We start from the raw sequence: 288358 nt of genomic DNA, 5'->3' as shown, positions 1-288358 counted from the left end.
AGCTCAGAAAAGTAAAAACACTACAGTCAGAGAAATGCAAAAGTCTTCAAATTTCTTCCTGTATTTATTTTTTAATTTGATCTTTCAATCTTTTTCTGATTATCTGCAAGACTTCTTTTCAATTGAGATGCCAATGATTCTAAGAAACTCATCTGAGTCCCATCTGGACTAAACTATTAGGCAGTCTGATATTTTCAGCTGCTTTGAGCAGTGAGCTGACACAGCTGGTTTAAAGTTCTGAGTTAAGATGCACCACATCATGAACTGTGTCACATGTCAGCCTGCCTCAAGTGCATCTGCAAAGCTGAGTGCCTGAATAAAAACCAAATGCCCTCAGAAGCGACTGTATCTATCATAACATGAGTCACAGAATCACAGAATCATCTGGCTTGGAAGAGACCTTCAAGACCATGGAGTCCAACATCAACCCAACATCACCATCATCACACTCAAGTTGTGTCCCCAGGTCCAACTGTTAAGACATCACCCAAGTGCAGGCAGCAAATTTCTGCCACTGGGAACAAGTTCCTGTGTCCTAGCAGGAAGGGCCAGTCTGAAAAGCACAAATTTCTTTGTGTTTTTTCTTGAAACCAAACAATTTTGGAGCCCTTGGCAGCTGACACAGCTGGAAGGTCCACTCTTACACAGCTGGAAAGTCCATGGTTTTGAGCCATGACCCCGAGGCCACCAAGCTTCAGAAGGACCCACTGGACAACCCCAACTCCCCAGACCAGACGTGCTACCTGCTTCTGGAGCTCCAGGAACTGCTGCACTCGTTCCTCCTCGGAGTTGTCCGATGAGCCGTCGTTATCAGAGGAGCTGTCACTGCTGCTGTCCATGGATGAAGCAGTTTGAAGGCCACCTTGATGGAAGGCGGGACTGCCTTGAGAGAAGAGGCTGGAATCGCAGGTTCCTCTGGCTCATCCAGCATCTTAGCAAAGCACATCTCGAACACATCCTGTCCTGGAATGCCTGTTAGAATTGCAGGAAGCTATGTCTCATCATCTCAGCAAGCTGACTGTGAACATCTCTCCTGTATTTTTAGAGATACAAGCCACAGCATATAACTGTTCTGAGAATTAGCAGAATTAAACATCAGTATCATTAACACTTACTGCTCACACCTCAGTCATACAACTATTTTCATTTGTTAACTTAGGTTCATTTCAATAAATGCTAGACACATGATGTATTCCCTGTGGGAAGTATTGTCTGTTTTGGAAGTATTTATTTTATATCAAACAACTGATTCTCTGTGAGAAAAATATCATTTGCTTTCTGTCAGTCATACAGTGTTCTCTTGACAGTCTGAGCTATCTGTATAAACCAATATACTTGGTCTGACTTTATCAACTCTCCATATGGCTATAAGCTTACTTAGGCTTGTTACTCTATACTTCTGATTACATCAGAAGAGCTCAGCATTTGGCTCACGTACAGTGTACAGCCTGAAAGGAGAGCTAAGCCACGGGAGCCTGCTCAGAGCGTACTGCTCTCCATTGCCAGAGCTTTCCATTGTGCACTGCCCTGGGCCCTTAACACTGTCCTGCCCTGCCAAGCTGCACAGCAAAAGTGCCCCTATATATTTCATCTTCTTCTGTCACTGCCAGGACTGAGGTAGTGTCAGTAAGAGTTGGTGGCATTCACCTCCCCCCAGTCACCAAAACGAGCCATAGGATCTGCTCTTCCAGGAAGACTGGATCCAGCTGGATCACATAATTCATTTAGAAGAGATGATAGCTGTGCCTTAGTGTCTGCTGTGAAATCTGAGAAAACTGATGGACTATTGGTGACAGCATAATGCTGCCCTAGCAGGAAAAAAAAGACAGCCTGCCAAACTCTACTGATTTGCTAATGATGCTTATCTGCTGTAACCATCCGGAGAATTGGAAGTGGCAGAGTGGTGAGAAGAAAATCCTTGGGGAAATCAGTCTTAGACAAACTTCTGGAATTAGCCAAAGGAATAGGAGGGCTCTAATTTGTTGAAGACTATTATTAGTGTTAAAAGTTCTCTTAAATGAGACAGCAAAACTTAGAGGTGATTTTTCAGGTTTTGGCCACAGGATGTCTTTAGAGCTGCCCATCTCATATACTGTATATGGAATTTAAAAGAGTTTTTATAAAGATGTGCAAAACCTCATGAAACTTCCAGTCTTTGAAAGATGCAATTATTAATCAGAGTACCTATGAAGGTGAGGGTAGAGATGTTCCGTGCGCAGACGACTTTAACCTAGCTCGGGAGTCAGTGCAGCTCTCAGGCTGAGGACAGCTGGACTGTGGGGCTCCACATATCCAAGGGAAAGCAAATGAGCAAACACTCTGCCACGTCAAATTAAGACACAGGGTCCATTGTGGGTCAGAGCCTGTGACTGCTTCATCACTGTGGTTAAATTCAGAAGTAGAGCAAACCTCCAGAACAGCAATCTAACACAGATTGTAACATGTTAGAGTTACAGACTATCTGAATAAAGAAATAAAGAATATCAGGAAAGAATTCCACAGATAATTAATATGTAAAAATCAGATATACATCTACTGCCCCTAAGCTCTACTCTTTCCAAAAAAAAGCATCTTCCACTATTTTGACAGTTCTCATTGTCTGATTTGTTCTTAGTTGGACTTTCTCACATAAGAAAAGTTACCACCTTAGCTAGAAACAAAAAAAACCCGAGTTGTCCAGAAAAACTGTACATAGTTCACGTATAAACCTGGCCTGGCAGATTATCAGGGATAACTAGGGCATAGAGAAGAGGTTGTGCCATCTGGTACCATAGTCCTAATGATCTGCATTCCCCATGGAAATGCCTAAGGGCAGAATTATTGTTCCTTGATATGGATCTCCCACATGCAGTTTTATCCTGCAGAAGGCAAGAAGGGCTTTCTCTGCCAGATATCTATTGTCAGTAAGTCTTCAATAACAGTGTTGTAATGGAGCATTGTCTGGTGTTCTAGTCACGTTAGATATATTCAGACTGTTCTTATTTCCTCTTTCCCCTGTTCCTGCGGATGTTGTACATTTTTGAAGCACTGGTATTAAAATAGCAGTTGGCTGCTAAAAGTTTGATGAAATCTTATTTTAGTCTTGTATGCAGTCTGTCGAAATCCACATTCTTCTGAAACTGGAGAGATTTGCTACAATTTCTGTTTCATAAAATAAAATTAGAAAAAAGGTTCAGACAATGTTGAAGTACTCTTTTGCCATTTTTGGAATAGAAATGTTCTATATTGAAAGAATCACAGGTTACTTCTCTGCAGAGGAGAGATAAGATATACTGTAAATGCTCTATATCAAGAACATCAATAACTTACTAATGACCTGAAAATCAAAAATTAACTGTTTAAAAATGGAAACACAAATGCTCACTGAACATAAAGTGATTTGCAGATAATATCAGCAAATCTGAGGCATAAAATGAGATAACCTGCAAAGGACATAAAGGAAAGTGAGAAAAGATTTTATAAATACAGTCAGGATAAACGACCGAGAACATTTCACTGGTCTTAAGCAGGAATAGTGAAAAATTTATGAAGGAATGTAAAAGGACAAAGTGTTCAGTGCCTGAGCCTTCAGAAAAAGAATATCTGTGATCAGATTCTTAACACATTTCAGTGGTGTGGAACAGCAGCTAGAATTAGGAGAGAGCAGACAGCAGATATTTAGTTGCGACATGTGTGCATGATAATGGAGCCTGCTGAAATCCACCTTGGAAGATTAAGAAATAATTGAAAAAATCTTAACTACTTTGAGGACACACAGAGGACTCATCAGAATGACTATAGTATGACTCTCCTTTTCTCCCACAGAAAATGAAAAAGAAAAGATGGAAAATGGTAGGCTAGTCAGTCCAAGCCTAATACCTGGAGTGATACCACAACAAAATGTGAAACAATCTCTGTATAAGCACCTAGAGACATAAACATGGTAAGAAACTGCCAGCTTGTATTTATCAAAATAAAGTGTGCTAAACAAAGCTAAGTTCTTTCCAAGTGAATAACTTGGCTTTTCAGAATAATTTGCCTTTCTGGGTGGAAGAAGGCAAGTAAACAAAATGGATGTTCAGTTTAGGAAGTTGTGGCAGCCTCAGACCACCTCCTCACAAATAAACTCAGGGAATATGGCTTTTATTATATGCCCATAAAAGAAGCTTGCCAGCCATGGAAAATACCTGCTTCAAGAATAGTCAATATTACTCTCAATTCCAGTTTGAAACGCTGAAATCCTTCTCATTCTCAGCACATCTGTAATGGGAAGGGGTGATTTCCCGCCAGCAGCAAGAGCAGCCCTGTGCAGAGGAAGTGTGCCGGACCTTATCTGAGCTCAGCACTAGACAAACCAGTGAAGCTCGAGGCAGAGGGTTCATCTGGCAGCAGTAAGACATCTCTGTAGAGAGCAGCCACTAAGCCAGTTCTCTGCCTATGCAGGTGACTGGTGCTGTCAGGGCAGAGCAAAGTAGCCACGACTGTCTTCCAGTGACCCTGACTGTCCGTGACTGTCAATGCAATTAGCAGCTTTATCCCATCTGTGAACCCAACTATTCCTAGGGAACACTGACTGGTACTGTGCTACATCACTGTGGCATCTGGCTGTGATTGAGTTTCTCTTCCCTGGATACCCTTTGTCCTGAAGATCCTATGACTCTGGCAGATGGAAAAAAATGCCTCTTTCAGAGGGCCTCTCAAAAAGAATTTTCTTCAACACATCAACAGAAAGAAAGGACATAAATACCTGTCTTGTGGCCTTGAGGTACAGCAAACAAATTCAATCTGGTTGTACCAGCCCGTGATGAATGTCTGGTACCACTTAGTCCCAGATGGCAAGAGGCACATGCTGATGGAAGTTCACCCAGCAGGCCTTTACAGTTTAGAATTTGAAGTAGCTGCAATTTTATCAAAATATTCAGCAATTCACAGACTGTAAAATAACATATTTATACAAATCCACAGTGACTGAGTTGATACTTTCAGGTCATTAACTACAAGTCCCAAATGTTGATATATATGAAATTATCATTAAATAGATAACTTGGGAAGAATGAAGGGATTTTTTGAATACACAGCACCCATTATTTTGCACATGAGTATTTGTTTAAAAGAGATGTTTGTTTACAACATTTGTTTACACAGAATTATCAGTAAGTTACTTTTATATTCCTAGGTTAGTGATCTCTTTCAACTGACATACATGAACTGAGCGATTATCTGAGCAAGTGAGGCATACATGCAGTCCCCTATAGTAACTTCAGCTGACAGGCTGCCACAGTTAATTGGATCACATTGGATTGGCTCACATGTGCCTAAGCCCTGTATTACATCTGGATATAGTTCTCTATATTTTTATGTATTTTTCTTAGACTTTTCAAAGTTTCTTTATTATTACACAATAATAGCCTTTTAATAATAAAAGCAGTTAAGACTGTTTTTTTTCTCCTCTCCACAAAACAGAGATCGAATTGTAGGTTCTATTCTTACCATGAAGTGAAACTACATCTTTAATAATAAATATTCTGTGACTAAAATGCTTCTTTTTCTCTCCGTTTTCTTATTTCCATTCAATAAGCAAGGTCGGGGACAATTACTAGACTATACAAGAGTCCTTTCTCCCTCAGGAGGGTTTTAAATTATAACTTACCTTATCAGATCTAACTTCAAGTAAAAACTGATCTATAGGTTCTGCCTGGGGCCTTTGTGGAGTCACAGAAATCAGGTTATTAGCAAGAGTCACCTAAGGGCTTGTCTACAGGGGACACTCCAAAAAAGGGCTAAGATTTCATCCAAAAGCAGACACAAAGGAAGTATGCCTGTATTAACAATGAGTTAAGGCAAAAGTGTCATGGCAGATACTTTCCTTGAGTGCAGTTTTGGACGCCACAGCATTAGAAAGACATTAAGTTATTAGAGAGTCTGCAAGGGAGGACTGTGAGGATGGTGAAGAACCTTAAGGGGAAGCCAAGTGAAGAGCAGCTGAGGTCACTTGGTCCGTTCAGCCTGGAGAAGAGGAAACAGAGGGGAGACCCCATTGCAGTCTAGAACTTCCACATGAGGGGAAAATGAGGGACAGACACTGGTCTGTTCTCCGTGGTGGTGACCAGTGAAGGACTCAAGGAAACAGCATGAAACTGAGCTGGGGGCACTTTAGATTGGATATCAGGAAAAAGTGTTTCACCCAGAGCATGGCTGGACACGGGAACAGGATCCCCAGAGAAGTGTTCACAGCCCCAAGCCTGACAGAGCTCAAGAAGCATTTGGACAATGCTCTCGGGCACATGCTGTGACTCTTGGGGTGTCCGGTGCAGGGCCAGGAGTTAGACTTGATGGTCCTGATGGGTCTCTTCCAACTCAGCATATTCTATGATTCTAAGACGCCAAGTTCCCATGCCAAAGAGTAAGTATCCTGACATCTTTGGCTTCGTAAATTCCTGCTCTCAGCTTGATGAGGGTGAAAAGCAGGGAAAGAAGGAATCTTCATCATGGGTCCAAACTACAGCCAATATTCACTACATTTGAGTTAACAGCAAAATGTGGTACTAAACTTGCTTCTTCATCCCTCATCAAAGCAGTACCACTTACATTACTAAAACAACTTTACATAAAATATAATTGGTTCTGTGGGGCTCAGAGGGGAAGAATAATAATGATAGGACCCTAAAATTTCTATGCCAAGTTATTGTCCAGCCAAAGAGGTTCTTTGATAGAAAGGAGCTGCACCAGAAGAGGCAATAGCTCAGCACAAAGATATTAGAAAGCAGTCAAGAGGTCAGGGGGAAAGGAAAAAATAAGCCTCTGCTTTTGTCCACTCCTAAAATTTGAAGAAATCTCTGTTGTCTTCTCCCTCATTTGTTGTAGCAATGACAGAAATGCTAATGCAAAAACAGCTTGTGAGTGCTTGTACCAGAGGCTAAGTTGATAAAGGTGGCAGGTAGCCTTTTTCACTGTGCTACGTACCGACTGAATGTCAAGGCAATAGAGAGATGCAGCCGCTGAGGCACTACAGAGCTCACTGTTGATGACACCACTGCTGAGACCTCATTAGGGAAGACAAGAAGCTCAGAAATGTATCAGAGAGAATGTGTGTTTCATGTCTGGATGTAATAGATTCATCAGTCGTTCCTCTCTAGCACTTTCTCATTGTCCACCCAACCTCAGTTGCTTCCTGTGACTGGCTAGAATTACAATGAATTATTTCATCAACTTTAGGGCAAGAGGGCTCTGATCTACTCTTTACAGCACTGCAAGGTCCTGGAATTTGCCAATTTGTGTGGAGTAAGCTATTCTATAATTAAGTTTGAAATGTAGGCTAGGTACGTTAAGAATTTAATTCTAATAACCTCAAAGATGGTGTTTTGAATAGTCCTCCTGAATGAATTAGTTGATTACTTTTTAAAGCTTAACTGATAATAATTTTATTGTCACAGATAATAATCTGGAAAGCAGCTAACAATCACTGTAATTAGACCTTCAGTAATTTTTCAATAGGTAAGCCGTATCAAGATAATAGGTCTGATTTTTGCATTAGGTGGCACCTTGCTTTGTTACTGTGCTTTGGAAGCCTCAGGAAAAAACCCCTGGTTATGGCAAACACACTGCAAGGTGTTATTTTCCCTTTTTTCTTACTATCACTCTTTCCTCCCACAAAATTCTTTGGTTCAATCTCTGATATATGAGACTTCATGCCTCTTTCAGGGCAAAATCTATTGGCTAGCATTAGAAAATATGATTTTACATTGTAGGATCAGAAAATGGAGGCAAAGAAATGTTCTGAGGGATACTGAGGTAGGTTTTTTTGAGCACACCTAAACTTTAGAGGAAGTTGAGACGCAATATTAAGTGAAGCGGGAATAATTGTGCATGAAAAGGTAATGAATTATTTAAGAAACATAAAATAACCTTGCTTAAAAAAAAAAAAAAAAAAAAAAAAAAAAAAAAAAACCAAACAGCAGTTTCTATAATTAAATTATTTTTATTTGAGATCTTTAGGAATCCAAACAATTTTAGAAGTCATCTCCAGCTTTGACAAAACCACATATGAGAAATTCAGGGCATATGATAACTAAAGATGAGCACTCTGTGTAGAACAGAAATTTGTCACTTTCCACTCTGATGTCACAACCTAAAAAGCAGTAACTTTTAACTTACCCTTACAGATCAAGCTTATGTAGAACTATGGTAGAATTCCAGTGTAATTCCTGCTCTTAGTCTTGCATTTCACTGACATTTGGTGTCAGTGCAGTTCTATCCATACAATATTTACATAGGCACTAATGGACTTGTCACCACTGAGAGCTAAATGCTGAGGTCCTTACTTAGCGTCTAGCCAGCCTTTCCTCAGGATGATGTCAGTGGAAGTTCTGAAGTATGCATGAGTAAAATGCTGACTGAGCATGCAGCCACGGAGCACAAAGTGTAAGTGAATGGTCATAGCCTTCACTAGAATGAAACTGACCAAGAGGCACGGCCGAACAAAACACATCTCTAATCCTACTTACTAAGTTCCACTGGACTTTAATTTTACTACACTCTAATTCAACTGCCATTACATAACTGATGCTGACGTCATTTTGACTTAAGAAAATATGTCGTAATTTTTATGAGACAAAACAATAGAGACAATGATCTTATTTTAGGCTTTTATTTCTAATTTAAATTCTGTAGGCCGTGGTGGGCACTGAAAGTTTGGGGATTACAGATAGCAGGAGACTGTATCTGGTTTAGGAATGTTTATTAAAACACAGCCTTAGTGAATTCTTCAGCAGAGCACTGAGGATTAAGCACACTACTCAGCCTGAATCTACATCCTCTGCAAATCTCATATTTATAGTGGTCTCTGCATTGCCCAGACCTTTAGCAAACTATTTTTAGTGGCTAATTGTCCAGCTGCATTACATCTTCACCTAGTTTCTCTTTCTCAGCCAAAAGGAAATAGAAACCCTGAGGAAGCACAAAAGCCAAGCTGAATATTAAATGGCACGGGAAATGCTGGAATAGTGGAATATAAATGTCTTGAAGAAAAAAGGAAATTGAAAAATCATCACAGGAACATCTATCTACTTTTGGGAGGGCATTTAAAAAAAATCACACTTGTCTGTGAGAGTGCGTTGAAAAAGCATATCTATCTAACAGCTTTTGTGGTGGGATAAAACAACAAAGAGGAATAAATTAAAGACCGGCTTTTAAAAAGCAGATTAAAACAGTAAGAAATAAATGCAAATGAAGGGTCAGAGCCAAGAGAGCAAGGATGTGTGGAAAGCCCAGGGCATTAAGGAAGAATGGATAAAAGACATGCTGGATCAGAGGTTTTCAGCTGTTACAGCAGCATCACTGAGGGCTGGATGAGATACAGACTTCTGTCAGTAGTGCTTTAGGAGTATTAGGTTTGCTTGAACCAGTCTGACATTTCCTCAGATGTGTTTATCAACTCTCTCTGAGGGCAGCTGGCCCCTGGCACTTTGCAGCTCTGAGGGGAGGAGCAGGAATTGATTCTTCATGATTGATGCTACTGTGCTTGAATGCAGTTACTAATTCCTCTGCACAGCTGCACAGCAAGCTTCCTCCATCCCTGAAGCACAGCTGGAACACAGCCTGTCCATGCTCCATGAGGCTCTGTACTGTAACACCCCCAGTTTATGAGGGACACCTGTAATGTTCAGCCATCTGCTTTTTCACCAAGTGCCTGGAAGGGAATTGAGCAGAGAGGCGGTTATGCTAAGCAAGCTATGCAGAATGGGGCAGAGAGATGAAAATCACATTGAAAACTAGGCATTAAAAATCCCTGATTCTAATGTCAAGGGTTTATCTCCACAGTTTCTATCGGGTCCAGACTTGGCCCCATGTTGAGATTTCTTCCCTGCTGTGCAGAACTTGGAATGGAGGCTATTTGTGTTAGCACTGTAATGATAATTATCTCACAGGCAACATTTTGAAAAGCTTCACAGGCTGAGAGTTGGGGTTGTTCAACCTGCAGAAAAGAATGCTGTAGGGACACCTTACTGTACCTTCGAGTACATAAATGGTCCTACAAGAAGGCTGGAGAGGAACTTACCACAGGACAAGGGGTAATGGCTTTAAGCTAAAAAAAGTGTTCGTTTAGATTAAGTATTTGGAAGAAATTATTTCCTGTGAGAATGGCAAGATGCTGACAAAGATTGCCCAGAGAAGCTGCACGTGCCCCACACCTGGAAGTGTTCAAGGTGAGCTTTGATGGGGCAGAGAGCAAACTGGTCTAGTGAAAGGTGTCTCTCCCCTTAACAGGGGGGTTGGATTCAGATGACCTTTAAGGACCCTTCCAATTCAAGCCATTCTATGATTCTATGGTTCACTGAACTAATTAGCTAAGTGAGATTTTTAACCTTAACTTGCAGCAGTGGTGTTCCAGTATGTCCTAGCTACCAAACTGTCTCCAGTTACATCTCTGTTGCTGTGATTGCTCAGGACTCACACTTTCTATTAAACATTAACTCCTTTATCATCCACAAGGTCCACATTTTGGGTTTCTCCATGGCTCAAATCTGGAACAAGTAAACCACTTCAGCAAGTGGGAAGCATGAGTCCAGAAGGACCAGCTCGGGCTCAGAGGCTGCACATGGGGTTCAGTAAGCTCAAACTTCCATAAAATAAATGCTCTGGTTACAGCTGGAGCAAAGTTGAGAGGGTCAGCTTAGCTGAAAAGAAGCAGTCCATGGTGCTGGACACTGACTCGGATGTCAAGCTCCTGAACTCCAGATTGCTGCATTTCCAAGATATTGGTACCTGATGTGAATGAGTACCTGAGCTCACTCAGGTATTTCACCATTTCTGTGAATCACATGGATAGCAACAAAAAAGTCTGATTAAAAAAACAAACAAACAAACAAACAAACAAACAAAAATACAGGCACATTTACACTCTAACTACACAGAGAAGGCAGCGAAGACACACTGCTCAGGCCAGAAATGTCTCAACAGAAATGTCTTCAAGGGGCAACCAGACAATTTTAGAACAATCATGACAGCATTTTCCAGTTCTGATCCTGCTGTCCTGCTGGTATGGAGCCTGCAGTTATTAAGCAGCGAATTATAACATCTGAACAAGCTTATTATTTCCCCCAATACATACAGACTAGGAGAAAAAAAAATCTAGTAGACTTAAACAACCCTTTTGTGCAAGGTGCAGTGAATGGTCTGCTGGCACACACACACATCTGATTGCCCTGGAAATCCACTGTATGTGCACTCTGACTGCCATTTGTAAAGTTTAACACTGAATAAGCTCTATTATTCATTCAAAAAGGACCAAAATATACCAGAATTTCTATCAGCCTCACAGGACAATGGATCTGCAGAGCCCAGGAAACTCATTAAATTTAGGAGAAAATATAAAAATAATAGGAAAACTCCCATATGTTCAAAACAAAAAAGCAGGAAGAGCTTTCTCACATTCTTCTTAGCAGCCTACTGGCTGAAGGGTTTGTTACTAAAGGTTCTCTGTACCAGAATGCAAAACTCTTTCTTAACTCACTAAAAACATTTACAGTTTCACTGAGTAATGATCAAAAAGCAGTGAAGAAGCTATACTAGAAATAACACCCAGAATGACAGCTGGATGCAAATACTACTGTTTATTTACAAATAAAACACTTTTAAAAAAACCCTTAATCTTCTTGCCTCAAGGACTTTTCAGAAGGATGTGGTCGTATTTGTAGTCGTATAATTGCATAATTCAACTGTTCAAGTTTTCAATGATGTGTTTTTTTCAATCAAAAAAAATAGTGCATTGATAGAGACATGCCTCTATATAGCTGCTACGCGTGGTGAGAAATTCTCATCCTTGTGTTTCTGTCTTATACTAATTTCTATTAGAAATGGCTCTTGGTACAGATTAGGGTTCTTTCTTTGGCAGGAATGAGCAGATGTGTTCATAACCTCTTGTCAGGAGGGAACAAACATATTGTGATTTGTGCCTGTTTACATGTGCAGGCACCATGGTCATTAAGAAGTCTCAAAAACACTGCAGGGGATTGCAAGCAACAGCATTCTTGTCCAAAAATAGTCTGTAATTTGGTGACCAGCAGGAACAAGTCCTGTGTTTATCTTCAGAAGGAACAAATATGGTTTACTTATGAGAAGCCTATGTACTGGGTCTGTCAGAGGTAATCAGACACGTGCAGATTGGCAGTCAGATACATGGAGCATTAGGTAGCATTCTGACAGCTCTGTTGTCAGCAGAGCAGCCTCTCTGCATCAAACATCAGTTGACACAGTTGATATCAGCCTTATTTTATAGTAAAGAGTCTCCATTTGCAATCTCTGAATTAATTTACGTTCATATTAAGGTAAGTTGGAACTAGATACACTTAGGGAACCAGTCCAAGAGAAGCAGGCAAGAAAGCTGAATTATCTGTTCTTTTTTCCCCTAACACTTTGGAGTCACAGTTCTAAACTTTATTTAAACTTCAACTTGTCCCTAAGAATAATTCTACTTGCATGTTATTTTTTTTGTCACCTGAAAGCCAGAAGTATTGTAATAATCTGAAGAGTCCATTAAGTTTAGTGAGGTCAGGAGAGACTTTTTTTGTCTATACATAACATACATAGATTCTAAATTAACAGTGTTTCATGCTTTCTAAATTCAAGCTCTCTTGCTCTTTTTAGCCATTCTCAAGTCATAATAAATTACACACACACAGGAGATTTTTAATCCCGTCCACTGCTGTATGTATTTTTAATATTCAAACCCATTGTATCATGCCTGCATTCTGTACTGCCAGAATTTAATGTTTCCATCATTAGATTACAAACTGCATGGGAAAAGGCCATGTTTTATCTTAAGACAACATCTCTCTAATAAGTGCCCCATCAAAATCTATAGACAAACACAAATATTAAAGTATAAGCAAGGTTGGTATCACATATTGTGCAGCTAGTTAAATATCTTGAGGAGCTGCAACAAGACATTTCCATTTGTTTTTCTTCTATTCTTCAAGTGTTTGGAAAGACTTCCTGAAAATGCAGAAAACACTATTTTTCTCTAAAACACAACAGTCACTGCCCTGACAAAGAGTGAATGGTTTAATTCATCTGCAATTTTCCATTACCAGAGAGGCCCCCATAATTGCTAAGCATCCTTCTTCATGGGCTAACATTGCAGTAAATAACATCTGTACTAGAAGCCAGGTGGGTTCATTAGTTGTCTCTCCATCCATACCTAACTGGCTCAGAAATACCATCTGTTGCCAAGAATACCAGTAAGCACAGATTTATTTAATGTTACTCTCTCTGAAGATGGCCTTACATCATCATCATTCAAAGTCCTATTGCGCTTAGCTCCCACTTCATCTGGGGGTGCATTTGGCCCAAGTCTCATCTTGAACAGCACTGTTTTAGTTACTCCTTTTCAAAGTGATTAATTCCTCAGCAGAGAAGGAGGAAAAGGCTCAAGGAAACAGGTCAGTCTGGAGGTCAAGATATACCATACTAGGTCAATATTGTACTTGGTGATTGTGGTATGCAGACTTCTTTCTACTGACCTTCAAACAACTCTTGCAAATTTGTTAATGACACCCTATGACAGGAACTCCACAAAAAGTAGCAGTAAATTTGTAAAGATGGGAGGTCAGGCATCAAAGTGTGGAACATCATGGAAGAGCCTGACCAGGAGCAGGACAGCTTGTGTTGTTTTAGCAATTAGAAGAACATAAGTAAAAGAGCAATGTCTAACTAAACACTGTGTCTTTAGAAGACAAACACATTTTTCCTTTTGGTGTTACTGTTAATACCTTAGCTTAGTAGAAAGAAACATTTTTTACTGTTCATTGAAGACCTTCTTCATGGTTGTATTTGCATTAGGTCAGAAAAAAGCCCCAAAAACTGAACTTTCAATTTTGTCTTTACCTCACTGGCACAAATCCAAATTCTGATATCAAACTAAAGCACTTACAGAAAATACAGAAACATCAGTGAGAATTTCTTTAGTTCTTTTTCTGAAAAAACCAGAAACATTCTATACTGGTCTTAGGTTTAGAAAGTGCTTTGACTTGGGTAAGCGAGAATTGTTTGGGGTCTTTAGAAATTCATGCTGTTTAGGCAGCATCTGCATAGTATTAAAGCATGTTGAATATTGAAAAAGTTTATATTTCATTATATATTATTTTGACAAAACCAGTATTCTCATTGTCAGAAATGATATCACACTGCAGTAAAATATGCTTAGATATATCAATCTTTTTTACATATCTGGAAAGAAAAATAGTAGACTCATCAAGCAAACATGTCTTGGCCTTGTCTAAGACCTCTTGCTGTTGAACTGGGCAGATGGGTATAAATTTCCTGGAAAAAAACATAACAAGGAGAAGTATCTCCATTGAGTCCAGAATGCCTTGCAGCGAGGGCAAGATATCTGTCTTTCCATTCACCGCAGTAATTCTCTGGGGCTCACCTAGCAGTCCAAAATGGAAACACAATTAATACTACCCAGGCTCCTTACCATAGCTAGGAGAAACAAACATTTTCTAATGACATCACTAAAGACTGCATCACTGGACCTAGTGAAGGTCACCTCATTGTTTTTGAGCAAAGCCTGGACACATTTTTCACCTTCAGTAGCAACAGCTACTAATAAAGCTTCCTTTATAGCTAGAAATGAAGTGTAGATGACACCACATGTAGAGGACGAACGAAATTTTGGGGTCACTCCTTGGCTGGGATCGGAAGGCCTGGGTCTATCTCCTGCTTTCCACTCATGCCCGTGCCTGGATGCACTGGAGGCAGGAGAGGTGGAACCGATGGCTCTTGCCATGGGCAGCACTGCCAGGTCCCAGAGGAAGGCTGGAGCGGAGCGGTGTGCATGGGGCAGCAGAACTACCGCCAGGACCCTTAAGTCCGCTCTGTTAAAATAGGGCCCGTTTAATTGGGAAGAAAACCTCTTTGGAAGTGAAAATTCCACCGCACCCGCAAAACACTGGGGATTGACGGCGGCCCCAGCAGCTGCGCCCAGCCCCAGGGCTCGCCCCGCTGCCGCTCGCCCAGCGCCGCGGGCACCACGACCCGAGCGCGGGGGCAGAGGCGCGGCGCCCGCCCGGAGGAGCCGACTCCGCTCCCTCCCTCCCTCCCTTCCTCCCGCTCCTAGGAGCTGGCTCTCCCCCTGGAGGCCTCCGGCGGCATCGGCCGCGCTCCGCCGCTTATGTAACGCGGGGCCCGGCAGAGCCCGGCGGGGGGAGAGCCGCTGCTTACACGGGGCTCAGCCCCACCTCGCAGGCACACCGAGCATTCCGGAAAGCACCCGTGGCAGCTCACACGTGTAGCTCCAGCGAACGGGAAGAGCTGAGTCCTGGCCGTGTGGTGCTTCGCGGACGTGGGGAACTCAGCAGCCAAGCGCTGGTGCTTGTTTTCACTCCTGTGCCTGAAGGCCCGCAGCCGGACGCTGACGCCCTGGGCTGTGCTGGGCCTAGCGCTTGAGGAGGTATGTTCTTTCTGCAGGATCCTGTGGCAGACGAAGCAGTCCCCGCAGCCTCCTGAAGAACACGTGAGACTTCTGCAGGCCGTCTGTGCCATCCCAGGGATCTGCTGGTGCCCCGCTTGGTCACGGCGAGACCCAGCTCCCTGCCGAGGGAGAAACGCTGTACCCAGCCTCGACGAGACGCCCCGGAGAGAACAGATCCTCCCCAGGAACGGGGTTTAGCACCACCTCCATGGATGTGTCACGGGGCTCTGGGAAGATTGCTGAACCGAAGAATTGTGTAGGATGGTAGGCGATAAAACTGGTATTAGGATCAAGCACTGTTTTCACAGATGGGGTGGGGAGGCAGTGTAGCAAACAAGGAGCCATTCCATACAAACTCTTACGTGTAAGTACCCCAAAGCACTGCAAATTCAAATGTATGCCGCGTGTCATAGCACAACTTCAGTCATAAGGGAGAAACAGCCCCTTGCTCCTCTCACCACGGTAATAGCAACTTGTCCAGCCGCATGCATCCTATCCTCACAGCTTTGATCTCTGCTCAGCAGAGGAAGGAGGCTGCAGAGAAGCTGTGGTAGGAGCTGTGAGGGTGTAACAGGGGCTGCCGTGCTACGAGGCAGCCCACGCGTCTTCGCCACACCTCCGGCGCGCCGGGCCCCGCACGGAGTGCGTGGATTAATTGCCCTCTTTGATGGCGATAATGATTGCTGCCGTTCTTGCGGTGCTGGAAGCCAAACACCCTGCTGACAGCACATCTGAAAAAAACCCAAATGCATATCTTTGAAGTGTTGTGCTCCAGGCGATTTGTGTGGAGCTTTCTAGCTTTTTTCTATACCCTAAAAGGGGAAGAAAAAGAAAAGGGGAGGGAGGGCAAAGAATCATTGCACCTCCACTGTCCAGCCTCCAGCACATAACTAAACCCAACAGCCTGGCTTGCCTGACAAGCTGTGAAGATTCAGATAATCCTGTCCAGCTTATTCTCCACTCAGGGGCAATTTGTTCTTTTTAAACCCCTAACAGCATTTTGCCAAAGCTGCCATCAGGGAAATTGTGACATGAGCTGTGCGAATATTTACTCAGCCATTCCCACGCTGCTTCCCAAAGAGGCTGTTGTTCCCCCCCCACCCCCTGCCGGCACGCAGCACAGCCATGACTTTAGTTTGGCGACCGCTGATAACGTTAACATGCAGGTTTTACACAACGGATTTGTTTCTCCAAAGCGTTTCCTTTAACAGGAAGCCCCTGGAACCTGCACGCAATGCTCTAGTCCGCCACCACCAAAATGCCCCAAATCAGGATCGTTACTTGTGGGTGCAGTCAAAAGCTGTGCCACTCTGAAAAAAAAACCCAAAATAAAACAAAACAACACCCGTAGGCCCCAGCGAGGATCGAACTCGCGACCCCTGGTTTACAAGACCAGTGCTCTAACCACTGAGCTATGGAGCCGCCGCTTTAAGTTTTTTCCGGCTGTGTCTAACGACCGGTCCCGGCCCTCCCGGCCGCCCCCTGCCGGGCGCCCCGGGCCTGGCGCGGCCGGGCCCGCCCTCCGCTGGCCCCTGAGGGGCCCGCCCGGCACAGCGGCCTCGCCGCCGCCTCCGCACCGCCGCCGCCGGGGGGAGCCCGCGGCCCGCCGGGAGCCGCTCGCGGCCCGCCGGAAACTGCCGGAACTCGCCGGGGGCGCGCCCGCCGCCCTGTTTGTGCGGCCCCTCCGCGGGCGCTCGCCCGCCGGCCCGACCCGCTTCTCGGCCGCCAGCACCAGGTGCCGCGGTACCGTGGGAGAGCCCGGGCCGCAAGAGTGTCCCTGGGCCCGCTGCAATAGCAGGAAATAAAGCTGCTGGAATGAGCGCGTCCGGCCAAGCCAGCAAAGGCACCAGAGAAGAAATACGGGGTGGGGGGTGGGCCGGTGTCTGACATACAGCCTGATCTGTGCCGGCTAGGAGTGGGAAAAAAAAATAATAATAAAAAAATCCACACAACCAAACAAGCAAGCCCTGTCGTGACAAGGGGTGAGGGTTTTTTTCTGCAGAGGTTGGGTGTTCTTGGGAAGTTTGAACGAGGCTGCTGCGGCACAGATGTGCTGCCCGGGGCCACTGAGTATCACTTGTTGAGTGACCCCTTGAAGAGCTGAGCATGGAGCCTAGAGAGGGTTTCTAAGTATTTTCTCACCCGGTCCCTGCAGATCGACTTTAACAGAGGTTTTGGAGCTCAGAAGCCTCAGCGGACAGCTAAAAGATGGAAGGCAGCCGTGCTGTTGGACCCATCCAAGTGCGCTGCTGGTGTCCAGTGCTGGTGCTCTGTATCATCACTGCTAACAGCACACAATAGCCAGAGGTCTATGATCACTCATGCATGGCCTGAACATTTTTTTAAAACTTCATGGCAGATAAAATTATTGCAGTCATATGCCTTTCAGAAAGCTATATTCAGGGCCCTGTCTTTGTTCTGTACTAATATCTCTTTATATAGAATTCAGACTTGGATCAGCAGATGGGAAAGGGATGCCATGGAGGAGCTCATAAACCTGGCTTGGCATAACAAAATCTTGAAACAAAGAATGTGTCCTGGTTTAGGGCAAATTTGGGGAAAAACCCTGAATGGGGTCCCTCCGGGGAGCAAACCCAAACGGCCTCTCCCTGCAACCGGTCCAGTAAAGAACTTCCTCGGAGAAAAGTGTGAAAAGCTATTTTACTTAACAAACAAAGTGCATTCAAGTATAAAGAATGAATAATGTGAAACAATAAAACCTCTCATTCTGGAGTGAGATGGCAAATTGAGAAAGTTCTTGCTCGTGGATGTAGTTCGGCTCTCTCTCAGTCTCTCCTCAGTCCCAGTCTCTCCGGCGCTGCTGGAAAATGCCGAGGTCCAGGCCCCGGTGGGCCGCAGGTGCAGCCCCCAGTGCTCCCCTGGGTTTTTTAGTTCAGAGCAGGTTTAAACTGTTCCAAGAAAAGAAGGAAAAAAAACCAGTCCAGGGAACTTCTCTGCCCTAGCTAGCTGAAACTAACTAAAAGAAAAAAGATCTCTGTCCTGCAGTCTCTCCAAGCCTCCGCCGAACATCCCGTCGGGAGAAGAATGTGGAGGAGTCAGGCAGTTTTCTCAAAACAAACTCCGTGCTTCTCCTTGCTCTTAGAACCAGTCTTAAAGGCACAGAACTCAATATACAGCACAAACAGAACAGACGACTGGGGATACAAGCATCATAAAGTCACCCTAGGAGAAATGTTACACTCCTCAAAGTCCACAGCAGCATCAGGGTCTGCAGTATCCTGAGCACTAGATATGTAAATATGTGATTTCTGCCCAAAATTTTTTTCCTTCAAATTATCTTCTCACATTAACCCCTTGATAGTTTTTAATAAATGACAGCAGTGAAATTTGAAATAAACACTGAAAAAATTATATCTGACTCATAAAACAGAGCTCCATGTGGCAGCTGGATAGTAGATACAGTCATCAGGACAACAGAGAGCAGGTCCATTTTCTCCATGGAATGATACTCATTACATGCATGTATATTTGAAGCGTTGCGAAAATATTCGGTGAAAATTAAGTGTTTAAATCCACTAAGCACTTCATCTCAATTCTCTACTAACTCTGGGAATAACAAGAAAGTCAAAGTTGTATTTCTAACCATCATGACAAAGATATTAATGTTAAAATTACAGATGTATGTATTAATCATACATTATTTGCTGTCTTGATTTAGGGAGATGTCACCTCTGAGATATGCTCAATACTAAGTCAGGTTGCAGACTGGCAGTCTTCAAAACTGTGACAACTGCCAATGGCAACTTTAATGCTTTTCTAGATGGTGTGTTTGTGTCCTATCTGCACATGTGTAGTGCAGTGGAAGTTTAACACTGTACATTGTAACACACTAAAGGTCTACAGATTATTTGCTATTAAGATAATATTGTCGCGGTTAGTTGTCACACCCTAGAAAACAGAAAAATGCCATTGTCTTGCAAAAAAACCATGCAGTTTTTTCCCCCATGCAACTTTTCATGCTCAGCCTGAGTTACCACATGCCCATCTATGAACTTGGAAAAGTCAATGAAATCCCTTCTGGAGACTATCATGCAAGTGCATCGATGCACAGAAGTCCAGAATATATTTAAACATTATTTTTAAAAAGCCCCAAACACTCAATAAGTCCAAAACCAAACCAAAAATATCCTTTATGAAAACCATACTATTCTCTTAAATGACTGTTGTGTTCATCTGCTACCTCACATCACTGCTAAGGCAGAACAGGAGATTTCAGGAAAGGTCTTTTAAGGAAAGATTTCAGAAAGGTTAAGTCCTGATGGGCTTTCACCACTAGGGCAAGAGCTGCCAGACATTCCATCTATAGTTCAAAGGGACCCTCTTTGAACAAGAACAATTGTACTGGCTTTATTATTTAAATCCCTTGCATCCTTAAGACACACAGGCCTCAAGAGCTAATGGGCATTCCATTAATTCAATTAACCTGGGAAAAGGAGACTACTGTGCACTGAAAAGAAAGCAATACAGAACACAGCTCCTTTAGGAGCTGGGGCTCAGAGCGACAGGATTGTAAAAACCCGTGTGAGAGCTGTCAGCACAGCTGAGGCAGTTGGCAGTTACCTTCTCACTTCATCAGGGATTGACTCCTGGAGTCAAAGATGTTCATCTTCCCTGGAACACCAAAAAAAAAAATGCACCAGTTGTGATACTTGTGGAGAACAAAACTGGAAGTGGCAGCACATACCAATGGGAGGAATAGAATGTTTTCTGTATTCTTCAGAGGGAGCTTTATCAACCCTCCCTCATTATAATTAAAAATCAATTCTTACCCCTCTTATAATCATTTTAAATGTCTGAATGTAAAGGTTGGAAATACTGGCTTTTTCTCTCTGTTACTGTTTTGTTCTAGGCTCATTTACATCAGTGAAATGAGATTGACTGGTTTTCATTTGGTCTTGGAAGAAAGGCACCAAAACCACATAGTAGTAATACTGAATCTTGATCAAATAGTTATTTAGTCCAAAATGAGTAGCAAGGTCAGAGATGTCTGAATTCAAGGTAAAGAAGTGGATCCAGTTCTCAAAGTGGAGGCAATTGTGCTTTAAAATTTCATGCACTGGCACTTTGTTGCTATGTTCATATCACTTTAGGGAATGTACAGATCATCTCTAAAAACCCTTCTGATTACTGTGGTGTGCTGGCTTGAAGGCAAAACCAGCGAGAGACTCCAAGTCAGAAAAAACAATTTAATAGGAGAGGAAAAAAAAGTAAAATAAAATAAAACACATGCAATAGTACAAAAGATCGCTGACAGAGTCAGAATACAACCTGAAACCGTGGTGGTAGCAGTCCAGATGAAGTGGTCTTGTTGAAGCAGTGTTCCTGCAGAAAGGTCTGGTAGCTCTTGTCCTCTGGGAATCCAGTGGGTAAGGCTGCCTGTGCTGTCCCAAGGCCCAGATTATATCCAGGTGGGAATGCTTGGCTCCTCCCTCTGGGCGGAGCATCTCACAATGGACTGATATAATTTTATCAGTTTTGTAATGGGTCCTTGATTGCCTATTAAACAGAGATAGCTCCTGGGGAGAGTTATCTATGAGTCATGCAGGACGGCACTGATGGGCCATTAACAGAAGATAGTCTGGAGGGAGGGGGCACGGGAAACAGTGGTGCACAACTTAGTTTCAACATTTCATGTAGATGGTGATAGAATACATACTTTGGGCACATTTTACATTGTAACCTAGGACATGTGGAAATAAGAATCAACAAATAAACCAATGAGTCATATACATTCCTACCCATATTCTTCTATTCCTCTACACTGCTGTTTTATTTCTCCCACCCCATTTTTCAAACACATTTTCAGAGCCAAACCAATATCTACTTGGCAAAATTTCTTTAAACACATATTCTTATTTCACCTCAATATTACTAAGTAGCTCATCTGTTTATAACTGAAGGCGATTCTTTGCATGTGAAGTCTAAAAATGCTGTCTAACTTAAAGCTACCAGAATCTGTTATTGCAGTAATCACTCCCTCACTAAGTCTGTACATCAGTGCCTAAACTGGGAAGCCCTCCCTTTCTTCAGTGCATTAGTATTGACAAAGCCAGTCCTTCAAATACATTTTTAATAACCTTTTTATATGGTGCAATATCACTGAAAGTTCACTGCATTTATTTTTGTCAGTTCGGAATGATGGGATTTTATATGAAAGGATTGAAAAGATTTTTCTGTTAGTGCTCTTCATTTTAAAGGCTCCAAAGCATTAATGCTATGAACGTTAATATTTTGGCCTGATACATAATCTGCCTCTGCACATATTGTAGCTGGGCTAATGGGAGAAACCAGAAAAGTAGCTTTGTGGATCAGGAGCCCAGCCAAATTGCAGGGATGTCCTCTAGGGTTGATGATTTCCATTTCTTTTTTGATTTTTTTAATGTCACTATACCAGAACAGTGGCATAGACTGCCTTTCATGTTATCGAAGACATCAAAGGGAGGTACCGGGGACCTGTCTTTTTTCTGTTTTCCACCTTTCTCAGGCACTCCCACCTCATGAGTCCAACGTGCAAAAAGAGCATCCCTGTGCATGAGCGGCGTGCGAGCCCTTGCTGTGTCGGCGGTGCCAGTACGCAGCTTTCCATCTCTTGAAAGCTTTGAGCCTAGGTCTGTCACAGCAGCCATGCCTGTGCCGTGGAGCACAGCCTGCTCCCGCTCCTGAGCTCCCCAGGGCTTGGGCCGGGACAACACGAGGCTGTGGGTGGAGGCAGCCGTGCCTGACAGTGCGTTCCCCCAGTACATTGCACCCAGCTGCCTCCTGCCCACAGAAAGGGAGGTACCAAAGCAGAAGGGTCCTGCTGGAGCCCTGCTGCAGATGTCCGATCAGTAAGTTTGCTGTCAGAAATCCAAAGGGACACGTTTGCAGGATCAGCATGTGAGGCTCCAGAGATCTGCCCCAACCAGTTGCCTACATCACCCGCCAAAGCAAGGGAAGAACCAGCTCTTAAGTGATAGGTTGGCTGGCTGCATCTCTGTGTGCGCTTACTGGGGCTGGCAGTGGCTGGGAATCTTCTGGGCAGTCGGAACAGATGAGCTAAAGAATAAAATGATCTGCCCCGCACACTGCTTACCAATTTGATCCTTTGTTTGGGGCTGAGGTCCTTGGAAGAGGACGTAGCTCTTCTGAAGTGAATCAACAGAGGATTCTGACATCATCCACTGTCTTTCAAGAATATGAAATTCATTTTCCAGCTGTCACACACAATTAATCTATTTATTCATGCAGGGGGGCAAAATTTAGTTCCCTTATATTACACATCTAAAAAGTTCACTCTGCAAATCTGTTTTCTGAGGAAAGAAAGAATTTCATGAGAGCAGAGCAAGACTGCTTCCTGCAAAAAGGGACTGCAACAGTCTCTTTGCTCCTCATCACAATTTAAAAAAAAAAAGCATTTTCCTTTTTTTTTTTTTTTTTTTTTTTTTTTTTTTTTTTTCTGTATTCACTTATATTATTTATCTTTCCATCAGGGGGGTGGGCCAGGAGGAAGGCTCAACAGATAGCTCTGTTGTGTGATACTGTAGCAAATGAAAACACCAAAGCAAGTTGTTTTGTTTTGTTTTGTTGGTTGTTTTTTTAATAGACAAGCTGATAGGAAATGAGTTTCCTATGGGACAGAGCCAGGGGGAGTGGAGTTCATATAAGATTTTCCACACCATTTCATAGCTATCCGGTTAAGAACAGGCATCAAGCTGCAGCAAGGGTCACCAGGTAATTTTCCTTGACACAGAGTGCATGCTTCTCATTCCATTAAACCACGTGAAGGTAATGCAGTGAATATTACACTGACTTGCCAAACTGCATTAACCACAGTGCTTTCTCTCCAAGACTTTAAGACGATGCCTCTTGGAATAATAGCTGCATGAGGCTTGTGGGAAATATGGCCAAGTATTTGCATCTTTGCAAAACTTTGAATCCTTCAGCCTTCTTGAAGCAGGAAATATGAACAGTATTCATGCACACCCTAATATTCATGTAAAATATCATATTAGATATTCAAAAGTGACAAGAACAGGTTATTAAATGAAATTCAGCATCTTGCCAACAACAAATAGGATCAGCATTTCCTAAAAATGAAAAACAATCAAAATCTTGAGTGTGATCTCAGACAATCCTGGGTGTACAATCAATGCAGGGATCTGTGTCATCTCCACTTTAATTTTACAGTGCAATGTTGTAAGAAGTAGAAGCAACTCACTGACATTCCTGTGTAAACAACACTGGGCATTATTGGAGACCAGGAAAGTATGACAATCTCTTTCAGAGCCCCAAGAACAATGGCCCATTTCAGTTCATAGGGAATTTCAATGTAGCCAGTATATTTCCTGGCAAGCCATGTCATAGCTACAAATTCCTCAGTTCTTTTCACTTTTTGGAGCAGGGGAATTATCACATCTTCCATTCCTTTGTTTGATTTCAGCTGAATCCCTGGAAAGCTGTGTGTCACACTTCTCTACCTACATTTTATGTTGACATCCTCCTGTGAAAAATGACAGGTGTGATGGGCAGATTTTGCTGGCTTGCACAAGACTTCTTTTTATATGTAACAAAAGTTCTTATTGATTCGTATCTGCACTGCTTTTATGTGGCTAATCTAGACCCCTGGGGCTATTCTAGTTGAAATCTAGGAGCTCTGTATCCCAGTAACAGACTCTATACTGATACCACCTTATTGTCCGGCTAAAACATCTCAGTTTTAGGTGGGAAAATAATTCAAGTGTTCACTTGGGTCAGTCATTGAAACTTCAAGTAGTCTCCTGTTTGCTTACTGTCAATAGCAGCATCTCTTGCATCACCAGCAGTATTAAAACTGCAGGATCTTCTGCACCAGCTCATTTCAGACAAGCTGTGAGAGTGATGACCATCATCTCCAAGTCAAGCTGCATCTGAACCTCAACCTGACTCTCAGCGTTTCTGCATCCTGTGACCCAGTCGTATATTCATGAGCCATTGAAAGAATTAGGGGCCAGGACCAAGCAGTAAAATCACAGCCCAACTTCAGTGAAATCTACAGAAGGAAATATTTTTTTCTTTCTGTTCTTAGAAATGAGACACATGGTACTAGCATTTTCTTAATTACAATGAAGAGTCAACTTCAGTAGTTTTCCAGCTGGAATTTTGTCCCACAAAAATCACAGTACTGAGTATCTAGTAAGGATAGTGAAAAAGAAAGGCTCCAACAAGAAATTTTATATGGAAAGATCTGGGCTTTTAACTAAAAAAAAAAAAAATTTTTTTGCAAGTAACTAGTCCAGCTTCTAAAGTAGATCAGTTTAATTTTCCAAATACGGGTAGAGAGCTGCTTTTAGAATTGACACCTGCACATGCCAGTATAATTTTCTTTTTGTTCATGTAATTTTTAAAACGTTCTCTTTATACCATTTTCCTGGTTTATATCACACTGGTACTACTGAACATTGGAATGTCGTTCTTTGGGGACCCTTAGCAGTGATATGCTGGATCTTTTTTATATATTACATTATTATTGTTATTTATTTACACAAATGACGCAAAGAACTCTTCGTTAATATCACGATGACTCCATTCTCTGGAAGAAAAGAATACCTGACAGAAGTCATCATCACAACTCCTGGCAGTATCTTGGTTGTAACTTGACAAATTTTGTGACTATTCTGATAAAAAGCCAAGTTTCTTTTCTTTGAAAGGAATCCCAAGGAATTCATTTAAAATTCCAGAGTAAAGTGTCTTGGAGGAGCTAACAAACATAGTACAGTAAATAAAATCAGTCTGTTTTTAATATAGTAAATACCACTGGCTGAAAGTCATATTTTAGAATACATTTATTATGGGAAACTACTTAGATAATGAACGTAAATCTAAAAATCTAATGTAATTTCCATCATTTATGCAGTTTGTTTGCTTTTTACATTTAATTCTGCTTGGATAATGAAAACAGACTGCTTTTTTTCCTTGGCAGTATCATATTTCTGATTATCAGACACTTGCCAAGGCTGTAGTGATTGCGTTTCACACACCTCAGGGGAAATAGTGAAATCCTGTTTTCAGCAAAGGGCTGAGCAGGGGAGTTCTTGACAACACATGTGTGTAATTCGTTCAGATCAGAGGCGGCCTGATGAGTGACATGAGTGCCACAGGAGTGACAGTCAGCAAACAGCACATACCAAGCCATGCTGCAGAAGTCTGGGTCACGCAAGGGATCTTTAAAAGTCAGTGCAAATCCCACCAGAAAGTGCTCCCATAAACCGTTCCCTTTCCACACTCAACAATCAGGAGCCAGAACTTGGGTTTGGTTTGGTTCCAGGAGCACCTAGATTTGCTCAGGTTCCAGACTCACCCTGGACACAGGGAGCTGAACTGCAGCAGTTGGATCCCAGCAAGGGAAATACAATCAATTCATCTCGGGGACTGGTTCTACCTTGTTTGACACCATAAGGTGAAATGACATCTGAAGAATGAGAAAGGATTCCACAGCTGTAAGAATTCTTTTCAAAAGTGTTTTAAGACCTAGCTCCAAACAGCAGGATGCAGTCCACTGTCAGAATTGAGAAGTTTGCATACCTGTGACAATTTGGGCAGTAGTTCTTGGAGAACAGTTAAGTGCCTGCCTCTCATTTTCACAGTTTCTGTTAACTGGAGTAAAGTTCAATCCAAAGAAATCTGTCCTTCAGTGAAACACAGCCGCAGGTGTTATCTCACTAATGGGCTGATGCTGGATGCAACATCCCTGAGTCTCGGGAAGGTCTGGATTTGAATTCTCTGGTTTCGGTACAGTCTCATTTTTGAACTGTAAATCCCTGTCTTCCAGTGAGATAAAAATCCAGCTCAGTAGAACTCATTTTCAGGTCCTACAATTGTTGCAGTCAGAGATATGAGGGATTACACCTAAGATGATCTTTGAGTTTATGATTCTTTCCCTTGAAGTTGCTAAATATTGTAACAGGAGGATTTTATTATGGTTCAATATTAAACATCCTCATTTAGCTAATGCTATTAGAAGGATCTGATTTCTTGCAAATTCTTATACACTAGGGGGTGCAAACATCCTTTTAATGAGTCCAGATATAAATGGTCGCATCAATACCAGCAAAGAAAGTGTCTGGTCCTGTACTAAAGCTTGTGTAGAAAATACCTAATGTTTTAAGTCACATTTGGCTCATACAAATGAATAAATAAAAGCACTGCTTTCAGCAACAGCTTTTTAATGTTTTTCTGGGTTTATATATGGAACAGAGAAGATGCTAACGTAGGAGTTACATAAGAGGAGGATTCAGATGCAGCCTGCTTTGCATGCCATTGCCAGCAGCTTTCTCTTGTCCTGTGGTGACTCAGACACTGCCGTAAGCTTCGTGGAGGGACAGTCTCAACTTTTTACCCCGCATTTTCATATCATTATGTGACAAGTTCGTTTTCTGACTCAGGCACTGGCTGAAGTCTGTCTTTCAAAGCACGTATTCTTCTGTTGTTACACCATGATCTGTCTCTTGTAAATCATGGTGTGAGGCACAGTGGGCTGGGCAAGGCAATGTTGTTTCACCTGCGTGGAACAAAGTGCTGATTTTCTCAGTTTGTGCCAACAGAGCATTTAAGCTTTCACTGATCAGGAAACAGTGGTAGTTCTGATGAATGTCATGGGATTGCTGACAGGCATAAGTGTTAATCATATGTTTATGTACCAGTAAAAGCAATGGAGCAGTGTTGAGTACCAGTACACATTCCTAGCTCCAGCATCAGTCAGTCTTCAGTCCCTTCTGCTTATGCATCATTACTTACTCATGCATCTCTGCTTTCACACAGGGAACAGAGCATCTGAGGAGGTATCATCCTGTCATAATAATGCATTCTCCTTTTAGGTCACGGAAATAATTCTGCAGCTACAAAGAAATGCTTATGTATGCAGGCGCCTCTTGTGCAACATTTCTTCCCTTGCATTTATTCATTTGCCCATTCCTTATCTCAGTAAGGCATGATCAGGGCCCCCAAATCCCTTCTCCTAAATGATGTACAGAAATTACTAAAATCTGAACTCATAAATTAAGCTTGCAAAAAAGTCCCATGGTCTTATGAATATCTGTTTTGCCTAGATTCTGTTTCTCCAAATGTATAGGGGGTTTGCAGATGCCTTTGCATCTCAGACACAAATGCCATCTTGTGACTGATAGAACCCTATCTAAATACCTCAAACTCTGTTTTACCACTTGATACCATTCACACCATCAGCTTTTATTTCTGCAGAGTGTTTCATATTACCTTTTATTTTTTCCTGTGTTGCCTTCATCACTGCTTCAAAACAAAAACAAGAGGATTAAAGCAGGTCAATGCATTATGGTTAAATATTTTTTTCTAAGGAAGAGCAGACCATTCCAAACACCATTAAGACAGAATCCTGATTGAATCTGGTGCAGCCAGATTAAATGCATGTTAATAGAGAAGGACAATTATTGTTGACTTCCTAATGCAAACAAGAACTTCAGACACTGATTTCTATCAGCCCATTAGAGCTGGCTGAATCCTACACACTGTTTTAACAGTTGCTTAGCAATGGCAAATGAGCTGTTCTGTCTCTTATCACTAGCGGTATAGTTAGAACAATACCTATTATTGAACTGAATAGGTATGAAATTAGTTTATACTGTTCCTCTTTTTGAGATGGCACTTGGCAGCAAAGTGAATTGTTTAGGCTGCAGGCAGAAGCAGCAATTTTTTTCCTGGAGCTAAAATGGAGATAAAATGAAACTGAGGCTTTGTGATGACTGTTTATCTGAAAGCATCATCAAAGAAACTCTGCTTGTATATGTTTGTGTGTGCAGGAAGGAAGAGGTTTTCCTTCAGATATCTTCTTTGAGTGAATTTTGAGGGTTGTGACAACTCTAATGACTGGAGCCTATTGAAAAAGCAAATACAGCAATACCACATTGCAATATGATTTCCTCCCTCCTTCCTTCACAGGCATCTCTAATGAAGTTCTTCAGCTCTGATCTGGGAAAATATATTGGAGGTAAAGCTACCAAAGCCACGATCCAGAAGGACACTTCAGGCACTTCTCATTTACTGTTGCAGCTCCTGTCTTTCAAGTGTGCACCTTCCACCGTGGAGCCCCTGCAGCTGCAGAATTTGACATCTGCAGCAACATTCACACCTTGCATCCAGGGTTCATGGTGCCCACAATAGGGAAGGCTTAGCAGAGCAGTTCAGTTCTGGTTCTTCAAAGACTTAATTATGTCTTTCCAGTTAGGATTTATACTCACAGATCCTGCCTCCCACAGGAATACCCCAACAACATGGCTGTAGTGTACTTTGAGGTAGATGCTTTACAAGACAAACTCTTAGATAAGGGCTGTGCATCCAAGCATAAATTTCTGATTTTAGGCCAGCTTGTCATTCTCCAAGTCTGATACAATGAAGTATAAATTATTTTAAGGGCCTTGAGTAATTTCAACAGGAAAATTAAAGAATTATTCTACTTTGCAATAGACTAATTTTGTAGCTGGTGCTTTGGGGGAGCAAAAGGTTTGGGTGTGAAAATCTCTGTATGAGGAAATAACTTAATTTTTGGATTCCCTGTCAGAGAGAACCGCTAAGCTATTGTGGAGATAACATACCACTGTTTACTCTTTCTCCAGCTGCATTTCATAGAAAACAGCAGCAGCTGCTGTTGGACCCACATAGCTGGTCCCTACAGTGGTTCTCAGGTCACTTTCCAGGTTTAACCACGACAGGCTAACAGAAGAATCCCTGTTTCTGAAACCTGCGTGTAACACAGTGCACACCCCATGTTTGTGATTTTCTGTACCCAGCTTCTGAAGCTTCTCAGTACTGAGGCACTTCTGTGCACCAGCGGAGGTGGGAATTGAGTACCTTTGAGATGTGGTGCATGGGGTGGAGCAACACTCTTTGGGCTCCTGGCACTCCACTGGCAGCACTGCAAGGATACAATAGGCAAAGTGATTCTCAGCTTGTTGCGTGCAAATGTACACAGGACGACGGGGCATGTACTGGCTGAATTTAAAGGGCAGCTGAATACAGGTTTTGAATCACAGAATGGTGGCAGTTTGGAGCGGCCTCTTGATATCATCTAGTCCAATCCATCTGCTCAAGCAAGGTCACCTGGAACCAGTTGTTCAGAACTGTATCCAGCTGGGTTTCAAAGATCTCCATAAATGGAGAGTCATAACCTCTCTGGGCAACCTTTGCCGCTGTTTGACCACCGTCACAATAAAAAAAAAAATAAAGTCCTGTGTTCAGTTAGATTTTGATGCGGCTTAACTTGTGCCCGTGATCTCCTGTTCTGTCACTGAGCACTACTGAGAACAGTCTGGCTTCCTTGTCCTCATTCCTTTCCATCAGGTGTTTATAAGAATCATAGAATGGGTCAGGTTGAAGGGATCACAGTGGGGTCATCTGGTCCAGCCTCCCTGCTCAAGCAGGGTTACCCTAGAGCACATTGCACAGGATTGTTTCCAAATGAATTACCCCTGAGCCTCTCTTTTAACAGCTCTAGCTGTCCCAGCCTTCCTTCATACAGAAGGTGCTCCAGTCCCTGAATCATCATGTCCGTGGCTGGGCTCATGGTAAGTCCATGTCTGTTGCGTACACAGGAGCCCAGAACTGGACACAGTTCTGAACACATCATGCAGGCAAATCTAGTTCCTCCCCGGATCTGAACCTTCACACTCATTTACTTTTTCAGACCTCAGTCCCTTGGTACAGCTTCCAGCAAGTGTGCAAAGTGCAGGTTTTGCACACCTTTCCATCAGAAGTAGGTGTGAAGCTATCGGGTTCATTATGCCAACAAGCATTCACGATCTGATTCCTGCAATGCGAACCAATCTCATGTTCTGTGAAAGGAGCTTTGTTACCAACCTCACTGCCTTCTGAAAGGTCCAAATGCTCCCTGTTTTATGAATAATCCATGTAAATTTCCTGTGTACTTAATGGGGAAAAAGTCGATATTAATTTCTTGCTGGAGCCACTGGGTTCTTATAATGCCTACAGTATTAAGCAGTCATTTACACTGATTCAAATTAAACTAGTTAATATTTTTACTAACAATTTGATTGCTATAACCAGACACAGCAAGAGCAGGTTAACCTGAGCTTAAAGCTGGAGTCAGAGATGAAAGGTTTGCTCACTCATTCTTGCCTGAATTCCTGTCCTGCAGCTAAATAACTACTTTTGGATAGCTACATGAAAAAATTAAATTCTCGAACAGAAATATGAAATGGAGTGGAACTGCAAAATTTCCTATTAAAAGTGTAAAGGACTCCTCATGGGAGAACCTCAGCCAGGAAGATGGGCAGGCTGAAAAATGGCTTGGTGTGCCAAGTCACCAAGCAGCCAGGTACCAGAGGGAGCAGTCCAAGGACAGAGCCATGTCCCCACTTGTCCCGCTGCTGAGGGGGACCTGAAAGCAGGACTGCCTGGTAGGGGTATGTGGGGAGGGCCCCAGGGACCTGGGATACCAACGAGGTTGCCCGTCAGTGTGAAAGATGAGCTGACCAGAAATGAGCTGTGGACTTGGCACAGGGCAAGAAAGGAGAGAGCACCTGCCAGTCAAACCTTCTTGAAACAAGGGCATCATAAGCATTTCCACCCCAGCTTGATGCACGAACGCTCGGCTGACCCCTGCACAGTTTCAGTGGTATCAACACGCTTTCCAAACTTCTATGGTGTAGACTTGCGCAACCTGGAGCTGGAAAAATGCTGAGAACCTAAATGATCAGAACAACCATCAAAGTATTTCTTAAAAAATGCTATAGCGTTGTAGGCAAACAAGATTGTCCCAATCACATTTAAATCAGTAACTATTTTTTAATGATTTGTTTGTTTGGGGTTTTTTTGGGGTGTTTTTCTGTTTTAAAATAATACCACTTCGGGAATCCCAGTGTACCCCAGAATTTGCCATGGTGCATTGCAGAAGCCAGGTGGTGCTAGCCTAGGTTTGATCCTGGTTATAAATATAATAATAATAATAATAGATTTTTTTTAAAAAAGAGCCAGTGCAGTGCCAGCAGTCTGATATTCGTGAGAAACTGTATCAGAACAAATCTCTGGAACAAGATAAAAAGATAAAAAGACATCGCATATTTGCGTTCAGGTGTGCACAAGGCTGTAAATTATACTTCTCTGGTTCTGACATCATGACTGCAGCATACAGAGACACTTGGGCAGACAGTGCTTGCCACACAGTAGCTATAGGCTACATTTAGGAAATACTGAAATGACTGAACTGGTATGTGAAGCGTGTAGCAAGCCACCATTTGTGATTGCCTCAAAACAGTTCTCAGAAAGGCCAGGCAGAGTCTAGCAGGTGTGAAAGTGCTGCAGGGAGATCCCAGTTTTCTCTCCTGGGGAAGCCTGTGTGTGCCATAAAATGAGGTGTGGGTTTCCCAGTGGTGAAGAGTGATGGGGCAGATGGTGTTTGTGATGGATTCAATAAAGAGATGATATTTCAGGATGTTTGAGCATGAGTGTAACTAAACACTGGGGCTTTGACCCATCACATAATCTTGCATGTGAGTAGTGCCAGGTCTCCCACCTAAGGCTACAAATAAGTCTGTCCCTAAATGCCAACAGATGATTCAACTCTACCTCTCACCTTCTGTTGTGAAAAATCTTCACCAGAACTGTAATCTCACTAATACTCACTCTTGAGTCTTGCAAACTGGATTATGGCTTTAAAGCACCAGCCTCCTAGGTGTGTATCTCTCTCAAATCTTACACCATCTCTCTTGTTGTCTCACATCCCTGAAGAGATTAACAGCATTTCCAAGGTTTCAAATATGGATATTTCTTTCCAGAACTGTCTAGCATGAACAATGCTGTTTTCATTTAAATAATTCTACCCACATCAGTCTGTTTTTAAAGCCATGACAACTGTTGTCATACCACAACTATCTAATGGCAGGAGCTGGAGTTCTGGGACTAATAGCTGTCATCTGCCACCCAACTGAAAATTTCAATGAGGTCTCCTCACGTACAGCAGCCAAGTTTCTGGCACAGAGAAACTGTGTGTCACAGATCCAGAGTAGAATTCTATTCACATATACTCAATATAGGAAATAGAATTAAAAAAAAAAAAACAAACTGAACCAAAAAAACCTGCATGGAATCCTGCCAAAGCTGAAGTCAATTTTGCACTCCATTTTCCTGGACCGGGGTTTCACTGTGAGGATTTTGCTGCCTACTCTCACCTCTAAAATTGTCTGCTAATATTTCACATTTTATAATATTTTTTATTAATTTTTTTATTATCTTATTTTTTGTGAGCCTTAAACAAAAATTTCTGAAGAAGGAGAAGGTTTTGCATCACTCGCTAGCACAAAGTGAATAGAAATCTCATATAACTTTCAACAGAGAATGAACTGCAAGGGTTTGCAATATTTTTGCCATGGTGTTGCTCTAGCCTGGAATTTGGTCCCATCTCCTGCATTATGCTACCATTGCCTGCTGGAATTTGAGGTTAAAAAAAAACAACCAACACCCCCCCACCCCCAAAAAAAAAAAAAACCCTAAAAACCAACCAGGAGAAAAAGCTATCTATATGCAAACTACTGTCATTCCACTAACAGATCTTTTTCTCCTTTAATGTGTTATGTATAATTTGCTCAGGTGTTAATTAAAACAGCAGCATGAGCTTCCAGTAAGTTTTGTGGGGATTTTTTTAAAAAGATGTGGTTATCTCTTCACATCTATTCTGCTGTTACCATGCCCTGTTAGCAGGAGGGTTTTTTTCTTACCTCACTGCCAGAGAAATATTACACACAACTATGGAGTTTAAGTTCTTATCAGAAGGCAAAACTAAGCATCAAAATTTCTTAATAACTAAGCACCATATATACCATGATTACAAGCTATAATACTGTTTCCCATACTCTGATATCTAAGCTTGGCCTTATCCAGCTTCCCCATCAATCACTGCACACTACTCTTTGGTATCATGTCATCATATTTCCATAATCATTAATCATGTTACCCAATAAATCCTTGGGCAATTATTTAAGCTGCTCTCTTAACAGCTGTCCACTTCGCATATTGCCACCTTGGCTGCTCATTTACCAGCATGCCTTTGATCTGGGAACTGTTCAATCAGATCAATAACGTGCAAGGAAAATGCAAATGGTTTGAAACAAGAGAAATTCTTTCATGTGGAATGTTCACGTTAGAAACAAGCCTTTCAACTCTGCAGCTGAAGCTTTCCTTTATAGTGTTAAAGTTCTTTATAACGATTTAACAAATTACAGCTAGGTAATGGCCAAGCATATTGCATTTAGCAGCAGAGCAAGTGGTAGGTGTGAGGAGGAGCTGGGAGCTCCCAGTCACACGTGCACTGGCAAGCCCTCCTCCTTCCCAGTAACCCAGGAGATGAGATGCCAGACTAGTCCCTGTGGGAGACAGATGATGTGAGAGACAAAGGCCATTTGCACGTTCAGGTCTGTGAGAAACTGCCTTGTTTATCCCTGTGCCTTTCCAGTGGTCTCAGATCTGCACAGTCTTTCCCATCAAGCTCTCCTGCTCTCTTTCCCACCGTTTCCAGCTCTCCTGTGCATTATTATGATGGGTCTACTGACTTTGGGGGATCATTTTTGTTGGTCAGGCTTTGATGATAAGTTTTCTCATGTGTGAGAAGAGTTCTTTGGCTTCAGGCAGATGTACAGCTCCCATCTGTCTGTCAAGAAGATTCATGAGGAACAGGCAAGATTACTAAGTACAGTTTACTATCTGCAATGACTAAATGCCAAATGCAGATATAAATTGTAGTGCACTTGGAAAGCTGATTAATTAAAAAACACTAACACCACTGACAAATGCTCAAGTTTCAAATGTTTTTTTATCAGCATCATCTGACTCGTCCTAGGCTGCGAGAAGATTATCATCAAGTAATTTTCAGCCTTCTCTAGTGAAACTTTCTCAAGCATTTTATTATTTTGAAACAAATCTTTTTCCGCAGCTCCGTTTTCAAATGGTACCCACTCGTAGTCACAACTTAGCATAGTTGTGTATAAATTTCCCCTCTAAAGAAGACAAGAAGGGAGGAAGAAAAAGTGAAATACATCTTTAGGAATTATTGTATTTTGTGCTTTGTTTGTTTTTGTTGTAGTGAAGGCTGTGTGATAAATGATGCCACATGGCTGTGTAGTTCATCATTTTACCACAAACCTGCACTGCTCCCATTTGTACTGCAGTCCCACCTCCAGGTCCCCGGTGGGGCAGCCCCGTGTGCTAAGTGCTGTACATCTTCTGAGTGACAGGCCATTCTTCAGAGACCTGATGAGCTAGAGACAAGAGATTCCTACTGGTCAAAGAGATCCCCTTTCTCCAAACAGATGAACGGCAGATTTTGTTTCCATGACACTTGTACCCACAGATAGGCTGGGGGAGCAGAAGGAGGACAATTTCAATAATGCCATAGGTAGAGGACGAATAAAGAAGTCTGCCTTCGTGAGGATGCAGTGGAGACCACTGGAAGAATCTGGAAATAGGCAGTTTTCCTCTAGTATATGCGGAAAACACACTTCAGTGGCACAGCAGTATGGCTTTGCTGGCCTTCATTCAGGATAACTTATTTGCCTCCTGCCTCTCTTCATCACTTTATCAGTAATTTAATCCCCAAATTCCTGCTAATAAATATGTGATATGTGTAGAGAGATGCAGGAGTGAATACACAATGTATGAGAAGGTGTTGGAGTAGAACTCATTCTTTTGAAATAAATTGTTTCTAGGTTATGACAATGACTCTTATGAAAATATATATCTGCATAACATCTGCATAGACCAGTTAACATATGGATGTAATATTTATTCTTAATTTCAACACTTTATTTGGAAAGGTGGATTTAATCTGATGCAATTTGATACTTTCCTCCTGACAAGGTACATCATAACCTACTCTAGAAAGAATGGAAGGATTTGGAAGGCTGTTTAAATTGTTTTGTTTAATTTATACATCCAGTGAAAATCCAGTAATGTGAACACTGTCATTCAGTTAAAAATGGGTAATACAACCTGCAAACAGAATGCTACAGAACGGTTAAGCAAGTGACAGAGACAAATAGGTGTACTGAAAATTGAGTCATGTAACTGGACAGTCCTTTGGGGGTTATGTTTCAGATTTTCTGTTACCCACAACTTCAAGTACAGCTCTGTGCTGAGAAAACCATTCTTATTCCAAGCTTTTGCTCTTGAGACATGCACAAGAAATCTGTAAGCATAAGAAGATGCACAGACTACAACAGCAGGTCATGTTATGAGCCAGCATTAATAAATGGCATAGTTCCTTTGGCTTTGGCAGCTTCCAGGAAGCTTCTATAACTTTGTGTGAGCAATGAGATTTTCTACTATTAAGACACTCTCCATTGCCTGTTTGTGAACAGTGCTGGGTGCAGCCAAGTTATGATATCCAGTAACAAATGATTATGAAGAATTATGGAGAAAGAAGTGGGCTGACCACAGCTGGGAAGACATTGGGGTATTTAAACATGTCTGGTGCCACTTTAAAATCCTTTCAAATTTCACAGGCTAATGATCAATATGATTCAGGTGATCAAAATCCTTTTGGAAAGGATGCAAAGGGAGGAAGGAGAGGTCTCAGCTCATTTAACTACATCAGCACTCAGTAGCTGCTACTGGAAACCAAAGCCCCATTGCTGACCTCTCATGCAAAGGAAAGAAGAGTGTTCCTGAGTGCTCAGAAGCAGCAAAAGCAAACAGGAGTGGTGGAAATTATATGTAGAAGAAATATTCAGGTTGAAAAAATGAAGATTGGGAGTATGAGGAAATAAGGGAGCTGGCTTGGGGGAGGAAGGAATAGCATGAGGCAGATGTTCCCTTTCTGGTATGTATAATACTACCACTACAAAATCTGCTGCAGAGGGGAACACAGCCTGGCACTGACAGGGAGCTGCTTGTACGATTGCTGCTGAGGCAGAGGTTAGCAAATCAAGGGTGGTGAGGATAAGGAAATGAAGCAGAGGCAGGGAATGAGATACGGCTGGAGAATGAGAACTAAGAGGTTTAAGTCCATCCCATTTTGTACAGATTGCAGTGGGAACATGGTGTTTTCTGATGATATAAGCCAGTACTCAACAATCTGGCCTGATGGACACCAGCCCACGCACCTGAGGAAAAATCCCAGGCTGACCTTCCCACTGTGTTTGTGCCTACAATTCCTACTCCTTGTATCCATTCCCTTCATTCCTTTCCAGGCAGGTGACAGCAAAATGAAGGTGGATGACACTTTCTGAAATAATTTTTAAGCCAAGATCTCCTCCTTTAATTTTGTTGGTTTTAAGGATTGGGATTTATGAATGGATTTAGACAGAGATGCTCCAATACCATACTACAAGACCTCAGTGATTAGTACAAATGGCTTAAAGACTCACTAAGAAGGGAGGCAATCAAACATGCTAATAACAGCAAGCATCAAACACCATGAAATATTATCTGAGACTTATACCACAATTCTTACTCTATCATCACTAAGGTCTTTAAAGGCTACTGCAATATCCAAATGCCTTAAAAATCTTTTGACTTTGTTTTTCTTAAAATTAGTGAACCTCTTGTACTGTTGTCTGTGAGTGAGAAATTGTAAGCCAGTTTAAACAGCGTGATCAGATACAATAATTAACAATTTTACCACAGTATGTCAGAGATTAAGAAATAGGAATGAAATCCTGATCCTAGTGAAACCAATTTTCCCAGGGGCTGAAGACGTCAGCTCTTCACTCTCTAAATTTTGTATCATCTGGATAGAAAAATTTTAATATGACTGCATAAATCATGGAATTGGATTGGACTCATAGCAAAAAGTATTTATATTAATAGATATTTCAAGAGTATGCCACGAGTAAGTGTTCCAAAGGACACACGCAATTGTTCTGCAATAGAAAAGCTATTATAATGACCCATATTCTATTAAGCAATTGCAGAATATTTTAACCCTTTTCTGTTCATTTGTTTTGCACAGAATTTCTTCCCAAACTTATTCAATACCAACCCCAAGACTTCAGCAATGTACAGTTAATTGCTGTGACTGAGTTTTTAACCTGGTGAGAGGCTTTCAAAGAGCTGGTCTCTACCAGGGATCCCAGGATGGGCATCACTGTTGATACTCTGCCCTCTGGGATGATACAGGAGAGCATTTGTATTCCAGATTTTTCTCAGTGGCTCATCCCCTTAAGTTCTTCTGAGGTGTGGCCCACCCAGATGCTCAGTTCCTTCTTGTTGTTCTCAGTTGCATGTAATAAAATGAGAAACAATTATTTCTTAAAAACTGTCTTTCACTGTGGGATATTAATGTCTCTTTTCCCGGCATTGCCGGTTCTAAGCGATAAACGAAAGCTGCCACCCAAAACAAGAGTAAAGAGTAGCAGGGAAGTGAAAGGGCACAGCTATGAGAAACTAGACAGAATAAATCCTTCTGGAAATGTCCTAATAGCAGTCACGCCTCCCTCCAGGAAAAAAAACTAAGGTGGGCAGCAACGCACTCTTAGGGCTTGAATGCGGGCAGACAGAAAAGCTGCAGTGTAAGTGCAGACCAACTGACAGGACACAAAACTGCTTTAGAAATAAATTCCAGCAGTGGAAGTCTACCAGCAGGGAAAGATCATTTGTAAGGTTTAGTTCGAACAAGGCAAGAGTAAACACTGTGCATTCCCCTGGTTTTCTGAGACAGAAGAGGTTTTCCTCAGGCCACCAACTCCTCCTTTGGGAAACGCGCGCAAAATATTTCAGAAGTCCTGTCTAAACACATTTAGTGAAGGATATAGAAATACTATAATATATTGAGTCAAATGTGGGTCACAATGGGGAAGTTTAATCATCTTCCTCAATAACAGGGGAGTTTACTCATCTTCCTCGGCAATGATATACATAAATGAGCAAATAAAAGGGATCTTGGAGAGATCCCACATGCTAAGAACTGCAAAACCAAACTGGTTTCTTTAGCTTACCTAGCCAGGAGAATGGATGGGGCTCTACTTCTATGGTTTTGCTTCATATTCTGCTGCCAATTCTTATGGAATTAGAAACCCCCTTCTTCAAAGGACATCTCTTTTGGAAAAGAGGTCCCCACCAGAGTTTCTGCGTACCCAGGGACAAGACCTCCCCACATTTACCTGCTATGAAGAGGGTTTTTTGCACAGGAGTCTGCCAGCTTTCTCTTTGGACACTACCATCCCACCTTCCTGCAGTTCTGCATGAAAAGAGATGGGGTTGGGTTGTATCAGGATACATTTATCCCCTGGTAACCCAGACTGTCCTGCTTATAGACGCTCTCTTCTGTGGAATAAAAGTGATTTCAGTGAGGGTTATTTAAGAAGATTAGGGAAACTGGGAAATTAAAAAATCAAGAAATAGTCTGGGGAAAGCATCTGAGCTGGAGCAGTGCAGAGAGGTGGTGGTTGGCACAGGGACAGTTCGGACACGTCACAGAGGATACCCATCTTCAGCCAGAATCCAGTGCACAGTCTTCCCATGGAGCACTCAGCATTAGAAAAAGAGGCCAAGGCTGCCTTTTCCACACACAGTCACTGCAGTCAGAGCAGGAAATGAACAATTCTGTGCCATGTGGCAACTTTTTTTCGCTCTGCAGACCTGCACTATTGGTGTTCTTCCTACAGAAATCTGCTCTGTGCCAGAAGAAAAGGGACCTGTTCTTGTAGAACCTCCTGTGGTGTTGTACAGGGAGGAATCCTTTCCCTCCTAATTAATTTCTCAGATCCCAGTGAGGAATACATCCCAGCATCAAAGCCAGCAGAAAAATCTAAATACTCTCATGATGGAAAGAGAGGAAAGACTTTCCCAACACATGGGCTCATCATGCCATTTACTCACTTACTCCAAACAACTTTAAAAAAATCCCTTGTGCAAAATTAAGAAGAGGGAACCAGACAAGTAAAAAGACTTTTGGATTTTTCTTTTCCCACTGTACAGTCAGAGAAATAAAAGAGGATATTTGTGAAAAGCCACCATGAGCCTGCAGTCTGATAAACAACAATAACCTTTTTCTTGACACTAATTCTTTTATTATATTTTTAGAAGAATTTAAAAGCCACTTATTTTTGAAAACTGTGATTTCAGGAAAAAGTATAATTTTCACATTTCCTCTGATGTGCTATATGCCCTGCTGTGTTATGACATTTCAAGTTTCATCAAGTCACATTAATTTACATTCTCACATGTTTTCTCAGTGGAACCTGCTCTTTGGGTCTATTTTCATTTATTACTTGATCACTTTAATGTATTTGTTTTACTGAATACTTGGGCCATATTAACTGATCTTTCCGTACCCCATGCTTGCAATTCATTAGCAATCATTTCTCTTCTCTGCACAAAGAAAGGAGAAAAGGAATGAGTGGGAGAGAAAATGAGAGAAAGACAAAAGTCTTGGAAAGAAAGGAGCAGCAGTTTAGTACACAGCCTGGGACACAGACTGCTCTCTTGCTTGGGCTTTGGTTATGAGGAAACTTTATCTGGTGTGACCAACATGAATTAGCAACACAATAAAATAGATCCCATGCAATAAATGTAGATGATTAGTTGTAGGCTGCCCATGATTTCAATTTCCTCAACTTTGGTGAATGTGCTCGCAGCAGTAAATCTGTGTTATAGATTTGTTTTGGTACTGAGTAAAGCGGACTGTTGGATCCTATCATGCAGAAAGCCAACCAATTGTCCAGTCTTGTGCAATGATGATGTGAGGGAGAGCTGAGCATCAAGTCCCATTTGTGGGCTTGTTCCTTGCAGCAATATTTTGGTTGCCTGTGCCTCAGCTTGAGCTTGAGATGATGCCTAAATTCCCAGATTAGAGCCCTCTAAATTCAGTTTGTTCACAATGGCCAACACAGCTGAAGTACAATATTACCATGCCTTCCCTCCTGGCATAGATAAGTTGATATAACTCTCAAATGATGAGACATTAAGTGAGGGAATCCCCCTATGTGGTCCACCTTTTATTTATTAATTTAATAATGAATGAACCATGGTGATTTTCCCCACATTTGCGACCCTCTGCTTGCAAGTGGCACATGAGTATAAACTGAGAGATCATATTTGGAAAACTTTGCAACTTCTCAGTAAATTCCCATTCCCTCCTCAATATTAGGATACTTGATGACACCATGAACATCAGGTAAAAAGATCCTGTGCAGGCAGCTGCTAATCCCCCAGTCCAGAAACCATCAGCAAGAGTTTCAATGACTGTGCAAGGTGTGAGTCTTTCTCAGCCAAACACGGTGAGAGCTGAAAGCCTCAGGCACCAGGTCAAAGGGAGCAGCCTGCACTTAAAAAAATTGTGTTGCCTGCAGGTCTCCACCAGCAAGGAGTCACATGCAGATGCAGTTGGATCACTATGATAATCCATCCCCTCTGCTGTTAATACACTCCCTTGACCTATCCCTATACTGAGAACTTGCTGTAGCTCCAACTTTGGGTTTGCAGCCACAGCATGATAGATACAGGCAAGTGGAACATTCGGCAACTTAGCAGGTTGTAGCTTGTGTTCCCCCACCTCTATCCATGTGGATAGACACCTACCTCTCCCACACCTACCCCTAGCAGTGAAGACGTTGCATGGAGTCCAGCTGTTGACTGATCTAAAGCTACAAAGTTCCATCTGCCTTAAAAACAGCTCTGCTAGTAGAAGAACAAGGGTTGGGGGAGGAATTGCCCAAAAGAGACATTTCTGGCATTTTGGTTTCTTTGTCATTAAGCTGTTTGGCGCAACCAGGCCAGGCACTACTTTAGTGACAGCTGGGCTTCATGTTAAACCTCTTCTCCACCCTTAGCTAACTCTGGGGGAGCTGCCTTGAAGGTCAAGCACTGCACTCTAAGGGCAGAGGAGAGACTCCCAATTGTGACCAAAGCCACAGAAAGCCCAGCTCGTCCATTGTGATGTCCTCATGTCCCTGGATGAGTAGGAGGGTGATACTAAAGCCTCCTGTAGAGGGTTGGATGGAGCAGCCTCCCGTGTCAAAGCATTGGGAAGAGGGGACAAGGAAGGTTTATCCCAGCCTGTGTGTCACTGATGGCAAATGACCTGGTGCCAGTAGGAGGGTGATCGGCACAGCCCAGGGAAAGCAGCACAGATGTGACAGCACACCTGTTAGCCACTGCCCACTGCTGACAGAACAGAATGTAATCTGTGTGTTTGCACTCAGAGATTAGAGACTACGACAGGCTGCAACAGGACGTGCTGTCCTGCGATGGGCATGGGGAGTAGAGAAGGATGCTTACGTAAAATGGCCTGGCAGCAGGGCACAGGAGGGACAGGCACGCTCATTTCCTACTGCCTGCAGCACAGAAAGGGATTACTGCTGAGGGGGGGGGGGCAGGCATGAACAGGGGGAGAGAAATCAGGAGTCCAGATGTCTACTCTGTAAATAGAGTTTCCGAGGGTTTTGGAAATAAAATAGAAATAAGCCATACCATAAATCCAGATACATGTGCAAGGAATCTGCATTTACTCAAGACTGAGGTTGTGTTATGTGATCTTAAGCAAAACTAATCAGCTGGACTGAGTCTCCTCGGTCTTCTCCAGCACCTGTGAACCTGAGAGAATGGATTTTGCAGCACTACAAGTCAGTCCCTCCCTTCCACTGGGATGCAGCTGTCTAAATGTCTTGGTTCCTCCTAAGAGATCTGAGAATATAGGGTGGGAGAACTGTAAGGGAACAGGGGCGGGTGTGATCCACTCATTCACGGCTTTGGCAGTGACATTTCCTATTAACCCTGCTCAGAAAACAGTGGCCATGAAGCAATTCAACCCGTTCTGGAACCTGGGTGCAAAACTGAGCATGCTTAGATTGGTCACAACATAGTCAATCAGAATTTAAATAGTATCCAGGCTTAATGAAGGCTGAGAGAAGGAATGCCAAAATGCCAGAGGCTACTTCACCTTTTCCCTAGGAGGAATGTGATTCCTGGCACTAACGGACTAAAAGAAATAAATAGTTTAGAAGCTCTGATGCCTTCCAAACACCAGGTGCAGCACTATCAGTGCAGCACCATCTTACCTAGACTACAATTGACCTTTTAGCTTCTTTTTTTCCCCCCTGTCTTTTCTCATAGGAGGCACCAGTCATCGCTGTCATGATAAAAATAGAAAAGTGCCATCTGTGTGTGCCTAAAGGTTTATGAAATGAGAGAATAAGAAACTAAACCAAGTGGCTCTCCTTGCTATCACTTCCCAGCTCCTCTCTTGAGTGAATTTCTGTATCCTTAAAGATGCTGTCCAACTGAGCAGCCTGTCACAAGGAAATATGCCCAGGAAAATGTTCAAAATTTTCCTGGTTTACTTACTGCCAGTTGACAGCAGGACAGAAAGTCCTCCCTAGCCAGTCAGGAAAGTTACTTTTTAACTGATGTGCACTGCATGGTATATGGAGACTGAGATCAATGGAGGACAGTAGAAATTTCAATTGACAGTACACTAGTAATTGTTGACATTAACTAATCAGATAAGAATTTTAAAGTTCCCACTGTGAACACTGATATTTTCTCTGTGAAGTGAAGACAGTTTGAACTGATATTTTTTCTGTTAATAAGTGTTTGAAAGGGTGGTAGAAGAAATTATTACTGTAGTCATCAGAGCTCTCTGTGTGAAATCGCTTCATAGTCTTTGAGATTCATAAAACAGAAGATAGTCTTTATTCAAAATAATATGAGCCTTTACCTGACTACCTAGTGAAAACATAAAAGTTATCACTGCTTTAAATAATCTTTTAATTTATTCACCAATATACTGTTTTCATGATAATCTCTTGCAAACAAGCAGGGCCCAGGGTCCAGCCTCTGAAGAAATTTTGGGAGTTATCTGGAGAGCTGTCTGCCACCCTCGAGGCACTGATGGACAGTGGCTCTGCCCTGTGCTGAGCCTCTCTGCACCAGGCAGTGCTCTGCCAGGGTGGAGCTACCCACAGACTGTGCCAGGCCCCTGCCATGGCCAGCAGGAACACAGGGTGCCAGCCCTATTTCCAGTAACATGCCCCTGGATTGTGTGCCTGCCACGCAGAGGGACCCTGCATCGACGCCGGAGTAGGTGCAGCTGCTTTGTTTAAGCACATCCCACCCCTCACTACCACCAACCAAACCCAGTCTGGTGTCATGGCATCTCTAGACTGCAGCACACACCAGATCAGACGCTTCCTGTGGCGTTCTGTGCATCACTAGCATGCATGGAAGAGCCCTGCTGGTTCTTACAAGTATGGACACGTTGGTTCATGTAAAGATGAGAATGTTCATAGCATCACAGGATCATTGAGGTTGGAAAAGACCCTTAAGATCATTGAGGCAACTGTTAACCTAACACTATCAGGCCTTCAGCACATATCCATTGTGTCATCATTGTGTGCACATAATTTAGCATCAAGTACCTACACGTCATGGTTTCTAGCTCTTGTTTGAGTTGGGAAGAACGTTACTCCCTTTTCCCATGATACAGCTGAGATTAATACTGTAACTTGTATTGATGTTCAACAGGTGAAATCCACCTAATCTTCCCTTTGAGAATTATAATTGTGACAAAATACACCTACAATATTATGCAAGAAGGAGTCTGGAAATGATCACTTGACACTCAGTCCATACTAGAATGTATCTTCAGTCAAGAACCCCCAAAGTGTTAACTCCTTAGGTTTTAACCTCCTTCCCAGCAGCCTGCTTAGAGGGGTGAACGCATTCACCCCAGCTTCAAATCAAATCCTTTGGTTTTCTCCTTGTGCTCCCCACTCCCACTTCTCACTTTACCTTATGATCAATAGAGTTCAAGTTTAGGGAATATTACCAGAGCCCATGATTGCAGCCTCTAACATTATAATCTATAGGGCTGCTGAGAGCATTAGAACATCCAGAATAAATTAATTCAGTGTAAGTAAAAGCTTTGAAGCTAGGAGCATCACCAGGGTTTTGAAACTTAAGCCCTCTTTAGATTACTTGATTAAAGTAGGTCCAAAGCTTCACCAATCAATATATTTTGCTTAGGAGCAGTGTTGATACAGAAGCATATTTAATGGGATCTGCAGTACCCCACCCAGAAGATGCTTCATTAAAGCAAAATGAGAAAACGTGCGTGGGGGGAGAGGGGCAAAATCACTGCCACGTGTTTGTGAGTGCCTGTGAAGATTATTTGGAGCCGTGGTACAGAATAGCGTGTACCGAAGAAAGGGGAGCGGGGAATTGACAAGAAAATTACAGGCTTGGAAAAGAAGTAACTGAACCTTCTATTAGTTTAAAATTGTAAAGAATGACCAAATGTAAACAGACATACCTTCAGCCATGTATTATTAAAGGGACAGCCCCGCTCTTTGTCCTGCAATCTCCAGTGGGACCAGGCCCATTAGTCTGGTTACCTGGATGGCATCATCTCTGGCAAGATTACCAGCGTGGTATCAAAATGACAATTATTTGTACTAAAATTAAGAAAAGTTAAGCCTGACCAGTAGGTCATAGTTGACGAAAGCCAAAAATACAATCAGCTCACAATGCTTTTTCTCACCTGAGAGTATGACTGTGCAACAGGTAAAACAGGTAATGCAGAAGAGCACAGGTTCAGTTCTGCTGCTCTTGCTTCACCTCCCAAGTTGGTTATACACCTCCAGAGCTGGCAAAGCACGGCTCCCAGACCAGCACCAGGGAGCAGGATCAGGCTGTTGCTTGTATCCCCAGGGAAAACATAATCCATTTAGATTTCTAATTGGACTTGACTGGACATTTAAGCAACTTTTTTGCAGTAGCAATTTAAATGAATTAGTTATATTTTCCAGCCTACTGAACAGACCAGACAAGCAAATCGTGTGCTGTCTTCACAGCACAGCGCGCTCCCTAAGGAGCCTGGCCCCAGCTCGGTGCCGTGAAGCCAAGCTGCTCCCCAAGAGTCAGGGAGCTCTCCAGCCAGGGCCCAGCCCCACAGTACCTGAGCAAGGTGAGCAAGGCAAACCTGCAGACAGATTCTACCCAGAATTCAGATCTTACCAGGCAACACTGTGCTTATAAGGCAGGTCCAAAATCTTGCTGGGAAGTCATTCAGTATATCAGAGGCAAGTTCAGAGAGGTAACCAGGGCTGGATACAGCCCAGTGATTGCTCAGCACGTCCCCAGTGACAAGGCAGATCTGTGGTCAAGTTGGGAAGTCAGCTGGTCACAGTCTGGATCAACAGGATCCTTGGACAGGCAGAGGCACAGCTCTGCCTGAGCATCACTCAGACACAGACTGAGAGCCCAGGGCTCAGTGGAAATGGGGCTCCTGAGTGCACAGGCAGGAGTGTAGGTGGAGACCCCACATGAGGCTGGTTAGGCCTGTTAAAGTGCCCTGACATTAAACTGATTGTGCAAGACAAACATTTGCATTTTTATTTCAACAAGAACCTCAGTTTGGAGCTGGTGTTTGTTCACGTCCTGGAAATAAAAATGTGCCGGAAAAGGTTCAAAGAGAATGAAATGAGTATGCCAGGAGACTTTTAAGTTTGAAAAGGATTTTGCCCTGAATTATCCACCCCTGCACGGCTGAGATGTGTTGACGTGTCCCCTAGGCAGTTTCTTTGGCACCAACCACCTTGGGAACCCGCAGCCAGGGGTCCCACCAAGCAGTCCCTTGTCCTCCCCACTGCTTGAGTGGCATTAGCTCTGACAGGCTGAAGGTCCTCCTCATCCCTTGCACCATCTGCCCATAGTCCTCTGACATGGAACTAACTTCCACATCCAGACCCTGGTTACAGAGTTCCAGTGAAAGAGAAAACCACAAGCCTTTATTGCCAGAGGTGACTAAAACTCAGCCAGATGAGCGGTGTATTTTTTAAATAAATGATTTTTTAAAATAAATCCACACAGTATTTGCTTTTGTGACAGCCAGAGAGGGAGACAAAAATTTGCAGTTTGAAAGTTCAAATTGAAAGATAGATGGGCACTGAGATGCCTTGGATAATATAGGGATTGGGAATGGGGGCTTTTCATGAGTTCATACATCAGCAGCAGAATGAGGAGATGAAACCCAGCAATCTGGTAAGATTCACTGGTAAGGAGATGTAAACAAAACACTGGCCCATATAAAAAAGTTGTCAGTGCAAGACCCTCTCAGCTTATTATCCTGTCCCTTGGCAGCCCCTTTGCATCTCTCATTGCTCATGCTACAACTCCAGCTCTGTTTAACTCCCTGTACAGGGGGGAAATGAGCTTTTGCCCCAGAATTCTGGTGGCTGCTTGCATGAAAAAATTCTGTCTTGGTGACAAGCTCCTTCCCTTTGGCAGCCTGAGCTGTGCTGAGGCTCCAGTTGTTCTTCTCCCTCCTAACCCAAACCTCAGCATTAGGAGTGGGCTAAGTCTTCTCTGGCAAACCCTGGCTGTGCCCCAGTGAACAAAACTTCTCAGGGGCTGATCCTGCTGGTAACCCACCCTTTCCTTTGGCAGCCACTTTCAAGGTTCTCATTTTGTCTCAAAATCTGTATGTTAAAGTAACATGTCATCTGTCTAAAATGAAATATGTTTCTCTTTTTATTTTATATACATCAGACCGTTATCCTCCTAGTGAGCTCTCATATATTTTAGTGGCATTCACAGTCCGCATGAATAAACAACTGGAGGCACTTGAAGGGATACAAGCTATGTCTGCCTTTCTCTGCCAAATAATCTATTCTTTTGTCCCTGAACCCCAAACAAGAAATTACTATAATTCTACCTTGCAAATACAGCCAGGCACATGTTATTACATACCTGTTTCAAGATGAATTGTTAAAAAAATTTAAAAATTCAAAAAATCTCACAGCTTTCGAAAATAATTAATTTCTTTGTGGCCACTGGCGCTTAGCCCTCACACAGGCCACCCGAAGAGGCTACACCACCTGGCTGCCCACGGCTCCCGGGCCGTGTGTCCCCAGCAGGGGCTCGTCCGGCAGACCCGGCTCCCCACGCGGTCCCTGGCGCCACTGGGGACACCCCTGTCGGTGGAGATGATGGCACCATCGGCGGAGGTGACTGATTTGCCTCCAGAAAGACACATTGTCACAGACCATCAATTTTACTGCAGCCTCGTTGGAGGGGAGTGGTAAAGCAGCAGGGCGAGCAAACGGCTCCTGTCAGCACTAAATGCCCAATTAGGCTTCTAGAAGTTCCCCAAATCTCAGCAGCCCCCCGATCTGACATTTGTTTACTCTCCAGTTTACTAAAGCAAACACAATGCCTGTGTAAGGTGAGAGCTGTTTCAGGGGTCAAATGCTGCTGGGTTAAATCAGTGGAGTCTGTTTGCAAATGGCTGTTTTTAAAACAGAGATAATACAAATGGTGAAAGGCCCTTAGTTGTTAGATTTTGTGTTTAGGGCAGCCAGTCTGCCAACACCTAGGACTGCCCAAAATGCAGCAAAGCAGGATAGTGAGGAAGAAGAAAGGAGGATGGAGATAACGACTTTTCAGCAGGAGAGGTATTTGGTAATATGGTACCTGGGCACTGGTTGATAATTCTCTCCCAAGCCATTCAAGTCCTCCATCCATCCCACAGAGGCAATGGCCTTTAGCCTGAGGTTCAGCAAAGCCCTTCAGGCAATTTTTTAGTGTTGTTTCAGCTTGGTACCTGGGTGCAGAAATCACACAGGGCAGCTGGGCACATGGCGAGGAGCTGACACAGTGCTGGGACAGCAGGAGCTTTGGCACAGAACAGGCAGCCACAATGCTCTGGAGTGGGCAAAACACTTTAAAAGGTGGTGAGAGAGAAGTCCCTCATAAAGGAAAAAGTGTTAACAGAGACAAAGCCACACTGACTTCCTAGATCAGATGCTGAGCATCTGCTTCTCACAGGGATCCTCCCCAGTCCTTTCCCTATGTACAACTCCTTTATGCTTCTGGTAGCACCAGGAGTCTCTATCCCATGCTATCATCTCCTCCTTCTCAGCAGAGAGACAGAGCTTTTCTTTCCTCGCAGCAGCTTTGCTTTCCTTTGCCATTTCTTTCCCTGTCCCCCTACCCTGCTTGCAAAGCCCAGAATGGCTGACTGGATGCTGTTTACAGCCTTGTAGGCAGTATTCCTCAAATCCCTTTGTTTTGGCATGGTGGATCATCCGCTAGATCTCACTGCAGCATGGCTCCTCAGTGCTGTGCCAGGAGCAGACAGCAGGCGCTGGCCACAAGGAGCGGGAGTTGTGGCTCTCCTCCTGATGGATGATCTGCTTCTTACGGTGGTGTAACAGGCAAAGCCAGTATCTGATTACACCCCAGGTAGCGTGGCTTCTGTAACTGAGACGGTGAATGAACCAGGTTGGAATAAGCAACTGTATTAATTAGTATGCTGATAGCTGAATAAAGCTATTTTTAAAATCACTGAACAGCACTGCACTTTACTATGATTGCAGGGATTATGTAAGACGATGATTAAAACCAGGTCCCTGCATCACAGACTGATCCGTGTTTTAGAGATGAAAAAACAAAGCTGCAAAGGAATGAGAGGAGACTGCACTATTTTAAAAGATTCTCTGCCTGCCCTAATTAAGGGCAAAGGAGCCATGTCTTCAGTGTTTTCATTGTAAACCTAACTCATCCTACTTTTTCAATCATATTTTGCCACTAAGCCATTTATTTTTTAAGACTGGGTTTGTACATGTGGAAATGTCAGCTCAGGAGGGATCTGCTGCATCATCCCACAATATGTAGCCATTTTACAGGCACAGCTTTTGCCTCCTATGCTGCACCCACCAGGAGTATTTTCCTCCTATTTGTTGATGTACTACCACTCATTAAAAAAGGCAGAAAAGGTAAAATGTGGGCACTACCTTTGTGTACTGTCTAACAGATTGAAAACAGATAAGAAGTTGTATCTCAGCAGCAGGAAGATGCTGCATTTCAGGACCAAGTTACCAAGAAATATGCTGTTGTTTTCAAAGACAGTTATTTGGGAAAAGCCTTTAGAAATTGATTGTCATTAAAGACCTGGAGAGAACATTGCTTATGATGATAAGCGGAAATTTTTACATTTTGTTTACAGTCTCCTGCACTGTAATGCTCAGATTGCTGTATATACACAATCATTATTTGATTCCTTACACCACAATGAATAGCAGCTCTGCTGATCAAATATAAGGTGGCAACCAATCCTAATGCAAATAGAAATATAAACAAACCCTGCAGATTTATAGCCAATAAAAATTATGTCAAACAGTATAAGATGAAAAGCAGAATGTATGCTTGTTATTAAGTCTGACAGATGTTTGCTGTAGAGGGTTTTCCATGAAGTTTCTCACCATTGTTAATCATCTGTACTTTATGATGAAGTTTAAAAACCCCTTTAATTATCTTACATGGATTGAATGTGTCCACTCAGAGTACTGCACTGTGTTCAAGTTGAAGATTTATTCCTTTATAATATTTCTTTGAGAAGCAGACATCACAGAATCAGCTGCTACTTCATCTCCTGGCATAATGCAGGATCTGGAGCACAGAGAACAAAGCCTTTTGTAGTTATTTACATTCTTTCTTTCTAGGCAACTTCCCCAGCCAATGTGCATTATCCCAGCAGAAGGGTCGAATGCCACTTCTTCTCAGGGGCCTCTGTAGCACCAGATGCTGTTGTGTGAAGACAGGAGTTTAACATGGAGGCCATACGAAGGCGGTCATTTTGTGTGCAACCATTTTGTGCGAGACACCCGTCGAGTGCCTGCCCGTGCAAGCAAGGAGGGTGAGCCTGGGGCCCATGTTTGCCCTCAAGTGCCCGCCCGAGCTCGGTCTTCCTTGTTTATTTGGTTCCTGGGGCTCACACCGCTGTCCACGCAGCTGCTGAACTTGAATGAGAACGCAGCGACATCTGGATGGGAACACAGATCCAGTGTCTCACTGGAAAGAGCCAGCCCGTGCTGCCTGGGCTGTTTGGACTTCTGTAGGCAAAATTTGCAGTGTAAAAGCCCAAAGGCCTCATATGGCCCATGTCACACGCTTACACAACCCCTTCTATTTCTACATGGTCAGGAATCTGACCTAGGGACTGCTAAAGGGAGACATGGAAGGGCTGGGAGGACAGAGGCAGCTGGGTGCCCATACCCAGGGTGGGCATCTTAGCCACATAGGCTCCTCTTCTGCCCATGCAGCCCCCGAGGGCTCTCCCAGAGCACAGCCTGGCACCTGTCCCTCTGTGTTCCTCAGGGCCAGGGCAGGCCCTTAGCAGGCTGGACACCACCATGGCTGAGGTGCTGAGGGACCGAGGTGCTGCCGTGGCCAGGGGAGATGAGCTTTCAGCACAGGGGGGAGCATCACCCATGTGGCAGCTGGCCACCAGTGGGTCACAGCTGGTTTTAGCCCACCGAGGGCTGAGGTCAACAAAAGGGAGAGACCAAGCACCGGGTGCCACTGCTGCAGGCAGAGTGCCCCTCCTCGGACGTATTTTACAAAGGAACCGGCACACGGAGGGCTGCTGGGGACCACTTGAGATCAGAAGGGATCTGTGTGCTCCTGAGGAACCCACACCAGGGCAGAAATTCCTGGAGTGGCTGCAGGCGGTGCCTGCTGGAGCAGGGACACCCCTGAAGAAAGAGCAACAGGAAGACCTGCTACATAAATCACCTCGCCTGCCCATGCTGCCCGAGGGCTTGCCGGAGGCATTTTGACAAATCAAGTACAATCCATGACGCAAATAAGGGTGCTGAGTCTGGAGAGGAGGTAGAACATGTTTGACTGTTTAAATTGCAGTTGCAGGGGAAGTTGGTAGCACAGCTGGCATTCAGTGCATATCCTATAGCATGCCTGAGATAAATGGCTTAAGAGCCTTCTGCAATGCCCTATGCTGAAGCAAGCCCAGCACCAGGCTCTTAGCAAGCTTGCTGGCTTGTACATAAAGGCTAAAACATGTTCTGTGGAGACTGCAGGTCTCCGTGCTGCTCCACGCACATCACTACGGATCCATCCGCTGACTGCTACGCGATCCTTGCCTAGCAGGCGGCAGATGGGGGGGGGATCCATTAGAGGAAATTCTTCAGAGCACCGTTAAAAGGTTTTGCCTTCTCATCAGTCAACTCTCATCTCGTCTCCTTGGCCAAGTTTTTTCTCTCCTTGTTCAATTGCAGCAGCAGTGGGCACCGAGGATCAGTTACAAACAAATTTTCCACGCAATGCAAGGAAGTAGCAATTATCTGGACAGATACTGAGCTTGGGCACTTCTATTCTGTGTGTATCTCAGACATTTGCTGCTTCTGCTCACTTTGTCCCAGGATCACATCCATCCATTTGTTCTCATCCATCTTGTCCCTCAGAAGCCTAGAGCAGTCATCTCCCATACCAACCTCTTTGGATGGCATCAAGGCAAGAGAGGGGGACAATCTTAGGTCAGCTGAGTTCCAGCTTCAGCAGCCATACATTCTCATTACATGGCGGAGAAACCACCGTCTCTGCTTCAGCAGCGTTTCAAACCAGCCGTGAGAATGTTTGATGGAAGAACTGAGGAGCTTGCTTTCTTCTCAGTCCTTTTCAAAGTTAACTGATAGCTATTTAGGGCTGTTAACAGAACACCTTCAAAAACATAGGGTTGGAGGAATGCTGTGTTTTCTAAGATTGTACTGTTCAGTTTAATTGCAATTGGAGAAAGCTATGAGACCATTACGATTTTTTTTATACTCCTCATTATTCATTCTCTGAAGAGAATCCTTTTGCACTCTTTCCTTTGACTGTAGACTTAGGTGGAAGAACTGATGCACAGATTACAAAGGTATGTTTTTCAGGATGTCATATAAACGCCATTAGACATTTTATTACTGGATCTCTTCTGATTGTTGCTAACTAAAAAAAAAAAACAAAAAAAACCAAACCAAAACAAAACAAAACAATTTGCAATGAAATCAGCTTAGTTTCTGGGCTGCAAAACTGATGAAAAAGGAAGATCAGACCCTAACTTAACATCAGTTTAGTATGTCTAGCCATTTGCATGTGACAGCAAAGTAATATGAGCTGAAATCTGCAGCAGTGAAGATCCAGCTAAACATCCCACAAGGGCCAGAACTACTTACCAATGAAGGAATTAATTTGTTAAAAAAAAACCAAACAAAACAACCACTGTTGTTATGTCTTAATCTGTGGGCATACTCCGAAACTAATATTCACACAAATACAATTGTTCAATTGATGCAACTCAGTAATTTTTATTGCAACTGGAAGACAATACATCACAGAAACTTTATGGTAGGTTTTGGGAAAGTGTTATTTACAATAATAATTGATGAAATAGTTTGTCTTTGGCAACATGATTACACATCAAGAAAATGTAAAATGCAAGTATGCCTCTAAATCAACAATTTCATACTTCCTAAAGATCAGCTGATTGCACTTGCCTTCGGACTGCTCATTTAGGTAAACACAAATACAACTTAACATCACTGTTCATTCCCCGTCACAGTTTGTATTTTAATATTGATGAAATTGGCAGTTTCAGACGCCAAGTACAGGAAAAAAAATTGGCTTATCACTGTACTAAATTAACTTATTGGCCAGTTAAGGTCTTGTGACCCTTAAGCATTGATACTAAATCTCTTGGTCTTTTGATTGCTTTATCACTTTTTCTGTAAAACAAAATACTTCAGAAATTACAGATCAGAGTATAAAAAAATGTACAAGTTCATAATGCTTTTCATACACACACAAATCATTCCCCCCCCAACATTTTACATCATGGCAGTTTTAAGTAGTGAGTGTGAATGATGCAGGCATGGAACTGGTTATCAGATACAGGTATGACTTTCAATTGCTGTCCCACACACATACCCAGGAAATGTACAATGCTCTAGTAACTTAAAAGTGTTTTCAAGTTCAATGTCATCCAAACAAAAAACAAAACAAAACAAAAAAGAAGGTCTTGGGATTTCAGGCCAGAGTAAACAAATGAAAAAGATTCCCATTTCTAGATTGTCAGCTATTCCAGAGTCCAGCATGTAGTTTTAGAATTCAGTAAAATCCCTTCTAGCACTAAAGGCCAGCACAAGTTGTCATTTATCCCTTAAACCCTCAGATGATGAACTCCTGTAATTGCTGGCCTGATCCAAAGCCTCACGAAATCTACTGAAAATAAAAAAAAAAAAAAAGAAAACCCCCTTCCACTGATTGTGAAAGGATGTTACATCAGGCCGTTATTCACCTCTTTGCAAAAGGAAATGTGATACAGTAGAAAAACCATTTTATCTTCAGATAAATATAACTTGTTTTCAATGCTAAAACAAAACCCAAACTCCCCAAACCAGAAAAGGTTACTCATTAGAACAACTCAAAAGTGACCTTTAAATAATTTCTGGTTTTAAACGTATACCAGCAAAATACAGCACCATAGACACATTAGGTTGAGACTTTTTTTTTTTTTTTGGTCAGTGAAGCTAGTACTTGTTTGCTGAACTGTGGAAGAATTATAAGGTCATGTACATGATCAAAGATAAAGCAACCCAGCTGACAAGTCTCTGCTTAATTCAAGAATAACCAGTACTAAAAATAAAAATGCAAAAATAAAAATTCCTAATAAACCACCATCAATTAATACTTTCTAAATAAAAGGGGATTAACAGATGAATTTACAAATGTATGCAGATTTATACAGAACACCGAATGTTGTGTGTAAATCCTTATAAACTTCATCTCAAAACAGAAACACACAAAATGTATAGTTTGACTTACACATCCCATTTCGAAGGAAAAGAGACATCATTACAACTTGGTAACTGTGCTAATTGCAATATAAATCAAACAGAAATTCAGAGTTTGGCAGGTAACTAAGAAGAGGGTTATCACTTAGGTTATATAGCAAAGTGTTGATGTATATTACATAGAGTAGTATAAATAATAAAAAAGTATTATTTAAATTAGATCACAGTGCTGCATTATGTGCATAACAGTGTTTGATATATTACTGGAGGGCTGTGAAGAACACGACTAAAACTTAACTGGTCAGACGGTCAACACTGATACTCTGTTACAATCAGGAGGATGTATGGTTCAAATGCTCTTTTGGTGGCAAAGTTAAGAAATGTTTCAAAATATTTCCTATAAAATATGCCAATGAGCTATTCAGGCAGTAGTGATGTGCCCAAAGGAGCTGGGTTTGCATTCTCCAGGAAGTGAAGTAAATTGCATTGGAAATGCATTTTCTCAGTAGTTTTATTCTGATCCTGGAGCACAGGAGAGTAATGCTTTCAAAAATGCCTAGGCTTGGATAAAAGCAAAAATGGTAATAACAATAATAGTGAAATGGTAAAGGCTTCCAGGAGCACTTGGGTGTCTCTAGCTCCACTGACTGCAAAGGAGACGAGACACCTTCAAGTTCTAGAAAACCTCAGATTGTGCACTCTCAGACCCACTGTGTGATTCTTGGGGTGTCCTGTGCAGGGCCATGAGTCAGATGGGTCCCTTCCAACTCAGCATAGTTTATGATTCTATGATCTACATCTTTAGATGGATTGGGATGGGAGCCAAAATCTCAGTGAAAACAAATTACCACTACTACAAAACCAGGACAAAGTGTTGTTTTGGTAATTTTATCCATGGTGCCATTTGGTGTACAATTTAGGATTTCATTCTCTGCTAAAGTATGTTGACATATTTCTACCTCACTCCAGTGAAGAATGCAGCCTCCAGCTTTTTTCTGTATCTTTTCCACAGGTAGACAGTAATTCAGCTGAACACTGGGAGCCATTGCACCTCCTGGGATTCCCTTCTCCCATTAAGGTAGGAGAGGAACCAGAAAACTCAACTGCTGGAGAGAAGAGTCTCAGGACAGTTCTCTGCTCCTGCAGGACAAACCTCCTTGCTCCCACATGTGGCTTTTCAGCTGTAAAGCCCTGTGATCTTTGTAGAACTACTGCCAGTTTTTGCCAGGAGAAGATCAGAAGCAGACTGCTTTCAGAAACAGCTATGGGGTGATACATTTAAGCTGTTCAAGACCTGTGCTTGTATTTTTAAATGCAAGCAGAATCTGCACCAAAATGCAGTAGAACATCGAACTGCTTGCAAAATGCAAGCACGATCAGCAGATTTCACCTCCCTGGAGATGCTGGTGAAATCTGCTTATGGCATTAGCTCTGGCCTGCAAGAGCTTCTTGCTGCAAAAGGCATATTCCAAAGGAGCTCGCCATGAAGTCCAGCAACCCTTACAATTCACGCCTATGTGAAACTTGCTACTTGACACTTGCTGACCTCGCCCCACCTGTCTTGGAGAAACGTTAATTTGGCAATACTTAGAGTGAGAAGAAGGGAAAGTTAGAGATTTGACAACTTCTCACCCCAAAATGGCTTAGAAGGAAAGCAAACAAGCAAAACCAAACCACCTCCTATCTGGCAAGTGAGAGAGTTTGTAATACAGTGCAATTACCAGTCCGTTTTGACATCATTCAGTTGACGTAAAGACAACTCGATTAAAAGCTGACATCGTATTTCTTGGAAAACAAATCAATTTCAGTTCTTACACAAAAAAAGAGAACTTCTCTGATGGAGTAGAACCAGTTCTGACAAAGTTGCCATTGTCAGCCAGGCACAAATATGGTTTAAAAGGTGACTCCTAAATACTTCATACAATCCAAATTATGTACTTCTCATCAACAGTCAGAGTAAGCATCAATAAGGACAAGTTGTTTTTAAACACCAGAAATAATCCATTGACGGCAGCCCAAACTGCTGGTTCCTGAATATAACTTCATAAAAGCCTACCCAAGAATACCTTCCTAGCCGATCAGACTTGGAGAAACAAATTTTATATGAAAATACATGCTTGCCAACATTTTAGGTTTACCAGCAAGTATATAGAGGACTTGTTGAAGTCTTAGATAGGTGTTACATATCTATATCTATATCTATATATCTGTATAAAGATAACCTGCCTAATTAGGTATTTATGCAAAATGACTGTTTTCTAAGATGAGTAATACTAGTGGTAATTATATATTTAGCCACCAAGAGTCCACATTAATGAATGGTACTTGTTCAGCAGATACTGATCTCGTTTGCACTGACACACTGCAATCAGAGAAGTTGCTCTGGAATTAGCGTGGTGGACAGAATCTGGCCACTGGCACACAAACACGTTGCTTTCCCTGGAGGACAGAGATGGCTGAGCCATGGTTTATATTTTCTGCCACTAGATTTCTCAGTGCTGTTTTGGTGAATATTAAGCCACTACCGAGCTGATACAACTATGCATCAATGAGGAAAGGTGGTGGCAAAGTGATACTGCAGTATCTTCTATTTCAAATGACTCTCCCAAAAGTCCGTAAAAGACGAAGACCAAGTTCTCTTGTACAGGGTTGTGTGGTTCACTGCCTACAGACTTTGGCTGTAGAGCGCATGGACCTGGGAAGAAGCAGATTATCCCAGTCTGATCAGACAAGGGAAATGTTATGGCTCATTCATCTCTGTGCTACCTGGCCAAGGGACTGGTCCTTCCTGTTTTCCCCAACATCATCTAAAGGGCTGCAGGCAGCCAACGAAAGTTAGTATCTATGTACTCCTGACTCAACTAATGCCGGGAATCAACCCTGCATGCATCAGCCCCTGCAAACTGAGAGGAACGAGGCTGTTTCTCACACTATCCATGGCTCTCTCCTTCGTTATTTCCAAAGCTGGCAGCTGCGCTGAGCTCTGGCAGCTGTCAAGCAGCTCCTGGATCCCAGGACATGCTGGCTGAGATGGGAGGAGAGGCACACTTTAGCTGTGCTGCCCTTTTCTTTACAAAACGCTTGCAAGAGAACAGGACCAGGTCCAGACCAGCCTGTCCTTCAGTCCTTCCATCTCCTAACTGAGCACACACCACAGGCATCTCCAAATACAACTTTTAGCTCACTGCACTGAGTAGGAAGTCAAACCCTTCTCTAACTCACTCTTCATAAACTACATCCACCTTGGTGAAACCGCTGCCTGAAACAGCTGTTAGTGATAAATCTAAACCTATACTCTTTAAGAAACCGACCATTTTGTTCCCTTAAGTGGTTGGTTTCTGGGATTTTCTTTTTGCCTCTAGGATATTCTAAGTTTGGATTTTTTCATGCCAAATGCAAGAATCCAGGTGAGAGAGACTGTTTTGTTTATTTCACAGCTTCTCTCTGCTGTAGTGATTTTCAGTCTCACAGTCATCCCTACCAGGAGAGTAGCACTGTACCTGAATCACACTCTCTGTAACACTGGTTTTTATCTGGACACCTCCATAAGGCTCTTAAACTAACTTCAATTTTTCATGGCAAATTAGCAAAGCTGTTTTCTTGTCTACTTATTCCTGAATCAAATCAGAGAGTTTTTCTCAATTAACCTCCCATTATTCTCTTGATTCTGTCATACACACTCACTACTAAATTTGCCCTCAGATTATTGCGTCATGTTACACATGTACAGACGAAGAAAAGACACACTTTTACTTTTTTCTTTTTTTTTTTTTTCTTTTTTTAAACAGAAGTAGGGAGAGGGGGGCTGAATGTGCAGACAAGGCAGTATAATTCAACCATCCAAGCCCTACCAGAGCATGAAGATTTTATTTTTTAATATTGCAGAGTAAGTTCCCCAACAGTCAGTGTTTGTCCCTGAAGAAGGTTAAACCTTAAACACCTGCTTCAAAAAAACCCCAACAACAACAACAAAAAAGAACCAAAACAAAAACAAAACAAAAAAATAAAACCCCCAAAAACAAACTCTAAGCCTAAGGGCTTTAAAAATTAGAGGCATAGCCTTTTTCTCTATTTTCTATATTTATATGAAAATAATTCATGCTTCATGCTAAATACATTATTTACCTTACAAGAACTTTGTCATCTTTGAATAAAAAAAATTGTTTGCTTTTTGTTTTCCCCCTTTCCCTAAAGAATCCATGCAATGTGGATCAAATTTCTTCTGCTGGCTATGCTGGTTGAATCTGGAAATTTGTCGTCGTTTTTGCACAGATGAATCCTGACTGATGGTCACTGCACACTCATTTCTGAGAGCAGTGTAGGAGCTCTTTTGTTGAACTTCTGAATTTTACTGTTCACCAATAGCTTTCCCTCTATTTTTAAATACAGAATACTACTAATGGCAGGTTTTGTAGCTTTGTTTCCCCTGTAGATCAAGGATGTGATCCACAGAGAAAGATTCTGATGTACATGGTATCTACTGTAATTTCTTAGACTTGATTACTTTTCACTTAGAAGACATAGTTTGTTTTTCCCTATTACTATTATTTTTTGCACGCAGTGCCAATCTTCAGGCTTATGGCTTTTTGAATATTCTTTCAATTTAATACAGAAGACAGAATTCAATGGTTAACGATGCTACTAACAGTCACCCCCTTCCCATTTCATTATTTCACTGAAACCCATTGCATACATTGTTTAAATTTCCTCAAACTTAAGAGTTATCAGCCTTCACATTCTGAGCCACATAGAATACGTGACACACCCGAAGTGCATTACTGCTCGCACAGTTGCCACTAGTGGCTGTCTGAAGACTTGTATGGCACAACATCTCCAAGTGCCACTAAACAGTTCTTGGTTGAGAAGTACGCGCCTCCTCTTTCCCACAGATCTCTTTATTCACATTCACTTCTAACCCAATTGTAAGGCCATTAAAAAATTAAGGGCCAGGCCTGAATGAATACTAAATTATGCACAGCTCTTCTACTATAAGAGGGATTTCCAAGTGCCCAATTTTACTCCCATCACATTAATGTTGATATCACTGCGTATTCAACCGTGCATTTTTGACAAGCTGGAGAAAACATTGGCGATTCTGGCTTTCTTTTTTGTTAACTTTTTGTCTTCAGGTAATGAAAAGCTTTTGTAAATTAGCTGAGTGTCAGTATGAGTTCTATGGCTTCAATCTCCTTTAAAAATAAAAATCTTAAGGGTCAAAAAAAAAAAAAAGAAAAAAAAGAACAAAAAAACCAAAACCCAAAGAAACAAAACAAAAAGAAATAGAAGAAAAACAAAAAAGGAAAAAATTGCTGATATTGCCACAAATCATTAGATTTCACCTGACGTGCTGAAACAAAACTTTGTAAGTTCAAACAAATCATTGATTTGTTCTAATTTTTTGTGGTTTCCTTTTGCTCTTTCTGCCCCTTTGCCGTCCGATTGGTGATGTTGTTCAAACAGGATCGAATTCCTGCTAAATGCAGGAGTGATCCTGCTGCTTCTTTCATCTCCTCATCGTCACTCTCAGGGGGCTTTTCTGTACGTCTCTTTTTAAGAGGCAGTGTGTCACTCGGTACTTTTTTTGCCTTCATTAAATGTTGCCTTTTCTTGTGCTGGGATGCATATCCACTGTCAGCTAAAGAATCCTTGGTCTCCTTCCGACTTTGCTTTTTGTCCTCCTCTTCTGTTTCGCTATGGCTCTCATGGCTCTGGAAGCTAACTTCACTTCCTTCACTGCTGTCTTGGCTACCTTTAGTTGCAAATTCATACTGGTCATCAGCAGAGGAAGAGGAAACGGAGTCACTAGCAGGTGATGTGCTCCTGTGGTTGGAAGATTTGGCACTGCTGTAGTTGTGATCCTCCTTTGGGTCACCGCTAACAACTGGAGAGCCACCGGACTGTTCGCTTTCCGTCCGCATCCGGCAGTTTGTTATTCCATTCCTGTAAAAACAAATCCAAGCAGTTTAGAAGCCACACAGATATGATCCTACTTCAAAGCAAAAGATGATAAAGCCAACTGACAGATAAACTGAAATTACAATCTGAAACTATGACTATCGAAGTAATGTCCATGCAAGCTGGTTTCAAAGCCTAATTGCTCGTGGATTGGACTTGACAAACGAAACAAGCCAGAAGATGCAACACAGCACAAGAAGCAGGAACAAGTAGGGGATGGTTACAAGTAAATGATGTGTAAACAGTATTTTTTTAAATTTCAATTAATAGTTTACACTTCCAAAAATTAAAAAGAAAAACTCCCAATATTATTTTATCTACTGGGTAAATAAACTCTGCTAAGTTGCATAAATAGCCCCTCATCTTTTTCATAAAAAGTGATACTACCAAAAACATGGGGAAGAGACACTAGCTTTCTGGGGCAATTCCTTGCGTCCTCTGAAAGACACTTTCCGACTCTAATTCCAACTTGCATTCCAAGTGCAGGAGATGTTTCGCCTGGAAGTAGCACAACTTCTATTTAGGACTCTTCCCAAAAAAAGGAGCAACCAGATCCAGCCACAGTTCTGATTCTGATCGGTTAATAAATAACCTTAAAAGCAACACAATCTTAAGCCGCTAGCTGCCAAGAAAATATTAGATTGTGTTCAAAAACAAGCAGTAGAAACATAAATCTGGATTTGCTCTAGAAGCTGTCATTTCCTCCTTTGGTTTTATGGCACCCTGTGCAGTGGGAATACTGCAGCATGATATATTTAAAAACTAACAGGTTTTTTTTCTGGAGTGAAAAATATTAGAGTATTGCCACTGACTTTAAAAAAACAGAATACGATGCTTACGATACTATTAAAGAAGGCACTGATTCTGTGCAATGTTTAACTTCTGCTGAAAAGGAGAAGAATACAATGCTCATCACTGAGTAAAGCCATCATCACTGCCACCTGCCAGTTTGCCAGCCTTGAACCTCAGTTTAAAAAAATCCAACAAAAAGGCACGGCTGTTTAAACCATCACATGATAACCTGATTTAGAGCCTACTCTTGCCATCTTTGTGCTACTATCGCAGTGCTTTTGCACACTTGGGGCAGTGTTGGATTAACCCCCTTTCTTAAATGCATACACACTGAACATAGACGTTTCTTAAGAGGAATGGCACAGTGGCAAGTCCAGAGTATTACTGCCCTTCTACTTTAAAAAATGGGAAAGTACTTTAGGTTTCAGGCCGTGGACCTCATATATGGTTTCCTGACACAAGAAACAGCAGAGTATTACTCATTTCTGAAAGGTAAGGTTGAAAGGTGGGAAAAATAAGAGCGGTATGTAATTCCACAGTTCCTGTTCATCTAAATGCCCTTGTCTGCAAGAGCTCACTGAGATAAGGAACCCTCTTGCATTTATGAACCAGTGACAGGACAATGCTAGAAGGCAGCAAATTCATTAGTCATTCCAAATGTTATTTACAGTGCTTTCAAAGAAATGTATAGAATAGAAGGTACACTTATTAGCAAAGAAATCCTCTTGCCAACCTCTTTTGCTCAACAAAATTACTTTCACCTAGATTTCTGAGTAGATGTATGATCCATAAATTCCATATAGAACCCAGAAGGAATACACAAAGCTTCTTCAATTATTAATAACTAAGTGCAATGTCATTCATGATTGTGCAGCAAGCCAGCTGCATTTACTCTGTGATGGCTTGCAACTGCAGGGGTTGTCATTAGAGGATGCCAAATGCTTAGAAGAAGAAATCATCCATACTAAGCTAGTTATAAGGTGAATTTATAACCAGCTCCTTAAGATCAGCCATTACAAGGAAGCATGTGATGCATTTTAAGTGACAGATTCTTAATTTTTAGGGTAAATTTACATTTAAAGATGTTAAAAATTATCATAAATTAGCATAAAATTGAAGTTACTTGATTTTACTAGGCAGCTAAAAGTCAGAGCAATATGGCTCACTAAAAATCACACTACTAATTTTCCATTAAAAAGTAACAATCAATTCTTGTTCCAAGGAAACAAATACAGGACAGAATAGGTGGGAACTCAAATGAGATTCCTACTGACTGCAAGTGAACAAGGCTTCTAATGGTTGTGATTTAAACCAAGATGCCCATTTTTACGCTATTTAGATCTACTCTTGTTAGTTTGTACTGAGAGACTGTCAATAAAAGGAAAGCCACAGCTCCATCAGGCAGTGCAACCACGTGCCAAAGAAATATCCCTCACTTGCCCTGCTCTTGAGTCTCTAGTGTTGCCTTTACATAAAGGGGCTGTAATTTGGATTCAAAAGCTCTGCCCATGGGACTTACTCCACATCCCAATTCCTCCAAATCAGCATAAAAATAGAAGGAAATGCCCAGGGAGTACAGAGGGACATCCCAGAGGAGGGTCTACTATGGGGTTAGCGTCCCACAGTGAGTGCCTGCAAACAGAGATGCTGGTAAAGAAAAACAGAAGTTCACAAAGAGGTGCAAAAAAGGAATAGCTAAAAAAAGAAGAAAAAAAAAATGGAGGGGGAGAAAAGGAAATACCAATATACTTCAGAAGAAAGGCTTCTATGCCGGAACTGGTCAGGAAATGGATAGCATTTACATCTCAGAAAAATCTTTGGGTTTCACTTACATTTTGAAAGATTTCCAACCAGTTCTGCTTGAGGAAATACAAAAGGAAGAGAAAGCAGGTCAAGGAGAGAATTAGCAAAGGGTATTTGCAGAAAAGTAAAAAGTTATACAGGAGGAGTGCTTTAGGATATTCACAACATCAAAAGTCATGTACCCTGAAAGTAAATTAATCTGAACTGTATCTTAATATGCAATAGCTCAAACATTAGATGAATTACTTAGAACTGATATTAGTAGATTTACTAGTAAGAGTTGAATGAACTAATATCTAAACAATTCATATTCCACACATGCTCCTGAGACATTCTCAAGTTCTACACTGTGCTTATACAATCATATATTCATTACAAAATGAATCTGTGATCTACTTAGTTCAATCTAGACCATCAGTGGACAGAGCTCCCCGGGGTTTCAGGACACAGATTTCAGCTAGCTCAATCTATTTTTGTTCACAGTTCTGGTTGTAACTCTCACTTTGTTACTGAAACAACAGTAGATTAACAAGTGCTTGCTCTGATGTTGAGTATTTCCCCCCCCCCCATTTTTGTTCAGAACTTTATTTCAAAATTTCCAGAAGCTAACATATTTTAATGTTTTAAAGCAGTGGCTTGCTCTTTCAGGAAAGTCGATGGGACAGTCTCTAGAGCTTTTCATCCTACTGACATGAACTATCTTGCTTGAGGGATCTGAGCCTAAAGCAATGTGTGCACAGATTCTTTTTAGAATATTTCCATTTGCTTGTAAAACAATGATACAATCCTCAAGCAGTGCAAATGTAAGTTTGGACTTCTGAAAGTCTGACTTCATTCCCACTGTTAACAGACAGGAATTCTGCTACCAATGTCATCAGAAGCCAGACGTGACTCACAGCAGCTGGGTCTCAAGTTAGAGGAAATAATGTCCTTTGCACAGTGTTAGTGCCTCTGCCTTTCAAAAAGGTCTTCCTCAGGAGGAGACAAAAGTAAGTCTGTCATTTTACGAAGTACAGGCATACCCTAGATTTCTCTGCTAGCTTGAAAGAAAGAGGCAATCACATTCTGTTTGCAAAATGGCAAAAGTTCTGCTGAAAAATACTTACTGCTATTCACACTTGAGACAGGTATATTCCTTTGATGAACAAAGCAAACCTATTTGGAGTTTAAATATCACCTTAATCTACCTCTGATCCTTCTGGATGACAGATACTGTGTACCCATGGTTGACAGTTTTTGTATGTAACTGGAAACACACAGTTAGAAGATACAAAGAAAACAGTACAGGTAAGCTGGGTTTGTAGATTTTGACACATTCCTGGCTTAAAAAAAACAACCAACAAACAAACAAACAAAACAAATTCAAAGGGAAATTCAGGACAGTCAAAACTTTTGGCTAGAGCTAGTTGAACTGCTTCTTAAAAACATTACAGAGCAGCAGACAGAAGGATGAGCAAGCATATGAAAAGTAGGTGGTGCTCACTTGCTCTACAATGAGATTCTGTCAAGGGTTACTGAGTTAAGTGAGTTCCTTACAGCAGTGACAGAAGCTCTTACAAAGGTACTTCAGAGAAAAATTGTATGCAAAGGACCACAGTAAATAAAATTAATGAACTGCCATCAGTATCAGCAGCAGATCTGAAATTAAGACAAATGGAGCCCTGTGCATTTTGCAAAGAAAGAATAATCAAGTCAGTCAGCATTATTGTCCTTTAGTTACTAAAGGATTCCTTCAGCTCCCAAGGATAACTCATCCTGCCTGTTACAGGTGGGGAGGGGAATGCAATGCAACAGGGTTGATCTGGGGGTTGTTAAGCTGATCACACCAGTGGTAAGCACTACGAAGATACTGTTAAGAATTTATGAAAGGAAATACCTACCAATTCCTTTATCTAAGCAAAAATAATAATTCACACATAATGTAAATGAATGATAATAATTCTACTTATGCTTCGGCATCTACTCTGCACATACTTCTTATGTTTGTTTTATTTAATCACTGCTTGAATGGCTGCTTCAAGGGAGGAAAACAGAAGCAAAAATAAAGCCAGCATGAGAAATAAAGTCACAATAATAAAAGCTATGCCCAAGGAATAATCTAGTAATTGCCCTATAATTTTAAAGTGCAAATAATCCTAAATAACCATTTTCCATCTTCAGATAAGGTTAAGCAAAAAACTCATGCTTCTCATGCCCCAGTGATCAGGAGATGCATAAGGAACTGTGGCATTAATAGCAGAAGAATGGGTATTTTAAAATCTACTCATGATGAAGTAGGTGAGGTTTGTTAGTGTTGCATTTTGGGGTGTTTTGTCATTTTTCTGATGGTTTTTTGTTGATTTTTTTTTTTTTTTTTTTAATTCCTCAAAATCTAGGAAGAGCTGTAGCTCTGCCAGTGCACGTGCACTTGATTTTCCCATGAAGAAGAAAAAAATTATCTTGGAAACTTGATTAGGAATATTTTTTTTTACTGAGAGAAGTTCCTTGGGAAGCCTGTTTGCAATTTACAGGTAATTGTGAAATTCCTTGAGAATGTCTGTGTTTATGCCCAGCCAGCAACTATGTCCCATGCAGCTGCTTGCTCTTCCTTACTGCAGGTGGGGTTGGGAGAACTGGAAAAAGGTAACCATGAGTTGAAATAAGAACACTTTGAAATAAAGTAAATAATAACAAATTCAGTAACAACAGTGACAATGAAGATGATTAAAAGAGAGGTAACAAAAAGGGGAATAAAACACAAGAACGATAAGGGATGTGCAACACAACTGCTCCCAACTCAACCCATTCCTCAGGAGTGATCAGCTCCTCCCTGCCAACTCTCCCAGTTTATGTTCTGTGGTATGGAATATCACTTTGGCCAGTTCAGCTCACCTGCCCTGCCCCTGCTCCTCTCAGCTTCCTGTGCACCTGCTTGCTGGTGGAGCATGGGAAACCGAAAAGTCCCTGACTCGGGACAAGTTCTGCTCAGCAACTAAAACCATCAGCATTATTCTCATACTAAAGCCAACACACAGCTCTGTACTGGCTACTATGAAGAAAATGAGCTCCAGCCAAAACCAGGACAGAGAAACTACATATGTTTGGTGAAGAAGAATTGGGTAAAATGGGAAAAAAAACCCATGTAATTTCCCATTAACTTTTATTTTTAACCTGTGGTAATTTAAACCCCAAGGTATTTCTAACAAACAGTACCAAAACTTATTACCTAGGCATATGTAGCATATAAAAAAGTTACTTTAAAAAAATTACCAAGGTTATTTTGTAAAACATCTGCAAAATAACCTGAACCAAATTACAAGGCCTATGCTAAACAGCTGGTAAGATTCTCTGTGGGGTGAATTTCCATCCACCTCACCTCAGTGGATCTGTCCACATTAGGCAGGTGAGAGGCTTAGGCTCAGTAGTTCTACTGCACAGCAGCAGGACTTGGACACAGTCACAAACCACCCAGACACTATGGATAACTGGAGAAAATCACAAATACCATGGTGAAACTGACATTCCATAACCTCAAATGTTAGATCAAGCTTGTGCTCTTCCCAAGGGCGGATGTAACAGCTGAAACTCCTGTGGAAGGTGATTATATATGGCAAGAGCTTCATGCACCTTGCCAAGACACGTGAATGTCACATGCACTGGCCACTTTGATAGATACTGTCCCTACCAAAGCAACACAGAAGTCCTCCTAGGAAAACATTTAAAAGATATTTTCCAGTGGATGATGATAGGAAGAGCAGGAGCTCACTTTCACAACCAACTCCTTACTGCATGGTAAGGAACTACCAGCTTCGCCTGCTTTCATTGAATACCTCTGTCAGTCAGTATTTTCTTTTCTACATATCCAGACTATCACTGCATTTGCTTTTAGATTCTCTCAGGGAACTATTTAGGGATAAGGTCTGCCAAAAATATCCCCAAAATATGATGGATCTCATGCTAGAGACATGCTACATGCTGTGCAGCTTTGAAGCGTTATTTTTCCCTGCTGTTTTTGGGTGGGTCTTAGACTTGCCAGCCACAACATGGAAAATATAGATGGTAAACAAGCTAAAAGTGGTGTGAATAAAGTAAATAAAAAGCTACTGTCAAAACACATCCAATTATGCTCTGTTGTGGAGATTTAACACCAGAGAATGATTTTCAAAGTAAAAATAGTGTGGGATGCCTTTCCATTTGTAGATTAGTTTGGAATGAAGGGCCTATTTGTGCAATTTAAGCCAAATGCACTACAAAATAATGATGATTTCCTCAACTGCAATTCTTTATTCATGGAAAGTCATGTTTGCTAAACAATTTTCAGGAGGGTTTTTTAACCCAATTAATTCAACTGTACCTTATTTTATATATAAAATATAAAGTTAATACATGTAATTACAAGGGAAGAGCAACACCTTGTGCACGAACAAAATATGCCAATGCATTCAGTCACTGTCGAAGATGAAAAGCACAGTAAACTTTTCTACTGATGAGAGTTAACACATCAGAAATCAGATTTCAGCTTCTAGGTCCAATGCTATAGTTTTGGCCTCCTTTCTGAGTAACAGATTAGTCAAAACACCCCACCTACTTACAACTCCAAATTTAACCCAAGACCAAACTTTTTGTTACAGTGTTTTGGCACTAATGGCCCTGCACAACAGGAAAACATACTGCAAGTTATTTGCACCAGCTTGGGGGACAACTAAACCACAGACCATTAAGATATTGAGGAAATAAGACACAAAATGAAATAAACAGATCAGACAGCAAGGAAATGCCAACAGAAGACAGCATCTTACAGAAGAACCTGCGATGCCTACATATGGTAACTAAAGAAAAACAGTAAAGAGGTTTCATTTATTATGCAACTATCAGCTACCAAGAAAATGCTAATGGTCCCCTATGAGAGTGATGAAAACTACCTTCTTCAGGTGGCTTTAGGCACTTCATTTACAGCACCAAAGGAACACTCCTCAAGAAAACAGACATTTGATTTAAAAAGTCTTAGAAATAAGCTATCTGGGTTCTCAATATATAGGCAGAGGCACACAGTTTCAGCAGAAAACTTAACAGGAGACTGCACCACCTCCCATGGCTGCCCAGACCTCCCTCATGGTAAAAAACAGTGGGGAAAATCAACCTTTCTGCACCTTAACAGGTCTGAAAACATCCCCTGCCAGCCTGGCTGAACCACTGTCCTCTGTGCAGGAATGACAGCTCAATCTGAGCAGCCCACCTACTCTTAAATTGCAAAAGAAGGCTGCATGGATGCTGTGGTAAATTTTCCCTGCTGCACATTATAAGCAGAAGTTATTCTCATGAGATGCCATGAAAGCTCAACATGACAGGTCTTATTTAGTGTTGTGTATCTGAGGAGAGGGGTTGGCACCAAGAAACAGCGTCATTTTAACTGTTTATCAGGAACTGATAACAGAGGTATTCAGTTTAAAGAGGACCAGATTCTGTTCTAAGAGACACTGTGAATCCAGATTCATCTTCTTCCTAAAGAAATTCTGAATCACATTATCCCTGAGGGAAACATGACAAAACTGCCTGCTGAACTCACTCTGTTAAAGAGAGTCCCCTAACTTCTCAAAAGCTTTCAAAGCCTCTTGTCTGTGTCTCCTTCTGCCTCTCAAGAATTAGGGGATATTGCAGGAGATTTTAAATATGAGCAGACATTATGCACACCAGGAGTATATTCATAGCAAGCTATTTCTAATACTGCCTAAGGCTGGAGAAGAGAACAAAAAGAATTAGAAATGACTGCATTAACTAATTATAAATGCTTTTCTGTGAGACAGAGCAAAAAGAACATAAGCAAGGGATGGGTAAAATCCCTTATTTCCCATCTGTACATTAACAGGTAACCGGTAAAGATCTTGTTCTCTGCTGTTGGAGTCCAGGGCATTCCTTTGGCTGCCATGGAGGGTCAGGGACCTGGGCAGGGGGGTCTGGGACCCCAGCCCAGAGCTCAGAGAGACACTGGCTTTGATCTCAGTCCATGGGAAAGGCTTCCTGCACTGCGAGAGGGGTTGCAGGCCACAAGAGTATGAAAGATTGTAGTTTAGTATATCACAGGGTGAAAAAACAGTAAATTTAGGTTTCTAGCATTGAAGTGAATGGGGGCAAGATGGAGGATTTGGGGCATTGTCTCCAACTTCTTCTTTCTTCTTCCCTCACTCCATTTCGGCAGTGACGTTGGCACAAAGTAGTTTAATGGGGATTAGGTCAAGGTAGAAATGACCTGTTTAGTATTAGTAATAGGCATTGGTGAGAAATAATAAATAAAGAATACGTAGCAATTAGTATAAAAGATAAGGACAGCCCTGGGCGGGCAGGAGTAGTCAGATGTCCAGGCAGCTGCAAACATCTTTGTTGGGCACTGAGAAAATTGTAAGATAAGAGAAATAAACGAAGCATGCAATCTTGAAAAATCAGAACTTGAAGACTCTGTCTCTTTCATCCGTTTAGCACAGAGCTTTGCAGAGGGCAAAAAGACTCTAAAACCACCTGAATGTCGGGGAAAGCCCACGACACTCTACCTGCTGGGAAAAAAAATCAAGAGAAACAGTCCTCTGAAAATGTATAAAATTTAACTATATACAGCTTTACAGCACAGCAATTTGAGGAAGCCCAGCACAGAAGTAAGCTTTCAGGTGGCCTGGAAATAAAACAGTTCTATGTCCTCCGTGAGTCAATTCTGATTATGAAACAGAGCCTAAGCAGGAAATACAGGCAAATTCTAGAGAGAATATTGAGACCGCTATGTTCTCCATTTAGCTTGAGAACCTTATAAAAATGATGTATAATTAATGATCCAGTAGTCCCACGGCTCTGCAATTCCCACTGGAGCAGAATACAAGTCCTGGGTAAAGCCAGTGGCAAAGCTGATGAAGAGAGCTGACCCCTGCTGCTAGCAAGGCCAAGCTATGGTAAAGAGAGATGGAGAGGAACTCTGCAGAATTCTGGAGGATGACCCTTGGGGTTGCATCCCTTCAGTGTAGCGAATGGGAAAAACAGCTGAAGAACTTGCTCGTCAAAAAATATGGATTTTATTCCAATTAGTGTCCTCCCCTCTATGCATTTTAAGCATCCAGAGTACATGAATGTCACAGGCTCTCTCTGTCTTTCTCTTCATTTACTGGATGGAAATACTCCACTCAAAGCGCTAGACACTGATTCTGGAAAGGGATAAAAAATAAAAAAAACCCATGTAAACAGCAGTGGAATAAGATCTACCAAGATATTTTATTTCACTGCCTTGCAGCCCTTTCCTGAGAAAAGAGAGTGTAGTTGGAAGAGCGCAGTAAAGTGAGGTCAGCACTAATTATGAAACCCCACCCAGAATACCCAATACTGCCTGAGCTGAAATAGCTTTTGCAGATACTGAGAGTTCTGAAAGAGGAGGGCACTGGCAGTACACTTGACCAAATTAATCTCTGCTGTGACTGACTGAAAATGGAGCTACACCCAAGGCAAATTTTTCTTCCACCAATAAACCAGCACTACTTTAAGCAAAACAAACCGCTGAACCACAGTTCCTACTGCCATCACTAGATGTCTCTTACTGCCCTGCTTCCTGATAGTTGAGTATCTTGAACATTTTACCCTTGAATGTTTCAGTATAACCTTGAAATAAAACGGTAGTGAAAGAAACTGCCTCACAAAGATCTAAGTCAATAACAAAATGACAGCTATATGTTCAAATAGCTTTCAGAATTTGCTTTAATATTATTGATACTCTTCTCTCTGGTATTTAATCCAGGGAAAAAAGTCTTTAAGAAAAGGAAAAGAAGAGAGAAGCAGGAAAGAGCATTTGCACTTAGAAAAACAGGCCACTATAGGAGGTTCTCGCCACAAACTGCCTGCAATTTGCTAGAGAAAATAAAACTGCTTTACATAAACCACTGCGCAACAGATATGCCATGACTATCTTGCAAAGGACGATACTCCAAGAATTTAAGGGGGCAGTTTTATTTCATTCAGAACCTCAGAAGCACTGGCAAGCAGCAAAATACGTGTTTACCAGAGCTTACCTATGCTTTTACATTTTCTGCAAAATACTAAATTATTTCACACAGATCCCACAGTGATCCACTCTTACCTTACTGCGACAGCCATGCTCCCTATAGGGTTGATTGGCAATGGCCTGGCTCCAGGAAATATTCCTCTGCTCAGTACTCGAGCTCCATTCTGTATCACTCCCGGAGGAACTAAAAACAAAACAAAACATAGAATGTTTTTTCTTCTAAAGGAAAAGCTAGAAAAACACAGGAAAATGTGGAACTTAAGCTTTTCAATGTACTGAAAAACCATTAAGGGAGGCTCGTGCAGTACACTGCTTACCTTGGACATCTCAGCCTCAAGTCTTCTGAGTGCCATTCTATTTCCAATGCTATTTTCATGGCAAACCATGATAACATGGCTTGCCAGAGCCACTGCCTGACCTAGTTGCTGCAGATCATTCCTTGTACAAATGAATCACTTTTATTTTGTAATTGCTGTTCTGCTGCGAATGCATGTGCTTAGAGTCAAAACCAACTATGAGCACAGATGTAGCTACAGAAAGAAACAATGACCCCTTACAGAAAAACAGAACACAAATACTTCAGCGCAAGATCAGAGCTGACAGCTTTTTATCATCCCAGTTTACTTTCTGAGCCGCAATATCTTGGCCCCCCATCTCTGCAAAACAAAATAATAACTACAAATATGTATTTACCAGGAAGAGAAAGAGAAGAGGCTAAAAAGGCATCATCTCCATGGCACTGATTATGCCGTCTCCAAGCCATTGATGACCCTGCCACGAAGCCTGGCAGCAGTCCTGTGCCTCCCGCACGCGGCCGGGTCACAGCCCCTCCCTCACCCAACACGTGCTGATGGCACTGACACCAAACTCGTAGGTCCTGATCACTACAGACAAGACATTTTACTGGGCCATTCAACTCAGCTCTACATCAAAAACTGCAGCTCTGACCAACAAGATTTTAAGCTGCAACTGAGTGCTTGTTTTCTACCCAGGCATGTTTCTGTACACTGTTCAGCCCAGGGCAGAGAGTTGAACAAGTGGCAGAGAAGCACTACGCAGGCGCCACCAAAGCAAGAGTGTCCTTAGCAAGTCTCAGGATTTTCCTCCTCCACTGTGAGATGCAGGACTACCGAACACAGTTCTTATTCTAGGCCCTTACCAGGGACCTTCTTACAGGTAATGACTTTTATTTGCACTGCTATTATGTCCCTTCAGGCTGGAACAGTAACCTTGCTACAGCCTCCCCCTGAACTTGCTTCTTTAATATCCACAGCCAGCCAGTTCACACACATTCTATTTACTATAAGTCATCATTCATTCAATAACTTCCCCTCACAGGGAACGTCCAGAAAGAGAATGATGATCTTTACTCTTTTTATATTATTTTGAAGCATACATATATTATATTAACACATGTAAGATAAATGTAAACTGTATCACTTTATATACACCCACAGAATTAATTTTTAAACAAATTAAACAGAGACTAGAAAAATTATTCAGAATCAACATACACACTTTACATGCCCAAATTCAAAGACTCACACCCCAAAAATACTAGTGTATTCTGAGGCAGAGGAGTATAGGCTCAGAAGTATGTTAGCTGTAAGCTGCTGAGGTACACTTCAATTTCCCATAAACATCAGACCAATCGACACCTCCCTTCCTGCTGTCCTGATGCTCACCTTATTTCACTCCAGACCGTACAGATTAGTTCTGGGAAAATAATCTTCTTTCTCCTGCTTGTGAGAGCACATCACTTCCCCGATCAAATCCTGTCACTGTGTTACACCCACTTGCTTTTGAGCACCTCTGAAGAACAGGTCAGCTATATTTAGGTGCTTAAGTACAGCCTCAAATGGCTAAAATTACAGAACCTAGTTTATAACAACTTGGGTCAGCTTTCAATGACCAGAATAATTTTAAAATTGCATTTTGCTATTTATACCTCACTACTCTATACACTTTTTCCTTCATTGCTAGTTTATGAGGAATCGATCAAACCTCTTTCACTCAGGGGACACTGTAAGGCTTTCACTGCTCCAATACTCTGGTTTGTAGATACTGTAGAGGAACATTATCTATTAAAATTCAAAAACCTGAATTTCCTATTGTATTTCTTTTAACAGCATGACCTTGAGATGGTTGAAACACCAATCTCATGAAAAAAGTCTGCTCAAGGATATGGCTAACCTAAAATGCAAAGCTAACAGGTCAATTCAAAGCAACAGATAAACGTGCTGAATACCGAACGATCAATAAAAAGACATAATTTCCAATGGACATTGTTATTCCAACAAACTTTTAAGAGATTTCATACTGCATTACACGGTATGGTTTCTCTATGTGTACAAAGACCCATCAAAAGAAAGGAACTAGGACTTTTGACTGAGAAAGATCTGGGAATTTTCTCTTCACTATGATACAAACCATAGTTTTATACTGAAATGAAACATTTATGCATATGCACAGAATGTCAGTTAGCGATGGATACTGTCTGAATATACACTGTAGAATTTCAAAGCAAACATACTTCAAGTGCTACTGCAAAAAAGAGAGCAACAGGCTCCTTGATGCTCAAACTCTTCTTTCCACAGTTACCTAATTATCCTGGTCTGCTGGCAGAGTTAACTGATGCTTACTTTATCCTTTTTCTTCTCCTACTCTCTCCCTTATTGACAACTCCCATTGCTTCTATAGAACATCTTGTTTGCTTCCTCACCAATTCTCAAAAATTGAGCATTTTCTCTCTTGTCTTTCCTTATCTCTTCTGAGTTTCCTTTTTGCCCTGCATTCCTGTGTATGTATCTATACCTATATCTATATCAAATACACTGCCAAGTCTCACAAGTTATGATTTCTATACATTAACACCCCCACTGGAACGCATCCTTCATTATACCCTTGACCCTTGGCGGTTTGTAAGTCACAGAGTGCTATCCAGGAAATATTCTCTTCAAAAACTTCACATTTAAAACATTCCTATGTCAATACACGCATGCACACTCCACATATTCCCTTCAAGAAGTAACGAATGTTTGTAAAAAAAGAAAACACAAAGTTTGCTGTCTTATGAAAATAACCCCTAAGAGACAACTCGGTCTCCTGTCCTGCCTGTGGAATTCACTTCAGTCATGGCCAGTCTGCGCCATGAAAAGGCTCAGACTCACTGAAAGGCTTCCATAAGACCGTTCAGGCCAGACGAGGCCCTAACCACGATTCTGCGATTCTAACTTTTCTCCAAAATACATCACAGCTTTGTATAATGAAATCATCACTCAGAATTCAACAACTATTTCAGCTTGTTATTGCTACTGATTTTTGGTTTTGTTTGCTCGGACTCTATGAATTATGATTCAGCAAAACCAGCACATCACTCAGACAGACAGACAGAAAAGCTGTATGCAAGGGATCACTGAAGAAGGGCACTGGACTATGTGGTGTATCCTTTCAGGAAATATATAGAAACAATAGAAAAAAAACCCCAACACCCCAACTTGCAGGTAAATCAGCTTCCATAGCACTCTAAACCTAAAATGAAAAGCAGGATTAAAATAATTCAACAGCAAAAGGTATTAATTTCTAGTTATCCACATTACCAGTGTGCCATGGTAAGAATGAGCTTTCTTGCTCATCTTCTCTACTAACAGCATTTAAGGCATCAAAACTGATCCTTGAAAAAAATAACATTTATTACTTAATTTTAAAAAGATTATGTATATAAACTGCTATTACACTGTCCCTGGTACCCTGGTATGGCAGCTACTTGTATTCAAGGAATTATTTCTACATCTTGGTGCTTTTGAAAGGTTGTGGATTATTTACTGGAAATTGTGCGGTGCTTTTATTCCAAAGATACATTTACACCTTAAAAGATTTAATTATGTTTCAAACCCATACTTTGACATGAGATATTTATATTTTAGATTGAAGATGCTAGGTGTGGAGGTAAGATAATTTACTCCAAGCCATATCATCAATTAGTGCCAATCTGGACTAACACCTTACAGTTCTAACCCCTCTCTTCTAATGCTTCTTTAACCAACAGTACAGGCAGATTACAGGTTCCCAATTCCTAGGCAGAAGTGTGAAATGTAATTTACACCTTTTCTGTACAAGTGCTGAAAGCCGTTTATGTTTGAGAAACTCAGCTCAAGAAAACAATGCAAGAAGACCTGTGCATCTCTTTGATGAAGGTTTCCTTTTTCACAAAATGTTCCCAGTGAAACACAGAGAGTCTAAAACAACAAAATCATTATTCACCTTTCAACTTTCATCGCTTCTATGTTTTCAAGGGTCTACTCTGCTCTCAGGAAACTTAAACCCAGGAAACACTTTCAATGGAGTAGAGTTAAGCTGTGTACAGAGAATCTGCCCCTAATCTGCTGCATGAATGGGGAAATTATTTTTGGATCTTATGCTGCTCTGCTAGAATTTCACAACCTGAGTAGACTCAGTCTCCACTAACTGGCTAACTCTGGAACGAAGAAATGCAGCCAGTGTCAAAAACCAAGACTACACCTCTGAAATTCTCCAAGGGGGGAAAAAAAAATCTTCCTTTTGTAGTGAACTTTCATGCTATAGTTTAACAGACAATAAAGTGAATCACATGCAGGAGAACATATCCTAATCTAAATCCATCAAGGCACTATGTTTACACAGTATTAAAAGGATCAAGCAGAAGCCCTTTGAGAGTCCAGTGTTGTTCTGCAGCCTGTACTCAGGGTCTGTAGGTGGAAAGTAAGTACAGGGCTACATGATCACTCCACAGCCAGTGCAGGACTATTTTAATCCAGAGCATGCTCTTGTGTGCACATTAGCTGAGTAGACTATTCCAACTATGGACTTCTTTCATCTCATCTCTCAACAGACTGCACCCCTGATCTCTTACTTGCTGGCGTGTGCAAGTGAAGCAAGTCCTGTTCTGGCTGAAATAACCACCTCATCCCAGATCTTCACAACGATGTCAGAAAAACCACGTCAGACTGGGTCCTTCCCTGAAGATTTTATTGTCAAACAAACAATGTAGCAATTTGGTAAAACTGAAATGCAAAAGAAGGAGGAAGTAATTGATAGTCACCAGACACACCAACACCCCAACAGCTCACCAAAAAAGGAAACTAACTTCTTGGTTAAATGTTGGCATGTGAAAGTTAAATGAAGTATAAGGAAGGAGTGAGATTTGCTGTCATTCTAGACAATGAACTGGGTAAAAAACATGTCTCTGTGTGATCTGGGAAACATACATACACTTCATTGAACTGTCTAGCTCAAGCTAGCCAATACTTAGTAAGGAAGAATGAATAGTATTTACTGAAAAGTGAATTTTAAAGAAGCAGAATGTGTGAGTGTATCCTGTAGAGATAGTCTGGTTCTTTGCTTCTTCTGTCATCATATGGCACATGCACTGATCTCAAGGCTTCCCTCCCTAAACCCAGCTTTTGTAGCACAGAAGAAATCATTATAGACAAGAGGTACTGAGTTTTGGCAAATGTCTGTCAGCTTCAGCTCTTTTCTGCCAAGCTTTCTTTCAGTACAGTGTTTAGCGTAATTCTTTATATCTGGCTACAAGAACTGAAAGTGGGAAATTGCTGATGATGTATAGCAGATAAGACATTAGAAGTTGCCAAAAGCAAATGTTTTCTGCCAAATGTGTAACTTTATTCAGCTATCTTATCCCAGGCACAAATTTGATGACGTCTGCCCAACTTGTATTTTACTGCTCAAGGACAATTTTATAGCTCTTCAATTCCATACTCTGTAGTTCTTACAAACTGCAAATCTAGGATGCATCCAACAACCCATTTACTCTAAATAAAAACTGAGGTGGGGGATACAAATCTATTCTGATAATCCTATCACTCTCATACTTTTTCTAAAAATATTATGAGGAGTACGGAGAAAGAAATAGAAAGCATTTCATAAAAGCAAGCTTTCTTTCTAAATTTCTTTCAACCCTTTAATGGCTTAAAATTAAACACCAAAGTAAAACAAACCAAAACAAAATCCCAAACAAAACCCAGCAACAGAAAGTTTGAACATTATGAAAATGTCTTTTCCTCGTTTTTTGTTTTAATACAAAACTGTCAGCAAAAATAGCTGTATGAAACTTTTTACTCTCAATGATTTCTCATGTTTTGATACTCAAAGTTAGGCTGAAAGCTATCTCAGTTATAAGTGACTTGTCCATAAGCAGTACAAATAAAACATTACAGCTATCATGTTTCATGTTCAATAAAAATGCCTTAACCAAACATTATGTTCTATTTTATCCTATTTGGAGATTTTCTGACTGTCATTAAGGCAATTTTTTTTTTGGTCTTGATTCCTGTATATGTATCTTGCTCATATACAATCCACTTGCATTAGTTTAAAAAGTGAATTTCGTCGGGGTACAATGTTAGAAGTATAAAGGGAATTCCCTTTAGGGAATTATTTCTCCTCCCACCAAACTTACAATACATGTATCTAGTCTGGGGTTTATGTGTTTTGAGACGAAGATTAATAAAGACTTCCAAATCAGAGAGACACTGGTTTCAGCCCTGGAAAACTATTTTTTTAAGAAGTGCCCAGCAAAACTCCATGCTCATATCTTCCTAAACATCTCTACCACAGCATTTGAATCTCCTATAAGTAACCACCCACAAAACCGGTGTTGCTAAGTTTTCTGAAGGCCACCCCTCAAAGCCAACCCAACCAACTGAGTAGTGATGAGCAGTACTGAAACCAGATGGATGTCAGAGCTGGAAGGACTCTGTTTCCTGGTTTCTACCCAAACCCTTTCTGTGAGCACTGTTTAATAGCTGTTTGCAGTACTAAACTTCAGGTTGAGCAATGCACTTGCATTTGTCTGCAATTCACAAATTATACAGCAACGGGCAAAAGAATATGCATGAATTTGAAGCTATGCACTGGGAAGCTTCTGGAATTAAATCAGTATTTCCAGGATAATCCCTCTGACCACCAGCATTGTTCACTAGCAGTAGCAGCCATACATTAGCACATCCCCCCAGAAAAGCAAGCGGCTCAAAGTTTAGAATGATCTCACTAATTAAGAAGGTGTTGCTACTTACGTGCTTCCAGTGACTTGAATCTCAGGAATTCAAACACACTGCAAGAGCACCAAAACCTATCTCCACTTTAATCATGGCAAAGCATCATGGTTTGGCAAGACTCAATGACATGCCCAGGATAACACACTCTTAGGAAATGCTATGCTAGAATGACAGCTAGTAATATTCACTTTCAAGACATTGGTAAGAATTGAAGTGCTGAAAATCTTTTGTACAAAAAAGCAACTGTACAAAACTAACTCATGGACTACACTGATTTAGTACCCATGAGTTCTAAACTGAGCTCTACCATTTGTTCACCATCTTGTTTTCTTCTGTCCTCTCCCCAGATTAGATTCACATGAGGGAAACAGGCCCATAAGTTTGATGCAACTTGCCCAAGATGGCCCAGACAGTATTCAGTGCCTTGCGGTCAAGATACGGTTTACAGTGCAAGTCAACTATTTCGGATTTAATATTCATGAACTGACTATTAATAAAAATCCCAAGTATTTGTAAGTTGTGACAGCTGCTTCTGAAGGAAGCAGGTGTTTCAATTCCTGTTTCTTATCAAACACAAACCTACAAAACCTGATGTAACACAAGGACTTAAATAAACCGAAGCAAAAAGTATTAAACCTGCGTTCCTACATGCCCTCTCTTAGCACATCACAGTTATCTTTCATGCTTTAACTCCTGATGCCAGCTGGGTTGCAGGTTTCAGTAGACACTTGTACACAACTGGCTACTTTGAACTGGCCTTTAGTTACAATCGGTAAGTATTTGATCTGTGAATATACTGCAAGGTGTTACTAATTGAGAAACTGATTTCTGATGTTAACATTCTAACTACAATTGCATATTCCTAACCTTTAGCAGCAGTGTGAATAATCAGTTTTATGAGCCTATACGGAGTAAAACCTACACAAACACAAAATAATCCTAGTAACACTATTTTACCCTCTTACTATGCCTTTTTGTTTTTCTCAATGAAAACTAAAGGATGGTGGAATTGGGGTAAATGGCAAGCAATGTTTTTAAGAAACCATTTCAAGATTTCATATAAAAGCAAAAGCTGATTTTAGAATTCATCTGTGATTGTTAGCAGTGTTTCACACATCAGTGTGGAATTTTAAATGGTCATTTAAAACCATAAAGCTAATTAATCAATCTGCTACAAAGCAGGAATAGCTTACTCTGGATTTTCTAATACCACTGAGATGGGATTCCCTTCTGACAGACCATATTAGCAGTATAAATTTTAGTAAGACTTTGAATAATTGCTGGAGCTAACTTCAATCTAAAGACGCTTTTAGTACCCACACTGCCTAGATGAACACTCATTTTTTACACCACTCAAAAAGCAGCTTTTAATCCAAGATGTCTTAAAATTCAAAGGACAATGCATGTAACCACCTGTAGAAAATGAATCCACAGTATGTCACAATCTGCCTTAAAGGTATCCACTTGTCACTACAATGGCTAAATGTCTGTAGGACAGGCAAAGGTCTTAATGGATCAAAGTTTTAAACTTTCTGAGTCGTAAAGTTGTTCTAAGGTGAAATGACCTCAGGTTCTGCCTCCAGCTGACTCTTTGTTGTGTCAGTAAGTGGCACGTTCATAGTCAGACTCTTAGACCAAAAGAGGGTTTCATACAGGTATTAAAACCTGTGGCCAAATGACAAACTATTTCCTTCGCTCTCCAAATACTATCTTCAGAACATGGGGTGTTTTGCAGCCCTTATGCACATACTTGACACCGCAGTCTGATACGAGGAACAGGACTCTTAGTCTTCAAGGGATCAAACAGTATCAGCACACTTACTGCCCTGGTAATTCCCAGCTTGATTTACAGACCACTGCAGCCACTGAGAAGAGAGAATGAACTGTGAACTTCCAGATGATGCTCAACATTGCAGTGAAACTTTTACAGCCAACCCCCCTTTTATTTGAAAACTAATTTAAAGTGTGATTGTTTTTCATGCAGTTGTTTCTTGAAGTAAAGTAGCAATTAATTTGCTGCCTAAGATTTTCCTAATGTGGAACATAAGTGAGACCCAACTACAATTGATAGGACAGGCTGATTTACTTCTTGAAGGTATCCACTCACATCCCTGCCAAAATATTTCTCCTTTGTAATTTAGAGGGCGTCTGAAGTTACAATAAAAACTTCAGGCCTTTCCTCCTGGCAATTCTATCAGTGTCTAGAAAGATCTATGAACTTCTGTGCAGACCCTGCATTTGAGTTTAAGGCCACAGAGGAAGGTCTTGTTACTGGTGAATATCAAGGAGGCAGTAGTGTCAATGAGGAGCTATTTTTTTGCTTTAATCTTCCTGTCACTTTTGACATCCTTACAAGAGACTACTGGAAAGGTGACATAAGGTGGGAAAGATACACCCAATTCATAGGATAGAATTTCCTTCCTCAGAGTGACCTCTACAACGCAAAATAGTAATAAGCAAAAACTATCCAACTATGATGTCTACAAAATGACAGTGCACAAGTCTTCAAATCACTTGCACTGCCATGTTGGCAAACATGTGCATGAGAAAAAAAATCTGCAGTACGTTTAGTTCTATGGATCTTCTCCCATTCTTGTCTGCAGTCCTCTCCCACTCTCCAGTGCCTCCAGGAGCTCATATTGCTCTGTGTTTTCTCCATACTTTTCCATGCACATACTACTTATGTCCCCTTCCCTCTCCCACATACCCTTTTACCCCTGCACTTTGATTCTATACCAATACCTTTCCCCCATTTTTCTACCCCACAAATCTGGCTTCCTTAAATCTGCAATCCTTTAGAAACCGTCTCATTTTACTCTTCCCACTATACCCAAGGGTCACCTCCTCTTCCATATAAAAGCTTTCCTTTTTCCTACCTACACACAGCAGGGATTGCTCTCCCTTTTACCATGCACAGTTCCTGAAAGCTGCTTAGGAGAGGAGGACAAGGACCACTCTTCACTTTCCAGAACAGTTTCTTGGTACATCATGCTCTCCTGAGAGAAGCTTTTCAAGACGCATTCCTCTGGCAGGGTCACAAAGCAGGCTGACAATAGCTTTCCTCAGCTGCAGGGGAAATGCTTTGATGGTAACTGACTCTCTTCCCCAGGCAGAGTATCAAAGTGCAAATCAAGGCTTCCCCTGGAATTCGGAGTTGGTTGCTCAGGCTAGAACAACAGCAGTGATGCTAGACAGTCTTGGTAATGGTTTCTATTTTAACTTCTGCCTTTATTTTTTAGAGCTGCCTGTCACTTGGCATTACTACCATGCTTGCTCACTAGTGATATGTTTGTTTTCTTGTGTTCCCTGTTTTTGTGCAGCTGTATTGCACTATGGATTCCTGCACTACCTTCACTGCAAGCTCTGTGGGGCAGGACGGTTCCTGCAGTACTTGCACAGCCCAGTAGAGTGGGGATCCAGGCCCCTTCAGCGCCCTGTTAATACACAGCATTAAAACCCTAGGTCTGGTCACAGAACAGGGAAGGCAGTACTGGCAGGAAATGAGACCTCTCTTTGCTCCTTGTCACTTGCCTACCACCTTGCATCAGTCAGAGCAAAAGGAAACCAAAACGGGCAGGATGTGTGCAAGGAAGGAGCTGAAACAGTGCCCAAGTAAATGGAAAGTATCCAGATGGCTGTGGTAACTTACACGATAGGAGTCAAATCAAAACAAAATGAAAACAGAACCATATGCCATGTACCCTTCACTCTCTTGCTCCCTTTCTCTCTCTCCCTGCTTTTCTCCTGGCTGTTGCCCCAGGTTTTTCTATCAGTATGGATAATAGTATGTTACTCATTTAAGTGTGTCATGAATAACAATAACCTCTCTTTTACATTAGAGATCACAGATTAATATTATTCATGTAACAAAGAATGTAATATGAACCAAAAATTATACTTGTGTAAGGGTCAAGGAAGTGCAAGGATCTACAAGGAAAGTTATATTTCTTTATTACATCCTTTTTATCTGGTATGTTGTATACTTATAAAAGAGAATATTAGTTTTATACGTCTATGTTGCTATATGCTATAGAAATATCTACTCACAACCTGCTTGTATCTCAGGGGGAGTATTCAAAAGCATCATGGCAGTGGCAGCATCAATGTCAGGATCTGGAAAAATCAACCAATAAATACATTATTTACAACTGGGCTAATCTTCTCACCCCCATCGCTTAACTACAGGTTTGACCATGTCCCTGAGTGAAAAGGTATGAGAGTTCACTATTCAGAGGGCTCGCTGACTACGCATCAACTTTATCCCCAAGCTTGCACGTGATCCCATCGTCACTATTACACAGAGCGGTGATCTATGTCACCGAGCCACACTTGTGCTCGTGTGTGCACGGTACCTGTGCTGTTAGCCTCACCAATTCCCTGTTTAACTCTGTGGAGAGTATTTAGATTTCATTACAAAGGATCTGTGAAAGCAGGTGCGACATCACAATTTGGAAGCAACAGAGAGGGATGAGCTGACAGCTGAGGAGTGGGAAAGCAGAAGGAATACCTGAGCAAGTACAGAAGATGACACTTTGTCATTTCTATTTGTCAAGAAAGATTTCAGCAAAGTTTGAGAAAGTGTTGGAAGACAAACTGCTGCAATTAAGAAAAAAAAGAAACTAGCATTTCATTGAAGCACCAACTTCTTTGCATCCTTGTCCATTGTCACTTTAATATAAGCAAAAATGATCAGCTGGCCGCTGTTATTCTTAAATTGGTTTCTGAATCCATCATGAACAGTCAGCTGACAGATGGTAAGTTATAGAGACAGAACAAAATATGATCCTTTTATAACTATATTCACTTGCTTCACACACAACAGCTCGGCTGCTATGGAAATGCAGGTATCTATGACAACAGTAAACAACCCCACAACGGCCACTGAATAAGCTGAAAAGAACATCTGCCCCAGCAAAGCGTCCCAGCTGCCCTGGGGCGCAACTTGCTAATCGTGCAGAGATGCCGTGTGACAGAGAAAGCCGCCTATGCCATGTCCAAATAAATGAAGTGTGCAATTGAAGCAGACATAAAAACGCACACCCTGGCTGACTGCTGCCTCTGTGCTGCTAAACTGAATGACTAATGAGTATGCGTTTGTTGTTTGGGGTTAGGGGTTTTTTCAGCTTGTCAGTATTTATACCAAATTACATACCAAAAAAATTAATTTGCTACTAATAGCTTCATGGCACTTTATTTTTGGCTATTATAACAGAAAATTACTTACCGCTGTTAAAAATATCTGTATTTTTGATCTTCATATATTTTCAATCTATTGCCAGTAATATGATGTGATATAAAGCCCTGTAATTTATTAACGATACAAATGACGTAGACGGGATTTCAAAATCTGCTTAAGCCAAACAGAAATTCGCTTGACTGCAGATTTTTAAAAAGGGACTTTTTATTAGTCTAAGTTTGTACTACTTTTCTGTGAATAGCTGCAAATACTCTTCTAAAGACTTCTAACTCTCTTATTTAATTGTTAAAACAGTAAACAGAGAAACAGTGTAGTGGGTTTCACACTGAAGCTGAAGCAGCAGCAGCAGACTTAGTGTAAAAGACTCCTGTGTCTTCTGGACAGGTCAACACTGTCCAAAGAAAAAGCAGTGTTACCAACTTATGTTCATCTTCAAGCCTGAAGATACCTCAAAAGCAGCATTCCTGCTGCAATTATGTACGTTAAAAGTGCCATTTCCCAACAGCTTCATTCCTAAATATGTGCCATGTTGCAAGACTGGATCCACACACCACACAGCAAGTGCGTGCTTTCAAACTAAAGAGGTATAAACCATCTAATGTTAAAAAACAAGATAGAAGACCGAAGGAGTCTGAGAAATAAAGACAAACCAAACCAGATTACTCCCTCTTTTACATGCCATAAAATCAGGAGATTGTTAGAAGTTGAATTTAGTGTATCATAATTCATACAGCCAACTTCAGCATTTGTTTATTGGCTGATCCTAAATTTTGTTTTGCTTTAGTTCAGTGGATGACATTGTAGTATAAAGTGAATTTTGCTGCTGAAAGAATAAAAGGACACTACTAGGAAAAGCACATTCCTGATGACTTTGGGTTTTGCTTGTGTAACAAACTCTGTGATTTGAGATAAAATTGATGCAACCACCTTCTGTTGAAAGGTGCATTCTTAGCATTTGGATCACTAACGGTACCACAGTGTTACTGCAAGGACATGAACATGAGCTGCTCACGACACAGGACTGATCTGCAGCAGCTGTCTCCTGAAGCACAGCCACGTCTCAAGCTCATCCATACCTGTATGGTGCCTAGCTGATTCTGTTGGTATATTCTTGAAGAAACCAGGCAGCTATTCCATAATGCCTTAGCAGAGGTAAGAGAACTTAAGAGGCATGCATGAACGGTGGTGTCAGTAGGATTCAGGAAAATGTACTTTTGGTTTTCCTACTAGAAGGAAAAATAAAAAGGAGGGACCGGTGCACAAGCAAGACAAGGGCCGAGGGCTGGCTGAGCCCACACAAAGAGGCAGATTGAAAAGCTGGTACATTCTTTTGCAGCACTTTTGTCCACAATTTGGAGGCGTTCTCGTGAGCAGTGTGTCAAGAAGAGCCAAGAAGTAGCCATGAGGAGCAGCACTGAAGGCATGGGACTGAAGGGCACCTTTGTTGGAACTGGCATTTCTGGGGTGGCTGCTGGTCCCCATCAGTGCCCCCACGCTGATGGCCCTTTCCCCACTGCTGTCCTTTTGAAGTCTCTTCCATGTGGATTCTCCCATCTGTAGCTGTAAGGCCTGACTTGCTTGCTGCTGCATCCCCACCAGCTGGTAACTGGATCCTGTCCCTTCTACCTGGCCTGTGTTCGTGAAGCTGTGGATTTCAGAACAGAGATCTCTGCCCTACCTGAAGTCTGTGGTACACAAAGGCTCCTGAAGTTATTAACAGTGGGTGGTTAGTGAAACATGATTGCAGGAACATCTTTCCCTAGGAAACCAGATTAAAAATAACTACATACAAAGTTTCAGAATATAGAAAATTAAGTATTTAAATGAATGCATTCTTGTATCTTTTTTTGCTAAATCAAGTAAATGGTGAACTGACTGCATACATGAACTCTTAATTTTTTGTTAGTGGAAAGCAGATGTCCAGCCTTCCCTGTGAAAGAGGGAAGTAAGGAACAATGAAGAAAAGAAAGCATTGAAGGTGTTCTACAAAGAAGGAAGAGCGTGTCAAAGTCTAAAACAAGCAACACTGAAGAGTGACAAAAACTGCCAGCAGCCACAGTTCTTCCCTAACAAACAACTGCAGTCTAGCTATACATTTGGTGCTTCATGTTACAGTCTGAAGTTTCAGTGCTTGGTCCCTCATGCACCAAGGGTACATCACAAGGTACCAAAAAGGACCTGAGAGAAACCTTAAGCACTCACAAGATCTTGTAAGTCATGAAAGGCATCAAGGGGCTGGAATTCTACTACAGCTACAGTACCTCCCCTTGCAGTGTGAGCCTGCCAGTGCTTTGGTCAGCATTGCTCTCAAACACAAAACTTCTTTTCATGAAGATGATACCAACGGTGGAAAAAACCTCATGGCAGTTCTGTTTGCTGCATTTCAGATTCATGCCCCTTGTCAGCAGAGTCTTCAACAGTGAATACCAAATCTGTGAACAGCACCGAGTTCTTTCAGTGAAAAAAATAACCTACAATTTACCACTTTGTGGTAAATTAGTATAGCACATACTCAGCTTAAAAGCAAGATGTACTTTGAGCCAAATTTTGCTTTACATGTTACCTGTATAGATCAGAATCTGTCTTGCACAGACATATGAAGTGGCAAAATGGTAGGCATGAAATATTTAGCATGACATTACATACAAGCAATGCAGAACATAGCCCTCAGGTAGCAGACTTTATTCTAGATTCACATAAAAGTAATTAAAATCAGTCATGTACCTGAAAAAGCCAGATGTGACAGCTGTTCTTTTATATGTTGTGATCTCTGATCAGAGTTCATTTTATGGATAAAGTAATTTATAGTAATTCATATTATTTTGATATTATTTTAAACTTTGATCTGGTTTAATCAAACCCTTCAAATCCATCCCCTTTCAATGAAATAAAAATTAGGGTAACATACTGCCCTCTTGGTTGTGCAAAAGGATATTTATCTTTACAGACATACAATAAGATTTTAAAGAAAATAGCAGCTAAAGCAGTTCAAAGCAACCATGGCCTGAATTTTCCAGCACAGATGTCTAGAGAGAGTCACTTAAGATGCATATTTAGGTATTATTAAAATGTTACAGCCAACTGACGTAAAAAAAGCAGTTAGTAAATAAACTGCACCATCTGTACACGACAATGATAGCTATGTTATCTCATCAGGAAGGAATTTATAAGATCTTCTTTAAATTAAAAGTTACTACATCTAAAATAGAACTATTTTTGTAAAGTATTTCACTTTACCATTCAGTATGCTAGTTTTTGGCCTATTCTATTTCTGCCTCAGCATCCTCCACCACTTCTTCCCATTTATATGTTCCTAGTGTAGATGGAATGCCAAAAACCTAGTGCCACTGTACTCAAAAGGCAGAAGTTCAGATTATTCCTTGTCTACAAATCAGTCTTTTAACCCCGTCCCTGCCTCACTTTCTAGCACAGCCTATTCCTACACTTTTTAATTTTTATTTGATTCTTTTAAATTTTCAATTTTCATCAGTAGTAAAATGGTGCAAAAGCAATGCTGTCTTACATCTTTTACCTTCAGGCTTATTAAACTGCAACAGAGCAAACAGCATCTTGCCCCTGTTTAACTTGTCTGTTAACAGACTTGTCTTTTCCCTCCCACATCAGGATGGTTAACCTTGGTCACGTCAAAAACATAGAGAATAATGAACTGAGTGGAAACCTTTTTTCCCATTTGCTTTTTTTTTCTTTTCTATTTTTAATTTATTTTGCCTAACGACAGAATAAGAATATAGCTGTTAAAATAAAGTTGCAACGTGCAAGACAGAAAGAAATACCTGAAGAGAACTGTAAGTACTGTAACTGTCAAACTCCTTGGTGTGGGATGCCACTGAGTCCACTTCTGAAATATTTAAATAAGGTTGAGAAGTTCTCTTAAAATAAACAGAATACTTGTGGAAGCGTACAGTAAACCAGTAGGATTCAGAGCCATGATCGTGGGAAGAAACAAGAAATTATATTCATATCTCAACAGTGCACCAAAGACCAAGCACGAGAATTCTGGATGCTATCCAAAAGAGGCCAGGAGGAAGCAATTTCATAAGCAATTCCAAGTCACAATGGAGCATCTCCCACTCCTTTAAACAAATCTAGTATGAGACACAGAAGAAGAAAGGCACAGGTCTAAATGAACTAATACTTCTTCGTATTTAAGTTCATTTTCAGTACTGCCAAGTAAGCTATGGCACAAGTATCATAAGAGATCTAATTTTAAAAAATACAGAACATTACCAGAAATCTTCTTCCTGCTCCTCTATTTTGTTACATTTGTATTGTCATGAAGCAACACATACGATTTCCATTATCTAACAACACCATTTTATCAGCTGAAAAACTGTAAACCAAACATAGTTACAATGTATTCTTATTAAAAATACTAGCTTGAATAAAAAGAATGATAGTAGAAAGAGTTACAGTAGGTCTTATACATGCACTAACTCAAAGAGGTTCATCTATCATTCAGAAAGCTATGGGAAACCAAAGCATCCTAACTTTTCATCTCAGGAGTAAAGATTAGGATCATTTAACTGTTAAAAGACAGACTCACAATACTGACAGTCATTTTACCAGTGCAAATAAAAACATTTTAACAGACGTCTAAAGAGAAATGAGATACACATCTTACACATAAAGATGATGTATTATATAGCACATTCTCTGCTTAAAAGCAGGATGGAGATTTTTGCTTTGGTTTTGTTCCTTTATTTTATTTTTTTTTTTCATTTTGACGCACATTACTAGCAAGCTTAATTTTCAGTACAGAAGGACGTGAAAATAGAATTTACCAATCACAAAGGCAACAGTAAAGTTTTTTGACTCCATCCGGTCTGTGCAGCTTGGAGTACTGAACAGAAAACATCAGCTAGAGAAACACTGGCCAGTGAGCTAGCGCAGAAGAGAGAAACCATTTGCTGTTCCATCATGTACTTACCTAATTTTTGATCAGAAATTTCAATCATCTTCTTAACTGATTGCTGCAGCCTCAGCTTCTACAGTGGAAGACGTGATTATGAGGGCTGTAACTCCTTGCAGCCTTACAGGTTGCAAACTTTTTTTTTTTTGACTCAAGAATACACATACACATAAACACACATGCTCTTTGAACCCAGTTATGCAGATGTGTGTCATCTCTGGGACATCAAGGTCAACATTGCTCAAGCTTCCCTGATGTCCCTGCTGCTAGCAATAGGTTTCTCTTCCAGCAAAGTCGGAGGATGGCTGGCAGAGGAAGTCCTCTATAACACTGTGACCAGGAGGCAGTCCTCTACACAGCTCTGACCATTTAAGACCAAATAAACCACACCCTATACTGTCCCATACCAGTGTTTTTCTAAGCACTCATTTCTTTCTCACTGCTATTTCAAAATACATTTGTGTCCACCAGGCCTTGAGAAGTAAGCACCCCTCTCAGCCCAGCAAGCACAGGATGTGCCAGCTGGAAAAGACACGATGCATTTCCCTTGGCCTGGGTGACCCTTGAGGAAATGTCTTCAGTCCGCCTGCCTCCCTCAACCACTACAGTTTCCTGCAGTTCTGCAGGAAAAGGTGGCTTCTGACTTTCACCACAAGATGAGTCTTCAGGAGGGCTTCACCCAAATATCACAACCACGGCCCAAACCACACCAAGAACAAAATAAGGGAAAGCCTGGGGAGGTGAACATAAATTCCCCACTGGTTCCAGGATCCAAAAAACAAAAGGGCAAATAAGAGATAAACATGAAAACAACAGTGAAAAGGGTATTTCAGGGATTTGAAGAAAAAAATGTTGCGGCTAATGATGAGAAAAAAGGTCAGGCATGTGACACTGCCAATGAAAGCACTGTATATAGCATAAGAGCCAAATGCAGTCTAAAACAAAAATAAGAGCAGAAAAGGTGAACAAAAAATCCAGCAGCTAAAATAGCTGTATGCTAATAACACAGACAGACTGCCATAATGGAAGAGGAACTCAAGGCACTAATGCTATTACAGGAAAATTCACAAGAGTGGAACCGCAATTATTAGTGAAACAAGTGTCAACAGGTCTGTGCTTTTTGAAGAAAATACAGATTTTATATAGTAGGATACTGTTACACAATAAAAAAATAGCAGACTTCAGAAACAGAATAAAAAAGAAAATGTTTGGAAATGCTCAGGACAGACGGTCAAAGAAGATTTCTGAGAGACTCTGGGTCTGCTCTTGACTTCTTACACCAGATATAGATCTGGATACAGGTCTGCATCATTAAAGAAATGGGAATTACGTCAACAAGGCAGACCAACTTCACAGTACAAATTGGAGAACAAATGCTGTTAACCATGGTAAGACCAGTTATTCCTGGATGTGACAGCTGACAAGTTTCTTTATCCATGTTGCTGAACGAACAAGAATAGATTCTATTCTGCTCTTTATGATAAAAAGTGAGGATGACTTTGGAACGGGGGACCATAAAGTGATTCAGGATATATTAAGTGGGAAGGATAACAGCAAGCCTAATTTTGTTTAAAATCTGTTATTTTGAAAGAGCAACTTCTGATGAATTAAATGCTTCCTGTGGAACCTCTGGGAAACAGACTGGACTGAGGAACTCTATACCTCAGCGTGGGGAAAGCTGCAGTTTCTGCAAGTCACTGCACCAAGACTTAGATCAAACCTGTATCCAGAGAAAAGGAGGGAAGATGCACTCTTCGAAAATAAAATCACAAAACATTTTAAAAAAATCTGGACAACCAAACCAACATGGAAACTGATTTTAGGACAGAGAGCAGAGAGCCTGGCTTGCTCAGTTAAGAAAAACAAAGGCAGAGAGGAAGTAAGACTATCAATATGAGGTAACCAAGGGATGCAGAGCTAAGAAGCAAGGTAGAAAAGGTATTAGATTCAAAAATAATTTCAGTAAAGCAACACTGGCTGAAGACAAGACTGGCAATCAGAACACTTCTAGTAAACTCTTCTAACAGGGTCTGAAACAAAGCAAAAAGGCTGCATGTGAAGTTTCGGAAGTATTTATAGTGTGTTGCTGCTCACAATGTGACCCTGAGGAAGGGACCCTTTGGAAGCTGCCTTCCAAACTGCTTCTCTAGGGCAGGTAAGCTCTCTGCAAAACTATGACAGAGAGGGAAAGAGAACAAAACATAGTCATGAAGAAACTATGCCAGTGAAAGCCTATTTTCACAAAGGCATATTTACATAAACCTGCAGAAGCACCAGGAAGATGTCTGACATCTCAGGACCAGACCCCGCGCACCACTTTGTGTCAGACGTGACTTGCAATAGACTTAGGGACTGTGCTACTGACACACAGAATCCTTGTCTGTCAGCTTCCAGCATGCTCTGTGCCCTGAGATGCTCAACTCAGGCAGGACACCTGAAGACCAATGGCTGTCTGCACTCGGAGGAGACAATTGCTGAGCTGGAGCCTCATACCAATGCAGAATGGTGATGTGAGCCCCCAGCTCTCATATGCTGCCAGCCTGAGCCCTGGCAGCAGCCTTAAGCATGTAAGGAAGAGTCCTGGGGCAATGAAGAGGAGCTGGCCAGGAGCTACTCCAGTAGCACTGGAACCACGGCGCTTACGAAGAGAAGTCAGTGGCAAGCTCTGTGAGACCCAGCTTGCAAAGAGGTGTCACCTCTCCTATGGCACTCCAAGCCTACTCCATCCCTGCTCAATCTCTCACCTTCCCTTTTCTGCTTTCCTCTGCAACACAGTGGAGTAGATCCAGGCAGGAAGGTGCAGAGAGGTGCCAGCAGGCAGAGCCTTGTACATGAGAGACTGGGAAAACTAGAGAGAAAGGACACTAGCCCACAGCTGAGGGAGGTCTATGCATAGGGACTTCTCCATGAACCTAGGAAAGGCTGGGGAAACTGGCTACAGACCCTACAGTTCCCATTTTGGTGTATGCTGGGCAATCCTGGGTTTCAAGGTGTGGATGAAGGCTAGAACTGTCACCAGAAATATATTAAAAAAAGCCAGTATAAATATGACCGCCTAGCACGTACACAGACAGGAAGGCATGCAGTGCGCTGGGACTGTACTCCATGCCATACAGCCAGCCCAGGCATGTCCTCCAATTCTAGATTAGGTGGTTTTCCCCCAGGACAGTGGATACATGATGTCTGACCTCTCAGGATGTGTTAGTGCTAATTCTCAATAAAGTCAGACCTGAGAGAAGAGATTACTTTCTATCTGTAGTTATGTACAAGTAAAGCAGAGATATTATAAATGAAGAAAAAAATCAGATTTTGTACCACTTACTTCCCTTCTCCCTAAGACTGAGACCAACCAAACAGTCATTAGTATAACCAATCAATCAAACAAATTACTAGTTTTGAAAACCTATTATTAAATCACTGGCAACCCTGCTGGGGCAGCTCTGTCTTCCTGGCCTCTCTTTTTGCAGCTGTATCCCTATCAAACACCAGCAGGACTAGACACAAACTTAAACATGTGGAAGCAGACTAAAGTCCCTTTTCCATCAGAGCACTTGACAATCATCATTTTGCATTACTGTGAGCAAGCCCCAGACAGTTCATGGAGATGCTAAGAACTTCTCCAGTTCTGTGGATGATGACTGAGACTCTACAGGAAGAGATGTTCAGCAATAGCTGGAACAAGGTGCTCTTCCGCTTCGCTGAAGGAAATCAGTGGAAGAAGACAGTCACACTGTCGCATCTGAAAAACTCATTCCACTCTTCCTGCAATACTCCTTTTAAACCTCTTTAATTTTCAAATAAAGGAAATAACAGAAGAGCAACAATCTAGTATTTAGGGCCTTTAGACTTCTTTTGCCAGAGAGCTTCCCAAGCAGGCTGAGGGATGAGGCTCAGGTCAATGGTAAGGCAGTGCAGGAAATATCAATGCCATTTTTGAAGGATTATTATCATGAAATATGAAAACAAAAAGAGGCTTTGAAGATCCTGACAGCCTGACTGCAGATATCTACAAGATAACCCGTGGAGTAGAAGAATTACTTTCAAATCACAACAGTCAATGAAGTGAAACCACACTGACCTGTTTTAGTGAAAGCTTCTGGCAGAAGCAACATGATGAACCCAGGCTGAACACTGAAGAGACTTTCAGTGAAATTACTCAGCCTTAGGCTGACACTTTAACTTAGTACACATAAGAATAGGAATTATTTAAAAGAACTGCAGCACCATTTGTTTAGACTAAACACTGCTTCCTAATTATCAAAGTTTTTTGGTTTCCTACTTCCACATTTCACAAACGAGATTTTGTGGAAGATATGCTGCAAGCCTGAAACAACTTATCAAACATGTTTCCATTTACATTTTCCTTGAATTCAGTTACATATGCATGTCAGATATTCCACTTAGCACTCTGCTAATTTGGCACCATCTATGCTATATACTAGCAAACATGTAAATTCAATATTGTCATCACTGGCATTTTTACTTACACATTTCAAAAGCAGAGGAAATATGAAATGTTAGGAACTGAAATGTGCTAAGACTGTAATTCATTTGAGAGTCTAAAGAGCAAGCACTAAGACAAGACTTTGCTGCTAAGTTGCATTTACAGGCCCCCTCTGATGCTTCTAACTTCCCAGACTGCTATCATGCAGCTCCTTTCTAGCCAAAACGGTTGAAAAGACTTTTTACTATTATCTATTACATTTTTAATAATTTAATTAAAATGAAGGAGACACACAGGATTCTACTTCTGCCAACCTCCGATTTGCTATGAATGATCGTGTTCAAACTCCTTGAATTCTGAATGGCCACTAGCTAACAGATGAAGTTACCAAAGGAGTAAGAAACAGGCATAACACAATCAGAACTCTTTTGCAGACTCTTTCAGCTCACCAGCTGAAAGGTGTCATGTGTTATTTACTCCACAAAACAGAGTGGGTAAGCTAGGAAGCTCTCATCCCCTTCTCTTTATGCTGAACAAGGACCCAGTTGATCACATGTACAGGCCATGCCCAAAATAAGTTGTGGGACACTAAAAAATTTAAAAAATAAATGGAATGAAGCTTCATCCAGAAAATAGTGAGAGAGTCTCTGTAATCCAGGAAAACACATGTTTACATAAGCCAGAGAATGGGAAGAGGAACAGGGTACCAGCATCCTGCTGGGCTCAGCCCCGGGCTAGAATAGCTGGACAGCTTAGCTATAGCTCAGGACAGTTTCATAAAGGACTAGTTCTTTCATTAACAGTCATAAGCATGTTCTGCACAGTTCTCATGGGCATACAATGAGGCTGGAGAAGAAAAAACCTCTTAAATGGTGCTAGATCTCACTTGCAGCGCACCAAAAGCAGCTCCTGATACCAGGCAGCCGTCTCTCTGGTGGGAAGGAACAGTCCTTGCTCCTGCCAAGTGCATGGCAAGGCAAAAGTTGCCATGAGGAAACATGGGAGCTTGTCTTTATTAAGTATTTAGTCATCTTGTCAACTCTGTGTTTACAACCAAACAGAAAAAAGCCCCTCATTTCCTTTTGTACTCCAAAATTTCAACAAACTCTATAGAGAGCTGTTTCACTGATTTTAAGCTGCAGTTTCTGCAATCCCTGTCAGTGCAGCACAAGGGCACATCTCTAGCCTTTCAGTGAGTTCTACTTCATATATGTACAGCACACAGTTTGTGCCACCTCTGCCAGTGCAAAATCAATTTACTACCATGATCTGTGCATCAGATCTGAGTGTCTGCTGAGAGCAAAACATGGGCTGTCTAGGCAAATGAATCTTAACGATGTTGGGTAATCGATTGATTACAACAAAACAAACCAGAGAGAACACATTTTCCTTACCCCTTCTCTGTGCACTCATCTTTAATGAGTGCCTGCCCTCTCCTGGGTGTGCAACATGGACCCACTACCCCTCTGTACAGAGGCCCTCCCAGTGCACACGTCTCCTCCTCCTCTCTGGAATGGCCGGAAGGTGAACAGTTGCTAAGGTTCCCAGTGTGCCTTTTGAAGATTTCCCTTCCTACTCCACATCTCCCTGCTCCTCTCCTTCCTATCTCCACCAGGGTGTAGGGAAATCTCAAAGGATAAGGGTTGCAAACCTCCAGAAAAGCAAATGCAAAAGGAAAAAAAACCCCTTTGATTTATTTTTCATTTTAGTGCCACCATTTACAGCAAACAGCTGTCTTGCATATAATCAGGAACAGAACTGAAAACATTATAAGGATCCTCTTCCCCTTATAAATACCTGATGCCCTGATTTAGAGACAATTATTCATAAATCTGGTGCAACATTTCATCCAGTACAACAAACATGCTAATGGCATATACTATAGAATAGTAAGGCTTTTGTTCTAAAAGCCACAAATATTATGCCTTTGGGAATATATCAATGAAGATGTTTCTATTTTATGCAAAATTGTCAGTGAAATTCCAGCAGAGTTACAGATCTGATAGTTACAGGACTCCTTAGAGTAAAAAAAACAAGTGCACATTGTGCAACTACAATGCAGTTACAGAAAATAGTGTAAGCCTTAAAATGGCTGGGGAGAAGTCATTAGTCACTTGTTTCAAAGAAGACTAAGAGTGGTAATTATGCTTGATTAAAAATCAATGTTGCTAGACCTGATACTGGTTGGAAAAGACATGGAATTCATAAACCCATGAATTCTTAGTGCTGTGTATGCACTGAGCTACATCTTCCTTTACCAGAGATGAAGGTAAACTGCTCCCTTCCTTTTAGTTTCAAGGCAAAGTATCTGAGAACGTGTTTGAGGTTGGTTTTCATGTCACTGGTGGGTATTTTAACAGAAGTGTGAGGATGAATTTCCAATGTAACAAAGAGCTTATTTATAAAGTTAGTTTTAGAAGTGGGAAAACTTTATTTTCTACTCATGTCAGCCAGCAACATCAAATATGATCTGGCCCTCAATCATGATAATGCAGCACAGCTTGCTTAGGCTTTTTACTGATGGGACTGTTTGAGATTGCTAGAAAGGATGTTGATGAGTATTAACTATGATGTCTGTCATTTTCTATCTCTGGAAAATAATCATACAGCTCTATCATTATGATAGCAGACTGCCTCTCAAGAATTTAAACATAGAAATTCTCTCTTTTATTTTCAAAACTTTTAGATTAAGTAGTTTGACAAGGGTATATGTGTACATCATAGAAAAAGAGAATGAATGTAAATACAAGGTACTGGAGAAAAAGCACAAAAGGCCAAAAAGTGTATTTTGCAAAATCTTTGATAACACTCTGGCTAAACATGTCTACATGAACTCCTCCTTCCATGGTTCCTAAAGCCAAGCCTATGGGGCAAATACTGAAGGACATCACAGCTTTTCAGGGGCAAAACTGCAGGAAATCTCTCGGAAAAGTTGACTATTTGGACAACTATTTCAATTTTCCAGGACGCAAACTTAACAGACATATTCGTAAAAGCCTCTATAAAAACAGCAGAAAAATTTCTTTTAAATCAGGTGTGGAGGTCCTGTCAGATTGACAAATCTGGTTTTTATTTTAAAGCCATGTAAGTGTATATATTTATGTCAGAGCAGCAGAGAGAGTCTAAGTTCACTGTTACAGATGGATGGAGCAGATACTTCTTGCTGGTGTAGCAACATGACACCCAGCAGCTCTGAAAAAATGAAAAGCCCCCAGAGCAGAGGCACGAGCAATGGTCTGACACAGAAAAGACATTTTTTAGTTCTGTCTCAACTTATCCACCACCACACTTTTGACACCTGCTCACAAAATTCTGGATTTACTATAATAATGCAAAACCCTGGCTGGAAAGAGCTGCAGGACTGCTTCCCATGATGGCTGATGCCATCATCTCCATGACATGAGATGCACAAATCTGACATCATCACAGAGCCACCAGTTGGCCAAATGCAGAGGGAGCTCCTCCCTGACCCCACAGAGATGTTTGGTGGTCTCCCAGCTTGCTTATTTGCATCTGTTCTTTTCAAACCAACCCTTCCCTGTGCCTTATGAATGTGGCTAGGGAAGGGAAGCCAACTACAATCACTTAGGAATTTCAAAAGCTGGCAGAACAGTGTTCCTTTAAGATAGCCCAAGCATACCCACAGCTATTGTTACAAGTGGCTTGCCATTCTACCCCACAGAATGCAATCAAAACCATGTTTCTGGTCAAAACCTTTCGTAACATTTAAACATCATCCTCTCCAATTTTCTTTGTATCTTCTCATTCCTCTTGGGCATGTATCAGTTCTTTCAGCAGACTTTTTCCCTTTTTCCACAGGGTTAAGATGTGCTGACCATTGCTGTGGTACTAGAGCTCCTCACACCGAACAGACACATCAACATGCCCTCTCCAAGACCGCCCAGAAGGCTGGGACATGGCTGGGGGCTGAGTTAGAGCAGGGCTGGAAACACAACCCTTCTGGGCCAGCCAGCCATAGCTGAACACTGAAATACAATGCCTTAATAAGTAGGTCAGCCTGTTCCTATAAAAGCAAGGGGTTTAATGCCAACCGTGCCTGCCAGTGAGAGTAGGAAGAGACTGCAGTTTCCCCCCGCTTGTCACATTCAGCCCCTCTGAAGCCATGACACTCCTGTGCTGTCACCCTCCTGGCAGCAGGGCTGGGCTCCTGGGGTGTCAGCAGCCCCACTGGACCTTGGCCCACAGCAACTCCACCTCTGCAGGGCTGCTGTCAGGACTGCTGGAACATTGCAGCAGAAAGCAAATTCTAAGAAAACAAACACTATCACTAGGCAATTGAAGTGCAGTTGGTAGCAACAAACAAACCCTCTGCAATGAGGATCTGGGGCTCTGTTCTTGCCAACAGGTTCAACAGGTTTTGCATATTAAGTCATCCTGAGGTTTATTAGCACCTAAAAGGGAAACACCACAAAGATCTTGTCATCTGAGGTTTCACACTGTCCCCCCTCCTTTCCTGCAGCCCACCGCTCTCCTCCCCTTTCTCTCCCTTTGGCAAGAAAGTATTTCCACCCCCTTTAAATTAGTGAAGAACACATTCCCCTTCTGTCCAACTGAAACTTTCAAGCCCCCCCCCCAAGGCTGTGTGGGAAGGGGAGATGGTGGGGGGCAGCACCCTGGAAGCAGTTTTAGCTGCACAATGAAGCAGATCCCCGAGTGCCACGGTGCCAAGGCAGGACACTGCCCTTCAGGAGCACATGTGGGCTGTCTGCTCTCTACAGACCACAGACAATCTTCTGTGATCCCACCCCAAACACCTGGAGCTGAACCTTACCTGCATGGCTTCCTTACCTTATCACAGCTAACATGGAAAAGCTCTCCTGAACAGAAGGAACACTGCTTGCAAAGGACACCAGTTCATTTCAATAAAGGCTATGATGCACTCTTGTCACTTTAAATATAGCAGCAGTCAATGGCATTTACTGAAGACAGCACAAAACACAAAAAAACTTCATTCAAATGTTTCTTCTCTTGGTGAAGCTGCTCACTAGGACGCCTCTGCAAATGGAACTCTATGAATCAGCCCAACATGGCACTGAGTGGATTTCAAGACCACAACACAATGCCCAAATACCATCTGCTCCTCCCAGGAGCTTTGTCTTGGAAAGTCTTTAGCTTTTGTAAACAACTGCTGGTCCATTTTATTTTGAGATACTGCACAATGTAGCAGAACACACTTACAAGCTAACTATAATCAAAAGCTTTATAGTCTACTAAACTTGTTTTAAATAATACATAAATACCAAAAAAGACACACTGTACTTTTCATCTATTTTCATGCAAACTCAGTTCTCTCTGCTTGTTGCATTTTCTGTTTATAGCAGTGTTGCTTTAAACCACAGAATAAATAGTATTATTTTCTGTTCCCATTTAGCTCTAATCCAGAAACATACATGATATTTAATTATTGTTTTGGTAGAGTGCACCTATGCAGATAGGCTGTGCTTACATTAATCAACTACTATCTCTGGATTCAGAACACTGAAGAGGTTAAAAAAACATAAGGGCACTTATGTCAGCCCCTCCTTCCTCTGCCCTGCATGTCATCACATTGAAAGGGTTTAAAAGTAAAAAATTCCTTCCACATCATATAATCCTGGCATCTGCTGTGTAGCAACTCAAGCTTACTCATTCTGCTGTTATTCCCAAAAGTAACTGTACAGATTCGGGTCTAGAACTCCATTTTCCACTTCCTGAAGTTTCCTTAGGCACATCAGAAAATGCAGTAAACACAGTGAGTAAATGCAAAGCAATCTTCTCTGTCTAAGTGCAATTCTGATTGCATTACTTAAGAAATATAATTTCCTGAGGCTTTTTACTACCTTACTTTATGACACACATGATATGGTATCAATCTACCAACTTCCTTCTGCTGTCCCTGTCTTTAGAAGCCCACAGCTCATCCATGACATTCTGTAGTTCAAACATGAAGCCATTACCAAGATTAAAGAACAGAAGGAATCCAGTTTAGAGAGTGAGTAGGTCGCTCTGGTCATGTTTATTATTTAATAACAGTGGGAATAATTCATATCACAGCAACAACTGTCTACCGCTCCATTTATCAATTTCAAATTAAAGTACATCAGACCTACAAGCAGTGACGGGAAGGCTCAATTCACCTGGACACTCTGTTAAACCCTGGATCCCTATTCAAGGATGAACCCTATAATAAGATATATGGGAACAATTATCCTTCACCTGTATCTAGGTCTATCAAAATCCAACAGGACTAGATGTAAACCTGTGCCAGAGAAACCTTGGGAGTAGCACAGCCTCAAATTCACCTCCTATTTCCAAGCAGACACTGTGGTTTCAGGCAATGTGTCTCATCCTCTCTTCCAAATGGATGAAGCTTAATTCTTCTTTGCATGGGCTGCCTGGCTGGTGTACTCACTCTGCAAGCTTTTTGAGGTAAAGACTGCCTCTTACTACATGTGTCTTGGCTGACAATAACTGCTATAGTTGGCCTGAAATCTATAATTTATCACATTTTTAAATGTAATTGAATATGAAACCCTATGTCCCCACTAACACCTGCCTTGGATTACCTTCTTTGCAACAAAGGACAGTGCCTTGGTCATCAAGCTAACACAATAATTTATTTTCCTCTTTAACATGCTTTCCTTCACACCCTTGCTATTTATGTGATTTTCAATACTTATTGAAGGTGCAATGAAACAAAGGAAAAGATAACACTAGAACTGAAATTTTTTTCGCAAGTATTACACATCTCACAGCTGAGGCATTTTACTTTCAGCTTGCTTCTTCCTACATACCTTTATCCTGCAGCCCAAATTACTGATGAACATTTTAACTGAGTTTCCAAATGCTTACCAGTGGGCCAAGTTTTCTGCCTTTTTGCTTGGCTAATATCTTCGCATCTATTTGCCTTGCTGCCACTACAACTAAACAGCACATGTGTAATTTGGGTTTATTCAATAAATTCCAAATTGGGAGCCTGACTATTTTGTTTGCTTTAGGGCAGGAGGAGGAAGCAAACAGCAGCTCTGCAAGTGAAGTTACCCAATATTCTCTCAATTATGGCTGTGAAAAGATATAGAAATGCAAAGTACTCTTTGAGACCTACCATGGTTTTTTACATTCAGACATTGTTTTCAACTCAGCAGGACAACCTAACATAAGTTTCATTTAGTTTTGAGTATTTGCTTAAAAGGAGGGATGGAAGCTCAAAAGAACAAACCCTGAGGCTGTAACCACCTCTCTGGGTACCCAGTGCCATCCTCTCATTAGTATCGTGTGATCAATTTCCAGTGCTGACATTGTTTAATAGTTTCAGGACTTTTCCACTAAGGTGGAAAAGTTACTTTAAATGGTCTAAAAAGCCCCCACAAAACAATCCTTTAATAACTGCTTGCCAAGCACATACTAATGCATAATAATTTTGCATCATAGCTGCAGCAGGCAATCTGGCTTACAGTAGCTCAGCTGCTGTCTGAAAGAGGTAGTGCTTTCAAGCTAATTTTACTGCTCCATGCCTTCATGGCCAAAATGTGAAGACTTCCTACCCAACATAAAAAACCCAAACAAAATTAACACAAAAAAATCCCCAAAGAAACAGCATAACAACCCCAAACCAATCAACCAACCAACCAAAACAACCCAAAAGAACCTACTGAAATAAACATGTTCTTTAATAAAATAAATGCATTTTAAACTTTCAAAATTCATTCAGCTTCTTTCCACGCTGGCTCTGGCAGCTAAATAAGTGCAACATAAACGCTCATCATGGCAAGAGGCCAAAGTAACATCACAGCTAGGAATTCCTTTTCTTTAGAAGTCCACCCAATTGCATGAATAAGATTCATAATTCCTAAAATGGGTTTGAAAGCCCAAACAATTCCTGCATCTTTACTCAAAGGGAAATCTGTCTTAAAAATCCTGCATGGAGCAAAATCCAAGAGCAACGAACACAGAGAAGCTTAACTCACTTGGCTCCTTAGGTGGAGATGGGGCATCTCCCCTTTCAGCTGTTCCCTGAGCATTGCTGACATTGGCAGAAAACTGAATTTAGTGACATCACAACGCAATGCAAAACCCCACAGCCACTAACATGTAACCATCTGTGAGCTCCTAATGGTGCCTTATTAATCCAGTCTTTATTTAATATAGCCTCAAAAACAGTTGCTGCACGTATACAAATAAAAATTAATTAAAATTAAAAGAACATTGTTGGGACTATTGTTGTGGGGTGAGGATGGAGGAATGAAAGAAATGAAGTGGAGACATGAGAACGTATGAGAAAAGAACAACAAAAAAAATCTGTTTCAGAGGTCTGAGAAATTCTGGGCAATTGGTCAGGCAAATACAAAAATGTACAACTAATACAAGATTCACAGACATCCAGGGAGGATGGAAATTTGCTCCTCTGTAAGCTGAACATAGAAAGCCAACCAAAGAGACATGAAGAGATCTCCAGAGTTGACCCAACTCTAGCTTCTGGTGTTCATTACAGGCCTGTAGAAACACCTCTCCCCCCGCTCTTCCCACACGAAGGTTGTCGCATTACACAAACACTACAAATGATTAAAAATTACATGAAATTTCACAAAATTACATGGTATGCTTCTGCTTCTATTGCCAGCCCCAAAGTGTTTAGCACACTGTTAAGCTATCAAGTTTTGTACTCTGTGCCAGTCACTCCCCAAGGTGTTTATGTGAAGCACTCAGGCAAACTGAACAGAACATCTGTATTCTATTTGCTAATGAGCAATCATCATTTCTACAATTCTCCAGCCAGGGATTCTGCTGTTTGGAATACTAATGCCATTTGAAAAAAACTAAAAGAAAAAAAATATGTTCTGCTCATTAGTAGTAGAGTCACCAAAATATTTCCGCACAACTTACAATGCAACTAGGCTCCTAGTTCCATTGCTTTCCCATATTTTTACAAAATTTTAACTTTCAGAAAAAAAACTTTGATGATATATACCTAATGTATTTTCTGAATTAGTGTGACTTACTATGCATCTCTTGCTTTAATTTTATCCACACAGAGGCAAAGATTTAAAATAAACTATTATAAAGACTTTTCAAACAAACACTACTGAAGATTCTCTTCATTGTTTGCTTCATATATTATGGCAACCCTCAGAGAAGATGAAATGAGTCAAAAAAGTAATAAAAATACGAGCCTTGGTCTACAAGCTTCATGGTTTAACATTCCTATGCGCACAGAGAGAGTGAGAGAAAGTAACAGCTTTGAAACTCAGGATATGCTTTGTCTGTAGACAGGAGCTACCAGTTTCCTCTGTAACTGATGGATGTGTGATCACATATGAACCAAGACTGTCCTCTGATGGAAAGGCCACATCACAAAAACAGCAACATGCAAGAAAGTGCTCCCAGCTGCAACCCCCCCACTGCAGCATTTGGGTATTTCAGATGTGAACCTCCCTTACCATCCTGTGCATCAGAAATGCTGAAGTCACTGAAGTTGAAGAACAGCAAATGAGTTCTGAAAGGAATATTGAAGTCAATAAGCTCAATTAAAGTGGCTTATGTAAGAATCGTCTTTATACTTGCTCATGGAGTACTGAAATGTAACTTACAAAGCAAGAGACCCACAGTAAATACAGGATTTGATTGATCCAGCTAAGGAAGTCCAGGGTGGTTCCACTTGTGCTCTGACATGGGAACAGGTGAGGGGAAAGCATCCCTGCTAAGCAGAAGAAACACTCTACTCCAGGAATGTGCGGTTTTCCACATGAGAGCAGCGACTTATTTCAATATGCCATGATACTCTTTCAGGCTAAAAATACACACCCTCATCCCATAACCCCCAGTCACATCAGGTAGGGTGAGAACATTTCAATCACCCATGAGAGACTCAAAGGCAGCTCAGCTCCCCAGCAGGGAAAGACATCTCTGCCGCCACAGCCAGTTCCCAGGGAAGACACAGCGATGGAGCGATGGAGCGTTGCCTCGGCTGGGGAGGTCTTCTATTACCATGGCAACCGGCAGCAGTCCACCACCACCGAGGACCGCGGCGTCACCCCGGCAGGACAGGAAGCACAGTGCCACACTTTAAAGTCACCTTCCTTAAAGACTGAACAAAATAACACAGAAGAGAGTGAGACACCACGACTCTTGCAGATGCTGGATGAAATAATCTGCTCATCACAAACCTCTTCTCCACCTCGCGCATTCAGCTTCAGACTGTGCTTTAAATCACCCTGAGGAACGTGTTCTGTTTGACTGAAATACCCATCTGGCCTCATTTTGCTCAGCCAGACAGCCCGCAGCCCTGATTTTTTCAGCATTTACCTCTCCTTTTAAGCTGTTGTCAACCAACTTGGAATCGCACATCCCTCTTCAGAACTTTCAGCTGGTGGCAAAGCGAGACCCAGCCTGTGTGGATGAGCTAGCCAGCAAGGCAGTCCCAAAGTCCCCCACATCAAGCCAAGTATGAGGCAAAACAAAACCAAAGCTGCAGATAATATGCAGGATCAATCAATATTTCTTGTGCCATCCCAAGGTAACTTGTACCTGCCCCTTTCTGCCCTCACAAGTGCAGGCTGTTCTACCGAAGGGGAGGAAAAATGCACTTCCAGAACCATTTCAACTTGGTTAAAGCATTCTACATCTGTTTAAGAAAATAACACAAACCTCTTCTAATACACAGATTACCACAAACCATAACTCACCCTCGCATCCCCAGAACTAATTATATATGTGTCACCAGAGTATCATACATATCTCTTTTTCTATCTAGAGAACACACTGCAGTCTAACACATTATATACTGAACAATACTCTACAGACAACAGTTTAGGGGAAAAAAACCCATCTGTACCTTCAAGTGATGTATGTTCTTTTATGAACTTACCTAGAAGCAGCACTGACCTACAGAGGTTATTATTTAACAACACATCCAGTGTGGAAAAATAAACCACACACCTTATATAAATATTGATAAAAACCTTTCTTACTGTGTTAGTTGTAGCCTACATCCACACCAACAGCAAATATAAAGGAACATGGTGTACTTGCAGAGAAACACCCAGCAAGGCTTTGCTATGAAAGTAAAGCATGAACCATGTTTAAAAGTAAACAAAGTTAAACCTGGACCCAGGTTAAACACAAAATTACAGTTCACCTGAAGGTACAGGATTTGCAACCTTGCAGTTCGAGCAAAACTGAGAGAAGTTTCTTTTAATGGGAAATACAAGAGAAATCACAAAAGAGAACATGCAAAACCTCAGACGTGATTGAAGGAAACTGCTAAACTGACCATATATAAATGCCTGAGAGAAACAAAATAGCAGGGAAACACCAGACTGAAAGATTCAAAAAAGAAAACAGTTCACACAAATGGAGTGCCCTTCATTCACAGATCGCAATTCCCTTTCTTGCTGTAAATAAAATGGGATACCCAGAGGCAAAATCAGTTGTTTTCATCATGCAATGCCTATGCAATTTTCCTAGAATATACTAGCAAACAAATACACCAATTCTGTTTCAAAATAAGTTAAAATCACACATACTGATGTGCTTCCTCGACTCCAACAACAAAAAAACCCAAAACTGGCATTGGAAATTGAATGGCTGATATGAACAAAAGCCAAAACAAATATCAAAATCTACAGATGGGCCTGTACCTCCTCTTGAATCTCCAAACATCCTCTCCCTTCTCAGCATGACAGCATGATGTATTGGGCCATACCAGAGGCATACTTCAAACAGAGCAGGCTGCAATACTGAACCAACATCAAGAAAACATATCTTAAAATTAAATTTTAAATGAACCACTTTCCTGAAAAATGAAAGAATGCCAATAAAATCTGATGGAATTCAATATAACACAAATAAGTTGGATAAAATTTTCAGTTTCTCTTTTATGTCAAAGAGACAGATCTAGAGGTTGTTCTCACGCTAAGTCAACTAAGGAAGAAGTTTCATGTTTTGAGCATAAAGAAGAGAGTATATTAAAATTTTATGAGTGGGAATAAAGTTACCTGTCTTCAAAATACTTATGACCAGACAAAGTACAGTGAGTTGCATCTTTCCTTCTTTTCACACATTAATGAAGTAATGGCCACTCTTACAATGACTAAACTAGCTTAAGCAATGCAATTTTTAAGTAGGAGAGAAAATTCCTATGTGCTCATCCCAAAAGGAGCGGTGTACAAAGCATCCAGCAGCAGGACTGCGGGGAACATCTGATAACCAAACATGCACATAACATAAAATGGAGACATTTGTTTATTGACAGTTGCAAAATAGGCTGAGCATTTTATTTACTGTTACCTCATTTTCAGTATTACACAGATAACTTGAAAGAGGGCAACGGGGATATAAGTTACCAAGCATGAAGCATGTCTGTGTGCATATGTTTACGCTAACAGCCATGGGGAACTTCAGCTCTTTACCTTCTGCTTTTTCCCCATGTGGGACTATGACAGCAGAACAACTTTAGTGTGTGCCAAGCACACAGCATAGTCTCTTCTCTCGACCTCTTTAGGCAGCTGTTGAACCAGGATAATTGCTCATGGTCACGGTTGTTCTCTCTTTGGCAGCAGCCCTGCCTGTCCTAGGCAGAGCTTGTGGCTCTCTGGTTTCTTCCCTCTCTACCCCTCCTAAGTGAGGGCTCAGCTCCTCTACACAGTAAAACCTTGGCTACTGCTAAGATAACTGGCAGAAAAGACTTCTGCCAGCACCACAGAGAGCCATGCACTCCATGTTCTACAGTCAAACTTATTGCATTGGGATGATGCACTGGTAGGGCAGGCATCTACTGTTATGGACTCAAAGGCTTGAAATAACAAGCTCCCAAAATGTCCAGCTCTCCTACACTGTTCATTTCCCTTTTAAGATGGAGCATTCAACCAAGCTACTATATTTAAGTTCAAACTAGGAAAAGACCAACCAATCCAATTTTAAACTAACAGGACTGTGGTAAGACACACTGATAAAATAAGAAGGCCAAGCCAATGTGAGCGCTCTGCAAATGGTTGAGGTTGTGTCTTACCCCCTCCTGTATGACGGTACACCATGACTGCACAGACCCAAAGACAGAGAGACAGACAAACACTCTCAGTCCTTCCAAGCTAGCCTATCTCCAAGCAGCTCTGCACTAGGTCACAGTGTCCTTTAAGTGCACTGTGTTAGACAATGCTGTTTCCAAAGAGCTGCTCACTGAAACCACTCTCACTGCACAATTAGCAACTGTGTGAGTATGAAAAATCAGACTTATGTCTCTTGCCCGGTTCCAGACCTCCTGTACTAAGTCCAGGGCAACAATTCTACAACATACCAAAGTATTCCATACAGCTGTGTCAAAATGGCGTAACACTGATTGCCTGTGACAGCAGGCATTTGTACCAAGAGATTTCTGAAAGCACTACAGTATTTCTTTGTGTGAAGTAGCTGAAAAATAATACTCTCAACCCGCCACCCCAACCTTCTTTTCCTTTGTGTATTGCCAAGCAAAACGGGCCCAAAACCATGCTCTCGTTATTCTTTTACTGATGGAAATTACATTAGAGAGAAGCCCAGCACAAAGAAAGTTTTGGCAAGGAATGTGTCTTTTATGTTATGTTCCATAAAACACTCGAAGATCCCTAATATTTGATATTTACAAAATTATGTTCATCATATACCCATACAGGGTAGCTGCTGCATTGTTAACTTAATCTGGCAACCTGATGTTAACTTCAGACTGGCAATATAAAACAAAACATTTTAAACCATATTAATAAACAAAGACTTGAAAAAACCCATCCATGCCCTATCCTTTACACCTGTATTCTAAACTAATTATGGCAAAGAAATGCCAACTTACAATGTACTTCTCAACAATATAAGCAATGGATTACAAACGTATATGGCGTCTTTGTTCTTAAATAAACTCCACCATAACTAATGGCATAGGCAATCCTTGCAACCTCCTTTTCTGACACTTTGAGACCAATTTATTCCCTCTGTTTCTTGGTACATTGCCACAAGCAGCATTGATTTTCTACCCTCCTTGGTGACTGCTGGAACCTCAGGTTCAGAAAGCCTTTTGAATTCAAATTTGTGCTTCATTTTCAGCAACAGCAACAATGGTCTGGAATAGCTTTTGTTGCAAGACAACAAAGAGCCAACAAACCACAAGAACAAAGGCAAGGTGTGTGGCACTGTGTCAGAAGACATAGTCCTTCCCAGTAATAACTTTCCATCACAGGTATGATCTAATCTATAGCTATGGAGTTTTGTTTATTGCTTACACTTATTGCTGTGCTCTCAAATGCTTTAAATAGTGCCAGTTCTTCACCAAAGGCAGTCTTATCTGCACAGCCAAGCAGCTGTTCAGCAGTAACAACACTAAAATATTTTCCAGTTTTAATAGAGATGAATAATACATTAATATACTTGCCAATTCCAACTTTCCCAGTTATAGCTGTCATATTGCTGATGGGCTCTCAAGTGCACCAAGATCCTGCCCCACTGCCAGCCAGGGACACATGCATGCCAGCCAGGGACACATGCATGCCACCTTTGGATGAAGCCAGGGGTGAGCAGAATATAGCAGGGCTGGGCATGATCCCAGCAGGCACAGTCTGACACTCCCAAGGAACCACATCACAGCCAGTTCTCAGCAACTACCACAGCTTGCTGAGGGACAGTGCAACACGGAGTCACCATGTGCCAATTTGTATTTGATGATGCTTGTGAAGTAAGTTACTCTACTTAGTAAATGCAGCTGTGCCAGCAAAATGTTTTTGTTGCATTTCAGAGTGTATCTGCAAGGAGAATTTACCTGTAAAACCACATTAATAAACACCAAGACAAAATTTGCCCAAGCCTAGTGTTCAGGAGGTACAGCTACAGTTCTGCATTTCTTGTAGAACAAAATATAGCACAACCCATAAAGCAAAATAAAAAAGCTCTGAATTATTTCCAAATAAGTACATTTAAATTTAGTAATTGCAGCAATGCTTTTAAAAGTGACTCATATTTCAAAACATTGGTTCTTTGCATATTAAACCATTTCTATTGCACTTGCAAGAAATAGAAACCTTAAGATCTGGAAGGTCTTCAAAAGAACTTAGTTTTCAAAACAGTACAGAAACTTCGTTTTCCTTCTTTTGGCAAATTAAATCCTAATTTACTCTCCCTGTCTTCAGTAAATCATTCTCTTTCCTGCACACCATAAAGGATTAAAACCAGCCCAACATTTTGGAAGTTTTTAGGTTACAGACAAAATAAACATTTTAAAATACAGAAAGGATCTACTGAATTAACTGAAGTAGTGACTCATCACCCATTGCATCTCTCTATATTTACTTCACAAATTCTATTACGTCAAGCTCTGTCAATTCTGTAGGGAAGGGAAATGCTTGATTGAAAGATCCAACTAAATAAAAACCATGGGGGGGCTGTTCTGCTCCTGTTCAAGTGTTGCCCCCTGTAACTTGACTGGCAGTCAGACACACCTGCACCAGCGACAGAATTGCATATGAAGAAAATATTGAAGTTGATTAGTAGTCAAAAGGCGCCTTAGATAACCTGACAGTACTGCTGCAAGCTCTTCCAAGTTTTTTTTTTCAGCTCTTCCTATTTATTTTCAGCTCTAAATTATAGAACTGTCAGAGTGCTGCATACATGTCCATGAGACACTGGGGGGGGCAAAGTTAGACCCATAAGAATCTCACTTCTTTAATGTCTTCTAAACCTACACTAAACCCTTAACTTTTTATAACTGATTATGTTATATTTACTAAATTATGTTTATGTAATTAAATACTCATTTTTACTGTGAGCAAAGGAAAGCCACTGGGAAAAATCAAAGCTGCCAGCCAAAGCCTTGCATACACTGTACTGCCCCAAGTTTTGTCTTGTGCAAAAGCACAGCAGAAATTCAGGCAATGCTTGAGTCGCTTGCCTATTGCATCTTTTGAACATGAAACTGTAACAGCAAGATAATTTCATTCTCAGTTGCCTGCCTCCTCCCCCATTTATCACTCAGTACACCTCTCTGGGTTAATTGCTTTTTAAACACTGCTCACACTTAAAATTCAGACTCAGCCTATACCATTTACTTCCCAATATAACTTGATGTTCAGAGTAAAACACATAATTATTGTATAAAAAGTTATACAAATATGATTAAATATTGGAAACTTTTCCCCTCCTGCAATTCATACTACAACATACATGCCCTAAATAAGTTTAAAGCCCCCAGTTAATGCCAGTATTATGAAACAAGCTCATTTTTGCTTGCTCTAACTATAGCTACATGAAGGGCATGTGTCAGCACTACCGCACCAAACTCCCAGTCCTTATGGGAAAGTTTTCTTAAAATTTCTTTCACTGATAACACAAGCAGTCCTAAATCCTTTGGTGAAAGCTCCTGTAACTCCACAGACTTCCAGAGGCTGAACAGTTATTTCATCATGCGACACAGAGGAACATCACTGCTGGTGTTTCCAGTATCCACGGATTAGCCCACAGGTGATCCCTGCACTGTGTGTACCAGACATGCAGGTTTGTATGAGGACTTAGCCTGTGAGTAACAAAGAAGTGGCTTCAGTACCAGTATTCACACACCGTGTATGTGAAGCTTTCATTCTGCTCTATCAGCTGATATTATCACTTTCCTGTAAGAAAGAAAACAAATAAAACTTGTATTTAAACAAGGCAACGCCTGAACACCGTTCTCTGTATCAGACACAGTGCAAAACTTGTGCACACGGTTTTCCTTAATTAACGTCTTTGTGTGAAATCAGGACTTTCCAAAAAACTAAGCAAACCAACACCATCAAAGGGTTGGGGGGGGAAATATAATGTTTTCCACCTAAAAAGAACTGGTCAAAATTTCCCTCCCAAAACTGCTCTTACCAACATCTTAGCAATGTTTGCTGTGCACACTACTTCATACCACTGGCTCAGGTAAGAGCAACATACTTGTTTTTGTTCCACTAATGGCCACAGGAGAAAAAACCTGCAGGAATTACGATCAAACCTGGAGTTATCATTATCTTGGAATTGCTTACTCTCTCAGGAAATGAAAATTTTACACTTACCTCTGAGTAACAAGAAACTCAGGTCTTAATTGCAAAGTTTGGGGTTAATCATTCTTGGAAAAAAGTTGTAAGATGCTCTGGTTTTAGTTCCACAAGACAATACTGATTTTCTTTCCTATTTAATTGGAACTTCCATGTAGTGCTTTGGGTCACTGCTGACCTGATAGCAGGTAAGGTACTAAATCTTCCTTCTCTACCAACACTTGCACCTATTGTCTTTCTAGGTGGGGACATTCATGCTTTGGAAAGTGTAACTATAAAATGCATATTCTTCTGATTTAGAGCAGTTGCTGCAGAAGTTGAGGCAATTCTGAAGTTCAAATATTTTGAGTGTAAGCCTACTTCTCACTTCAGAGCAACAAGTTCAAAGTTGAAGTCACTGTCACAGTACATGGCAGATTACAATTCAGAGCTGATATCTGGTCCCAAACTTTAAGCTTATTTGAAGCTTTAGGAGAACACGCTAGGTACTGATGGATTCCTTTGTGAGCCTCAGCAGAGATTCTGAGCAAATTTTATCATAATTACCTAGAAACATATCTTTTTATAAGGCTGGTACAATTACTGGTGCCTTCCTCTACATGATTTGATTCGAAGTGGTAGAAGAGATGGGGGGAAGAAAGGGAAAGCATAGCCAGGAAACCATGACCAAAACAGCGTGAGTGGCTCAAGAATTTGCTTCTGGTCTTTCTCCTGAGCAAACTGTCAGTGCCTCATGGCGTGGCCATATATCACCCCTCCAAAACACAATCAAGCCACGCCAAAACACTGCCAACAATATGCATACAGCATCAATGCAGCAGAGAAGAGAAACGCAGGTTTGCAACAGATGCTGCAATTAAAATGGAAAGAGCTGCAAAGCTACTCTTCATTTCACCCCAGAAGTAAACTGTTTAAGTGTAATTAATTATCAGTTTATTAAATAGGCATCAGACTTTTACGTCATAATTCTCCTAAAACCCTCGGCTGTTACATAATACTTAAGAATGAGTTTACATGGGATGCTTTGATTCTGAAACATCAATGTCCATTTATCCAGCAGGGGCCAGTAGGATAGCTTACCACTCCTTTTAAAGCAATTTTACTTATTTTTCAAGATTAGCTCAATGCATTCACAGTTTTATGTATTAGGCCAGTTTTAAAGACTCACTTTCCAAAATCCCTGGAATGCACTGCATTTATCACAGCAACAAAGCCACAGGAAAGGTCTTTTTTGTTTTTTTTTTATGCTTGTCTATTTTCCTCCTATTTGTAAAAGTACAGTACTTTCTGGCATCCTTTTCACAGACCAACATTCCAACAAAGACAATCCATTTCATCGCATTTATTGAGTCTTTATTGTGAGGAGAGACTACAGATTTGTCAGTGAAATGCTGAAGTTACTATTCTCTGTTAATAAAAGTGCTGTAATACAGTGCAATGCCTATAGTTAATCCTGGCTACTTTGCAGAACACAGCTAAAACAAGCACATTCCCGGTGGTGACAGTCATGCTTTCTAGTGCACTACTGGACATCCCATCTCTGGTACCAGCAGAGAACAACCTCAACCCACCCTAGGGGCAGACTTGAAATCCCAAATCCCCAGTGGAGTAAATAATCACAGGTTTCATAGCCCTTTCCAGTAACTCCAGAGAACATGTGCAAACAACAAAATACCACCCTGTCAGCTTTGAGAGATCCATTATGCTCTGCTACCCATCAATACAGAGAACGATGAAGTCTTGACTCCTGGTGCCAAAGACTTCAGATAAAGAAGCGAACCATTCATTTCCAGCCACGACTGCACTTAGCAAAGCAAGGGAGAGAACCAACAGTAAAGTATACTTGGCTACTGAAGTTTATTGTGAATTGGTTGGAAGTTAAGATTTCTTTCTAGTAAGATGCAAAAAAATCCATTATGTTCAGGCACCAATAGATATTTATTCATCTGGTTCTAGGTTAGCATGGCTTCATGAAGAAGCAAGAAATACTTAGTTTGGATGACAAATCATTCCACAAACATTATAAATCCTTTGAGCAGTAAATATTTCAGGTTTCATGAGCCAATTAGAAAGGTCAGCATTTATCTTTTAGTCTGTTTCTAGCATTAGTAACTTCTGCTCTCTGCCTGGAGATTAATCATTTAAGTGAAAGATATAGAGGTTTATAAATAGGAAAAAAACCCTACCCATAATAAGAGAGGGTTCAGACTGGACAAAAATTATTTCTACCTGTTCTGGTTTTGATGACTATAGCCTACCTTAATCCAAAATCTAATTATTTGGATTAGATTAGGACAGTGGATCAGTGGATTTTCCTGAAATGCCCAGGCAAGTCACACGCAATTTCATATTTGGAGCACAGGGCTGCATTTAATTTCTAAATCCCTTTTAATTCCACACAGGCGTTTCTAACTTCTTCTTCCAGGAAGGAAGGAAATATTTGTCCCTTTGCAAAAGTGTGAAAACCAAAATTCTTGCCTCTAAACCTAGTGGAAGACTGTTCTTTGGCTCTCATTGTTATCCACTTGCTGCACCTGAGGTCACTGGAATTACTACAAAGCTAAAAAATTCTACCATTTTTCAAGTGAGAAACATTTTGTAGGGGAATTTGTTGTGTTTGTTAGTTTGCTTGTTTTTGAAGAGTTTTTTTGAAGTGTATGTGCCTATGTTCCACACTAAGGCAGAGTAACCAATAAAGTATCAGCAGTAACTACATCTTCCAGGGCAGGAGATCATTCCACACAAGATGCAGACAAAGGGATGTTACATAGAAGCAAGAATGAATACCAATCAGTAATGAATGTACAGTAAGACAGCAAAGGAAACACCACTGACAAGTTAACAAAAAACATGCCTGTCACGTAAGTAATTTCTGATTACTAAATGGGAAGGTTGTTTACACACCTACAATAAAAAGACAGTAATATTTAAGGCTCAACTCATCCAAACTGGTTCAAATCAGTTTGTTTAAGCAGTCTTCATGGGAAAAAATTAAGATATAAGTAAAGACATATATAAAATGCCTTAATTCTTACAGAAAATTTTCTTTTGAAACTGATGACTCCTTTCTGTGTTCTTGAACCAGATTCCTCACTGTCACACTTAATCTCTACTAATTCACGAACATGGCTTTGTACTTTCTCTGACATAACGATATCCAAAATGTATTATTATGAGCAAAATAAAAACAGTTCTCCCAAAACTATCAACATACATAAGATCTCATTGCTTAAAGAGAGCGTGTAATTTGGACTGTTTGCTTCAGTGCAGTTCTCACAGGCTGCACTGAGCAGGCATGTACAACTCGCAATTCACTTCCAAAACATCCCTTTAGGAAAAGATCCTCCAAAGGACTTCCTAAATGCTAGTTTGTACACTATGTGTTTTAATTAACATACAGAACAGAAATTACCATTTAGATAAGATAATGCTCCCCAGCCACCCCACCTTTGCATTCTGAAACTCTGCCAGGTTTCTCAGCCCTTCATCCACTCATTATTTATTTCTAGCAATCCTGAGGCCTGGTTAGCATTAATTCAGCTGCAGTTGGAGAGTTTCTCCAAGGCAGTCTCTTCAATTCCAGAGTGCATGAACTACTTATTTTGAGTGCTCTGTGATTCAAGTACTTTAAACAGAGAAAATACTGCAGGAAATTACACATCTCATGCTTGCTTATGTGACTGCTCCAACAGCTGTACGGACAGAGGGATCTGCACACGTATGTGCAGCCCCAGCTGCCAGTACAGACACCCAAGGGATGACCCCTGAGATAGTCATAGTGTCCTGACAGGAATTTCAGAGTTCACATTCACAAACTTTGGCAACCCATGGCAGAAGGTGTCACTGCGGTTTGAAACATGGAAGCTAGCCCAGCTCTTACAAGGAGCCATGTCTGTAGTAAAGACTCATGCAGATTATTGGAGATAAAAAGATACACTCGCTAATCGTGGAAGTGCTAGTGGGATTTATAACAAATTTTCACAGATAACCCATTATTCCACAGTTCCTTTCTCCACTCTTTGGTCATGATATACACCTTCTCATTTGGACAAGTGCAGAAAGTCCCTCACCTCCTCTAACACCTGCCCCTATTTCTGGCCTACTGCAAAGGAATCCGGCAGTAAATGTCCATTACCAGCAAAGAAAACCTATGGCAAGTTTCCTGCTTAACTGAGAGACCATGCAATTTTTCATTCATTGGAGACTCCATGTCCAAATGTACAGTTGGATAATGGACAATTAACAACGTTGGAGCACGTTTCTAGACTACGACGGGAATCTTTCTCAAGGTGAATTTTAAAAAAGTATGCAGAAATCAGGGAGGGATCTGCAATCCTGTGGCTCCTCTAACACCTGACAAGCATAGGCTCATTCTGAAGAAGTTGCTCAAACTCTCCATTTAAGCCAGGCGTATGGGTGCTTACCCAAAACCACCAGAAGGGATGCTTTGTGATTGAATTAGACAATGCCTGAAAGTGTTTTGCAAGTGAGAGGCACTGCATGTGGCTTTGAGTTATTATCACAATTCAAGCAATTTATCATTCCTGAAAACATTTTATAGTTTTTGAAAATTAAAAAAAAATAGTAACTTAAAGGGTCCTGTTTAGACATATTAAATTTAGACACTGGGTATCACAGGGCCAAGATCTCCCATTTTGATTTTTTTATGTGCCATACCAACTACAGAAAAGCCCTGTCTGAATAAATTTAGGTATCATGTATTTTTATTACAGTAACAAGCTTATAAAGTACTAAAAAATGGAAATGGTTTTCCTTGATAACTGACCCAGAGCTTCAATTTTAGTGAATGAAATACTGAGTAATGACACCTGCATGAGCAAAGCCAAAAGGAATAACACCTAACTAAACAACTTAGAATTCTTTTTTGTTAAATGAATACCTCAGTACAATTTGAGTAGATTTAAACTCTTCCAGAAAAAGAGTTCCATTTTTATTATTTTTGAGTCCCTCGGATAATGCAGTATATGAAATCATTCCATCTCATACAGAACTAACAAGCAGGATGCAGAAGTGTGATAGAACTGGGTCTAGAATTTCTTCCATATACAAATAACAAACCTAAATGAAAGTCATGAAGGTGGCAGAAACAAAAAACCCCAAACCAACTCCACCCACCAAAAGGTGATGCACTTAAAAGGTAGAAAATACTGCATTTCAGATTGAAGTAGTCCTCCAAATCACTGTTTTCACAGTTAGTGCGCCGTATAAAGCAAGAGACTAATGGGAAAAAAAAGCCCCACAGGTTTAAGTAATTATATAATAAGAGGATCTGTATCCAAAAGTACACATGAACGGAGAGCTGAATTAAAATTGCATGGAAAGATTTAAGTTTATTTTTTCCCAGCCTATATTTGACTCATAGGAGACAAACGGCTACCAATACCCAATTAACGTAACTGACAGTCAGCTTTGCAGTAGAATGCATCATGGCAGAACAGCAGCCTGGCAGGGTTCAGCAAGTGTAGAAGAATTATGACTTGTGAAACCACCATCACAAAGCAGTGCAGTGAAAGCTGGGATGAATCTTTGTGTTGGTATAACAAGAACAGCATGTCAAAATCTTCACAAACTTCAGCATTTGTTCTGGATTCATGAGAATTAGCTAAATCTTGAGTCATTTAAGAAACTTAGCACTTGATGTAAAAACTGTTCCCTGCCAGCCAGTTCAGGGAATTCAAGCACAGAAGAAAAAGCACATCCAAATTCTCAGAAAGGTGTCTCAAATGCATTTCTAAAGACATCTTTAATACTAACCGTGATTTACTCCAGCTAGCCATCATCAGCTAGTTTCTCTTTTCACAGGTCTCCAATGTTGCTTTTTAAATTGCGCCTTTTCAAAACAGTAGCTGCTCCCAGGAGCTGTGGGATCAAACTGACAGTTTCCTTTTAGAGAGGCCACCTCGCTCTGCCCCTCCAAGGGGCCTCCTGGCACCGGCCAGCTGAGGATCACCACCTTCTCCAAGGACTGACTTCCCTAAGCAGTCCGTCTCCTGGCCAAAGGCAACTGCCGCCTTCCAGCGAGCAAGGTCAGCAGGAAACTCTTGTTTATTATTTTGCATGCGGTCTGCATACCTGAAGGTACTTATGATACAGGCTTTTTTTTGCTTCTGAATGACCAAATGTCATGCCTGCAGGGGAAGAACTACAGGCTTCAGCTTGCAGGCTTCCTCTGTAAAGTCAATAGCATTTCCCTTCCTGATTTTTTGTTAATAAATACTGGAGAAGCAACCTAAATTAAGAATCCAGGTGAGCTGAGGTTGAAAGATACCTGTAATACAATGCCTCAAGTCTGTAGGGTGCTGCACTTGGGCACATCAGGCAGTCCCTAAAAGCAGTGTAGATGGCTGTTTTAACCAGCACACACATAGAAGTGGAGGCTCACAATGCTAACTATAGCAGCCACAGTGAGTGATTCAAGCCCTTCATATCCTTCAATAGCAATAGTCCAACCTTCATCAAGTTACTTGTGAAGTAATAAATATATAATAAAAACATGTGAAAAGCATGGTGGAGGGATTATGCATTTATAGACACAGGTGCTCACATGAGTTCAGAGTTCCAAATGAAACCAGAACTAATTGTTTCAAACACGAATTTTCCAAGGTGACAGACAGGCAGCACTGCTGAAGCTCCACTCCCCTCTTGGCACCTTTGACCAGAGCTTACAATGCCTGGGTGTGCCCTGAACTGCAAGTTACGGGCTGTTCAAAAAAGCAGTTTTAAGATTCTTCATGTATTGTCTTGTGTCTATAAAGCTGTCCCCCCTGTCAGGCTTACAGAGTACACTCCCGTAGGATATTATGGGGAAAGGAATTTCAGCTTATAAAACAGGTTTACCAGCTGAATAAAACATCTAGAGGAACTGCAAACTGTTTTTATGTAACTGTGGTTTCTAAGTTACACTTTTTTCCTTATTATTATTTTAACCTAATTTTCAGTGGAAAAGATTATTATTCCACTCAAAGTACTACCTACATCTTTATTTGTTCAGATAAATTACAAAAAAACCCCACCAAAAAAACAACCCTCCAAAATTCCCCAAAAACAAAACCCTGAGAAACAAAAGAGATGCCTATAGTTAGACCAGTAGCTCACTAGCATTATCTTAAGCTATTTTACTCAATTTGTAGATTGCTGAACAGCTGTTCAGTGGCCTTGTAGTACCGAGCACTAGCAAGTCTCATTCTGGACCTCTATATTTCACTTTCCTCCTCTGGTAAATAAAATGATTTCTTGTTCCAGTTTATCACAGAGAAAGTAAAATATCAGTGAAAAAAACTCAGGAATGTTTGTTTTATAATCTTTGCTGGCCATTCTCCTAAGAGCAAAAACTAAGAGCTACCCGGAAGAGTTTAATGTGTGTTACTCTTCAAGAAAAACATCTCCATATAGACAGAGGGGCATCTCTAAAGATAGCAGTCAAATCATGGAATGTTTACAAAATAAATCATGATGCCATGGACCTATATGAACTTGCAAGTCTGGCAAAAGACTAACTGCTGATCCTAGGAACAAAATTTCAGAAGGATTAATTTCAGAAATCTTCCAGTAGATTTGGATCCTGTCCTTCAAAAGTAACTGGAGCCCTGCTAGCCCCATCGTGACTGACCCGAAAAGCCAGGGAGTCATGACCTTGCAGTACTGTGTGCTCACTCAGTTCTGTCCCCAGCCAGTTCTGCCCAGTCTCATTTCTGCCTCCAAGCATTAAGCTGTTCAACAGATGGTACGGGGAAATTAAAGGGTTTGCTGGGTATTTTGAGAATCAATTTGAGTAGAAGTGCTTTCTGTATGAAACTGTCTGCTGAGCACCCATGTTGTACACAGGTTGCCTTGTCAGTGATTAATACTGTCCAAAGTACTAAGAACAAGTGTCAGTGCTATATTCTGCACCATTTGTGTCAAAGCCTTTACTCAGACAACAATTCACATGTTTAAAGCCTCATCTTTTTACAAATAATACAGCAGCTTTGTTTGCACAGGAAGAGTAGAAAGAGCTGTATTTGTGTAAGACACTGTAAACCATTTCAAGCAGCAGCTAAGTTACAGACACAGTAAAAGGATCTTGAAAAGCCAAAATGCAAAACCAAATAGCCAGAACACTTCACAGACTGACTACAACTCAATAAAATTAATAAATATATGAAATTCTTCAATTTCTTAATCACATGCATCTTGGCCAGCATTTACTAATTTATGTTTTTTAAGCCATTAACTCATTTTTACAAGTTTGAAAATGCAGATCTAGCTTGTGGTTTTTCAGTGACCAAGGCAAGTTGTGATAATTTTATTAACCCCTCCCGAAACAAAACAAAACTAAACAAAATGGGGGGGGGGGGGGACGGGGGGGGACGGGGACAAAAAAAAAAAAAACCCAAAAAAACCACCCAACCAACCAACAAGCAAAAAACAAAACAAAAAAACCAACAACAAAACAAACACCTCTCTCATCAGCAAAATTCGCAAGAGACAGATCCAGAAATATACCTTGACCTCCCTATAGAGACTTAATGCAGCAAATAAGGTGTCTGCTACCTAAGACACACACAGAAACCTATCTTTGGTAAGAGTAAGTTGTTATGGACAGAATGTCATGGTCATGTAAGATTAAACAAATTTTTTAAACGACAAAACAATTTTATAATATACCTTATTTAACTCCAAACTGCCTCAAGCATTAGCAATGTCAACTGTAGTCATCAAAACTTGAACTGTTTGAAGGGGAGTGGGGAGGAAAAATCATGAGAGGAACAACTTCAGTTTTGCTCCAGAGGACTGAAAGGAAGAACTCATAGAAACACAAAATAATAAAGAGAAAAAATTGTTTATAGAGCTCACAAACCTTAAGCTTGAGATACTTGAAGCACCATTATGGATGATGAGGCCTCGGCTGAATGTACCCCCCCCAGACACATCAGTGCTTCTCAAGGTGCAATCCTTGCCTGTTGGGAAACTCAAAGGGATTTGATGATTTTCACTGAACCCGAGAGGAATCACTGATAGGCACCTTCACACACACAGAAACAGGTGTACCTGTCATTTTACCTCTGTGTGTGTGAATTGATTACGGTACGAATGTTACTAACCCAAAACTACAGTTAAGTCATTGTCATAATTTAGTGAACCCTACTGAATCACGTTGTTCATGTTGAAGTACTCAATCCATGATTAAATATTGCCAAACCTCTTTGCACTTTTATCTTTGCATCCGTATCCTTGGCACCCCTACCCCCTTTTGCACTCCTGGCTGTCATGTGAATCATTCTAAGTTGCTTCTAATTTGATGCTCCTTTGCTTTAACCTGTGTAGTAGGTAATGGAGTGAACCTTGCCATTCAGCTCTGTAAAGTAGCATCTTCACAAATTCATGTTAACCCCTACTTTTATCAATACCTTTGATGATGTTTCTTTAAGCAGCCAAGCCACTCATTTATGACAATAAGAATGTGGCAGATGCACCAAATCTTTAGCACAAAAAGAGAAAGTTTTCTACATAACTGGGTACTTCTCTGTACCTGTTCACTACATTAGGTAACTACCTATATTACTAGTTAAATGCATTTAAACATACACACAAGCACAGAAGTAGTTGTATACACACACAGCTGATGAAGTGGGTCTGGCCTTAGCTACTTTTTCATCTTCAAGAAAAATTACATAGTGTTCTTGTTTCTCAGGAGAAACAAGTTACTTAATGTATTAATATCAGAAACTGAGTGTTGAAACTCAGCGTCTGGTTCCTAAAGCAGCATTTCCTGTTTTATTATAACAAAAAACAACATATGTATTCACACAAAATAAACTGTATTTAAAAGACGCAAAGCATAGATGTTGAAATATAAAAATGAAAGATATGCAGGAAGTGTTGTTAGTATCTTGATTCAAAATGAGTGTATGTAAAAATCAGGATTGGACTTTCCTATCACTGTATGAATAATTTTAATTTCAATTTCACCTTATCCTTCTTGTGCACTAGAGAGCAGAATAACAAAAATAAATATTGTCAGAGAGAAACAGATTTTATTAGTTTTATTGTATACAATTCCAAGCACCATGACATTTTGACCTGAAAAGAGAAAGGTAACTAAGAGATATAACCTGTAGATGAAGCCAAAGATCCTATAATCCTATTTCCAAGTTGAAGGAGGTTGTCCTACAACAATTTAAAGAAAAGTTGCATTTTCTATCTTAACTTGTGATCAGTATTAAATGCATTCAAGGGAGGATACATTCTTTTATAGTCTGAAAGTCTTACAGACTCTGACACTTGTAAGAAAATTAGTTTATCTCACTCTGGTGATTAGAGAGGATTGTTTTGTAAAAGTTTGTCAAGATCCAAGTGCAACTTTGCTTTCTTTGACAAAGGATGTGAGGAAGATGTGCTGTGTACAGTAGGGGTTCATGTTCACAGTCTACTATCTTGACAGGTGTACTTCTAATAGTTTGAGACCTGTAGTGTAAAGCACTATTTAACCCAAAAGATGTCCCGGCTTTGGTTTGGGGGTTTCTGAACACACTCTATTTCTCCTGAAAAAGAAAAAAAATCCTGCCTCCTTTCCCCTTGAAGTCCCAATTAATTTTCTAGCCTGTTATCAATTTCAGGAAAATCAAATTATGAATTAATTGTTGTAAGAACAAACTGTGCCTGTTGGGGAGGATGAAGCCAGAAAGCCCTATAAATATGATTGCCTCTATTCTGAGAATGTGAAACCTGTAACTGAGATAGAATTGAAAGTAAGTTTTGATGTTTGAGATGTATTAGATACTGGATCTCTGGGAAAACAGTTATGTGACCATCTGAAAGTTACCTGCAGCCAGACCCAGAGGTCAAATGGAATGTTCTGTCTCACCCCTCAATGTATGGTTCATCCCACACCTGTAACCCTCCCCTGAAGTATCAGGTATCTGTAACCCCATTGGCCCAAGGCTTGTTCCAGCCCACCTTGAAGACCCCTGATAAGGGGTCCCAGGGGGGCTGGACAGTCTCTTTGCCTGGCACCCTTCCCCGAGGACTTTCCTCTCTTGGAATTTCCTCTCCCTACTTCTCCCTTCCCCCACCTTCCTAGGCCTTGCCACGAGCTGCAGCCTGGCAGCTCAGAGCAAGGCCTCACATCCCTTACAATAAACCTCATCTTCTAAAACCTAACTTCAGAGATCTCTCGTCTACATTCATCTACACCGTCCTGGAGTCTTCAGCAGCAGGAAGAGGCATATTTCTACAATTGGCGCCCAACGTGGAAAACGCCGGACCCAGCCTTTCAAGCTGTGAGAGACTTCCCCATGGACGGTAAATTACCAGTTGTATGCTAATCGGTGTCGTGAGCACAGTATATCGCTGCAGGGCAGCGTGAGGCTGGAGCTCTTTAAAGTTGCCGAAGACAAAACCTTGAGCACGAGGATCGTTACTAAGTAGCGAACACTCGGAGCTCTGAGGAGGTTTTGCCTGGCGTCCCTCGAGCACAGACGGCTGCTGCTGAGCGGCGGCCACTGCGGCTCACGGAGGGAGTTTTGCCGTGGTACGTTGCCACGTGCGTTGAGCGCGTGTGGGCACTGCTTTGCGCTGCCCGCACTGAAGCGCCGAGGGGAGTTTGGAGTCCCTGAGCACGGAGGAGCTGTTCCTGAGCAGCGCCTGGAGCCGTAGCTTTGAACGGGACCCCGCGCAGCGTCCTGAGAGCCGACTGGAGTGTCTGGCCAACCCCCACGTCGGATCTCGAGTGAGGACCTGCTTCTGCGACATCGAGGTGAGCTACACTGGTGTAAAAATGGGGCACTGCCATTCTACCCTTGATAGAGATCTCTATAAGAAACTTAAGTATCTTTTACGCTGCAATCACAGTACTTTACATAAGCAAGAGCTGAAAGACCTTTTAGAATGGACTCTAGTTAACTTTCCCAATGCTGACCGTTCAGCCGTCTTTACCAGAGACTTTTGGGACTCAGTTGGAAATAGACTCTTTAATGATATTTCACTGAAGAATTTTGCTGCTGCTGAGCTCGTTCCAGCTTGTAGGGCCCTCGTTGAGATCTTTGCTACAAAAAATGCCTCTGCAGCCACGACATCTAGTCACGCGGCTCCCGGAGATCCCCTCCGCGTGGCCGCCGGTCTGCAGCGGAGCCCGCCCCCCTCCCCCCCCCTCGCCGCGCCACGTGGTTTCGGTTTCCGCGGCCCCGCCGAGCGCCGCGGACCCATCCCCCACCCTCGTGGCCGCGGCACCCGTCCCCTCGGCCCCTACGCCCCCACCGGACCCTGCGGCCCCTCCCACCGCGCCCTCGGTCCCGTTCACGGCTGGAATTCCTGTTACCGGGGCTCCCTCCCCCCGCTCCGTTGTGCCGGGCCCCGTCCCCGTCTCTGCCCCTTCGAGCCCGCCCACTGACAGCATCCCTGCGGTGCTTCTCGCTGCCGGCACGGTGGCAGCCCTGCCCCCTCCATACCACGCGGCTCGGGCTGTACTCCCCCTCCCCCCCCGCGGGTCCCGCCGCTCCGCCGGCCACGGCTTTTGCAGCTGTAGCCGCGGCCGTTGCCGGCGTCCTTCACACACAGGCAGCGACCCTCCTGCAAGCGGCACAAGCCCCCCTCGCTGTATCCGACGCGGCGATGGCGGTGCCACCGCTTTCGCCCGTGCCCGTCGCTGCCTCGCCGCCGCCGCCCTTCTATCAGCCGGCGGTGCCGGCTGCAGCGGTGTCGGCGCCCGCGGTGCCACTGGCGCCGGTACCGGCTGTGCCTGCAGTTCCCCTTGCGCACACTAACGCGGAAATGCCCACCACCCCCCCGCGTGTTCTGCCACAGCGCCCCAGCCCCGCGCCGCGGAGGATGCTCCGGCCCGTCCCCGTCCCGGCTCCGCAGAGTGCCCCAGCCCAGCTTGCGAGTTACCAGCGGCTGAGTGCCGCGGCACAGACGGCGGATGGCCGGGCACGCCCAGTCCCCGCTCCGCGGCGTGTTCCACCCCGCCCCCCCGTCCCTGCCAGAGCGACGGCTGCACCGGAGGCCGGGGCTGTGGCCGAGTTCGCAGCACGACCCCCTGCCGACGTGTCCCCATCGCACGGTGACTCTCCGGAGCCCCCAGCCGCGGCTCCGGCGTGTCCTGTGCCCACAGGCTTCTTAGAAATCCCTCCCACGGTTCCTGCTGCGATCCCTGCGCCTCCGCCACGTCCCGCGCGCCCCATGCAGCCCGCCGCCGTGACGACTTCCTACGCCGACCCTGTGCACGCAGCGCATTCGCATTTCGCGCCAACGCGCCCGGCCGCGTCACCGCCTGTGATACAGCCCCATGCAGAAACCTACGCTCAGCCGGAACTTGTTACAGTGCCATCGCAAATAGTCCACACTGCCGCGCGTGCTGCACAGCCCCCGACGCCACAGACTTCAGCAGTTTCTGCACAACCACAGCCTTCAGCAGCCCTTCCTTCGTCCACGACCCTGCACACAGCACAACAGCAACACGATTCTACAGCGACTTATATGTATCCTTCCGCGCGTCTTCCACCGCCAGACCTACGTGCTACTGTAACAGCTTCATGCCTGACGACTCCTCCCGCGGCTTCAAGTTCCTCTCAGATGTCTTCACTGACAAGCTCTCTGCCTCCTGCATTCCTGCCTGTGCCTCCTGCATCCCTGCCTTTGCCGCCGCATCTTGCATCGTGCCCAAGCATGACAGAACCACAGCTTGGCACACAAGCCTTGCAACGAGAAGGGGGAGGATGGAATGTGGCAGCCACTTTAACAAATACAGGACAGACAGAGAACTGTTTTGCCCTTGCAGCTGCCAACTCTCTCAAATCTGAGGATCTGCCAACACCAATCCCGATTTTGGAAGGTCCCCAGAAATGTTCTGATGACCTTCAACTGACAGACTGGCATGAAGTCACACGAGAAATTTGCAAAGAAGAAAATCTAAATCCTCTAGCCATGCCTGTGATATTCAGCCAGCAAGCTGGAGGTCCCAGAACAGGGACACCTATCCCATCTCAGGACATGGAAGAATTGCAAAAAGTGATAAAGGACAGTGGCATCTGCTCTTCATATTTTAAAGAACTGCTGAAAAATACCCTAGAAAGAACACACCAAACCCTAAAATGCATTTTAAGTCAAGTGAAAAGGGGGAAAGCCCAAGCTACACCTCAAAAGAGATTGAAGAAAGCTCAGTATGTTTATAATTTTCTGAACAGCTCTGCAGAAGAGCCTCACCCTCACATTTACAGACATTTCTTGAACACTAAAAAGGTAAAACTGAAAGAACACCCCCCAGTTTCAATTAAAAATTTAAAATCAAGACAGTTAGAAAGACCATATAATCCTGTAACATGGGGGAAGAGGTTTGCATTTGCCTCCACAGAAGGAGGACTCAAGTGGGTCCCAGTGAAGAACGTGAAGCATCTAAGCCTGCTGACATGCCCACATCAGCCAGTACTGCTGCAAACCAAGAAGCAAGCACCCAGACCTGAGCTGCGCAGAATCATCAGGAGAAGATGATCTGCCAAGAACAGCCCAAGAGAAGACTGGAGTTTTATTATTTGCATGTTACTTTTGTTCTTTTGTTTTAGTTTTTGTAGTGAAGATTTACCTAAGTCAACCAAAGATGAATGTCTGAGTTGTTTTAGCTAAGTCTGCAGGCTCTGATACCATCTGTCTATCCGACAGAAGCCCTGAAAAACCTGTTTAGTTAGAGTACCTTTTCCAAAAGATTTTGAAGGTTTGTGCTGCATGAATTTATCTGATCACTCTGTTTCCATTCATAAACAATTGCAAGAATTGAGAGATTTAGCTAGCCAAATTACAATAGATGACCCATCCTGGTTAGACAATTTGTTTGATAGTTTGAGCTTTGCACCTTGGCTAAAGGAACTTTGTAAGATAGGTTTGATCATTCTAATAGTAGTAGTTGTAGTTTTAGTAGCAGTTCCCTGCATACTTCAGTGTGTGAAAAAAGTAATGAGTAAGACAGTGTCTAGTGTTTTAGTTGTTAATAAGAACGGGGGAGATGTTGGGGAGGATGAAGCCAGAAAGCCCTATAAATATGATTGCCTCTATTCTGAGAATGTGAAACCTGTAACTGAGATAGAATTGAAAGTAAGTTTTGATGTTTGAGATGTATTAGATACTGGATCTCTGGGAAAACAGTTATGTGACCATCTGAAAGTTACCTGCAGCCAGACCCAGAGGTCAAATGGAATGTTCTGTCTCACCCCTCAATGTATGGTTCATCCCACACCTGTAACCCTCCCCTGAAGTATCAGGTATCTGTAACCCCATTGGCCCAAGGCTTGTTCCAGCCCACCTTGAAGACCCCTGATAAGGGGTCCCAGGGGGGCTGGACAGTCTCTTTGCCTGGCACCCTTCCCCGAGGACTTTCCTCTCTTGGAATTTCCTCTCCCTACTTCTCCCTTCCCCCACCTTCCTAGGCCTTGCCACGAGCTGCAGCCTGGCAGCTCAGAGCAAGGCCTCACATCCCTTACAATAAACCTCATCTTCTAAAACCTAACTTCAGAGATCTCTCGTCTACATTCATCTACACCGTCCTGGAGTCTTCAGCAGCAGGAAGAGGCATATTTCTACATGTGCCATTCCAGAGCTCCGCATATTCTCAAGTGTACAGCTCAAGAATTTCTAGCGGCAAGATTTATTCCAGTATCTGAAACCAATGGATTTTTTCATATTTAGCTTAAGTAAGGCATAGCAGTGAAATGTGCCAGCCACTGACCACCCAATCAATTTAAGATAGCTTCTATTTTTCTCAATATTTCAAATAAAATTAAGCTTTCCTAGTAATATTCCATTTCTCTTAATCTGCCGTTTTTTGGATGTTAAAGAAATGTCTTCTGTGTAATCAAGAACTTACCAGCAGAACAGATATCTGCTCTGACTGACAGAAAGAAATTTCTACTATGTTAGAGAGGAAAAATTATTGCCAGTGTTAACCATGAGCATAATTAACACAGACAGCATAAAAGAAAACTCACAAGACACAAACATTGCTTAGACTTGATCAGCATCACTGTCTGTCTCATAATTTTCTTTCTTTTACTAGTTAGGAAGCTTTGGCTTCCCCAGGGATCCAAAAACAGGTGACTGCACATCACACAAGCAGGTCACAGCAAGACAGCATCTTAAAAATTCCTAGACCTTCTGTTTTAATTTTCTTCATATAGGTCTGGCTCAAGAAATCTGACATAGTCAAGGAACAGCCCAACTTGACAACAGTATTCCCTTCCTCATAGCAATCTGCACATCACCAAAACTGCTCATAGCAACACAACTCCAATAATATTCTTATTTTAGTAATCTCCATGTAAAGCACAGGCATATGTCTCTCTTGTAGCTGTGCTTTCAGACTCTAGAATTATGAAAGCCAAGATTGCTTCTAATATCAGCCACCTTCACATTTTAGGAATGCCAAACACTCCCAGGCTCTCAGCAAGGAGCATATGCTCCAGCTCATCAGCCTAGAGATTTTGATGGCAATAGTCACAATAATTTCACAGTTACAGAAAAATAAATCTTTCTGTACTCTACCATTTTCCAAGATACTATAAAATTTCACCACTAATTTCTAACTGTGACTTTTTCAGAGAATGTCTCCTGTAAAATGGGACCTAACTGGTGGTGTGCTACATTCCTGTCACAGGCCACTGAAAATTACTGCTCTAAGCCCCAGCCTAGCCTAGCCCCAAACTTCACTTAGAGGAGAAGTTTGACACCAGCTGCTGCCAGACTTGTCTCCATTTCTGCAGTGATCACAGCCAGTACACGTCCCAGATACATCTCCCTTAGGAGATGCTCTCATTGTGCCACCAGGTACCCAGTAATCCTGGATGCAAACAATCACAACAGCCAAACAGCCCTCGCTCTCTGAGCAGACTACAACTCCTGGCATGGAAAGGAAAACATTGGAGGGTGTTTGGCAGTCCTAGTAAAGGAAAAAGTCACTCAGCAGGAACTGGTTGCTTCTTTTGCTCTGTCTAGTCTCTATCTTCCTTCACCCAACTGAAACCCAAGAGCACCATGGTCAGTTTTCCATTTGGAAGTCAGTTCTGTATGTGTGTTTGTGGGAGGAACATTGCAACCTGTCTCTAGACAAAAATACCTGTGCTGATGTCTACAGGAGGGTCAGTCACAGAAAATACTTTTCCTAAAAAAGCTGAGATCAGCTACTGACAATTTAAAGGGAGTAGATTCTAGTGTTCAGTTTGCAAAGTCACAGCCACATCACCTGCAGGACCAACCTGAAACTAAGAACAGATTCTAAGCCACTTAGCAGCATCCTTCAAAAAAGAGGACCTTGTAGGTTACCTCAGCACTAAACTGCCAGAGCAGGGACCATTTAACTCCTTACCTCCTTCATGCTTTGGAGGTAACCTCCTGTACCTTTTCTTTCCTACACTACAGCAGTTACTGAGGCACCCAGGGCAGTACTGCAGGAATTGCAGCAGTCACTTCTCTGGTGTGTTCTGCAAAGTGCTATTTTACTGCTACCACTCACACAGCAGTTGACTGAAGGCAGAACAGGTAAAGAGACCAATGCCAAGAACTTCTGCCCAAGGTTAATATTAATACTGTGGTAGCACTTGCCTTGCAGCACTCATCCATACTTTCCAGTTGCTAAGGGAAGTAACCAAACTCAGTAAACTTCATCTTGGGTCACTCAGATGTAATAATTTCAAAAGTCAGTACACAGGACTGTTATAAAACAAGCAGAGTTATCTGTAAAGATAGTAAAGACACTCATGTAGATATGAAACATAAGTTACTGAGTTTAAACACAACAGGAATCCAACTTATCTTTGTGTACTCTGCAACGTGATCTACCATTACCAAGACCTGTTTGACAGAGTTCTGTTTTCTTCCTTCTCAACTTCAGAGACCAAAGGTAGCTCAGAACTTTTGGTCACAGGGAATATAAACAACTACAGATCCCATTTCCATCCTAACGGCTCTAACATCAGTGTTAGCAGCACCACACTTCAGGCACTTACTAACAGCTTTTGCCGTATTTTACACACTCAACTGAAAAAATAGGAATAAAAAGACTACATACAAACTGCACAGCTATATAAACACCCTACACAGACTGCAGAGCTAAAAATGTCACCCCAAAGCCACCATTTCTGTATGAATCACTGCAAAATTCAGTTGCTCATCAGGATTTTATTGACTGTACAGTGCTAAGGCCATTACAAAATCCTCTCACAAACTGGAGCCCTCACCAGCACCCTCAGGACCCCAGCAGCCCCACTAGGAGTTTACTCACTTCCCCAAACAAAGGAGAGCTCTGCTATTCAAATTACTCCCTTAGGGACACACTGTACAACCCATCCAACTTAATTTTACTTTTTCAATAATACCACTGCAAACACACTGAATGCTAATAAAAAATAAATTATTCAAATATTCAATCTCTACGGAAGCACCATGTAAATCATCTTCCTGAAAAGAAAACTCCTGAAGAGATTGTCAGGTAGCCTTCATGTGTGTGTGGGAAAAAGGGAAAAAAAAAAAAAAAAGGAGGAAAAAAGAAGAAGAAAAAAAGCTGATTTAAATAATTATGCCATGTGAATGAAAAGGGATTTATTTTAACAAGGAGAGATAGCAGCTTTGCTGTTAATTCAGTATGCTGACCCAAACCAAGTCACCAGCAAACAGAGCATGACTGCCACCATTGTTTCAAAGACAGTGGAATGGCAGCTCAGAGAAGCAAAAGTTGAAGAGAAAACATGATGAAGTCAAAAGGTTTAATGCTCTGCTGATGAAAGTAACTACACTGGAACTAGACACTCAAACCCCCCCCTACACAAAACAGTCACTTTTCAAGTGTATCTCTCAGAGTAAAGAGTTCAACTGGGGAGAAAAGAAAAACAAACTAAAACCCAAAATTCATTTTCCTGCAAAAGCTAACGGACAGCTCTGTTGCTTTTTACAGTTATGTTCCCCCTGTTTAAAGTTCCTCCATTACTGGAGTATCAGAATATGATGCAGAGCCAATATTCTGTAGATTGACAGCTCTGGGCAGTAAAGAGCACCATTATTATCCTCATCTCACAGAGCATAAAATCAAGAAATTTTAACCTCAAAGCAGGAAAATGTATTTAGATTCTTTGGAACAGGAGATGCCCAAATATGCATTAAGAAATTAAGGTGCAGTTGGATTTGGGCCTTAGAGCTCTGCCCAAGACTGTGTTATAGATCACAGCAGCTAAATCTACCAGTCCTAAGGCTGGATTGTTTTGTATTGCTTTTGGCCATTTTCTTATGGTCACCATGACATTTAAGTATTATATAACATTAAATTATCCGTAATACATATGCTACCTTGCCATGTTCTTTTTGTTTGCACCTCTAGGCGGTAGAAGAAATGAGAGCATTTCTCTCCAAGGTTAGTTTTCCTTTGAGGTGTGACATGCAATTCTGAAGGTTAAATGCACGACACTTGCTGAAGTTTCTTGTCTTTCAGTTCTCACCTGTTCCTCCTTCTCCTCAGCCCTGTTAGCACCAGCAGGTACAGATACCTTGTGCTCCAGGATGGGCTGTACCTCTTCCTCACAGGCTCAGGACTCGCACCTGTTCTGCTTGCCCAGTGAAAAGAGCAGATGAACTGAAGTTCCATCAGGAGAAGGAAGCCCACTGTGCTTGCAGGGGCTCCTGGGTATTTGTTGGCGGTCTTGACAAAAACATTCCAAATTTTCCCATTATTAGACGGCAAGTACATGAAGCTGCATGCACGCAGGCAACTTCTCTTAGTGATTTTGTTGTCAGGTTCCCTCTTGAAAGTGAAAAAACAACTCCTCCCAGCTTCTTTAGAGTAAAGGCTGAGTAGCTGGTGTGGGCAATACTTGTCCAAAGAAACCAGCCCTCGCTGTTGTTACATTCTTATCCTAATGCCACTATTAACACAAAAACATAGGCCGGACGTCTTCATTTCTAAAAGTGAAAGTTTCTAATTTAGCCTTTTCAAGGGAAATAAGCAACAAATGCCCCCTTTTTGCCTCCTCCCTGCTGGTTTATTTCCATCTCAGCAACTGCTTCTACTAATAGCTAATGCTTGGAAAGGTAAAGTCCCAAATCTCTCTCACTTCTTAAAAATACTTAATGGGAAAGAGATTAAATGGCTTGTTTGGACATCTCAAGGATTCTCAAGCTTGTTAGAGAAGAAAAAGATCTCTGTATAATTGTATGCACATGTTCAAAATAAACTGGTTCCTCATCTTTTTATGTAGGACATCTCATTTCTGGTCTGACCACAGTTCATACAAAATAAGCTTTCTTATCAGGAATGCAATTATGTAGTTTAAATAACTCAGCATTTTCAACAAGGAATAAAGTGATCCATGTACCTTGGTACCTTCCTTAATGTCTGAAATTATGGCCAGGTGTCAGATATAAATAAAACATGAAAGCCATCAACCTGGACTGAGGGCATCAAAGGCCAATGGAGTAGCAGTGCCCTGAGTTTCCACTTCTACTCTGCCACAAACTGTGGAGTCTCCATCTCACAGTGGTTTTGGTGACACCTGACCCTGTGAAGAGTCTCTTCCAACTCCGTCCCATCAAAGCTGCTCACAGGTGGTGCCAGCTACAGCCATGGCAGCTGGATCGAGGCAGATCGCACACGGGCTGCTTCAGGTCTTAGAGAAGAACGTCTCATACAGTGCTTTCCCAGAGGAGCAGAGGACAAGTCATCCCCAGGTAAGCATCCCATCCCTTGCTCTGCTCCGGAGCATGAGGACGGCTGCTCTCTGCAGCTGCTGGTAGAGAAAGTACTAAGCAGACCATGAGATCTAGGGGCAATCCCTCCTTTCTCAGGCTGTCTCAGCCAAGAGGAACCAGAGGCCACATGCAACTCCTCACTGCTCCCCTTCTGCGTTCTCAAAGGGACAAATTTTTTAATCTTTCTTTCCATCCTCATTAAAAGTGAATCATGGCTTCCAAGGAAAGCCATGTTGTGTGAATTCAGTTCACTGACTGCTGCAATCCAGTCCACAGGTGTGAATTCAGGTTGGCAGGATCACTGAAGAAAGCGTTCATTGATGTAACATCCACAGGCAGCAGATTTAAATTGTGCTGACTGGCAGAAGAGGAAGTGGAGTACTTTGCTCACACCAGAAAGCAGACAACCTGGCAAGGATCGCAGCTCTACTTACAGTAGGTCAGGAACAACTGGAAGGTGGACCATCAAGTCTCAGTGGAGGAGGCCCATCCCCCTTTTTTTTCAACAGCAATAGGGACTGGATGACCCAGGTTAATTTTCTGTCCCCAGACAATGAAGACAAATTGAGACAGAACAAATTTGATACAAAAAGGCATTGTAATATGCTGTATTTAAATTATAAAAGTGTGAGGGTAAATAAGACTAAAAAAGGATAGTAACTTTGCTGTTTTGTTTTGTTGGTTTTTTTTCTCTGTAAAGGGAAGTTACACCTTTAAGAAAATAAACCAAACCACTCCACAGTCCAGCTACAGCTTACAGGTGGTACTCAACCACTGGAATTTATATGACTGCTGGTAAAAGGTAATTTGAAGATATATTTTTCGTTTATTCAAGAAGAATGTCAGATATATTAACAGCAAAATAGTTTTATTATTACCACTGATCTGTGAGAAACTGCATGCTCAAGTCTGTAACACAAGCTTAACACCTAAGATCAGAGCAGAGGCAATGAAACTGCCCTTTTCAGAACACGATATATTAATTTTAAGGTCTTGAAGTTAATGTGACTATGGCCCCACCTATCTTCCCCAGTATAAGTTCCTGAAGAATTTAGAATATGTCTAGGTATTTTCCATCATACAGACTTCTTCCTCACATATATTTTATTATATAAAAATGAATGTGTTATGACAGAACAGAAAAAACAGAGGAGCAAAGGCTCTCCATACAGCAGATTAAAAAAACCACACAATACATATAGTAACAAGCTACAAAAAAGCCCCAACAAAAACAACAACAAAACACAAACAAACAAAAAACACAGGGAAAAAACCAAACAAACAAAGAAAAAAAAAAAAAAAAAAAAAACAGAAAAACAAAAGCAGCAAGAGCAATAACCTGTTTTATATGGAAATTCTGAAGGCTAGAACACAGCAATTTCCATGGACACATAGGTCAGTTTTGAGAGAAGACATTAGATTCTGGTAAGACTGAAGATCCTACCTAAATTAAGCTCTGCATGGGACTTCTCAAGAGGACCAAGCAGTCCAAAGACACAGGGAGCAACCACCACCTAGCAGAAGGAGTTCAAGACTTCAAAAAGCACCTAGGCAGGTGACTTACTCAATTTTAATAACTGGTTGGAGAGTTAATGCTAAGAAAAACAGTACCATGATCCTCACAAAAATCCCAAGACTGCTGTCTGGTATCTAATAAAATCATAGGCAAAAATTGCAAAATTCTTCAAAAAATACAAGGCCGGAAAGTAACAGAGAATTAATCCCACTCACGTCAAAAATATTAAGGACAGAGAATAGCTAAAATGAATTTTAGCCTCCCCTTCTCTTCCTTTGCTATTTTGAGGTACAGAGATAACTGTTTTCTCAGTCACTTCCTCAGAAGAAATTTGTTAAACTCTTTACAATGGCCAAGATATATTTTGCCAAATAGTTCTGATATAAAATGAATGGAAACCAGGAACATCTACAAGTCCTCTTGGCTAAAGAAAGCACTACTTACATTGTGGAATTTTTTTCTCTTCATTCCTCAGACCAGAAAAAGAACATTTTTCTTAACAACTCAGAAGAAATGAGGTGTGACAAGCGCACATGAATACCACATTTACTATAATTACAGAATTATTCTGTATTATTGCATATAACACAGTGAACATTCTTTTCAAACATAGTAGAACACTTATTAAACAAAAATAGCTTAAAATCCCTTTGTTACCTCAACTTTTGCCAATCAAAAGGCAGTACTATAACTTGAAACCAATAATTGAGTCAATTTTTCATTCTCCTGTTTGCATTAAGCTGATTATAAGCACTGGAAAAAGACTTGAGATGGTCATGTAGCACGGGTACTGACAACCATCTACACCTCATCTCACACCTCCCCGCACTGCTACCATTTCTCTACACAGGTCTTCTGGAAAAAGATGCTCAGAAGCAGCAAGGTGGTGGATGCACTATTTCCATGCAACCTGCTAAAGCCTATATATTAAAGAGCCTGTTGGAGGGAAAAATTCGAAGACAGAAATGAAAGCAAAAAGACAGAAAGGAAGGCTTCACTGATTTATCTTCTTGCTTTAAATTTATAACCGGGAAGTGTTAAAAGATTGCTTTAATGAGGTTTTTCTTCATACTCTCTCACCCTTCCAACCTCAATTGTAATACAGCCCAAATCAGCTGTGTTTTCCACTTGAAATGGCAACACAGAATGCCAGCTCAGACCACAGAATGTTAGGCTTTGCTGGATGCTTGAAAAGACAGTCATCTCTTTTCTCTGTTTCTTTAATATATTGAAAAGTGTTGGGCTTTTAGATTTTTCATCCCAATATAGAAGGCAGGAGAGGGCAGAGGAGAAAAGGGTAGAGAAGAGTGTATTCTTTATTGTGAGAAGGCTTTAAGCAACAGATAGGGAGGACTACAGAAACAGCTGTTATTAATTCCTGGTATCTTGTATCTTAAGAAAAGTTAAAACATTTCTGCCATACAGACCTGACAGAGCAAGTTTACATTTTATCAGCCCAGACTACAAAGACTATATATGTGCAAATACCCATTTAAAATCATTGCTGAAAAACTGAAACAATCAAGCTATTTCACAGTAGTTTTTTTTACTTTTAAAATCTATATTTTAAAATCTAGTTCTTCTCATTAGGAAGGACATTAGGATCAGATAGACTGAAGAGTCCGAATCAGTCTATCTGATCAGACTAAAGCCAAAATGTGCTAAACCCTACAATTTATACCATCTCCTAGTGCTAAGAAACAACCTGAATGCTTCAATGTATTTAAAAGTCACTTGAAGAAATCTCAGCATAGATATTAAATAGCTATGAAAATTCTTAGATATGTGCAAGGAATTAACTTGAAAAATATTCTCAGGTAAACCTCAAATGCTGGATTACTTTGGTATGTAGAAGGTAATATTGCCTGACAATGAATTATTTCCTTGTGTGTAAAGCTCCATCGTAGGTGATTTGGATGAATGCTCCCGAGAAAATTATATAGCATTTTCTGTCAGCAAAAAGACCAGATAAGTCTTGGCACCAAGAGAACAAACGGAAAACTGAGACAATTCATGGATAAATCCTTACAAAGACCATAAAACGATCCTCAGTGGTGTAAGTTATTTTTCACCACAGAGAAACACTCACGGTCTGGGGACACAGCCTTCTGTGTTCCTAAGACACCTTATTTAAGAATGACCTACTCAATAGCAGAAATATAAACAGACACAGCAGCAAAAAAGATCTATTTTAAGAAGTATGGTAAGGTAGAATGAAAATTTTCAGCTATCAAAACAGCAGTCATAGCTTTTGTGTATACTGTCCATTCAATGAAAATTAGATATTTAACATTGTTCTATGAATATAAGCAGTATTAAATAAACATGGTAGCTTTCTTGAGACAAACACACTGACACTGTTTTCCCCACTACATCATGGCTACCTACCTTCTGGTACCTTTTGCTATCAGCACAATTAAGGAGTAAGGAAAAGAATGTCCCTCAAAGAACGACCTTGTTTCATCCACAGAGCTAAAAGCAGTGTTTCTGGAACATTTCCTTCTGGGCACTCTTTATCCACACAAAGAGAAAAAAACAGAAAGCCACCCTTCACCATATATTACAGCAAGCAATTTAATGATCTGAGGAAAGAAAAAAAGCAGCAACTTTCACAGACTACACTCACTGTACGTGGTAAACCGTCACTTTCAAGGCACCAGATGCACAATAAAGGAGAAAGGGTAAAGGAAACAAAAAAACATTTGGTTATTTCTTGCCAGGTGAGTATCAAAAAAGCTGTGCAATTTGAAGAAGTTATTTCTCAAGTAAAAAAGTTACTCCAGGATGTAGTATCTATCACCTACCTTGTAGTAGGGCTCCATTTCTCTTGAAAAAGGTGCTTCCGGGCCAAATGGGTGGACCTGATGTGCTAAAAGGAATAAGAAACAAGCGTAAAGAAAATCACATTTGCTTTATAAGTTGCCATTTTAAGTTACTATTTGCACGAATTCTGTTTTGTTCTTAAAGCTAATGCAACATCATGACACTTTTGCCTTCAAGCAAGGGTCTAAAATTTCATGTTAAAAATAGGTTAATTTGATTCAAGATTGACATTTTCTTCAGGAGGAAAAACCTCCTCAGCAGAGTACACATCCACACTCTCTTGGAGGAAGAGAGAAAAAAGCAATTTCGAATAAACAATAAAAAACCTCAAATCGATGTCAAAATTATTTACTGAATTCTCAGTACAACCAAGTACATTACCTTTTCCAAAGATACCTGCTAAAAACTCCAGTGTTTTATGGCTTTCGCTCAGCCGCAACAACACGCTGCCCCAGCTAATGTGTCTGCCCGGGACAGCGCTGGCCGGACACGGGGCAGTTCCCGCGCCTCACCCCTGAACCCCGCTGCACGCAGAGGTCCCCTCACCGCACCAGAAATCACAGCTCAACGTGTCATCCGCCAGCACCCACAGATCTCGGCCTTTGCCGTGCGCTTGGTGACCACGGCGGCTCCTGCGAGACCCCGTCAGGGCAGTGGCCATGGGGGCCACAGGGCGCCTGGCAGGAGTCACTGACTGCCTGAACCACGGCCCTGCCCTCACCTAAGACAGGGCCAGGCCCGTCTGCTTTGCCTCCTGCTCACGCAGAGGCTGCCCAAGGGGCTGGCCTCCAAGAGACCATCCTATGACAAATGCTGCTGAAGGCAACAACATTTCAAACACAGGAGGAGGAAGAAGAGGGAACGCTGGTAGGATCATCTAAACCTTGTTTCCTTTGATGCCTTGGAGCAGCCCCGCAGCACTGTGGGCTACAAAGTGTGGAGCATCTGCTCCAACAGCCTGCAGCGCTGGTGAGCTGGAGAAGAAGGGAGGCTGTGAGGAAGATTCCCTGCAGCAGCTGCCCGCCACCACCTCTCCCGGTGAGTGGAATGAGGTGAGGCAACCCTGCAGCTGCCCTGGCTGCAGGAGGTGGTGGGGCCCAGTTGTTATTCTCCACCCCCCGCATCACCACTGCGGGCATGGTCTGGGAGGAAAAGCCAGGCGCCCCAATGGAAGTGCACCATTTTGCCTCCACAGTGGGAACCTGTTGGGATCAGCCTCTGAGGACTTGGTCTCTACTACAACCACTGGTCTACCTCCTGTTTTCACTGGAACGCAGTTACGAGACACGGTGATGCAAAAAAGTGGCAAAAATGCTAAACCACAGTAGTGCTGAACAGACAGTGCTAGCATGTAGGCCGATGGGGGGTGGTCGGGGGAAAGGGGTGGTAGGGGATGACCCAAGCCAGCTGAGTTCACTGAGTGAAGCTGAATGGAGCCCCGCCAAACCAAGCCCAAAGGAGCACAGAAGAACGGCTGGAAAGCAACAGCAACCCTGGAGCTGACCTCCAGCACATCAGAGCGGTAGAAACGGTAGCACACGCACCTGCGAGGAACTGAACTCAGTGGAGCGGCAGCACAACCCAGCTTGGATGACCTAGCTTTTGGGAGGTTTACCTGTCACTGTATTCAGTTGTTTTGGGCTGGGTGGCAGAAAATGCTATCCACAGGAGCCCTCTCACCATCTTACCTGTGTTCTCAACTACCACAGGAACGATCACCATATTACCTTTGTCTGGGGAAGCCACATGGATGCAACCTACAGGGAGCGTCCACCATCTTGTTTTTGTTTCTGGTAGTGAATACCTCTGTTGTGGATAAAATACCTTCTCTCTTGGTATACTCCTGGTATTAATATTGTTATTGTTGTGCATTTCTTATTCTATTGCTTTTTGCTTTCAGTAGATTGTTATCTCAACCCATAGTCTCCACTCTCGTCCCTCCCTTACCAGAAGGGGTGAAGGAAGGGGGCATGGCTTATTTGGTGCTTTATTTGTCGTTGGTGTTACAAACCACCACTCTCTTCTCCATACAGCGCTGCTGACTGCTGTCCAGGTGCACCTCTCCCTCCCCTATGGCACAGCTCATCCTCTTCATGGCAGGTTGTGCTGCCCAGAGCAGAAACATCACCACCACTCCCACTCCTGCAGTGCAATACTCAGCAGGAGACACTGCCTGTAGGATTTCGCTGGTGGGATCCAAGGGCTCAGGCACAGTGAGTATTTTAAAACCATGGTACCTGGGGGAACTATTTGCTGCAGTATTGTCTAGGCAAGTGGTAGAGATAGGCTGCCACAGTCTTTCTTGTAGTCAGGAAACAGGTTTCAAAATCCTCTACACCTTGAAGACAATCATAGGTATTCTAATACACTACACTTTTACTGAAATTAGCATCATGAAACTATGCTACCAATATATAAATAATTGCCCTATGCCCAAATTCGAGCACTGTTGATAAGACACTAAATATCCTTCAATAAGATTGCTGTAAGGCACTCTGCATTTTTAAGGAGGTAATCCTTCTTCTATGGATTCACAGTGTGAACCAAGCCCTACAATCCATTTCTACTCAGTCACTTTTGTCTCCTCTTGGGTTGACAATTGCTACACAAAATGCAACAAAACGAAAACAGGTGGTGTCTATTACATTGACAGCATTAGCAAAGTTCTGCTAAAATGCCATATAGAAGAAAATCACTTCTTCCACAATTATTCTGCAGATATTCTTGTGTTAATATATAAAAAAATCACCGTGTTAAAACAAGGACTGTATATAAATCCAAACTAATTATGTAATAAAACCTTCAATATTCCTGAACAAAAATGGGAATTGAGAGAAAGAAAACAAAACGACCAAAAAAGAAGTTAAGTAGTCTACATTCTAACTGCTGGAGAGCATGGGGCACACACTTGTCTGAACACACTCTCACTTCATAGGGCTTAATGCAACCAATTGTTTGCATTCCTTAGAGTAAGCACCCGCTCTTCAGTGTAGCTCCTCAACTCATAGGAAGGTCAAGAGCTATTGAGGGCATTCACACTCCTGTAGGATTCACTCCTGTAACATATGCTATGTTGCATCAGAGTCCTGCATAATCTCTTGAACAGAACCCATCAGGCTGGATGGAAAGCCACAGCATGGTCTTGATACTGCCAATCAGAAATCACAGTATAGCAACTGTATGTTTTTCAAAAGCCCAAGAGAAAAAAAAAAAAAAAAATAGTGACATTCTGAAATGACACTGCAAAAGAAATTCACTCCCAGGCTGTCATAAGTGGGTGGAAGAGGGTTAAAGAAAGGAGTGGGAAAAGCATATATATTTGAACAGACAAAATGTCTCCACTAGAGAAACAAAGCCATAGTGATTTATCTTGTTTTCCAATTTGAACAAAGGCCCAGGGCACTCATAAAAATCTCCATCTGATTCAGCACAAACCCACATGAACTGAGAAAATTAACTGTGTCTTCCCAAGGAAGGAAGCTAAAGAATTAAAGCATGTAAATAATGTACTGCAGCGAGCATCAGACCTTTCAAAACCACAAACTTTTGTGTTTGCAGGGCTTTGCAGAAGTTTACCTATGTCTGATCTCCACTGGGTGATTTTTTTTTTTCTGTTCCCAAACTTTTGTATGTGAAGTCTCAGACGCTATTAATTATTAAAACATATTTCAAGTTGACAACTGACAGAGTTGAACTATCTCTCACTTTAAAGTGTTCAAAAGCTGCTTCCTCTCTGTCCCAGATTAAGAAACCATTTTAAGAAGTTCATTCTTCTATAGACCATGACTACAAAAGTAACAGCATATTCTGCACCTAGGCAAAATAAAAATGCTAAATCTGGGTCTACGATATTCTTTTGTAAACAATAGCTGATATAAAATTAATATTTATGCCATTAGCATTATTGATGGCACACTGACTAAAGTACCATCTCTTGGAAGAAAAACAGTGAGTGGTTTGAACTCTTATCTTACTATGAAGAAACTTGGGGCCTAATATATTTTTGCTTTGGACATGTTTGGACCAGCCTAACTCTGAGAAGCAAATGAGCACAAGGCACTTGCGGGGGTAGGTGGAAGATGGACCTTGATCATCCAGAGTAAGCTGAGATTTCAAGAAAACATCTTGAAAGAACAATTCATACAGTTTATGAATTAGACAACACGTGAAACATCAACAGTTGTCTGCCAAGGACCATTGGTTTGATTTTCTGAAAATACTATCGTATCGTTGAAGCATACACTCAGCTAAGAGGATATCCAGGCTGCAACAGTATTTGTAGCAAATGCATAAAACAGGATCCAGGGGTTCAAGTTCAGTGGCATCCAGTGCACAATCCACCCCTCTCCAAAGCACAGTCATTGGCACTGTGGCATCTGTGCACCACCACAGCGAGCAAATGAAGTACTCACGGCCTGCTGAACCTGTATCTGAGAGAACTGATGGAGGATGGTGTTTAACCTCTGAGTGATTGGGAACTGCCTCTGATCAAAGCCCACCTATCCCATGGATGTGCCTAGCAATTTTTAATGACAAGTGAGTCTTGATTTCCACTCAAGGCAAGCAATGAACTGTTCTTTCTCTAAAGACACAACCAGCAGGAAACTTTGTTGTGCCACTGGGCCCCAGGCAGAGGAAGCTTCTTGACTGCAGGGATTTTTCTAAGGAAAGGCTTTTCCATAGGAAAATGTTGCTTTGTTGAAATCTAAAACATTCTACAGGAATGTGTTGATTTGAAAACTGTTTCTGCTGGAAACCAGGCCAATATGAAGACTGTCCAGCCAGTGAGGGTTCAGGGCAGCTGGCCAGCCCAACCAGGAGCTCCCAGGGCATACAGAAGCAATAATGTGTGTGAGCTCCCTAATTAGTTCTATCAAAATGTATGGTGGACATTTATAAAAATCTTCAAAAGGCACACAGGCTTCAAGAAATTTAAAAAAGGAAAGATAAACCCTTTGTCTTCTGGTATTCACATTATAGCAAGGAGACTAGTCTTAGAGCCAGGCACTAAAAAAAGACAGAGTAAGAATTCTCTTGCACAGTTGCCGTATTTCACAACTATGCCAAAAGCTCTCACAGGCCTCTTTGTCAGAGTGCCTTGATTAATAGATTTAAAAAACCCAAACAACTAAAAATTCAAACCAAATTCAATTGTGTGGGACTACACACCACAATTACAGGATTATGAAAACACAGAAGCCAGGCAATAAATACAGGCCAATGACTATGTTACCAAATATGTCCACAGAGTGATGGCAAAGCAGGAAGACAAAGAAAGAGGGGAAAGCAAGCATACAAGCCAACACCAGCCTGTGAACACACATTTCAAAGGCCTCTGAAGCTGAAATTTACTAGGCCCAATGAAGGATAGCTCAGTGGAGAGGAAGGGAACCTGCTTCACACCCACAGACACCTCAGCCCACCGTGGCCAAAAGGAGGTGGGGGCATGGCAGGTGCCAAAGTACATTCTGGCTTTCAGGAAAGCTTAGACTACAGGGCAGGACAGCTCAGTAAAGGACGGAAGTATCAACAATGTCAGCTGTAAGCTAACAAGCTGTTGCACACAAAATACCCAACAGGATGCAGTAAGAATTAGCTGCTAGAGCACAAAGAGGCAGCAAGGAAACAGAGGATGCCCTCTCCAGCCCTTACCAGTGGCAAAAATGATGGGAACAAGAAAAGATGATTGACTGAAGTGCCTCTACATCCAGCTCGACCCAATACACTGCAATTACCCCCTCTGCCCTGGGGGCAATACCAGCTCTGAGGATGGCTATATAATTGAAAATTCCTGGGAACAGAAGCTGCCACTGCCAGGTGAAGGGAAAGAAGGCATTGCTGTACCCATGCTGTAAGTATTCCATTACCAACCATCCACAGTGCAAAATGCTTCTCTGCCAAGTCTCACCAACACCTCTAACAGAGAGTGAACTGAAGGAAATGTCAGGAACACCAAAATTAAAAGCAATAAATCATTTTGTCAAAGAACAACAAATGAAGCATCTTGCAGGCATAAAAACCCACCTCCAAAAGTTTCTGAGAGGCAGCAAAAATCACAGTCAGTCTTATGTTCAAGTTGCTGTTAACAATCACTGTAGATGGCTTATCTGGATGGAGCCCATTAAACCCTGTATCTAGAGGCAGCAGGGAATGATGCTCTCAACAAGCACATTCAGCTCCTGATGCCAGCAGAGTGCAGACTGCTACTATAAGGTATATATATGGTTGCCCAACTAAGCTGGAAGACTTCAGTTTTTACTATTACTTGAGAAGTAAATTTAGGATGCTGCTGTAACTGAGGAAAAAAGGTTAAGTATGTTTTTGTGGGAATACAGCATTCCTTGATGCTGGAAGATGAATAGTACTTCCTTACAGCAATCACCCTGTGTAAGGCATGGGAAATGTTCCCAGCTAGAGTGGTGAGCATCCTTCTTGGCTCCTGTGCTGAACAAACGTGATCTGCAGAGTGGCTGTTAAATGGCACAGGAGGTCACTTGGGCCAAACCACACTGCCACGAGCTTGTAGAGTGGGCAGTAGACACACAGCAGCTTCTTCTGATTGGTGACTCTTGTAACAATTGTCAGCTCTTCGCCTCTTGCACCAGAGACCTCACATTCTTCCACTGCTGTATCAGCTTCCTTTCCACACTGGAATTTAATACCATTACTGCATGGGGGCAAACAACACTACTGCACTGCAAAGAGGGTCTAATTCTCTCCATCTGGGTATAAAACCATAGTTGTTTTAATGAATTGATCACTGTCATTATACCTTTGAGCAATACAGAAGTATTCATATACTGCTGGACCGGTAATACTTGTGCTTTGCTAATGAGGAAAAGAAAAAGACTAATCCTTGCCAGCAGCTTGCTGGCAGTTAATATCACAACTAGCCATTATCCAGCAACAAAACAAGCAAACTTCCTCTCCAAGCAAAGCAAAAACCCCTCTACTAATCTGGGCCAATGACAATACATTTAAAAAAAAAAAAATCTCCAAGGCTGGTGATAAGGTATTTCCTGACTTCAATGAAAAATAATTAATACTTTAGAGATTTTAAATATATAAACCCATTACTCCATCTTCTTGAATTTTCCGTAACTGCCAAAACATTACTGTTAAAGAGATTTATGAATTCACAATACAGATTTTTAATTTATGACTGCTAATCTAATATTCTGGTAATGCTTCTCTTTTCTCTGCAATTCCCTCTTTTTCTGTCTCTCAGTATCTCTCACTTACTGCAACATGCGAGGTCGAGACTTTAAGCTCCTAGATAGAGTCTTTCCTGGTTTCTCTAGGGTGTCTAACACATTTTCAGGCAAACAATAAAATTCTGATCCCTTGTGAACCCTAAACGAGTCTTCTATACGACACAACTGCCAGAGGGATTACATCTAAATTTCCTTAAAGACTAAAGAAAAGTTGCTCATGAAAGCCACTCACAAATAAAATGCCTGAAATAAAATTTAATGCTTTTTGAAGGATGAAGTGAAAAGTTAGTCAAATCTTTCTGTTCTCCAAATAGCCAAAGCCATTTTCCTGCCACGGTCTTCACTTAAGTAATTAAGCAAGAACATGGCAGGGGAAGTGGGGGGGGGAGCAGATTTTAAAAAAGTTAAAAGAAAACTTTAAAAATTTCCAGAATCAGGGATAAAAATGATAATTCCTAATTGCAAGAAAAATATGGTCATGTGTCATTTGGAACCTATCAATGACTCTGCTGTGGTGCTCAAAAGGCCCCTCTCACAGCTGGTGTGATATATGAAGCCTTCTTCTCCCCATTGTGAAACTCTCCAGCCTTTAGCCAGAATGTTGGTCTTTGCTGAGAGATGAATATTATATATTTATGGACATCAACACAGAATTTGTTTAAGTAAATGAAAATATCTAGATAATTTCTAGAGAGATGTTTCAAGAGAGATGGCTAATTGAGGTACAGCAGCCTCATAGTGGAAAATGAAAATCTTTCATTGATCTGTGTTTAAATATTTTAAGATGTATTTTGTGAACATACGATAATTCTAGGCTGAATACTGAAACAGGAGGAAGTCCAGATATATTTGAAAATTCATGGTGAGGCAACTGTCCCATATTACTTTTAATTTAAAAATATTTGGAATTTGGAATTAAATAAGATTTGGAATTCCCATTGGGAATTGGGAGAGGCTGCCTCTCAGCCTCCAGTTCTAATTCTGCCTCTACCACTGAAATCACACAGTGAATCCAGGCAATCCTTTCTGTCTGAGTCTTATTCTTCTTCTTTTGTACTACAACCAGGCTTACTGACACAGACTGTATCTCTCTGGAAAGAAAAAAGAGTTAAGTAACAACAAAATAGGTGAGGGAATAGTCTTTTGAAGTGCATGTAGTTAAGGAGGGACCAACACAGCTCATTTCTAGAGCACAGTTGGTATTTGTTCTCACTTCCCTTATTTTGAAGTAAGGAAAAATACAAGGTTACTTCACTTGCTGAAGTGCTGTGTTTCTCCTTATTTCAGAACTGCTATCACTATACTATCACTGGATGAATAACTGGTAGTTGTCAGGCAGGGGACACTTTGGAGTTATCTAAACTTGCTCATGTGCTACAGAGCATGCCTGTGCCAGCTCAAGCAGGAACCAGTGCTCTGAAGCTCCAATGAATAGAATATTCCATCTACAGACAGCCACTGGCCTGAGAGACTACAGAGGACTGTTGCCTCTTTTGGGCTACAGCAGCGTCAAAGGCTGACCTGGCCAACAGGGAGAAGTTTGATTCTATTCTGTTTTATGAAATCAGAAATGGAGCACCTCAGTTTTCTGCTTCCATTTGCTGCAAAACAAGTGACATTTGGAAAGAAGAGGTGCATTTCTGGCTTGGTTTCACTTGCTTAAAATTGCACTGGAAGAGAAAAAAAATCTTGAATTTCAGGTTCTGGAAAACAAATGAGTCCTAGAAATTGTCTATACCTAAGGCTCACCTTCACTTTAAACTTCATGTAAAGAGTCTGCTCGGATAATTAATGCTGCAGTACAGACAAGGGTCTAGAGAACATCCACACTGACCACCTGAGCAACTGAACTGCTGTGAAACTGCAGAGCTATTAACTGTAATGTTCTTCTAAAAGAAGGATTCTCCCAAATCAAAACCAATTAATTTTTTTTAAAGCCTAAGATCACACAACTGACTTCTGTTATTCTAGTCCTGAATTCTCCATTTATTATCTTGCAGAATTTTGAACAACTTTGCTGACAGACCTGCCTGAATTTCAGACATATTCCCTACATGAGGCTCCCACTCACATCTCTAACCACAGCTTGACCATGGCCTGTCAGTCAACTGGACTCGAGAGTGACGGTAGGCACCCACATCTGCTGGAATGGCTCGTCACCAATTCCCTTTAAAACTTGTCTGTTTTAAAGACACCGATGTACCTTGAACATGCACAAAGTTATAAATGTGCATATGCAAAAGGGAAAATCTGATCTCAAATGAAACAGAAATAGATGGGAAAAAGGGAGGCAAGGCCTTATAGGTCTGTGCGTGTGAGCGTGCTCCAACCGCTTCATGTTGCTTGCTGAAATTCTTTTTTATCTGGAATGGTGCTATCCCACATTTCACCAATTTAAGAATTAAGGGAACTTAAAACTAAGCATGACCTGCAGGCTGCTGCCAGTATGAACTCCCCCTCCACCACTTGCTCAAAACCAAGGCAATCACCAGCTGAAATTTTCCATACTTGGTATTTCTCATTAATCTTGAATGAATGTGGCTCAGATGATTCAGAACTAATCTGGCTTCTGGAATTACAGCAGCAGAGGACAAACAAATGTTTAACCTCTCCCCTGGAACATTTCACCTCTCCCAGATGCTAAAGGGACTCTTCCCTGGGAAGGTTAATGTGCTTATAGGATCTGCAACACTGCAGCAGAGGAGGTTGCAGAGATCTGTACTCACTGGGCCATACACAAGTGTTTGATGTACGTGTCAGAAAGTTATGTAAAAGCAGAAAATACGACGATGATGACAACAACAGCATCAAAACAGAAGTATTCACATATTTGAAAAGCCCCAATTACATATTCCATCATCTCAATTCTACCTCTTCATGCGTATCTACTACATGAGTCCTACAACCATGATAACACCCTTATGCGTGAGGTGATAACACCTGAGCGTGAGGATCATACTGCACAGCATGCAAGGTGCTCAGAACATAAATGACAGATAGTTTGTGGATGCTATCACCAACACAAGAGTTTAATGCATAAATAACATGTTATCCTTAGATATATATTTTTGGAAATAAACTGTTAAGACATAAAAAATTTAGTATCAAAATGTGTCAGTTCTCACTCATTCATATTCCCACGATTATTCCTTTTGAAGAACTGAGAACTGTACTTTAGGGATGGGGAGAGACATACCAATACACACAGAAAAAATCCTACAGCATCCAACAATGGGCTGTTTCACCTCAGGGTCTGGGTCTACAGACTCAACAAAAGAGACAAAACAGAATATAGCATTTTTTGCATTCAGAAGCACTGTAGAGACACCACCTATATCAATTCTCCCACCCACAGAGCTACAAAGAAATCATTCCCATTCAGAGAAAGGAAAACACACACAGAGGTAACAAGGTACCTCCAAAAACACCCAGTAAACAGTGGCAGAGCAGGACCAGCCCCCAGACACTCCTCTTAGCTCTGGGCCTGTCTGCTGACAGCCCACAACCCACACTGCTGTTGTCACGGCTCCTCATCACTGATTGACATTAGCTGCACCTACAATAGCTCAGCTTTTCTCCTACGGGTATCCCAAATGTTTCAGGTTGGCTGCAGAGGAAATCAAAAGCTGAATTCTAATATGCCCTCCACTTTACAAAAAATTTAAAGCAAATGGCACAAGTTTGCTATCCTATCAGCTCAGTCCAGTCAGGAGAAGATGAAAATTTTTCACTTATTCTTGAAAACTATTCAACTTAACAAGGCCTGAAAGGCAGAGCAGATGAGGCCTCACAGATACTTACACTGCAGAAGTCCCTTCCCTCTCTACAGCCTCTGCCAAAATGAAGACCCCCACTGAACTATGGCTGGGAAGTGTGTGCGATTTGGACTTCCCTGGTCTCTGGAACAAGAGTGCTCCTACCTAATTTTACAGGAGCAATAGTCACAGCACCCAACTTCTGTTATCTTCTACTAAAAATTTTCAAAGCAGAGCTATGAAATAAAGGATTTCATACATTCTGCACACCTATTGTAGACAAATACCCAGAGGACTTAATTTTGACTCATTTTAGCCACTTTCATTTAACAGAAAAATAAACTTCCAACCAGTAATGGGAAATAAAATTCAGTGCGCATCTTTATCCTTAATCCCTACCTCTATGAACAGATATTCAGCCTGTTGAGAATACTAACACTGTACTTACTAATATTCTAATAATTCTCTCAAGTTACAATATTATCTACATGAATGAAGGAACTCAGTGAGGAAAAGAAAGGCTAACCTTCACAGAATTTATAGTTAGAAGTCTCCCTTCTGCCTTTAGGCCAGTGACTTCTCATATGACTGATGAAGCTGTATCGCTAAAAAGGAGACTACTTTTCCCAAGATCATCTTAAAACATTGTCATTTCAACAGATCTCAGCTTCCCCGGTGGAATCCATGATGTGGTCTGTTCCCCTCTCCTCTTTCTCCTCAGCTATTTGTACAAAAGTTGGATGGACTAAGTAAGACAAGGCTTTAACACTGCTCTTCACTTGGGGATTTGCAGCAGAAAGCAGAGGTATAAGAATAAAGAATATATGAAGAAGGTGAATTTTTGCAATGGCATTTGCAATGATATACTTGTTTCTACATCTCTGCTTTATCTACTGCGACTCCATGTGGTGATGTTTGAAAAAAATCATTATGAACATGAAAAAAGTCACAAAAAGTCAAAAACATCAGAGTTCCTTTTTTCTGCACAGTGTATCTGTACAGCAGTTTGTTAGTAACCTTGTGCCAAAACACAAAACCATAGGGGAGAGTTTAGGCCATCTACTCTTTCTTCACAAAGTCTAAGAAAGTCACAGACTAAACCCAAATATGGCAATTCAGCAATCCACAGTGCCCCTCCCTAAACAGCTCTGGTTTAGCAGCCAGTGCTAAGGAGACCACAGGTTCTCTCCTCAACAAACCAAGAAGTTCTGGGAGGTCCATCAGCTGGTAAGCAACCCCAAAACAGGAGGTATTTCACTAATGAAGAGCACACCCTTTGGAGGCACCAAAAGGAGCTGCTAAGGATGGGCATGGTTACCTATCAGATACTGTGTAATTCTCAGTTGAACTGGTATCTGCCATGCAGCTGCAAAATACCCTTATTAACTAGTAAAAATATGTTCAAGAACACATATGCAATCTCTCTCTGTGTAATTAAACCCTGGAGTAAAGCTGTTCTTTGGATCACCTCAAGTATAGAAAATCAGTGAGCTAGATTACAGGAAACAATTACTCGTGGTACACAGGTATTTAGAAAGGGACAGTGACACCCTGAAATCACCGGACAGCATTTGAGCTCTCTAAAGCCACAAATCACAGAAAGTATCAAACTATGCTCTTCAAACATCAGATGACTCAAGCTTGTTCATTACAGTGAAATGATACTAATCAGTCATAAAATGAATGGGACACAATCTTTTAAACATTCAGGAGGCAATAATTTATAAAGTATCTGTTTGCTACAACCAATTAAGCAGAAGTATTTTCTTCATGCGTCAATTGTAAATTCTGACAAATCAGGAAAGGAAAAAACTGAACAAAATACTTTGCCAAACTGCTCCGGTTAGTTCTCATGGTGGTGGTTTCATTGATAGTTAAGTCTTTTTTATAATGTCATGTACAGAACACCACTGAATTTTCCAAACAACACACAAAGGGCTAATAGTGAATAGGCATGAACTGGAAAGCAGCAAGCTCAGCCATTTGCAGGACTGAACCATCCAGAGAGCTACCTCTGCTAGATGGGGCCAATACACCTGCCGTCCCCAGTTCAACTCAAACATGCTCAAGCAACAACTCCTTTTTAGAAATCCCTGCACCTAAATTTCAGGATCACAGAGAAACATGACTCAAAGCAAAGCAGCCTTGGATACCTTCAGCAGAAATTGCTGTCACCTCATTCCATTCTTAACCCTTCTGAAACCATTTTTCTGTCCTACTCCTAAGAGGACCTACCACTCTGTTGTCATTACCAATCCCTTTTTATAAACCATCTCCTCGTCCACATGAGCTCCTCTACTGAATCTAGTTTTGGATTTTATTACTGTCTTTATTCTGTTTCAGAAATTTTACGGCTCATTTGTACAGCCCTTAGCATCTCAGCATGGGATAACTTCACAAGTAAAGTCTTATTAAAGCTATTTACACAATTCCTATGGACAGGACAAGGGCCTGTGTTTTTTCATCAGCTTCTGTGGAAACTCGGCTGACAGGTTTGTCTCTCAGTCTCTCTTTCCCTCTGTTCATGGAGGGACTCTAGACTAGGTGATGAAGGCTAGAAAGCAGCAAGTGAGATTCACTGGATTATGTGAGGGAAATACAATGGATTAAAAATAAAATGGATTAAAAATTTAGCATTTAACAAGGGCTCTGGATGGGAACTAAGATACTTGGCTTCCTGATATAAACAAGTCCAAAAATGACAACTCAGCTCAAAGGAAAGTATGCAGGATGCACTATTTTAATGGCTTTGTCTAGAGATAAAGGGTCCCTTCTTTTGAAGGAAAGGTATTTCTGTGTGTTTCCTATACAACCCAATCTTGCCCATCACTCAGGCTACAGTAGCCTGAGTGGCAAGATGATGCTTGCTAACCTCTCAACATCACACTGGAAAATAGCTTTAAGCATTGAACTTGGAGGTCTTTTCAAACCTTTCAAATGATTCTATTACTTGCCTAAGAAAGTGGTTTTAACAAAGGCTTATGTGAAATGCAGAAGGGAAATCAAGAGCATGGCACAACTCATTACACCTTTATGATGAGAAACTTCTCTAAACTTGTAGGCACAGTGAAACCAAAGGCTTCAAGCCTGCCTGCATAGGCATTTTGCACTAAGAAGTTCTACTGAAAAAGTAACAAAAGAAAAAAGCTGGTAATACATAACAGCTGTGTGATCCCTACACAGCTATTGACTCTAAGCCACCCAAGAGAAACAGCTTCTTGGGAATGGCAGAAGTGTCACTATTTCACAGAATCCTGCATGAATAGACTGCATTAAAACATTTCCTATTAAGTTCACAACGCCTGTAATTCTTTTTGGTAATTCCCCCTTTTGTAATTCTCCTTCTGAGGAAGAGGGAATAACTCTCTTTCTGCTGTCTCCAAGCAAGCTCCAGTCTTCAGTCCCAGACCTTTATGGTGTTACATGGGTGTGTATTGTGATCTCTTCAACAGGGCAGCAAGGCTTAGTGCCTGCTTCCCTCTCCAAGGAAAAGAACCATGTTCACCACTGTGGTATTGACCGGAGATGGGGCTTTTAACTGAAGTAGGAACTGCCTGATCTGCATCTTTGATCAGGCCAGCAAACAGAAACTGGCAGTGAAATTCATCCGTGCGATAGGTCATGAAAGGGTGACTCCAGTGCCAGTTTCATAGTAACCACGAGAGAAAAAAGTTTCCCCAAAGGAGAAGAGGGAGTTCAATCAGCCTCTTTTTCTTGGCTTCCCTTTTAAAGAATACAAATAAGCTTCCTGAAAAACAACAGGCCTTTTGATGAGGTAATAGCCTTCCTCCATGTTTTTGTTTGTTTGTTGAAAACACTTGGATTTCACAGGAAGCGGTAACAAACACAACCGGGGATCAACTTCGTTAAAGAACCTTAAAAATCAACAGGACACACACATCTCTTGCTTCAGCCACTAAACTGGATTGTCTCACTGGCTCGAGCAAAACTGCTGAATTATTTCCCTAACAAAAGAAAGGCGCTTTTAGGTCCTATAATCTCATTTCAAATCCTTTTACCCACTCCCTTCTCTTTTTGGCCTTGAAATTGCAATCCTCTTTCAGGACTAATCTCGGGACTAATTGGTGCCAGCACTCCAGTTTCTCTCGCAGTTTTGGCCCCTCCCTATCGCATTGTTCAGGTGTTGAAAAGGACAGCAGGCCAGGGTTCAGTGCCCCTGTAATGAGTCTGTTCCTACAGAGTAACTGTTAATAATTAGCAGGAAGCTTTGTCTTTAAATTGCACAGCATGAGCAGCACGATTTCACAGAGCCAGAGAACTGCTTCACTGTTGCTCATGAAGCTCCCCAAGTTTGTGGGCGATGTGGAGGCTGGAGGGCAGTGCGCAGGGTGCCAAGCCCAGGCCAAGCCCCAGAGCTGGGCACACAGGGTGGGCACAGGCAGTGCCAACCTCTCCAGGGCTCCCCATGGCAGGAGGGAGGGAAACGAGAAGCACCCTGCTCACATCACCTACAGCAGCTGCCAAGGAATGCATCAACATGATGGGACTGAGTTGGTGTGGTGAAAGGACAGTCTGTGTTTAAGAAATAGTCCCGAATAAAATTCCCTGAAGAATAACAAGCGAAGAGGAGATTTAAGAAAGCTTGCTACTTTTCAGCTCATGACTGTATTTGCAGGTAATGCCAAAAAGGAACAATTACTTTTCTTACCAAGGGAATAGAAGTGCTGATTATTTTCCATTTTCTGGCATTTTCTCAGACTTGGAAGCAAAATTAGTTTTTCTGTATTTGGAAACTTCAATTTAGGAAGTGCATTAAAACAAAACCATTAAAAAGCTGTTTCCAATGGATGTTTATTTCCAGCAAACCTAAGGCTAACCTTGAGTTTTGATTCAGGCAAAATAAGCCAAAAGCTTCAGCAGTTCTTTGGTTTTTACATCACCAAGTGTACACATTAAGTTTTGACACCTTGATATTGTATAGTGCCTTCTACTGTCCTGAAGCTGAAGGCCAATACAAGAAACTCCATCCGAGATACACACTGCTTCCATTGTGCCCCCCAGCACTGCTCTGGAGTTTAACCACAGCGGGGACTAAATCCACATTCCTATACACCACTCTCTTTAGACATCTACGAGGAGATATGTTATGAAGAACAGATTAGCATCAAAAAAGGAAAAATGATACAACTTGCTTCACTCTCCTGAAAGATCAACACTCCTTGAGGAGCATCAGTGAGAGACCAGCTGACAGATGTTGAGACTCCTGCAGAAGTCAACACAAAAGACACTCGAGTTTCACTAGATTTAGGGAAGCTACCATTACTGCAAAGAGACAACACCAGAGATAAGTGTGTAGAAAGCTCAGCCAGCATCTCACCACCACTGGAGAAAAAAGCAGTCTATCACCGCAAGAATCTTCTGGAATGGTGCGGGTATATAACTGTTACACAGTAAGAACACATCATTTACCTCCTGTCACAGAAATTGATAGCAACTATGAATACAGAGCTAAAATTACCGATGATTTTTCTCCATTTGTACCATAGCTTGAGGTCGAGTGATGTATCAATGGCTCAGTTAAGATGGGTAATAAGCTAAGGGTAGTAAGTAAATTCAGCACGTATTACCATCCTTGGAATGCTAGATTCTCTCACCACTAAAGCCACCCACGATGCAACATCTTGCTGAGGAATTCGTATTATAGATCAGCTGGAATAAAGGCATTTAAATTTTCCATTTCTTGAAAATGCAGTTTGCAAATGTGCTCGGGATCCATCACTTATTTCTGTTTCCCTCTGTGTCACAAATTTCAGACTAAGGGCTCTCTACAGGTCATCCAATTCACCTTTCTGCCAGCAGAAAACTCTCTCTTACAGTCAATTTTCTAGAATTTTATTGAGTCTGCTTTTCAGCACTCTACCAGATGGATTTCAGACAACTTCCTTTAAGGGACTAATTCAGTCTAGTAAGTTCATTACTTGCACCTGGTCATCGACGAAGTAAAGATAAGCCAGGGTCTGTGTACTTGTCTCTTTCTCATATGCTATTAAAATGGGAAGTTTTCCATCCTAGTGTCAAATCTGTTCACAGCAGCAATACAACAGCAGCAGAGAGACATCCCTATGAAAATCAAGCAATTCTGTCTACAGAGAGAGATATTATTAACTTGTTTATGGCATTGAAGCAACCTCCTTTTTCTACACTGCAGTTTGAAACCTGGTAATCAGAAGATAGCAAGTGAAGACCAGTTCCGGTTGCCAGTCCCCTCTCCTCAGGTCAGTCCCTGGGTAGCGTTTGCCTGCTTCAATGCAGTCCAAATGTCTGTGCCAGCCCAGGCTGCTGCACTGCTACTGCATTAGAACACCAGGCTGAAAGACGCAGCAGAATGCCGAGCTGTGCCTGGCAAACGACCCTTTTTCACCAAGCTTGTGAACACCAAGGAATCATCAAGTTGAGGCAAAGCATTATTTTCCCCTGCTTTACCCGGCACTGGAAGACTTTTCTGATAGCATTTAAGTGACTTGAAAAAACAGGTTTGCAAGTCAAGCAACCTTTAAGGCAGGTTTGTAGCACACACCCAACCAGATTACAACGGAGTCAATACTAAGCACGATGATGCCTCTATGCTCTTCTGGAGAGAATCTGCTTTGGGAGCCAAGAGTAGCATAACTTTACTAGCACCGGACTGTGCCATCTCAGTAAGATTATGGCTCAATGATGGGTCTTCACTGGTAGGAATGCTTAAGAAAGCCCTTGTCCTTGACAAGCCCCAACATCTTAAAATACACACACAACAAATCACCAGAATCACGCTTTCAGCACAACTACACAAGTGTCTTCACCAGCACAACTAAGAGGACAGTTTGCTACTCTACAAGGACAGCAAGAGCATCTTAAAATGACTTTTTAAGTCATTTTAAGAAGACTTAAAATGAAAGGGAAAAAAAAACCAAAACAAAACCAAAAAACCCACCACCAAAAATCCCCCAACAAACCTCCAAATCAAAGCTCAAAAGCAACCCTCTAGTGAACAACCAGGTGATACTGCTCCAACAGTCCTCAAAGTTCAACACAAACCAAACTCCTATAGCTCTTCTTAAATGTAATTACAAAATACAGAGTTCATCAATGCAAACTACCCCATTTTCAAAGTGGAGTTTGGACAGTGATATCCCCAGGGTGACAGAAAAAGACCAGCTCTAGCACTTGCAGGGGAAATTTCCAGTTTCTTTTTCCCCCAAATCTGGCCAAGTCTACTTCTACATATCAAGGCTAAAGCAACAAAATGTACTTAATAATCAAAAGATCTACATTGCTTTAGCAATACAGCTGACTGTGGCTCTTAAAATATCATGGAATAAATGTGTTTGTATAAAGCCTTCCTTTTACATTATATTATATTTGCAAGTTGCAAAATAAAAGCTGGCTATTCCAGAAGCTTTGTTTGTTATTAATTCCCTTAAGTTTAGAAAATTATTTAATTCTAATTAATTGTTTTATTTATTTTTTAATCTCATGAGAAAAATGGTCTTTTCATCTTTCATATGCAAAACAGCTAAAGAGAGAACAATTTTTTTATACAGAGAAGGAACTCCAATTAATAATGATCTTAAATACTTGGGGAGCTGTTTTGAATTCTGCAATTGATCAGACAGCTGCCTGGAAAAGGTGCCTTTTCAGGAAAGTTACATAATCAAAAGTAACCTAAATTCCATTTTGTTTGTATTTTTTATCCATGTGCTTATCCAGATTAAAAATAAAAATTAATGAAACCCAAATGATGTCGAATTTACTAAATTTACATTTCTCTTTCATATACTTTTACTGGAACCTGCATCCTGTACTGCCATCAGTTAATTCCCCGTGCTCCATGGACATTTGAAAGCGCTGTTACAATTTTAATAACCCAACCTTCAGTATCTGCATTACTATGCAATTCACTTTTCCAAATTCCATACATTCTGTCTTAAAAAACACCATGCTCACCACCATCACACTAGACTAAACCACAGAATTAGACACACCTCTTAACGCTGAAGTGGAAGTGTCAAAAAGAGAGTCTGTTCTGAGCATCTTAGTTTTCAAACTAATCTTAGAAAGTTCTCCACCAAGCCTGTAATCACTGTTTGAACAGAATTTCTTTTGGAAGGATATATAATGGAATTGTGATAAAAATAGTTACAGAAAAAAAGCAGTGAGAGGCGTAGAGCTCTGCAATATTTATATCACCCAGGCAGACAACACAGAACCCATCAGTGAGGTTAAAAACTGCAGCACAGAGAATAACTGACAACAGCAGTCAGGTATAAGGGGCCATAAGAAACAAACGCAAAATTCCACCAGCTGCAGAAAATTGGACACTGACTACTACCTTTAAAAGTGGGCAGAATGATAAATTACAGTTATTCTGCTTTTACAGATAAAGTCCATGTAGCCCTGACTCTAATACTAAAAATATGTCATACAAGCTAATGAAAGGAAAATTGAACAAGTGCACACATGCTGCAGCAAGCCAAGAAAGAAATACATTTACAATTGTATTAGCAAGACCCACTGGCTGTGCTATCTTGGATGCTTTAAGAGCAGAGCAATAAAAAATTACCATACATAACTGCACTGTTCATACAAGCTGACAGGGTGCGTATTGGTAATTAACAGGAGGGGACTGCCAACAAAGCAGAAATGAGTCAGGACAAAAAGAAAGGAAAGGTTTTTATAAAGCTCTGATCCACACTCATATCTGAGATGGCTAACCTCTTCAGTCATTTGCCTTTCACAAAGGAATAAAGGATCTTAACTCATGGAGGTGGAAACCATGCTTCCTTGTAAACAGGTACACAGGTGTATGTGACAATCCAAATCGCTTCACTCCACAGGGAGAGCTGGGCTGCAGCCCTACCCACGCTCCTCTTCTGGTATCCCCAAGTTATTCACCAACAAAATGAACTTCCCTAACGTATTTGCTACTCAAACCACTGCACAGACCCACTTCAGACTAGTTGTCTCAAGCAATTCTCCTATCACTGTCCTCAGACAATTTGCCCTTTTGTAATGAAAATAGGTCACCTGCCCTAAACCAGTGCATTTTGTTTCTAAGTCCAAGAGAGAACAGCTTCCCTGGCAGCCAGGCTGTCTTTTTGACATAAAAAGTACATTGCAGTATATACACATATCCGTGCACTGAAAGCCCCAGTGATTTGCACATTTATTACTAAAACGATATGCAGCCATAGGGAAAAAAGCCTCAGACAAAAATAGGGAATCTTATCAAAAGCAGAACAACACGAAAGCCACCGAACTGGATGAAACCCACAGCCTAAACTGTTCCAGTCCAGGGTTTCTATGACTTAATGCCAAAGATGAATTTTTCACAGAAAGTGGAAGAGCAACATAACATAGCACAGTAAATGTGTACTTGCTTCTACAGCTCATGCAGACTTGAACTACTGGAGAGATTGATTTAAACCTAAAAATCCCACAAGGACTAGAATCTACTTCCAGATGCACTTGTATTAGCTGTGGACATAGTAATTAAACAAAATTCCACCTTTTGTGGGATTACTATTTAATCATTAGCCTCAACATGCTCCTGCGGTAATCACTAAGGTTCCACTAAGTAATTTACAGCCTGCCCCTAAGCCTCCCATCCCCGTATTTTAAACCAGTAGCAAAACCCCAAAAGAACAAAAACAAAAAACACCCACAAACAAAGACAAACAAAACCCCAAACAAACAAAAACAAACAAACAAACACCAAAGAGGAAAACGCTGCATTTTACAAATACATTCACAATTCAGAAACAGCACAAATGCCACCAAATGAGTACCACAAGCACACATACTGATCTCAGGGACACGTGGAATAGAAAGAAAACCAACTAGAGTTTCTTGAAATCTATCTAAAACATGCCCCTTGAATTCTCACTTGTTTTTTGCTGTAACAAAACTGCCTGACAGAACTATGGGGTTTCCAAAATAAAGTCAAAACATCTCTGAAAAAATATACTGCATATAATCAAATAGAACATCCAGAGTTTCATCAGAGCTTTACTGAAAAAAGAACAAGAATTGCAAGTGCTGAGTACTTTTGTTTAGCAAGGGGAAAGGGGAACAACCATTTTATTAAGCCACTGTAGCAATGGACACAACAGTGGACAGGCAAAGAGACATACATCTCATCTTCCGTTCTTGTACTCCAGGACAAACAGGTGGTGAGGAAAACAATCTGTGTTCCCAGGCACAGAGAACTTTGAGGAGAAATTTCTCTACTAAGGACCCTTCAACACCTCCAAAACCCAGTTTTTATATAAGTATTCTGATTAAACAAGCAGCTTGATTTTTCCAAGTCAAAATCCAAAACCCAAGTGTAAAGAAGTTTTTGCGTTAAGAAAGATTCTATGCTTTTTGTTCCAAAAGTTCAGAAAAAGATGTTTTAATACCATTAAAACCTTCTAGTTTTATTCATCTGAACCCTGAAGGTTCCTGTGAAAGGAGGCTACTCTAGCAAAACCTGGAAGTTTTATTCCTACAAAAGCCAATTCCATCAAAATAGGAGGGATATCACTTTTACTTAGGATCATACAGAGGGCAGATTCACACTCACTGGAAACTGAATAAAACAGGAATCCAGATGTCATGGTAGTAGTTATTAAAGCCAGAAAAAACACGGTCAGTAATAACAACCTGCATGAGACAACTCCAGCCTTGAGCTGAAGCTTTCTGACAACAGAAGTTGTCATAACTGATGATGACAAAAATCATGATTCAATCATTCAAATATTAACAAAAGAAATTATGCCAAAATGTACTTTCTTTAAAGAAATTAATAAACCTGCCTTCTCCAGAAAGGATACCAAACGATACAGAGATACGACACCACCACCCTGTATACACACATACACATTTGGATACAATATACATCCTGGAAAAAGTGAATTGGTCAATAAAGATTCAAAAAGACTAACCCACTAAAACTTGTTCCGAGCTTTTTATCTAAAAACATATAGATACTGAAGAAATATGACATCTGTGCTTAAAAGAAAAAAAAAAAAAATCGCAATGACTGACTGATAATTTGAGAAATACTGGGTCTAATACACAGGCAGGTATTAAGGATACACTCAACACAGGTAGGATAGGAAAATGCACTTTCTTTTAACTGTATGTGTAAGATTACTGGAACCACTATCGGAGCAAGCCTGGCTTAGTACATGGGTGACCCTTATAAATAGGAAATGAAGGAATCAGAGGATTTTGTTTAGGACCAGCTGGACTGCAGGGCTCAAATATAAATCTACCCTCCCCTGAAGTCAAAGGTCTTCCCAGCTGGCCCAGAGCCCAGGCTGATGGTCCACCACGTAGTTAAGTTTTGTACCTCTGCTGCCTAACACAAGGCCTGATGGGCCACCTCGATCACCTGGATGCCACCTTGCTCGCACTCTCTCATACTGCGGGCAGGAACGAAATGCGACCCTCTTACGCTCTGCTTCCCGTAAACACCATGCAGAGAAAAGAGGAAATGGCTCTCACTGGCAATGCTCAACTCCTGGGACATTTCTCTATGGACAACCAGGATTTTCAGTTCATCTGTCCCCTTCTGTTATGACCTGGGGAGAAGATGGGTCACCTGCAATCAGTTCCCACAGCTCTTGGACTCAAGTGGGTTTTCCCAAGTCTGCCTGACCTCTTCCCTTAGCCAAGGCCTTTGAAGCAAAATTGCAAAATTGATATTATCAAAGAAAGATTACATACGGAAAAAATTGGTTACACAAACTGGGAGTTTTGCATAAACTACAACAGCTGCCTCACATTTTAAACATGTTTTCTATTCCCTAAAATATATTAAAATGCTACGTGAAATGATGAAGGTCCACACAGGCTTTTGTTTAAGAGAGAGCTGCAATTCTTGGAAATAGTCAATGCCCCTTAAGTTTGAGTTTAAACAAATATTAAACAAACAATAAAAAGTTAAACTGTAGAATGCCTTAAAATCATAAACATTACAAGTAAAGCCATCCCTGTTTGAAAGAGTCAAGCACCTTAATATTTTTTACTAATAGTTTATCACTATTAGCATAACATTAGAAACTGTTCTATGAACATCAGTCTTACAACAGAACTACAACTAATGTGTCAATTTTCCTTTATATAAACACCAAAGGAAAGAAAAGCCCAGTAACTAATAGAGAAGTGAAGAAAATCTAAAAGAAAAAACAAGAGCATAATTTAAACTAAATGTCAAAATTTAACTTGAGTTAGGGAAATACAAAAAAACCTTCTCTTAATCCAACAGCAGCAAAATGCGAAACACTATGATACTATTTGTGGATTCCCAAGCTTCACGAGTCTGTTTTCAAATTCAGAACTCAGATGATTTCCACGGCTGTAATATTATACAATTAACAAATGCGATGCTCGTGCTGACCGCTGTTCATTGCACGAACACTCTTTCCTGAGTCTGAATTTTCAACTACAAAACTTCAGTGAGCTGTTGCTGAACATTGCACAGGCTTCCCCATCCACACAAAACTGCTGCAGCTGTCACAGTGATGCAATGCCTGTCAATGGGATGAAGGGTGACAGATCCACTCACACTGCCCAGGGACCAGAGGCAAGGTGCCCCTCACACCACCTGCTTTTTGCTACACCACACAGCTCACACACTGCGCAACCCTGCCCTCCCTGCACCAGCACATACTCCTGGGACAGCAAGGAAGAGGGATGAGGAGTTGCAGAAACAGTCTCAAAAGCACAGCATCCACTCAAGTTTCTGCAGTCGGCAACTCACAGCTTTGTCAATGAGGCAACTCTAAATATTTTCATACGGAAACACCCAGGCCTACAGAGGGGTTTACAAACAAAGCAACAAAAATTTCAAAACACATCCCTACACTTTCTTTTTCCCATGAACTTAGTGGAAATATCTACGGTACCATACCAAGTTATCTTGGGAATAAGGCTATATTTATCTACTGAAGGCACAGAGGAGGGGAAAAAGAGCCTAAGAAGCCAAGTAACTGGAAAGACTGTTCAACAAATGGAACTATGAAAAATAACAACATGCCATTTGCCTGGCATCTAGAGAAAGATGACAGACTAAAGACCCTGGTTTACCAAAAGTCTACACACATGCAAACAAAACACAGAATCAACCAAATCTTTTTGTATCTGGCAAATGGAAAACATGACATTTCTTCTTTTTGGGGGTATGAATGAGAAAGAATTGAAAACATTTCAGCTGAGAAAGCTCAGAAGCATGTCACTAATTTTGAGAGGAATGGAATGAAGATGTGATTAGAGAGTTATTTGCATTTCTACCAGACATTCCTGCATGAAACTACTATGTTAGAAAGATCAGATTCAGACTTTCTGCTCTTTTCTTTCTGTCCAGGATCTGTGGCCACCTTTCCAAATTTATCATTCCTCCCTACACATCCTTCATACTGTAAGGTGTAAAAAAAGGGTGTCACTCACAGTGACAGCAAACACTTTCTCACAGCGATTTGTGAAACTTGGGTTTTCAGAAACAAAGCTTAAGTCACCATGTTTCACAAATCTTTCTTATCAGAAAGAGGTATCAAAAGACAAGACAATGGAGAAGTGATGAATGTTTAAGGAGCTCATGGCTTTCTTTGGGAATCCAACAGTAGCAAAAGGAAATGCCATAAAGAGACACTAAATTCAATAAAACAAAAACCACTCCATATTTTTCAAATCGCAGGCTAGTAATGTTTCATAAAACATGGACCTGCAGGCTCTCTGTGATCCACTGGCCTACCTCTGTAACCTACACTTCAGCAAGGGAAGCGGAATGGAAAACCAAATGAACAAGTCATGCACACTCGAATGAAATACTGCTCTGGGAAGTGACTCCACACAAGCAGCAGAAGTGGTTTTCTGCTGACTCCTTGCAGGGCCTGTTTTTCCTCCATCACCAAGGCTGCAGCACTGTCTGGGAGCCGGGCAGCGCAGTGGCAGCACCCGCTCCACACCCACCAGCGGATGCCATGTACACAGAATGCCCTACAGCCACCAAAACTGTGCTGCAGGTTAGTTTTTGCCACACCGTTTCCTGCTGGCTCCAGATCTACAAGACTCAAATCCTCTCTACAGACTACAGCCTGGCTGAAATGCAGCGATGGATGCCAGCTGATATATTTTTCTGATACAAATGCTATGACGTGCACAGGTGGACTCCAGGTTCAAAGCCAAGCACCAATCTAGTTCAGGTCTGTCTGGAATCCCAGTCCTTCCTGAAGCAGAACCAAGCTCACCCAAGGAGCTGTCCCAATGGGAAGGAGCAAACCAACAAGGAACCCAACCAAGCCTTTATGAACAGGCAGTCTGGGGCAGATCAAGAAATAAAAACCTCTTTAGTTTCTATCCTGGGTGTGTTAGCAATTTCATCAGTTACAGGACAGATCTGTCAACATTTGACACTGCTCTAACAAACTACAATTAGGAAAACACACTGAAAAAATGAAAAGCCATGAAATAATTATCCACAAGTCTATAAAGCAAACATTCCTAGGTAGTCACCCAAAGTCTCAAATATTTTTTATTACTCTGTGAAAATAATAATTTCTGTTATTTTAGATTACATTTCCTGATAATTTTCAACAGTACAAAGAGAAATACAATTGAGAAATAGCCCCACTGTAACATACACAGGAAAAAATCCATTTCACTCCTCCAAGCACTATTAGAAGAGAAAATCCCACCTACACTTCAGCTAGAGTCAGAAAACTGGAAATAAAACCCATAGATGAAGTATCAGGGCACTGACTTGTACTTAACTGAGTGTGTGTCTATAAATATATTTCTAAGTTGCTCTTGCCAACATAATTGTTAAATTTAAGAAGAAACACATTAGTCTAACATACCTGTTTTTCCAAACCAAGGAGAGCTTTTCCTTTGTAATGATGTGTACCAGTGCTTGCTCACACTTGAAATTCATCATAAATTACATGCCTCATGACATATGCTTGAATTAGAAGAACCAGATAAAAATTCAAAGGGTTTTGCTTGTTTGTTGTGAGTATTGTTAAGAACACACATCCAAGCCAATTAAAATTAAATAATTCACCTTGCAATAGTCTACTTCTTCTCTTCTTCCAGCTTACAGATAACCTTTACCCTGAATTGAAACAGCAATTCAGACAACTGCAGTCTGAAGTTCCTTCTTAAGTACAAACACAGGAAGGTTGCCTTTTCCCCTAAAATGTCTCCTATATGCATTCACATTTGGATGAAATGTCCAAAATGTATACATTTGGACTACACTGGGTTCTATACATGGAACCCAATGTAGTTCAAATATTGTGGCTTGAGTTATTTTTATTTCAAATGATACTGGTATAACACTGACTCAGCCATCCAAACAGGTGGGTTCACATCATGAAACTCCTTCATATAAGGTCCACCCCTGTCATGTTTATGCAGGATGCTCTACTGAAGTGATGAAACTGAATTATCTGATGTAATTAACTTGGTTCAGGAAAAGGAGAATTTGTGTATCAGGGATCATCTTGCTTGGGATATTTTTACAATGCATTCCTCCACTCCGTGCTCAATTCAACCCTAAGCCGCTTATGCAGATACTAAACAGAACACGTGATTCATCTGTGCATCTTTATTATTTTAAAATATCTGATAAGAACAACGAATAGGTCAATTTGCCCCTGCAGAATTTCACCAACTGATCCTTATAAACCTTCTTCCTAGAGATAGCAATTATACTAGCAAATTATCTGGTTCCAGATATATTTAATTAATATCAAGTGACATAGCTTCTCTTAGTTGTGGACTTCCCTTACATAAGACGGACAGCAAAAGCTCTGCCACCCAAGGATTTTTTCCTAGATGTACTGTTTTCACCATAAGAAAAATTCCCCTTGGAATTTGTTACTATGACGATATATCGCCCTGGAGATCTGACGACGGTGGAGGGGATTTACATTTTCTACTCTTACTGAAGTCTTTGTACACATGAGAAAGCAATCACTTACACATGGGATTACTGTTTTTTTCCAAATGCACAAGGAATAGTCAATTTGCTGAGAATATATTGGAAATATATTCAGAAAGTTACCATGTAACTTCCAATCCAGAATTAATTCAAAAGTCACTGATAGCCTAGATCAGCTTCATGTTGATATTTCATCAGTCATTAGTAGCAGAATGAATAAATATTTCAGAATACTAAGGGGATATTAAATTTTATTTAAGAGTGGAAGTGCTGAAAGATAGTCAACTAAGAGGAACAGTGAGATGACAATTTCTTCATATAAAACCTGGCCTTTGTTGTATTGGCAAGGCACTTGCTCCTTCAACCACACAAGCTCTTTGTTTTATGATGCAGTCATTACAAGGAAGACTCCAAAGCATTTGGCAGCACAAGCAGTGTAGCAGCAGTTTGAAAATCCCATGGGTTCCAAGGAGAAGTTTCCTTTTCAGTTTTGTTGGTGTTTTACACCCCTCCTTCTCTCTTGCCCAGCTACACTGGGCAGTGGTGGAAGCAGATGACTGAAACCCATTTCTTAAATCCCATACTGTCTGGCACCTGCCAGTACCTCTCTCTTCTCCCACTCACAAAAACAGGTTATGAGGTTCTGAACACACACCCCATTGGAAGAGGGCAGCACAACCTCTGCTCAAGGTCTGTGACTGAAGGCATCCTTTGCCACACACAGCAAGCACAGAGCAGCAGCGGGCACATAGCTGCACAGGATGAGGATGGGGAGCAGCGGGCACACGGCTGCGAAGGACACAGGGCAGCTGCCACACTGTGCACACCCTGACACCCAGACAGGGCGTTTCTAAGGATCTATCCCTGCAAGGACTGCCCACAGCAGTGCTGCTGCATTGCTTCCTTCAGCCTTGCTGTCCATGTTGTTGCCACCAAACTGCACAGTGGTTCTGGCAAACCCAGCCCATTGAGTCAACGCTCACTTCAGCCACTAAAAAATGGTAGATCCTCTGGCTTTCAACGGCATGTGTATGCTGGATTCTTTTGTTTGTGGGGATTAGAAGGGATCAAAATCCTTCCATTTCTACATCAGATGCGCATTACACATCTACTCAATATGAGAATTTATCAATAAATCTGTATGAGCACAATTAAAATACTCTTTAAAAGGCAGCAGCAACAATGAAGCAAGGGCCAGGAAACATGCTTTGTTCAAATGCATAAATTACAATTTTAATACATTATCAAAATTATTTATCTGTCCTTCTGCAGAGCACAGTAGTAGGGGGTACTTCCACAAGTGGGACTAAGGACAGTGTTTCCCCAGCACCCCACGGAACACCAGGACAGCCGGGCTGCACCTCCCCGGGACCCTGCAGCCTCATCACTCCCTGGGGTTTCCAAAGGAAAAACCAGGGGCCCAGGGGAATCCCCGGCCACTGGGGCGATCCCCCGACACAACAGCGGGCCCAGAGTCCCCACTCCCAGCGCCGTGCCGGGATCGCCGTTACCGCGGCAACGGCGCGGCCGAGCCCCGCGGCCCCGTGACGCGGCAGCGGCAGCGCCGGCCCGGCCAGCGCGTTGCCGAGGAGACGCCCCGTCGCCACGGCGACCATCACGCTGCCCTCCCCGGCCGCCAGCCTCAACGCTACCGCGGAAAAATAATAAAAACCGCCTCAGCCGCCACCAGAGCCGTCAGCGCCACCGCTCAGTCCCGGTGCTGCTGCGGGCCCTGCTGGGGCTGGCTCATCACATCTTCCCCATCCTGAGGGGAGTGGGCCAGCACGGGCCATGAACGGCACGCCGGGCCCTTATTAGCATCGGGGAGAAAGCAGTTCTGCCAAACCTCAGCGCCTGCTCTCCTGCCTTGTGGATGGCAGCCATAGATTATGTCTCTTTGCTAACACTGGTCGTAAGTGAAGACCAGATCCAAAAACGCAAAACGGACGGAAAAACCCCACCCCGTGTCTGTTTCACTGAAGCAAAGGAGAAAATCCAGGCTAATCCTAAGGGCCACCACGGGTGCCACGGTCAAGCCACCTGGGCACCGGCTCACCTGGTGGACAATTAGCGGCTGCACAGGCAACATCGGCCCTCAGCCCTCCCAGGAAAAGACTGAGCCCGTCTCCTCTGAGTGAGTGAGTGAGGGAATTGTGCCGTCAGCAAATGGGATCACTGGGCACTTCAGAGCTCTCCATTTGCTCATCTGCATTTTAATTTCAGGCATTCCTCTGTCAACGCTATTGCGGGAAGCCTGCAGGCTCTGCTGGGGAACTTGCTGGTGCTAGCAGGGGCAAGAGCGGGTAAAAGGTGTCCTGGACACACTGAACAAGGCCAAGGCCACGGACTTGCCACACTAGCACATTCCAAACTGCATTGCTTGATTGCATTTAGTGTCTTACTCAAGAATCACACACAACACCGCAGAAAAATCATTTAGAGTTGTAAAATGCATCTAGTTCTTACCTTTGATATGCCTGAGGAGATGTGGGAGGTGTATTGAACACATGCGAATATGGGTGATAGGGTGTCTTTTTCAAAGCCTGAATAAGATTTTGTCTATATTCTGGGTCTATACACCACAAGGATCCCTTTCCAATACTCTGCAAAGAGAAAAGAATTAAAAAAAATCAAATATTTGATCTAATGGCACAGCCTTATCTATTTAACAGTTTTTGTCAGGAAAAGCAGTGGATTTGGGTTTTTTGTCTGACAGAAGCGAAGAATCTTTGCTTGCCAGAGATTATTGCTCCATTAATAATGTATTATGACTGTATGATTTAAATCACAATTCTGAGGGAAAAAAAGTAAGAATGAATGCTTGGTTGCTCTTTTCCCCCTTTCTCTTGTTACTAGCTAATATGATTTAATAATATCTGGCAATTTTCCAATCACCCCATATTGGAAAAATAAGAAGCTACAGTTAACTGTTAAAAAGAAACTTTGAAGAAAAGTATCTTGGTTTTGGAAGTGGTTTTCTTTTCCTTTTGCTCTTACACAAACAGAAACAAGGCTAAAAAGGAGAGGGTTAAACACCCTAGCAACTGTTTTAAAAATAAAAGGACTTAATCCTCCAACCCACATGACATCAATGCCATTATACTACAAGAGGAAATTAATCATCTTTTCTCCCCAGAGGGGAAAAAAATACCCAAAAAACCCAAAACAAACCAACGAACCAAAACCAAAAGAAAGCCCACATTATAATCAGAGTATAACCATTTAAGGGTGTTGTGCAATTGTGATCGGCTAAAACAACAGTTACTGCAATTACCCTTTCTGGACACAAGGAACAACATAAGCAGTCAATCTGCAAGGCAAAGATTACACTAAAATTCAGTGATTATTCTGCAGTTACAAGCACTGCAATTTCATTTCTTGTCTCAATCCCATCAGAGGTCAGGCTGAGGATATCTTGAATTGTTTTGTGTAAGTTCTCAAACAAATATGAAAACTTTGCCTCAGCTTCACTATGAAAGCATATGGAATGACAGTTCAGGAGCAGTCTTGCTCTCCTTGAGCATACGTAAAAAGAAACACCAATCATAACTGTTAACTGAACTCCACTGGCAGGCTTTCAAGGCATTATGGTAAGATTTTTTGGTAAATGCTGATGTCTTCTGGAACAGATGCGGGAGGCTGTGTTATTGCCTCTAGCTGCTTTTCAACCCAGGATCATCCCTTTTCTCTGCTTCAACTTCTATCAGTGAAGCAAAGCTCCCAGTTAACGTGTTAAATAACAAGCACACACAGACACACACAGAATCACATCAGAAGAGGGATATTATTTTCTTAAACCATATAGAAGACCAAAACCAGACACTTGTTTCCTTTTGAAAATTTGTATCTTTGCTGTACCACCTCCTAAGTGCTCCTCTGCACCATGGACAGCTTTAGGATACACAGTGCAACACGCAAAGTGCTTATAGAGAGCAAATCTGCACTAAATTCTCCTCCCCAAAAATTAATGAAAAAGAAGAGTCTTCCCCAATGGCACTGGATGGCTGCGGGTGCACCTACACAGTTTCCAATGCCACGTGAGACTTGGCTTGAAAGAAAAGGAGAGCAGACAGCACAAGCCACAGGAGCTGTGACAGTTTCGTGTCACAAAGAACAGCTGCAAGCTGCTCTGGTGGAACAGGAACATGGGGTCAAGATGCTTCAGGATGGCTTCCAGGGTTCCAGCCCACCCATCCTTTTACTGCCCAAAGGTGCCCTACCAGGAGGCCACAGAAGAGTCTAAGGGGAGACATCTTCCAGCTCTTGAAGTGAAGCAAGGCCCTGATATGGCCAAAAAGCCCAAGACTCAAGGGACTAGAGATACAGCAAGCAAGACTCTTCGACTCTCATCTCAGTAAAGATGCCAACAACTGAGAGATCCAGTGCTGCTGTCAGCTGTGGAAGCTGTGCACCACCCTTCTCAAATCAGTCTGCAATAAGGAGGTTGTTACTCTTAGCCCTCTTAAATATGGGACAATGGGCCAGATACATGACAAGCCCAGTAAGTGATTTTTAGGCAAAGGACAGAGTCAAAAATAGAATCCAAACATCCCGAATTCCACTTCCATGCTCTGTCCAAGACCCAGATTAAGAACATAAAATTTCCTTTTAAGCAAGCAATGAGCAAAACTAGGAACATTTTTCAGGAGAAAACCTTTGCTGGATTCCTTACTTCTTACAGCATGGGATAAGCTTATAAAAAAAGCTACACTTAAATACCATCTACCTTATTTGTACTTACTGGAACACAACATATTGTTTTCAAACGTCTCTGGTTTTTTTCATTTACTTCCAAGACAGACTTTTCATCTACCTGAAAGAGATTACTCCCCAAAACCCACTAGTTAATTTAAGCTGAGGGCCTTACAATACAAAGTCACTAGTGAAGAGTGACTTCAAAATCTTTCATTACTGTTAAGATACATTTGTCTGGCTTGCCCATATTCTTGCAAAAGCCAGAAATAATCTCACTGAAAAACAGGAACGCTCACAAAAAAATATTGAGAAGTACTCCTTGTTAAAAAAAAAAAAAAAAAAAAAAAAAAAAAAAAATCACCTGGGAAGACAGATTTGCTGTATTTACACTGCAACTGAGCTGACTATAATTTACCAGCAAAAACAAATGTAATTTAAGGCAAAACTCACCAACTTTGCAATGTTCTCTTTTAAGACAGTTATTTTTGGTTTTCCACAAGCACATAACAGAGCATGAATGAAAAGGAAAACTGAAGTGACATCTGGTTAAGAAACCTTCTTGACTGTCAGGAGGTGTGAAGAGCTTTGTTAACTGTCTGTTCAGATGTGTCATTAGTCTTCCCATATACAGAGCAATCACGGGAAAGGAAATCACTGGAGCTCAGATCCGTCGGTTAGTGATTAATTTCCATCTTATGACACTTGGCGTGCTGCTTCACTACCTCCTCCAAGCCAAAAGTCAATAGTGACTCCAATCAAAAACCAGCAAGGAAAGGTAAAAAAAAAAAAAAAATTTAAAAAAAAAAAAAATCTGGATTACATTTGTTTCCCAGGCAACAAGTGACTGAGGAGTGGATAACAGCCCCCTGATCTCCTCAGCACTTGGAGTGCTTTCAGACCTCCTGACATGCCATCTCCTCCGAGGGCCAGGCACAGCCACCTCCTTCCTCCCAAACACAGGTTACAGCTTCTGCATTGATTCCTGGTTAAGGTAATTAAAAAATGGGGAATGTCACTACAAGCCCTCTTCATGTGGTCCAAGAGTAAACTATAGTTGAGGGTAAGCTTTCAGAGGTGTTAATGGGGAGAGAGAGAAACATACAGAGTTAGCCCACAAAAGTTTATGACTGTATACTTTATTTTAAAAAAATTTCCTGATTATCTTTTATATGGAGAAATTGGTACTTCTTTTTGCATCACTTAATACATATGTAGACTGTGCACAATACTGTGTACTAACTCCCAATTTATTAATAAATTTGATCTCTCGTATCTCAAATATCCAATTCTGATTCCCTCCCAGGCACTAAAGTCAGTGCATTGCCATGAAAAGGTACAGGATATACTCAATGTTCACTTGTTTTTTCTTCCAATGGACTGCATATAAAAGTTTTTAAATACTACTTTACACAACCCATTAGTACTATGTTTGGTCATTTCTCAGTAGAATTGAAAAAAACCTGAAATTTTTAATTAATTAAAATGCTGCTTGTCAGTTCTTTCAGTTGTTATAGTTGGGAATTAGTAGCATTATCCACTACTAAAGCTCCTCACTATAAAGATTTTGCCTGTATATACCTTACAACTAACTGCCTGACCTCACGTATCAGCCACTGCCTGCCCAAAGCTCAACTAAAAGAACTGTGTGTTGAGCTCTTTCCAAAACCAGTGGCTGGGAAAAAACACACAACCCATTATATTGGGTTTGCATGGCCAGATTTTGGTACTGCAGGGGCTACATCCATCTATATAAAAATTTCAGATAATGTTTATTTGAAGAATTTTGTTCCCTGGTTATTTTAGCACAGACTTGAAACATGTTAGGAATGCAACCTTTTTCACAGAGTTGTTCTTATCACTGCCATAAAAAAAGTCTGGCCAATACAAAGTTTTGGGAAGAGAGCAGATATGGAAACCATAAAACATGGGCTCAGGGAGATGTTGGCATTTCCAAATTTTCCCTTCTGAAGCCCTGGTAACATGTTCACTTTGGATCTGCACCAGGGAGGAGCAGCTCCAGGCACCCATACCTCTTGCAGCAGCATCACCACTAAGACAGTCCCCAAGGAAACAGAACCCTAAGGGAAATCTGCCAAAAAGGAGATTTTTTTTCCTCCATGATTCCATGTGCCTGGGCCTTCTTCCATAAGCCCATTTCAGTCATTTTCCTCAAAGAAAACTGTTTTTCCCACATAATTTGATGTTATTTACACTCATTAAGCTAGCTCACATGAAGGGTGTGACAAGCATCCAGAGAGCTGTGGCAAAGTAGGGGATGGATGTGGGGATCCAGGGAGGGGAATGGGAGCTCCCCCCTGCTGCAGCAGGAGCCCTGGTGACATCCTGATGCACCTCATGAAACAGCACACTGAGAAAGGAAAACCAGGACTCTGGCTGGACACAAAGTAGCTTGTAAGACAAATAACAAAACCAGTATGACATACAGCAGAGGTACAGGGCAAAGCTGCGGTGAGCTGGACAGCAAGGCTGGCAGACAGCCCCGAGGGAAAGGCCAGGCTGTGCATGGGAAACCAGAGACACCGAGAGGCTGGGCACCAACACAGGTGCCTGGAGGCTGGGAGGAAAGAAAGCAAAAAAAGACACCCATGAGTGACTCCACAGCTCTGCTCAGGCACCTAAGATAGACCAGCAGACTAAGAATTTTAAAACAGCTCTGAGTTAAGGAGCTTGCTACTTCCAAACAACATCTGCCCACTGAGTAGATCTGTGCTTTACTTCTCCACTATCAAATCAGGAGGTGACAAGTGGCCAAGGCTAGGCCTTCTTGAACCAAAATGATCAGCAGCATATATCAGGTAGCTACACAGACTGAAGGGGTGCAGATGTACACCATCTGAGAAGTTTGTTACATTGGCTTCAGTAACCCTAAAAGCAAAGAGAAAGAGCAGACATTCCCCATTACTCAAAAAAGGGCATTTCCAACTAACATCTGCAGCCCCAAGCTATCAAATACTGCAATCACATCACTGTGACACCTGTCCCTGCCTAACTCGGTGTAGATTGCTGCAGTCGTTAACACAGGACCTGTGAATATCATTAAGAGCACCTTCAGTGATGAGGAACCCTCTGTTGTCAGTAATTCACCATCAAAAAGTTTTCTCTCCTGGATGAAAATGTTGTTACAACAGGTGATGTCTTTGCAAGTAATACTGGAGAGATTAGTGGGTATTAAAGGTTCTTACTTTAAAGAAATATTTATCCTGAGCTCATTGTGTCCAGTTATGCTGCAACAGCAGGCTTGAAGCAAACCTTTCACACAGATATGCCACCAAGCTTATCCATGGGAATGCCCAACAGCTTCTATAGGTCCAAGTGTTCCATATGAGCACAGAAGGGTTTCTACAGTAGCAAAACAAATTGTATGATAGAACTGCGCATGTCACCTCAGAATTTAAAACAAATGTTTGAGTAACTACATCCAGGACCAGAATCTGAAAAAGGTAATTGTTTTAGACCAGAAGTGCGTATCTCAACTTCTATGGCTGCACCACATCTAATGTAGCAGCACAAAGTCATCAGCCACCTTGCTGACACTGTTGTCACAGCTGACTGCTCACACTTGTGCAGGAAGCCTCTGGGGGTGGTGAGAGCACACTCAAGGCTGTCAGGCAGCAAGGATGTGCAAAAGCACCCAAGAGAACACGGCATGATGGAAGAGTCTATCCACAAAAAGTGCAGGGTACTTCACTCACCACCAGACACTCCAGTCACCCAGAAGACAGAGTGATTCTGGAAACCGTGACTAAAACAAGTTTCTGGCTGATTCCCAGGAACAGCAAACTATCATCAGGAATTCCTCCTAAACACAAATTCCCCTTTTCTCACTCTATGAAAATATTAACAAGAAAATGAGGTATTTTCATGAGGAAATGAAGAAGCAGAAAGAAGGCAAGTAAAATACTTTCTGAGTTGCACCTTGTCTTCAGCTCTGAAGGGCACCAAGAGGAACACAATAATCACTCCAAAATCCACCTCAGGAGAGAGTGACTTGCTTAAATAACTTTCTTGTACGAAGCAAAGAAACCTGCCAAATGGCTTCAAAGCCATCCCACAATACAACACAGATTACAATACTTCACTAAATATACCTCTACTCTTGAAGATTTGCAAGCGTTGTGCTGGCACTATGGGAAAGAAGTGGTTCATGATTGCAAAATTCACCAAGACTAGAAAACGCAAGCCTGCTGTGACCACTGATGCTGTGTTGAATCAGCACTACAACAGCAAGAGCAGAAATGTTTTTCAATACCCAAGGAGAGAGAACCTGTGCAACCAGGAACACTGCTCAAAGGCCAGCTCAGTGCCATTCACTTGCAGACAGTGGTGACAAGAAGAACACGCCCTACTTTTTTAGTTCAATTACCCATCCCTCACGTTAGCATCCCACTCCTCCAAATAAAAGGTATCATTCCTAAAATAGAACCAACTCAGAACTGTAGTTCCTACATTTACATGAGGCAGAATTAGCATAATAGTATCAAAACTTGGAAAATATTTTACATAACAAATTTAAAACTATTTGCTCGGCAACTACTCAGGAAGATTTAAGATTAGATGCCAAAGGTGGTCTGCTGGTCTGTTAAAAACTCTATTGGTTATCTTCACCCATTGGTATTTCAAGTTATCAGGAAAGTCATAATGTTGCTTGCTCTGCTCTCCTACACAGATTCTCCAGTTTTAAGTAGTTTTTTACGGGTGGTCAGAGATAATACTAAAACTTTATCCTCTATAACAGTTTGCCTATGAGTCTGGTGGGTTCTCCAGTTACTCCTTTTTTTAAACAGTTGAACTTATTTGCAGAAACACACAAACAAAGCATTGAATCATCTGAGGTCAGATAGGTTTTTTTTGGTTTGTGGGGGTTTTTTGGGTTTTGGTGGGGTTTTTTTGTTTTTGTTTGGTTGGTTGGTTTTTTGTTTGGTTTTGGTTGTTTTGTTTGTTTGTTTTTTTAATTAAGTAGTACAACAGCTAAGGAATTCTTAAAGAAAGAACAACAAAGCCACTGCCAGTGATTCCTATTATTACAAAACACATTCCTCAGATTCACTGCAATCTTACATAAAAATTACAAGGAACTATTCATGCAGTTTAAAAGCAGATTTTCTTCATTCTCTTTTAACATTTCTAGAACAGACCAGTGAAATTCTCCACACTCACCTTTAAAGAATTGCTCTACAGACCTTGACTGTATTTTAATGACAGTGACAACTGCTTACTAAGCTTTTAATTTTCATAAAAATCCCCCAACCCACGAACTTAAGAGAGCTAGTAATTTCCCCTGCTCTTCCAAGGAATGTTTAGCAATGTCAGGCAACAGCTTGACACCAAGCTGAAGTAAATCTGAAGCAGTATCTGCATGCAGCCTAACAAAACCCTCACAGACACTTCTGTACATTTTTAACCTTTTTTCACTAAAGCAGCAGTCACAGCTCAGCTCAAGCACAAAGGTGAAGAAGCATAATGAGGAGAGACGAGCTAAAACACAATTACATGACCATAAACACATGCTCATCTAATACATGAAATTAAAGTTTTGATGTGAAAGCTTGCTGGAGTACATGTTCAACCCAAGTAAGCCAGTTGCATCAAAAAATCATCAGCACTTCTCAAGAAAACAAAAGGTTGGGGCTTTTTAAATCTTATTTTGCTCCAAGTAAAAACATCCATTACTTCAAGTCATGCAAGTCCAAGTCTTTGTTTTCAAACTCATCTCTTGGTATTTTAGCTCGCTTCCTCAGTGAGCTACCCCAGACACCAACGTAGCCATATGCCTTTTATTCCGCTGATCTGACTTTCTGAAACTGGCCTGGTTCTTCCCCAAGTGATGCAGCCACATGAACCACCTCAACATCTCTGCTGTTATTCCAGTCACAAAATGGGCGCCGTCTTTCTGACTGGAGAGGCTGGGTGGATATATTACTTCCCTGAGAATGGAAGTATGGTTTGAGAGGAAAATGACTACTTTGTCTCAAAATGAAATAAAACAAAAAAGGAAGCCAAGCATACAAATACACAGTGATACAGGAATAAAGAGGCCAGATCACACTGAGAAGTAACAGCTGAGAAAAGGGAAGGCCATGGTATTCCATAGTCAAAAACCCCTATTTCAGAGGCAAGATGCAGCACAACATCCTGCAACACAAGAAAGTGCTACCAAAATGCACACTGCCCAGTGGTCTTCCAATATTAAAGGAGTTCAAGTCTCACCAGCACAAGACATATCATCATTTATCAGGAGTCGTGGCTCCCTGGCGAGGTTCCAGGCGATTGGAAACTGGCCAATGTGACACCCGTTTACAAAAAAGGTAGGAAGGAGGATCCTGGTAATTACAGGCCAGTTAGCCTGACCTCAGTACCAGGTAAGATAATGGAGCAGTTCATACTGAGTGCCATCACACAGCACTTACAAGATGGCCAGGGTATCAGACCCAGTCAACATGGGTTTACAAAGGGTAGGTCATGTCTGACCAACCTGGTCTCCTTCTATGACCAGGTAACTCATCTGGTAGATGCAGGAAAGGCTGTGGATGTTGTCTATTTAGACTTCAGCAAGGCCTTTGATACTGTCTCCCACAGCATACTCCTAGATAAGCTGGCAGCCCACGGCTTGGACAGGAGCACTCTTCGCTGGGTTAGAAACTGGCTGGATGGCCGGGCCCAGAGAGTGATGGTGAATGGTGCAGCATCCGGCTGGCGACCAGTCACCAGTGGTGTCCCTCAGGGGTCTGTATTGGGACCAGTTCTATTTAATATTTTTATAGACGACATGGATGAGGGCATTGAGTCCTTCATTAGTAAATTTGCAGACGACACTAAGCTGGGAGCTTGTGTTGATCCATTGGAAGGGAGGAGGGCTCTGCAGAGAGACCTAGATCGGTTGGATGAATGGGCAGAGTCCAACAGCATGAAGTTTAAGAAGTCTAAGTGTCGAGTTCTACATTTTGGCCACAAAAATCCCCTACAGCGTTACAGGCTGGGGACAGTGTGGCTAGACAGTGTTCAGGCGGAAAGGGACCTGGGGGTGCTGGTTGACAGCCAGTTGGATATGAGACAGCAATGTGCCTTGGTGGCCAAGAAGGCCAACGGCATCCTGGCCTGCATTAGGAATTGTGTGACCAGCAGGAGTAGGGAGGTCATTCTTCCCCTGTACTCGGCACTGGTGAGACCACATCTTGAGTACTGTGTCCAGTTCTGGGCCCCTCAGTTTAGGAAGGATATTGAGATGCTTGAGCGTGTCCAGAGGAGGGCAACGAGGCTGGTGAGGGGCTTGGAACACAAGCCCTATGAGGAACGTTTGAAGGAGCTGGGGTTGTTTAGCCTGGAGAAGAGGAGGCTTAGAGGTGACCTCTAAGGTGTTGTGGACAGGTGGGGGTCGGTCTCTTCCACCAGGCAGCAACTGACAGAACAAGGGGACACAGTCTCAAGCTACGTCAGGGAAGGTACAGGTTAGATATTAGGAAAAAAAATTTCACTGAAAGAATAATAAAGCACTGGAATTGTCTTCCCAGGGAGGTGGTGGAGTCACCATCTTTGGATGTGTTTAAAAAAAGACTGGACATGGCACTTAGTGCCATAGTCTAGTTGAGGTGTTAAGGCATAGGTTGGACTTGATGATCTTAGAGGTCTCTTCCAACCTCATTATTCTGTGATTCTGTGAAGTTGCCTTTGTACCTCTGGGCTTGTATGTGCTATCAGAGTGAAAGGCCCTGCCCTCTGCAGCAGTGCCTTCTGAGGCTGCCCAGCCCCTACCTGAACCTGCAGAGAGCGCCTCATTAGTAGTGTCCTATGGCTTTGTCTATCTGCCACAGGCAGAGCAAAGAAATGGCGGGCACGGGACTGACTGCTTTGGGGTTTTACACAAACGAAGGCATTCATGGGCTTTTAAGTAATTTTTTACCTCAGCACTTCCCCTCACATGTACAGAGAAGTTAGAAATGTCTTCTAGTGCATGACCTAGACACCCAGCAAGTCTGAGCTGCAGCCAAGAAGGCCCACCCAAAGCGTGTCTCCAGAGTCCAGGTTCCTGATCCCATAAGGAACACTTCAACACCAGGTCTGGAATGATTCTCTACCATTATTTCAGTCACAGTGACCCACTGCCCATGGGCACAGCTGGTCCACTGCTCCTCCAGCACACCAGCACGTGTCCATTAGTAAAGGTAAGCTCACACAAAATGACTGCCAACAGCCAGCAGTGGATGTCCTACACCACATCAGCTTCCCACTGCTCTCATCATAAAACAATTCCTACAACATGCTCAGGAGGTGTTGCATTATGTTGCCCAACACCAAGAGCCGTATTTAGCTTGTTAGATATCTCCTTGTTGAGTTTATATGCAAACAACTCTATAAAGCTGCCACACGGAAACCCTGCAAGCAGCTGAAGAAAGCAGTGCCATTGACCGCCCTTCAACAATGCCTGCCTCCTATATAAAGTTGATGTTGTTTCATACCAGTACCTAGCAACCCCAGATGTTGCCCAAAGTCGCCCCAGGCTAGGCAAAGTCTGGGCACTGAAGAAGATGGGCTGAGACACTGCGAGGGAGGAACGAAGTGCAAGATCAAACAGATGCAGGGAGACTGGGCTGGCCAAGCAAGAGAGCCCAGAAGACAAGCCTGTCATCATGATGGGCCATCACAGGCATACTTGAGGCAGATTAGGCAGGCAGGAGCATTAATAATGCTGTTTCAGCCTATAGAATTTCTGTGTATACATGGAAAGTGTAATTAGTCTTACACTATTGAAAAGAAAATTGAGAAGATGCAGAAACAAAAGAATAAAAAAAAGAAGTCCTCAAGGTCACCTATAAAATCCATGTCAGAAAAGAAAAAAAACAAACCCCAGACTCCAGACCAATAGTCCATTTAGTGGGGCATGCTAATTTCATATCAGAGGTGCACTCATTTAAATACCCACTGATTATCCATGCCCTTCATATTATCTCCATTATCTACAACTGGAAAAGACATAAATTGCCTTTTCTTACAAATGTATAGTTACATCATATATGAAAACCTAGGGACAATTTTAAAACACAACCCTTCACAGAACAGATATTAAAAAAATTATTCAACACTTATATCTGTGCTAAAGGTTTACAGGTCACTTTTTGCCTATCACTGTATTAATGAAGAAATAAGCCAGTGAATGAATTTTCAGGGGAAGGGGTTAACAGCTAGCAGAAACATGTGAAAGGGAGTAGGTTGTACTAAATCCATTATCCGTGACAAATAAAAATAAAAATAAGGAAGACCTGACAAAAGCTTGTGGATGTGCACCATTTCCCTCATAACTGTTCATTTAATGTATGGTTTTTCCTTGTTTAGTGTTTAATATTGGTTTGCACAATGTATTGAGGAGAAAAACCAGGCACTTTGATAAAAGGTTGGAGAGGTTCCCTGGATGTGGGGTTTCCAAGTGTTTCAGGGCTCTTTATAGAAACAAAGCTGTGCCCCATCCCAAGCCCCACTCAGCAGCCTCAACAGACCGCTGGTCACCTCCAGCAGGTACATGCTGAAGAATAACCATCCTCCTGCAACAGAGACCTCAGCACTACCCACATCCATCAACACACACATTACTTTGGCTATTTACATACACATTCTCCTCCGTTTGTATCCCATTTCTGTGCTGGGTTCAGAGACACTTATTTTTTACTAACTTCCTCTTTCCTCCTCTTCTTTCTCATGGCTGAAAGAAACCCCAGAAAGCAAAACGAAACATCTCCCCATGCTGCAAACATCCTCCAAAACGAAGCAACTCATGACTGCAGTGAAGTTTTCATCTCATTCACACAGCCCAAATCAGCACAAACTCATCAGGGCAGGGCCTGGCTTCAGGAGCCTCAACAGCCTAACTGTCATAACCCGAAACCCCACGGACTGAAAAAAATCTGGGACTTCACCGCAACTTGGCATTTTTGCAAGCAGCCTACACAAATCCTGCTTCCACCCAAACACCAGGTACTAGCACAAGACTCTGGAGAAATGCCTCCTAAATTGAACAGTGAGATCAATGGCTCTGCAATGAAGACAAAGCAGGGAAAAGCCAGTTTAGCTCTAGGAGCAAACTAGCCTCCTGTGGGGAGGTCAAAACCCAGCAGCTGCAGTACAGACACTGGGCACTGTGGTCGGACTAGAACTGCAGTGCCTGTGGGAGAGGGCTTTCCTCACCTAGTGGGACTTGGCATCTCATTTTTACTGTAACGCAAACCTCACCTGAGAGGCACACCACTGAAACCTACACATGGCCAGAGAGCAGCAAGCCCTCATTGGGACCACTGCAGAGTCAGAGTACTGCCACCGATGGCAATAACCTCTTTCTGTATCTGCTCGAGTGCTGTCCATAAAAGCCTTCCTGGGAGAGTCAAAAACACATCTCAATTGCACCAGAGCCTTCCAACATAGGGAGGCTCCAATCTCAAGATGGCAAGGAAATGATATATGCAAGCAGAGACAGGAGGCGGGCTGCTAAGCCACCCACCTGTCTCCACTGACTGCCATGTCGCAGGTCACTACAAGCACCCTCTCCCAGTACTAGCTGTACCTTTGGCCTCCTCTGGCAGCAGTGCATGAGTGCACAAAGCCTCTACCCACACCAGCTCCAGCCCGTGGATGGCTGGAGATAGCCAGGGCCGTGACATTACCACAAGCACAATCAGGAGACAGTCTGGCAAGTGGGCTAAACACAGCATTTACACCCTGGCAGCAAGCACAGTCCCCTCACCCTCCCTGAAAGTGCAGGGCACCAGCCCCCACTGTGCCACAGCTGGGGAACCTGCGTCTAGCCCCAGGAGATGTGCAGCCAACCAGAAAGTCAGGGAGGGAGAAACAGGTGAGAAGTGTCCTTCTCAGCAGAAGCATGCAGCAGCAGAGGGTGAAAGAAAGCTACCTTGTCAGGTCTCACCCAAATCATCCTCAAGATGAAGTAAGCTAAAAAGAACAATGCAGGAACATTTGTTGTGGGAGCCATTAATTCAGACATACTTAACTTTTCTCCCACTTTTACTTTAAGTCTGCTGCAGAAGCAAAGGCTTGTAAAAAGAACAAGAAGATGAACTTGCTTAGGCTTCAAAGTTTAATTCACAGTAAGTTTCATTAAAACTCTAAGAAGACTCCCTTTAATATTTATCTCCACAGAGCAATCTCAAAAACAGACTTGACAACTATAGGATATTTTATCTTGGGTTTTTTAGGTGACTGCATTTCTGCAAGCATGGCTACACAGGGTGCGACTCGTAAAATACTAAAAGTGGCAGACACAACAAAGCTTGCATAGAAAATTTCCGTAGCATAAGCCGCTGAATCAAGTGTATTTTAGAGTGGATAATCAGCTTCCCTGAGCACCTCCACCAGTAAAACAGATTTGAAATTGTGCAGATAGTTTATTATTAAACAGAGCAAAGTGATTACATTAGAGAAATAATACGTGAACTCACTGGCGTGAAAAAAAAAAAAAGGAATATTTAAATCTACAATTTTTCCAAGGAAGCTAGCAAGTGCCTAATCAAAACCTACATCTTGGCAAGAATAGAATTCACAGGTTTATTCATGTTATTTCCTGGGCAGACTAGTTCTACATTAGCAGAGCATTAATCAAAGTCTAAATACTTAACCAAATCCTGACTCAATATAAATTATTCCTCTGTTCAAAAGTCTACTTCATTTTTCCAGATGCCATTCCAAATCCCATAATGATTCTGCTATTTCACAGAAACAGTAAAGAAAAAGTGAGTTTCCTCAAATTCACAGGAGATAGTCAAAAGGTATATGACAGAGGCAGCAGAAGAGAGTCAGCCTGCAAACTCACTGAAACAGACCCAGCAGAAATAGAAATGTCCCTCTTCAGGGCGCTCTAAGCTGGTAGCAAACAGGATGTGAGCATCAGTCACTGTGTGCAGATAAGAGGTTATTCAGAATAGCAAGCTCAGGCACAGACCGGGTCTTTTGCCTGGTAAGGAAAGAGTGGGAGGAAGGAAGGGGTAAAAAACAGCTTTCAACCCACACACCACAGCCCTGCCCATTTGGGTTTTCCCTGGCTTCTTTTTAACTGAATTATCTCACAAGCAGTCATTTTTCATTTTCAGGTATGATGTTCACAGGACGTTCCCATGAAATAGGAAGCCTGTGTTTGTAGTATACTGAAAGAAGAAATGACAGGCTCCTCAGGAAAATGAGACACTGTACAACCTCAGCAGCACCAGCAGCCCTGAGAGGAGGACTGGGGCACTTGCTGAAGGACACACCATCTACAAAAAAGGACCGATGCTCATCTTGAACAGAACAAGGAAAGAAACTGAGTTTGGAGTAGGCAAGGGGAAAAGAAACTGATGGAGTCTAGAAACTTCTGGAAAAAAGCTGTGTCAACTTCTACATGGGGCTAAGTCACCATCTTCACCCTCCCACTCCTTGGTGTTTATTAGGAAGCTATTACTCATTCTGATCATTGCATACAAAAAGGCTGCTGATCAATACTGCACAAGAGTGGTAAGTGATCAGTGATTAAACATCAGTGTATGAATTTATCTGCCTTAACATGCCTGGAGTGGAAGGAAACAGGGAGAAACCGTTTCTGGGCAGACTCCAGCGATGAAAATCGACAACTTGCCCAACATCAGATGATGATGGGAGGAGTTCAGAAGGAAGAAAGAAAAGACGTACGATAATCTCAGAAGGTTAAAATGTTGTTTTCCTCCAAATTGTTCACAATCAAATATGCCTTTGAAAAGATCTACCATCTAAACAAAAAGAAAATCTCATTTAGGGATGCCAAAGCAAGGCTATTTTGATGACACAGGTGTCATGCAAACAGGCCTGCTGTGACCTGAGTCACCGCTCCAGGTCTCCTGTGATCTTTTTCTTGATCGGTTTCACACAGGAAACCTTCATATCTGACACACCAAAAATAGCATACGGTTTACAAATGAAAATCCTGCTTCAAAAAACGGCTGCAACTTTTTTCTTTTTCAAAATGCAAATGCACTTTCAGTACAGTGCAATGACGACTGAAAGCACTTGTCCCTGCATTCCTCAGATAGACTTATGATCGGCTACATTTAGAAATGATGCAGGAAGGAAAAAAAAGAGAACTAAGGTGTGTGTGTGTGTGTGTGTGTCGGGGGGGGGGAACCAAAAAAAGCAGCAATTGGAATCGAATAGCTAAACATGAAAAGCAACCAAAAATAACATACAAACAATCCTATAAAGAAAAATGCATAGCTAGAAAATTAAGTCCAAACTGCTGAAGGCCCTATCCAAAGGTTGAACAAAAAGGAATGGATGCCTTATATTCCTCATTCATCCCACCTATATTGAAACACTTAAACAGCAGTCATCTTACCTTTCAGAGATACATAATGCACCAAACCCTGCTGAAAACCAGTAACCAGCCTTTGAGAATGCTGGTGCCGTAAAAACTCCCACTGCTTGCCCCGCAAGAGGAAGCCAGTTACACCAGCTCCAAAGCACCCATAAAAAGGGCTGGCTGCTCCAATGGGTCCTTCTCTCTTCATAGTTGCACCCAATGACCACAAATACTGAATTCTGCACTCTATGTGAAGGACTTCTGTAATTACTGTGTTCTTCTTGCAAAAGAAGAACAATCAGGCAATACTAAACACGGCACTAACAAAAGAGTTTGAAAGAAACTTGACAGATTATAGCTTTATTGTAACCTCCAGAATCTGGCTTTAATGTTGCTGAGTTGTAGCATTTTTAGCATGTTGGCATTCTAGATGTTTCTATTAGAAAGTCATGAGATGGTGCAAAATCATGGTGGGGGGTGACCAAAAAACCTTTCCAGCTGTCTTTGCTTCTATAAAAGAGCTGCTAAAAGTTGTTAAAGGCTCTAAAATTAGGCACACAGCTCCTCCCTTCATTGTTTTAAATAACAACATGATTTTTAAGCCAATTTCATAATTTTAAGATACAAATCTCTATATAAATAGCCTCCCACACCACTCTTACCATATCCATTCATATTATTATACACACATCCTTAGATGCTAACGTTACTTGGTCTAACGTAAAAGCCACGCAACAAACCCAGAAAAATTATTTTAGCAATTGCAAAATTCCCTTCCTTCAGAAACAAAAGCATCTCTTGGTACACAGTGCAAGTAGTCTGAAGCTACACATGGCATGGACTGAAAAGCTGTGTAAACCACTCTAGAACTGTTTCAATTTTTCACCTGCCAAACGAGGAATTGACAGATAGTCAAAACACAAAAAAAAGGCAAGTTCACTGATGAAGCAAATTCTTCCCCTTTTAAATGCACCTCTAAATTAAAAAGTTCCAATCCAACAAGTTTGCAAACCCTGCTTTATAAATAACAAGGGGAACAAATATAAGATGATGTGGCACACAAGTGGACACAGACTCTTGCCCCACCAGCCCAAGCCAGCCAAATGCCTTTTCAGCATACTAGATACTACGGGAGGGTAAGTGCAACTTGAGTGCTGGTGAAAGAGCAGAAGGTAATTAGCAAAAGTGGTTAGATCATAAGCATATTTATTTTGAAAGTAAAGTAATACAAGTATTTTAGCTGCCGGAAGGAAGACATATTCCTAGTCACAGAAGAAAAGGATGAAAAAGCAAAATCTTTCCTACATTTTCATTGCTACAAATTAAAATCAAAGCTTTCTAGATGAAGACTTTATTTTTTTTTCAAACAAGAATGACTGAAAAGCTGGTATCTTAATGGAGAGGGTCATAATTACATTTCTGCTTTCCCAAATTCAAAATTAGTCAGCTTTTAAACCTAACAGCAAATGATGCATCAAAGCAGACTTGCTAAGCCAAGAAGAAGGAACTTTATTCCTCAGAACAGATGCAGCACTGCCCAAGAGGCAGTGAAACATTACAGCTGTTTTGGCAAAACCTGAAACAACAAAAAATTACACAAAGTGGTGTTGTTTTACTAAATGCTGTTTTGTTTTGGAAAACACAAGCGAGATGGTTCAGGTTAGTTAAGACCCTTAACTTAGAGTCATCAGTTTAGACCAACTGGCAACCAGTTGTAGCAATGTATCTTTTCCAAGGAAACTTTGCAGACATTAGCTCAGGTGGATAGAACATGGTACTAGTAATAACAGGGCTGCAGGTTTGATTCCGGTCTGGGCCATTCACTTAAGACCTGGGCTTGAAGGTACTTGTGCATCCCTTCCAACACAGAATATTCTGTGATTCTGTGATTTAAGATATACCACTATGACAGCATCTTGTTTTCCTGGCACAGAGACACATGGAGGCAGAAAGCTCTAGCTGACAACCCAATTTTTTGCTCCCATTTTACCTTAAAAGTGTTTAGATGATCTAAACAGTGTGACTTTTATGTAATGCTTTTTATATATAAGAAGTATTTTTATATAGATGTATATACAGGTAGATTAAAAAAAAAATTAAGCAGAAAAGGGACGTACATCGTGAACAATAAAACAGCATTTGCCTCAAGTGCTGGAAGCTAGCACCAGACTGAATCTTCTGTGCAATTTGTCTCTATGATAGCTTCTTTCCTCTTTCTCTGTCATGCAGCCAGAAATGTAGAAAGTATTACATATCAACATAAAATTGTAAACCAAACCTACACTCTTTTACAAAAGCAAGGTCTGCATATTTAACCCTAAGCATTGAAGGGGAAAACTTTCAACTGTGTAGAAGGGTAAGAGAGAGAAAACACAAATAAATTAGTGTAATGAGCAATTACATAAAAATAAATGCATTACATTAATTGCCGAAACAGGAAAAAACATTTTGGACAAGTTTATTCTACTGCTTCAAAGCAACAGTACAAATGCCAGCATTTGTCTAATTGCCAGGCATCTCAGCCACATCCTGACTCTCCAACTTCCCACCTCTCCTAACTGAAGACTGAAGACCTGAACTTTCCATGTACACCATGCATTCCTTCTTACTTCAGCTGTGCAGGAAAGCCAGCAAACTACTTACACCACGTATCAGAAAAAGTTTTTTTACCCAGAGGGTGGCTGGGCACTGGAATAGGATCCCCAGGGAAGTGGTCACAGCACCAAGCTGAAGAGTTCAGGAAACGTCTGGACAATACTCTCAGGCACAGAGTGTGATTCTTGGGGTGGCCCGTGCAGGGCCAGGGAGCTGGACTCGATGATCCCTTCTAACTCAGGATGTTCAATGATTCTGTGATTCTATTAATATGCAGCCCCTTAGTCCTCAAGTACCTCAGGAAGGGTGGAATTATGTAAAAATCATATCATTATTTCCAGTTAAGCTTATTTATAAATATTATGTCTGAAGGGAATTCCTGCAGAAATTAATACCTTTTGACCCACAGTATTCTCCCAAAGCTTAATTGTAGCTCCATATACACCAGCAGCATGTAGTTCTTAAAACCTGTCAAACATTCTCTCCAAAAGCCTTCCAAGTGCTCCCAGGAGCAGTGATGATCTCTGGAAGTGCAGTGATTCTATGTTTTTCCGGGGCTTGAAAAGGCTGTATGCAACCAGGCACTGCAAAGTAGTGGTACTGAGGAGGATCCTTCAAATCCAGCCTTTCCTGCATGGCAAGGACTTTAGTCCTAAAGATGAAGATCTTGTCCTTGCAAGGTCTGTTTAATTCTTCTCAACTATTTAAAGAAATCTAATTGCAAAAGTGCTACATTTATTACATTCTGAACCACTAAACCTTAACAGTGATGTCTAACATCCCTCCTAATAATGTAAAACCAAAATATTTCATGAATGATTTCCCTATTTTTACTGAAGCATGCAGAACCTACGAGACATGTGTTCCCACTCTCCACACTAAAGAATGAAGAGATGAAAGTATGTAAAAGAAAGCTTGAGATAAGGTATGCCAGCAACTAACCCTAGTCTTGCACTAACCCCCACAGCCCCTGCAAGTTGCACTGCAGACACTTTTTTTCAACTGTAAACTCAGAAATACATTCATAATAGTTGCTTCATCTCAGCGAGTACCTTCCCACAAGTAGCAGGTGTAGGATCTCATAAACACAGCTCTGGAGCACAGGCTAATTTTCTGCTCAAAGCTTGAATGAGTGTGAATTCACCATTCAACAAGATTCCCGTTATGCAAAATTCCATCAGTAAGTTTCTGCTCCATGTACTGCCACAGACAATTCTCCATGCCATTGAGACTTCCCTGTACAGAAGCCTGCTCATTCCTCTGCTTACCAACAGTCGTCTTTCAGCAAGTTACACTGGTGCTTCAAAATCCTGAGAGCTCTCAGCTAGTGGTAAATTGCTACTCTTCACTGCTGCAATGAAATATAGCAATTCAGCATGCCGTAGATAGTGTTTTGGTATCTTAAGTCACTGGCTAAGGTCAGCAATTTAGTTTCTTTTCTACTGCAACAAGGAAAAACCCATTCACATTTAAAATCCTTAGAATGAATCCTCCCACAAATTCCTCCACTAGTTCCCAAGACAAATATTTCCTAAGAGCCCAAATGAAATGTGCACAACTAAACAGAAATAAATTAATTTTGCAACATTAATTAAAACATACTGTCTCCAAAATTATTATTATTATAAATAACTAAGCAGATCCAGAGGCATCATTTATGGCCACAACAACTACTTTCCACACCTCTCAGTCCTAATTCTGTTGTTGATACTCAAGAGTAAATCAAAAGTAGCTCTTCTGAAATCAGGAGTCCAAATTGGTGGAAGAACAGAAAAAAAAACAGGTAATTTTTCAGGCTAAGAAAGGCCAACAACAAAAACCCACAAAAAATTCAGGCAGGAAAAAAGTTGTATGCCAAAGCAGAAAGGTCACTCCCACTCTTTCCCTCCCCTGTTGCTTATCTTACATGACCTCTTATCACTGATGAGTTTGACACTACTTACAGCTACAAAAAATTTAGGATTCTTTAAAAGCCAGTTTTGTTGCATCAGTCCTGGATGCTGATTTTGCCCTAAATGAAAATATCTCAGGAAGCTCTTGCTAAAAGCAGCACACCTGAGGAAGGAGTTTCTTGCCCCCATGTATGAGGCCAGGGCAGCCAGACTGCTGAAACCATCCACAGAGACACTCAGCAACAGCAACATGCCTGGTCCTCCAGAATATCCACCTTTGTCCACACCATTAAAGAAAGCATATGGTATTACTTCTGTGCCTGAATTCTTCCAAGCCAGAGAAAAGACAAACAGGTATTAAGTCCAAAAAAAGAAGCCAGAAGACTGAAAAAAATCATCCAAGCACATATTCATGATCCACTTTAGCTTTAAGGATGTCAGAGCTCAAGTGTCCAGGACAGGGCCTCATAACAACACCTGAACCAACCACCCATGTTTCTCTGCTGCTTGTCAATGAAGCACTGCCAGACAATAAATTTTGGCAATTCCTCTCTTCCCCAGTCCACTCATAATAATTTCTCATCTCTGGAGCTGAGAGGGTACCCTGCTTTAAGCTAGCTCTGAGACACTGGAACAGGTGAGGAACGGTTGGGAAAGCGACTTGAACTGGGAATTAGATTGAATAACAGATATTAGGAACATAAATAGCTTTTTCCTTGAGATCAAAATTTAACTACTGAATCATAACAAGCCAGTTGTTGCTACTGAAGAAAGAAAAATCTTGCTGTTTCTAAACTACTTAAAAACTGACCCACTAGAAGTATGAGAAACCAGCAAAATTATTAGGTATCTCATAAAAATTAACTTTTCTCAGTATCTTCCTGTACCTAGAAGACCTTTACTGGACTCGTACTGATTAAAAATACCAGACTATGTATCAAAAGATAAAAGCAAATTACTTAGTGATAAAATGCTTTATTAGTTTAAAAATATATATAAGCATGGGCTACATCTTTCCCTAGATGCTTGTTAAGCAAAACGTAACCAGAGGTAGCTGCATGGTACTTTTTCTTAAACAAATATGTGTTCACAAGAGTAACTGAATAGAATCGTAGAAGGTTTGGAAGAGACCTTAAAGGTCATCTAGTTCCAACTCAGCCCCCACATGCAGGGATGCCATCCACCAGACCAGGTTGCTTCAAGCCACACCCAGCCTGGCCTTGAACACTTCCAGGGAAGTGGCATCCACAGCTTCTCTGGGCAACCTGTGCCAGTGCCTCACCACCTTCACAGTAAAGAATTTCTTCCAAACACCTCATTTAAATCTCTCCTCTTCACTTAAAACTGTCACTCTCTGCCTGTATAAAAAGTCCCTCTCCCCCTTTTTTCGAAGTCCCCTTTAAGTAATGGAAGGCTGCAATGAGGTCTTCCTGTAGCCTTCTATTCTCCAGGCTGAACAACTCCAGCTCTCTCAGCCTGTCTTCATAAGACATGCTTCTGCCTTCTGATCATCTTCGGCCCTCCGCTGGACCCTCTTCAACAGGTCCATGTCTTTCCTATGTTGGAGACATAGGATGGATGCAGCACTGCAGGTGGGGTCCCACAAAAGCACAGCAGAGGGGCAGAATCCCGTCCCTCGCCCTGCTGCCCACATTGCTTTGGATGCAGGCCAGCAGAGAGTTGGCTTTCTGGGCTGCCAGAGCTCATTGATGGTGCATGTCCAGCTTTTCAGCCATGAAAACGTCCGAGTCCCCCACAGGGCTGCTCTCAATGACTTCATCTCCCAGTCTGTGCTCATAACTGGGATTGCCCCGACCCAGACGGAACATCCTGCACTTGGACTTTTTGAGCTTCATGACAGTGCTTTGTTACAGTTACATGCAGGGACACCATGACCTCATCTAGCAAGTCTGCCCAGTCTTGCAATGACAGAAGTCAACTACTTCTATATGCTAAGCCACCACTGCTCAACATACAAATGACAACCAGCTAAATTAAAGAGTCACACATAGTCCTTTCTTCATAAGGATTTTGGCTTATGTTATTCTATACCATTCATTTGTATTACCTATATTTATGATGAAGATACAGCAATTAGCTGAAAATAACACAGAAGGAACAGGTATAAGCAACTTGCAGACTGCTGCCCAGACGCTGCCGGGCCAGTCATGTGAATGACTGCCAGAAATATGGTCATGCTGCAGGAGTGAACTAAGGTTCAGTGGGGACACGGTAACTGCCTGAATCCAGACCAAAGAAAGGTAGCTTCTCCAGCAACTCCAAGGCTGCTTCAGGCTGTCTGAAGAGTATTCTCAACTCCCCAATTATTTTCAACTGCTCAGTTATGACCAAGACTTTTAAATGTTTTTTTCTCAAGGTCTTCACCCAGGAAAAGAAGTCACACAGCACAATTTGCTGGACTCTTTCAAACAACGTAAACCACTTCCCTTTTAGGAAAAGAAAGGGAAGTCTAAGGAACACATATGTAATAATTAAAACGGGTTCTTTGATGTTTTGCTGAATAACTGAAGTGCAAGACAGAAGTGCCTACACTCAGCCACACCAGCAAGCCCAGTTCATCCCTGATGTTCAGCTACAGCTGGAGGTAGCACAGCCACCATCGTGGGCCTTGTGTTAGGGGGCATGCCTTGCCACATTCACTAACAGACATGTAAAAGTGCTCCTGCGTGCACACATCCCTCAGCCCGTCATCAGCAAGGCCTCCTGTGCTCAAACCAGAGTGACGCTCCAAGATCTGTGTTTCCTTTGCTGCCAGTGACAAGGGCACTTCATTATATCTCTGACAATTGGAAAGATGCATAGGAGGTGATGAGGACGTAACGACAGCAGCATGGGAAAGGCCTGACAATTGATTTTATAGGCATTTTTTCCTCTTCCGTAACAGCTTTTCAGAGGATGCACAGCACAGGTCCACACAGAGCCACCTCTACTGCCAAAATTAAGAACCTTGGGCAACAGAAAAAACTCTTGAAAAAACACACACACACATCCTGGTGCAGTTTTTGTTGGACCATTTCACCCATGTCTTACAGACTCAATCCAGCACCAAGCATGTATCTGACTGAACATATAAGCAGCCTCTGTGGTTCAAGTGCAGCCTATGCTCTCAAAGGTGAGAGCATCCTTCACTCCTTCCCCATCTTCTCCTGCTGTCACCAGGTCAGCTCTGAGCTGGCTGGAAGCCACACGCACAGCTTCATGCCAGATTAAATAGAGCTGAGCCCATGGCCTGTGCTGACACTGGTGTTCCTCTGACCACAGTAACCATGAACTAAACAGGGATCTGAAAATGAATCCAGCTAAATTAGCCCAATGAAAAATAACCCCAACAAAAATCATACAAAGAGATTTCAGTCTGCAGACTGCATAGGTTACACGTGCCAGTCTGAGCTGAAGAGGGGCTTGCAATACAGCCCCAGATCAATTCCACCTCCCAGGAAAGTGAACAGGCAGACAGGTTCAGCTCGTGCATGAGAATGGCAGCTCAGACTCTGATCACTTCAAATCTGCCATAAAACACCAAGAAGAGTCACTAACACAGGCCACTTGAACAACAAACAGTACAGTCCTGCTCCTAAGGGGAAACCAAAACAAACACCTCCAGCAGAAGAAACGTCCCACTGCATTTAAACTTCTGTTCTTACCTTACTTCTGTCTTACCTTAACCTTTACCTGGGGCAGGTACTACATCCATTACCCCACCAAGCAGTCGTGCATCATGCAACTGCCAGCCCTTCTTCCATAAGGAATGGCTCGTCTCAGCAACCCCAACTGGCAATGCCCAGCCTCCCCATCATCTCTATTCCCCTGGTCATGTCGGCACAACTGTTACCTGGACTGGGCTGTAACCTGAATTGGAGACTTAAGCTGAAAAGTAACACAAGAATTAAAAGAAGAGTGAAAGATAAATCCAGCCAGATCAGTTGCTTGTCACAGAAACACAAAGGTTCATGTGCCAGGAAGGTGATGGAGCAAACAGTCAGAAGCGAGGGAGTGCAAACACAGCTGAGAAATGGACTCATCAACCTCACCACAGCCCAAGCCCAATGCGTAAAGAGCAGCTCACTCCTGATTTCCTACACTCTTTCAGTGCTGCTTAACTCGCTTTGCATCATCTTTGCTGTGAGTGAGGAGCACAGACAGGGCCAGTTTATTTAACCTAAGTGGCCAATCTCCTCTGGTAGGTCAATGGCCTGTCACTGTGCAACCAACACCTCAGTTACTCAGCAGGGCACCTGCCTGCAGGCTCTCTTAACTGTGAGCAAGATAACACAAATACCTTAGATATAAGGTTCAGAGGATTCCCTGGATATTGCCAGCTCCCTCGTCATTACTTGAAAAGAACCGTTTGTGCTTTGTACAGCTCTAAAACAGTTAATTCAGGCAGATTCCAGCACAAAGAATGAGCTCTGATGTCAAGTCAAGCAGCTGGAAGCCAGTGAAATGAAGAGTGTTATTTCCATGCACAGCTTTAGGAAATCTATTATTTAAATATTCTGTATAATTCTCAGGTTTGCAATTCAAAAACAAAACTGAAAGGTTTCAAGAAAAGTTCTCCATAAATTGTCTAATATCTTGCAATTCCATTTACAGTATGGTTCTAGAGACTAGTATGATTTCTCTAGAAAAAGATGACCCTTGTTTCTCCACATACCAATTTGTGGAGAAAATTTCTGATTTTAGAGAGCTTTTCTGTATGACAGACAGAAGTATAAGAAAATTCATTTCAAGTTAAACTAGACAAACTCCAGTTTAAAACCACAAAATATCCATTTAATAATTAAATTAACTGTTGCACCAGCTTATTCAGGACATTATTTTTTTAATGGAGTCCATATCACATGAAGCCTTTAACATGAATCTGAGGGCTTGTTTTGTTGGGTTTGATTTTTGGTATTTTTTCACTTTAGCTTCCCCAGATGTTATAAATGCAGTGAAATTCTGACACTTCTGTTATTTGGATAAGTCTAGGTGATAAATCTAAAAACTGAGGAGATTGTTTCTATCCCTGGTGTGAAACTGAATTTTCACAAGAAACCTTCTCAGGGACATTAAAAGAGGGAGGACAGGGTCCTGTCTCCCTCACCTTTGGGCATATGCAGATTGGATCAGGAGATTCCAACAAAGGACAAGGAGGATCATTTTCCTCTCACTCCAGCTAGCACTGATCTTTCTATAGGATTTTACCTGTCAAAAGCCCAGATATTATCACATCAGAGGAAAGGCATTCACAGGAGGCACTCCTGAAAAGTCTCCCAAAGGGTTCCCCATGGCTCCTGTCAAGATGCTCTGGCAGAGCACTTATGAGAGACAGTGCATTAGAGGACAAGTTGGACAATGGCTCTTGCAAAGCTCAAGGACCACTCAGGAGTCCTCAGATCTCAGAGCCTGCTCCAGACAGAGGAGGAGCCTGGCCGGATCTCCGTGACCCAGTTATGGACCACGTACTTCTAAGAATAACTTCCACATCAAGCAAGGAGAATTTTCTTCTCCCCATAAACATATCCTTTACCCTCATAACATTTTTATTAAGACATCCCTCAACATAAGTGCCAAATAAACCTTTCAGATACTTGAATTTCTTCAGCATGCACACAGCCCGAAGCATGTGTGTATTTCCCTATCTCAGACAATGCAAAGCAGACACAAAGAGGAGCCCTCTTGATAGGATGGATGCCCAAAGAAGCAGAGACCAGGGAAGAAACAGCAGAATAGCAGAGAGGAGCGTGGGGACAAAAGCGCCAACCTTTATAACTGGGCTGTTCACTGAGACAAAAATACTGCAGCGAAGCCAAAGAGGTCAAACATCATTTCCCCTCATCTGATAATGATGACTGAGGAAGTTTGAATTCATAAAAGGCACAGGCACATCACACACCCTGGAAAGACAATCCTACCAGCCTTTGTTCAAAGCAGGAATCCCTATATGAATAAATCAGATTTCCGAGGGAGGCAGAAATAGGGCTTGTAACAAAAATTTTCAGCCACCCCTTAGCTCGAGCAGCACTAGTGGGCATAGCTATAATCACAGCAAACCTACATAATGGGTCTGAACTAGCTTAGCCCTTTCCCTGCAAGCAGAGAAGCTGCCACATCAGTAACTCCGTTGCTAGGGCAACTGCTTACTTTCCATATCAACTGCAAACTCGTTGCTATGGAGACACATATACAAGAAAAATTCCTCTCTATAGCCAAGGACCAGATGGTAGGGAAGTCATGGACTAACGGGCTGTACTAAGTGGGACGCAGACCACAGGACATTTAGAGCTGTACGTTCACAATAGGATTAATCTCAACAAGTAAATTCACAGGTCTGGCAGTATAAACAAAACCAGGGAACTCCACATCTACTCCCTGTCATGTGATAACTTCATACTCTGGCCAACTATTATTAAACTGCTGAGCTCAATGCAAACAGGTTTGTACAATCAAGGACTCAGCATTTTCCCTTCTTTAGCCCAGCTCTCTGTCTCGATCCAGTTCAGCTTCATCACAGTTACATGAACAGCCATGCTTCTGGCTTGCCAGGTAAGCCTGATGGCACTGCAGCTGAATTGGAATAGCAGCAATGTAAAAACAAACCCCCTTTTCCCAGCATTCCACACTAGATCTAAAAGCACTAGGACAGGGCAAGTCAAAACACAAAGTGATGAAGCCTGTCCTTTTTTTTTCTCCCCCCTCTCCATTACAAGCATCCCATGTCAGGAAATTCAAGCATTCATATGCAGGCAGAAAAACCTGCAGACTATTAGATGCATATTTAGCCCCATGAATATAAACTAGTGGAACTCAAGACTGAGAAAACTACTATGCAGAGAGAGTTCAAAAAAGAATGAAGTGTTCAGCAGAACTTTTTTTTAGAAAAATGATTACTGAAAGGCTACATAAACAAACACTGGAAAGCACAGCTATGAGAGGAAAAGCTTCTAGCTTTTCATTATGTGTCAATGCACATCACTGGAAAATGCCTGCAATTCCCAGCATCTATTAACTCTTTCCCCCCATACTGTACACGTTTCAGAGCTCATCTTGTTAGCATTTCATAACATGCCATTTGCTAAATGCTGCTTTTTTCTTTTTTCCATGCAAAACCAGTAAAACAGGCAGATCCCAACCCTACAATTAGCAAAAACTGTCTGCAAAGGAGAAATAGCATAGAATGATTCCTTACAGATGAAAGCCCCCAGTTCCTCTGCCCCAAGCCCCATACTAAAACCAGAGAACCTTTTAGATAGACACCTTCCTTCTGAACAGCAGAGATATTTGCTGCAAGGTACCGAATCAAATCCAAGCATGCATACACACACACACACACACACACACACACACACACACACACACACACACGAAGGTATTTTCAAAGCCATCAGTTGACATTTACTGCTTTCCAAGTCCGCAATTAGCTGTCAAGCACCTGATTCAGCAACTCTGACCCAGGGCCAATTCTGCACTCAGGACTCTGTCTGCCACATCCCTTGGCCAGGACACGAGGAAAAACCCAGCAGGGGACTTGAATGACCTGCTGTGGTGCATTTTACATTTGAGATTCCCATCTCATTCCCCTTAAAGCTGGCTCCCTGCAGTTATTAGCATCTTCAGGAAGTGGAAAAAATTCTTTCTCAAAATCTGGGATTTTCCTGGACTTAATACAACTCCACCTTGTGATTCATACAGGCAAGGTCTCCCACCATACCTTGCTATCTAGCTATGTAACCACGGCTGTAATCACAAATTTGAGATGTGGGTGAACAGTCACAGTCATGCATTGTGCTGCACCACCTCCCCACAGAGCAGCAGTGCAGTGTGGTATTGTTCAGATGAGCTCAGTGGACAGCCGGATATTTGACAGATAGACATGAAGACTAATTCCTCATAGGAAGGAAACTGAAATCTAAACAGTCAACTTGTAAACAGAGGAAGAAGGACAGAACAAAACGCAAATGGCAAAGTTAAAGTTAAACACATCCTTGCCAGTTACCATATTTTAGTGGGTTTTTAAATGCATTGTGTGAAGATTTCTTACAGTCTGGGACAGGGTCATAAAAGTCTGTTGTGACTTCTGTTATTACAGTCTCGCTTCCAAACCAGAATTTAAGACTCTGGCTTACATAAAACAAGATCTGGTTTGGGAACGGGTTTTTTTAATCTCACACACATGCTTTCACAGCAATTAATTGATAAAAATACAGACGAACTGTGTGTGATCAGCAATATGAGGACAGTGGATTCTAGGTAATAACACCTTTGAGAAAGAAAGAAAAAAAAAATAGACATGTCAATCCTTTAAAAATGAAAGCTCCATAGAAAAGAAAGTTAACTCATCTAAAATGAAAAGTTGCTCGTTTAGGATAGTGTGTGACTCTTCCTCTAGAGTTACTTGAGCTTCTATTCCAGAACTTTTAAAGTTAAATTGCACACTAAATAGGGAGAACAGCACCACCAAGAGAAGTTTAGTTTCAGGGTAACAAGACAATCACAGCATTTAACTCACTGAAACACAAAAGCTGAGTGCCTCTATTGTTTTGGCCAGGGGGAAGTGTTCACTTTCTGATCTTCAGCCAATTTTAGACACAGACCACGACGGATGTGATTCTACCTGCTATTTATTTCCCTAACCTGTGAGAAAGGCCTCTGAAATTAATCTGCAAGCCAGTACTTTTATCAGTATACTCATACTTTGCCAAAGATTCATCCAGTCCACTGCTTTCTTGAGAAGGGCCCCCTTTGGAAATTGATTCCTGCTCCCAGGCAGACTCACAGAGTAGAAGGCTATGCAAGGGACTGCCCCCACCACTCTGCTCACTTTCCCATTCCCCTGCACACAGCCTCTTCCTGCAGATTCGCCACTGGGGAATCAGCAATGAAACCAGGAGACAACCACTGAGATTCGAAAGCAAAGATGTGCTCCCAGGGCTTCTGCTCCACACCAGCTGCAGAAGTTACGTGAGCCCAAAAAACATCAGAAATTTTGGTGAATGGCAATCTTCACCTTTGATGCCAGACCTGTCTCCTCTCTTTGAAGAGTTCCTCTAAAACCCCCTTGAAATGGACCAAAGCTTCATCACTATTACCCTCCCTATGTAAAAGAAAGAAAAGTTTTTTTGGATTACAACACAGACCAGGGCAACAGCAATGAATTCTTACATAAGGCATACCCTTTCACTATACATTTGTATAAGCCAAGAACAGCAAGCAGCCTATTTATAACATGATTACATTCATCTAGTATAGCTGGAAACCATTACCACAGCATGATAACTAAAAACAATATTTAACCACTATGCATGAAGACACCAGCTGGGGGGAAAAAAACACACACACACACACACTGAACACTTTCTTACAGATGTCTAGACAATGAATTTAATAAAATCAGAATGAGCAATGCTAAAGAAATGCTGGCTCTCTGAACTTAATTGACTACATTACCAGGCACAGGGTTGCACATTCTGTATTTCACTGTTAAGGACATATTCTGAGACTAGCAAGCGAGTATTTTCAGAGCCAGATATGTTTCCACGGTTCCAAACTTACCTGACTTCGGTCTTTGTCCACTTTCTTAAAACACTTATTCAAGGACAGATTGTGTCTCACAGAATTTTTCCATCCAGTGGGTGCATTTGCAAAATACGGAAAGTGTTCCAAGATCCAGTTGTATATATCCTTTACAGGCAGTCTTTTGGTTGGCGAATCCTCGATGGCCATAAATATGAGGCAGCTAAAGGAATAAGGAGGTTTGCAGTTGGGGTTCTGCTTGGCATCGTAGGGCATGTCAGAGTGGGCAGGAGACGGCGGCGTGTCATCACCGATGTCCTGAACAGGGCTAACGCTCCTTAACACCGAGTCCCCAAAGCTTTTCAGCAAGTTCTTGCTCTCATGTAACCAGTTCAAATTAGTTAGTTCTTCATCTTCCATGGCCCCTTTATCTAATCTGATGGCAGGCAAAGAGAAATCTAGGTCCTCGTCATCATGAAGTGCCTTTGATAAATCGCTATCTTGATAACGCTGGCTCAATCCACTGGGAACACTAATTCCTGAGCCCTCTGGCTTCTTACTGGGAGGCATGACTGGACCCATTTAGACAGCAGCTCCTGGGAGAGTGAATCCAAAGAAAGGGGAGAAAGAGAGAAAAGTTAGCTCATTAAAAGGTCCCGCGTAACATTTTGACAGCTTTTCCCTAACTGGTCTCTTGGCCTTTTGCCATCTGTATTAAACATGACAATGTCACATAACGCTCACCCACAACTGTTGAGTAAAATAATCGAAAGTCAGCACAAGGGAAGAAACTTCAGCTGACGGAATAAAATGGTTATCCAGATACACCTCAGTTTGCATGCACATGAAGCTCCACAGAGGAAACACCAAACCATGTCTCTTTAAAGAGGAAGCAGTGTTTTCAAACCATTGAATACTCCAATTGCATCACTTTAATAAGGATGTAAACTAAAAAGAAAAAAAAAAAAAAAGGCTTACGGCCAGTTGCTGCAAATTAATTACAGCTGTTTCACATTGGAGGACAATATAACAGCACCATGATTAAAATCACTCTAGCTAAAGACCTATGCAGACAAACATCCAATCTGACTTGGTTGCACCAAAACTCAGAAATGAGAGCAGAACTTCAAAAACAGCAAGGTCAGGAGAAAGTACGAGGTAGTTTTGGGCCCAGGGCCAAGAAATGGGGAAGCAAGTGCCAGAGCAATAGAGCGCTTTAAAAATGTATGTAAACAGAGACGATTTTAACATAAGCTGAACTTATTTCAAGTACAGTAGAAAACAAGAGTCAGAAAGACCTCTCTGATGCTCAGCAATGGCCTGTGAGAGGTGGGATGAGGTGCTGAGGGTACTGCACCGGCAGGCCCTGGTGGAACACCTGTGAGCACTAATATTTGGGATTACCCGAGTACTTCAGAAGCAAAGTTGCCCCTGCCCAATTCGAGAGAAGCAGACAAGTCCAACAATTCTAATTCAGAAGCAGGAGACAGGCTCCCTTAGCTTCTACACACAGTCAAACTGCCAGGAATTAGGTCTGGAGACGTGAACAGAAGCAGAACAAAAACTGGATGGAGTTAATAATAACAGAATTTAAATGGACTAAACTTTCTGCACAAAGTGTTCTTCTGAACAAGAACAAAATGATTCCCTGTACCTAAAACACAACCCCAGCAGTTATCTTAAGTCATGCAGTCACACAGTCAATACTGTAAATGAAAGGCAAAAAAGCTACAGGTAGTAACAGAATGAACCATCTATCTGCAGGGAAGAATAGAGCAACCCAGCCATTACAGGAAAGAGAAATAATGGACTTTAATTTAGCTGTCATAAATTGACAGAAATGAAAACTTTTAAGTTCTTTAGGTCTTTCTATAAAGAAGTTACACCAAAGCAGAAATTTATTAAAAATTAAACACAAAGAACTCCTCTTCACAGAAGCCCGTCAATACACTCAACGCGTTCCGTGAAAATGTGCCGTTTTAAACAAGTATCTGGAAAAGGAAAAAATACCGAGGCAGATATAAACACCAGGAGGCCGAAACTGCGTCGGCCCCACTTCCTAGTTTTCAAAACTGCATCCAGCGCAACCAGAAGGTAAACAAGGGAATGGCCAGCGTCCAGGAGCACTGGCATTCCCTACCTACGCCGCGCACTCAACTTTGACTCCAAATGGAAGTTCCGTCCCATGAGCTTCTAAACAGGAAAATTATATGATGGCTGACAGTAAAGTAATTTAATTGCACTGTTGCTATGACAACACGCTGCTCTCTTTCTGTTTAATTTCCTTATTTGCCAGTATCCTCCCAAAGGGCCGTATCACTTCATGATTTTTGTCTCCCCCGTCTCTCTCTCCCCGCTCCAGGCAGCGGGAGTGACCGGGCGGCCGCGGCCCCGCGGAGCCCCCTCGGGCCGGCAGGGAAGTCCGGCGGCGCCCGGCCAAAGAGCGGCTCCCGGCGGGGCCGCCGCGGGCGGGCGGGGTGCCCGGGGCAGCCCCCGCGGCGGCGCGGCCCGACTGGGGCCACACCGGGGGAGTACGGGGGGGCCCGCCAGCGAGGCCCGCGGCGGCTGCGGCGGCTCCCCACGGGCAGACAAAGGAGCGCCGGTGACAGGCGAGCCCGCGGCCGGCCGGACGCGTTTAAACCCACGGGAGCTCCGGCGGGCGCGCCCCGCACGCGCGCCCGCCGCGGCCGGGGGGGGGGCGCACCGGGGCGGGCGCCCCGCCCGCGCTCCCACCGCGCCCGCCGCGCGAGGGGGGGGGGGGGGGGCGGGCGCCCATTGGCCGCGGCCGCGGCCAATCAATGGCGTTGCCAGGCGACCGGGGCTGCTCGGGCCGGGCGGCGCGCGCCGCGCTCCCCGCCGATGCCGGCCAGGTGTCACCGGCCCGCGCGGCCCCGCGCGGCCCCTGCACGTGCGCGCGCGTGCCCCGAGCTCCGCGCCCGGGCGCCGCCGGGACCCCCGGCGGGACCGGCTCGGGCCGGGCGCGGCCCCGCGGCGCGGGCGCGGCCCGGGCGGGCTCGGCGGGGTCGCGGCGGCGCGCGCGCCGGGCCGCGCACCAACTCCCGACCAAGTTGTGGCGCGGGGCCGGGCCGAGCCGGGCGGGACCGCACCGCGCCGCTCCCCGCGGCCGGCCCCGCGCGACCCCCAACAACGACAACGACGACGACGACAGCGGCAACTCACCTGGCGGGGTCGGCGGTTTCACCGCGGTCCCTTCATGGCAGCGGCACAAAGTTTCATCTGACGGAGCCAGGCATGGCGCGCCCCCGCCTCAGCCCGAGCCCCGGGGGTGCTGCGGGGGTCCCGGCGCACGGGGCTCCGCCGCCTGCATGGGGCCCGCCTGCCCCACGCCCGCCCCGCGCTCCCGACGGGCAGCGGTCCGCCTCGGTGCGAGCCCGAGAGCGAGAAATTGTTTCCACTGCAAACAAAAAAGGCGACACATGACCACGGAGGGAGGGGAGAGAGGGAAAACGTGGGCTGGGCCAGCCGCGACGGGAGAAGCCGCGGAAGGGAGGGCCGCCGGCGGTGGGGGAGGGCGGTGGTTCCTGCCGGCCGCCGGCGGGGACCCAGCCGCGCCGTCCCGCTGGGCCCTCACCCGCTCCGGCCCCCGCCCGGCGTCCGGGTCGTGCCGGGCCGGCGGCGCCGACCGGAGGCGGGCGGGTGTCCGAGGTCGGGCGGGAGGCGCTCGGGAAGTCCTGACGCGCGGAGAACCGGCAGCCGCCGCGCTCCCACTTGTGCGAGTCCCCCTTTCCCCGGCTGAACCGCGGTGTACACCGAAGGCACCGTGGAGCCCCGGGAGCCCACGGCTTAGCATAGCGGAGCCCTGCTTCTACCTCACCCGCAAGAGTAGCGGGGGAGGCATCTTTCAACACCCTCCCAGTGGGCAGGTGATTTAATTCCTCCCGAAAACGGGCGAACCTGCCGGCCCGGCGGCACACGCGAGCCCGCCGGCCAGAGCCGGGCACCTGCCCCGCTGTGTGAGCGGGTGTGCGGCAGCGACAGGCGCGGGATCCCGCACGGCGGCTTCGCCGCTGGCTCCGGGAATGCCAAACTACGGCCACTGCTGTGCTGTGCACAGTAAAGAACCGCGTTGCAGAAACCTGCGCTAACTGCCGCCGGGGGGGAATGAATATTTCCTGAAGGAAATCTGCTTTAAAAGAAAGCTTGACTCAATTAGGGAAAATGGTGCATTTTCTCGTCTGCTATCATACCCTGACATAACTAGTATTACCTTGAGTAAAAAAACCCTTGCCATCAGTTGAATTAAACTTGATTTAAAAATAAAGAAGTTGTCCGATCTAGACAGCACTAGCTGAACGTCTCTTATGTGTTACAAGCCGTATCTCAAGTAGCTTCAGTGATTTGCAGCACAGAATTAAAGTATGGCTGTCTACCCGCTAAACAAGTACATGGAACTGTTTCATAGCTGGTCCACAAAAATCAAACATTTTCTACTCTGGGTAAACAACACTTGCAGATTTAGCATACTTTAAAATAAATTTTCCTTTCACTATAGAAAATGCCCACTGCAGAAATGTATAAACAATATCACTTAAGTCAGAAATACAGGTATCCTTCGCAGTGCAGTCCTCCCTGGATGCAGAAATTAACACTAAGCCAGGAAGGAAAACATTTTAGGTTTTTTTTTTTTATTATTTAGAAAAGTTAGAACAGCTGCCTCAAGACCTTTAGGGAATTCTGCATTATTTCCCAGTGGATGGGTTACCTCCTCTAATCTCTTTAACACTCCTGAAATTCACCAGTTTTAGATAAGAGTGGCAAGCACCTCATTCTCAAAGTGTAGGGATAAGAAGCATTTCATTGATTCTCTGGAACTAGAAATTCCTGTCATAACTAGCTAAGACTTCTTTTGCCGATAGCTTTCCCTCCCCTACCCAGTGAACTGCTATTTCACATTCTTGCATATTTTCAAGAAGATACACCAGCAGCTGAATTGCAGAATGGGAAGAATACCTATCAGGCAGCAGAGTATCATCATTACCCACTGGCAATCCTGCCCTGTGACTCCACCAGCCCTAACACTCCAACAGACAGCAAGACCATTAGTTTACACAGCTCTTATCTCATGGCCATTTGGTTTCAAACCCAAACTAAATTATCAAGTCATAACTCCACCCACCTGAATTTACTCCAAATGCTTCAGACATTTTTCTGAGTGAATCAACATGCCTCTTTATTGGCAAGCAAGGAGATTTATTGCATTTATTATCACTTGTAAAAGTCAAGTGTCTTGAAAGACTACCAAGAAGAATTCAGCTAATGAGAAGTATTTCTGAAGTGAGAAAGGGGAAGCCTCATGAGATGCAGGGTAGTATGCAAAGAAAATTATACCCTGAATACATTACGTATGCATCCCATTCAGCTCAGTTCTGTTCAGAATTAGTGGCCCAATTCCCCATGAATATTGGTGGAATACGATCAGTTTCAGAGTTTTCTGGTTTTTCCATGGCAGGTAGGAATTTCCCCAGAGCGCACGCTAGAGATCGCATTGAAGGGCCACTGTGAGACATCTGCCGTGTAGGCAGAAAAGCCGGCAGGATGAAGCACAGGGGCCAGCAGCAGGTGGCGGAGAAGGTGAGGAGAGCAGGGGACAGACTGCCCGCTGGGTCGGAGGGCTGGCAGACGCTCCCCGCTGAGGTGCCCCATGAGAGGCAGCAGCGCAGGGCAGCCTCTCGCTGCCTCCCGCTTACCCCTAAGCTCAACAGCAACTGGAGCTGCTGACTTGCAGAGCGCTAAAATACCAGCAACAAAGTAAACATCTTGCCTCTTGGGAAGGCTGCTCCCCAACTTCTGACTTTTTGCTGGAATACTTAATACAACTAATTTAAGGAAGGAACAGCGTCTCATTCAGCTCTGTTGAAAGAACATTAACTGCTGGCTTAGAGACCGCAGCAGCAGCAGAACAACTAATGTATGGCCATCAAGTAACTAAATACTCACTGTAATCTCAAGCAAGCCCCCAAATTTATTAGGGTGTTGATTTCCCCATTTCTGAGACAGCAATAATACTAATTCATTTAGCATAAGATTTGCAACACTGACAGATGAAACTGTTTGTACATAAAGACCAAAGTACTTGCCGTACTGAAGGCTGATTAGAAGTTCCAACAGTGCAGAGCTGCACTTTAGCCTTGTGGGCTAATATACAACAGTCTAATCTTTCCACTCAGATTTCAGAATACCAACTGCAGATGTTGCAGTATCTTATTTAATGAGGATTTCCAGCCATCTCCCTATACTCCTTTATCTCTTATCCTACTCTAGATTGGAATCCCTGAAAATTTCCCACAAGCTATCGAGCACACAAGCACAGCAAGGGTCATGGGCTCACAGGCTCATCTTCCCCCCTCAATCTCTGTCTCTACTGGGAACATGTTTCTTTGCGAGTATTATGACCATGTGTCGTGGTTTAACCCCAGATAGCAGCTAAATACCACACAGTCGCTTGCTCCTTCTGCCACACGCACACAGTGAGGAGATGAATCAGAATTTAAAAAAAAAGAAACAAACAAGCAAACAAACAAACAAACCCCCAACCCTTAACTCATGGGTCGGGATAGGAATAGTTTCATAATTCAAACAAAATAAAAGATGATGATGATGATGATGATGATGATAGTAGTAATACGAGACAGAAAGAGGGATAACACCCAAGAGGAACAAATTATGCGCAATACACTTGCTCATCACCTGCTGACTGATGCCCTGTTCATCCCTAAGAGGTAATTGGCCCCTCCTAGCCAGTTCCTCTGCAGTTTATATACTACTGGGCATGATGTTCTGTGGTATGGAAAATTCCTCTAGCCAGTGCAGGTCCCCTGTACTGGCCATGCTCCCTGCCAGCTTCTTGTGCACGGCTCACTGTCAAAGCACAGGAAACTGAAAAGTCCTTGACTTAGGGCAAGCACTGCACAGCAACAACTAAAACATCAGTGTGATAATAACTTAATTCTCATACTGAATCCAAAAATACAGCACCACTGTTCCAGTCAAAAGCAGGACACCATGTCACATGACCTTGCTAAATACTTCTACTTTCTGCCTTCTGGCCTCACCTGACACATTCAACAGTCCTGCACTATTTATCCTCACCTTTAAGCCCCTCTTCCTAAATTGGTCTCCAATTACCTCGTCTTTACAGACTGGTGTCCTTGTCAATGTTTATTCTCCCTACATCAGAGTCAGATTTCTTCCCTGAAGTCTGCTGCAAGTATGCCAACAAAGCTTGCTCATTAGGATATAGAATTAGATGCGCAGCTGTACATAAAAACCCCTCCTAATTCTTAATGGTCCTGACATACATTTCAAAGAGTGACGAGGACAGGGCTGCTGACTCTTGCCATCACATCCTCGGTGTGGGACACAGCTCAGGCCCTGACACCTGCACATTGACCATCTCATTTTGTGTCAGTTCTTCCCCCATGCAGAATGAATACTGTGTCCCCATCAGTGCTGATATTACTAATCTTCTGCTTTCTCTGAGGCAATGGATTTAATCTTGTACAGAGCACAAGCACACTGGACATCTTCAAGAACTTACAAAAACTAAATCATGAATACAGCATGTTTATTCATTTCCTCTTTCACAACTCCTGTTCTCAGCATTCTTCTCCTGCAGCATCAACACTTCTTTATTTTTAACCACAGCAGACCAGCCTGGTTTTGTTTTTTGCACTATGCCTGCTTTTGGGGCAGAGAAACAGCTGCGTCTGAATTCCCGGAACGGTACCAGAACAGCCAGAGCCTCTGCCCTGCACAGAGGTAACACACCTCACGGGCTGACAAACAGTGCCCTGCTGCCCTGAAGAGAGCAGCTCTGGCTTCACAGCTGCTCTGAGTGCAGTTGTACCCTCCCTGTCCGTCCCATGGCTTTTGCAAGCACGGCCTTCCCTTTCTCCACTCACAGCAAGCGCTAAGCTACAAGCTGCACATGCAGTGAAGCCCCAGCTTACTCCAGCTTACCAACAGATCTATCTTTTGCTCATTCACTCAAGAACATGGAATCAGATTTACAAAGCATTTTCCCAACATTGCATTTAATTAGTTTTCAAGTTCTCATTTTCCCCAGCAGGCAAAACCCAACGGAAACAGAACTGAATCTGTGAGAAAAGGAGCACCAATACAGAGTTTTGTCAGAAGTGTGAGCAAACGAAACTATCTACAGCATTTCTGTTTCACAGGCTAAAATAAAATTAATTTCTTCCAATAAACTCCACGGTTTTTATTAAATAGCTCCTTTATAAATTAATGTATGCACATTTATGATGTTATTCTGGTAATTCTTGCAGTTTCTAGGGAAATGTGTATACTTAGTGCTAAAATTATATACAGCTGAAAAGCTACCAGCAACTGTGTTTCTGTGCATGAGTGTGGTGGGAGGAGAGCATCAGGCATGCTCATTTGTCCTACATATGTTTGTTAAAACGGGTCCATATGAGAGATGGTTTCACAGTGTAATTACCCAACATACAAGGACCCCAGGCACAAACCCAGGTTATACTGGGAAAGGGAGGCCTCTACCAGTACAGCTGATTTTGGTAGACTAGTCAGTGGAAAGCAAAATGTGGCTGGGATAAACATAACTTTACTGGAGTTTTCTGCTATAATGGTCTGAAGTCACCCAACTAACTCAGCTGGTGCATTAACCGTAATACAAGCCAGTATTTCTACTACAGTTGCAGTGTTTAAAGAGGCTGAAAAATGAAAGAACTGCGTTCTGGAGTTTGGTGCTCAGACTCTTCTCTCTGTTGTAAAGGTGTAATGCTACAAGATGTGGCCTGGTGTTATCTCAACATCAGTATTCACCACTTGGCAGCTGAAGTCAAACTTACAAGCAATCAGCAGAACCAGAAATCAACTGTATTTTTGTTCTCAAAAGTAATATGGAGGAACAGCAGCAGCCAACACTGCAGATAAGAAAAGATCAGAAGTTTTAGGGAAAACTACAATGGAAAACCACCTTCTTTTTATAAAGCTCCCGAACTGCATTGCCAAGTGGAATTTCTAAAACCAAGACAAAATTATTTCAAGTCAACATCTCAAATTCTGCCTCAACTTTCCTCAATACAAACAGTTCACTTCATCAATTATTGTAGGAATCTGTCCTTTATTTGTGTATCTATGCATGCAAAATTAAGTCTGCAGGACCTCACAGGTAGTGAAGTTTGTGTTCACATCTCATCAACTGAAGTTCTCGGCAACCGACGCTAAACATAGTTCACCATCACTACTGCTGTGAGTCAGGAGGCAATTATTCCCCTCTGACCATTTGCTTGTGCTAGGTGCATTTCCTAGCCACAACTATACTTGTGTGAGTCCCAGCTTGATTTCCAGCTTTTTGAAGCACAGGATATACCAGGGCTCTTTCCTTTACTCACTACTTGGCTCTACTCTTCCTGTATGTTTCTTGAACACTGTTCCCGGAGGAAATCCTGTGAAATGCAGATTCCCAGATTGCAACAACGCAGAGACAACTATGAGAGCCTGTATGAGGTGGTGCAGGGATGAAGCACAAGCACGGCTGTGCTGCTGCTACGGTTGTGTCTGCAAAGAGATGCTGAGAGGGTGCAGGCTGTGGGAAACACACTAAGTGCCATAAAATGAATAAGCAGACTTCTATCCTTGGTGGGGTTTTAGTGCTGCAGACCAGCCCACCAAAAGCGCCAGGGAGAAAGGAATGGAAAACAATGAAAAACTGCAGTGGAAGGACTAAGAAGAGTCAGTGCCATCTGCAGAAAGGTCCTGTCTTGTCCTGTGCTCCCCTCCACAGCCACAAGTGAGGTGGCCTCCAAGGCTGAACCAGAGGGCAGCCATAGGCAGAGCAGGTAAGCAAGATTTTAGGAGGAAGGAGGAAAGCTGGCATAGCAAAAAAAGCACAGCTCAAGTATCCACATCCCAGCAACAACTTCTGTGGCCAGAGAACCACCTCCCTGGCTGCTACATTCATGTCCTGAGGTGGGTCTCCCCGCAAGCAGCTTTTGGCTTCTCTAAGGTGACAAGAGTGCATTATTATAATGGACTGACTTACTCACTGGGACATGAATTTCTGCCAGGCCTTTTGGCACTGCCCCAGTCTTTCTGGCAACAGGTAACTTCAGTGAGCAGCTGCAGTGATCTGGGAGGTATGGTGCATCTGGCACCTCACAGAATTTTTGCAGGCAAATTTCACATTCCACAGGTTTCTCACAGGGATGCCACAAGGATGAGGTGGGTCTCAGCTGCTGAAGCACTATGAAATAATCATGGAATGTTTTTCTCTTTACATCTGCAGTCTTGTAAACATTGATAGTTAAGCCCTTTTCTTAGGTTCAGCTGGTTCCAGCACAGTTTAGCACTTCCATAAGCATTTCAAGGACAAAAGAATGTTGTGGCTATGTTGTGGTTTAATCCCAGCCAGCAACAAAGTACTATACACGCGCTTACTCACTCCTCCCGTCCCTGACGGGATGGGAAGGAGAATCACAAAAAGGTAAAACCTATGAGTTGAGGTAAGAACAGTTTAATAAATGAAATAAAGCATAATATTACATTAATAGTAGTAGTGAAAAGGAAGATATGCAACAAGGAGAGAGAGAGAGAGAGAAATAAATCCCAAGATGGACACAAAAATGATGGCCAATACAATTGCTCACCACCTGCTGAGCGATGCCCAGCCTGTACCCCCGCAGCGATCAGCCCTTCGCAGCCAACTCCCCCAGTTTATCCACTGGGCATGATGCTTTTGATATGAAATATCCCCTTGGCCAGTTGCAGTCAGCTGTCCTGGCTGTGCTCTCTCCCAGTTTCTTGTGCACCTGCTTGCTGGCAGAGCACGGCAAACTGAAAAGCCCTTGACTTAGGCTAAGCACTGCACAGCAACAACTAAACCGGCAGCGTGTCACCAATGTTATTCTGGTAATAAATCCAAACCGTAGCATTGTATCAGCTACTAGAAAGAAAATTAACTCTATCACAGCCAAAACCAAGACAGGCTATAACAAAATTTTTAAGAACATTTGAGGAGAAAAGTCACGTTTACGGCTTGTATGCAAGTAGAGGCTTTTACTTATTCCACATCACATCACATAATCTTCAACATTCTTTCTCACAACAAACAACACCCCCAACATGAAAAGAACACAGTATCAAACCAAACACCGCAGGTAAGAAAAAAGAAACAAGCTATCCCTGGAAAAAGGCCCGCAGGTTGCGGGAGCGCCGCCGGGCAGCAGAGCCGGGGTTTCGCAGCGGACGGGCCAGCCGGGGCTGCGCCGGGACAACCCGGGCAGCCGCTGAGCCGCCCCTTTGTCCTGCCTGCCGACACAAGACCCATGCAATGACAACCACAAAACGCACTTAAGCGCTGAAAAGGTGACTAATGAGCTCATTCATACTCCCTATAAATTATTCACTACAGCGCTGAACCCACTCAACACAAATGGCAAAGTAAACTTTAAATACAGGGAGCAGGAGCCTCCCGTGTTGTCAGCTTCTGCCTGTAAAACTTTCCGCAATGCAACAGACACTTCGCTTGCTTCTGCCCCCTTGTTAAAATCCCTCTAGCAGAGGTAAGGCAGCTACAGCTCCTAAATATTTATTTTGCGACTGCCAAGTCTTTTTCCTTACTAGTTCCAGGTAATCACAAAGCACTACACACAGCTTTAAATTACATTCTTCAGAAATTAAAGTCTGACCTCATAATGAATGCCAGGTCTAAAGAAGCGAGAAGACGATAGCACATGTATGTTTAATGGGAAGCAGCACATCTTCAGAACCTGCACTTACTGATACTTCTGTGAACATCTATAATTTGTAGCAAAATAAAAACTGAGGTCTTAAACATAACTTAATTTCTTAGGTGCTGGTCCAAAAAAGCTTCTGAAATGTTCAGAAACCGTCCATTTGTAAGAATGCCTTTGTTATCCTGTTTGGTGTGAAATAAGAGGCAGATAATGGTTGGATGTTAACAGCACTAGTGGCAGAGTTTGCTGCTGTGGTGACTGGAACAGGCATTTACCCTCTTCAAACTGTGCTTTTCTCCACAAGATAAATTACTTACACCATTTATAAGTTAGCTTTAGTAACTTGTTGCAGGTTGAACTAGCAAGACAGAATGAACTACAGAGTGAAATTAAAGACAGTGTTACATGACATGTCTGATCTTCAGTGGGAAAACATTACTTGCACCTCTGGTTACAGGATCAACTCCAAAGGTCGGGAACAACTAGATAAAAGGGAAAACCAGGAATTACATAGCTAAAGTCCAGTAGAGTATAAAGTAAGGTAAAGTATGGGAGATGTAATACAACATCAAGGTGATATTTAAACACGAGAAGAAAAATGGCTAGCAAAAGAAGTTTTCAAATGAAAAAAATTATTCCAGATTTCACTAAGCACTCTCTCTTCCAAACTGTCAATGTAACTAAGAAATTCTGCACCACTTGAAGACAAGATGTTACCACCTACCAACAACTATGTGATTAGTCTTCATTTATTTAAATCCATTATTCTGAAATTACCAGAAATGCACAGAAATCATGTTGCCCTGTTAGTGATTGGTGAAATGGTGATTAGGAAAAAGCAAACACAAGACAGCAATGGAGCAGCCCACATCACATAGCATGCATGCCAACTTCTCAAAAGCTGTTGTGTTTTAACTCCAGCCAGCAGCTAAATCCCACACACTTGTTCAGTGCCCCCCAGCCCCAGTTGGAACGTGAAGGAAAACTGGAAAAAGGTAAAGTTCAAGTGTTAAGAACAATTTAATGACTGAAATAAAAGTAATGATAATAGTAATAATAATAACAACAGTAATAATAATAGATGAACAAGTGATGCATAATACAACTGCTCACCACCTGCTGACTGATGCCCAGCCTGTACCCCTGCAGCGATCAGCCCCTGGCAGCGATCTTCCCCCACACTGAGCATGATGTTCCATGGCACGGAATACCCCTTTGGCCAGTTTGGGTCCCCCGTCCTGGCTGTGCTCCCTCCCAGTTTATTTCTGGACCTGCTCACTGTCAGAGCACAAGAAACTGAAAAGTCCTAGACTTAGGGTAAGCACTGCACCGCAACACCTAAAACATCGGTGCGTTATCAATATTACTCTCATATTAAATCCAAAACACGGACCTCTACCAGCTACCAGGAAGAAATTAACTCTATCCCAGCTGAAAGCAGGACGAAAGCTCTCCATCTAGTGAGATTTCTATCCCTCCTGTAACTGAAGGGCGCTGCCAAAGGTCTGAAATCACAGACCCCACTAACCTGCCTGGCAAGGGGCGTTCACCTCCCAGTTCAGAGGTGGGAAACAGTGGCACTTCCTGCAGCCGCTCCCCACACCCTGCTCCTCATTTCCCTAATGAGGCCCAGCAGTGATGTCAGTTTTGCCCAAGGCACGATTTGGTCTAAATAATAACCAACTACAGTTGGCTACATAATCAGAGGAATGCCAGATCCGGGGGAGGATCAGCAAACAAACTGGCGGGACAGCTTTTAACTGCGCGCAACCAAGTCAAAACACGGCTGCAAGTGCCAGCGAACCTCTTGACTGGTCAATGCCACTACTCTTGCTGAGATTGCCCTGGATGGCTTTGACCTAAGAGGTCACCAGGGAAGCTTCCCGAGATACCAGTCCCCGCAAACTCCTGAAAGACTGCCATGCCATGGGTAGGGCACACAGCCAGCACCAAATAATGCTGACACCGCTTTGAGGCCAGCTGATGCCGCTGAGGCAAAGGCAGCTGGATTATGCTGGGTACCAGGCCAAATACAGCTCAATCCAACGCCACTCAATCCACAATCCACAGCGGAGGCTGTTACCTCTGCTGGAACACTGGTTCTGCTACTCCTCCTTCCTCTTGGCTCTCCGAACATAGTCTCATAGCTGTGCAGATCCCAGAGTATGCCAATCAGCGGGGAACGCTGGGCTGCCCTGTGCTTGGGTCATATCATCACAACAAACTGTAGGTATTTCTTACCTGCAAGTAGAAAATTCAGATGTTCACAAAGCAAAAAACTCATAGATTCAACAAATAGGAAAAGCGGTGGCCCCTTTAAATTGCATAATACCTCCTTATGAAAGAAATTGCCTCCCTGCTCATCCATTACCACGCACAGGTCCCAATCAAAAAAGCACCAAGATTTATATGCTCCAGTGATTACAGAGTAGTCACTTTGCCGAGTTAGAAAATGTGTAAGTGCTGACCAGATGAGGCCAGAGAATACACATATCACCCTTCCTTTTATGTATTTCTGTCCATTGTCACAACCTCTACAAAAATGGAGAAGGAAAACAAATGGGCTGAAACAAGCACCGTCAGTAACTTCCTACCTGTTCTTCCGCTACAGCTCTGGTCTTGCACACTTCTCGTACACAGTCAGGGTTGACTCGGAATTCCCATACACACACATCAGATTCAGAGTGCCACAGACATGCTGCACTCATGTGTGAAGTGTGGGTCTGCAGCTGTGCCCTTGGTGATGCATGAATTTGTGTGTGAGAATGCACACCATGGCAAGTGTGTGCTCAGCTCTGTTCAAGACACTAGGATTTTAGGCACCAAGTAACCAAAGGGGATCCTTACTGAAGTTAATGGGTTCCCCCTGAGCCGCTTCTTCTCTCAGGTTGGGCAGAGGGAATAAGATCTTGAAATTGGCCAGGTGGAAATTTATGCCTGTGCTTGCCTTACTTAGCGGGAAGTGTGATGCTGGCGCCTGCAGAGTCCTTAGGGAGCTGGGCTGAAGCTGTCCTCAGGTACCCCAGTGCTCTGTGGCCCTGTGCACTATTTGATTGCATCCTTGGACTTATGCCAGTGCTAATCAGCATCCAACCCTCTACCTTTATTTCCTCCTTACCTCCCCGTCACATAACTCCATTTAATGTTTACTGTAAAAGTTGAAGAAGCCAGTCAGAGCAGTGCTCCTCTTGCCCACGTCCTTGTTCCAGCCATGTCCTAAGGAAGAACAGGGCAAATGCATGGTGATACACTGCAGCATTCTTCCAGAGTCCTGCTGGAAGTTAGAAGCTGAAGCTAAAGATGCAATCAGATGTCGTGGTATACTGTAAACCCGAAGATATTTTTTTCCTATCAACTTTCAAAAAGGTTCCTGTAAGCTTCAGCATCAACAACAGCCTGTATCAAGAAGTTCCACGCTTTAACTATTGACTGTGTGGAAAAAATTCTTCTTTTGCTTTAAATGTGTCACCTCATAGCTTTGCTTGAAAACCCTATCTCTTGCGTATTATGGTAATTATCGTATATCTAGGACACATGACTCAGGTCTATGCAGACTTCTCCTGATTTTATAGTACCTTCCTACCGCTCCAACAGCGCTATTAATAACCAGCATTTCACCCTCTGAAATAACTACAGGTATACACAAACATCAGAAAATAATACATAAACATACCTATCAATGACCATCTAATCATACAGTCAGAATTATCAGCATTGCCTCTACCCCGATAAAAGAAAAGGGAGTTATTTTTCAATAATATGGTCCTAAACAACACGTTCTCCCTTGTAGTCTCAGCCTGTAATTTTTCCCCTTACATACTTGCTTGAAGAACCTGGAGCTTTTCCAAACACTTAATATGTCTATACAAAATGTGGAAGCAGACCATTCCAGCTGATATCTCTATCCATGAAGAGAACAGCAGCTGGAAGATGCTGCCTCACACAAACAGTAACTGTAACAGATCAGGCCTTATGCAGGTTCAGTCCTTTAAAAAAGCTGCAGCTTCAGAGCTACCAAACTTCTCAGGGCTGCTCCACTAGAAGTCCATGCCTCCAGATTCCACCTTGCATCTCCCTAAGACAGCAGGAGCATGGCCAAGGTGGAAGCGGTCTGGGAGATGAGGAAGCACCATGGAGCATGGTGGGAAGGGCTACAGGGAAGCAACAGAGAGAGAGAGTGAGAGAGAGAGAGAGAGAGTGAGAGAGAGAGTGTGCTTTCAAAGGGTGATGTGGAACTAGGTCAAGTCCAGGCTGGTCATGTGGGAAGCAATGGCCTTGCATCATCTTCTGCTCAAGTTTCAGCTCTGGCCCCACATGAAGAGGGCAACAACCCCCGCTCCAACAACCCAGAGCCATCGTTATACATGATCCCTGTGCTTGGATCAATGGAATAAATAATAAGTGGTAAGTGTGAACGCATGAACCTAATTTCAGCTGCATGCATTCTCAATTCTTCACCTGTGCTTCTGAGTAGTTCCTAGCCTAGTATGGGGCAGGGGACCTGTCCATTTGAGGCAAAGACCAGCACTGTGTCAAGGCTCAGCTGGCAGGATGTTTGTGAAAGCAGCTCAGTTCAGTCAACAATCTCCCCCTAGAGTCCAAGTACATCACCTCAAAAATATGTCTCAGCTCTTCTGGCATAGAGCCTGGGAACCCAAATTTGTTTCTGATCCAGGTCCTCTAGCTGGCAGTGTAACAAATTGCTGTCCTGCCACCAGGATGAATAAAGTCATTTTTCACTTATTATGTTATTCAAAAATAGAGCAGGAGCTTTATTTAAAACAAGAAAGTAATATACTGGAAATTAACGGGGAAAAAAAGCCCTTCTGCTTTATAAACCACAAGGATAAAAGACTGAGTCAGAACAACCCGAGCTAATATCCCAATGAGCTCGACCAGAAAAGAAGATACTCGGGTTACAAATTCTACTGCTTCGGGTCTTGCAGCTAAGCCTAATGTTACATCCATGTCAGGAAGTCTGGCTTTTCCTGCAGATCACTAATATTTTTCCCTGCAGTCTACAGAATGGCTTCAGGCAAAACGGTACAGGTCCATAGCAGCTGTTGAACTGGATAACCCACGGTTGGTTGTTTTCCTCCAGAAGTGTGCTGTAGTGAGTGACACCTCTGCTGTTCTGGCTGCACCTCCCTGGGCTGTGAGGCATCACTCTCTTTCCCAGGGCACAATCCTGCAGCTGCTCCTACCAGGACACGCAGCCCTGAGATAAAAACAGGACCCTGAGAATGAACCCTATTTACCTGACAAACTGCAGGACTCCGCTGGACTTCTGTCAGTGCCTTTAGATCCGAGGTGTTGCTCACCAGCAAGTTAAAGGACAGACAGGTGTACCTTGTGTCACCTGATGGTAACATGATTATAGCTGATTCATGTATCAGGACACACTGCTCTCCCCACAGCAGGTCTCCCTTGGACTCTCTCCCTTGTCCCAGTGAGGAAAAGATGGACTGGCCACACAAGCCGCTCACGCTGACTTGCTGGCCTTTACCTGTTGGGTCTCTCCATCCTTGCCTGTCACCCTCCTATACTGGGCTGATTTACCATCAGCTTTTATTACTGACTGGGCTATTTTTCCATTAACCTAAATCAATACACTCATACAGTAAACATCCCAAAATTCAAGTCAATATTGAGAATTCATAAGGTATTACAGATTTATAGATATTTACAGCTTTGATTAGAGATTTTCAGATGGATGGTACAATGGAGGCACAGCTAATAGATTAGATTTTCAAGTCCTGATGGTAACTTGTAAGAAATCCACTAGAAAGATTTAAAAGCCCAAGTCTCACTGACTTTTAAATGACTTTCAGTGAAGTTAGTATTGCTTCAGCCTTCAGGTGCTTTCAAAAGTGCCATCTTATAGCCCTGCCTGAAGGTTTGCTTCTCTCCCTGCTGACACAATGCTCGTGAGAAGGGAGGGCATTTACAGCAGAATGCTCACCTTACAAGATGCTTGTCTTGCCTAGGGGCACCATCCTGCACAGAAATGAACGTGCTCCTCGGTGTATCTGGCCCTTGGCCATTACACAAACCAGAATGGCCAAACCAGCTGTGGCTGCTCTCAGTGCTGTGTCCATCCTGCTCCGCTGCCAGCAGGAGATGGCAACACAGGCAACCGGACCGCTGTCTCCCTCTCCTCTGATAACTCTGCTTCTTATTTCTACCCAGATGAACAAAATAGTAACACACTCTGTCATACACTTTTTTCTGTGCATTATTTCAGGACTGTGCATTGCAAGTACTGGGTTAGGTGATTAGGTCCTACTTCTATGAGGTACTGATGGGGCCCCAAAGGGAACATGCCCAGCTCTGGGCAGACAGAGAGCACACTCAGTGCAACAGAGGCCCGAGCCAGCCCAGAGGAATGAAACCACTGTCAAATCATGTCTCTGCAGAATCCACTGTCCATATGCTTGGACTGCCTCTTGCCTCACTCTTGGGAGTACATTTGAGCAACCATCTCGACTTGGAAGCAAGCTGAAACAAAAGGGAACCACAACATCCTCTCGTGGGATAATCTCTAAGGATATATCTGCTACCCCCTGCACAGTACAGTGTAGGGACAGCCAAACCATGACACGTCCTGTAAACAATGTCCCAAAGACAAACTCACTGTCCAGGAGGCTGAACTTCTTCAAGAGAACTCCCCTGGAGGTCACTGGGATACCTTCTGCAGAACACCTATGCAGGCATTCTCCTGGAGATGTCAGATTGTTTTGGTTTGGTTCTTTAAAGAATCATTTTAACAAGTAAAGGTCACATTCAAAATATTTAAACTTCCTTTATTCAATTTTTTATTTAAATGAATGAAAAGGTACCAATAAATGAAAATGTGTCTTTTTGTCCTGGACTTCTACTCTGCAGAGCAGGGACTCTGCCCAGAAACCTCTGTAAGACTTGTTATACAGTATTCTTCTATCTAAGTAGGTCACCTGACAGGGGAAAATATCTATGCAAAATTTCAGTGAAGCCAACAGATTTCTGATTAAGACTGGCACCTGGCAATAGCTATAGATTTCCACACATTTATCCCTCCCAGCATAGAAGTCATACATCTCATGCTAACTCACATGCTTATGGAAAAAAATTTTGCATACATTAATACAAATGTAGCAACTTCCTTCAATGCTTTTAGATCATCATCTGCAAAAACAAAACAGCATATATCTCCAATGGAGTTCTGAAAGTGGATCAAAAATCCTATATAAGGAGAGACTTCTGTATTTAGCTCCAATTAATTTGACTTCAGTACAGATATACTTGAGCCAAAAATAAACCCTAGACTTTTTGACTCCCGTTTTCTGTTCTAGCTACTACACCACACTTTGACAATGACAGGTACTTTACATAAATGCTGGTTTCTCTCAGTACTACATATTTTCAGTTGCTTTTTCAAGTCTACTCCACTTCAAGTGGCTGCCACATAAACGTACTCTTTGAATCACAGAGTCCAATTTGACACTCTGTGGAACTGCCACCTTACACTATACAACCCTTGTGATGTATCTAATTCTTAAGCTCTAAATATATGGGTTTTATCAGAATACATCTATCAGAGTTTATTACCCTACTGACTGCTGCCAGCAAGTGCAGTATCAGGCACAGGCACAGAATCCAGAAATACCTACTTCAAAGCACAGAAATAGGAATGGGACCTCAGCAAGAGGTAAGGTCAGGGAAAACACCAGTAAAAGAAACATCCCAGTACGGCTGCCACCAGTTCCACGGAAGCCAGGTCCCACCATTAAGTCTGTCAATTTAAGGACTTTGAAAAAAACCCCAAAACTTTACTTGGACATCAGTCTGAGGGCCCAGAAAGGGCAGGTCTTTCCAAATTGGCACCAAATCCTGCACTCTTTATTCTTGGAAAGATTTTATTTACATTATTGCAATTCTGGGTAAGGATTGCAAGATGTAACTCTGAGATCAGACCTCTAATCCTGCCTCTCTGTTTACTGCATTGATTGTACTCTTTTAGCCTCTGATCTCACCATCCCTGCTTAGTGCAGGCTCCCCTCTATTGGGGATGGGGAATTAAAATGGGATTCAACTGAAAAGCTGAGGCAGAACAGGGAATGATGAAAACGCATCATCTGCCATGAGCAGCCATCACCATGGCTAAATTTAGAATGTAGGCTCCTCAGGCAGAGAGATGATCCGCCATCCCTGTGGGCCACCAGTCACACAGTGCTACATAAATATTAAAATAATAATTGATGATTAATTAATAATGGTTTCCTTTTCCTCATGACCATCTCTCAGCTGCCGTAAGAAATAATCATTTCCTTTCTTTTAGATGCAGATACAAACAATAATTCAAAAACACATCTCCTTAGAGAAAATTCACTTTCCCATTTTTTTTCAGTGAAATAGTATTTTCTGCAGCTTCGGACATGAGATTCTGAACTATTCACAGACACTCTGTTTAAGAAAGAAATACTAATTAAAAATGCCTCAGAAGCCACAATAACCAAAATAAACATCAAGAAGGCAAAGCTGAAGTACAGAAAAAAAAGAGCAAATCAATTTGTTCCCTCTTGCTCTGTTATTACTCTCTAAAGACAAAAGCCTTTTAATAAAACACAGCACAGATGCTGTGGAGAAGTATCTTAAGGATACCTACATTCCTTCAGTGACCACAGATACAGACATCTGACTGGCCTTACAGCTGCCTTTTACCAGTGTATTGTTCTTGCTTCTGATATGCACCAAATGCTTCAGATATTCATTTTACTTCCTGTAATTAAAAACCTCCAGAGATTCAGCAAGCGACCCACTCCTTTCACTCATCACCTTGCTCTGGTCCATCTCCTCCTAATCCAGGGCAGCCTTACTGCACCTCCACCTCCCACCAGCAAGCACTCTTGCTGGTTTAATCCATCACACTGTCCAGCAGATCTGGAAGCTACTAGTCCCTCCTGTAACCTCCTAGAGTTAAACAAACAAATAAACAAAGAAACAAACAAATAAAACAAAAAAAACCACCACCACCCCCAAAAAAAAAAAAAAAAAAAAAAAAAAAAACCACCAAAAAACCCACAACCAAATAAAAAATCCTTTGTTCTCCACCTGCCATATTCTATTAGCATTTAGTCCTCAAGCTCCAAAGATGGTGTCTGCAGCCTGAGTTAATTTCTCCCCAATTTAGCCCGCTGTTTAAATGTCAGATTCTACCAAAGCCCTTCCTTACCAGAGACATTACTCTTCCTCCACACCTTTTTTTCTGTTGGTTTACGTTCAGGCTTTTTCCCCAAATAACCAGCTTTACCCGTCCCAGCTGCTCAGCACTGCAGGCGTCAACCACTCGGAAAACCCTGACCAAGCCTCAAATTCCCATTTAGTTTTCAAGATAATTATTAAGATAATTATGTTTTTTAGATAAAATTGTTTCCTTGCGGAAGAAAAGCTACATCATCCAGAACATCAACATTTGTCTACGAAATTTCTTCGTGGCATTTTTACCGATAATGAATGCCATCTCTTAATAATCCCCCAGGCCCTCTTTAGAGACAATTATTATAAAAACAGATCTTCCTAATGAAGATGGAGTTACTAAGTCCAGAAGTTTCAAATCGCTAATCAGGACAGCTGCGAGACTCTGCGCAGCAATTAGTTTCAAAGCCAGCTCCAAGATGAAGTTGGATGGCTTTGTGGAAGGGAGGGACGCTACCGGCCCACGGAGGAGCGCGCCCCGCGGGGCTCAGCGTGCGCAGACTGGCGCTGCCGGGGCACCGCTAACAGCACCTGAGAGGATCACAGGAGCAAATAAAGCAACCGGAGCGCCCGGCGCAGGAAGCAGCAACGGGAACACCTCGGGGAGCCCCGGGGACAGCCCAGCCCCAGGCAGGCTGTGGGGGACAGGCGTGGGCAGCGCTCACCGTGAGGACCTCGGCGTGGACGTACGTGGCTGCAAACGTGACAGACACCGGGATTCGCCTGGCTGTAAGAAAGCACCTCGATAAAGATTTCACCCCAGGAAGCGGGGTGTAATCGCCACACTTTCAAGACCATAGCAGAAGGATGGCATCCGTCTCCAAGAACTTAATCTCATGCACTGGATGAGGTTCACCGCTATCCTCATTTTAAACATTCCTGGGCAAACAAATTCAGTTCTTCAGCCCAGATCCTGCAGCTCCCAAGCCCTTCATTCAGGCAGAAGGCTCCTGCCTCCTTACCCAAGGACAGCATCAACAAATGAGTGCAATTAAAACATAGATAATGCATCTGAACATGTGCATTCCTCATTTATTTAACAAGTTTAGTTTTAATTTTTCATAACACTTTAGAAGAAACTAGTAAACATAGTGCTGTAGACACTACAAAAGTAAGAAAGCCCTTGCTGCAGGAGACTACTTCATGGTCTCCTGCTTGGAAACCTCTGCTGGGACAGGGACTCAAACTCCACCTAGCAGAGGAATTACAAGGTGCAAGAAATAGGTCAAACGAGGATACTGAGATTGTATTTGTCTGAAAATTTCCCATCAACATGAATGGTCCTGTTCAAGAGTTGTCTGTGCTGAAATCCTCTCACCTCGCATGCACATGCAGGATGGGTAGGTCCAAGTGGCTCAAGGAATCTTTAGACCTACTTACTCCTCTGCCCTGTTCCACCAGCAAAATTAGAACTCGTTGCACATGAGTGCATTTAGTGTACAAGTAGCTAAGGGGAAAGGGAGGCCTTGGTCCATTTGAGCCAGGCAATGTGGGATCAGACCCTACCCCCAAAAAGCCCACAGCCCACGTTAGGGCTCTGGACATCAGCAGACTGACGTGCACGTATCGGCTCAGTGCCATCGGTGTCTTAAGCTCAGCTGGGGAAGAGCTTTGTTGGGAAGGACAGGAGGAGGGAAGGGACCATAAAAGGAAAGGGCAGGGAGGTCTGGACATGAGAAAGAGAAGGAACTATGAGAAGAGGGGTAGGAGCACACAGCCAGCCACTCCAGGAGCACCTCTTGAGCATCACCTCTGGGCCAAGGTAGTGTGACAAATGTCTGAGCACCCCCTTCCACAGTTCTCTCTCCCTTCCACAGCAGCAGCAGCAGCACCAGTGTTTGCTCCAGCTGCCCTGATCCCACCGCAGCAAAGGGACCTCCTGCAGCACACATCTGACACTTCTGCCATCCTTGCTAATGTAACTACCTGAGGAGGAGCCAGAGCTTTTCCATCTCCATCCTTGTTAGCAAAGCCTCTGTCCCTGTGGACAGTGCTCACTGCTACTGCTCTCAGAGACCACTGGAAATTTCAGCGGAGGGCAATGCAGTAGTCGCACTGCTGCCTGTCAGCTGCCACAGAACACGCTGCTCTCTCTTAGCCTGCGTGAGTGCAACAAAGGTGTAAAACAACGGTTTGAAGCAGCAAGTACTCCAAAGTCACAGCACTAGCCCCTGCCTTCCTGAGACAATTGCAGTGTGTGAAGAACCTGTGGTGTCTACTGAAATCCAAGAGTACCAGCTAACAAAGATCGTCACACCAAGCACTGCCAGGCAATTTCAGGACCCTTGAACTTGAATGAAGAAGTATGTTCAGCTGCTTTACATGGATCATTGCTGAGTAGGTGAATAGTGTCTCTGCAGGCTCTGATATCCAACTCAAACCCCATTCTGATGCACAGGTGTACAGAAAGACAATGCAGCCCCTTCTAGACAGCCATGCACAAATGCAGAGCTATTCAAGTCTCAGGCCAACTTGGGATTGTTATTCACCAGGGAAACCTGAGACTAACTTTAGCACTTATCTGGAATCAATTCTTTTGCCCTTACTCTATAAAAGTCAGGCCTCTTCCTTAATGAAAAAGGTGCTATGCACACTAGCTTTACCTTTTCTATATTTCAACTTAAAGTATCACTGGCTGTATTTAATAGTTTCACTCCTGCAAAGCAACCTTCTGAAAAGGTCAAAACAAAACACTGGGAGCCAAATTCATCGCTGGTACTACTCCATTGACTTCAGCAGCATTACACCTGGGATAGATCCAGCCCTAACTGCCTCCATTACTGTAAGTGGAAAAGAAGTGTGCTTGCTGTCTTAACTTTACTTTTCAATTGATCTGTTCTCTTCTACTCTGTGTGTTTCATTGCAATCAATAGGAATACATCTACTAGAGAAAGTTACGGCAAAAAACATCTGAATAGGTTTTAAAAAACTCGTCTTCTTGGTTTATAATGAACATCAGGGAGATGAGAAAGTAGCAGGCATTCAGCCTGCACCCAAGTGCTTTATCTTTTAGAAGAGGATACATGTAAGCAGCTACCGTAAGTATTTTTATGTATAAGCTACATCATAACCAACAAAGATCTTCCTTAAAGATCTCCTCTTGACAGCAGGCATGAGCTGCCAGTCCTGAACAACAACGTCAGACAGGGCTCAGATATTACAGGGATGGGCACTAGAAACGTTCACAAACAGTCAGATTAGGGAGGAATAAACTTAACTTCTCTGGGACTATGTTCACATTCATCATGTTTTGTCCTGCACCACACCAGCCATGCTGATAGATTACTTCTAGGCAGAGGTAAGGTTACATGAATCTTATTTGTATTTCAAGTGATTGTTTTCCATTAGAACCTTTCGAAGCTTCTTCCTTCCAATTCTTCTTTACATGCCATGATGGCACTTTAACACTGTGCCAGTACCCACTGCTCTGGCTGAAACACCACCCACAGCAGCACTAGCTGAGCCATTTTTAATAAGTGATCCTAGAAAAACACCACAAATCAGTCTTCTAGATCAGCTTTGGTCAGCTTTGAGGATGTTATGAAATTAAGATGAGATTATACTAGATTGCTCTTAGCATTAAACTGTAGTCATGTGGCTGTTTTAACTTGCCATTTAGCATTTCACTTAAATATTTGGTGCAGAAACATCAGAAATATCTATTAATGCCCGCCATTATTCCAGGTTTTAATTTTTATTGCATTTCAGTGTCACGCATTGTTGCACCGGAAGCTTCTGAAAGACACTATGGACTGTGCCTGGCAGTGTGCAGGACCTCCCAAACTGGGACTTGGGATGGGTGATTGGTTTGGTAAGACATGGAACAAGCAAAACTAAACTGCAGACTCATCACTCCAGCACACATATGCTACACAACATTTTTAGACGTGGGATTTGGATTTTGAGGCATTTTACCAACAGAGAGGCTAACCTGGGCTGGAATGTTAGCCATGCTCAAGCCACAGCATCTCTTCTGCTTAAGGAAGCTTAAGTGGTCCCTGAAGCACCAGGCACTAAACAATATCCATGTGCTACCTCTTCCACAAGATAAAGACCCTTTGTCCCAAACTGGCAACTTATGCACTCTCTCACTGACTCCCAGTTTGAAGGCTTTGTTGTGAAACTCAGTATCAACTCTGTCACACAGAGCCTTCACCATTTATCTCACGCAGCTCAGCCAGTACCAGTGACCAGATCTCACGTGCTAATGGCTGTCATTTAAAGGTTGCTTTTAATGTAGAATCAGTCAAGGAAGAAGCAATTATTTTAAGGAATACTATTGTATTGATTTAGTTTGCATCACTGGGATGTCTCACCATAATGGATAAGGCATTCATGATCAGCCCTCGGAAAACAATCTTAAGATATAAATAATGAGGCAAGAGGATTTGTGAAAGGGCCTTTTTCTGCTCTTTGTATTTGCTTGCTCTTCTTTTAAACTGTGTATCACTCACTTTAATGTACATATTCTGAATATCTATGCAACTGAGAGTAATTCAATTTTCCCACCACAATCAACAAAATGTTCTTCCCTGGATCACTCCATTTCGTACATTACTTTGTGGCCACTTCAGTGTCAAATTCAGCCTTCCCTGCAATACCCAAATGCTTCTAACACAATTTACAGCCTACTTAGAGAGTACCTTCTTGGAAATAATGTTAATCAGGATAATTTCTCCTCTTACTTTAAGGAGCTCTTGATTGGGTGCTTTCAATCAGCTGTTAGCCAGAGTTACCTCAGATTTCTCAAGTTCTTATGGAGAAATGGGACAACACCATTTAGCAGTCAGAGAGCATGTTTAATGGATCACGCTAATCTCAGGGAGGGCCTATGAAACTCTAATTTGTCAGGTTTCATTACATTCAATAATGACTCTAATTTTCCTGAAGTGTTCTGCTCACTAGTAAATTATGTACCGTAGTTTTGCACCCCATTTTCTCTAACTCTGTATTTGGAAAAATTGAAGGCATCTCGTTCTCCACAGCCACTGCCCAGAAGGGGCCTGAAAAAGAGGGGTTAAGAGTTCACTGTCAGATGTATTTATCTCAGAAGCAGGTATAATTCTTTGCAAACAGCTAAGTGTCAGTGCAAAACCAAGCTGATTCAGGGTAATAAAAGCACTTCTGCAAAGCTTTTAGGTGACACTATATCCCTCACAAGCTTTCTCCACCCCTGCGTCCATTTTATCATTCGATACCATCATTACCTTGACCAATCCGCACATTATTTCCTTTCCAAATGGATCGATTTTAAACCGGCTCATCTGCTAATGCTCAGCGCAGGTTTGGGCGATTCTCCTATTGTTTCAATTATTTCTTTGAGGAAAATTCAATCCTGTTAAGCAAACAGTGCTTTTATCTCAGCTGAAGCTGCAAGAGCTGTGGTCGCCACTGACAGATCAAGAGCTCCTTATGAAAACCTCCTTTCAGCTGTAGCACCCTCAAGTGACAGAGATGTCCCAGTTTAGCTCATTACAAGTAATAGACAGTGTTAGCTATAACCTGGCACATTAAATAGTTGAGCTATTAAAATTAACCACATATTTCTTGAGGAAGATGTGCCATCTCAGCAAATCATCTGGTGATCTCCCTGATTTTCACCTGCTGCAGCAAAGGAATGACTTCCCAAAGAGCCAAACAAAAGGCACATATGCCTTCACCCCAATTTCCAGGGGCTAATTCTGGTTTGGAGGGAAATGCAGCATTGATCGAGATTCGAAACTGAACCTGTCAGGTTTTCTCAGATGTGGAGATCTGGCTTAGCAGTCCATAAGTAATGCAGAGTGTGCAGATGAGAAAGCCCCAGGGAGAAGAGAATGATCACAAAGGAATAAATAGAGCAAAATAGATGATCTTCCATTTGCTGCTTGTGGGGCAAGTCCACTGTACTTTCATACCTCTTCACTCGAAGCTAACAGTGCCTATGTGCTTTCTGAACAGAGACTGAAGTGACTGTCCACAGCCATTCAAAGTCCTCTTTATAAGGTACTGTGTATTGAATAGGGGCAAAGTAATTTGATTATAAATGTCTGCAGTCACATTTTAAACTCTACAATCATCTCCCAGGATAATTTTATGTAAAATTTTGTCAGCTATGCTAAGGAACAGTGTTTATCAAGATCTACCTTTCACAGAGTCCAATGTAGCATTGCTGAAAAGAAACACCAGCTCGGTCAGAGATTCTAATCTGCAGCTATCTTATGCCAGCACTTACATGATTTTCCCAGTCTTGCTCAGATATGCATGAAGGGCCCAAAAAAACAGCCTTACTGTAAGCATGAGACCAAAAAGAGTCACTTTCTGTTCATTACTGCCTTTAACACAAGGGCCTGGTGCTGGAAAGATCATTCTGTTGCCACCAGTGAAGTCCTGCGCAGAAGATGTAGCTTTCCTACACACAACACCTAAAACTTGTCCAGAATAAACCAGGAGGAACTTAACGGCAAAAACTGTCCCCAGAACCCCAGTCAGATGACAAGCATTGTTTCAGTTGAATCCTTCTAGTCCCCAAGAGAGTGGCTGCTGGGGACTAGGAAATTAGCCCTGTTCAAAGCAAAGGATTCAAATGTCTCTTAAACTTGTTGATGGCTGAAGTCAAATGCAGATTTTGTGGCTCTGCCCATCGCCAGGTATCTAGAGATGCCCTGGTAAGCCAAAGCATGTACAGTAAATAACCCTACTATTTCTATATGGCATTATCACTCCTGATTTGAAAAAAGTTTTTCAAGTGAAATGTGCTCTGCAATACCTGAATGCAGAAACAGCTTTCTGCTCTGCAGTGTTTTGCTTAAAATGTTTCAAAAGGCCCTTGGTTTCTGTGCCTTGGGCTGATACACACTCACAGCAGCAGCTCCAAGGCTCGAGCCCTCATTGAGGAAAAGGGCAATTTGCTGTTCACTGCTTTAACATCAACACAGCAAGAATCAGAGCACTTCTGAAATATCCCCCATGACTGTGTTTGTGACTTGGGCACTTGGGAAATGCACTCCACTTTGAATGATGATGTTTTATTGGGAGAACATCAGAAGTAGCAAGATGTCATATATTGACATATTGGTTCCACTTTGCTAGACATACGAGATCAAAGTCATCCCTGGCGGAACTCCATAGCCTTCAACAGATGGGATAAATTTGGCCCCATATGCCCATAGCAGCTGGGGACTACAATTGTTTTCCTATTTTCAGCCATATTTTGAGGATACAGAGCCTGATTTTCTGCACGCAAAGCAACTTGAGATTTTGGCATATGTGCAATATGAGACAATTCGTACTATCATACACGGCCCTGGTATGATTGTTAGGGTCATCTGCAGCACATACCTAAATTTCAAATTAAACACGTGCTATAAATAGCCTAGGAAGAATCAAGCTGGAGATTATTTTATCAGACACTCACAATCTGTTCAACTGGCTGTCCTGCTCACTAGACACGGCATCAGAGCCCCTTTTGAATGTGAAATTCTATTTTCTTCATGTAGCTTCCCAGATCATCTATTGCAGTCATACAGAGAGAGGCAGTTCGTAGATACCATTTCGCATTCCAAACTGTTTACTATAGGCAACTATATCATTGCTTTGTTCAAATAAATTTGCATAAATCATTATTAGACTGTTTTATCTTAGCAACTTTATTTTGCTCCCAGAGCACAAATCAAATGTGTGCATAAACCAGAATATTTTAGAGGGAGTTATTCCTGAATTTTTTATGAGACAGTAGACATTTCCACCTAATTTTTCATTCATAATGTAATTTCTTTCGTTTTCTCTGTGTAGTTAAAAACTGCACATCTAATTTGCTGGGGTTTCCCTGGAAGCGTGCAATAGAATAGATGGCTGTGCTGCAATCTGTTCATCCATCAGCCGGTGCTTCCTTTGACTCACTCCTCATTCTGCTCAAAACACTTTGTGGGAAAGGCCAGGAACAACAGTAAGTCCCACTTGCTGCTTGACGTGATTGTATTAGGAGTAAACTGTTGTTAACCAAAATTTGCAAATAAAGTCACTGGAAAATAAATCTATTTCCAGTAAACATTTCTGTGTTTGGATTAATCGAACAGAGCTCTCAGAGTCCTCGCTAGCTCAGATTTACAGCTCGGCACCCACCCATGCATCTTGTAACGAAAGGCACCGCTCTCGTTAGCCTTACTCAATTACAAACACACACATCCTAATTGTGCTTGACTCACAGACCACAAGGAGTGACTGGAGAAGAAAACCAGCGGCCACAGCCACGCAGTAACTGCCCCTCAAGGCCAGCACTTCACCTTGCCCAGCCTGGAGGTGCAGCAGACCGGGGCAGCACATGGCTGGCTGTGCCCTGCACCAGGCTCGCCAGAGCCACAGGTGGGAGCTGAGACACAACCAGCAGCTCTACAAGAATCCTGTCCTGCTCATCTCCACCCTGTGCCCCAGAGCCAGCCTGCAGGAGCAGTCCCCAGCACAGCTCCCTGCACGAGCACTGGTTTTGAGAGAGCTGGAAGGTCCATGCAGCTCCACATGGAGACACCAGGTCTCCATACCAGGCTGCAAACTCCTGTTTAAAAGCGTAGCAATTTTCCAGCAATGCTGCCACCACTCCCGCAGCTCCCTGGCGTGCCTGCTGCGGCACCTCTGCACCACACCTATTATATAGCACAGACTTGATGAGAACTTCTGCATGACCCTCTCTTCCTCCAGAAAGGCAGTACACCACGTATCTGTTGCCACATTTCCTCCACTTGCATGTCCTCTTGTAGGCACTGCTGGTATGTCTCAGCTGCCAGTCCATCAGGTACAGATCAGTTTAAACAGACATGAAAAATGCAGCAGAAACAGACACAGTGGAGAAGTCTGCATCAGCATTCAATGCAAATACCACCTACCCTCGTGGTGTTTCACTCTTGATCTCAGAGATAAGATGGAGTTGTGCAATCTGGAACTACATCTGGGTCAAGCCAGGAGTGTGGGAGAGGTTCAGGCCAGAGAATGCTCCCTTCCAGGGCCTCACAACTTTGTGTTAGCATAGATTAAATAACTCTGCCGTTTGGGATAAAGGGTGGAGGGTGACTGCTGATAGTGAAAAAACCTCTTGCAGGTCCCTTGCCTTTCTCCTTCCTGAGCATTCCTGTACTCAGAAACCAGCAGAACTTCACGCAGAGCAGAAGAACCAAATCAAATCTCTTTGCTTTTACTTAATCTAAGTACACAGCGCATTCTTATGGGTCTGGCCAGATCAGTTCTCAAACTAGCATATCACAGAAAATTACATCAAATACAGAAGCTTTCCATCCCACAGCCACAGTAATACCGTATGAATAGCAAGTACCTGAGTACTGGGAACCCAGTGAAGCTTCAGTAATACAGCCATGGAGGATGGCAATAATTTATCATCTCTGCTGTAGTCTAATCCCAGATGCACCATTTGCTAATTTATTTCCATATGTACCTGGCAGACAGATTAATCAGCTATCTCTCTCTGAAACCTAGATTGCACTTTATCCCTTTAGTAAGCAAGAGAAAACAAATGTACACAGCAAAATAAGAGTCCCTTACAGAGGAGCTTTGTCAACCTTTATAGCTTGTGGTTTCCTTTTTCAGCTTAACAATGGCTTTTCAAAAATCTAACACCCAAATCTACTTCCACATCACTGCACTCCTCCATCTACTGAAGTCTCTTTGCTAACGCTGGTGAAAATGAAGGCAGAGATAGAGAAGGCACATCCCTCAGATTTCTGTACTCAGCTGGAGACAGCAATATGGTCCAAGGAGAGGGCAGCAGCCCTGCACCAGAGCCAGGGCCATCCCCACAGACAGCAGTGACTCCTCTGAGCCAAGGAGGCTGTTTCTCTGCCACGGTTTGCAGAGTAGCAAAATCAAGATAATAATATTTTACAAAACATTTTGAGCTCTGCTGAACTAATTACTATTATCAGCACTAATGTGCTTCTGATACACTTAGCCCTTCTTCTGGAAAACTCCACTAAGGGGCCGCACTTGCTGGAGCCGAGCAGCTGTTAGCACTTCAGCGATGTTATTGGTAATAAATACAGCGTCAATTCTACGCCTGGTGCCCTTTAAGGATCTGTTTGCAATCCACTCTTTATTTTGATTATAAGACATTATCTGCATTAAACATAATTAGTCATATTATATCATTTGCCAATCTAAGCGCAGTCACTTGACAAGGCAGGATGGAGCTGAATGAAAGCGCGGCGCAGTCTGAAGCCCAAGGAGACGAAGGGAGCAGGAACTGGCACAGACCCAGGCAGGACACGGACCCAGGCGCTTTGTGAGAAGGCCGTCACCTGCACAGCCACGCTGTGACTCTTCCTTGTGTCAGAGTCTGAACAGGCACGTGCAAAATGTCATTATCAAACCACGGAAGAGTAATAAAATGATTGCTGAAAATGAAATTATTTATGAGCTTCAGTACCCTCGTAACAGTTATAATAATCAAAATACATAAATATTTGGATATGCTAGTGACAGATGGCGTATACTGGAATAATCATAGAGAATGTGTCAGCTTTCAGAATCAGCTTATTCCAGAGCTGGCACATTTCAGGGCTTTTTGCTACTAAAATAAGCACCTGGTATCTGAGCCTCCAGAAACGTATTCTCACAAACACATGGGTGTCTTTCGATGGAAAAGCTATTGAGCCCGTCACCATCCGCACACAGCACCCAAGGAGCAGTGTGCTGCCACCAGCTTCCCCTGCCTTGCCTGCCTGTCGGTGGCAGGGGCAGCGGAGGCTGTCTCGGTAGGGCTGGGCTTGTCGGGACAGTGACAGTGCCTCGCCAAAGCGTATCCGCGCCCCGGGTTTGATCCGCGCGCTGCCGGCGACACAAACCGCTTCACCTGCAGCCCCAGGAAGAACAACACGACTTCTTCTGCCTACGCTCCTGCGTCGGCAAGTTTAAAAATCTCCGGGCTTTGGGAGAGCTCTGGCTGGAAATTAATGTTCATTAATAATGATTAGAACAACTACTGTGGACAAATATCTCTATTTGTGTTGGACATCAATGAAACAGCGGCCTGTGCCCTGGACCAAGAAACCCACAGGGAGGTAAGAGAAGGACAGAGAAGAGCAAAGGCCATGTGCCGCTCCTCCTGCCCCACAGCCAGGACAGCGTGGAACAGGCAGGCACGAGGGAATGGAGACACTGTGCCCGCACCCCCACAGGGTTATTTACCAACAGCAGCCTCCTTCCTCCCTGGAGGAGACCCTTCCATGGGTGTCTAAGCCATCTCAGGCCCAGGATTTCTGAAGGCCACATCCTCCCCTCAGTGACTCTGAAACATTTTGGCCATGGCCCTTCCAAGTGGTAATTCCTCTCCACGAATAACAGCATTTCTGGAAAGCTGTTCACAGCACCACATAACAGGCTGTTTTAGCAGACAGTAAACAAAGAAATTTTAAAGATTAATAGGCATTCATTTATTATGTTACACTCTCTTCAGTTTTCCCAGACAACCAAATTGGTAAATTAGAGCCATAATTTTCCACCAATTAATACCAGATGTGACACATTTTGACATTAAAAGAATAAATATAAGAGAACTGTCAAATACTTCATATTCCTAATGTAATACTGTCTGAATAGAAAACCTAAAATCCTCATGCCTCAGACTTTTTCTGAAACACAAAGGATGCTGATGTTTCCAACTACTGCACGTTAACAGGCTGCACATTGTCCCCCTGACAGCTGCTAACACCTTTCCCAAATGCATGTTGACTAAAAAGCCCAAACCCAAAGCAGTATTTATACCTGTAATCCAGCACAGGACATACTGTCACAACAACAGAGGAGATACCAATAAAAAGCAAGAGAAAATGCCAACGACAAATGGGAATTATTGCATGCTTTCAGTGCAGTACAGAACAAAGACTGTTAGCAAAGCTTTTAGAAAAAAAAATGAAATACAAAAATCTTGTTTTAGTGCTTCTTTTTTCCAACAATTTCTACACTAGGACATTCCAGCATCGGTTCCAGACCAGTCTGCAGAATGCCACAGTCCCAGAGTTACACAGTGTTAATACAGCTGATCAGAGCAACCAGGTCAAGGGGACCTGCTTGGCACACATGGACTGGGGCAACAAACCTGCTCTCTGTGGTCCTCTCAGTTCCCTCAGGCAGGCTGGACCCTACTCCTTCAGGACACACTGTTCTGGTATCCAGAGAGGAGAGACATGAAGCTCTAGGAGCAATTAAAGTTCATCTCCTTTAAACTCTGATCACCTGCAGTTTTGGGGAGGTGGGAACATACCACAGAATAGCTCTCCTTTGCTTCAATTATCTCCATACTCCCTTTTTCCATATACTCCCAGGCAGCAAAGATTTTTTAATAGGCTGAAGGTGATTTTACAAAGAAGGAAATATCCCTTCACACACCACATTGCCCCTGCCAGGCCCTCAAGCAAATCTACCTATGAATTCTCCCCATTCACACCACGGAGATTAAACTGGGATCACACGGTCTATCATCAGTGTTGCAAAGCCCTCACGCCGTCAGCTGTCTGCCACAAATTCCAGCGATCTCCTCCCAAATGCACCAAGCAACAATTTCTGCAGACTTCAGGTTTCACAACACCTTAAAAGGGACTGAAAACAGGAGGATGCCTACAAACAAGAGGTCTTTTCCATTGGTGGTTGCTTTGCAACCCGAGGCAGCAGGCGAAGATCCACCGTAATTACATCCCGTTGGCAAAGCCGCTGAAGTAAAACGCAGCCAGGTGAAAACCACTGTCCCTCTTGTAGCTCACCATGCTCCCAAGGAACAGGCTTCCCACGCACAACCATATGTCATGTTTTGCCAGCACAGCCAGGTAGCTGACAGGTTTCTAGTGGCCAGAACATAACCAGCCAAATCTGGTACTCAAACCAGAAGATTTTTTCCTTGATTAGAAGACATGGGCTGTGATGCCTTTTGGCCCAGATTAAGTGGCTTCATCAGGCTCCAGAAACCAAGCTGGACTGGAAAGGGGCTCGGTTAAAATGGCAGCGACATTTCCAGGAATCTGCAGAAGGGTCCCAGAAGGGTTTTGGATCCAAAGCAGACAGTGCAAAGCTGCAGTCAGCTGGCACAGGGAGGACCAGCCCGACTGGCCCTACAACATTCATTATGGGATGAAATACAACCCAAAGCTCTGGAGTGATTACACAGCCTGCCCCAGCCTCTATAGACACTTTCCTGAAAAGATATAAGAGTAGGGCTTGAAGCAGAATTGGACCCCAGGCAGGAATATCCACCTTCCAGTCTTTTCCCATAAATAGGCAGTGGGGGGCAGAGGGGAATGGACTTTAAATCGTTTTGCAAGAGGAACCCAGATGAAAGCAAATCAGCTACAACTGAGAAAATCCAATCTACTTAACTGTCCTGCACAGAACTAATTTCGCCTGGTGCAGCTGTGACCTTCACAAACATCAGGTCAGTAGCAGCCTTACTATCTCCAAATGAAGGTAGAAGATAGTCGTCCCTGAGCAGGCCTCCCCAGTGTCAAAGAGAAAAGAGCTCTTTTATAAAGCACAGTCTCTGGATCAAGAGGCATGTTACAGAAAGATTACACTGCAAACCTAATCCCCTATCCCTAAGGCTCAACAATCTGATACATGAACCCGCCTTTCATCAAAGAGCTGGTGATTGCAGTGTTGGGCAATCTGAGCAATGGGCAGCGAATGGGGTTGCCAGCTGTGTCAGCCAGCGCAGGCACAGGTGGATGGCCACACCAGCTCCCCCTGCAAGGTCCTTACACACATGTTCATCAGGTACACATGGCAGCACATCTGGTTAATGTGTTTTAAAAAGGTTCTTAACATTTTCCATAGTGCTGGTACAAACCATTCCCGGGCCATCTTGTCTCCAGTCATTTGCAGAATGCCCATCCAATCTGACTGCTTCCAGTCTCTAATGTTCAGCCTGACTTTTGACAACCTTATTCACTCCTCCCAGACAGGGTGACAGCACAGGCCAGAAAGAATCATACTTGTTAACCCTTTCTACATAAAGGCAGGCACACACAAAAGGTAGCTGTGCACGTCCCACCTGCACCAGGCAGAGGTCCTGGTCAAAGGAGCCAAGTGACTTGTACCAGACTACGTTTGCCAGTGCATGCTGCCCAACCGAGGACACATTATTTACACGTGCTACTGGTGTCAGCCCTCACCATCTAATAGCCACCATGTAGGGCTAGGTGGTGAGGCTAAAAGGTTTGCACTTCTAAGCTCAAAAGCCAGAAGAAAAAGGATCTTTCTTTCATAATCTTAAATCAGGAATAAGTTCAAAGCAAGGCAATATAGAAACATTACTTTGAAATTAGAATCGGGAACATTAGCTGCAAAAAGTTCCTTTAAAGTACTCAGAGCACATGGCCTAAAAAAATGTTTAATGGCCATGTCTTCTCTACAGGAGTAATCTCAGAGTGCACAGAAACTACCTGTGTCACAGACCAATGGTTTTCAACCAGTGAAAATATTGTTATATACCGTGAACCCCATTTAACTATCTACAAATAGTAATGGGAGGAGTAAACCTCTTGTCAGGAGGTGTAAGTTTGCTATACGAGGAACCCTCATCACCAGCAAAAATTTTCAAGTGGTCTGCGGTGGAAGGGAGGTGCAAAACCACTGCTGGAGATGCCTCTGTAATTGGCTGTGGGACAGAGATTGACACACACCTCTGCAGCTGAAAAACTCTTTGGGATGTTGATAAAATAATTTGGCCTAAGGGAGAAACATGCCAAAAAAGTTTCATCTCATTTTATTCATTCAGCTCCTGCCACATTAATAGAAATAAAGAGTTGATCACACGCTCCATGCCTGTACAGCACATGTAAGCACAGTGCTCACCACCAGCAGCGCTACGATAGCCATGACCTTTTTTGTTATCACAACCCATTCTTATCACACCATTTGTTACCATATGCTCTTTTTGCAGGAGCCTGCACTCCTGCTCTCTGAACATGAATCCCAGATTGCCACCCTGAGAGAGCAGGGCACCCCCAAAACATGGATCTCCTGCCTTTGCCAAAAGATGCCTGCTAACAGACGGCTGGAGGTGAAAGCTGAATGGATTAAAACTAGCACTGATTCACCAGTGCAATAAACTACTACAGGAAGCAGTGACCTACACCTTGTCACCTCTGACACGTCAGGATCCAAAAATGCAAACAGCATCTAATAAAAGTCCAGTTACTAGGAGTACTTCTCATCTGTATTATACAGGGTGTGATGCTCCCTAGCATTATGAGAGCTTTTCCACTTCAGATCTGGGACCCTGTGACTCCTTGTCCACATAACCAGCAGACTGACTGCAGTGCTCATTTTATGATATAAGAGAGATGTGAAACATTTTGGACTTTTTCCAAATCAGCAAACTTTTTTTTTTTTTCCTCTAGCAATCTCCAGTCTGGAATTCCTCTGCTTCCGTTGGAGGAGTTCTTGGTGACTCACATGTGGATTGGGAGCTTTCTCAGCCCACAGCTGAAGGCAAGGGTGTTAAATATTTAATAAAGAGACAGCTTTTCTCCCAAATGTTTTGGATAAATAACTGCTAAAAGAAACCAAAATACAAAAGGGTTTTAGCTGCTGGAATAAAAATCTTTTTCCCTTTCCAACAACCATCGAGCTGCCCTCACCTGAGTTCTCTCCCTGGTGCTCACAGCTGTCCCCAGCTCCCACCACTGGCCCATGCCCGCACTCAGGAGGGAACCACACTTCAGCCAACCTCCTGCAGCCAGGCTCAGCTTCAGTCACTCAAACCAGGAGGAGGAGGAAGAGTAAAAGTAGCAGCAGTTTTAGCTGTAGTCTAAAAGCTGCTCTGGCCTTACAAGCGTGGTGCTCCTGGCTGGGCCCAGCTGGTGCTAACAGCTGTTAAGCAGCAGATATGGTAACAGAGGCAGGGTGTTCAAGGAGGTTCACCCTGTAACTGCTGCCACACAGCAAGGCACGGGAGACATGCACCCTCCTATGTCTGACAGTTTTTTAATAACAGCAAAGCAGTGAACATTCAAGAATTTCTACCTACTAATGACCAATTAAATATCAGGATTAAGGAAGTAACTGGACCTAGGTCCACAGCTTCCAACACCTAACTACCTGCTAACTTTATTCCATATAACTATTATGTGACTACGTTCTTTATTTCCTTTCCATAATCACCACCTAGTTAAAATACTCCAAATTGAAATGCAAAAAAAATGAAAGAAAGGATCAAATTCTTGGACGATGAATCATAAACTCTGCTTGGTATCTGCCTACAGACATAGCAGGATGAAATCCTTATTTAAGCATCAAAATGGATTTTTTTAGGCATTCTCTTATCTCTGTTGAAGTATCAAAACAGCATATACCATTATGCTGCTAAACCCTATCAGAGTTCCTGCCATATAGGGGTGATAAGAGGTATAGACACTGGGTCAGGATTTGGCCACTGCTCAGCTGAAAGAGAGAAATGTGCTTTCTCTGTGCCTGTCCTCTAGTTAAATCCTCTGCTTTCAACTTGAGGGTACACACAACCATCCTCAGAGTTATGGGTAGCAGCTGATGATCTCCAAGACCCTGGACTTCTCACTAAAAGTCCCGAAGGCGGTTTGCACCCAGCATCCATAGCACCAACTTCTACCTCATCAGTTCACTTGCTGGGAATGTGAAAACTGCTGAATTTCAACTTGTGCAGCCATGAGCAAGGACCTGTCAGTAGGGAACGACACCGGGCTTTGAGCTGGACCGCCACCTGGAACGTGCCGCTATAAAGGTTACCTCTGGCATTTACCATCCGCAGCGTGAGAGGCAGGACTCGTCTGCTTTGGTGAACCTTCTTCCAAGCCAGGGGCACTGCACGGATGCAATCAGCGGGTCCTGCATTGTTCCAAAGCTGTCAACATCTGTCAGGAATAGTAAATTTTACTTTATCTTGTTTGGGTGGGATGGGTTTCCATAAACAATTATGTAAATAATGCTAAGAATAATAAAGAAAATCAGTTTAAACAGCATGGAAGCAATTAGCCACAGTTCTTACAGGGACTGCACAAGCACCACACTGCAACCAGCTGCAACCCCAGCTCTGCCACACATGGAAGGAGGGTGAATTGGAGAAGAAGGCTGCATGGCTGTACTGGGTAAACTGCAGGACAGGACCCATAAATACAAACACTTCCTACCAGAACTCACATTTTAAGACTGAAACTACATGCTTACTCAAGGGGGGAAAAAAAAAAAAAAAAAGAAAAAGGCAAAATATGAAAAAAAAAACCTTGAAAGCTTGTTACTGATACCAACCAGAGGAATAATGACTAACTCAGAAACATCAAGTAGAGGTCAATGTTTGCCTTTCACTGGACTTCACATAAATACACAGTCCTTTCTACCCGCTTCAATGGCCGCTTCAAACGAATCAAGCTGTTTGAGATATTTCACTAGACTAGAATCACAAATTCTGATTTTGCTTATGCATTGCTTCTGCTGCCTACAGTCTCCCCATCTCATTTAAGTACAGCACGTAACTGCAAGCAGAATGGCAGAAGCCTTTCTTGCCCCATGGTGAGCACCAGCACTGAGTAGGTCAGCAAAGACGGTCAGCAGCTCCTAAAAAGAGAGATGGGCTCCAGCCCATCAGTAACCAGCAGACAGTAGCTAAGTACCTGCAGTTACAATCATGGGAAGAGTTAACGTGCCACGTACATGTGCAACTCCTTATGTTTGAGCATCTGCATGTATGAATGGTTAACCTTTCTACAACCTCTCCAAAGACTAAAATAATGGAATTTCCCCTTCCTTCCCCTCCCCAGCCCCTGCCAAATTTCTAATTTTTGCCCACTTGACTCAGAGAAGGAGACTTTGCTTGCACTATCTTCAAATATTAATAGTGAACTGCCAAGGCACATTTCTTACTGTGATGCACTTGTATAGCTCTGAGTAATTCCCACTGGCATTAATGAGAATGGCTTATATAAATCTCTTTGCCTCATCCCATAATCACGATCACGGCTTTAAAGAGGGCAATACACAATTTCTGCCTCTCCTCACTACAGGACAGGGCAGTTCCCATTTAGAGTTCTCTGCACCTCACAGGCTGGTCAAGCAAGCTACACCAGTCAAACACCAAGTTAGGGCATCACCCCACACCTGTACCTCTCATGGAGCTAAACAGCAATCACTTTCCTACGGAAAGTATTTTTCTTGCCTGGATATAGAACATTATCTGAGGCATTCTGAACAGGTGGTTCTGCTCTGGGAATTTAAATTCCTGCTGGAAGGGAGAGCACAAAAATACTTATTTTTGTTTACAGTAACATCTCATTACAGCAGTTACCATTATCATAATTTCACGGCCCCTTTTCCCTGCCAGGAGAGCTTAGAGGGCTTTTTCGGCGAAGGAAAATCTTCCATCTCACAGCGACTACCTTAACTCAAACTGTTCATCTGAGGGCAATTCGAAGAGAGGAGACAGCATTTGGTACCAGCAGGTGAATTCCCAGGTCCTGGGGCCCTGTGGGAGGAGTCGGTTCCTTCCCCACCCAGAGAACTTCCTCAAGGCATCCTAGGAAGCCTCTCTGAGGGCAAATTTTCCCCAGTACCGTTGGGATGCTGCAGCTCTGCATTGCCAAGCAGATATGCCTGTCTAATTCTGAAACAACTCTATTCTTCCACTGCAACAATGCCAGCTCATCCAAGTCAAATGAAACCCCCCAAGAATGATTCACAGCAAACTGAACCATATTTACTTTCAGTTCATTATCACACTCACAACTGGTAATTTTGAAAATTTTATATTCTGAGTTCAGTAGCAGGCTACAGCACACTTCTTTACTGTACATGCCTGAGAGAGATGTCTGTCTCTTTTCTTCATCCCCTTCCCTGTTCTGCCTCCTTCGAGGGGAATTAAGGCAGCAGAGAACTGTGAAAGCTCTGACGATATCCACACCACAAAATCCTACGTAACACACGAACTAGAGGAAAAGCCATCTTTAACCTGCTGGACCAATCCCAGGATAAATGTTTGCTCTAGGCAAGGACAAGACAAGTAGGTTCTTTAGTATTTTTTGTTTAATATCCTTTTAACATGAGCCTGGACTGGTGCACAAATGAGCACAACTGCTCAAATGAGTCATACTTCTTTTTTAGGGCCTCGTTCTGGCAAAACTCCCACTGAGCTCAGCAGGGGTTTGGAGGAGTGGGAAATGAGGAGCAGTCCAGGACCCAGATCTGTGGGATGGGTACATGAGCACAGGGCAGAATTTGATTTAAACACATACAAGTTTCAAAACCTGTGAATATTTGTAATCTTCACAAATGGCAAAACAATATAATTTAAACCAAAATGCTCAGGGATAAGACAAAACTAGTGCTGAGATGCCAGATTGCATCGTTATCAGTTCTTAAAGCTCATGGTACCTTAAGTGCATTTAAAGGATCATAACTATTACAGCCCAATTACCACTGGAACCCCAGAGCAGGTGCACTCATCTAAACCAAAGCCTCAGAGAAAGTAATTCAAACTGAAATTGCTAGAGAATTTTTGAAGTGTGAAAGGGACTTGTTGAGAGTAATTAAAGGCTCCAGGATGCAAAATAAAAAGGACATATCCTATCCAGACACACGGGAAAGAAAGCACCATCCCCAGACACTGATGGCAGGAGGGGAGCTCCCTGGCAGCTGAGTGGGCACCCACAGAGGGCCAGGGCAGCCAGGCCAGTGGGGTAAACAGGGGACCCTGCTTGATACCATGCAGTTATCACAAAGCAATTAATGGGACAATTACTGGCTAATGTGCATGCTAACTCCAGGAAAACACGGGCTCCACCATAGGATGGCATGGGCTCAGCAGGCAAAGGAGAGTGGTGGCTGGTAGGGAGACCACAGCCACAAATTTCGGGTGAGACACTTTGGTGGTATCAGCTGAAAGCACCAGGAGGTTTTGGGGAATGCAGAAACCAGCAGCAGAACAAAACACACAGCAATGCTGAGTCACACGCTAAACTGGAGTCAAATAGAACCCAAACAACATCCCCCCAAGCACAGACAGTAAATAGAATATAATAAAGGAAGGCAATAGAAAGGAACAGGGTTCCCAGGATGTGCACCTTGCTGCAGGTTCAGGTGGGATCCAAACAACCCTGAGCCCACCCTGGGAGATGCTCCCAGTGGCAGATAAAGATGAGAAATGCAGGATTGCTAATTAGGTTATGATACTCCTAATCTTTTTTCTGTTAAAGAAGTACTGTTGTGAGATGGTCTCAGGCTCTGTCTACCTCTGAAGGGGGAAAAAAACCGTGCAAGTCAGAAATCTAGCAGTTCCAAGGCTATTCCAAGGAGACTTGCTTGAATTCCAGGGTACAGCCAGCAGGGAAGGGCTCCACGGAGCAGAGGAGCAGCAAGGTGGCATCCAGCAGGACTCTGGGGCACTGCACACCAAACGTTCTTTGCTCTGGGTCACACCACAGGAGCTAGGGCCTCGGTCCCCTGCCTCAGGAGCCACAGCTAGGAAAGCAAGCCAAGGAAAACACAGACAAAACCAGCATTTCCCATAGTTCCCCCCTTGTCAAGAGCCTGTGACATGCTATCTTGGGATTTTCACAGTCCACAATGATGCCTGGGCACTCCAGCTTAATCCCAAAAGTCGAAAAGGAACTTAAACATTGGAATAAATAAACAGCAATGCTACCCTGCAGAGGGTATTAAAGCATTAATTTCAACAGACAGATGGCATGAGAGGAAGAAGGGCAGGAGCTGGATGTGAATTCTTGACCCTGGCATTCCTATACAATGAAGTATCTCCCCCTCTCACTAAAAATAAAATAAAATAAAATAAAATAAAATAAAATAAAATAAAATAAAATAAAATAAAATAAAATAAAATAAAATAAAATAAAATAAAATAAAATAAAATAAAATAAAATAAAATAAAATAAAATAAAATAAAATAAAATAAAATAAATAATCCAACACAAAGCCTGCAAGAAAACAAACAAAAATAAATCCCACAACCCACCAAAAAAACCACCAAAACATAAAAATCCAAATAAACCCACAAAAAAGCTCCAAACCAAAACTCACCATGCACGCTCCATTTGTAGCAGTAACAAGGCCAGAAAAGTGGTACTACTGAGCAGGAGCCCAAGGTTTGCCACAAGCTGACAAAGGAGATCTCTTAGAGGAGGTGCTGCAGTGGCACATTGTTTTCTACGGCCCAAACCCACTCAAAAGCCCCCACTATGTTTTGCCAGCCCTGCACCCCTGGCAGTGCTGTGCTCCAGGGTGGAATGCCAGGGCCCAAGGCACTAAGCAGGAAGGGGCAGCACACCCAGCATCGTCGTCATCATCATCATCATCATCATCATCACTTTCTCTCAGGGATCAGCTGAGTTCATGTGGCAACTAACCAGACAATACATAGCAGCAAGGAAAAATTATGGGTACGTGCCTAGATCTCTGACTGCCATAAATTCGTAATTTTATTGCAGTAACACGTCATAAAAGTGATCTGCCTGCAGCTATTCTTTACTGTGGCACAATCCCATCAGATCTCAAAATGCAAAGAAGACAGCATAGGACACAAGCGGGAGGTGTGCGTCCCGCCTCCAGCGCTCATCCCCCATACCAGCCTCAATCCTGCACCCCAAAACCAGGTCAGGGGGATGGAGTGCCCAAGTGAGGCCCTCTGCCCAAGGCAGCTGCCTCCTACCCTGGCTGCCACACAGCAGGTCCTGCTACTCCCGTGGCACTGCTTTTCCCTGGTCTCCCATGTCTCCTCCTCACCCTGCAGCCCCCTGGCCCCGAGAAGACAGGGCAGTGCTCGTGCCAGTCTGAGAGCAGTGGGGAGTCAAAAACTAGCTTTGCCAACGCTGCTGAAATAACTGGATTCATCTCTGGGCATATGGCGGTATCTTCAGGGAGAGAGGAAGCCACTGCTGGCCTTCTTGCCAAATTCCTAGTATTTCTGGAGTATTTACATGTTGTGCATCTCAGGTTTCTCGTCTCCCTCTGGCTGCTTGCTGCGGCAGGATGACGCAGCCTGGCCAGCGGGGGCCAAACACGCTCAGCCCACAGCCCTTGCCACGCTAACTACAGAGAGCAAATTTTAGCTATCTCAACCTACAACAGTTTTTCCCCAGATTTAAGCAGAATAGCAAACAAAAAATTATCCTCTTTTAATGCATCCATAAAACACCGCAGCCTCTCCCTTGAGACCACAACAGAGTCCAAGGAGAGTTTAGGAGAGAAAGAGCCCACCACAGAGATGGGTTTTTCATCCCTGTTCAGACATGTCTCTGGAGAACTGTGAAGAACACAAAGCACGAAAGCATAGCTGAGTATTTTCAACAGAGGAAGGGTGTTTTCCAAGAGGTGCCAGCTTCACTTTTTAAGTGAGCATGGAAAATCTACCAGCCAAACAAAATCCCTGACACTAGATTGCCCCCACTTCCATCAAAAAAAAAGTGCCACCTTTGCTCTCAGAAAGGAAGCAGAAAAAACCCCACGAAACTGAGTGGACAAACTCACTGATTGCCTGCACCCAGAGGCTAGGGAACCAGAAGAGGTTTCTTACAGATCCTAACTCTGATTTGGGCTTCAGCAGAAGGACTTCCCCAGCCACCCCACGCGGTGGCTTCGGCCCCAGCAGGAAGCAGCTGCAGAGGGCTGGAAGGCAGCCTGGAGGAGCTGCAGCTGACACCAAGCAGGAGGAAGGCTCAGCTTCAGCAACACAACCCTCGGCTTCCTTTGAGGCGACATTCACACAGAGACATTGTGTAGAATTACTCCTCCCTCCCAACTTGCAGCCCTGTGTTGAAACACAAACATTGAAACTAACGCTCTGAAATGCTCAAAACCTCAAGTGAGGCACGAGCCGCCTTCAGCATCATCAGATGAAGAACCATGACCCCAGGTTGCTCCACTGGAAGACAAGAAGAAGCCAGCAAGCACACGGTGCCTGGAGGCACTTCCTCGACCTGAAGCTCCTGCGTGTGCGCCGCCATCAGCCACGAGCTCCATCTGCCCGCCTGTCAGTCCCCAGGACCCAGACCTGCTCCAGAGACACACTTTCAGACATGAAGACATCACAGCTTAGTACCTTCCAGACAAAATGAACACTGCCATGTTGATGTAACCATTGGCAAGCACAACTACGTTTACTTTGAACTGAAAAAAATCACTTGCATTCCCAAACTGAAGCCAAGCTCAATTTTGCCAATATATCCAGAAAAGGGATAGTCTTACATCTCCCAAATATTTCCAGAAGATGTTATGGAGGTATCACATCTTTATTAATTTGTGACAACAGCATAAAAATGTATTACAATGATAAAAAAAGCATATATGTATCTTCTCAACAGCACATTTTTGAAAAGAAGCCAGTTGGCATACAAATACGTGTTGTACTGAACAGGTTACAAACAAATACATGTTCTAACAAAAATGTTTGCAACTTTTTCCACTGAGCATTTAAAATATATTGACAGAAATAATTACAATGTTCTTTGAATACTCAACAAAGAGATGGCGGCATTTCAAAAAATCCACTTTCCAAACTGTGTATATAATTCTGTGTGCCAGTAAGATATGTTGGCGCAATAGCTATTTTTTCATATACATACACTTACAATAAGTACGCACTAATTTATATTCATAAATATATATATACTTCATGCATGTATTTTATATATACATAAAATACACATATATAGAAACTAGTCTTATTTAAAGTTAAGAAGTAGAATTCTATGATGTCAGAAATGAAACAAACTGCAGATTAAATTTAAAAGCCATTAATCTGCCTGATGTAAGCAAAACTTCTGCTCCAGTCCTTTCTTTCATATTAAAACCTGCACATTGTCTGTGGTATCAGTTTGGTTTAAATTTTCACTAATTGTTTTCACAAACAGCATTTCACTCTTGCTATCACAATCTGAAGATCGAGCTGGCTGACAAAAGCGATGAGAAGTTAGTGAAGAACTAACTGTCCCAAGCTCCTTTCAGCAGGATGGCGGTGGAGACTTCAAAGCTCCATGAAGCCTCCACATTCACAGGGCAGCTGCTAGAGCTGAGTTGATAGATTAACCTTCTTTTATGTATTTCCTTTTGCTTCAGCTACAGCCCAGAAGAAAGCGTCTTTTCCAACACAAAATCTTCTAAATCACCACGGGGAATTCCAGCAAAACAACTTTTTTTTTTTTCCAGACTTGTTTTTCCTCATCTACACTTCACAGTAATTCTCAGCTTCCCAAAGAGAATCAAACGTTATTCTTAGGAGTCTTCATGAACTACTTGTAGATGTCTCCACAAACTGATCCCTCTTTCCACCACAGACCCACTCTGGCCCAGTTCTCCCTGTTCCTTCCCTCCTCTGTAGGCTGACTGAGGAAAGACAGGGCAGCTTCAGCCTCCAGACAGCCTCAGCATCGAGTAACCCTCTTCCATGCTCCCATCTGCATCAGGGCACAGCTACCTTGCATCCACCCCCAGCAGGGATGGTGGAGATTTCAGACACACACTTACTAACAAAGAGGCAGGGCTACCAGGAAAACAGATGAAATGCAAAACTTCCTGCCACCTGGGTTTATTCCAGCCTCTGAAACATCCTACAGCCAACAGAAATCACCTAGAAACTGCTAAATTCTAGCACGGGTACTACAGACTTCTCTGCAGCAGGGGAAATGAATTAAGCAGACCCTCTTTCTCTTCCCTGCCGCAGCTCTCTACGGATGTTCATGAGAATCTGCAAATGATTCAGACAGCAGCATTCACCAACAAGATCAGCTCTGCCGCTTATTCCTATACTTATCCATTAAATTTAAGAAACCCCCGAGAGGCTGAGCCTGTCACAGACTGGGAGATGAAATTAATTCACCAAGTAAGAAAGGTTTTTGGGAAACTCTTGTCACAGAGTGCTGGCTTGAACCCTCAGTGGAGACAGACTGTGGGCTCCACCAGCAAGAGCAAAATCCTAGCAGACTTGTGTATTTTCCACAGTGGAGCATGGCACAATTAGCAGCATTAATGGACAGACTGTTCATTTAATTCAGTTTTTTGTTCCACAAATAAAGTCCTCTGTCTGTTTTTTATTTGGTTTTATAAATTAACCTCTTTCTTTTCTCATTAAGTAAACAATGAATGAAGGATTACTCTGTGGCAAAGATGCAAGTGCAAAGGGCAGCGGTTTTATACTGCAGCAGCTATTTCCTTTCACGCTTCCAAATAACTCTGCTCTAGAAGGCAGAAAATCATTGATGTCTAATCATTTATTTAGTAAGATACACTGTTTTCTTTTAGCTTAGGGAAACTTGTGGCTGGAAAGCTGTGCTGTAAGTTAGTCTGTTTATGAATGGGCCCCAGTCCTTCAAAGAGTGATGGAAAAGCTGTTTGCATGCACTGGACAACAAGCAGCCATGCAGCACAGGGAAGGACAGACCACAGCCTGGTGCACTTTGCTATTTGCACCTGAAGTTCCTGTCAGTCTCATCACAGGGTTTTCCATCTTCACTGTACCTCTGTCACGCAGCCAAGGATCCCAGAGGACGGGCTGAGCCATGGCTACCTCGGAGGTGGATGTTTCCAGCACACACTTCACTGCTGGTTTGTTTGCCTCAAGGGCACCTTCTTCTGGTCTGACTGCCCCCCCACGTTCCCTGAATGAGTGGTAAAACAGTCACATGCTGGGATCTTGCTGAGAAAAGCTAAGATTTACAGCAATAAAACCATTTTTTTCCCCTCAATTTCTCCCCTTTTAAAGCATAAGAGCAGGCTGACAGAAATGGCCATTCGCCTCTGCTCAGTGCTGGTGGGACAGCCTCAGAGCACTGGGTGCAGAGACAGTGAAGTACTGGAGCAAGACCTGTGGAGGGCTGCGATGGTCGCGGAGCTGCAGCACAGGACAGGTATGGAGAGGCTGAGGGAGCAGGGCTTCTTCAGTCAAAATACGACACGGCTCCAGGGAGAGCTGTTTATAACCACTCAGGTATGGGAGGGTGTAAGAGGCTGAGTGGATTTCCTTTGGAGGACTACAGGAACAGAGCAAGAGACAACAGACACAAGCTGAGAGTAGAAAGCTCCAGCTGGATTATGAACAAAAGAATCCACATAGACTACAATGAGAGTAGCAAAGCATTTGAACAGACGAGCCAGAGAAGCTGCGAAACCTCCATCTGGAAGCAGCTGGCTTTTGTTGGCCCTTAGCAGGCCATTGGACCTGACAACCACCAGCAGTCCTTTCCAGTGTAAATGATTACTCTGTGATGCTGTGGTCAGGTTTTGGAAACAAGGACGGGTTTGACACTGCATGCACAAGCAGATCTGGCTCAATCAAAGCTAAAAGCAGTAGCCCGAGTAGTTACCTCCTCTGCCTTTTCAGAATCTCTCTCTTCAAAATGCAACAAACCGGAAGATGTTTACAGAATCTTATTCCTGTGCACTTACACTTGGCCACTGCTGAAGGCTCTTGGCACTGGTATGGCCCTCATAACGGGGTACCTTATGCCCCTGTTGCCAACGGGGTCACTGCATGACACCTGCGTACACAACTTCTCTTTTCATCTCACCAGCAGGAAAAGCCTTGGCATGACACAAGTTGCACCCATGTGCACCTACGGTGAGCAAGTAATGTGAGTGCAAGGAGCTTGTGCAGTCAAGGAGAGCCTCTAAAGCAATATAGCCGTGATATGGGTATGTGACACCTCTGTGTTCTCATTTCAGCGCTGTATGCCCTTTGCTGCTGCAGTCTGCATTATGTCTGGAGTGCTATCAGAGAATTGCAAGCCAGTCTCACTAGTATGGACCCTGCTGTATATTCGTGCTAAACTCTGCTGCCAAGCCTGGTTCCTGTGATACAAATGCAGGGCACCTTCAAACACCTCCAGTGGACAAAGGTTCGTGAGAAAACATACTGGAGACCTCAGAGATACACATCCAAAGACAGAAATGTAAGCAGTGTTCAATCCACATTTCTCTTAGGCCTTCCACAGCACTGAGGATGAAGAGAGATTTCCTGTCAGCAGCATCCTCAGAGAGGTTCCTCTAACAGCAGCTCGGCCAAGCCATGGACCAGCACCACCATCACATGAAGGCCATGGGATACTGCAGGCAAACGACACCTTCCCTAGGATAGCCCCGTTTCTCCAGAAGCCGGCACATGGAAAGGTTTCTCATAAATCTTCTGCTTTGCAGGCTGGGCAACAGCTCTGTGCTACATTCCTCTCCAGATGCACAAAAAACTTTCCTTCTTAATTAGATATAAAGGAATTTTGGAATTTTGTTTCAGTAGGGACAATTAACCAAGAGCACTGTATCCTACTGCCCTCGTTCTCACTTCATCAATCTTTGTGTCACCTAGAAATTTTATCAGAAACAATTTTATATTTACTTCCATATCACTGCCAAAAATGATGAATAGCATGAGGGTTCTGACTGATCCCTGCAGAGTTACATTAAAAAATGTTCACATTCAGTAAAGATTCCCTATTGACAACTACTTTTTGAGCTCTGTCAGTTACCTTGTTCTTAATACATTTAAGATACGCTTCAGTAAAAGTATATAGTACTAATATTTTAATAATAATGTCATGTGGAATAAAATCAAACGCCTTACAGAAGTTTAAGTATATTATATCTACACAGTTATCTTATCCCCCAAACTTGCAATCTTATCAGATAAATCAAGTTTGTTTGACAAGACATATTCTCCAAAAAAGAATGTTGAATGGCGTTAATTATATTCCCTACCTTTAATTCTCTAAATCCTCTCTCAGTTCTATTCTTTTGCCTGGGATTGATGTCAGGCTAAGCTGCTGGCAGTTACCCGGGATCTTCCTCTTGCACACATTTGCTCATTGTGAATTTCCAAGAGGCTTAAGAAGTTAATAGAAACAGACCAGAGATCTTCTGTATCAACTTCTTTTAGAATTTTTGACCATAAGTTACCTATATAATCACTCAGCAGAAAATGTTTAAGCAGTACTTCACTTCATCATATTGCACAGACTGAACTGCAGGTGCTGTGACACAACACACAGCTCTCCCCAGACTTCACCACGCACAGCAGGGTCAGACCATGGACAGAGAACGACCAGTCAAAGATTGAGATGAACTGGGTGGAAAATGGACAGTGCTCCAGGGAGTCTGCTCACGCTGAGCAAGTCCCTTCATTTTAAGGAATGCTCTGCCTTGCTCCCAACCCTTCCCTCTCAGTCAACCCAGCCTGCAGCCAGGCTTACATTTTACACCAACACTAAACTATCCCACAGAAATCCTTCTGAATTCTTTCCAAGAAAGAAAATACTGCCATCAGCTTTGGGTAGGAATCTCCACCCTGTTCTAACAGATGGTGAACTTGCTGCAACTTTTGCGTTTTATCGCATCTCATTTAGCTATAGCCATGCAATCTACCAGGCATGAAGCCTTCAGTGCTATGGAGACTGCCACAGAACACCTTGGTGCACATCTTCAGCAATATAAGACACAGCTGTCCTATAAGCTTTGTACTACCCAACTGTATCAAATCCAGTATCTTCAAGTCACTAAGTCCACACACAACAGGTCTAAGCTGTCTACAGTATCTCCAGCAGTGCCCAGCTGAGGACTGTGATCAGCAGTTTGAGCCTTCAAGCACAGCAGAGCTTTCTATTGAGCTGGGAAAGCAGTGCAGGAAATAGCATTTTCCTGAGAACTGGATTGAGTCTGGGGCTAACCTCCCAGGAATTAAGCAAATCTTACCTAATAAGACATAAAATAATACACAAAATTCACCTACTACAACAGATCCTAGTGTTGTATCTTCAAAATGGACCTCACAGATCAATGCATTCTGTTGAAAAGAAAAGCCCTCCTCTGCTAAAGGATAATTCATCTGACATAAAACTGTGGTGGTCCAGATAGCTGGAATACATACCAGAGAGAGAGCTTCATAAATACCATCCAAGGCAATACAGAGCCGGCATGTTTGCTCCAGACAGTGTTGTTAAAATGGGAGAAAATTACACATTTAAATAAAACTGTTCTAGCAGGAGGTACAGCAGCAGATCAGTGAGAAGCATTAACCATGCTTATTCCACTTCACCCATTAACTATTTTTAATTTTTTAGCAAGTTATTAGAGCTACTATAATATTATAAATATTGTATTACTCATTCAAAAAGATTAAATGGCCTCAAAAAAGAGAAGATATTCTTATTGCTGCTTTAGTGGCTCTTTGTGATTGGCTACCTTGCTTCTCTACCTTTCCACACTTCTCTAGGACATCATGGACTGTACTGGGTGCTCTCAATTCCTTTCCATCCTAAGGGACAGTAGAAATGCCCAGCATCGACAGAATCAAGCTCTGAACATATCCTAGCTAAGTAATATGACACTGTGAGCCTGTTTTGGTGTTACACCTGTGATTTGCATCACATAATCCAAGATGCTGCAAAGTGCTGACCTCTGCCTACCACCTGAGCTCCAAGGGAGAGGCAGAGCAGCATTCCTAGAGGCAATTATCTCATCAGAAGCAGTCTTCTGGCTGAGCCAGTTTGTACCCTGTGTGCTCATTTCTTTCTGGGGACTGTGAAGGGGTGCTGCCTGCCTGCCTGCCTGCACGGGTGTATGCACCCACAGCCACCAGCCAGGTGAGTCTCACTACACAGGGCGGGCTGGAACACTTCCAGCATCTGTAATAAAGGCTCTAAGCTAACAGTTTGCCTGCACCTACTGAGTGGTAGTTTCTTATAATATAAAGCCATTTAAGACTGGAAACAGGTTTTTTTGGTTTGTGTTTACAGAACATGGAGTAAAGGCAGGATCACAAGTCATAACCAGGCTGACCAGGAGTCTTCACAGTACAGATTAATGATGTTCTCGTTAGGACCAGCACTGGTACGGGTGAGCATACTTCCCTGCCCAGACCCTAGCTGCCATTCTTTTCAGTACGCAGCTTACAGCACATTCCCATTTCACTCCTCAGTGAAGGCAGAAAAAGAAAGTTGATCTAACCATGAGAAGAAAAGTCTTTCTTTGACCTGTCCTGAAACAGGAACCCATAAGCAGCATACCATTATCTGCCAAAAGGAGTGGGACCCACTGATGCATTTGGCTAAAGAGATGACAAGACACAAATCTCATAATTAGGAATGAATATGACAAGAGTTGTGCTTAGACTGGGACACGAACCACTTGTACCCTGATCACACTTTCAGCTGCATGAAATGTTTCTCCCCAACCACTCATGAATCACTCAGTTGAAATCTATGTAGCATTTTGCTGTTAACCAGGCTTCTGTCTTGTAAACATGATGTTAGTTATTCATACTCCCTATTTGTTTCCCAACAAATAAGCAACCAGCATTCAGAAAACGTTCCTTCTTTTGAATTTCAGCCATCCAATGCCCCACTTCCAGGTACTTTCCTCTGCCACCCTGTACACAGCCATTTTAGAAACAGCACAGACAAAACCAACAGCTGTCATTGAACAAAGCTCTGCCATCCAGGTGATGGAAATTATCAATCTAGAGTTGAAGGACTTGAACAAAATGAATAAGAAAGAATCCTTGCAAGGCGGAAGAACAAAGAGACAGAACAGCAGCTTTTCAATCAAGAGCCACACACTATATGCTTTAGGAAATAACAAGTTCAATAGCCAGTTGATAAATAGCTTGCCACCAGAAAGTGCATTTGAAATGACACATAACTGCCACATACATAAGCCCTGAGTAAGCAAGAGCCACACTGCCCTCCCACGTGCAGCTCAGCACTGCTGTGAGTTTTCCCTGCCTGCCCATACAAACACCATCTCTCAGGGCAGCCCCTGCTCCCCTAAGGTCATGGGCACATGGGCACCCAGGACACAGGTGCAAGGAACAGCTTCACAGCAGCTGCATGCCCACCAACAGCTGCTCCAGGGGGTGACGGAGGGAGCCACACAGATGAACACCGCAGAGCAAAGTTTCTTGGGTTGGAGCAGATTTTTCTCAAGTTTAAGGGGCCGTAAAATGTTTTTGCTTTAGGAGAACTGGTGTTTTCCCTGATACCCCTTTTATGTTTCTACACCCTAATTTGCAGCGGTCAAAGAACCTGATACAACAGTATCGATGCCAACACGGCCCTTTTTGCCTTCCTCAGGCTCCCAGGTCCTGCTTTCTCAACATCACTCACACATGTCCAGATCCAGCAGAGCACACATTCCAGTTTTACTCTGTCAAGAAGTTCATTAGTTTCAACAGCCCTATAAAAAGATTTAAAGTCAAGTACATTTGTAACTGCCTTCCTCAATCAAACCCTAAGTAAAAAGCTTGTCAACATAAATAAAGGCAACAGAGGCAGATCATGAAAGATACCTGCAATTACTCGGGTAGGATTTTGTGCGAGGTTTCCAGCAGGATTTAGTCCGACCATTGTAAAAGTGCAAGGATTTTAAATTCATCCTTAAGAACAAGATTGACGCATCTTCTAAAGGAATCCAAATAGTGAACAAACGCATCCTATAATAATGAAATATTCCACCGCATTAAGGAGACACCATTGAGTCCTATCTGGCATCAAAATGTTGGCTTTGCACAACATTCTTCAACAGAAAGGGCCCTCTGATTCCTCCAAGGGCTTCTTAGGCTGCAACCCAACAGCACCTGGTCCACTCTGCGTGGCCAAGTGTCCTAATGCTGGTCAACCACAGAACAGGGAAGCACAGCCAACGTCGAGGTCAGACCTGGCCATGCCAGCTCAGCCCAATTCAGGAACCACAGAAACTACCAAAGAGAGAGAGGTCAGTGACACATACAGCATTTGCTGAGGTCCTACAGCCTATGGTTTTGTTTGTTACTACAGATAAGGACCTTTCTGGAAAGGAGAGATTCTGCTGGCAATATGGCTTTAAGACCCTGACGGAGGGGAAGAGCAACACCATCCATGTGAACGAGCGCACAGCACCTGCTCCCAAACCAACGTGATGTAGTCAACCGAATTAATAGTTTTAACGAGGATGGCATGAAATGCATCTTCTCCAGCCCCGGCACGAGAGCCAGCCAGTGAGAGAGGCGACATCTCCCCAGCAGCTGAGCCCGTGCCCATCCCCTGCGCGTGCAGCGGACGAGGAACCGTGCACACACTGCAGCTCCGCTAAAAGCGGCGCGGGTGGCAGGACATCCATCTTCCTCCGGGAAGGTTGCTGGGCAACTGGCAAGCTTTCGGCCGGGCGCTGACGTCTGCGCGCACACGCGCCTCCTCCATCTCTTGCAACTAACTTGATTTTGATGGATTAACGTAAGATGAAAATCTACTGAGCTTCTCTCTCTCTCTCCCCGACACACAGGGTTCATTAAGGTACAAAGGAAAATACAATAAAGCATCGACTTACAATGCACGCAGAAGACCACGCAAAGGACAGCGCAGGCACTAATGATGCCAGTGTTCTGAAGTGATCCCTTATTTTATGGTAGAGAAAAATACATTTATTAAGTAAAAATCTCATTAAAATAATAATAAAGCATAACGCGTGCCCAAACCGTGATTTTCTTGCGTTCTTTTCTCTTTCACATCCGTCAGAAATGCTGTTTATTTTTTACCTGCTCCTTGTCACATGATGTTTTAAGATTATTTCCCTTCACCTGCTGGAGATGCACCACTGGGACACAGAAGTTCCCTCTAATCCCATCCAGCCAGGCATTTATACCACTCTTATTAGCTTGGTATCCCAGTACCCTACTGAGCTGCATTATCATTAATTGTTTCTCAAGTGTTAGCCACAGGCTCAGCTTTACACAGCACAAAGCAAAGATGTGATCCCTGCCCCGAGGAGTTTTACATGCTAAACAGATGGTTAATGACAGCAGCGTAATGACAGCCTTTGGACTGGTAGGGGATAACATTTATGGAAAAGGGAATAAATTAGCTGGGATTCATGACAAACTGCACTTGCTTTTCCTGGAGAAAATATGGGGGAGACTACTTTCCATGATAACCTGGAAATGTGTACTGGGCTTGAGATCCAAAAAATCATAACCTCAGTATTTTTTGCAAATGCAAAGCTTTATTCTAACAGAATTCTTTGAATTCTGTGAAACTGATCAACCTTCTTTCACCAAACACATTCAGAGTGATTTGTCAGAAAGAGGAGAATTTTAATTAAACAAAAAATATTAATGTTAAAAAGACAAAACACAAAATGTTTTAGTAACCCGAGTTAAAAAATGTTCTTTTAAAAAATATGAAAAGGCAAAATGGAAAACAACTGACAAGCTGAATGAGAATCAGAGGTTAAGGTGTCAGGCCATGCCACTGGGTGAATGCCATGCCCAGCGTACAGTGACATACGAGGCTTTGGGCAGGTACAAATAAAGAGCTGGGCACAACATGGCAGCTTTAAGGACAAGAAATTCAGACCTGCAAGGCCAGTGAAGGAAGCTGATGAAGATACCCCTCCACAGATGCATTATTTATGTCTCCAAGACCAGCAGCGCTCGCAGTGCAAGCTCCCCCCAGGCAGCAGCAGGGACAGCACCGCTGCGACACGAACACCCACCACCCAAGCTGGGACCACCAGTGGGACAGGCATGGAGCCTGCTGGGTGGCATCTCCCACTGCCTGCCTGACAGCAGGGTGTTGAGCTCAGCTAACTAATTCCAATTAACTGAGGCGTTTCTTGTGCTCCTAACATCTGGCTGAGACAGGGCTCAAAACAGCATTTCTATGCTCCTCGCCAGCCCATGTTATTGGTTTCAATACACATATGAGAAGATGGATAGCTCAGAGACCACAAACCCACAGAGCCCAACTTCTGGAGCGCCCCATGCTCAGTGATGCATGTGGGTGGGACAAGCAAGGTCAGGGACGGCTTGAAATCTTCTGATGTGACAGAATTCAGCCTGTTGCGTTTTACTGCTACTGACATTGGTGTTAGTATCTTCAGTGCTAGAAAGCTGTTCATAATTTGGGTAGCACAGTGCATGAAGTACAGGTATTCCTGTATGATTTCTACAAGCCTACTCTCAATTTTACGTATAAGCACATAAAAGTGTATTTTCTACTTTGCTTTGCAGTGTAATGAATGGTTGATTTTTTTTTCCCCTCTCAGCCTTATAGTGACCTTCTGGTATTGGGCAGGCTGCACCAAAGAGACTTCCCCACACAGCAATCCTTTCCTGCATTCTAGATATGCATTTCCAGTTTTTTACTTGACAATAACTCACTCTGAATTCCCCTGTGAACTTCACAGATCTTTAGATACGACACTGTGACTTAGGTCACAGTAGGAGTGAAAGTAGGACCTGTGACTACAGAAAAGGCTTCTCCTGGATGGTGGAAGATGTAGTTCCAGCTACCTTTCAGTTTCATTTCCCATTTATAGTCCTCCAAGTAATATTTGAGAAGGCTATTAAAAGACAAGGTTCCTCTTTCCTTTCCAGCTCAAGTATTTAAGATCTTGCAGCTCATTGAAAGCCACAAAAACTCAAACACTTGTGCCATTTCTAAACAAGTTTGTATTATTTCTATGTCAGCAGCTAAAAGTTTGCATGCAGGTAAAATACCTCCAAAAACTATGTCACAAAAAAATAAATCCTTAGCAGAAGACCAAGAAAAGTATAATCACTGAGCATTTAAATAAGGAGACAATAGAATCCTCAGCCCAAAAGGATAAATACCTTTTAAAGTCCCAGTAACTTCAATGCAAATTTAACTTAGAACAGCTCTGAGATGATCTAAAAACGTATTTGTGAACAGAATAATTGATAAGACTCTTGAGTCCTTATTTCTGTGTGCTCACATAATGGCAATTAAAGCTAAGCACCTTTGAATGGCCTCTAAACAAGCACATGGAAATCTAGGAGAACCTTTGAGTGGGGATTATGCATTAACCTAATGTTCATAATCATGCTCAGAAAGTTTCTCTTTGAAAGCTTGAAACAGAAATGTTAATAATCTCAGGCAAATAAAAAACCTTAAGCTATTGCAAAAGGTAACTTTTGAATCAAGTATATAATAGGTAATAAAACTTCAAAGGATTCATCACTAGCTGCAATTAAAACGCAGTCCAACACAGATTTTTAAATAGCCTTCTCATGTATAAGGAAACATTTTTCCTCCAAGTAAGTAACTGAACTCAGGTGAGCATCGGATTTTTTTTTTAGGAATAAATATAGGCTTTCATCTGTGGTGCAGTGAAAAGAGCACAGCATCATAGACCAAATCGGCAATCAAAGGCACTTCCACTTCGCCTAATTTTATTCTTTAAGGATTCAAAGCATCAATCCTCCTCTTAAAAATCTTCAAGCATGAACAGCGAACATAAAACAATGAACAATTTATGTCAGAGAGTAATAAGACGACTAAGAAAAAATACTGCCCCCTCCCCAGTTTCCACAATTTCTACACAACTAACTGGGAATCTTCCATATTTTGGTAGAAGAGAGGATGTCTGTCTACAGCATGATGACAGATACGAGCCACAGACAGGAGCACACTCTAACAAGTTCTTCCTAGGTTGCCTAGAAAAGACAAATAAACAAAAAAACCCAACAACAACAACAAGAAAAACCACCCCCAAAAAGCACCACCACAACAACAAAAAAGGAACATCCTGTTGTAGCTGTGGTTTTACAATGAATTGCCAAACAAAAACCAAGGAGGCAACTCCCTGTCAGATTTGACAGAACACCTGAAGTCTTAGCCTCGTCACCACAACTGCCAGTTACGCAGTCCTCAGTGCTGCAAGCAAAATGCATTGGCTCTCATGGACCAGGCAGGCAAAATCACCTCGTTTGACTGCAGGCTCCAAGCTGGAGAAGCAGAGGATGCATCCATGGGATGGGAATACTTTGTGATTGCCTTATCCTGTGACTGGGAACAACTGTGGAATGAGGGCAGGTCTCGAGAAGCAAGTTCATAGCACGCAGGCCCACAAAAACTCTGTGATGGATGTTGCTTTCACAGTACACAATGAAATCACAGCAGAGCAGATCAACAATCATACTACATAAAATAGAAACTTCATGGTATTTACAGCAGGAAGTCACCTACATCAGCCTAAAGGACTTATTTAAGAGTGGTGCTACTAACAGCTGAACTAGCTTGCAGTCTTACACCCAAACAACATAGTTCAGGCATTACTTACTTCCACTAAACAATTTCCAAAACCTGTTCTGTAGCACAAACTTGAAGAACTGAAGGGAAGAAAGAGTCCCAAACACCACGTCCAAAATCACTTCAGCTTATTTGATACCTCTAAATTTTATAGGAAAAAACCACAAGCTTATTTCCAAATCACTTTGCACTTAGTAAACTTTAAGTATAATAGTATCCTTTATCTTCAGACAAGGCCAACTTTATCCCTTGTAACCTGATCAAAAACAAAACAGAATCAAACTGACGCTCTTGTTTTATAAAGACTGAAATCTGAGCATGATCATTTCCTTTCGCTCATTAGCAAAAGAATGCATGTGTGGGACATAGGATGAAAACATAAAAATGCTTAGATTTGGGGAGAAAACACAAAACAAAACCAGGGCAACAGGAGCAATCAAGAGAACAAAAATTAGAGAACTGCATTCCTGTGGCCTGACAGAGTCTTTTACAGATTATCTAATAGAGCTGATGAGGCCAACCTACCACAGACGATCTCAACATCTTCAAAAGTCATTGACATTCTTCATTAGGACCACACTTTTATCCCAGCCTCTGATAATTACCATCTTCTTTAGAGATGGCCTGAACAGAGGTTAAAATTATTAGCCTATCTCCTCAAATGTTGCTTCAGCTAGAAAAAAATCCACAGACAAATAAAACCTGAAAGCAAAACCTCCCATGGCCAGGCACAGCAGTCCCAACAGTTCACAAATGTGTTCATTTGCATTTCTTTTGATGGCTTGTGAGTGATAACAGCCACTTACCTGGACACATATGGATTTTCAATGGGTTTGTGCTCCAGCTTCACTCATGGACTTCTGGAAATCCCTGCTTTGACCCAGACATGAAGCAGCACTAGCTGCAAAACCAGAGCATGTTATGTGCCCCACCAGCATGGACCTGCCTCCAGCTGCAAGCAGCTTCCCAAGGGAAGGACAAGTCTTGCAGTGACAGCTCTCCACAAACACCCAGCACATCTGGATTTTGCTCCAGATGTGTCACAGCCTGTTCCACCTGGAGCATTATGATCCCCATCTGCTGAATAAGGGCAATTGCTTTGAGAAACCCCAAAAAATCCTATAGATCTCAGGATAGAAAGCAACTTCCAGATCTTTTTCCTTTACTATTGAAAATAATGTCAATGTTCTTCTCACAAAAACAAAAAACCCCAAAGTCCTCATGCTACAGCTTTGTTAAAGGACCACGTTTAAAACCTGAGGACTCTGCTAAATTTGAAGATGCATGGAAACACATCAGGTGTAAATGCAGACCATGCTTTATGTCAGTATATATACTATGTCAACAGATACACACCAGCTGAGGAACTGATACAAGCATATGTTTAGATGTCTGAAGAGAGAGACCTAGACCAAAACAGAACTGTGGGAGAAGCTGTTCCCTCTCTGAAATGGCACTGTGTAGGAAGAAAATGCTTTTTGCTATGTTAAAACATCTCCACGTTCTTTCTTCTTGTTTTTCTTATACTTTCAAAACAAGACTTCTATACAGAAGGGTGCAGGCAGATCTTAATACATTAAAACATAAACAGTTTCTACCTCAGTAGCAGCTGCAGATCAGTATGTGTATGGTGGCACTGAGCTTGTAAAACTTGCTCAGACGAACTCCCGACTACGCGCACCAGCAGTCTGCCAGAGAAAGGCTATTGAAGCCTTTTATAGCCATTCAAGCAACAAAAGGACACCCCTCTACACACAATCATCACAGCCTGGCTTATCAAAGCACTTCACAAGTCTTACTGCTCAGCATCCCTATTTTTTAGCAATTATTGTTCTGACGAGTAACCCTTGGGCAGTGTCCAAGAATAAGGGGAATTTGTGCTGCGGATGCCTGGAGTGCTCCTCCTCTGCTAAGTGAAGCAATAAAATCAGTGTGTGAATGTGTACAGAAACGACACAACCCACCTGCCTTCCAGCTGTGCCTAGAGAGGTCCCAGGGTGAAAAAGCAGCCCATCTGGGAGCTGCCTCTTGCATGTCTCTGACTCAGTGATGCACCATGCACAACCAAAAGCGGGCAGCCGCTGTCCTCAGGTGCCTGTGCTTCAGCCGCCTTTCCCTGAGCCAGCCATCCCAGCACAGGAAAAGGAGCTGGTTCTGAAGGCACATTTAGTAGAAGAATCAATACTGAGCCTTAGCTTTGGTGCAGAAACTGGTGAAATTCAAGGGCATCTGCAACACAGGGTTGCAAAAGCTGCTGACCAGATACTAACTCGGCACTAACCAGGAGATAAAAAATCTTATCACGGTCCATGCTGACAACTAAACTGCTGTTTGGCCCCAGATTAATAAATATAATACTTGACAAGAGTAATTGGAGATTAATGGCCTGTAACTGCTTGGCTACCTTGCACTCTATAGGGTCAAGTACATTAATGTCAGTAGAGAAATAGTTTGTCTCAACCCAGTGCAAGCACTACAAAGACCCATGAACTTGGAGATACGAGGGCCAAGCTCTCAGAGCCACTTTCTGTCACTAAGGTCCATTGGTGGCCAATTCTCATGAGGAAGAGTCCTCATGCAGGGGCAGTTTAATTCCCCCAGAGCACATTATGGACGGATATCCTGGCATGTGCCACTCTGCAGGATGGTGACTGAGGAAGGAACTTCAGGGCAGCAAAGGCAGCAGACAAGAGAGCTGGTCACTCTGCTCCCACCAGGACTGGGATGGAGGCAGCCCAAGACCCAGACAATCCCAGGCAGTTCCCTGGCCCCATCTGTTCCTTGCCTGGCACATTTTCATTTCACAGGAGAGACATACAGCCAAATCTTCCATTGTTCTTGGTCACTGCATTTAACTGCAGAAAATCACCGCCCTAACATTTGCAGAAATATGCCCTTGCCCTGCTTTCCAAATTCAGGGTGTTTCCACAAGGCTCAGCACCTGACTCCTGAGCAGAGGCCAGGCTCACTGGAGCACCTGTGCTCACCTCCAAACAACTGACCTGCTCAGGCCATACTGCTGCAACACTGCAACTAAAAGAGGTAGTTCTCAAATCTGGACACACAAATACAGGGAACCCAGCTCTGCCTTAATTACAGTTAGATTATTTAGCCCCTATTTAGCTAGGAGGAAGAATAAACCACAGATAATCTGGAGATTAAACTAGAGCCATGCTTCCTGAGAAATTTCTTTCTGGAATGCAGAGCGAAGAAAAAAAAGTATGTAACTCTATGCTAACCCATGACACTTAAACAGCTCCCAAGGGAAAAATGAATATGCCAGTTGACCTTAAAAGAGCCCAATAGAACTGCTAAGTAGAATTTTAAGCACAAGATGCTGAGCCTTCTTCAAACTCCTTCAGAGGAACCTTTGCCCTACCTCCTGGAGGTAGCAGAAATTGTTTGTGAGACCATTGTTCATATGAAACAGAACAGTTTGAAATAATCTGCAAATACTCTCTCTTACCCTGTGTTCCTCAGTTTCTCAAATATAACTACACAAAGAAAGGCCAGAAGGCAGGGAGAGGGAAGGAAGACCCTGTGGTGTCTCACAGGGCTGGCACCTTAATACACACACCAGACAATTACTTGCTCTAATTGGGAGAGGGAGCCAAAAGAGCCAGAAAATCCTTCACACTCAACATACGTTTGGGAAGTGTGTTTTGGCCACAGAGGTCATAGAGCTTTCAGAGATGCTCCCGGCATTTGGAGAGGGAATGTTCAGCATCCCACCGACTCCTCTCAAGCTCCAGGGCTTCCACAGGGCCAGCAGTCACAACTCTGCTACGGCGACCAAAGCTCCCCAGCAACTCTGATTACTCCCCTCCTTGCAAGCTACATCAACATTCCTTAAAGAGGACCTGAAAGGAGTGACAGACCTGTTGTAGGTATCAGCTCCTAAAACACTGCTACACAGTACACTGGATCAAATATATAATAGAGCACATCAAAGGAAGAAACTGGAGGTCAAAAGTGGCAGCTTATAAATGCACCTTTTGACAGCCTCCTCAGCTAACAGTGCTTGACATAAAAGTGCTTTTTTGACAAAAAAGCCTTCAGCTCATCTCTAAGAGCAGCGGACCTTTGGCCATGAGGTGGCCATGAAGTAAAGGAGGGTTTCTGTACCCAATACCACTCTTTCTCCCCTCTGAATCTTCACCTGATTTCACATACTACCCCATGGCAGCAAGCTCCTTGGGGCAGAAACCCTGCTCTCTGTGTCTGCAGGATGCCAGCCCCGAGCCTCACAGTGCTTCAATACTGTGGCAAGGTCCACCACGGCTCTTGGACTCCCAAGTGCGAAATCAACTCTGTCTAGCCAGAGAAGAGGAAAAAGAGACCAAAACAAAACCCTGAGCACATTAGTCTCTGTTAACTATCCTTTCCAGAAACGTAACACTGAAGCGATTTCATGTATTTCCTGGCAGGGAGATTTTGTGATGGCTCTTAGCTAAGATCAGCAAGAAATCCTTTGAAATACACATATATACACATTAAAACTTGAGTATTTTACTTTTCCCCTCCAAAGCAATTGCTGCTGTCAAGTACACCCTTCTCTTACTGCCACATGTTCTGTTTAAGAATACCTAATCAGAAAAACATTCAGAGGTATTTAATCAGATTTTTCTTTTCTCTTTAATGACCTAATGTTTCGGTTTGCAACTGCTGCCAACTCACACTGGGTAGAAATTTAGTACTGTCAGCATTTAATTATTATTTTAACACAGATCTCTCTACCTTCCTACAGTGAAGAAATAGCTAGAAAAAATGCCGCTATGAGCAGTTTTTTAAGCCATTAGACACCATCCTTGTTATTTAGCTACACTGGAAATTACCATTCAAGGACACCCAGATGCTTGCTTTGCCACCCCCTGCTAGGGCAGATGCTCACCAGTCTGCAGGTCCACAGCCAACCAGAGGGACAGTGTCCAAGGGACAGCCTGGAGGGACTGCAGATACCCTATCCCAGAAGCTCACCAATCTGGGATATGGCTCACTAAAAGATGTGCCAAAGAGCTGGAACACAGAGCACCCGGTTGGTGTTGTATCTTGGGCCATAAATAACAAATCACACTGTTTCTTTTTGTCATCCTAAAACCCATTCTCCTAATTTTTCCTCTCCCTGTCTGAAACAAATAAATTTAATTCTGTAGCCTGCTACAGGGGAAATACACGTGTTGGTCTGCTGCAGACTGCAAGACAGGTCTGTTTCATTCACATAGTGGGGGAAAAAGACCCAAGGAACCTGGTTCTATGAATTTCAAAAGAAATCAAGAGCTGAGTTCACGGTAAGCTCCCAGCATCATGTAAGTATTGCACTGCATGGTGTTTTGCAGACCAGACAGCTGCATGGAGGAGTCCCTTCGCAGTCCCAGCCACTCTGGTGAATGCCTGCTCCCTGCTCTCCTTCCTGAAAAGCAGGATTTAGACTTCGGCCCTCAAAAAACCCATTGGAGAAATGAGTCTACAGAAAAGCAGGGCTTGTGATAGCAAGTATTAAATGATGCAGAGAAGGAAGGGTTATGAGGACACACATGGATAACTCCATCTTCTAGAGCGGATGGAATAGTCAGCCACACACTTATTAAAACAAGCATTAGTCTGTGATAGCAATCTAAGATAACACTAAGAGGTTTGTCACCCAAGGTAAAAAAGGAAAAAAAAAAAAAAATAGAGGCCAAAACCAGATGCTATTGCTGGACCTGTGTCTATAGAAACCACATTTAACCTTAGCAGAGGATCCAACTACACAGGTGACTCTTTATTTGAGAAACATAAGCCCTGTTTTGTGTATGCTGACCTTTGCACACAGTCATACTCCTATTTAAAAGAGAAACGTGTATATGGAAAAAGAGGCTAGCAACAGAGAGGTAAAAAAATTCATTTCTCTGATGGCAAAACAGGGCTCTCTTACGCAGTTGGCAGGAATGAAGAATTGCTCTTCTTCAACTGAAAAGACAAAGTTGTGGATATGGAATTTTAAATCCAGATGGTCACCATTAATGGAACTTAACTGTGATGAATAAAGAGGCAGCTATTTCATCTGCTTAATATTAACTCTTCCCAGAGTGCATTTTATAAGTCACAAGCAGAGAGCAAAGGGCACATGCGTAAGAAGCCACATACAGACCGAGTTTTGCAGGGTAAAAGAAAGGGAAATAGCCTTGGTCACTGAGAGTATTTGAATGTCACTCTGTTAGGCTGTGCATTGCATTTGACAGAGCTAGCAAAGGAAATGAGAAATGATAACTGATAGTGCCCTGATTAGATCAGCCACCTTGGGAAAGGTGCTGAAGCAGAGATATTTCACTAAAATAAGGAGAATCCTGGGAATAGATTTCTGGCAAGTGATCGCAAAGGAGATATGGCCAGAATTAGAAATGGATTTTGCAGGCAGATAAAACGTAATAGATAGAAGGCAGCACAAAATGATATATCATGAGGGCCTACAGAGCAACTATAACGTTTGTTCACAGATATTTAACATATAGAGATCCTAGAAAGACTTAACTTTAAAGTACACTTGCTGTGCTATTAACTTTAACGTGAAGAAATAAAACAATGTTGTATTAAAGCTCTCCAGCAAAAAAGGAAGCTCCCTTCTCCCCAGCTATCCACCTCTGACTTCAATGGAGTTGCATTATTTTATACCACAAGATAGAATCAGAACAGGAATATCTTCTTGTGCTTCTGACTGACAAAGATACATGAAAATGTACATTTCATTATCTTGAAGGAAATCGCCTTATTAATAATGGATAACTAAAGGCAGTGGTAATTAACATATTGTACTAAAAGCCTTATATGCATTTCTATAGCTTAACTATGTTTCCTTCTTCTGAAGCTCACAGACAAAGCAGTTCTTTAGACTGGTACTTAGGCATTTTAGGGGAGTTAGCTTTACTAGCTATTAAAAATGTCTTCAGTGATGCTGCTGTCCACACCTGTCTGTCTTCCTTCCTCCTTAAAAAGTTTAGCCAACCAAATATAAAGACAGCTATGCTCTTGCAGCTCTGTTCAGCATGGTGGCCCAGACAGAAACCTAAGGACAGTAACTCAGGGAAGGGCTGCTACCTGGGTTCAGTCATTACACATCAGAGCTCCCCACCACAAGACAAGTGCGTTGACAGCCCATCTTCACTTGGTCCTGTAGCATCAAAAGACTTTGAGATCAACCTTAAGACTGAGCTTAAGAGACTGCAAGTCAAATAAAGACCAATTCAACACTCCCAGGGGCTGTATGGCCCTCTGCTCCTCGCTTCATCGGCCAGTAGAATGATGAATTTTGCACAAACAAGTAATGGATTGCGCGTTGTTCAGAACAAAATAAAGATACCACAGTTACAACAACAAAAATCTATGTTGCAGCACACCTGTGTATTACGACATCTTCTCATTCACTGGCTCCAAAGAGCCATATGTGCATCACTCACACTGCCAAAATGGGAATATTCACATAAATCACCTTTGGTATCAATGGAAGATGCACCTGGCAGCAAAAATGTCTGAGGAACGGCCAAATACTAATACTTTACCACTGGGATACAAGTTAGTGATAACCATTATCACCATCACTGTATCAGCGACAGCAATGGAGCATCAAATTCCGCATCCATAAAACCACTGCCGCTGCATCCCTAGGGAGCTGCCCCTGAATACACAAAGGAGTTCAAATATAAACTATTTACATGAACAAATGCCAAGCTATCTGCTGAGGCCAAATCTTCACTGAAATCAGCTAGGACTATCACAATCAAGAGATTTAGGTATGAAAAGGGATAAGCTTCAATTTTTGCCAGCATTCCTGCCCATACTGGCACCAGAACAGATTATTTTCCAAAGTGCCATGATGCTTACTTCAAAACTTGTAGAAGACAAGGTACTTCCTCACCTACAGATGTCTCACCTCAGCTGAACCTCTTGCCCCTTGCATTTGGAAACAATCAATCCATGTTGGATTCTGCACCTGGGATGGGGCAACCCTGGATGTATGAACAGACCGGGGAATGAGAGGCTGAAGAGCAGCACTGTGAAAAGGGACATGGGGTCAATGGCAAGTTGAGCATGAGTCTGCAGTGTCCTGGCAGCCAGGAGGGCACCAGACACAGCAATGCCAGCCAGGCAAGGGAGGGGATTGTCCCCTCTGCTCTGCACTGGGGCGGCCTCACCTTGAGTCCTGTGTGCAGTTTTGGGCACCACAATATAAAAAAAAACCATGAAGCTGTCAGAGAATGTTCAAAGGAGGGCCACAAAAATGGGTCAAGGGCCTTGAGGGGAAGCTGTACGAGCTTATGAGGTCATTTCAGCTACTTCAGCCTGGAGAAGAGGAGACTGAGGAGAGACCTCACTGCAGTTACAACTTCCTGTGAAGGGAAGGAAGGGCAGACACTGATCTCTTTGGTGACAGCGACCGGACTGAGGGAATGCCCTGAAGCTGCGTCAGGGGAGGTTTAGGTTGGATACAAAAAAAAAGGTTATTCACCCAGAGGTGGTTGAGAACTGGAACAGGTTCCCCAGGGAAGTGTCACAACCACAAGCCTGAGGCAGTTCAAGGAGCGTTTGGACAACAAACTCAAGTACATTGTCTGACCCTTGGGGCTATTCTGTGCAGTGTCAGGAGCTGGACTCCAATGATCCTTGTGGGTCGCTTCTGACTCAGAATGTCCTACGATTCCCAGCACTAGCACTCAGGAGACCCCATCAAAGCAGAACTCTGTTTCTGAAATAAACCCACCTCTTTCCAATAGCCCAAGAGCTGAATTCTGCTGCCTTCATCATCGTTGTTTTGAGTGAGTGAAAGGTAGGAGGGAGGTTTCTGTCAACGTTAATCAATATTTAGGTGTTTTCCTGCCTATTCATTCATGTGTTAAAACTGTTTTTGACAGTAAGAAATCTACTGAATGTAAGCAGGCCAGCAGCAGCTTGAGAAATGCCAATAATACTGTGCATACCTTCCAAATTTCCCCAATGTCTCTATGTTATTAGTGGGTGACAGGAGCTTAAATAAAGCATGTGAAACATGAAAGCTGGACAAATAATTATATTGGTATAGAGATTTCTATACTGAAGCAATTTTTGCTCCAAATACCTTATATCAACTGTTAAGTTTTTGGGGTCAGAAAGAAAATTGTTTTTCCACACTATGTCTTTGAGAGAGCAGGGTGCTTGGAATCCCTGCTGCTCTGTGGTCCCAGCTTGTATCCCCACAGAACTAGCAGCAGATAACAGTAGCAAGCAAGACTGAACAAAAACTCAGAATAAAAATTACTACAAAAAATTCTGCTCCAGATTTCAAAGCATTTCTTGAACTGTCCACATCACACCACGATCAGGCATCCTCATTTGAGCAGAGAGCAAAAAAAGCAAGACGGGAGGAAGCCTGGATCAAATAAACCAAGCACAGACCGTGTTGGGAGTGGGCAGAGTCCACCGGCCTGGGACATGACCCTCAAAGGGAGAAAGGGCAAGTGGGCAAGACTGATACTACTCTCAACATCTGCAAAGGCTGTTCCATGCAGCTCTCTGAGGAAAGATAGCACTGCTTATCTGGTAAAAAAAAATCCTTTGCCACTAGCATTGTAAAATTATACCCTTAAAAAGGGGCTCAGGGGCTACAAATTTGTGCCTGCCCCTCTCATCTGCTCCGTTCCTTCAATGGAACAGGCACAAACCACCAGACAACCTGATCCTACAGGCACAGTCTCTAATCAGCCTGGGCGACAGCCGAGGGCACATGGCCTCCTTGTCAGCCCTCTAGGAAGAGGAGCAAGGCTGCTACAGGAGCCCACACCAGTCCTCCACCTCCTTGGCAACTGCGCTGGAACAGGGGCAGACCCTCGGATTCCCAGCCTCAGACAGGCACTGCAACAGGGGAACTACTGCTTTCTGGGGAGAACCCACGAGTGACCCACGGTGAAAGGCTTCACGTGTTATTGTGCCTCCAAGCCCACCACATCTTGCCTTTCCCAAGCAGTCACCTCTCAACCATTTTGGCTTCAAGACGCTCAGCCCTTTTTCTCAAACTGCTGCAATGGCAGCTTTCCATACAACTAGGAAACTAAGAAATCATTCCATTTGGAAAGCCAAAATGCTTTCTGTTCCTAAAGATACTGACTTTTCCACCCAGGCTGGCTGCTTCTAATGTGCTGGGAGATCACCAGAGTCAACAGCAGGGAATGGGGATTTCCTCACCTTTCGGAAATAGTATCCCGGCTTAGCAAAAACGAAGGATTTTTAAAACACACGTAACTTTTCACAATTCATGCTGGATTGTTCAATGCCTTTTTTTTCTTGTTTTTGTACAATTAAGGCAGTCCCATTTCCAGTCAGGCTGGTTCCAGTTGTTGCGCTGGGCCCCAGGACCGTGAATGGCTTACAGTTACTCCAGTAACGAGAAGAGCTTGTGAATAAGATTGACCATCGTAATACATATGCTTAATTTCTACATTTTTCCTTCTTTTCCTATATTTTAATCTCATTTTCCCACATTTTACTTCATTTCTTCCAGTCTGTCCTCTTCCAGCTATCACAAAGCTACTATGTCCCGAGTGAGATCTCCTGTTCGGCCACAACACAAACTGAAGCTGTATCGTTTCTCTCAGACCTTCCTCATCACAACCCAGCCCTGCTCTTGCAAGACACGGCAGATGAGCAGGAACCCATCTGCTGCCTCCCCTGCTTCCCTGTACCCACAGGTGGTTCAGCACTGCACCGCTTCCTGAGCCGGGGTCTAATATCTGGGGCGCAGCAACTGCAGCTACAACGCCGGTGTATTTCATCAGAACACCGCGCCTTCCCAGCTCCTCTTGGAATCTCCTGAGCAACACGAGTGCAGCCTGCCCCGGGATGCCAGCTGGGGTCCCCAGGGCAGGCTGGGGCTGACAGGGCCACGTCAGCCCACAAGGGCTTGGCGCAGGGCTCGGCACAGCGCAGCTGCGGCAGCACCACAGCGCAGCGCCCATTAGTGACGCTGCCGTGACCACCCCCAGGACATTAAGGTCTGCTGCACCATTACATGAGACTACTTTGCAGTAACAGAAGTGAGGAGGGGGAAAATTAGACACACCGGTGAAGATGTAGCTTATTTATGGTTCAGCTTTTCAAAGTTTACTAACTAGTACAGATTATTCGTGGCTCGTGTCTTTAAAGAAGTCAGTGTCACTCCCTTTCTATTCTTAACCCTAAGTAATATTTTATGGTTTTGCTATTCCTCCTTTCAGACTGAAAGACATTTGTCCAATCCTGGCTTTGGGAGATGTTGTCTTCTGCCCCTCTTCATCCTTGTCTAGTGATTGTTCTGTACCTCCATGTCCTCTCCCCCAGCCTCTGCTGTTGCCTTAGTCTAGGTCTGTTCTGTATACCCCCACACCCTGGGCATGATCTAATTCACTCTGACATAAATTCCTACTGTGCCAATGTGAAATGTACTTTCTGTCACTGACTCTCCTCTCCAGCCAAGCCGATCGCTCAGCCTGCTTTGCTGACATCTCTTGCTGGGCATCTCATCATCAAATCAAACCCAATATAGCTGTAATGGACCCTGCGATCTTTCTTTGCTTGCCCAGCCTCTCTATCCCTTCTGAACAAACTTCCACCCTCCCTGTTGCCCAGGCCTATAACCTCTTCCAGTTCCACCATTCTTCACAGCCTCACTCTTCCTGTAACACCACCTGACACACCATCAGGTGGTGTTAGCCAGTGTAATTCCACTAATTCAAATGGCATTATACCAATTTACAAGACATGAGTTTCTGTCCCGGTGCCTCTGAAAGCAAATATATTTTATTTGACAAGTAAAAACCTTCAGCCAGTTCCCTCAACATCTCCCGTATTTATTACTGTGATCTCTTGCCCTCTGGACTCCCAACAGCCACATTCTTTTCAAAACATGACTCCTCCTGAAATTCTTATGTGTCCCTTAGCTCTTCACTGCTCCCAACCCAGAACATTCCCTTCCACTCTCCAGCCTTGTGTATCTACCCACTGCACACTCCTAAGCCAGTGTTTGGCTTCTTAAGCCTTCTGATTATACCTGAAATAATCTGGCGTGCTCACAATATTTAATTAACAGCAACAAATCATTCACTAATTCACAGATTTATTTTATGATAAAATAGAGGGAAAAAATAATTTTAAAAAATAATTTGTAGAAAGGAAGGAGAGCAGCTATGAAAGCTGAACACCAGTTTCAAATTCGGACACAATTAAAAAGCACATGTTTAAAACAAGCTGGGCAATCTGCAAATGTATGTACTGAATCACCAAGATTACATGAAGTGTTACATGCAATTTTTGTCTCTTAACACCAAGCACTCTGCTATCCCAGGTGAGCTGAAAGTTTCATAACCATTTAACACCAGTACAAATCTCTGCTTAAGCCAAACATGCCAAAGTACAAAATGATGCAATGGATACCACAAAAACATCCTGCATCTTCACACTCTCTAGACCACATGGCGAAGTTTTGTAATGGCTGGAGACTTGGCACTTAGTGGATCTGACCTAACCACTGTAGCTATCTTTGTATAAACATTTCCAGTTTATTTTTAAAAAAAGGTAAAAAAGAGGAGGGGGAAAAAAAAAAAAAAAAAAAAAAAAAAAAAATAGGGGAAAAAACCACCAAAAAACACCTTACATGTTTTGTTCAGATTAGTATCTATTAAAAAACAAAAACAAAAAAGCGCACTTTCCAAAAAGTAGAATAACATCTGCATTTAGGGTTTTCCACAGCTGGAGGGCTGCAAGAACGTGGAGGCAAGATCAGGTCTTTAATGAGAGAACTAAGGACTTCACCAGATGCACCATGCCAAAATGATAAAATGTTAATGAAGTGAAAGTATATTAGTGAATTATTAAAATTTCATTCCTCTCTGCAAAGCACAGAGTAAGAAAAACACGGTGAAGATAATGATAAAAATAGGATCAAAACATTTGGATCCCCTCACTACCTCCAACATAAAAGCTTTACAAAATCTGTTGTTAAAATTAACATATTAATTGAGTAGCTTCTACAAATGATCTACTGTAAAACCCAGTTCAAAACAAGTTGGAGTTGGGGGTAAAATGAGACATAATTCAGTTGAATCTAGATGGGTCAGACCTACAGCTTCCTCCCATTTCTAATAACCTCTCATAACCCCTCTAATGCTTCTGCTCCTCTCCACAGCAAGCCAAACCAGCAATTAAATTGTCCACAGGAAGATTTCACTGAGGGAAGTAACAGTGAGCAGGGCTCTCCACTGATGTGCTGGGCCGGGGAATTCATGTCTGTGTGCTGTGACAGAAGTTTTGTCCAGTGAAAACGTTTGGCCTCACTCCGAAGCTTGAGAGATAAATCAGACAGCAGCTCTGCAGCAGGGTCCTGCAGAGGTGCCAGGGGGTGGAGAGGGGAGTCTTGGTGAGCCTGGGACCGGAGGCAGGGCCACAGGAGACATGAGGCCACTGCTTTCAGTGGGGCAGGCAAAGGTCTGGCAGAGAACTACACCAAAAAGAACAAAGGCTTTGCCACATAGTGTATAAGAAGCAATTTCCAACGAAGCTGCCATTCTGTAAAATGTTTTCCAGGGTCTAGCTTGGATTGCCTTGTACATAAAGTCCTGTTTGTTAGGAAGTCTGGAGGGTTCTCCTTGCAACAAAAGTAAATATGCCCAGACATGGTGAGCGGGCTCTGTCAGCAAGCAGGTGGCAGGTAAGCTGTCTGCCATTAGGATCCCACTAGGGAATCTCACACTTCACCTGAGCAAACAGTTCAGTGCAGGATCCCACCACAACACAGAACACGGGAGGTGGGCAAAGGAAGAAACTGCTGTAGACCAAATGCATCCCGCTCCTGGAATAATACCTATCTTTATTCGGTTTTAATCCATTTTCAGTAAAAGGTGAAACACTCAGTGTTGGAAATTTCAATGTATCAGCTAACAATGACATAAATTCCTGCTAATGTGATGAAAAAAATCCCAGTGTCAAACATCTAGGCCGATCTTTCCATTCAGTGGCACCTACCAAGCCTGCTCAGAGGTCACAGCCTTGCCATCTGCCTGTCCTTCAGTCAGTGCGGACACAGAGAAAACCATCTCCAGCAGAGACTCTTAGACTATAGACAAGATAAATACAAGAGCAATAAAATACTGCCTAAGATAACAAGTAGAAGCTTTGCCTCCAGTAGACTTAGCCTGCCTGATTTTGTAGACATTATAGAATAGATGCACTTTATGTGGAGTTTTCTAAGAACATAATGTGTCCCTGATATACCTCCCCAAGAAGTGGTGGGGAGATCCCCAGCAAGCAAATGGCCACCAGCGCCTGGGCCAGTGTGAGGCTGGTCCTACACAACCCACCTAAAAGTTGTGTGTCCAGCCATGGTGACTTTCAGCCATTCCCCAGACCCCCTTCCTCGGCCACCTCCAGAGCAGGGCTATCCCACGGCCCTGTGTCCATCCTCATGGGGAACAAACAGGACACAGGGAGCCTCACTCCTTCATGGGCTACTCTGACACCCAAGGTACCCACTTTTGGCTTGACAACCAGCTTCAGTTCAGAACAGTTGTAAGTCCAAAGGACGCTAAAGGCACCTAAAGTCTTACAGTGAGTTTAGGGATAGCTTGAGTTGCTCAACTTGAGGCATTTTAAGCAGAGCAGAATTTCCAAAACTCTCAGAGAGAATCACTTCCCAAAAACTGTCCTGCCTTGCAGAGCTTCAGGCTGGTTTCCCAGAATCAGCTGATCACTTCTGAAAATACACAGCTGTAATTTTACACTTAACTGAAACACTGCTCTGTTGGAGTCCTTTTTTTTTTTTTTTTTTTTTCCCTTTCTTCATTATTTTGTTACAATTTTACTTTGGCTTGGTTATGAGAGAAGGTAACACGGCAAATGGAGTTTCATTACAAATATGCCAAAATTGTAGCCAAAGTCACGTTGCAATGTGTTACGTCTGAAGTCATAAACTGGCAAATTCCAGCATCAACCACGACAGTCCCGCTTCAGTCCAGTTTAGGCTTCCAGACAGCCCCTCTAGCTTCTCCTGCCAGGAACAGCTCCTTACACCAAAAACACCAAAACCCGCCACTTAAACCTATTCAGCATGCCAGGCAGCTTCTAACAAATTTATGTAACTTTTGCATGTTTCCCCTTCAGAGCCCTCTGCAAAGCTTAACACCATAAAAACCCTGTTGTGAGCTGACATCAGAGAAATGTTTATTTCCCTGAGCCTCTCTGCTTATGAGAACACACAGACCTAAACCTCAGCCCTCACCTTTGCTCTGGACCTTCATCCAAATCCGTGTCTAATCTTACAAGCCTCCGACCTGGCATCCCAGCCACGCTGGGCAGAGACCAGAAAACGACTGGCATTTTCTGAACCATTGCTCATACTCTCACCGCCAGCCCCACATCCCAAACCACATACACACCGCATTGGTGCATTAGCATGAGTACGCTTGGGAAACGCAAACATATTTTCAAAGTTTTAATCCATCAGCAATTGCTAATTAAGGGGCAATTAATTTGACTCCCAGCTCTGCTCCTAATTTGCCTTGCAACTTTGCGCAGTCCACGTGAAATGCTAAGTTTCAGCTTCCTATGCTCCCACAACTTCTGTGGATATTAGAACATTAATTTCTGTAAAGTGATTTATGATCCATGATGAAAGGCAGTTCAGAACTCTAAGAACTGCTCCTATTAGTAAAATAACTGGTGCATTTTTTGATCTTTCATTTTAATGGGGGAAGAAAAAGTCTAGCTGAGTATCAGCAATGAGGCTCAAAAGGTAAAAATTGCAAATTGGACGCATCTGAAAACGTAGCCCAGAGAGGCTGGTGGGGTGGTTCTTTCTAACAGTAAAAAAAAGACAGGACAACACAAGCATTTAACTTCTCGCATTTCCCTTGGGAATGCCTGACATCATAAAATTTTCACAAACTAAAGTCATTAGAGATAAATAAAGTAGCACAGACACGGAGGCTGATGAACGGTCAACCTAGAAGATACCTAATCCAGCTCATTTCCTTCAATGTGTAAAAACAAGTAACTGACACGTTTCCTGCCCATGAACCTTCCTGCCGATAATGCTGCTCCCAACAACAGGAAATTCGCCTCTAGAAGCAAAAGCACACTTTCACTACCAAGCCAAACTTTCTCCATCTGAACTCCACAGCAACTAAAAGCAGCGTTTGTCTAATCAGAAGTGAGCTGGATTAAACAACGGCCTGACTCCCTAAGCCTCTCCCCAACACAGGGAGGGGGGTCCCACCTCCTGCACCCTGGTGCCAGCCCAGCTGCCAACAGGGATTCCTCAGTCAGAAGCAGGCGTTGCTCCCTCTGGCTCTCGCATCCCTTCAGCCGGCTCTGCCTGTCTTAAAACCCAGTTTTAAAGTCAGGCCTTTGGTTTTTCGGATAGCAAGACCCAAGGGTGTGTGTAAAGAGGTTACTAATCATCTTCACCTCAGTCCCCTGCAAGATTTACCTCCTGATCTGCAAGACCTGATCACCAGTCTCTGGTTCTCTTAAGAAATAATAATGCAAAAAGCGTAATATGCAAGCAAACCAGTCATTTAAGGTTTCAAAGTGATGCTTTATACAGTGGGTGAACCACTGAAGTGCCATTTCTCAGTTTGGTCACTACAAAATGAAGATTAAAGAGAGCAACAGAAGGAAATGATTTGGAGAAAATGCAGTGAATACTCAAAGGCATCTCTCTATCACAAACATCAGAAATCAACGAGTGCTGCCCAAGAAAATAAGCAAAAACATTAACACCTTTCTTGTGAGTTTGCAGTGAAATAGCTCTCTCCTGCTTCAAAAGCAAAATAGCTCTCTCCTTTCACACACAATAAACTTTCAATAGTCCAGCGAAGTAAAACTTCAATTTATGACAAAAATAGTCTGATTTTCTCATGCTGCATTCAGCAGCAATGAAGTATGTTTTATTCTCATCTCTGCTTGTCTCCTCATACCATGCTACAACAGAACTGTATTTTCTTTTTTTCTTAAAAGCATTGCGAAGGGTTTCCCAGAGTCATTCGCCACCTTTTTTTTTTCTTTAATAGGTGAGGCAGATGTGTGAAATGGCCTTAATACGCAAGTCCAAATCATTACGTTTTAATATAACTTCGCAATACAAAGGAACAGAGAGAGATCAAGCCAGACTTTATTTCCCAGGTCCTCAGATGCCCATGGAAAGAAACATGGCCTGATAAATCAATTATAAAAAGTCATCCCTTGTTACTTTTGCCTTTTAAGCCCCACGGTCCTTCTGCTTTGAGCCTTTTCTCAGGCCAGGCTGGGGCAGGACACCAGTGGGCATGGGGCTGGTGGCTGCATCTCCTCAACTCCTCCTTGGACAGAAAGTGAGGGACAACGTCCAGGGAGGAGAGAGGGAGGCGGCGGTGCAGGGTTTTATTGTAAAATGACCTTGATTTGACAGGCATGTTCTCAGGTTTCAACAGATGCTGTGGGAAAGGCAACAGCAGCCAAGGCGGTCTGCAGGCATTTCTGATGATATGCAGACTTTTCTCTTCTGCCTATTTTTTTTTTTTTTCTAAATACATGGGGGGGGGGGGGGGGGGGGGGAGTCTTCTCAGTTTCCATGACAACAGTGTCTCCACTTGTCTGTTATTAGATACCATCCGCTTCCTGTGTCTAAATTTTTAAACCAATCAGAAAAGTGTTTATAGATTTTGTAGCTCCTGGGACAGTCCCTCTCCTCCACGAGAGCTACTTTAATGACACGTAACGCTCCGGCAGCCAGGGCTGCGAGGCCTTACATTTTCGGCTGCAAAGTGATCACAGTTCATGCTGTTTACCGGCTGATTCATGGGCTGTGCCAGAGAAATCGCGGGGTTTGCTGCCCGGTTTACTGTGCCCTTAACAGACGTTACCATGTCGGAGTGTTTTAAAAACCACACAAACTCATTCTCATTGTTTGCTGATTTTTGTTTCTGATTCATCCCATGAAACAGCAGGATCTGTCCCTGCGTGACACGCGATTGCCTCGGCGAGGCCGTTATCCCACCGGAGTATCGGTCCGCCCTGACGGAAATGGAGTCACGGCACTACATCGCCTGCTGCAATTAAAGTTTCGGCAAACTGGGCTCTAAGAGCAGCCCCACTCAGCCGTGCGAGCAGATTTACACAGGCATATTTTTGATGATGTAAATAATACCTGGCCGCATCACAGTCGGCAAATCAATAGGGAAATCCTTCTCCAGGGCGCAGGGACACCCGCATACGTTGTGAAGGAATTAACGCACGGTAAGTCCAGTTAAGCGAAGAGCCGGCACTGAAGACCACAAGCAACGGGGAGCTGTTCTGAGAAGGGGAAAATCCCTCTCCCGGCGGCTCTGATAGACCAACACCCCCGGAGGAGGATGCCCTTCATGCGGGTGTGCAGGCACAGACGGAGCCCGGGAAGTACCGAGCGGCTTCTTCCCGGGCGGGGATCCAGGCGCCGTCGGCACGCAGGAACAAAAGGGAGCGGTGGGGGGGCTGCCTGCCGCCGGCCGCGCCGCTGCCCCACCAGCGCCCGCCGAGCCGGGGCCGGAGCCCACGGGCCGCGCTGTCGGGGGCACAGCCCGCCCGGGACGCGACTCGGCAGCCGCCCCGCACACGGCTCCGGCTCGCCCCGGGGCGCCCTTCCCTTCCCTTCCCCACCGCCCGGGGCCGGCGAGGCTGCTCGGCGGCGGGACGGCGGCAGCGGCGCGGGGCAGCCCCCATTAACGCCCCGGGGCGGCGCCGCTGCTCGCCCGCGGCAGCCGCCGGCCCAGAGGCCCCAAAAGTTTGGCCGCGGCTCCCCGGCCCGAGAGGGACGGGGCGCGGCGACAGCGGCGAGCCCGGGCGGGCGGGCACCCGCGCACGCTCCCCATGACACCGCGAAACGCCCCCGCCGTTACCTCTGTCCGCGTCCCGGGCTCCCGCGCCGCCGCGGGGTGGTGGGCGCTCCCCGCGGCCGCCCCGCTCCGCGCCCCGCGGCGGGAGGCAGCCGGAGGCAGCCGCAGCCCGCGCCGCCGCTGCCGCCCCCAGCCCGCCCCCGGCGGCGGCGCCGCGCCCCGCCGGGCCCTAGCGCCGCCCGCCCGCCCCGCCCCGCCGAGCCCAATCCCGGAGCCGGCGGCTGGTGCCCGCGCCGGGCTTCCCCGAAGGAAACAGCGGGAGCGGGAAGCTGGCGGGGGCGGGCTGAGAGGCGCTGCTCTCTCGGGGGTATTTTCCTGCCGGTGTGCGGGGATGCAGCAGGTTCGAGCGGAAGATGCCGGTCCCGCGCTTTCTGTCCCTTTTCCTTCAGGAGAACCCTCTCGGGCCCGCTGTCCCGCCCGTCGCGGCACAACCCCCGGCGAGTGCCCACACGCCTCGGCTGCCTTCTTTGGCCGTCGCGTTGCGACTGGGAACGGCCTTCGTGCCACTGCAGCCGGGCTTTTACACGTCGAAAAACGAGAACTAAAACTGTTATTTTTTACCATCTTACTCGCCGGGAGCCTCAGCCTGACACCTCCGTGCATCGTATTCACGGCTGAAAACAGAGAAACCTCCCCATGCCTGATGAACCTGCAATGCCAAGGGTGTGCTTGCCTCCTTCTGCCCGCTCCTCTTCCCCTTCGAGCCCTCCCCGCCAGCCTCCTCCTGCCGCTTGTCCTGCCTTGCTGCCTTGAAAGCAGGTGATGGGGAGCTTCGGGCTGAACGGAGGCCCGTCTGGAAGTGCAAAGGCTGGCAGGATCTCAGAGGGAGCTGGTGCCATCAGCACTGCCACACGCCTGGAGACTGTCAAGCCTGTAATGGGCATTTAATTATTAATTTTAAGTTAACTTTCTCTAACCAACCCTGTAGAATGACAACTCGAGGTATATGTGATTGCTGAAGTGATCACAGGAAAATCCTATCTTATCCTTTTAGATTTATTTTATCATAGCGTGGGAATGGCTAGTTCAGCATGGAGTGAGATTTTTTCTTTTCCCCTGAAGGATACCTTTTTTCCTGGACACAAGCTTGGACATAGGACGGAATGACATTTGTATCCTCCCAATTCTTTTTCCTGCCTACCCAAACTCCACTACTCCACAGGACTGCCAGCCCTAGGTCAACATGCTTTGCAGCGGAGACCCAGATTTTGTACCAGCATATTGTGCAACAATGTAAAAAAAGTGTCAACTCTGAATTTTGATAACAAGATCTGAAAAAAGAAAAGGAATGGGGTTTTCTATCTGTATCAAATACAGATTTACTAGGAAGTGGAAAATTGTTCCTCTGCCCTTTTTTCTTCCTGTCTCCAAGCTGATTTTGAAAAGCCAGTGTAGGCTGGAGTAGCAGCATAGTTTTTCCATTTGTTGGAATGAAACTTGCTGGCATGAAACTTCTCCCTGCCCCCATCTTGGTCCTAGTTATATCCCTGCACATTGCTTGTCTTGTGCAGATGGCAAAACCTCCTGTTGATTGCCTGCTGCTCACCTCTTCTATGGATGGATGGGCTCAGTTTATTCCAAAGTGAATATAAACCTCAGGGTTTCCTGAGTAAAGCTACAGTTTTCATTTTGTAGGTGGTTTTGGTGACAGAGAGACAATCCCATCCCACAGGATTCCTGTGTAAGACAGAGGTTCCTCATTCAGTTGAGTTGGAACTTTTCTACTGACTATTCTGCAAAAGCTCTGCAAAATTTTCAAAGACTGTGCCAGGATGGATCAGCCTGGCTTGGTGAATACCCTTACAACAAAGCACTGACAAAAATCAGAAGGTGTGGAATGAACCCAACCCCAGGTTCCTCTTCCAGGCTTGTTTCCTGGTTCAGAGGATAACCATTGGAGTGATGGCCACTGGAGAAGCTCTCAAAGTAGAAACACCTGATTCAGTTTTAGTGACAACACTCCAAGAGTAGCTGAACATTTGGGTTCAACAATTGATGCAGCTAGAGCTGGAGACCCTGGGCACCATGTTAATAACAAGATTTCTATTAATTGTTTTTTAAAATATAGATACCTGTTTGCAATGTCATCACATGAGATCTTCTTATGTGATGCCAACAGAGATTCCATGAAGGGTAAAATCCTGGCCCCACTGAAGCAATGCCCAAGTCTTGTAATGAACCTGGATACTACAGGTCCTGATCATCCTCTCAGGGGTACTTTGTATCAATACAAACAAGGCATCTTTTCCTGTCTTTACCCATTGACTCTAAGGCAGGTATTTTTCCTAATGAAATAAGTTTTAATATTTCTTTGTTCTTTGATCAGATTATCTGAATTACTCTGTGCCTGCATCTGTGCTAACCACAGCCATTTGAAACCTCAGCCTAAGTTCCTTCAGAATTTAGCCACAAGTACATGCATTTCCCTTCTTCAGTTGTTTGCTTTCAGTGATGCAAGCTTCATTATTCTTTCATTTCTTCCTCCTTCCTCCCACTCATGTATTTGAGGCTTTCTTACATGCTTTGTAGCTCTACTTCCCACCTCCTCCTCATTTAGATCCTTCTAAAAGAAAAGAGTATTTTAGAAGACCCACATTTGCAAGGGAAAAATATTAATAGTGGAAATTTTCTCAGAGATGCATTTTTCCTATGCCTGCAAGTGCATCTTGTCTCTCTGTATCAATCCAAGCAATGTTAACTCTCCCATGCAGAGGCTGCTTTGTTATCTCTATCTGCCGGATTAAATTAATGGAGATGAAATTCTTACCTCCCTCCAAACTGGGGAGAATTTATGATTTATGCTGTAGAAGTTTTCTGATGTCCACATCAGTTCATTTTATCTAATTTTCCTTGGAGTTTTTCATTAAACCTTGTTCTCCTGGAGAGTCTGTAAATCCAAGCTCTCCAGCTAACAACTCCTGGGTTATTTCTGTCTCTTGGCCCAAGTTTGCAGCCCCTAGAGCAGCCCCAGGGCACAGGTGACTCTTCTTCTACCTCAAGTAAAAAACGTCTCTGCTGCCTTCTTTCTGCTGCCAGCACAATGTGGCGCTTGCTCCAGGGTCAAACAGATGGGAGGCCCTTTGCCATGGGGATCCCTCTTGGGAAGGGCTCCAGTCTCACAGGGGAGGCAGCTCAAAAGCAGCTTGACTGCATCTACTGAGTAGCTCTGAGTCCATCTATAAGACCCCTTGTGCCTCTTCAAGGTCTTGCTGTAGCAAGATGGGATTATTTATCAAGGAGTGGAGCTAGGTGTTGCATGGGGTGTGAACAGTGCTCCTGTGTGTGCCCTGCCCCAAAACTCCATTGTGTTGTGTTGATACGCTTCCCGTTTTTTATTTCCAAAATTTTTATCTTGACTGAGATGTGTGGGGAGCTCTCAGGACAGGTGGTGTGGCTAATGGGGACCACATGAAGTTGAGCATAACTGTGGTAGGAGATTGGTCACCGGACAACTGCTCACTTGTCACTTCCAAAATGTCATTTTATAGTTGTGCTGTTTACCCTATTTGTTTCTTGAACTTGTTTGGTCTCTTCATCTGAACACAAAGATTGAAATGCCAGTGCTTTAAGCTAGATCACGTTTTCAAGGGCAGGATTCAGTGACTTTTTTTCACTTGTCCATTTTCCCTTAATAATGTGACATTGCAAAACCAGGAGGCAAATAAATAAAAAATTCACCTAACTTTTCAGGTGTATCTAATATGCCCAGTGCCTCAGTTTTTTTGCATGTCTGATTTGAGGCATGATTTCCATAGGATAAATACCTGTGCAATTCCAGGTCAATTTGCTGTTGTGTCTCAGATGCACAGGGCACACAGCCCAGACTGCAGTGGAACACAGTTGCCACTGCTGTAAACCCTGTCACTCTACCACATAAGGTTGAACCCCATCAAAGTAAAGAAATACAGGGAGATTACAATAATGCCATTCCCTCTTTTATGCTGCTGAATCAAGTCCCACTTGCCTTCCCCTTGAAGCCAGTGAGACCTTTTATGGTCACATAGGGGTACTTAATTATGTGCATGTGTTTTTGCATTACTCCAGTAACAGTGCAAGAGTTGAGCAATAGATTTAATTTTATGATCCAAAAGGAAAAAACTCAGGTTCTCTAGTGGACAATGAAACTGGAGTTTTCCACTCTTCCTTATTTTATTTTTGTTAAAACCACCTTTAAACTTTGAATTATCCTGCAAGTATTAAGGCTCACTAGCTTTGTTTCAGCTCGTACTTTGTGTTAATGGGACAGTATTTTTGTTACAAATATGAATCTCTTGAATGCTAAAGCTTAATTGTTTAATAAAAGTCATTAGTAGAAGTATGACTTCCAAGAAAGGTGATGGTTTTCTTATGGTTACTGCTATATCTCTGCTGTATCTCAAGCCAGTGATCTTTCGGGCTTGCCTTCTGCTTATAGCAGTCCTTGAAATTCTACCTTTCCATAGACGGGATAATCTGATTCCCATACACCATACTAAACACAAGCTCCAGCCTACATACCCCATGCATTTTCGAAGCTCACACATGTACATGAGAAGAGAGACCTTCAGCCTTCCCACATGGCTGCAACATTTTCAAAACAGAAGAGCCACTTAACCAATGAAATAAAGCATGTTGGTTAAAAAATATTTCACATGCACTTTTTCTTGTAGTCTTGCCAACATCTACTAAATTAAACATCTACAGATCTGAGCACTTTCAACCCCTTTTGGAATCCTGCTCACAAACACGTCTTTTTAAGTGGTCCTCTGTAAATTCTCCGGGGTCTTTCATGTCTTGCTGTGCAGGCACCCACATTTCTCCCAGGGAAATCTCTCCAGTGAGCCTAACAGGGGCCCAGCCAAAACATCACAGTGAGGAGCGCTTGCTTTGTTTCCCAAGTGTTTCCTCAAAAATGTATGCCTGGATCCATCTTCTCTCTCCTGGGTACACGTCTTGACAATCCAGCTATTGAAGTAGCTCAATGTATGCACACAATAAATATGTCAACACATCACATTCATAAATTATTACAGGCAATACCAAATCTGCCACAAAGATTTTTGCAGCTTGAAGCTGTAGAAGAGGATCTTCAGCGGCAGAAATGCTGAAAAACTGAATGTGAAAAATAAGGTTATGTGTTAATCTCATGTAACCAGGATACAAGACAGCATATGCTTTATGGTTAGTAGGGAAAAAAAACTGGTAAGTATTGAGAAGCAGAATTCAGAATAATATAAAACCACTAGAAAACATTTATGAAGTCGTTCTGCTAGTTCCAAAGTTAGTCATAGCTAACTCTCTGAAGGAATCATTAGGAAGCATGGTAGTCCTCAATGTTTTGTAAAACTAGTTTTTCTTTTCAATTCTTTGATCAGTCATCCTGGAATTTACTCAGCAGTTACAGGTTGTTACTTTGGTTGCAACCTCAAAAATTCAGTCAGTTTTTCTGGCTGTTCTAGATCTAGCCTGAGACATAGGGATGTTCACTATACCTCCTCATGCACATCAGCATCTGTTTCCCAGGCCTTTTCCCTTCTCTGTGGTTCTCCCACTTCTCATCCTTCTCAGTGTGGCACCCTCTGTGCTACCCTCCCACCAAGCTGCTGAGCACAGGCAGCAGCACTTTCCTACGTCTGACCTGGGCAGGGTTAAGGATTTTGCTCCCTGGTGTAGCTTTGTTCTGCCTCTGAAGCGACTGAAGCTGCTGAAGCACCATCATGCCCTGGGTGACAGCACCAGTCTCCTTCAGCAAAATGTAACCCTGCTCAGGACAGACCTCAGCGGGTTCAAGCAAATATTTAACATAGAGATGGGTTGAAAATACAGAGCATCCCAGTTTGCCGTGGCTAAGGATTGGTCAGAAAGTGCTATGATGCTGCTCCAAGTGTCTTCTGCAACTGTCCTGACTGATCTCCCAGAGCTCTTTGCCAGGTCAGCAAATTCAGCCACTCCATCCCCAAATCTGCTTCAGAGGCTTTGGGCTGCCACAGTGCCTCAGACCTGGGTAGAACAGCACATGTATTAAAGTCAAAAGAGTGAAAAGTGGGCCATTAATCTCTTAATCTCTATTACTCTGGGATTTGTCAAAACCTGGGGCTTTACCTGCCATGATAGCTGTTCCTGACAGCTTCCCAAGACATGGCTTGGGCAAATTATGTCAGTTTTAGCTCTACTGGTGCCCAGGGCTGTGGAGGAGGAGCTTCAGGTCTGCTCTGGTGTTGTGCTAAGTTGCTGTGTGCCATTGAAGCTAAGTATTCATCCTGCAAGCCTGTGATTTGAAATTCCCATGTAACTTATCTGGCTTTGAGTTTCCCCAACTATGTAGATCTGGCTCCTTCCAGCAGTGTTTTTAGCATGGCCCCATACACTGGCCTTCACTGCAGCTCTTGCCAATCAGCCATTTTAATTCTGGCAGATATTTTTTCACAGCATCTTAGTTATTTCACTGGCTTTCAAGTTTTGAGATGAGTGGCATCTAATTATCTGGGTCTCTTTTTTTGCCTCTGCTTCTGATACTGTCTTGTCTTTCATGTATGTAAAGGGTAAATGAACAGGAAAGAGATTTTTACCACTATTCTATTAGTTGAGTATGCCAGCCACATATTCAATACTTTTCAGGTATTGATACCTGTATCAAAATGAAGGAACTGCACGTAAACAACATGGTGGCAACAAGCAATAAAATACAGTGTGGACTTGAGGGTTCATAATTTTTGTCTTGAAGTTTGATTCAGGTTAAATCCTCCCTCTCATTGCCTGCAACAATTCTTGTCCTACTCACATATCAATGGCTCTGGCTATGCAACAGATGCTGCATTTTGTGTCTTCACCTTGTTTTTCTCAAGAGGGAAAGTTCACAGATACTAGCTCCTGTACCTGTTTCAAGCAGTAGGGCTAGAGTATTGTACAGCAAAAACAAAACCTTCACATTTTATTGGAATTAATCAAAGACGGTGATCATGTTATCTTGTAAACAAGTTTTATATGCATCTTGTTAAGAAATGTAAGTCATAATAACACAATTACTCAGGAAACAGAACTTCTTCTGCCAATTTTTTGCTTTTCTTGCTTAAATGTTTATTCTGCAAGGTTAGTCCATCTGGTTTAAATTGTAGGATGGAAATCACAAGATCTACCCACCATTCCCTGATTTGTAATCCTGGAAAAGACTGTAAGTAGTTTGGCGACATAATCTTTCCCTGCTTCCTGCAGAAACAGATCTCCAGCTTTAGAGTAGATTGCAGCAGACAACAGTGTAATTTCAAGACAGATCCAAGGTACAAAATGGGCAGTTGATTCAGGTTCCTAGCAAGTCAGTGGTTAGCATTCATGTTGAGGTTCAGGCTCTTATAAATTAAGTAGGAATTAGCTGTGCATTCTACATTCAAGCCCGAACTTGGACACCACACCCCATGAAGTTCAGCAGACAGCTGGATGTCTGAATGTGGTCTCCAAGCATTTTGCCCTAGAGTAGAGGTGTTAATAGTTTGGTTCCTTCTGAAGTCTGCTGAATACAAATGCAAATGGATGCTGTGTGTGTGGCTACTGCAGAATTATTTGTTGCATGGTGTTGCGAGGTGATGGTCTCAGTACCATCAATGTACTATCTCTCAAAATCAGGGAAACATCATTGTCTCCGTTTTACAGGTGAGGCAAGAATATGCAAAAAGACTCAGTCACGCAGAGTCTTAATTCTGGGAGTCCTTCATGAGAGCTGCAACCACAGAGCCAGCCATTCCCTTGCTGAATTCAATGTGACAGGCTGGTACTGATATCTGATACCTAAACAGCACTCTCCTTGCAGAGTTCCCAAATCCCTTCACAAAAGTGGCTGAATAGCCTTCTTCCCAATTTGCAGGTGGAAAATAGAAAACCACAAAGAAATCTCTATGAAGGCTTCTTACCCACAGCAATTAATTCCTGAGTCAAGAGAAAGGTCAGATTTGTGAAATGCTTTGAGCTAGCTGGGTAGGACATTTACCAAATGTTAAGGCATGACTAAACACAGTTGCTGTTTGTTCATAAACTGTCACAGGATGCTACGTCTAACCACAGTGGAAACTTAAGAAATACCTCTGTGTCCTTGGTTGGTCAGCAGCAGGATGGCTTGGACATGCCAGGAAGACAAAGCACTGTATGCTGGCCTGTTTCAACCACGCTGGATAGAGCCAGTCACGTGGAACTGATAAGGGCTTTGAAGCTATCTGCCTGACTTATATAGGGTGTGGAGCAAGTTGTCATTTAGTGTAGAAATAGCTTCCTCCTGCTGCTGAGGACTCCCGGACGGTGTAGATAAATGTAGACGAGAGATCTCTGAAGTTAGGTTTTAGAAGATGAGGTTTATTGTAAGGGATGTGGAGGCCTTGCTCTGAGCTGCCAGGCTGCAGCTCGTGGCAAGGCCTAGGAAAGTGGGGGAAGGGAGAAGTAGGGAGAGGAAATTCCAAGAGAGGAAAGTCCTCAGGGAAGGGTGCAAGCAGAAAGAGAGCAAAGAGCAAAGAGACCGTCCAGCCCCTCTGGGACCCCTTATCAGGGGTCTTCAAGGTGGGCTGGAACAAGCCTTGGGCCAATGGGGTTACAGATACCTGATACTTCAGGGGAGGGGTACAGGTGTGGGATGAGCCATACATTGAGGGGTGAGACAGAACATTCCATTTGACCTCTGGGTCTGGCTGCAGGTAACTTTCAGATGGTCACATAACTGTTTTCCCAGAGATCCAGTATCTAATACATCTCAAACATCAAAACTTACTTTCAATTCTATCTCACTTACAGGTTTCTCATTCTCAGAATAGAGGCAATCATATTTATAGGGTTTTTTGGCTTCTTCCTTCCCAACAGGGTGTGGAGCAAGTTGTCATTTAGCCTCTTTCAGATAACTGATTTGGCCACTGCTTTTCATTACTAAGTAACCATCAAGATAAACAGAGATTTACTGCTTTTAAGGCAACGAGGCAAGTGATGCACACTTCACATGCCAAAGCAGACATTGATAGTCCTTCCAGTAGCACCTGGGGCTCTTACTAGTGGATAGGACTGAAACAGAGCTGGAGATCTGAACTCCTGCCTGCTTTAAGAGACAGCATATCCAGAGGCAGGAACATTGGATCTTTCTCTATGGTGGGTCATCACAGAATGTGGGACAGATTTTTTTTCTCTCTTCTCCCATTAATATGTATCTGGACTGATGCCACTGACACCACACATGTCCTTGTCACTCAAGAGATATCAGTGCCCTGTGCTTGGGAAAGGAGCACAGCCTTGGAACAGGTGGGGAGGGACTGGGGGGCTGGTGGTGGTTCTTGCACTGTGCAACTGCAGACAGAGAGTGGAGGCTGGGGTAGCAAAGGGATGGTAGGGTCCTGACTGTGGAGCATCCACCCCTCCGTGTCTGCGCCCAAACACTAGGGATAAAAACAATTTTCAACATTTTCCCTCACAGAGTACAACTCTCAAGAGAAAGTGGGGCCATTGTTTCGACTAGATAAGATAACTCTACAGTAAAATATTTGAAACAACAGAGGAAAATATGAATGCTGCTGGAGACAGGAGGCCACAGCCTGTGGACTCCAGCCAGCAGGTCCTGGCACTCATTTACTTGTGAAATTTTGGTTCTGTATCTGTTCTGTCACTACTGGAAAATGAGGTTATGACCCTCAGACTTGGGAGGCACAGACTCTGCTGCAGACTCTTTGAGACCCTGGGGTAGATATATGGCCTCTCGCTGGTTTAGTCTTCTCCTGTGAAATGGGGATAACAGTTCTTCCTTACTTCACGGAGCCTCTCCAGAGATAAATGTTAACAAGTGTGAAGCCCTCAGCTACCAAATTGATGAAGTCCACTTAAGGGCAGTAAACAGAGCAGAAGACACAACGTTGTGTGAGGAGGCTGGTTAGCCTGCATTGCTGCTCACTGGCTCTGACATACAGTGTGGTTGCCACCTTCTCCAATACCAGGATTATAGCCTCAAGGCGCCAGAAATTTCACAGCTACCCCAGAACATCTGGTACCTGGCATCAGCTGTTAAAATTTTTAGCCCAAGCCCCTCTTTCAGCTATGCTCAAGTTTTGCAGGGGCAGGTGTGCAGGTTGCAGACAGCACCTCCAAGCCTGCTGTACCATTGGATCTCTCATGCTTCTGCTGAGAAACACTCACACAACTACTAGTTTTACAGTATTTGTTCAGAATACCTGGATTTATGGTTGTTGTGGGAATTATAACTGTATTTCCTGACTTCAGTGCAGACAAAAATCTCTGCACAGAGCAACATGGTCCAGGTGAGAGTGGGGCAGGGCGGTGGAGTTGGTGCTAGCCCTGGGGATGGTCAGGAGGTTGGTGCTGTGCGCCTGCTGAAGCTAGAATAGGACTTAGATGATTTTTAAAAAAAATGCACATTTTTTTGCCCAGCAAGCATGCTTTCCAGCCATGCAGTCCTTTGTTCTCAAGTGTTGCTTCCTGCCTCACTTCTCCTGCAGGAATACTGTTGTCTCAGAGGCTCATCTGCACCAGGAAGGTGGATTACAGCAAGACCTTTTGCTTTTGACAGTAAACAAAGATGGAAGAACCACCACTGGGCAAAAACATCCAGCTATATTTCCTGGAAATATCTATTCCTGGAAAATGCAATGTGTTGAATAACAGTGTAGCTCTATACTGAAATACGAAGGATTTGGCCTAAAGATCCATCTGAAAAATGTCTGTTAGCTAGTACAGGCTGGGTTGCTTCAGGTAAAAATCAGAAACACACCAAAATTCTTACTCTTCAGAAAGATGTTTTCTGAGCCCCAGGGATAGAACGTTCAGGAGACAGGGGCTCAGGGGAAGTCAGGCTCAGGGAAAGCACCCTGCCTGCACAGGTCATGCCGCGGTGAGCGATGGCTCTTGGCCATCTGCGTGCTGCACCTCCCTGTGCTAATGAGGACAGGCAGCCATCACTGGGGCAAATACTGCTCCTGCACTGTTAAACACATGTGCAAGGTACATACGGTGCTGCTGTGGTTTTAATTCGCTTACTGGGCATTAGAATGTCTGAGGATGGCTATACTGGAGGATATGCCGGCATTGTGCTTGCCAAAGGGCGAAACAGAACACTCAAGGAGATAGAAACCAGCAGAGAGTTCAAGGTTCTGCACTTCTCACTGAACTTCCTTCTCTGGACAGTGTTACAGCTCCACAAACACACCTCCTCAGCCTTCCCCATCCAAGAAGTGTCCTCTATATGACTTGCTTGCATCAGAATTAGCAGTTTAAAATATTCAGATATGCCTCCCACTTTTGGTTTTTGTTTTTATTTTCCTCTTCTTGGCTGATCCTAGAAATACTGATAACGTCCCTCTGCAGGCAGGCTTATCAGGCAGGAGTGTTTGGGTGAGCTGTGAAAAGCAGCACATTCACTAGTTGTTAGAAAAATCCTCTAATGCTTGCATAGCATTGTTCCGAGGTGTGTAAAGACACACACATATGTTATGGCTCATTACGGGAAATGCAGCAAAAAGAGCAGTTACACACAGACACTGCATTTAAAGCCATTTGCTGCAGGATTTGCAGGGAAAAATTGAAAGGGAAATTTGCTCACAGAGAGCAGGCTTTGCTTTGAAACCAGGCTTGCTGAGCTCAGCCGAAGCAATTTGGGATCAAGGTCTCAATTCTCTGCAGAAGGGACCTCAGGCTCTTGTCCTGTAAGAGATGACAGAATGGCTGCACAGCAGAGGAAGGTGAAACTCCAACAGGACTTGCTGCCAGTGGCCTGACAGCTATTTCAGCCAGGGCTCTGCCCAGCCCATCACTGCCCTGGCATGGGGTCTGAGCAGGTGTTTTGGGGCCCATCCCCATCCCCTGCCCAAGGCTCTGCTGGGAGAAATGCTCAGGCTTTGCCCCAGCTCAGGCTGTCAAAGCCACTTGACCCTGGCAGCAAAGGTCACTTGCCCGCTCTGCCATGTCTCCAAGACCTGGAAAGGGGAGGTGATTTCAGGAAAAGTGGTGCCACAGGCAAAGGAGCAGGAAAACACCTGTGACCTGAGGACAAGATTGTCAATTCCATTTCTTCCCTGCTCCATGTCCTGCCCAAGTAATGAAATGAAAGGGACATGGGGACATCAAAGAAGTCTGAATTATGTCACCACCACATCCCTAATATACTAAAAGAAATTTGGAAGAAACCTCCTGGGAGGTTAAATCAGTAAGCCATTGCTAAAATTATAAAGGGAGAAAACTTTCCTCAGGAATCAGAAAACACAAGGTCCTCAGATGGATCAAACAATCAAAACATTTTGCCTTTTTTTCTTCAAGTCAAGAATGAATCAGCATATATGAAATATTTTTTAAAAATGAAACCTTCACATTACTCAGCGTGCTGTACTAGTGCAAGGTGGGGGCAGGGGGGAAGGGACTGTAACCAACAAGATACTTTAATGAGAAATGGGGAGTCTCACTTTACCCCTTTTCCCAACAGAAGAGATCAGTGAGGTCAGATCTGGATTTATCCCCTCAATTCTACACTGGCATTTGAACTTAGCACTGCAGCAGTAGTTTTCATGTCTCCTCCTCACTTGTTCTGTCTGAAACTCCTGGAAGCTGAAGGTTGGTCCAGGTTGTAGCTACTGATGCTGCCTCATTGCCTTAAACAAAAATCACAACAAAGACTAATTTATCCCTTCTTTGACAAATCTTAAAATGATAAGCAGTGAATCTGGCATTGTTTCTGCCCATGTTTTGTCCTGAGACTTAAAAATGTAGTCTGAAGGTCATTGGTCTAGATAGTGTCCTCCCTAGAAACCACACACAGGGCCTTTGCTCAGCCAGCGAGTCAAGGTTGTCTCAATTTTCTCAGACTTGCTAAACAAATGGGTGTTTTTCCCACTGAGGCTGTTCTGCCTTCTGTTCTGAAAGAATGGGACATGTGGGTAGGAGAAGCAAGAGGCTGCTAGAGTCAGACTGGGAGCTTCAGGTACTGCAGATATACACACATATCCAAGAAGCAACATCCTCATACTTCAAAATTTCAACCTGGAGGGTTCATACTATTAAAGGAAAAAATTTTTTTTTTAAATTTCCAATAGTGCCCTCTGTGATCACAACCTATATTGGAGGGTCTGTGGTATTTCTGTAATGCAGGATGGCTGCATATTTGCAAATCGATGGGCAAAAGACTCTACATTTGCAATGATATGAGAGAACACGGGAGCTGTGATGGAATCACTCTGACCAGTATCTGTTCTGTCACTCATCTTCTAGCAATAATAAATGATGGGTCTAATTCACCAACATTCACATCTAGGTTTTATCTATATAGAAGTCTCAAAAAGTAATCTTCCATTGCCCTGCAATGAAACTGGCTGCATTTTTTTTATGAACTGTGCTCTAAAAATGTGTCTGTACTTGTTATCACCATGCCTTGGTTATGAAAGCCTAATGCCAAAAAAATGAACTTGCTTACTACATTATCAGGACATGCTGGGATTTTTTTCTGTTTTCACCATCTGCTTGCTTTCATATGCTTTCCATTACTGAGACAGCATATTACACTGCTAGCAGAATTAGGAAGAATAATTTAGCTCCCAAAACAAACATGATAGTAAATTCAATGGGTAACATTCTGCTCTCTCTTCAGTCTGTGCAATCCACTGAAGTCTGTTCTGTGACACCTAACTGGGTCAAATTATTTTCTTAATTGTAAAGGTGCAGCTCCAATTGACTTCAGTGATCAAATATGGGTGTAGATGAAGGAGAAAGCTGCTTGCATTATGCCTAACATCTAATTTAATGGAAAAAAGGATTTTCTTTTCTGTGGTATGCTACACTTTCAAGCTACTTACTGAAGTAGGTGCATTCTATTTAAGGCTTATCGAGCATATACCATTGCACAGAAATTGCAAGGAAAGGTCTCTCTAGGCTGCTGTGTCTGCTGGGTGAGAGCAGCCAGCAACATGAGACCAGCAGCAAGCAAGAGGCCCTTTGAAAAAACACTTGTGAAGGGCTGACTGAGGAGGGGCTGAGCTCTGCACGTGGGCTGGTGGGAAGAGAAGCATCCCGGCACAACAGTCCTCATCTGCTGGGGATGGCAGCTACTTCACCTTCTTGTGCAGAAGGCCTGGGCCCAACAGGCTTAGCTGACTGGCCTGCCTTGGGAACTGTCTGGTACAGACTCTGTACTTGGGGCTGGCTTGTGAAGGACGACAGGGGACAGACTGAAAGCCTATTCGCATTGTGTGAGAACAGAATTTTTGTGCTGGCCCAGCAAGGAGGTGACTCTGTGGAGCAGCCTGAGGAAAGGGAGAGCCAGCCACACCTGGTGATACGTGAGAGAGGGAGGCTCCCCAGCACTGCCACACCTCTCCATAGCGAATGTTAAGGAAGCACCAGCTGGGGAGTGCAACCCAGCTGCCAAGGCAGCACAGGCAGCTGGTGCAGGGGAGTAGCAGCATCACCCACTCCCACTCAGCCACTGAGCCCTCTTCAAGGAGGAGTTCTGGTCTTTAAGGTTATACTTTCAGGGAGGGAAGAGCTTGTGCCAGAAAAGAGACTTGTTGAGCCTACCACTCCACCAATGGTGTTGCTGCTCATATCATGAATTTATCTGAGTGCCTTTGAGACATAATCACACAAACCACATATTTTTCAGGGATCACAAGCAAGGCTAGTGCAGGCTTTGTATTAACAAAATAGAAAACTAAAGAATACGTTTATATATTGTAATTTGGAAAATGCAAGCACGTTAGCAATCTGTAATGCCTTGGCTATTCCTGTTTTTCTTACACTCAAAGAAAAATATGATTCTGCTGTGTATTCTCTTATTCTGCTGGGGAGCCATGCACTCAGCTTTCATGAATGCTCTTCAGTGACAAGATGCTGCTCCACCCCTTAGTCCCAATCACTTCCACTAGTATCTCCATATTAGTCTGAATTTAAAAAAAAGTAGCAAATTGAAGAGGTTCACTCCACTGCATAAAAGCAATGCAGGAGGACTCCGAGGTGAAGCTGAACATCTTCTCTTTATTGCATTATTACAGAGAACAGAGAAGCACCACTTGTCATTGGCTTATGCACTCTCCATTCTGCCATGTTTCCTTGTTTTCAGGTTTCACCATAAAGAACCAACTTTATCTCTGAGATTAATTGAGTACATGACTGCTGCTTCTTTTCACCCATACATCACCATTTTCAATGTTCTGAATTAAATCACAGAATCATAGAATCCTTAAGGTTGGAAAGGCCTCTAAGATTTTTTGAGTACAATGATTAACCAAACACTACTATGTTCACCACAAAAACCCTAAGTGCCACATTTACACATTTTTTGGAACACTTCCAGGGATGGTGGCTTCATACTTCATTGTTCCAATGCTTGACCGCCCTTTCCGTGAAGAAATATTTCCTAATGTCCAATCTAAACCTCCCCTGGCACAAGCTGAAATCATTTTCTCTTGTCCTATCACTTGTTACATGGGAAAAGCGACCAACTCCCACCTGGCTATGACCTCCTTCAAAGTAGTTGTAGCGAATTATAAGGTTTCCCCCAAGTGTCCTTTCCTCCAGGCTAAACAAACCCAGTTCCCTCAGCCACTCCTCATGTGCTCCAGAACCTTCCCTAGCTCTGTTGCCTTTCTCTGGATGCACTCCAGCAATTCAATGATGTTCTTGTCCTTTTGCCCCTTTGAGACAGGTGTACTCCCCCTGTTGCCAGCAGGCTTGGTGTCATGTAAATGAACCTGTTATCAAAACTCCAAAATTCTGCTTAACAAATTAACCTATAGTAGATAAACATTCATTAATATTCATAATAAGTAAACTTCCCAGATTTACTTGTGGTGAAGATCTTGGCTCAAATCCTTGAAGACCAACACTGAAGGATCAGAGCTGAAGCTGTTGTAAATTATCCTTTGTGGTGGCAGTGTCAGTTTAGAAGTCTATCAATGAGAATTACTGTAAATCGGGAAGGAATTTACACAAAATGTGGTGCTGCAATAAACAGGCTTCCACAACTGAAAAGTAAAATTGCCATCAAGTTCTTGATTCTTCATGGCACATGAGCTTTGCTTTCACAATATGGTCCTGTACTGTTTTGTATTGGGGTGCTAGAAATGTTACTTTCTTGAGCCATTCAACCCTGTCTCTCCCCTGCTGGAGGAACTACAGGCAAAGAGAACTTAATAGGAAATTTTAGGATATTGACATATACAGCTATGTTTTAGCAGACTTATTTTGACCTCACAACACAAGAAAAACAATTTATATAGAATATATATGGCTAACAGCTCCAGGAAACTTGCTTATCTAATGTAGCTTCTCACTTACTTGCAGAAACTGCAATAGATTCTTCTCTATGACACGGTAAATCATAAAGATTACATAAATAAGTAGATCTGAAAATGAAAAACAAGGTTGAGAATCTACCTGAAAACAGACATCCATTGCAAATTAAATAACTGTTTCAACTGCCAACACGGTATAAATATTTTCTTCTTGAGTTGCTTGACTGTGGTTACTTGCAAATGAATTTCTTTATTAGAAAAGAAAAGGTAATAACCAGGAAATATCTGAGCTCAACAAGTTGTGTACACTTCCCTGTTGACTTCAAAATGTGTCTAAACACATACAAATCAAAACAAGTAAGTGGCATCAATGCCTTCGTTATTTAGTCCACTTAAGTTCATCTTATGAACTGAAGATTAGTTCTTAATATGTTTGTCATGATTAGCTTAGGTTTATGAGTGGCTCCTAGCAGATGGATAGTGGAGTACATGATAAAGGCCAAGGGAAAACCAAGGAAGCTTGGGTCTCTGGCATGCCTCAGGCATGGATGATACATGGTAAAGGTGCTAAGAGCACTCCTTTCCTCTAAAGGGGTGGTGATCATTAGCATAGTATTTGTACAGCTCAGATATTCCTAATAAAGACCCAGAAATACCTGTTCCTCACACAAGGCAAACAGGTTTCCAAGAGACGATTTTACTGATTTTTTTTTTTTTTTTTTTTAAATCTGTAAAACAAGCTTTAAAGAGAGGCGGGGGTGGGGGGAATGATTAATGTTGTTTTTTGTTGAGATCTCTTAGTAAACTTCAGAACAAGAAGAAAAAGAAAAGGGTGTAACTGAAACACTGCATGATTCACAGATGAAAGTATGTGCCTCTATTCTCTGTCAGCCTAAGGCAGAAGATAAGGCTAAGAAAAGTTACTGAAAGGGCTACTTAATCTTTACTAGTGCAGATTAAAGGACTTGAAAAGCCTAAGGACTATCCTAAAAGCTACTGTGATTTATTCACTTAAATTTCACAAGTCCTTGGAAGGTGCATGCTGTTCAGGAAACACAGAAATAGAGATTATCATGGTAGATTAACATGATGTGGTAGTTCATAAAGGAAAGAGAATAGGCAAAATGGATGACAGGCAATCTGCTGGGATTAAAGCAAATCTCAGGAACAAAAGTAAAGATTGGTTCTACTGAATCTCTGACAGCTCCCAGGAACAGCATCAGGAAAAGTTCTAATACCCAATAATGCTCTCAGAGAAATGTCACATCCCATGCCTCAACTGCAGAACACCACCATCATTACTACAGCTTAAATACTTGTGGATCAGGACTCCCAGATTTCTTCAGAGACACTTAGTCAAGATGCAGTGGTGAGCAGGGGAAGGCATCACACAAGAGCTAATCATAGACCAAATTTTGCAGTGAGTGGGTGTGGACTGGCTCAGTTAAAATTAAACCAAATTACGAACAAAAATAGACCTGTTACTATTCCTTGAACTAACTACCAGGAAAAACAACTAGTGAAAATAAGCTGACCAAATAACTCAGGGATTTGACTTTAGAGAGGGTTTGAAACTTAGTAAATTGGGGAAAAAACCCAATTTCTAATGGAATGCTTCAGATCTAACAGGATGAATAATAACTCAAAAATGGCTGTCTCTCATAGGGAGATCAGACATCCCAGAGTACCACAGCCACCGTGAAATATAGAGATCATCCTATGTATATGCTGCCAAAAAGTCCCCAAGACACTATGGAGCTCTGGACTTTCCCTCCCCACTCCAGGCAGCAAGAGAGCACTGTTCCCAATACCACCGCAAAAGAAAGACTGGGACAGCTGCAGCCCCTTGCCAGGTCACACATCCCAATGCAAGGGACGTGTCTCTTGCCACAAGACCCCATGTCCCTTTTAAAACAAGGCAAAGTTAATCACCTGAAGTCTAAGTAATCAAAGCACTTAGATGAAATGGGGAAAGAGACAGATCAGCAAAGAAAACTGACTTGAAGTTTTAGAAGTTTAGAAATACAGCTTCAAAGAAAATTAAAATAACAAATAGTTCCTCAGCTATATAAATAAAAAGAAAACTATGAAAAACCAGAACTGCTCTGAAATGGGAATGACGTGAAGATTAAATGTAATTCAAGGATGGTTCCAAACCTAAAGGTGTGTTCAGTACAGAGAGAGGGAACAAGAGGAGGTGATGTGCCTCCCTGGTTCTGAGTAACCAGGACAACACATGACACTGTCAGGGGGCAGTGTCTCCCTGGATAACAGCACTGGTAGCACCCCTAGAAAGTAAATGAAAAGCAATCCAGACAACTTTATGCAATTTTTTTCTGAGATCAGTACTGTGCAATTTGTTAAGAAATTTGTAAATAAAACAAAAGTTGATGACATGAAAGTAAATGAGAAAATATAACCTGAGCTTACTGAATAATAAATTCTTTTGAAGGAGAAGGGACTGTGCTGAAAGAGGTTTCTGCTGAGGCAAGTGCTGAGAGTAATGCTCATGGACTGTTCTTGTACAATAATTTCATCAGAGGAATTTATGAGAAAGAAAGTTATTTCAATATATAATTTTAAAATATGTATTTATATCAATAAATGTTTTGATGTCACAAATTTAGGAAGTAGGCTAGCACAGCAAAGGATTGGAATGTCATGCAGGAAGCCCTATATTACTTTGAAAAACAGAAAGAGGCTGAATTTATCTGGAAAAGCAAAGGCTGGTGACAAAACTGTTGCAGTTAGATGGAGAGCTGAAAATTAATTAAAGAAGATAAAATCACAGGGTACTCAGCTGCAGGGTGAGTACTTCTAAAAGACGATCATACACACTCCTAGACTGTGGTAAATGAATTCAGAAATGATTTTTCTCATCCTCGAAGACACATCCATCCCATTGCAGCCACTGAGAAGGGCCCCCTGTGGAGCTCTGGACCATTCAGGTGGCGGGTGTCACACGAGAGGAACTCAGACCTGAACAGATGGGAAAGGATTTCTGCCAGCCCAAAGGACTGCCTGTCCTGCACGGGGAGCCCAGCA

General features: G+C 42.8%; 1 protein-coding gene and 1 non-coding gene across 11 annotated transcripts; both read right to left on the bottom strand.

Moving 5' to 3' along the window:
- Positions 1–16800: 16800 nt before the first annotated feature.
- Positions 16801–16873, bottom strand: TRNAT-UGU (transfer RNA threonine (anticodon UGU)). The gene has a single exon. It is a non-coding gene; the product is annotated as a tRNA-Thr (tRNA).
- Positions 16874–52537: 35664 nt separating this feature from the next.
- On the bottom strand, positions 52538–269166 carry FOXN3 (forkhead box N3). Of its 10 annotated transcripts, XM_040066832.2 has the most exons (11): positions 269091–269148; positions 230927–231051; positions 208074–208171; positions 207039–207196; positions 193257–193813; positions 163662–163798; positions 134280–134344; positions 81694–81759; positions 70667–70775; positions 62610–62633; positions 52538–59970 (listed from the first exon to the last, which is right to left on the bottom strand). In XM_040066832.2, exons 5-11 carry the CDS (start codon positions 193797–193799, stop codon positions 59421–59423), a joined length of 1494 nt encoding a protein of 497 aa, XP_039922766.1. In that variant the 5' UTR covers positions 193800–193813; positions 207039–207196; positions 208074–208171; positions 230927–231051; positions 269091–269148; the 3' UTR covers positions 52538–59420. The 10 variants fall into 10 exon arrangements, with proteins under 10 accessions (XP_039922766.1, XP_039922764.1, XP_039922769.1 ...); XM_040066830.2 differs by lacking the exons at positions 207039–207196; positions 208074–208171; XM_040066835.2 differs by lacking the exons at positions 207039–207196; positions 208074–208171 and having other exon boundaries at positions 81697–81759.
- Between the last annotated feature and the right edge of the window lie 19192 nt (positions 269167–288358).

This window comes from Hirundo rustica, chromosome 6 (genome assembly GCF_015227805.2).
Source record: "Hirundo rustica isolate bHirRus1 chromosome 6, bHirRus1.pri.v3, whole genome shotgun sequence".
NCBI lineage: Eukaryota > Metazoa > Chordata > Aves > Passeriformes > Hirundinidae > Hirundo > Hirundo rustica.
Note: the sequence above shows the minus strand (reverse complement) of the source record. Positions and strands in the feature narration are given on the sequence as shown.

Coding starts and splice junctions, on each gene's coding strand:
- FOXN3 (XM_040066834.2), bottom strand. CDS start 193,799: ATGGGTCCAGTCATGCCTCCCAGTAAGAAGCCAGAGGGCTCAGGAATT. Junction 134,345..163,661: donor TCTCCTCAGGCATATCAAAG/GTAAGAACTAGA, acceptor TATTCCTTTTAG/CACATCAGGTCCACCCATTT. Junction 81,760..134,279: donor AAATGGAGCCCTACTACAAG/GTAGGTGATAGA, acceptor TGATTTTTCCAG/ATCCTGACATTGATGCTGCC.